Source organism: Python bivittatus, unplaced genomic scaffold (genome assembly GCF_059951505.1).
Source record: "Python bivittatus isolate LINGU-HERP-01145 unplaced genomic scaffold, Pbiv_v1 ctg000980_np1212, whole genome shotgun sequence".
Lineage (NCBI taxonomy): Eukaryota > Metazoa > Chordata > Lepidosauria > Squamata > Pythonidae > Python > Python bivittatus.
This window is the reverse complement of record NW_028277125.1, coordinates 20,475,614-20,729,937: the sequence shown is the minus strand read 5'-3', so window position 1 is coordinate 20,729,937 and position 254,324 is coordinate 20,475,614. Positions and strand designations below refer to the sequence as shown.

At 38.4% G+C, this 254,324-nt stretch overlaps 5 protein-coding genes and 1 long non-coding RNA gene across 11 annotated transcripts; 3 read left to right on the top strand and 3 right to left on the bottom strand.

Moving 5' to 3' along the window:
- The first annotated feature begins 10,753 nt into the window (after positions 1-10,753).
- On the top strand, positions 10,754-31,245 carry MLF1 (myeloid leukemia factor 1). Of its 3 annotated transcripts, XM_007432920.3 has the most exons (10): positions 10,754-10,896; positions 16,490-16,640; positions 21,216-21,260; positions 21,377-21,421; positions 22,148-22,192; positions 25,229-25,315; positions 26,577-26,705; positions 27,628-27,787; positions 28,048-28,180; positions 29,529-31,245. In XM_007432920.3, the coding sequence occupies exons 1-10, from the start codon at positions 10,853-10,855 to the stop codon at positions 29,638-29,640; spliced, it is 951 nt and encodes a 316-aa protein (XP_007432982.1). In that variant the 5' UTR covers positions 10,754-10,852; the 3' UTR covers positions 29,641-31,245. The 3 variants fall into 3 exon arrangements, with proteins under 3 accessions (XP_007432982.1, XP_025025350.1, XP_007432985.1); XM_025169582.2 differs by lacking the exons at positions 21,216-21,260; positions 21,377-21,421; XM_007432923.3 differs by lacking the exons at positions 21,216-21,260; positions 21,377-21,421; positions 22,148-22,192.
- A 1,910-nt stretch (positions 31,246-33,155) lies between these two features.
- On the top strand, positions 33,156-84,888 carry GFM1 (G elongation factor mitochondrial 1). The gene is made up of 18 exons (XM_007432918.4): positions 33,156-33,314; positions 35,487-35,639; positions 37,448-37,580; positions 39,463-39,667; positions 42,919-43,035; positions 44,444-44,594; positions 50,408-50,562; positions 52,518-52,602; positions 52,786-52,923; positions 54,969-55,070; positions 58,277-58,333; positions 61,766-61,900; positions 63,085-63,167; positions 75,893-76,055; positions 76,617-76,761; positions 80,529-80,689; positions 82,745-82,798; positions 83,803-84,888. Exons 1-18 carry the CDS (start codon positions 33,267-33,269, stop codon positions 83,932-83,934), a joined length of 2,217 nt encoding a protein of 738 aa, XP_007432980.1. The 5' UTR covers positions 33,156-33,266; the 3' UTR covers positions 83,935-84,888.
- On the bottom strand, positions 61,298-75,278 carry LXN (latexin). 2 transcript variants are annotated; one of them, XM_088132134.1, is made up of 6 exons: positions 74,629-75,275; positions 73,760-73,822; positions 71,225-71,402; positions 67,198-67,334; positions 65,388-65,450; positions 61,298-63,433 (listed from the first exon to the last, which is right to left on the bottom strand). In XM_088132134.1, the coding sequence occupies exons 1-6, from the start codon at positions 75,187-75,189 to the stop codon at positions 63,344-63,346; spliced, it is 1,092 nt and encodes a 363-aa protein (XP_087988260.1). In that variant the 5' UTR covers positions 75,190-75,275; the 3' UTR covers positions 61,298-63,343. The 2 variants fall into 2 exon arrangements, with proteins under 2 accessions (XP_087988260.1, XP_087988261.1); XM_088132135.1 differs by lacking the exon at positions 73,760-73,822 and having other exon boundaries at positions 74,629-75,278.
- Positions 84,889-86,995: 2,107 nt separating the features above from the next.
- Positions 86,996-101,322, bottom strand: RARRES1 (retinoic acid receptor responder 1). The gene is made up of 6 exons (XM_007432917.4): positions 100,909-101,322; positions 93,646-93,708; positions 91,551-91,689; positions 90,402-90,523; positions 87,946-88,005; positions 86,996-87,602 (listed from the first exon to the last, which is right to left on the bottom strand). Exons 1-6 carry the CDS (start codon positions 101,158-101,160, stop codon positions 87,435-87,437), a joined length of 804 nt encoding a protein of 267 aa, XP_007432979.2. The 5' UTR covers positions 101,161-101,322; the 3' UTR covers positions 86,996-87,434.
- A 5,794-nt stretch (positions 101,323-107,116) lies between these two features.
- LOC103059265 (uncharacterized) lies at positions 107,117-139,053 on the bottom strand. 2 transcript variants are annotated; one of them, XR_003085230.2, is made up of 5 exons: positions 138,856-139,053; positions 130,864-130,961; positions 130,442-130,469; positions 124,010-124,126; positions 107,117-118,382 (listed from the first exon to the last, which is right to left on the bottom strand). It is a non-coding gene; the product is annotated as an uncharacterized LOC103059265 (long non-coding RNA). The 2 variants fall into 2 exon arrangements; XR_003085231.2 differs by having other exon boundaries at positions 107,117-117,452.
- Positions 139,054-139,088: 35 nt separating this feature from the next.
- MFSD1 (major facilitator superfamily domain containing 1) lies at positions 139,089-170,650 on the top strand. Of its 2 annotated transcripts, none has more exons than XR_015794271.1 (17): positions 139,089-139,317; positions 139,954-140,006; positions 141,074-141,186; positions 142,730-142,772; positions 142,934-143,001; positions 143,246-143,354; positions 144,547-144,649; positions 145,388-145,486; positions 145,949-146,060; positions 148,121-148,177; positions 149,322-149,478; positions 150,094-150,191; positions 151,543-151,655; positions 152,627-152,674; positions 154,145-154,205; positions 157,635-158,670; positions 159,865-159,899. XR_015794271.1 is itself a non-coding variant. In XM_007432915.4 (17 exons), exons 1-17 carry the CDS (start codon positions 139,158-139,160, stop codon positions 159,922-159,924), a joined length of 1,566 nt encoding a protein of 521 aa, XP_007432977.1. In that variant the 5' UTR covers positions 139,089-139,157; the 3' UTR covers positions 159,925-170,650. The 2 variants fall into 2 exon arrangements, 1 of the variants encoding a protein (XP_007432977.1); XM_007432915.4 differs by having other exon boundaries at positions 158,559-158,670; positions 159,865-170,650.
- Positions 170,651-254,324: the final 83,674 nt, after the last annotated feature.

Here is a 254,324-nt window from a genome sequence, read left to right as displayed (position 1 = left end):
GAAAGAGACAGAGAGGGAGAGTGAGTGAGTGGGAGGGAGATTGCCTGTTAGATTTTTTTAATGATAGAAATGTAACAATATGATAAATTTGAAGGAATTTTAATGTATATGATTTGGATTTTTCCTGGTTGTCCCATTTTGGCTTAATTTTTTTTTATTAATATGGCATAGAAAATAGAATTATGTTCACAGGTGTGAACGTAGTGCTAAATTATGTACCAAAGATTTGGATTTTATCAGCCTTGGGGAATTTGGATACATCAGGCTTGGAGAAAATGAAAAGTGAATATGATTTTGCACAGGTGCAAATGCACATATACTGTAGTGATAAGGACAGTTCCTGTGCTGTTATTACATCAGTGGAATGCCACCCAGCAGCCTTGTTTAAGGTGGCCCACACCTTCCTGGGGTAGGGCAGGGCAGGGCAGCAGATCTTCCTTTGGCTGGATAACAGATTTGCAAAGGATCTTGCTGATATAGTTGTTCACGTTCCCTCAGAGTTGGACACCACATTCAGAGTATCAGAGGAGATAACTGGAGATGTTGCCATCTTGCAATGTTTGCTGGAATTCTTTCAGTTCGGTAGACTCTAAGGATGCAGACAAGGTCCTTGATGGCCTGAGTTGGATTCCTGCTCCTCCTGGCTCCTTTGGAGAGTTAAGGTGGGGATAATGGGAAAAAAAAAATCATACTAAAAAAAAGTTTTCCTGATGGCAGTACACTCAGTAAAGAGTGTACAGGATCTGTGGCCTTCTACTCAGTTCCAATCCTTTGCTGTTTTTTCCCCAATTCTAACAAAGCAGTCTTATATGGCTACTAATAATTTATTCCTAAAATGAATTGGTCATCTTCCTTTAAATGCAAGAGTTTTGCAAAAATTTTATATATCATCAGAAAAAAAAAAAAGGGCTTAGATTGGATCTGTGGAATCCTCTACATTTCTACTTTGATCTGTATGGTTTACCAGTGCAGCAGAGAAAAACACATAAATCAGCTCAAACTCTGAGATCAGACAAACCCTTTTTGTTTATCGGATATCCCTGAATTTAGTTACCTTTAAGTTCTAATTTTTCTAACTGCCTCTTACTGAAATATATTTTAATAGTGTTGCAAGGAGAAAAGGTGCATGGCATAAATACAGTATTTATCAATCTACTCAGTAAACAATCACTCCCACAGTAAACAAAAGGCCTCAAATTCTATAGAGAGAAGCATGTTTATAATAAGCATCCAAGTGAAACCTGTCTGTTCTACCTTGATTTACTCTCACTCTCCAGGCATTAAGTACAAATGAACCTTCCATACAATAGTTATTCAACTAATTCATTCTAAGAGACTGTAGAAATGATATAACTTGGCAGTAGCAAATAATCCATGAAACCATTCCAACTGTAGATAGTATGTATCTCAATTTGAACTAATTAGTTTGTTCCAAGAGGTGATGAAGGATAATTAATTAAAGGGTTAGTGAAAATAATGCCATGAAAAGCACCATGTTTGAAGGTGAGACAATTCTCTTTCTTTCCAAAGAAAATACTCTATTACCTCAAAAGCCATTTTTATACCAATATTGACCCCTGTCCACCAAACCCAACTTAAATGATGGTTGATATATATGAATAGTTGACATGTATTATTCAGAAAATAACATAAAGGGATATCTATTGTACCAACTAAATTTTATCAACCTGTGGCACAGGGCATGTGGAAAGATCCATTCTATTTTTTGATGAGAGAGAAGCTATCTTTACCAACTATGAATAGATATGGGCCTACCAAAAGAGGTGAATATGTGTAGCTCAGGGTTGAACTGTGGAGTCCTTGGGGTTCTCTGAGCTTGGTTCTTTTCTTGCAAATGTTTCATTACTCGGCTAGGTAACATCTTCAGCACACTGAAGCTCAGAGAACCCCAAGGACTCCACAGCCCAAGGACTCCACAGCCTACCAAAAGGCCAGACCATTTATCACAGCCCATTAATGGGGTCAGCTACACTGAATAATTTGATAAATAACTATTTGATTCTTTCTCTCTTTCCTTCCCCTCATCTTAAATCAGGTGATGTGAGGATCTGGAAATATTGATTTTTATATCATCAGGCGAGCTTGGGATTAAGAGTTATCCAATTCTAAAATGGTCTCCACATAATTCTTCCCAACCCCCCACCCCACCCCATTGACCTCAGAGTAGAAACATTCTCTTAGACAGGCAAAAGTGCCTTAGGAAAAGATATGGGTGTGTGGGCATCATGGAGGAACTGCAATATATCAGGAGATAAAAGAGCTACATTGGCCCTCACTCAAGCCTGATCATTTCTGGTGGCAGGATCTTTTTAAGAAATGCAGAATTTTTATGAGAATTTCCAGTTTAACTTTCTCCCCTTTCAGTGCATTGCAGTAGTACCATCAGGGCACAGTGTGTATAGTGACTTCTTCAAACTAATTTTTTTAGGGAACAGTTGATTATTTTAGGACTGTATCAATACAGCTCCTGTGGGTCTTGAGGGTGACTGCTACATTCTTTGCAGGCTTCCCAAAGGTTCTCCCTTTTAAATGGAGCTAAGCTGATTCAATCACAATAGCAGGGGATTCCACAGATGCTGGATCAATAACTGCCTCTGTCTGCTTTTGGGGCCTGTGCAGCAGAAAATTCCACAATTGCTACATTAGGAATTTATGTGAAGCTCTCACTGGAACTAGAGAACAGGGATAGTTGTTGGTCCTCAGTGAGATGCAAATGAATAGCATAATTCTCATCAGTTGCTGTGGCTGGAGTCTCATCTAAGGAGTACTTCTGACTAGCTGTAACGTGAGTTAATGTTTGCAAAGAAGCCATATGCTGTAACAAATAATTTCCAGTGAGGACTGTCATCTGGAGTTCCTGGTGTATACCTATTTTCCAAATTCCTTTCCAGCTTAACTTTTGCAAGAAAAAGTTTAAGTAAGCCTTCTCAAGGAGCTTAATAAGCCACATTTTGGCTAGCAATTTCATGGCTGGAACAATTCATTCATTCATTCATTCATTCATTCATTCATTCATTCATTCATTCATTCATTCAATTTGTATGGTCAGCAAGTGACTCTGGGTGGCACACAACCATAAAATAAATTAAAAACAAATTTCCATCATAGTACAAAAATTAAAATGCACACAACAGCCAAGGAGAATGTTACAATCCCTGGTTGTTAATACAACCAGGAAATGGGACCCTTCACACATTTGGGTCCCAGGCCCGGGCACATAACCAGGTCTTTAGGGCCTTATGAAAGGCCAGCAGAGTCAGGGCCATCCTAATCTCTGGTGGGAGAATGTTTCATAGGGTGGATGCCACAGCAGAAAAGGCATGCCTTCTGGGCCCCACCAACTGGCATGCCCATCCTGCCAGACTGGACTGGATGGGCAGAAACAACTGGGAAAAGACAGTTCTTCAGGTAAAAAAGCTGGCTTTAAAGGTGGCAACCAGCATCTTGAATTGCACCTGGAAGCACAATGGCAACCAGTGCAGCTCATGGAGTAGTGGTGCTACATGTGCCAAATAACCAACACCATTTACTACCAGTGCAGTTGCATTCTGCACCAGTTGAAGCTTCCAAATGCTCTTCAAGGGCAGCCCCCTGTAGAGCACATTACAGTAATCTAGACAGGAGGTTACAAGGCATGAGTGACAGTAACACTGGTTACATTGAAATTGCATCTCTCCATCCTTGTTTTTTTCTCCTAAAGAATAATTTCCTCATGATGGCTGGCTGAGGCAACCTTACAATCAGACAGAGAAGGATCCACCTTGTTGTACAGTAGCTGTGGGTTTGACCCAGGGGAATTGAATCAGAACAAGAATTGATAGGTATAGGAGGAAGGATTGGAGTCTCAGGGGTAATTTTTTTTTTCTCCTGCATGAACTCTGGAAGGTTGGATTTGAGTTACATTCTGATTACCCTTTTGTCGCCTGCAAAAATCTATTTTGTTGCTCTGTTTTGCAGCAGCTCTACTGCTGGGTCTCTGTGTTCTCCATTGCAGGCAGATTCATACAAATGTTGGGATGAATTTCACCGTTTTGAAGAATGCTGATCTTCTAAAGGTTTCCTTCATGGGAATGTTGCTCTTCTAAAGGCTTTTTTCCTTTCCGTAGAATGGTTTGTGAGCTGACTGATTATTTCTTCATAGAAATCATACAAATCTGAAAGGCAGGATAAAAGGATTTCTATTTCATGGTAAAGTCCATGGACTTCAGCACTGGAGTTCCCTTGCTTTGTAACCATCATGGTAGAACTTTTTCCCCAATTCCTTGCTTTGTCTGCAGTTAGTCCCTGCTCCTATCCCAGGCCTATGTGGAAGTCCTATCTATCATAGGGCCTATGGGGCCTATGAGAGCCTTAAAAATGTTTTAAGTTAAAAAAAAGAAAAATTGTGAAAAATAACAGTAAAATCAAAATTCATATATCCTATAAATATATTATTTTCATTGTGTTTATACTTACTGCAACTTATTGAAAAATAAAGGTCCAGGAACTGCCTTATAACCTATAATGGATTATTACCACAACAAGAACCTACAAAGATAAATGTGCCTAGAGTCTTAATGAAGCCCTGATTAGTCCAAAATGAGTTCTGATTCCACTTAGACAGGTAGTCCCTGGGTTAAGAACAGCTGGGTTACAGACAACCCATAGTTAAGAATGGAGACTATTGTAGCAAAATTTGAGTTCAATACACAATGATTTGAGTTCATTACACAATACTACTAAAACAGTATTATACAATAATACTGTTCCTGCTTACATACAAATTCACCTTAAGGACAGACCTTGGGAACCGAACTTGTTCTTAAACTGGGGACTATCTGTACCGAGATTGTAACAGTTATTTATTTATTTACTGAATTTATAGCCGCCCATCTCAACCATGTGATTCTAGATGGATCACAATACAAAAAAACATAAAACACAAGATGTCATAAAAATAATGTAACCAAGGCCTTTAAAAACTGTCTCACATGCCAAGCTCCACTAACAACATGGGCCCAACCCCTGAGGGAAGACCTAGGTATTCAAGGCTTTCTGGAAGGGTACCAGGATTGCAGCCACCTGGATCTCAGGGGAGAAGCAGTTCTATATAGCAAGTGCCGTGACAGAGAAGGCATACTTCTTGGGCCCCTCTAATTGGTTGTTTCAAAGAAGGGACCTGAGTGTGCCCACCTCTGTATGCCTTATCCAATCTGTAGTGATTTGACTTGTACTCTTATTTAAGTATTGCAAAATCTTAATGGGCCCTTTTATATGAAATGAAAAAGGCTTGGATATCACTGTCTTATCTGAGAAGATATGTGGCATTCACCAACCAAGTTCTTCTCTCATTGTTAGCTACTTGGAAGCTTACTCTAGATAATTCTACTGCAGCTCAACTATCCTTTTTTTGTGCTTTTTTTTTTTTTTTTTTTTTACTTTTCTCTGTTTTATTTCTTTGGTTGTTGTTACTCAGTTGTCCAGTTGCTTTCAATTCTTTATGACTCAACAGACATCATTTTGCCAGGATTGCCCTTCAGTAACTGCTTGAGTTTTCCTAAGCTTCTGGTTATGTCATCAGTGATAATATGCTGTTACCTTGTCTTCTATTGGCTTTTGTTTTCAAAAATTGCTTTCAATTTTTCCAAGCATCAGGGTTTTCTCTAATGATTGTTGCCCTCATATTATTATTCAAAATATCTAAATTGTAGCTTCATTATTATTCATGTTGCTAATGAGCAGTTTGGTTTTAGTTCATGTAGTATTGAATTATTTGATCTTGCTGTCCAAGATACTCTCTCATCTCTTCTATTCTTTTCTTCATTCTCGATATTACAACTAGAATCCTGAGCAAAATTCTGTTCCTCTTTTTACTCTGATTAGAATTAGTGTTCTGATTCTAGAGATCCATTTCCCACATCCACCATGGCTATTTCCTAACACCATGATTAAAATCAATAAAATAACAGACACAAAAAACCCTCTCTGCTTCAGTTTACATTCTCAGTTTTAAAGTTATTTTGGTGTTTTTGTTTTTAACATTTTTCTCACTCGAAATTTCTCATAAAACTCAGTGCCTGCCAACTAAACATTACAAACTGAGATTCTATACCATAATTTGCTCTTCAGTGAAAATACCGGCAGAAAGTACTATAAGAACAAAATACTCCAAGTTGACTTCTGATGTTCTGAAATTGTTGCTGTCCTTTCACCTAACATCTCTGCAGGTCCTTCAGTAACCAAACACAAGACTAGATGGCAGATAGAGGTTAATTCAGGTGGGGTTCCTGACATTGGTGGCCCTCTCCCTCTTACTTTCAAAGTCCTGGTTTGAATGGAGAAAAACTGAGCTTTGTGGCTATGTTATGGCCACCATCTTCTTTCCCACAAATGCCTCTAGAGTCTGTTGTTGATAATGGAGTTTAGGAATATTTGAGCAATGATGTTCTTGCAACAGCCTTGGCCAGCTCTCTTGTTTACCTTACCAACTGACCTAATTGAGGTGGAATAAACTACAGGTAAACATACCTGCAACCTAAGGAATATGTCCAGATTTGAAACAGATAAGAGTTCTTTTGTAGGCCTTTAAACTATTCCTTTTCCCCCACCCTTGCAAACAATCAGATGTGAAAGTTTTAGGGTTCACCCCCCCGTTTTACTCTAAACAGTAAACAGTAAACAACAACAAAATTAATTTGGGAAATTTCCAGACAATTGCAGCATTTAAAACAACCTGTCAGTGTTTTATGACTTATTCTGGTGGTACATCCATACATACACAGTATTATTATGTTATTGTTTCATGACAAGTTGATTTATTTGTTTACTTTATTTGTATGCTGGGATTTGATTGGCTCACAAATCCTATTGTTCAAAATGCTCTTCTGATAAATACTGAGGTTTCTCTAAAGTCTATTATATGCGGAGATGAAATGGGGAAGTGACTTGTAATGAAATAGAGACTATATAGTAATCAGATACTGATAACTTTCAGTAATTATCACTCGTTTTTTAAACAGAATTGGATATCTAAACATATCCTTAACATAAAGATCATTGTTATCTCTCCCAGGGCTGAGTCATACTGAATGGTTTCACACATCACTCAGCTGCCCTGAATAATTCAAATGCATGAGAAGGGTGGCTTATAATTTTTACATGAAGAAAAATAAATAACCGTCCTAAGCCATAATGTGTTTGCTTTTAGCCTAGCATGTGAAGCAATCCATTGGGGTTTGAAACTGTGCTTTATGGCTTAGTGTGATGTTTACTTCAGTCATTCTGGCTAATTTAAAAATCATGGCTTAGTGTGATCTGGGAATCCAGCAAACATAAATCAGATTATTGCACTGAACTGATATCTCAATAGTATTAAATTTCATTTCATTTTTTAACATACCACTATTTCTCACGGTTGCCATAAAAAGCTTGGCAAGAGATGGACAACCCACAGGTTGCATGCAGAGACACCAAAGCAGGCTGCTCACTTCAGATACGGCTATCAGATCTGCACCCCAGAAATCTGAATGATTGCTAGATGACAGAAAAGAGATATAGAAAACTCTCATTCTTTGTTGTCATTTAGCGGACCTCTAAATTTTTGCAGCCCATATCTGATAGCCTACTTCAGCCCCAGAATCTCCTTGGGGTGGGCTGAAGTGGACTTTTCGCATGAGCTGGGAATTTCGGAACACTCATTTACCCCTTTAAAATTCCAATCCCCCAAATATGAAGGACACTAAGGAACAATCTCAGAAATGATGAAAGAACCTAGTTTGCCACTTAAACCCTTCCCAGCAAACCCCAAAGTGTGCGCATGCAGACAGATAGTGTCAAAAAATTGTAACCCTGTCCATTCTGGTGTGGCATCACTAGTTAATGACAAAATGCAACCGCAGGCTGAAAAAGAAAGTCCACCTCTGTTTAGAGAATGTTTGCTGGTTAGTTAGAAATGATGAGATTAGTTCAGAATGCTAGTATTATGTCCTTATGTAGAGGTGCAAAACTTGAGGAATGACACCGTGTGACATTCCCAAAAATTCTTCATTTTTTACTGACAGAAAGGAAAAAATGGGAAGGACTATTATTTAATACATTGAATATAATTTAAATTAAATTTATATTGTCTAAAAATCCAGGTCTTTCCCATCACTCCTTTTAGAATATGGCCTCCAGCATGTCACACAAAGATTAATGGGCTCTTAGTTTAGGATTATGTACTCTGGCCTTACGTTTGACCTGCTTCTGTGTTTCTTGCCCAACTATTTTGGATTTTTAATCAACAAATTTAACCTATTTATTAGAAATTAAAAGCTTATAAAATTAAGTAATAAAAACAGTAAGATACTTCACAAGAGATTATATTCAGACATACTTAGAGTAGACTGATTGCTTTTAAGGGGTCTGCTCTAAGCATGACTAAAATCCAATCAGATCACTGCAGGGCAGAATAAAAACTCATAGTAAAACAAAATATATATAAAATTTGGGCTGCAAAACTCCAGATGATCACCAGATGGCCAGAAAGAGACAGAAAACTATAGCTCCTTGCCGCCCTGCAGTAATCCTTCAGGATTTTCTAGCCTGGACATGGCATGCCTAAAACTAACACATATAGAGAATAAACATATCAATCACAATTAAATCTCCCAAGTATGGGATTTAAACATATTTGTTTTGCAGAACCTTATTGCATGTTTGTATTTCAGTTTATTTAATGTGTGTCTTATTGCTCACTAGAACAATGATGGTAAATTTGTAAATTTAAATCTGCTTTAATAAAAAGGATTTGTTCTCGAAGCTTGAAAAATGCCTGCATCAATCAACTAAGCCCTAAGAATGGGCAGTCCTTTATCATGATGTCATTTACAGCAGAATAGCTGAGTTCGTCTAATGAATCAGATCATGTTTCTGCTGCTATTATGGGAACTCAATATTCAGGTTAAGGGGAAGGGGAATTGTGTAACATGTCTTACTTACAAAATCTTAGTAATAAATAGAAGACTGATCAACAGAACCAGGTTCTCCTTTCCAACAAGTTTATTCTACTGCCATATGGTCCAGAAACGTAACCTTTAGATTTAGATTAGACATTTTGTTCCACTGAAAATAACATGGAGCAAATGAAAAGAGTTGCCATTTAGGACACAACTGGGGTAGGAACCTGGCCTTTCTCTTAGACACAATTTTCCATAATTTTTGAAGTAAACAAATACGTGTATCAAAGATGTAGCAATTGAACAATTGTACAATAATATGTATCAATGATGTGTATCAATGATGTCTATCAATGTATTTTTAAAAAATGATAAAAGGCAGAAAAAAATGGAAAAGAGCAATCAGCATTCAGGAATTAGAGTTAATTTCCTGTAAAGAAAAGAAGATCATTTGGTTTTCTTCTGTTTATTAACAGCATAACAAAGGGTTCTTTAGACAGAAATGTTTGATGCACAGGAATATTATTAAATAGATTTTGATTGTACTTCAGAGCATTAATCTCCCAAAGTAGTTCACCAACATATTGTCAAAATTTAACAAATAAGTTATCAAACAGTTTAAAATGGGCATTAAGATTAAAACAACTTTCACAGGTAGAATTATTATTAAAACTCAGGATTAAAAAAAAAACCCTAAAAGCAGAATGAAATAAAGTTTTTTTAGATCTCCTTTAAATGCAAGGAGAAGCAGAGCCTATCTATCAAGTTGCTATTTCACAGATGAAAGGGCATCATGCTGAAAAAAGAGAAGCATTTGGAAGATATGCTGAGAGCTTTTCAGAAAGTATTTTACTACATACAGCAAGTTAGAAATGCGTCTATGAGTGTGATAAACATATATTTTATGGATTTCTCAAGATCCCTTTTTAAAACTCGCCACAGTTGAGTTACCAATATTCTATGTTATATATTTTTTGTTTTCACTATTGGTTTTCAAATATCTGAAAATTGTTTTGAGTGCTGTAAATGGAGAGAGAAAGGCCACACAGAAGTGCTTTGAATGAAATACAAATGCTCTAGATTTTTAGGTGGGATCCCCCTGAAACAGTATCAAATCACAGGTCGTACTGCTAAAACATGGACTCAAGACACGGAACTCATGAATTTGTCTTGATTTTTACTCCGGGATGTCAGCTCTGTCATTGCTATAACTCTGCACGCAGATTTGATCTGTGATTTGACAGGGATTTCAGCTGGAGTCCGTTTCAAACCTGTAGGTCTCCAATGTGTTTTTGCACCAGAGCGGCGCCCCAGATCCTTGCCTTTGTATTCACTGCAACTAAGTAATTTCATCGTGGTTTTAGATGGAACCCACCAAATATCATGTCAAATCAAAACGCTCCCTTATTTTTACCGAGGGGACTTTCCTGCTTCATGCAGGAAACACGCGCCTCCTGAATGACTTCGCTTTCATTGCGCATTTGCTGTTTTTAACGTGGCTGCTGGTTTTCCAGCTGCAGTAGGTTTTGCTGTCTTTCTTTTGAGGTTGTACAGTATGGGTTTTTTGGGAAAAAAGGGATAAAAATAAGGAACAATAAAGAGGGACTAACGTCGGCCACGAGCAACGCGGTCTCCGCACAGGCGCACATCCCCTTCCCAGGAAGCTCATCCAAGCGGGAGGTATTGCCTTGGAGCCAGTTGTCATGGTAGCCGCAGTTCTGTTCTATTATCGCCCGCCGCCATACTGCGTGCTCGCCGGAGCCAATGGGAACGGAGAGGCAGGGATTCCGAGGGAGAAGGGGGCGGGGCGGGGCGGGACGGGACGGGGCAGGAGGCTCGCTTCTGGAGCCCGTCGTCAAGCGGCCCCAACTGAAAGATCTGGCGGACGGAGGGGAGGCATCTCCGGAGCAGAAATCATGTTCGGGCTCTCCAGGATGTTCGAAGACGATCCTTTCTTTCGGTGAGCGGGCGCGGCCTGGGCTGAGGCGGCGGTGGGCTGAGCGGGGGAAGGCGAGGCTGGGGTCGCCCACCGCGGCTCGGGCCACGCCGCGAAGGTGAGCGCGGCTGTCCTCCTGAATGAAAGCGTTCGGAGTTCGGCGGAGGGCGGTCTCTGTGGACGAAGAGGCTGGTCCCTCCGAGGCTGACCGCGCTTGCCTTCGATGCGCCAGCCGCATGGACGTGTGGGATGCGGCGTGTGGAGGATGGGCTTGCAGGGGGCCGAGGAGGACGAGGGGCCGCCTTGTTGAGCGCGCCGGCGGAGATGCGGCCCCTTTGCCCCTGATGCCCCATCCAGTCCCCCAAAATTAATACTGTACTGTGTGTCACAGGCATGCATGTTCACGCTAGCAGGATCTGCCTCCCTCCCTTTAAGTGAAGATGCAGACCCTTGCCTCTCGGTCGCTTGTGACTTTTGGGCTTCGGGGTTCACAGCCTTTTGTAGGTAGTTCATACCTGTGTATTTGAGTGTGCATACCCATGTAGATGAAAGTATGCCAGCAAAGGGTAACCGTTCATATGTAAGATGGGTGCAAAGCATCCACAGGCCAATTCCAAAATGGACAGGATCAGAATTCAAAGTGGTCTCGGTTTTGTGAAATGGGCATCTGAAGCCTCTGTAAGGTTTAAGGTAGACATTTTGGCTCTTAAAATCCAGTCACTGACCCCCAATGCAGACAAAACTCTAGGCCAAATTCCTCAGGATCCTGTGAGGCTGCAAACTGAATAATGGTAGGCCAAGTGCAAGCCATAATTTTTGCATCTTTGGTGTAAGACAAAAAGGGCTTTAGTCAATGAACAGTCGGTTAATTTTTAAGATGCCTCTTTATGTCTGTTTAGAAATAAGTGTCTCTGAGCTCCATGGCACTCATTTATATGTAATTGTGTGCAGAACTGTAACTTAACTTGGTTTGCTCTTCTGGAACCTTCCCAGCGTTATGAAACTGTGCCACTGACCTTCTTATACGGAATGATAGAAGGCTGCTCTTGCTGCGGCATGTTGGAGTTCCCTTACAGATCTTTTACTTTCATGTTCAGATATCCATCTTATATTTTGGTGAGCAATGTTCTGAAGCCCCACCAAAATAAAAGGCATTTGCTGTACGTATTCTGAAGGTGAAAATGACACTTTTATAGAGACATGCTTACATTTGCCTCCAAGATCTTGGTTTAATTCATATTAAAGCTGTTTGAGAATACTGATAGACAAATACTGGTATAAAAATTTATTTTAAAAACCCTTTGTTACTTAGATTTTGATGAATACATTCTGAAAATTCAAAGATAAAACCAAATTCTCATATGTTGTGCAAAAAAAAAAAAAAGAAGCAAGGTTTTTATTATGTCTTAAAATAAATGCTCTTGATAAAATCCTCCATTGATTTTTCTAAAAGTATTTGGAATTCTGAAAGTATTTCCTGTTTTTTCATATAAATTTTATATGTTTGATACTCAATTTAATTTAAAGGTCTATTTTTAGCTCAGAGCTTAAATTCTTAGCCTGTAACAACAATCACTATCTCTTAATAGAGAGTTAGCCATAGTAAGTATTTCTGAAGTTCTGCTGTATGTAATATTCTGCTACATGTTCTGTTTCTAAAGACTTAAGTCTGGGATCCTATTTGAAAGTTGAATGATGCTTTGTTTAGGATCAGGTTGTAAAAATAATATTTTAACATGTAAACTGCATTTAAATCTGTTCAAAAATAGATACCAATAATTTATGTTCATGTAAGCTTTTTGCTTTCACAAGAAATCAAAGGGGCATCAGTGAAAAGCTGTTACTGTATTTCTGAATATAAGTTACTAATTGTTTACAAATATTCTTGAATTGGATATTTATAAACAATCCTGAGGACCTTTACCGTACTTGGAATTGTATGGTGATAAAACTTTTTATCTGTATGATCTGCTTTAGCCAAGGATAATTTTCAGATGCCATTTTTGATTTAGCATTTGAGTACTCACTCAGAAAATAGTTTTCTAGTTATTTGAGAAACTGCCTGTCCCCTGTAGTTTTTTGCCTGTCCTGAATACTCTGACAGTTGTCCTGCTCTGGGTCCCAGTGTCAAACAGTGTCATTTGGTGGAACTCAGGAAGCAGGCCTTCTCTGACTTGTTTTTCTAGGCTCTTCTTTTTTAGATTTTGTAACTTTGTATTTTCAGTTCTTCTCTTTGTAAGCTGCCCAGAGTTGTGATAGATTGGGATGCCCTAAATTATATACACATACATACACACACACACATTATGTGTGTGTGTGTGTGTGTGTGTGTGTATAGGATTAATTTAACACCTATACCAAAATTAGGCTTGATTATTAATCTGGCTCATTTCTAACTTTTTCTTAGTAGCAGTATATTTGGCTACTGAATTACTTTTGCAGTAATGTCTCTGCTTAAGGTACATACATAAAATACAACTATACAGTAGTTAAACATCTTCTGAAATCAGAGGACGATTCTACCCAGTGTCAGCAACTGTTTAGGTGGCTCTGACAGGGTGTTCAGATTTTATGTCAGTTTTGTTGCCAACTCCTAATGTACTGAAAATCAGTGGCATTAATCCAAAGCCTTGCATGTACAGGCAGGCTGTTTCCTTGGCATTTAGTTTTCCTTTTGAAACAAAATCTTGTTTAGTCATCATGTAGAAGTCAGAAAGTAACTTGCTTCTTTCTTTAAAAAGATTTATAGACTGAAAATGTAGCAAAAGCACATGTGCATTCCTTGTTAAAGAAATATAGGTTGTTTGGTTAATCAAACTAATCAAATCACTTTTGCCAGTGAAATAAAAACAAGTGGATGATTTCCTGTCATTCTTGCTGTTCTCCATGCACCTTAAAGGTCTGCTCCAAAAGTTGCAGAATCCATTGAATCAGTTTGGAAGACGCCATGGAAAGCTTATAAGGGAGGAGAAGAGGAAGAAATTCCATTGGGCAAATGGATGTCCACTTAACACAATACTGAATTAAGCCTCCTCTTGTGGATTCAGTCAGAAGAAGGAACACAACACTGAGGAGAAGAATCATGCTTATTGGAACAATCATTGGGTGTCTGCTTTAGAAAAAAGAGGGACCCCAAACAATGGAGAAGCAAAGATTTTTATGGAAGTTGGGTTACAAGGTGGGAAATCCTAGGGATCTGATTTGCTGGCCAGTTTGGGCAAGCTAGGCAGGTCCTTGTCAGTATACTTGGGGTTAATTCAATTATTAGGCAAAATGGGCCTTTCAGGAGGGCAGCATTGCTGAGGAAGCCCATTGTTGAAGGAGGTGGAATGTTGAGGATGGAACCGATGGGGGAGAGAACATTGGGGTTTCTTTATGTTGCAGTTCCCTTTTAAGGGCTGTCCTTGGGCTGTGCTGTGAGCTGGTGAGGAGGCTTCTATTCTTTGGTTCACGGGGCTTTGTCTGGGGGCAGGAAGGTTCAGTTTGATCTGATGGGATTAGGCAGAGAAACTGGGTTTGACCCTGATCACATCTAAGGGACAAGGAGGAAAAGGGTGCAACCTCCATTTTATTTGTTAGGTTCATTTTCTCCATCACACTACAGTAGCACTGCTGGATTGGGTCCCAAAAGTTCTAAGTCTCTAATTATACTACACCTGCTTTCTTTGTTAGTCATCCTGTTCTTGTCATGATTTACTTTGAGCTTAAAAATACATAGCAAGCACTCCCTAGAGCATTTTGGGAAAAATATTGTACAGGAAGCTTACTTCAGCTTCTTAATTGCTTCTTTGTGTTCAGAGTCAAAATGCTTCGCATGGGGGGGGGGCAAATGGGTTATTGATGATGTTACCTAGTTGGGTAATGAAACATCTGCAAGCAAACAACCAATCTCAGCACTAAGGACTCCATACACTGTAATTAATCTTAGCTGTTGATTGGAATGAGCTATTTTCATTGGTTACTCTTTTGAACTTTTTCAAACAAATCCTAGGGAATTTTAACCATGGCTCGATAGATTTAAAAAGGATGGAAAGCCATAGTTAATAAAAAATGGTTGCAACATCTTCTGAACTTTTCATGGTTGCATTTCTAAAGGGGAAGATTGTTAGCTTGGATGAGAAGTCATTCGTTCATCATGGTTTAACATGGAATCCATGATGTAGTTATTTGCACACTCCTTGCCATGCAACTCAATCAAAAGTGCAATAATTGTCATGCTATTTCATGCAGCCTATTTCCTCTTGATTTGTACTCCCATTCATGGGTAACCAGACACCCATAGCTCAAGGGAATATTGTTACTGTAACCAAACAAACCAGAATTGATAATCCAAAAAACTAGTTTACAGCTAGATTGTGATCATGGTTTGTTTGAGGAAAAATCTTTAACAACTCTGGGTTTGGCTGTAGCACCAAACTATTGATTTGTGGTTTGTTTACACTTTTGCATGGATTGGAGAAGCAAAGCAGGTGCTCATGATACTGTAAATTAATATGCTGGGATTTTTGGTTAAAAGTGGCCAAAAAATAGATATTGTTATGATAGGTAGTAGTGGGTATATTTTTTAAAAATAACCAAATATAGTGGGTTTCTCATGACATTAGTCATAAGGGCTGCCAGCTCTCTTGCTTAGAAAGTGTTCAAAGTATAATCTAAACAGTAATTCGCATTTGTGGCAAGTACTATTCTGCATACTGTAGATCATGCAAATTGATAGGACTACTTCACTGTGGGATTAACTTCTAAAATAGTAAACTAGTACAAAAGCTTCCTCTGCCTCACAAGGAGAGAACTGGAATTGGCAGTCCAGAAATACTGTCTAGGATAAAATTGGTTATATAAATGTCTCCTTGATTACACAGCTGTTCCTGGGAAGCTTTACTAGATAGATCTCAGACTGTTTTCTGGTCCTGCCAACTCTTTTCCTGAATAGTGTAGACAGGTGCAGAAGCAATTTCCCTTCTGCAAAAGGCTGTCCTGTGAAACTATTTTTGTGTAGTTCACTACTGGGGTGGTGTGTTGTACTAAATCAATGTTCTAATAAATCTTTTGTAGAAAACACTAATAATTTATTTATTTTTATTTATTTATTCGGCTTGTATGCCGCCCATCTCCCCCACGGGTGACTCTGGGCGGCTGATGCAAACTAACATGGCAAAATGGAGCTGTTTCTAATATATATACAAGTGCCACAGTGAAAAAATGTTCTGCACTTCAGTTATATTTAAATAGCATATTGGAATACACTGCTGTAAGCTATACAGTATTAATATATTGCAAGGAAAACATACCCAGTAACACCTTTCATTCTGTTTACTTTGAGAATAAGTCTACTTCATGTCTTCATGATTGAATGAACCCATTACAGTGGATACCCAGATCATGCACTCTCCCTGTTTTACTGATCTGCTAGTCCTAAATGTGCTGTCTTTTAATCTTTCTTGGATATCACAATGAAAAATGTATCAGTTAACTCTGAAAAAAATGTGTTCTATCAAAATTATGTAAATTCTCTGTAAACAGTGGCTTTTGTTGCAGGTTGTATTTGAGAACTTTGCATGTTCTCTAAATGCAGAGGTAGATATTCTCTCCTGTAGCTACCCTATTTTATTTTCAGGGATCCATTGATTGCCCATAATGAACATGTACACCGTTTCTTTTCTGAACCTTTTGGACGAGATCCATTTCTTGCAATTGAAGATAGACAAGGAGGTCTACATCAAAGGGGACATCCCAATTCTCAGATGGCCTTGAGAGACAATGACAAGGTATGTCTTCTTTCAGATTATGTCAATTTCAACTTCATTACTCTTGTAAGGGGAAAACATATTTTGATGGAGAATATGGAGATTAAAACACTCTTACTTGATTTTTTGTTCTGAAAGGCTACATTTATTTAAACAATTATTTTAATGCTGAATCATTTTCTTTCTGACTAAGTGAGATAACCAAGTCTTTGGAATTTATGTTCAAGTATAACACTACAAGGGTTAGGGAACAGTGCCAAGTTCTGTAATCTATACACTGGAAACTGATATTGCTTGCAGCAGCAAAAACTGTCACTTGCAAGTCAGAAGGGTAACTGCCAGATTTTTTTTTTACTCTTATGTTTGTACTCAGGGAGATTCTTTGAAATAGAAACATAGCATCTGCCTTCTAGGCTAGTGTTACTCCTTTTTTTCCTAGATATAGAAATATCACTGTGCCTTTGGCTTTTCAGTCTTTTGTTATTCCTTTTTTCCCCTAGATATAGAGAGATCACTATACCTTTGGCTTTTTGGTCTTTTGTTCTAATTACAATTATGCGATTGTGTACCTGTAAGAAAAGTAAAAAATATATGTGATGCTTCTCCAACTTCATTTCCCTATAGTTTACTAAATATTTGTTTAATTCTAGAAAATACTATGTAGTGATATATAAATATGCCTAGAACAATACCTGCACTTCATCTATCCCTTAGTTGTCATTAAATGAAAATAAGAAAAATCCAAATGTCCTTGCTGGTATGCCCTTAGATAATATTATTATATATGCCTCACTCTCCAGAGAATTAATGAAACAGAAATTATATAGCAGTAAAGTTCACCTTTTCTGTGGATCAGAAATGTTGGATCGTTCTAATCTCACTTAGTTGAGAAGGATCCACAATATAATTATAACATCCATTTTGAATTGCTCTTAGTATTAATAGACTGTAACTCAGTTGCTAGGAGCACAGAGTTACTTCTATGAGTTATTTCTGATTGATCCTTTCTGCTGACAGATTGGCTTTGATGAATGCAATAAAGGGGCAGTTTCACTATTCCTGAAACCATGTGCTCATGTTCAAAAGTCTATTCCAAAGGGATGTCCCAACCTCTGGAGGAGATTTGAGGAATGGGGAAAAGTGCAGAAAAGCAAGAGGTGTATATTGAGTCAAAGTCCATGAGGTGTATATGAGTATTAACTCTACAAAATTGGATTCTGGTCAGTATCCAGAAAGAAAAGTCTCATAGCTCTTTAATTGAGACTGATTATCATGTGCCATTGTAACATTTTTTTTAGACTTGCCTTTTCAGTAGCTGGAAATGAGATGCACAGAATAAACTTGTTTGATGCAGAGTACTTTATATGCTTTCACAAGTCAATTCACTTTCCCCTATAATTAATTATATAATTATAATAATAATTAATATATAATAATATAATATATATATATAATTAAACTTAATCATAGTAGGGCTTTTAAAAAAAGTATTATCTCACAAGAGCTCAAAGCATTTTATAGTCAAAGTCTTGATAACATGTTCCTATAAATATTATGTTAGTTTAAGACTTTGGGGAATGTGCAAAATATTCCATGGCCAGATTGTCACCTGCATGAAACAGGCAGTTTGGGGCAGTCTTGCCTAGACCGTAACATGCATGTTTCATCTGGACTGAGATCCAGGACATACATGTTCTGGGCATAGGTGTTCCAAGGTGGGGAGAGTAAGAAAAAAAGAGAAAGTCATTGATGGAGGAAGTATGTGGTGGCTAAAGGAAGCTAAGAGGAAGGAAGATGCAGGAAGATTGGGGGAAGAGCAGGGACCCAACAATGTGGAGAAAGTGACCCTGCCCAGAATGTTCCAGCCAAACTTCCAAGCCACAGTGTGATATATTGTAGTGCTAGCATAGAACAAAACACATTATTTTGCGCATACCCCTAAAGAGTTTGTGGGAATGATCAGTGGGGTATTTATCTTGTTACTTTTTAAATGCATGTCATGATTGTTTTATGTTTTAATTACCTTGATATTTTGACTATTATATGTATAACATTTTTAATGCTCCTAAACAAATGCATGTGGACTTAATTTTTGTGGCTGTGATGTTTTGTGTTATGATAAGGGCACTGGAGAGCATCTCAGACTTTTCATAAAACCATTATAGAATGTAAACATGTTCTGTATTAAGATTAAGAATATGAAGAATGCCATGTTTTCTCAGGAATTGGGGGGGGGGGGTTAGAAACTCTAATGTCCGAGTGTATTTGATGCATAAAATTGTTCAGAAGCTGACTGACAGATAGCATTATGCAGCTGAAAGGGTATATGTTATAGGAAGTAGAATTCTTACAGTCTGGGAAGCTCTGAATCTACTCCTATTGTTACTGGATTCTCAGTCTTTGTATTGCTGCATTCATTTTGCTAGAAAATTATAGTGTTTCTAGGTTGCTATACAATTAGTTCTTTACTTTCCCCCCATTTTTAAACAAAGGAAGACTGTATTGCTTCCAAGGATTATGGTGCTTTTGTCCATCATTTGGTTTGCTATATTTCTTTTCCTTAAATCAATTCCAGCTCTGTTAGCATGGAACGATCCTTTCAATATACAGTATTTGCTGTAATAATATTCTCATTGGGTTTAATCACAATAGTGTTTAAAATATCTTTTCATTAGGAAATTAGATCTTAATATTCTCCAGAAAATTATTGATTGGAGTGGGCAATTTGATTGTCTTCAGACATTTTGGACTACAGATTCCATATGTTCTAGTTAGCTACCATCACAAGAGTCACTTGGACTAAGATGGACAGCTATAGAAATTGCATAAATGAATGAATGAATGAACGAATGTTGCTGGAAACTGCTTATTCTTCAGCAGCAGATTATTGCCACTGCTGAGTTCCTAGCCAATGTATTAATGGAAAGCTAAGATATCCCAACATTTCACAGCTACCTACTGTGGAGTTGTGCCTATGCCATTAGTGCGTAGACTATGTAAATCCTCCAGTTTGGTTGTGTGTGTGTAAGGAAGATGCTTCAATCATATGACTAAATTTCTTATTTGCTCCAAATTTTAATAGTAAAGTCAGTTCTGCTGAGTAAAATGAGATTATTTTTTTTTTAATTTGAGATTGGGAGAATGTAAAATGAAAGCACAAAGGAGTAGGGATAAGAAGTGTGGGCTTTGCAAGGGAATAGGAAGAGATAAATGATTCATGAAATAGAAAGAGTAAGCAATAAATGAGTAGAATTGTTGAGCAATTTTACTCGTGAACAGGGATTTTGTAAGTGTTTTGGATAAAGGATAAAGTATTGTGAGTTTGCTGAATACATGCAGAATGACCATTGTAAATATGCATTGTCATGTGATGCTCTTGTATAACTATACCCTTCACCCATGCTTATGGACATTCGGGTATACTACTAATTTATTTTTGAGGATTTGTAGGCTGTTTCAGTTGCACAACTCTAAGTAGCATACAGCAGTCTCCTTAAACAATATATATTGCTTAAAACTGAAGGTTGGCTGTGGAAACCACAGCTCCTTCTATCAACTTCTGAACTCTCAGATTCTCCAGCTATTCAGACTGTCTGATAGTTTTTCTATCCAGACATATTTAAGTCTGTTCTCCGTATTCTGAAAATACCTGCATTCAGTGGTATTTATAGCATCATCTATTTATATGTGTACTGACATGTAACTTATTCAGTGTGAATTTATAAGTCAGACTGTTCTGTATATTGGTGCCAGATTTACTCAGTATGTCTTTTCAATGACCTTTGATTCTGCTGACATTGCTAGGATTCTATGACTATTTTGCATAATCTTTGATTTTGCACAATATAATTTGCTTGCATGCAGACTGGTTCCTTCATTTATTTTAATTGTTGTAATCTGCAATTTATTCCAGTTCACTATAATTTGTTAATTAAAATTTATATCTTGAAGAGGAACAAGTATGTTGTTGTATTCAAAATTTCTTTCTGAACTGGCTAGTCTTCACTGAATCTACATAGAATTGAATATTTGGGAACATGGGTGATGTGTAAAGTGCTTAACTTTTTCTTCAAAGGTAGTTAAGGGTTTTTTAAGGTATATTTAGACACTTAAAATATAAACATGCATTAAGCATGTCTATTTTAGTTTCAAATTAGATGTGGCAGAAGCTGCAGTGTTGTTCATATCAAGTGTAGTGCAAATTGTAACTATAGCTTGAAAAGAAGCACATTGGCAAGGGGTGATGACTTTTCCTTCCTTCCCACCTGGCACATTAGAGACTGCCTTCATCAATGCTTGAGGTGTTGTACTACCCCAGGGTGTCTGAATTCAGATGAAGACAAAAATGAAACTTGGCCACTGGATTATAAGAAAGCTGGAGATGGTAATGGATTCAGGGTTTCCTATCCCAGTGTTAAATTCTCCCCCATTCCCTCTTTTTAGTTAAAGAGGTTGTGCGAATAATAGATTTTCCCTAGGGGTTTTTCATATGTTTAACATCGATTGAGAGAATTTCTTGATTTCATCTATGAAATGTGTATCCTTCACCAGCAATAATATTGCAGCAATTTACATAAGCTGATATTTTTCTTACAGGCGATGAGCTGTTCCCTTATGCCTTTTAACAGTTTTGGTGGCATGGTTAGTATACAAAAATAACACAAATTTAATCTGAGCATGCCTTTTCCCCCCTTGAATTTTAATTTCTAAACCATACTAGTGCAACAATCTTAAATGAACTGGTGCTTCTCTTTCAGGGATCAAGTTTTCCATTTATACCTTTTGGCACTTTTGGTGGCATGGTCAGTATACTAAAGACAAAGGATACTAAGAGTTGGTGATATGGGCATTCGTATTCTTGTTACTTTTCATTTCAGTTTTTTGTCTTTTTGTCCACAAACAAAGCCTTAAAACATTTAGCATATTTTCCTGCTTGCATATTTTCTTCTCTTTGCTGGATGAACTTTAAAAAAAAAATGTTGTCTATATTGTTATCAAAAATGGGATTTGTACAGTTCCAGTTGTAGTATTTTTTGCACTTTTTCCCAAGGGACCTTAAGACAGGATCATGGAGTACATTGGGATTGTGAAGTAGTGAACATAGTTTAAACTTAGTTTATGCTAAAATCTGCAGGTGGAAATTTATGAATGTTTGAAGTGAATAAATAATAATAATAATAATAATAATAATTATTATTATTATTATTATAGAAAATGTGGACAGGAATGGTAAGGTTTCAGTAAAAAAAAAAAAAAAAGATACAGTGCAAGATGATAGAAATGGGGACTGTGCAAGATTCTTATCCAGCTTAATAATTCACAACTTTTGTTCTTTTAATATGGTGAAGATGTTGGAGGAAAAAATAGGAAATAAATTTGGTGATAGATATTGTGCAGACAAGACTCCTTGCTTACGCTAGCAGTAGCAGATTTCAAGAAAGTTCAGTCCAGATGCTCTCCCATTCAGTCATATTTTAAGACCATAATATTAATGCTGCAATTTATATGATCTAAAATTTCTCTTTTAGGCCATGAGTTTTCCGCTTATGCCTTTTGGCTGTTTTGGTGGCATGGTTAGTATATTAAACACACATATTCATTTTTTTTTTGGGGTGATGTGGACATGTCTGTTTCACTTGTTCTAAAACTAAGCATCTTGCATTTTGCTTTAAAAGTGCATTTTACTATACTTGTTTCATTTTGTGAAACTTGTGGGTTTTTTTTTTTCATTTTGGGAAATTATTGTTAAAGTACTTATTAAGCATATGTGGAGATTGAGACCATGCTAATTTCCAAAGGCATCTCCTTTATTTTCCTTTTATGTATAACAAAATTATCACAGGAACAAAAACTCAACTTAAAATTACTTTCTTTGTATTAATCTATATTATACAGGGGGATCATATATAATATATTATTAATATGTTAATAATATAGTTATTGATATCATTCAGCCATATCTTCCTAAATCATTTCAACGAATGTAAAAGAAACATTATACTAAGCAGGTAGCAGCTAAACTTGAGGTCTGTTACACTGAGGACATGGGCTCTTTGTACATATTTAGGCTCTTTTGTCACGGAAAAAATGTACAATTCAAGCAAGCATATTTGTTGCAGGGAAAATATGCTTTTATTTCTGCTCTTTGAATCAAAGTACAGCCCCAACTGTTTCTGTCCAAGGCCATTATAAAGAATTTGTGAATGATGCTGTACCATGATGGTATTGTGAGAAAGATGGTCGTGCCTCTTTTTGTTGGCCCTGCTCAGTGGCTTTTGGCTTGGAGTTCAATATAGGAGGATTTGTAGTGTTTGAAAAAAGCAGTGAAGACCTGCAAGGCTCTCCTGCATCTCCTGTTACAATATTCTAATGTCTGTTAACATTTATGGCATACACATTACTGTAGTTTATTTCTATGAATACATTGGTCTTTTTTCAGTGAAAAACAGCACATTAGCCTGTTTTTTCCTCCATTACAAAATATCAAAATATTAATGTCTTCTTCCATAATCTATTGTATGTAGTATATATTGGCCTATACTTTTTAATGGAGACGGGGGTAAATCTAGCTAAATATGGCCGGGATATATTTTGAATATCTCCACTGGGCTTTTGCTGCCATCTTTAATTCTTAATTCTGTTTCCAATCAAAATGCTTTGCTTCAGTTTCTATTAGTGTTTTTTCTAGGACAGATCGTTCATATAGAAATGATTATATAGCCTTTACGTAGTATCCTTGGGGACTATGCGTGGATTTACTAGTTGGGAATACAAGAAATATAGCACTTGGACACATCTAACCTTATGAAAGGACTAATGCTTTGTTCAAACTGGATTTTCCCTTGCACTTTACCAGAGTTTCTCAAATTTCAGAGCAGATTTAGGGGAAGGGTCAATGTGTTTTGCCAGCAAAACCATTCTGTTGCTAGAGAAACATAATTAGATAAATCCATCAGTGGACTTCTAAATATTGCTTAACCTTCATAATTGTAGGTGACAATTTAAAACATGAGGACTTTATTACCTAATGAAAGTTGGGAAGTCAGTTATAAATCTGACTTACTATTACTATTTACTATTTTTGTATTTTTACTGTCAGGGAGAAGGGGCTGTAACATTTCTCCCCAGGTACTGGAATAATTTGGCCAATTTAGTGATTGTATACCTTGATTAGGAGTAGGGGAGACCATTTTTGTTTTAGTCACATGTAAAAAAGTGGCATGAGTGCTATAGTCCTGGTTTTTTTTTAATTTCAGCCCTTTGTTAACTTCTCTTCTTTACTGCTTCCTCTCATCCAATTCTGAGAACTCCCAGATTCTGTGACAATCTGGCACTGAGGAAATATATATAGAAAGAGAGATTGAGAGAGAGAGCGCATTGGGTGTTTCAATGAGTTGGATGTTCTTTGGTTTCATTCAGTTTTCTTCATTCTTGCTTTCTTGTTTGTTTTGTTTTGTATGTGGTGCATACATTCACATGCTAAACTTTTCAGTGAGTTTACTGGGATTCCTATAACATTTTGCCTGCTTCTGTAGCATTCCTTGTGGTCTGCAAAGGTGTTAATGCATTGGCTGGAATGTTGGTAACAAATGATAGCAGTGTAAACAGAAGTCATGGTTACTGCGTTCCCATTTTAGAAAATGGAACTGAGTCAACAGTCTGCCATACAAGTCTGTTTGTTGTGCTCTTTCATTAGTCCATATCTTTCAAGTGCAATTTTATTCCTAAATTACAGATTCTAAATCACAGAACAGAATCTGGATTATGGATTCATCAACTGCTAAATTGACCTAGGCCTAGTCTTCAAATAATCCACAGAAAAGCAAACATTTTTGCACCTGATTAACTATAACCTAATGAAGATTTAATGTTGTGCTCTTTATCTGAATAGTAATATGCATAAAACAGCAGTGGCAAGACAGAAACAAGGCTTTGCCATTGTGTTCTAAAATTTTGGCAAGACAGGTTAATATTTCCATTCACCTAATGGTATAAACTGGCCTTTCATATGTTTCGTGGGCTGGTTATGCTTGTGATAATAACTTGCTGCTGTGCTGAAAACTTAACAGTGCCTGGGAAATGAGTTAAAAATTTATACAAGAAATCATATTTTGATTGAAGTTTACTTGAACCTTTCTGCTACCCTTACAGACATGCCTTTCTGTGCCTGATCCAACAATCTTCTGTAGGAACATATTTGACTAAGAGCCAAACTAGATGTGATGTTGGCTGTCCAACAGTTTGGAATTTTACCTACTGACAAAACTTGGAAGTGACACTTTAGAAGACATGGCTTAACCGATTCTGGCAATCTATTCTTACACACTACCTTGTATTAGCTTAGAGAAATTTCCTGCAGTTCATCTTGTGTGGCTACAGTTTGAATTTAGAAGAGTATAATAGAAAAACAGAAGTGTTTCATAAAAGACCAAGCATCACCTGTCATTTTTTACATTTTTATTGCTGTTCTTCATAATTGCTATATCTTTGCCCTATCTTCTGATGTACTGTGCAAAAGTGTAAGCTCCTCTACATGTACATGAATGAACTGTAATAAAAGCTCTTGAGTTTTGAAGCACTTTATTATTTCTTTTTCTTTGTCCAAGCAGAACATGAATTTCAGGAATCCATTCTTTGCAATGGACAGAATGATGTCAAACATGAGAAACAATATGATGGAATTGCAAAGAAATTTTGTAAGTTGAAAAGTTTTTTTATCTTACATTTTCATCAATATTATTCATTAAAATAACAGGAAAAAAATAGACTTCATTGGACAAAGAGGTTAGCACTGAATTTTTGTCAGTCAATACTTTTTAGTTTCAACCTAAGTTGTTTGTTCTATAAAGAGCTATAGAGCTTATGTATATTTCCTGCTAGAATCATTTTTACAATGCAGTGTGGTACTTCTGTTCCTTCTTTTTTTCTTCCCTATCCTGTCCTTAGATGTATCTAATTGCTGCATAGAAAATGCACAGAAATTCATATGACTGAAATCTGTTAACTTAATGCATAAAAAATCCAGGACCCATTACTCATAAATTTCCATGATGTTCAGACCAGTTTTATTTGCAAAATTGTAGCCGTTGCAGCATCCCCACAGTCATGTGATCATGATTTCCAACACTCCCTGCCAGCTTCCCACAAGCAAAGTAGGTGGGGAAGCCGGCAGGAAGTTGAAAGTCACTCCTGTTCCCACTGCTTTTTTGCCCGCCCATGGTCATTCTGTTTATCTGTTTAGGTAAGTAAATATTGACTTATTATTGAAGTTCATTTGCCACTACAATTATTTTTCTGTTTATGATATATACTCCTCTAAGATGATCACAGGACTGTCCAGCATTGGAGTAAAAAAATATGGTCAACCTAAAATTTAATGTTCATTCTGGTCACATCAGACTGTGCTACCTTTCTCTCAAAGGATGACCCAATGGGCACAGGGATGTCTAGTTTATATTAACTATTGACCATTTGCCAGAAAGGAAGAAATTAGTTCTGAAAAACTTTCTTTCAAAATGTACTAGAGTAGAGTTTTACTCATTGTAGATGTCCAGCATGTGGCAGTTCCCAAATCAGCCCTTCTCTTCAATTAAATCTGTTCTCCGAGTGGATATGTTTGCATAATGGTTCAGCACATTTTACAGGCCTGGATATTAAGCCATGCTATAGAGATGGTTTCATTTCCTAAGTTTCATATTTCATTGTTTAAGTGGAGCGTTAATGAAGTCAAGTTCATCAAGTTCAGCTTGATTCCTGGTGACTGCATAGACACATCCATGTTTTTTCTTGGCAATTATAGAGAAATTGGTTACCATTTATTGTTATAGGATTTTTTCCCAGTGTAGTCTATAGCCTTGTGATAGAGGAGTGCAAATATCCATTCAATATTGGCTTCCATTCTGTACAGTACTCTTATTGTGGTTTTTACTAGTTTTAAATTATTTTGTTTAACTTCAGGATAAAATGGCGCTTGATCCAAATGCTCATTCATACAGTTCTTCTTCAGTGATGACCTATTCTAAGAAGGGTGATCAACCTCCAAAAGTTTTCCAAGCTTCTGCCCAGACACGGATTGCTCCAGGAGGGGTAGGATAGTATTTTGGGAATTCTCTCTTAAATGATAATAGTATTATTCTAATTTGGTACGTGCTTCTAACTCAGTGTATCACTATGTATCACTAAATATATAACTAAATGTATCACTATGCAATAGCACAACATATTTAAAAATTAGTGTAAATATTTGAAGTTAAAACTTGACTTTAAAGTGATTGCATAATGTTTAAAAAGTCCCTTCATTGACTTGCTCATAGGTGTTGCCATCTAATTTGGCTCTGAAATTTGAATTTGAACCCTAAAGCCAAGTTCATGAAAGATTATATGCCAGCAAGATAAACCTGTTGAAAATAACCCACAGCAAATCTCTTCAGAGCTCAGCTAGTACCTCTTTATCAAAAAGCTTCTAATAATATACTTATGAGCATGCTGATAAGTAGTAGCCAAGATTGTCAAGATAGTTAGTGTTCCTTTCATGTAGCGAATAGCAGAACACTCTTATCTCTGTAGCTGAAAGTTCCATTCACAGGCTATATTTAGATGAGGTTATGGTGGTTTTTGAACCATTCTCATGGAACAATGTTGAGACCTTAAAATGCTGACATTCGCTCCTAGCTTCTTTATATGTGAATCAACATGCATGCTATGGCCATAATTCAGAGACATGATCGTGCATGCAACTGAATTGTTTCCTTGTGTGTTTTTTGCTGCAGCAGCTGTTCCCTTCCACCCCCGCCTGCAAGTAGGAACTGCTGCAGCATAGTGAATGAAGTTCTGCATGTGTACTCATAGTTTAGGCTTCTGCACTTGGCATATTTTTTCTGTAAGAAATTTAGGATGCATATACTGTTTCCATGATTTGTAAAAGTTTACTTGAAATGAAAAATCCAAAAACCTAATCAGGACTTTTTCTTCTTATTACTTTTTTTTTTTTTTTTTTGCTTTAATTCAGATTAAAGAAACCAGGAAAGCTGTTAAAGATTCTGAAAGTGGGTTGGAAAAAATGTCCATTGGTCATCACATTCAGGATCGTGCTCATGTAATTCAGAAGGCAAAGAACAACAAAACTGGTGATGAAGAATTGAATCAAGAATTCATTAATTTAGATGAAGGTAAATAGCTATGTTGTTGGAGTCTATTTCCTCCTCCTCCTCCTCCTCTTGTATTTATATGATCACCTGTCAATGCTGTATAGATGGCTCCATGTGCATGCACTTGCATACATAGAAAAATGGAGTAGCATGTGCATTTTGTTGATAATTATGTGTTCTTTATTAGGCAGCGTGTAGATAGAGATAGAGATATATGCATACAGATATATACACGCCTACAAGTGAAGATCTTATAATTTAAAATTGCATTTGTTTGCCAGGAGAGGCTCATGCATTTGATGAACAATGGCAGAAAGAGATTCTGAAATTCAAGCCCTCTGGAGGAAGAAACAATGTAGATTCACCAAGACATAGAAGTATTCATCATGTAAGCAAGGAGGATGCTCCAAGGAGGTATACACTATAATCCTTTCTATATTGCCTTACATTATTTTAACAAAGGTGGTCAGAATTCTCTAAGATGTCATATGTGTAAAGATTCTTTTGTGTAACTGATATGCTTCTTTTTCAGGGAAACACTCTAAAGTTCTGTGAACCTTAAGCATCCTAACATAAATATATTGGCACTAATTTGTCTGTTGTCTAGCTTCAGTTAAAACCTACAAAAGAAGGACTATCAAAACAGAAAATCTGTGGGAAAACAGCATTGCCCTAATGCAGGGACAGGGAGCATGTCCTCCAAATGTTGGTAAATTACAGCCCTTGGTATCCTTTACTATCCAGTTGCTGAGATATTAGCAACATCTTGTATATCACAGATTCTCCTCTCTGTTATTGATGCAGTCCTGTTCCCCTGCATTTATTTTCCCCAGATCTGAATGATCTTCAATGGGTTACAAGTGACACACATTGAGTTGGGATATGAGGATATCATGCCACATGTGACCACTCCTTCCCCTGTCCCCACTCACCTATTCAGAGAAAGCTTAAATCTAAAGTGGAAAAACAATTGTTTGTTGTTCTTAAGACAAATGTGGGGAAGTGTGACGACCGCCTAACAGTATCTTTATAATTTTTGGATTATTTTGAGCAAATCACCCTTTCAATCTACTATAACTTGAAAAGGTGCTCTACACAATCCCTGCTGGATGAAAGTCTCTTTTTAAATGAAACTGATACTGAGGAGAAGAAATGCGTGCATGAAGCAATTGCAAACTTGGCATATAATAATCAAACCATTGCTTTCTAGAAACAATATTAGAAGGTTTCATCATAAGCAAGATGCTTTAATATCAATATTATTATGATAGTCATTTTTTCGTTATAAAACAGTGGACTCAGCAACACAGGACTTTGCAGTTAGGAGTGTTTTGTCATTCTGAAATTCTGGTACAATAATTATGAAGAGGTTCATATATGCTTGCATGCTCATAATTACTATTTAATTTGTGGAGTATGAACTGGGAAGGATTGGGAGGGAATGAATGTTGAGACTGGAAGATCAAATATGTGGAAATTTAAATACATTCTGTCACGATCCATCTGCTCTCTGGTTGGGATGTGCAGGGTTTCTTATCAAAATAAATTCAACAAAAACAATTTGTCTGGACATTGCACTTTAGTTCTGCAAGCTATAAAATCTTAAAAGCAAGAACTTAAATGTGAAAGGTTTATGTCTAGATACAACAATTGTTTATTTAATGGATGGTCAAAGATGTTTTCCAGTATACTATGTGCCTATCTAATGTTACATTGTATGAAATAAACATAAAGTATTTCCTTTTTCTAATCCTCTTTTCAGGGAGAAGGTGCACCCAAGAACAGCAGTAGAAGGACCTAGGAGGCCCACATCTTCTATTGAAAAGCTAAATGTCAAGGGATCACATGTTCCTCTCAAAAACAGCAAAAAATAAATTGTGTTGCTTTTCATGTTAATCTGGATGTTTTGGGAGAGGACACAATAATTCTGGATCAACAAATAAGACCAAGCTCTCTGTTTCTAGCATTAGTGACTCTCTTTTCTTTGACTACTGAATGTTTGTGTCAGTTTCAGCTCCTTGGTAACACTTGGCTCTGAGCAGTAAATGAAAAACACTGATACTGAAAAATACTTTATGGCTTTTTTTTAATTAAAAATAAGTGGAATGTTATAGCCATTTTCATTAACACCACCTCTAACTAGTATGGAGACAAAGTTAGCATTACAAAGATAGTACCACGTTTCAAGAACTTTAAATAATGTACTGTTTGTAACTCAAAAAGCAATAGTGGTGTGTCTTTGGCAAAGTGCCAATCTTTCAAAGTCTAGATTACAAAGGCATTAGCCATGGCATAAAGAACCATTAATGCTTTTCAATTTTCGTATTATTTCTGAAGTCTACTCAGAATGAGTTTTCCCCATAAATTACATGAACAGAATCAGTAACTTAGTTACATTTTCTGTGGATAAAAACAATAAAGACATGAGTCTGAACGGAAGCATTTAACTAAGGGGGCTTCCACCACCTTTGAACAATATTTAACCCAATCCATTTTGGTCTATTCAGATTTGTAAAAAAATATTTTTATTCTGCTTTGATTGAAACTTTTATTCTAAATTATTTTAATTCTACATTCTAATCATAAGGAAATTATTTTAATATAAAAAGTAATTTTTACAAACAGCGATTTATATTTGGAAAATATTTGTCTTAGGATTGGGTCATATCAACAGCAACTTAAAGTTCATAGGACAAATAGGAATTCAGCAGAGAAAGTGGTAACCAAAGCCCATTTCAGTTTCCATATTCTGTACTGGAGCAAAAAGGTACACAGCTGACATCAGGTGATGGAGAATTTCTGAATTACTTATCAATGCATCTTAAGACTGTTTTTAGTGCCACTCTCCTTCTTTCTCTTGAAGATATTTTCCTCTTGTTCACATTTTTGTTTGTTTACTAATTAGTTCATTTTCATGATGCTGAAGGGGTAAGCTAGAGATACAAGTGGCTGAGCTCATGCAAGTTTAGAATTTTGCAGTAGGGAATACAAAAATAGAGATCTGCTGAATGTAGTTATCAATGTAAAGATTCACAGAGCTCCCATTTTAAGCAATTCAAATTGATAAAGCATTTTTTAATGTAAAGTCATATTAAAACTAGTTGGGTAATTATACCAGGCTACATGAATATTTGGATTCACTGATTATCAAGGCTTGTCAATTTAGATATTGCTTCTCTGTAGGATAACTGGGAAACATTACAATTTTGATATCTGAGCTTCTATGTGTTAAAAGTTCTAATATTATAATATCTTATTAAACATTTACTAAGTAAAGTATCTGTACCTCTGCTCTTTCAAGGTATGTAGCTTAGATATATAGATATAGATATATATATGTATGCCATTCTTCATACTGAATATACACTATGCTATATTAGATTGGCAATGTTAACTTTAATCAAATCCTCAAATTTCATAAGAGCGTTCTTGAGTAACAGTTGTCACTTTTTTTGATAATAAAGAACTATTCAACAAAATGTGTGTGTGTGTTTTGCAGAGGAATGTTACAATGCAGTACTGGGATTATACTCTATAACCTACCTTCTCCCCTAAACTAGCATTTATAAGATAGTTAACCATCTCCAATCTCAAAGGTCTCTGGCCAGGGCACTAAATATAAAACAGAATAAGAAAATGCTATAAATATATCAATAAATTAGTTAAGATTCTTTAGCCTCTCAGTTTCAATAGCTATTGCCAAGAAACATAAGTCTCTTCTGTGGTTGTGCAATATTCAATATTACAGCACAAATCCTTTGGTTTATGCACTTCTGCCATTAAGATTATGGATGTCCAAGCCAAGAATTACAAGAGATGTACATACTGAAATTGCCACCTATTTCATACTTCCCTGCTGTTATGGAACTCAACAAGGCTTAGGCATATTTGTAAAACAACAGGTGTTCTACACTTGTTCCATTTCTGTGGTTCTGTGTCTCAGTAAAAAAAGTAGCAATTCATCTCAAAGTTATTTTAACTATTTTCTTTTAAGCAATTAGCTGAATAGGTATGATACAAATATTAGGAGCACTTACCAAGTATTTATACAGTTGTTTGGGAGGGAAAATCATTGAATACTGTCTGACTGGAGAAATACTTTAATGTATGGCGGGGAGTGAACTGTTGGCAAAAGTTTTAGTTACATTTCTGGGTCTTCAGCAGCAGTTGGGCATGAAAGATGCTCAAAAGCTCTATCTGTTGTGTGTGTGCTGGTGGCATTCCACATTCTCAATTTAGAAGTTCCAAACATAGAGTCGTGTGGCTGATTCTCTGCCTGAAAAAAAATATTTGGCTCATGTTGCCTAGCTACACTGATGTCCCGAGTAATAAATAATTTAAATATGGACAAAATCAAAGTGTAACACCTTCTTCCTTTGAACGTTAACAGATACATCATGGTTCCACATCTATGTGGCTCTAAATCACATTGGATCTTTGTCCTTATTCTAAAGAAGAAAACACCTTGGAATGAGATGAGAACTCTTCCCAGTGTGATATGTTCTCACTGATGAGAAGCCCTTGCAACATTTCATTAAAACTTAATGTGACCTTTCAGTCAACCATTAAGCATGGATTGATGAATTAACCTAGTTTTCTGAATCTACAACCCAATCATAATCTGGGTTCAGTTCACACAAGGTGCTACAGTAAAATGTGGCTGGCTAATTTGTGGTGTAGGATTAGTTGAACCTGGATGACCTTGGGCTAATCACCCACTTTTCCATTACGTGGTTGTATAGATAAATACTGTGCAACGGGGTCCTTGGAGTTGTAGTGGTGATCAGATATAAAGGTAAAAGTAACAGCTGACTCAAATCAAATCCAGTTCCTGTGAGTTCATGGATGCAACCTAGTAGTTTTACTGCAGTGGTGTGAAGTGATTTCCCGTTACTTTCTTCCAAGACTTATTTGTTTACTTGTTGATATACCTATGTGGCACCCATCTTAAACATCTGGTTTTCCAAACTGGTCTTTAGCCCTGAGATTTCTTGGAGGTGTCCCAATCACGGACTAATCAGGTCTGACCCTGCTCAGCTTGTTTTTAGATCAACCAAAATCACTAGGGCATAAATAACATTAATTGACTGGTTACAACCTATTGCATCTCACGAATTCGAGTCTACTTATGGCTCTACTCCAGAAAGGGCGGTCTGCAAGGAAGCCTCCAAGCCTGGATACTGAACAAAGATTCGGGGCTAAAGCAACAAAACCAGCCCCCAGCCCTGTTTCCGAAGCGCACGCAAGAACACAAACGGGCTCTCTTCCTCGCAACCCGAGGTCGTGGGTATCAGGACGGATCAGCTCCTTCGAAGCGCTTCTTTCCTCCCAGGTGTTGGGGGCGCTGTAGAAGCGGGCTTCCTGGGACGGGGGAACGGCCGAGGTGGTTCTATGATCCGCTTCCATGCTCCGGAAGCATTAACCGGCTCAGGCCGGAAGTGAAGTTCCAAGAGTCGTGTCCGGCGTGACTTTTGGGAAGGGAGGCGCTGGCGTTTTCGCGATGTTGAGGTGTCGACGGCTCTTGGGTCTGGTGTTGCCCCGGCAACAGGTACCGAGCGGGGAGTTTAAGTGGGACCAGAGCAGCCTTAGGCATGCTGGGGGTGGAGTGGGAAGAGGAGAGGGTCCCTAAACTTCTGCGCCTGGGCTGGGGGGGGAACTTGAGTTGTCATTAAAAGCAGAATCTCTTTCCTTCGGGAGCTACTGGATACGTAAAAATCCAACAGCTGAAAACTTACAGTAATGTTCAGCCTGCTGTACGCCTCTTGAAATGGCATGAGTTACTTTAGGCAACGTGGGTCAGATATTGATTTAATATTAAAGAAAGCTGCTTCACCTGTATGGGGAGCAAGGATTATATTGTGTGAGTGACTTGCTTTCGAAGCTTCCTGCGAGTTGATTTGGGAGATCTTAATTTCTAGCAGACTTCTGATGATCTTAAAGAAGCTAAGCTAAATTGTTTCTTTCAGAATGGATGGTTATCAGTTCTGAATAGAAATGTACATTTTATATTTAATTATCCCAAACCTTATGAAGTCCAGCCAACAGTTGTGCGACTTCAGAATGCTAAAAACTCATGGTGGTATCCCGTTAGGATAAGCTTTGGAAACATAACTGAACAAACTGTAACTAAGTTCTATCGAAACTGAGCAAACTCAGGGAGGCAGTGAAGAACAGGAAGGCCTGGCGCAATATGGTTCATGGGGTCACGAAAAGTCGGACACAACTTAACGACTAAACAACAACAACAACAATAATTGAAAAACGTGTTTCAATTATAATGGATACACACAAAGAACAAGTATAAATATTGAGATATATACTCTGGTAGATTTCTATTGATTTTGTCATTTATCTGGCATTTGTTATGGCATTTATCTGTGTAAGTAGCATCAGAGAATATTTATGAAATATGCCGTTGATTAATGCCTACATGTCTAAATACAGTACAGTATAGAAAATAATTTGTTGCTGAAGGCCAGAACTGCAGCTACTGTTCATGATTGTTTCTTACAGCCTGTCATTCAAAATTATTTGTTTACTACAGCTGATATGCCATTCCAAACAAGGAGTATCTCATTGGCTTACACAGATAATACACAGAAGAGTAAAAAAATAATAGAGTCCCTCTGTCCACACAAAAATAAATCATAATGTCCATAGCCTTCCATCTTGTCCTTAAATGCCTTTTGGAAGAACCAAGTTTTAACAGTACTTTTAAAGCCTAATTAAGGAAGAGGCAATTTTGAGGAGATAAGCTGTTCCAGAGGAGGTGGCCAACATTTGGTCATTATTAATAAATTTTAGTATCATAAAGGATATGCTGATATATTCTTTAAAAGTATTCAAATATTTCAGGAATACTATTTTTATTTAGCAGATCTACATACCGCCCAATTGCAGTGATTTAATTACTGATTAAAACAACAAAAAACAGGAATGGAACAATATCACACTAGAAGGCCTAACTATATAAAAGAGATTTCCCCCCCCAATTCTGTAGGAAGAATTGTTCCAAACTAACCAACGAGTTAGCAACTTATTTTGATAGGATATTTTTAAACATTTCCATCTGACCTTCTAAAATCAATCTTAATTGAAATATTAAACCATGATATTCACTTATCTTCAATTTACTTTGCAACCAAAGCAATGTATAATTATTTGCTAACATTTGTCCTTTTTTGGTTCATTGTTGCAACATACTGTTCTTGCAACACACAGTATTTGGTTTGTAAGGAAAGCCAACAGTGAAGTCAGGATTTTCCACAATTGTCGCTACAAAGAGCATATGTTGATCCAGAAGAAAAGTGGAAGAGGAAATGATGGAAGCAGTTTTTAAAAGTACAGATTTCAGTAGTAACTGAAATTCATCTATCTCATCTTTCCCACTAAAATGTAAATTTTAAATTTGATTGTTTTATTTTTCATTTTCAATGGAAGGTATTATTTTATAAAATGTTTATAAAATGTTTATTTTATAAAATTAGTAAGCCCTGTCATTGTTTTATTTGAGATATAGATTAAATTATAATTATTAAAAATAGCATATTTCTTGCCCAACCCTAACCCCAATGAAATCATTAGTTTATGCATGGTAGGGAAGGGGACTGTCATACCAGAACCACCAAATAGGCTATTACATTGAACATTTATGTTAATCATATTTTGTATTTAATATATATATTACATTATTGTTACAGCTTATGCTTTTTTTTTCCAGCTCATGTTATATAGCTGTAGATGGTGTTCTTCAGGAATTTTTCCCAATGAAAAGATCCGGAACATAGGCATTTCTGCGCACATTGACTCAGGAAAGACTACATTAACTGAACGTGTACTATTTTATACAGGAAAGATAGCAGAAATGCATGAGGTATTTATGAATACATTGGTACTTATTATTATGTAATCCCATTGTTTCTGTTTTATTGGTGAATCTTCCAGAGTACAGAGGAAAACTTAAGATTACATGCATGCAGGGGCCATGAAATAAACAGAACATACAGGAATGTCAGAGGCAATATTTGACTCCATGTTATTAAAAATATAATGAAAGAGATGACCCCTGTATTTGTCCTCTTTTAAATTCTGAATTTTTTCATATCTTTGCTGCTGGATAAGATTGGAGTTTCATGTATGTCTTTCTGGTATATAAAGAGAGTATGATTGAACAAGTAAGACCATTGCTTTGTTTTTTTTATGAACAGAGTAATCCAATATGCAGTGTTCCAGGTGAAAAAGTAATTGCCCCCTTAATTTAATCAGTTCAGTTACAGAGATAACTAGGAGCCTTTGTGTGAGCACTTCACTAAACAATAGGCTGATTTGATGCTTGTTTCAGAAAGCACCTGTGTGGCCTTCTAGAGTTCTGGAGAATTTTTTCTTTGGACAAATGAATCAAAAGTGGGATTCTGGAGGGAGGGAGAGGGCTGCCTGAATGTTATATCTGACAGAAACCAAACATTCATTCACAATCTCATACCAACTGTCAAGTATGGAGACAGTAGTAACATGATATTAGAATGCTCTGCTGCTTCAGTGGGTGATTTTCCATGGTTGAAGTAATCACAAATTCAGCTTTTTAACCAGATAATTTTGTAGAAGACTATCAGCCCATTTGTCCATCAGCTAAAACTGAAGTGTAGGTGGGTGTCAAACATACAGATACATTTACAAGAAAATGGATGAAAAAAGTACAAATTCAGTTTTTTTTTAAAGGCCCAGATCAAAATTTCATAGAAGTGTAGCAGGACTTCAGCAAGCACTTCATGTTAGAAAATTTTCAGTTGCTACTGAATTGAAGCAGTTCACCATGGAGGAACGAGACAACATTCCTATACAACATTGGGAGAGATTGTTCGTTGAATGTAAAAGGGTGATTGGCAGATCATGTTTTGGATGACTGTTTATGAAATAAATGAAACAAGCATCAAACTTTGGTCCTGTTGTTCACACATGAAGCTTTGAATTCAGTGACAAATTTTTTTAAATTCCAAGAGAGGGTGAATATGTTTTATAATACTATAGAAAAATTGTTGCTTGATACTATCTGAAAATATGGGAATGCAGTGCATTGATTGTCTTGAATCCTTGTTTCATTTAAAGTTGACGTTTATACCCAACTTCAAGAATGAGCTGAAAAGATTGACTTTGCAGAAAAAAATGTTTTGAGGGCCCCTGAATTTCAGATTAGACTATTCAGTCTATCTTGAAACAGTAACACTGATGACGTGTTTACTTGCAAGTCCAATTCAGTGTATAAATCTTAAGTGGCCGGTGTTATGCTTCTCCTTGAAACATCTGTTCCCTATTAATCATCTGACCATTATGAATAAACGTGTGAAGGTTTCAGGCTTAATTGGCTTACTACCCAGTTAGATGTAAAATATTTCAGAATACATCAAAGCTGATATAATAATTGTACCTTGTCAGATAAAAACCAGTCATGAACTCTTCATTACTTTGTGACATTTTAAATCGTCCTTGAAAACAATTGCCCTTTTGTGACTTTTTAAATATTATCTATCTTCTCTCTCTTTCTCTCTTAAGATGTTTAGGATTAGATTTTGATCTGAAAAATCTGAGTAGAACTAAATTGTGCGACCTTCAGTAGCTCTTTATTTTATATAAAATGACATCAGTGCATATACAAAAACATTGATATGCTTTCTTTCATGTTAGGTAAAAGGGAAAGATGGGGTAGGGGCTGTCATGGACTCCATGGACTTGGAACGACAGCGAGGGATCACTATTCAGTCTGCCGCAACGTACACCTTGTGGAAAGGCACAAATATTAACATAATTGATACCCCAGGTAACGTGGTCCTTGCATACCATGTTCGGTTTTCCACATGGATCATTTCCATCTACTGTAAAGAAGATACCTGTTTTATACTTACAAATCTGGTTTGTGATCTTTTTTTTTAACTGTTTAGCAAATAGGATTGGCAGTATGAGGCTTCCCAGTAGACTGTTGTTAACCAGAATTCTTCTAAATATACATATAAAGTGGAACTTGAACTTCTTGTTCTTATTCATTTTAGCGTCTATTATTTCAGCTCACCAGTCACAGAAAGCCTGATTGTGGTAGTCTTGTATGGCCATCATGTCATTCAGCGACTTTTCCCAGTCTGATGACCTCCAAGTATGTTGGATTCACCCAGACTGAGAATTTAAGGGTTGTGGTCTAGACAGTGTGACGTAATGGTTAAGATATTGCCTAGGAGCAGAGAGACCCAGGTTCTAGTCCATTCTTAGACGCAGAAGCTCACTGGGTGGCCTTGGGCCATTCACGCACTCAGTCCAACCTACTTCACAAAGTTATTGTGGGAAAAAATAGGAGAGGAAATGCTGTATATGTTTTCTTGAGCTCCCAAATGAAAGGTGGAATAGACGTCTAATAAATAAATGCATATATTTAAAGATATCAGTTTGGAGCAATTACGTCATAGAGATTTCTGAAAGGGATTAGTTTGACAATATCCACTGAAATTCTTATTAACTATCTTCTAATGAGTATGAATGAGCATATATTGGCATGCAACTGTGAGTTTAGATTTAGTTCTTTCTCAGTTTTACTCAGTGTATCTCTTCCGTTTTTCCAGCAGCACTAATGTACCTTTTACTTTGGAAATTAGATTTCAGAAATCATTGGTAGCATGTCCACAATACTTTCTACAAAAATTTATTATTACTGTTGTGGGTTACACAGTCAACCAGATGTTTAGACTGGATTTGGCATTTTTGTCCACCTATCGAGTCCTGCCCAAGGACCTGGGATAGGCAGATGTTGTTGTGTGATGGTGTTGAAAGTATTGTCGCAGGATGTAAGCTGTTCCAAGTAAAGCTGCCTTTTGCAATTGACTGATGGTTTTTGTCAATGCTGATGGTGTTCAAGTGGCGCTCCAGATGTTTTGGGATTGCACCCAAGGCACCTAGAACTATTGGTACTATCTTTGCTTTTTTTTGCCATAATCATTCTACTTCTATTTGCAGCAGCAGGAGGAGGAGGAGGAGGGTGGTGATTTTGCCTGGCGGTGGCTGTTTTATCTCCTAAAAGCCTGAGATATGTTATGCTTATAGGGGAAGATTTGCTGATGGCTCTCTTCTGAGGTTAAAGATGAGTGGGAATTTAGATTTAAGTTATGTTCAAATCTCCACTCTGCTATGAGGCTCACTTAGGAGAACTGTCCTAGTCAGCTTCTGTCTCTCAGCCTATCTCCAGGGGGTGCTGTGAAGATATATTGGGTAGAAAGAGCCATGTATGCCAACTTAAGTTCTTTAATTAATTAAATCCCTAACATTTTCTAATTAAAGTTTTACTTTATACGTTTTTACTTCTCACATTATAAGGATTGTGTTTTTACTATCACATTTGCTTTGAAGTGGGCTTTTATTTCTTATTTCTCCCCCCCCCCCATGTTTGGTGCATTACTAGAATATGATTTTGATCTAAAAAGGTATATTATCTGGTAAATTAAAATCTGCTGTTAGTATAGTATGGTTAGTATACTAAATCTGCTGTTAGTATAGTATTCGGAGACTTAATTAGTGACATAATTAAATGTTGGTTTTGGCCTACATTTGTTGCTTGCCATTTCTGAAAGCCATGTAGAGTGGGAAATGTAGTGTAAATTCAGTAACAGCAGGGAATCTTAAGCTAGTTTAAAACTTTTATACAATTACTTCATTTTCAGGGCACGTTGATTTCACAATAGAAGTAGAAAGGTCACTGAGAGTTCTCGATGGAGCCATTCTCGTCTTGTGTGCTGTTGGAGGGGTTCAGTGCCAGACAATGACAGTGAACAAACAAATGAAGCGATACAATGTTCCGTTCTTGACCTTTATCAATAAATTGGATCGCACGGGCTCAAACCCAAACAGAGCAATACAACAACTAAGGTATGAGCTTCTAAATTTAAATACATCCCACCTACCAGTCCACTTTTCATTCAGTAAAAAAACAGCTCAAAATTATTAAACTACATTCATAATATACTTACATTTTGTGTATATCATGCTTCTTACATAGGGAGTGATTTGGGAACAGAACATTCCAGAGAACTCAAGAATATTCCATTTCTACTCTGGAACATGCCTTATTGGATTGGTTCAGCAGTTTCTGAAAATAAATCTTCTGAACCAAAAGCATTTCAGAGTGCCCCAGTCACAGTGTCTTGAATGAAATGGCATTGTCTAGAAGAAAAATGGAATAGTCTGAAGTTTCTGAATCAGTGAGCATTGCACATCTTTACTTTTAAAGATTATGTGTTACTATGCTTACTGATACATGCACAATGAATTGTAGGCCCTTCCTAATTAATTGTTTTCATTATTTATTTGAAATGGATATTAGACATTGCTGTGGAAAGCTTTGTTCCATATGCTGTTAAAGTCCGTGAATGATAGAATTTTTATTCTGTATCCTATATGTTATTTATGGTCAGGACACAAATGCTGATATCCTTTCATCCTTGTATAAAAACAGATCTGATCTAACTTAAAGTTCTAAAGAGCTGGCAGCATGATCCAAATCTTGCCATTGATAGTATTTCTGAACTTCTCTATATCATCTTTAAGTAAACCTGTATTTGAGTTGTATTTCATTCAGTACATGAATGAGTACTCCACCATTTAAAAGCTATTTCTGTATAATAAATCCTTAGTCTGTCATTTTTATCCTTATGTGACGAGAGACACTGGGGATGTGCTTACTGTCCTGTTCCTTCTGCCATATCTGTCCAATGTTTTCCCATGACAATTGGGAAAGGTGATGGGAACTTTGCTTTACACAATTCTACTCCATGAGGCTTTGAATGCCTGCACTGGACCTTTTTGTCAGAGAAAAGGATTCTGCCCTTGACATGCTAATGTTCTATGTGTAGTGAATTGCTTTCTGTGGAGCAGTGTCCAGTTATGGGAGTCCCCTCTTACAAGCTGTACTCTCAGATAGAGATACCCGCTCAGTGCAGTTTTAGGAGCAGCTTGTCTTAGAGTAATTTAATAGGATTGCTTCCTTGATCATCTGGTAGTTAGACTCGCAGCTATACTATTTACTTCCACCAAGCAATGTTTCATTTTCCTTTGGCAACCAGAAGGGCTAATTATCAATAATGATGATCAGCCTCTATAACCTGCCCAACTCAGAATCTTTTTGTATCCAGTGTTGCCATTTTGTGCAGTGGTTCACTGATCCTAGGTGACCATGTCTCTCTTTGGCAACCATGGCTCATATGTTCCTGATACATGAACACATTCATAAGAATACTACCATTAAGCTGGTATTGTTATCAGCAGCCAGCACCAGGGTTGCAGACCCTAACTCAATAAATATAAATATATGTGATTAGTGAAGGGATAACATTAATTCTGACCTTGCTCTGCTGATGTGTTTCATGTCTACTTTGAATACCAAAAATAATGATCCTCATTCTCTGAATAACTGCCCAGCACATAAATATGGCTCTTAGAGCCATAAAAATATCCCCTGGACCTATATGGATAATGAATGCGAACAGTTAGTAGTAATGAAATTTGTCAACAATCAGCCTTTGAAATGGATGTATTAAAGAGAGGCAAGATTGTATCTTATGATTCCATATGGACTAGGTTCAATTTGTTGCTAAAAAATTGCATGATAATGATCAAATGTAAAAGTTTAGTATGATCTTTACATTTGATTAGCTTGGTATTTTTATTATTATTTTTCTTTATTTTCCTTTTTTGTCTATTTGTAATGGTGTTTTTTCAGTTCATTTTATTTTTTTCTTGTCCCTTTGTTCTTTTTTAGTCCTTTTTATTTTATTTTAGTTTAGATTTTCTTTGCTATTTTGGCATATATATACTCATTTATTTGTACCTAATTAATATGGATTTTTTAAAGAAAATGTAATGCCTATAAAACTTAATAAAAATATAAATACCCTCCCCACCTCCCAAAACAAGTCAGTGATGCCTAGAGGGATACAGACAGAGGCTTAACATATGCAGTCTGAGTTTTGGATTGATTGGTCATTGACTGAAATAAAATTATTGAATTGTGAGCTGTCTTCCCAAAGGGCCAGTAGGTAAAGTAGTTAAATATCACTGTCCATTTGTATCAAGACTATTGTAACTCCCAGTAAGCTGATATAGCAATGATTTCCTCGCTATAGTGTACAGATAATTTCACTGCAAAATATGAAAAAAACTAAAGCCAGCTGCTTAATTGCAATATATAAATCTTCTGTTGTCAGATAATTATTCTGAATAAGTGATCAGTGAACACAGTAATTTCTTCCTTTTACGAGGTCAATTGGACAAAATGGTAGCTCTCTCTAAGACCAGGAACTTGTCTATGAATATAAATGTACAATTTCTCTAGTTTTGCCAAGGCTGTGTACCATCCAGAACTTAAAAGTGAGATGGAGAGTGACTAAATTTGAAATATAGATTAAATAAATAAATAAAAAAAACCTAGCATGAAAACATAAATCATGTAATAAAGTAATACTGCTGATGATCACCTGAAACAAATGCCACAGAATCAAAATGTAATGAAAGCATCCTAAACTTCTCAGCCACGATGTGACCTGTGATGGTTGCATTGTCTGAAACTTAGAGTTATTGAGGGTTGGGCAGCATACAAGTTTAATAAATTAGTAGTAGTAGTAGCTGCAGTAGCAGCAGCAGCAGCAGTAGTGTATTTGCTCATCTCACTCTTACCAGTTCCACCAATAGGTGATTATGTTTTTCTGAATAAAAAATGTAAACATTTAGAATGTTCTGTCAGTCAAGAATGTTGCAAATATTTACATTTAAGAATTTAAATATATCTCGTTTCACCTTTAAAATTAAAGCCCATTACCCTTTGTGTATATAATGTCCTCCTAGATGTGATGTCTCAAACTCTTAATTCATGCCAGATATGCAGAAGTTGTATCAGATCAGCAGGGGAAGATTGTGCTCCACTGCATTCAATGCCTAGAGAACAGAAGTCATGATGGAGAAGTCAGAGATTATCCCTGTCATTTTCATTTTCAACTTTAGAATCTTTAGAAAGATCCCCAATCATTATCCCAGGCTCAAGGGGCTTATAATGGAAGAAATAGACCTAATGGCTGTTTATAAGTGTGGCTTGAATAGAAATTGTATATATTTTTAATTTTTTACAGAACCAAGCTGAAGCAGAATGCTGCTTTTATTCAGATTCCTATGGGACTGGAGGGTGAATTCAGAGGAGTTGTTGATTTAATTGAAGAAAAAGCTATATACTTTGAAGGTGACTTTGGGTAAGGTGCTAAAATCTCCCAATGCAAACAGATTTTATCTCTGGATCTTGCTCCTGGGGTAGGGTTTTACTTCTAGAAGTAAACTTCAGTAATTTTGGTTATTCAGGAAAGACAAGCTAGGAATAGCACAGCCATTATATTTCTTATCTGTTAACCATAATGTATTATCTGGGTTCACACACTGTGTAGAGCTGTAATGTAATTTGTTTGACTTTGCCTTAACCTAAACAGGAATCCAGATATTGTGGTTTCTACATGGGGGGTTATAGTTTAAGACTGAGCATGAAACTTGCCGCTGTGATGATTAAAACAAACTGTGTATTAGACTGAACCTGGCCATTCTTCCTCCTGTTCAGCTCTCATTGTGAACTTCTTATGTTGATCTTAACCATCTTAGGAGGTTGCATTGGAACCCCCCATGTGTAACCACCATAAACAAAGAGTCTCCTCTTAACCAGATTTTCGAGTGTGTTAGAAAGTCCCTGTTAGCAAGCTCTTCTTTGTATTATTCAGTTTAAATTTAATATGTATATAATGGTTTTATTTGGATTTCGCACTAAACCCTATTGGCATGACATAATTGAGCCACAGTAAAGCTTGTAGTTACGTGCTTCCCCATTTCCTTTCCCATTGGGAAGGAGGAGTTAAAAGCTTTCAGTTACCTTATCACATTGTTTTTGTTGACTAATTGGTTAACTGTGGCTAGTTTTAAACAAACCAAGATTAATATTAAAGTTCTGGATCTGAGCAATGCAATAAACCATGCTTAGTAAAAACAAATAATTCCAGATTCTTCCTCCTTGAAAGAGGGATATGAACCCAAGGCATGGCTCATTATGTAGTTGTCCCCTCTTAATATAAGCCTTAATGCCATGTAGTTGTCCCCTCTTAATATAAGCCTTAATGCCATTTATCTTTCGAAAAGTGAGAAATGGGGGGGAAGCAAATTATCCCATGTTCTAGATGTCTTAATTATAATAGATTGGTGCATTCCATCCATGCTGGCTTCCAGGACTGTGATGTCTTAATAATTAAATACTGGATTTGGATACTCAGTCATGATTTCTTTTTATTGGCTAACAAAAAAGCTGCAGGAAACCAGAAGAGCAAAGCAGCTGGAGCACGCAGAAATGAGATCTAAGGCTACATATTGGTTTCCTTTAGATAAAATCACCACAGACTGTATGGCTGTAGATTTGTATAGCTGATAATTTACAAAAGCAGTTTCATAATGTCAGAATTCCATAAAATGGAAAAGTTAAATGTAAGAAAGACGAGAATCAAAACTTGTCAATTGGTATGTTTGCTGCTAGGGACTCTAAGTCTTTTCAAGCCAGCTGTCCAGAATACCAAGTTGTATGATTGAAGCTGAATATTGATGAGCTTTTTATTTTCCCTGTTTCTGTAGCCAGATTGTTAAATATGATGACATCCCTTCTGAGTTCAGAGCAGAGGCCACAGATCGCCGCCAGGAACTGATTGAATGTGTTGCAAACATAGATGAAAAACTTGGAGAGCTTTTTCTTGAAGAGAAGATCCCAACAGTGACTGATTTGAAGGTAAGAGAATATAATCATTCTTTTCTTTTTTGAAAACTTACCAAAAACCTTTGGAGTAAGTTTTCCTACTATTAGTGTAGAGCTGTATTATGCATATACAAAAGCAAAACAAAATGGGCACTTTCATAGGAATTACTGAAGAATAAGAACTTTGTAATAAAAATAATTTCACACTCTGTAATTTACATAACTTTAATGCTTTCTAAAACATAGTTTTATAAAAAATAGAGCAATTTGAGTATTTGAAGTATTTTTACTTCCTTATCTCAGTAATTGAATCAATGCAGATACACTGATAATAGTCTCAAATAACTAGTGACAAAGTTTTGGGGGATTCTGATGCACTATGCAGCATTCTGAGCCTTTCCTGGGTCTCTGCCACTGATGATTCCAAGCATTTGGTTGCTGTCTAGAGAAGCATTCCTTCTTTCTTAAAACAAAGCAAAACAAAAACCCAAACAGCGGTAGTTTTCTTGATCTTGAAACATAATTATAGAGATAGTAATAACAATTCAGTATAAAGCCACCTGAAAATTTATAAGATAGTTGAGTTTCTAAGCACTCTTCATCAGGCACAAGCAAACTGTTATGAAGCAAAGTTGACAGGAGGAGGATGGGAAGGAGGAAGGAAAATGTGGGTATGTTTGAATTATGTCTGGACTAGGTTATATTTTTCTATGGAGTGGAGAGCCATGATATTTACTATCTACAGAGGCAGTATTGAATTACACCAGGGACTGTGAAATTGGGTGCATTCAGGGCCAGGCATGACATCCATCCATGCTATTATTTGGCAGGTATGCCAAGATTCCCCTAACTCAGCATGCTTGCCCTTATGACTCCGGGGAGATCGAGACAATTCAACATGTCCTTTTTTATTGTACCTTTTAGAAGGATCTTCAAAAGGACATCCATACCCCTCTTTCACTAAGTGTACCTGGGAGAAGGGACAATTTTTACATGCACCATTTAATCTCTGACTCAAACCACAAACCACCTACACAGTAGCCAAATTTATTGTTGCAGCAGTTAAAATGAGGCAACAACTAATATCAAATATAGCAGGACAATTTTTTATTTTTCCTTTTCTTTTAACTGTTCAATTTTATCTGGTTATATGTATTGCTGATCTCTGATTGTAAATCAAGAATCTGGATTGGATTAGTCAGAGATCATGGGCTGCCTCCAACCAGTCCCAGATTCAATCCAAGTATCTTCAGAATGTCAAGGCAAGAAGGACTTCTGCTTCACTCCTTGGATTTCCATTGGCAGTACTAGACTAGATGGACCAAATGCAAATTTTGAATAGAGAACAATAGGCTTTGTACACCAATGATCAGTCTTGGGAAATTCATTTGCTCTGGAGTAGAGCCTTTCTTTCTGTGTTGTACAGAAAACATAAGAGTTTTCAAAATATTCCTTTAAATTCATGAAACTTGAATGGTGGTTTTCTGTGGCAACCAATCCTAAAAATAGTGACATTGTGTAGTGCTTAGAGCAACAGCTGCCAATGTAGTTTTGGTGGAATCCAAGCATGTCTTTCTTGCTTACTTATTTCACTCAGTTAGGCACTCCTCTATCCAGTTGTGTACACCAACCTGAAATTCTACTCAAAGACAGGATATTAATGCAGTGGTTGAAGGTGATAATAAGTTGTTGCAACAATAATGTTGGTGATACCCATTGATATTCCCCCACAGATCCTCCAGTTCCTTATTTCTCTATTCTGTTGGCATCCTCTACCTGCCAGTCTCAGTTTAGTCTACTTCACTTGCTTATTTTGAGTAAATAATTATCTGACTTAGCTTCAGCTATAAGTTAAGGTTGCCCAGGTGGAACATAAATTGCCCAACCAGCAAGAGGAAATATGACTGGACTGATGTTTGGAAGTTAAGATTTCAAGTTCAACACTTTTCTTGCAGGATAGTTGTAATGGTATATATGTAAAAGTAAAAGACAACTTTTAAAATTCTGGAAAATTTTAGCCAAGAAGTTATGACTACTGTCTTTTAATACTGTAGGAGGCTGATACAGCCAGCTTTCATTTGTTACTGCTTTGCATGTAGAAGTATCATATTTCATTACTTGTAAGAGTTGAACTAATTTGCAGCATTAGAAACTCTGTGTGTCTGCAATATCTTTCTCATGACAATTTGCTGCTATCCCAGGAAGCATTAAGCTTTTGCAACCAGTCATTAATAGCCACAAATGACTGGAGGGGAAGAAGCTGACTGAAGGAAGCCAGCTGTTTAGTGTGATAGACAAGGTTGTGACGGAACTTAGAGGTCAACATTTCCAATCTTTCTTTCCTGTCTAATGAGTATAAGTGTGATATTGGGACTTAAATATCTGCATTTGTTTCCCAGCAAATATCTAATGTTCTGTTGAAAGACTATTTTACTGCAGGTTTACTTGCAGGTAAAAATCCTTGATAGTTTATTTAATTGCTTCCCTCTTATAAATAAATTCAGGAATAAGTATAAATGGAAACTCTATCACTGCAGCTTAGTCTAGGACTGGATTTGGCTTGAAGACTTGATGAGCCTGGAAAATACAGGCTCTGGTATCTGGAAGTTATCTCCTGTTACCTTCTTAGAATTTGATGACTTGTAGTCTGGGAAACTGCTGCATGCTGGAGATTATGCAATCATTTGATGTTTGATTCTATCTCTTACATGACAATTAAGAGGTTAAGATCCATGTTAAATGCTCTTATATAATCATTTGGTACCAAGGGTCATATTACTCCAGAATTTCTGTTGGAGAACTAATTTGGAATCTCCACCTCAGTTGCCAGTTTGGAGAGTTACTAAACTACTTTGAGTATCTCGATATTTGCATACTTTGAAAATCCAGCAGAAATATGTACAGCCTGATCTTAGATATTTTAGTTTAGAAGTAACTATTTGAGTTCAGTAAGATATTCATTGGACTGTCATCTTAATTTGGGAAATGTCCAGACATTCACTCCACTCACTAAATTACTTGTGCCTTTTCATCTGTGCAAAACTAAAATCAGTACAAAACAGGATGGATCATCTTCAGCCTATTTCAGTCCTAAACATGTTTTGTTTCTTCACATAATGCATGTAGCTTGTAGAATTCATTACTACAAATACAGAAATGGATGTTTTGCTTAGGTTACATTAAAAAGAGTTTAGATAATGTTATGGAGACTAAATGCCTGTGAATTTAGAAGCAAAATGAGTTCACCCAAGTTTCTACAAACTCAGGTAACTTTGTATATTTTCAGGATTATATAAGTTTGTCAATTATATAATTTCAGTTCTAAGCATGGGATTGGTAAGTACTTGTGAACTTTCAGGTTGCAAAGAATGTTGAACTGCTAGTTGAGGATGAAAAAATAAAATAGGAAGACACCAAGAAGAGGCAAGAGTGAAAAAATGGAATTGTCCTGTGTTGGTTTAAAACAAGATGTTCTACCATTCTTCAGGGTGTCGGCATTTTTCAGAAGGAAGGAAAGAAAAAAGAATACCATTTCCTTTTACTCTGACTAGTAATTGCTCTCCATTATTTAAATACACTTTTTTCATCACCTGATGTTTGCTATTTTTAGCACAGCCATGGCCTGAATAAGACCATATGTCTCATCTTCCATCCTAGCTGAAACCTTTAGCAGGGTTACTCCTCTTGGGGACTAGAGAGAATGTAGAAGTATGTTGCTATGTATCCCTGTTGCCTATGCGGTGTAATAGAACTTCCACATTCACATGCCTTATAATGCTTGCAACAAAAACAAAGCAGAATTATGGCTTTTGTGTTATATTTATAAACTGCAGCATCTTGGGTGAGCCCTGTAGGATTTGGGAAGGTAACTTAGATAGTTCTTTAGAATCCAGGAGCATTTATTTAATGCAGATGTTTCTTTGAGCCCAGTTTATTAAAATAGTGTATATTATTTTAGCCTAAGTTTTGAAGCATTGCAGTAATCTATGCTTTTCTGCTTATTGGATGAAAAATACTTGTGAAAATCAGCAGGCAGTTGAATCCTCTGGCAGATGCAGTAGTCAGTTGCAAAAGCTGGCTTGGGTTTCCTCCAGCACAGCATATAACAAAGCTAGCTAATTATACATTGTTTAATAGATGTGAGAAAGATGAAAAATTGGGCTTGTTTGAGCTAATTTGTCCCAAGTGATCAATGTTTACACTGTGGCAGGCAGCCAGGTCATGATCTAAAGTATTTTTATGGAGAAACATGCTGGATATTTCTTACATTATTTTTAGCAGATGTTACAGGAGGTAGCAACACCAAAGCATTCTTGGCTGATCTCACAAAGCTAAGCAGGATGGGGCCTGGTTAGTACATTGATGAGAGGCCATTAGGAATTTTCAGGGCTATAGACTAAACTGGAAAGTAAAAAGTAAAAAAAATATGAGATGAAGGCTGTGGCAAACCACTTCTGCATTACTGCCAGAAAAGCAACATGGCCACTTAGTCATCAGTAACCAAGCTCTGCTTGCTCATTAAAGATCAAATGCTTAAATTACTGGCTTTTTGTTGCCATTAAATAATTTGTTGCTGAAATGAAAGTCTGGCTGATGTGCCACACCTAGAGAAGGCAGGTAACAAAAATAACTTGTCAAAATATAAGGGCAAAGATGAGGAGGAAGTTGAAACTGCTGGAACAGAAATAGATATTTCTAGTCAGTGTCTGTCTCATAGATATCATATGCAAGGGACAAAAAGAGATTTGAAACTAAAGAACTTAACCTGGACATTTTGAGAGTTAGCTCTCATGGTCAGAGGAGAACAACATGATATCTGATATATCTATTATCAGAACAAGAGACAGATGGAAAATCAGGCCTCCCACCTGAAAGAGAGGGCCATCTGACCCCTTGCATAGATCAGGCAGGAGAAGGAGATGCAAGAATCTGAACATTGATTTCACTATAAATAGGTCTTGCATTTGATGCACAGGAGTCATTGGAATGCTTATGTAATGGCTTCTTAGCCTTTCAACAAATGAAGTATCTACCAGAACTTCCTGCTGTCTTGTATGCTGTTTAATTGGTTCCCATCTAATCAGTCAGGAGAAGCTTGAGAAGATTTTAGATTCGGAGGCTTTAAAAATGCTAACTTTAGTAAACTAACATGAATTCAGAATCTTCACCCAACAGAGGGAACTTCAGATATGAATCATTGACTTCTGTGATTGGCAGACAGTATCAAATCATAGGATTGAGCAAGCCTAGATTCAGTGGTAGGAGTTTTTAGGTTTCATATCTTGCCTTTTTGCTTCATTTCAGCCTCCTTTGTAGTTCAGACTATTAACACTGGATATCTTGATCTAGAATTCACATCCTCTCAGTTAATATGTTCACAGCTCCTGTGTTGTCCTGAACTGAAGCTAAGCTCTTTCTTCAACTTCTACTGTCCTCTCAAACCTCTGATCTCTTGTTGAAGCTTGGAACTCCTGTACATTTCTTTTTGTTTAATATTTTTTTAATTATTCACACCATCTTCAATCAGATTTCCATGTTATATTCCAAAGGCAATTGCATCAAGTAGATGTGAAAAGGGTAATAGGTGTGTGCTGAATAAACTTAGCTACATCTTGAGAAAAAAAATCTCAGGGAAGTTTTTCTGTTTTTGTTAGTTTTTAAAATGAACATATGCCCAGTTTAAAAGATACAGGACTTATTGCCATTATGGTAAATGAAGCAACAGTTCTGCAATATTTTTCATATGCCAAGATGCAGATTTTTAATTTGGTGGAACAAGTAGTCTATCCTTTTCTGAATGCAAAAGGTTCTTATTAATGAAATATAAATGTTCTGGTACTTCCTAGCTTGCAATCAGAAGAACAACTCTCAATAAGACCTTCACACCTGTTCTGCTTGGAAGTGCCCTGAAGAATAAAGGGGTGCAACCTCTGTTGGATGCTGTTCTAGCATATCTCCCAAATCCATCAGAAGTGCAGAATTATGCATTACTCAACCAGGAGTAAGTACTAATAACGAAGGGGGGAGAAAACATCTTGTCTTTCTTGATATTGTTCCCCTTCAGATGTGATTGCATGGTTGTGAATCTGGGAATTTGTAATGCTAGCTCATCTGGGACAGTATCATATTATGGAAAGCTGATCTAGTTTTCTTGACTTTATACCACTGTTGCTTGGAGATGATAGGACATAATGAGGAACTGGATAGTGCAAATTACTTTCTTCCAGGATTTGAACTATTAATATTGCTTAAATTAAAATATATTACTCCAGTTATCATTGTAAAGAATCCTGAAATGGCTTACAAATCCAACTATTTTCCTACTCTATACATGTTTTAGCGAAACCTCCATTGAATTTTAAGTCAGTGTTAGGGCACTGACTTCTTAATTCTCTTGCTGACAACCATTTGATGGACAGGGGAAGTGGCTAACCATTTTCCTGATAATGAAGAAATATGCAGATGCTTGGAGCTAGTAATGTTTTGTAAAACATTGTCTGTTTTCTCAGGCTCTGAGAAGTCCATCTCTCATAGAATTGCTTATTGCAATTCTTTGGTTTACAAAAGCATTTTCTTTGAATGACTGGCACGGAGACATAGCCATTTTATGATATCCCAGGCATGTTTATAGAACACCTTGCACTGGGAAATGCCTGAAAATTGATGACATGGCACGGTCTTGACTCTACAGCTGCTCTCAAAGACTAAGAAAAGAAGTCATAAAGAGTCTGAAGTTCCAGTCAGTACTGCAGTACCTAGTCCTTCTTGCTTCTGTTAAACATAAAACTAAATCATACATGAGAGATATCCTTAGATTTGTAATATTGCAGAATTCCTTGCCTATAGATAAATAGACATGCCTGGGATATAGTTTATCAGGAAATAAGGAAAGGCTGGATTTGTCACACACCACATTTTTTAAAAAGTACATTTGAGATCCATTAGCATTGTGGCAGTTCCAGATCTAAAGCATGTTGTTGACTCATTCTTCAAAATGTCCCCAATTTAAACTTGAAGTGGCTACTACCAAAAGAAAAACTATGTTAGTTTTACCTAGAAAGCCCAGCCAAAATACTATGAAGTATGCTTCATGCTAGGTATAACTATAAAATCGTCTCCTGAGCTAATAGATACATCAGTGTAGCCTATAGGTGGCAGACAAATCAGAAACTGGATTGCTGATAGTTACTGTGCTTAGTGATAAATTGGTGAATAGGGCTTTATGGAGCTTCAGATTTTATTTGATTCAGAACTTGCAGGAAGATAAATGCAACACTTATCTGTGATTCATTTAGCAGCATGTTGTGACTTCTGTTGCAGCCATATCCTGGAAGCAAATACTGCTGCTTTAATGAATGACAGGTGCTACATATATACTCCCATGTGATTTGAAGCAGCTTTTCTGAATCAGATGAAAAGCATTGCACAGCCCATTCAAACAGCCATGTCATTTGCAGTTACAATGGTAGCTAGTTTAGATGAAGCTTTTTATAATAGTTCATCACTGGCCAAGAGAGTAGGTTACATTAAACCTCCCTGTGGTGGTGTTTTTTTCATGTGTTACAGCATAAAGATAGAACTTTTGTAGAGGCATATAAGATATCTTATGAAGGCGTTGTTTTTGGGGGGCCATCTCCAGAACACTGGCTTTGTAGCCTTTCATAGTTCTTTCAAATGGAAGATCTGTCAGAGACCAAAATAAATGACAGTATTACCTGCTGACAATACTCCTGCCCTACCATCTTCAGCTCTCTTACACTACTATTGTCCACCTCCACAGGACCTGATAGGACAAGCTGCATAGTGCTTGAATGCTAGTTCTTCATCTCACAGAGGTCTTCAGAGCTTGTGATAATGTACATTATGTTACCATGTACAATGAAGCTCCACAACAAGAACAGATTGATAAATACTTTTAGAATATTGATATTTAAACTACACTTTATTTTGCTGAAGGGATACGCCGGAAAAATCCAGGATTTTGCTAGGTTCTGCGAGAAATGATTCCCTGCCATTTTTGGGCCTGGCATTTAAACTTGAGGTAAGTTTGTTTATTTTTTTTAATTTAACAAAATATTTGCAATTACTGGAAAGGTATTTCCTCTGTGAAAATCAGAGTGTGGCCATTACACTAAGTAGACTTTTAAGGATATATTATGTTGCTTTGTGGGGAAGCCATACAACTTTTTTTACCCCTTGAGCTTTTGTTTTCTGCTTCTTCCAGGCTGGACGTTTTGGGCAGCTGACATATGTTCGTGTTTATCAAGGGATGCTAAAGAAAAGTAGCTATGTCTATAACACCAGGACTGGGAAAAAGACACGGGTGCAAAGGTTCGCTCGCATGCATGCAGACAAGCTGGAGGTGAGTGAGGGGTTAGGACATGCCATTTCCAATTCATGTAGCCTTTTTTAAGCAAGTGAACTCTCCTTCTTAGTCAGAAGATATAAATCAGGATGCGATTGCGTCCAATCTGTATCAAAGCAAGAGTGTTGACGAGAAGGACTTTCTAGTCAAATATGGTGGTAAGAGTACCTTATCTGCACAATGGGGACTACTTTCATATAACATTGACCGTACGTTTTCTTTTCTAACTTTAATGGAATATTCTGTTTTCAGTTTCTTCTCTGCTCACATCTGTCATACAGTAATGAACAGCAGGTGCCCTGGGGGATGAGAACAACTTGGCTTCTATTAGTTGCCTCCTGCACCCTCATTTTGGCTCTGATCAAAAGGAAGGTCATCTCCCCTTTCTAAGCTGCTCCCATGGTGAAAATAGCATAATATTTTGCATATATACTGTACGCAAGAGGGATTCAGAAATGTAAAAACATAAAGGAAGGTTCTGTTTCTTTGGTTAAAAAACAGTGAGAACTATTGAACAATAACAAGAATTAGCACAATAGAAAAATAGCTTCTGTTCAGAGGTACAATAATCTGTACTTGCCTACACAATGGTAATTTTTTTCATAAAGGCTTCTGATGTCTCTTTCATTTTCTTCTGATTGTCATCCTACCTACTCTACTCTTACACTGTCTCAGGGCCTTTTCCCACTGCTCATTTGATCACAATGTATTATGTACATTGTGTGGGGTGTAAAATTCTTTGGCTCTGATTTGCATATCTGCTTTGTTGGTACTTTGGTTCCTCTCCATGGAGAGGAATGGTTCAATAACACTTTGTTTCTCAGCTGAATAGAAGAGGAAGAAGAGATGGTTCATCAGAGAGTTGGCAAGATTATTTATTTAATGCAGCTTCCTGCTGCTGTAGAAAATTATCTGCTGCTTCATCTCTGGTCATCCTGTGTTTTTCAAGGGGAGTTCATCACCTTCCAAGACAGTCTGTTCCACTGTCCTTTTTCCATTCAAAATATGGAGAAGTTGCCTATCTAGGGTGTGGGCCCTTGAAGATCTAAGAAAGAATTAAGTTAATAGGTTTTTATTAAATCTTAGAGACCCCAACCTGTGTGCACCAATGTGCCTGACACAACCAACATGGGCACTTGTCAGGCTTTCCTGCCTCCATGACCTCTTTCAAAAGGATACCGTTTTCCCCCAAAAAATGGTAAATGGAAGGGTGACATGCTGCTAAGCTGTTCCAACCTCCATATCATCTTTGTGTTCAAAATGACTCTAGACATCATGTGACTCCCATTGACAGTCTTAGAAAATAGAAATAGCAGACACTGTTGCCTAATGCTGTGTTCTGAAATGTCCACAATTGCTTAGAAATTTTTTGAAAGGTTAAGCAGGGGTGTAGCAAGAGAATATTCTTGGAACTAAAGGCAGTGGGAGTGAGGCACTCCCTGGGATAGGTGTGTGGCTATGTATTTCTTTTTAAAAACTTATGGTATCTGTGGTGGGTATCTGTTAGTTAATATTTGTTTTCTGTAACATTGTTTGTTTGCTCTCTGAATTAGGTACAGTATTTTGCTTTATTTTGTGAATGCAAACAGGTGATTTGACATTTGAGTCAACCCTCATATTTAGGTTGCTGTCCAAATCAGTTTTTTTAATCTTACCAGTTTGTCTTCTGGTAAACAGATGATTTATGATTGGCTGCAGACACCATGGCAGCCAGTTTGTAAACAGGCCATCATCTCCCCATGGCAGGTGCTTTTTAAGACTGCCTGTGACAGGGTTTCAAAATTTGTAATGTACCCAGTATTGAAACAACATTGGGATTCTCTGATACAGTAGTACACTGTTCCATTGCTCTGGTGAAACAGTGCACTTATCTATACAAACGTATTTGAAATTCTGAAATTTTATGTTTAATATTGCGGAATCAAAACGAGTACATACAGGCACTAAAATTAGCTGAGCCAGCTTCTGTTCTTACTATTATACTTTACCATCTCTTCCCAAACACTATAAAAAGTATCTAAAACATTGTTTTACATTGCTAGGATGTGGAAGAGGTTTATGCAGGTGATATCTGTGCATTCTTTGGCATTGAATGTGCTAGTGGAGATACATTCTCAGAGAAAGCGAATAGTGACCTTTCTATGGTAAGTTCTTAACTGTTGCAGCTTTCTTTATATTTAATTCTTTAAAAAATTGATCCCAGTTTCCTCGTTTGTATAAATATGAATTTTCCAAAAGAGATTTTGAACATTTCAGATTTAGTGTATATGTGCACGTGTCAGTGTGTATATATGTGTGTATATATATGTCTCCCCTCTCCTAGTCCAAAACGTGCATGTGTGTGTAAGTGTATGCGTGTATGTAGCTGTACGTATGTGCATTTATCTATAAAAATACTAGCCTGCTTTATACAAACTTTTGAAAACATAAAGCATAACGTATTAAGCTTATAGAAATAGAAGTTCTGCACTGGTAGAATAGGAAGCGTAAGAAAAAACAAATCATGCATTGAATCTTGCTTGTTTTTGTCTTAAAAAGAGTATCAGAATGGTTTGTAGACGTTATGGTATTGGATTAGGACTAGGGAGTCCCAAGTTCAAATCTACCCTCAGTCGCTGGATGACTTTGGACCAACCACTAGGATTGTTCTAAGAGGAGGAAGTTCCTTCCTGAGTTCCTGGAGGAAAAGTAGGGTGTAATTATCAGACAGATACATAGATGGACATAAACCATGCTTTATATACAAGGCAATCTGACTTTCTCTAAAAGGGAAGTGTTTGGATAGCCTGTTTCAGAAAACACTCCCAGAGTTTGGGAAGAGGCTTGAGAGTTCTTTCTTTCAGCTCCTTGTGAAGATAGGAATGTGCAAACAAGGGAAATCTCACATTATTTTGCTTACAATATTATTCTTAGCCCATTTCACCTTTCCCAGTATAATGAAGGAAGTTGGGAAGTAAAAGCCTGGGGCTTGTTCCCAGTGTCTCTTTTCTCCCTCTCCCCAAGCCTTAAATTCTAATAAATATGCATCACCAACACAGTCCCTGGAGGAGGTGGAATTAATTCATATCTGACAGCAATTGAAATATTTTCTGAACTCTCTTAAACCAGTTAGGTTTACCACCATATCGGCATATGTTCAGTTAATCCCAGCTCCCTCAAAAGCATAAAAAGTAACATTTCCCATGAGTTGGGTTTAATTCCAGGTGACTTCCTGACTACATATGTTCATGTAGCTTTCATGGCGGTAATACAGCAGTGGTTTGCCACTGCGTTCTTCCAATATTTTGTTTAACCTTTCAGTCTTCCCTGCAGCCTTGGAATTTTTTCTTAATCTCATACTCAGATACTGACCACGTCCCACCCTGCTCAGCTTCTGTTGACATCAGCACATTTTAAATAAATTAAATAAATAAATAAATAATTCGGGTCTTACATTTTTGTTATATGCCTCAAAATGTGGTACATGAAGATCTTGTATTTGCATGTATATGACAGAAATGCCATTCAGCTTTTATTTGAAGAGGTTGTCCTTTCTACTAAACCAAGCACTGTGTTCATATGACTTTATTAGAGTGACATAAAAGGCATAGCATTTCGCAGATACACTTTTATAAAGTGAAAAGAAATGAAATGTGTAAACTTTCATGTATGTGATTTATTTGATACATTTTAATCAGTGCAGGATTGCGTGAAAGAGATTCAGTGACAAACAGCTTTCTCATTAACAGGTAGTAGCAAAACTAACCAATAAGTTACACAGCTTTAATTACAGTTGAGAGTGGGGGCAAAAGAGGGGAGAATATTGTTCAGTTCTTGAATATAACAGTAACTCCATTAACTCATATATGCTGCAGATTTAAACAAAACTTATGGTTAGTTGTGAACGTTCCTGATTCTGCAAATCGTTGTGCCCTATTTCTCTCTCCAGTGGCTGCCATAGATTTGTTTTAAGGTATAACCTGTGTCCTTTTTAATGAGAAACTAACCTAAAATAATCTATGGCTAGCTTTAAATTTGGTTGGTTGTTGGTGGATACAGACAAGCCTTAAATGTCAGAGGGAGCCAGTGGAAAGGCATGTAGGTGGCATGGAGAAGACAGTGGATCTGTTCAAGCATTTTCATGGCCCACTATAAACTAATAATAGAATAGAATAGAATAGAATAGAATAGAATAGAATAGAATAGAATAGAATAGAATAGAATAGAATAGAATAGAATAGAATAGAATAGAATAGAATAGAATAGAATAGAATAGAATAGAATAGAATAGAATAGAATATTGGCCAAGTATGTTAACATATAAGGAATTTGACTTCAGTGCAAAGAGCTCTCAGTGTGTTTGCATAGCATCAAGAATAAGAAGAATACTGATAACAACAGCAACAACATTATACTAAAAAACTATGCAGTCAGAAGAGAATTAGAGGAAAGATAGTACTGTGGCTATTAACTAACATATATTCATTTTTAAAAAGGAAAAGCTATTATCTAACACGTATTCACATTTACAGAGCATTATCAGTCATGTCTTAGCAGTCATATCTTCATGCAGTGTCAACCATTATATAGCATACTGCATTAATTAGGTGTTTAGCAGAGCAATGGCACGAGGAAAAAAACTGTTCCGATGTCTAGATGTTTTAACATAAGGTGCTCTATAGCACCGTCCTGAAGGGAGAAGTTGAAACAATTTATGTCTGCAGATATCTTTTCTGCCCTCCTTTTGACCCTCACAGTATTCAGATCTTCTATAGAAGGGAGGTGGATTGCAATTATTCTTTCTGCAGACTTAACTATCTGTTGGAGTCTGTATCCACCCTGTTTGGTTGCGGAGTCGAACCAGACATTTATACAGGAACAGATAACAGACTCAGTGGTTCCTCTATAAAAGATCCGGATTTGATCCTGTAATGCAAGTGTGATCGAACCCAAGGTCATACCACCAAAATAGCACCAAAATAGCAGAATTTCAGCAGTATGATTTCAGGTTTTCAGGAGTTATACAATGTTTCTTGTAACAATCTAGAATCATCAGATGGCCCCCAACTCTTCAAACATTGCACAGTCCTGCAATAATAGGAAACTAATGCGGGAAGTTTTGAATTATAGGGAATGCACGGAGATAGTACAGTGACATTCTGTTCTAACAACTATAGCTTGTTAGAGCAACATAATGGGATGAACTTCTTCAGGAAAATGCATGTTTATCATATAAGGCCTTTTGAAAGGATTATGGGTCTTTTCAGTTTTCATTAATTTGTTTCTAATCTTTAGAAGGACTTGCCTACCAGCAGAGATGACTTTTAGAAAGTTTATATTGAGAAATTGTTTGTATGGATTCTCTTTATAGGAACCCATTCATGTACCTGATCCTGTTGTTTCAATAACAATGAAGCCATGCAACAAGGTAGGAGTTTGAAGTAAAAAACTGGTGGAATAAATTATGTGATCTGAGTGGGGCTTTTTGATAGTAATGGATAAGGGTATGGTTTTACTTCTGCCATTAAAGAATAATTGAAACATATTTCAGTACAAAAGCTCCTTTTCTGCTACAGGTAGTCCTTGCTTAACAATGGTAATTGGGACTGGAATTTCCATCGCTAAGTGATGAAGTCATAAAGCGTGACATCACGTGACTGCATCGCTTGCAGTAGCAATCCCAGCAGTCCCTGCTGCTGTCATTAAGTGAGGATCACGGTTTGTTAAGTGAGGACCTCATGTGACTGGGACTAGTGACTTCCTACCGGATTCCCACAAAGTAAAGAGCAACCAGCAACCTTCCCTGCTGGCTTCCCCATTGACTTTGCCAAGTGCCCAAATCATGATCATGTGTCTGTGGAGTGCTGTGATGGTTGGAACTTTGAGAACTGGTCATAAGTATCACACATTCAGTGCTGCTGTAACTTCAGTAGTTGAACAAGTGGTCATTAACCAAGGACTACCTGTAAACATTTGATCTAGATCTGTTTTTTGTCATCATTTGGAATGAGCAGGTGATGATGGCCCTGGATTGGACTGCTCCTCAGTGGCCTTTCCTTTTTATGCTGATCCCTGGGGACTCCTTTGTTTTACTGAACAGCTCTGGGAAAGGAAGTAACAGAAGAGATGCCTAGAGCACTGCTGGAGAAAAATTAGGAGCAAGTCTGACTGGATACATAAATGATCCTGTATTAAGGACTACACTGTGATGATAAGAGCAGCAAACTGTAAATATTTTTCTACTACTACAGTGGTACCTCGGTTCACGAACTTAATTTGTTCCGCAACTCTGGTCGTGACCCGAATTGGTCACGACCCGAATCAAATTTTCCCATAAGGTTCAATGTAAATACGGTTAATCCGTTCTGACTCCTCCGAATTTGGTCGCCAACCGATTTTGGTTGCGACCTGAATCAAATTTTCCCATAAGGTTCAATGTAATTACGGTTAATTGGTTCTGAACCATATGTATTTTTTTTTTTAAAACCACAAAAATAGGACACACAGTACAGTACGAAGAGAGAGAACGCTAACCTTGCTCGACGCAACTTCTGGTGTGGAGGACAGGAAGGTGGGTGGGGAGGCGGTTATTGCTTGGAGGGAGAGTCCCCCTCCCTACAGGAAGCCACGACCACGTGTCACGGGAGGGAAAATGGCCGCAGATCCTGTTCGTCACCCGATCCGGCGTTCGCAAACAGAAGCAAAATTTTGCGAACAGTGCTGTTCGTGACCCGAATTGGTCGTGAACAGAAGCGTTTGTGACCCGAGGTACCACTGTATGTCTGCAGAGTGCTTTGCAGCAGCCCTGTTTAGGGTGACCCAAACAATCTTAGGGAAGGAAGGCAGAGGAACATTTCAAGGGTTCCTGGATTATATTAGGCACCTCCAAATTGGACTCCAGCTGGACATGTCCTGTTGATGTGATTGATGTCTTGCTTTTTTATCTGAAGGAAATTTCATTCTGTCTCAAATAGAGAGGGTTCCTGGAGCTATTAGCCCAGTGACTTTTCCATTAGATCCACATCCCTCCTGACTGGTCAAGGCCACCCTGGAGATGACATGTGGTTGGGTCTAAAAGGTGGTGAATTCATCTTTGGGTGAGGGGGAGTACTCCCCGCATTGAAAGAGATGGTGGTGCATCCCCTCTTTAAGAAATGACACGGAACAATATCCATCTGGTCTCCAAGTTCCCCTTTATGGGGGAGGTTGTGGAGAAGGTAGATGGCCTGAGCTTCAGAAAGCCCTGGAGGAAATGGATTATCAGGACCTTTTTTAGTAATGAGGATGGAAAATGCTATTGAGATAGCACTGATCATGCTCGTGGATGACCTCAAGAAGGACCGGGATAGGAATGGTACAGTTATCCTAATTCTTCGTCTCTCAATAGCTTTCAACACCATCTAGTTTGGTGATGGTTGGGAGTGGGAGGCAGTGATTCCCTTTCTTTATGGCCAGTTCCAGGCAGTGCTGGTGAGAAGCATAGGTCAAACCAAAGTCCCCTGCCTTGTAGGCTCCTTCAGGATCCAGTGCTTTCCCTTTTTCTATTTAACGTCTATATGAGACCACAGAAGCAGATCATCTGATGGCATGGAGTCAGTTATCATCAGTTTGTTGACAATACTGACTTCTGTGTCTCAACTCCTGGTTAACCAAGTGATGTTTCTGAGGTGCTGTCACAGTGCCTGGAGGCTATTAGGGTCTGGATGGAGAAGTACATTTTCAGGTTCACCCTAGCAAGAACAGATGACTTTGGATTCAGAGATTGATCATGTCTGGGGATTTTCCATGTTTAGTTCCACTTTCCCAGATAGAACTGCTACGTAATTTGGGATTCATCCTGGATTCATGGCTGTGGAAGAGCAAGCAGTAGCCATGGCTGGGAGGGCTTTTGCACAGATCTGTCTTGTATACCAACTGCAAGACACTCTTCTGACCCAAATACTCTTCTGGTGGTCACTCATACTTTAGTCACCTCTATTCGGATTACTACAATGTGCTCTGTGTGAGTCTGCCCTTGAAGGTCACTCAGAAATTACAGCTGGACTGGAATGTGACTGTGCAAATAGTTAGGGGCTTGTTTCAGTGCAGTCATGTGACACCTTTATTTCATAAGCTGCAATGGTTATCAGTGATTCCCAGGTACAATTCAAGTTCTTTATGAAACAAGGCTTGAGTAGTGACAGGATTGCATTTCCTCAATTATGCCTGCCTGTCCTATAAGATATGTCAGGGTGGGCATGCTCCAGGTTCCATCTACAAAAGAGTGAGTGAAGGAATGTAAAGCTAACCTTGATAATAAGGAAGGAATAGGTAAAATCATTAATGGAATAGTTGCAGAAAAGATTACACAGTCCTGAGAAACAGGGAAGAGTGAGAAAGAAACTCAAAATAATTCCAATTTGATTTTGTTTAATATAATATGGGACAGAGAGAAAACTTGTACAGGGTTTCAACATTCTGTTATTCTACATTACTACAACGAACAGCATTCCTAGAATCCCTGCCATGCCTATTTATTGACTTGGCATACCTCAGATGGCTGACCCAGTGTCATGTTGTGGGACCCCTCAGGTGTGCCTTCTCTACTGCTGCGCCTAACATTTGGAACAACATTCCCCCTGAGGCCTGTTTGGCCCTGACCCCGCTGACCTTCAGAAAAGTATTAACAATGTGGCTTTTCTCAGCAGGGCAATTTGTGAACCACCTGAATGGTTGTTATTTGACTTTCATTGCAGTGTTGTTAGTGTATTTTGGTTCTGGTACTTTTGAAATCATGTTTTTAATCCATTGTATAGTACTTTGAGACATTTCGATTAGGCAGCCCCATAAATTGAATAAATAATATTCTTTCTCCCTTTAGAATGATGACAAGTTTGCGAAAGGCATTAACCGTTTTGTAAGAGAAGATCCCACTTTCCGAGTCCATTTTGACACTGAGAGCAAAGAGACAGTTGTTTCAGGAATGGGAGAACTACACCTGGAAATCTATGCTCAGGTGATTATTAAAGTTTACACTGACAATTATGCTGTTGTGCTGTCACTTGGCAAAAGCATCTCTTTAATCTGGCCTGCTGGAAGCCAGTACAGTTACTGGTTCCGTATCTCACCGAATAAATCATGCAGTATTAATGAACATCTCCTGCTAGCAGTTTCTTGTATCATAATAGCTGAAGCAGAGTTTCCATTTTTACAATTAGAGGATTTGGACCAATGCATTTTTACTAAAGAAAAATTCTACTTACATATTAGGAGGCAAGACTGCATCTGTTACATGTACAGTGGTACCTCTAGTTACGAACTTAATCTGTTCCGTGACTCTGGTTGCAACTCGAGTTGGTCGCAACTCGAGGTAAATTTTCCCATGAGGTTCAATGTAAATACGGTTAATCCGTTCCGCCCTCCGAATTTGGTCACACCACGAGGCAAATTTCCCCATAAGGTTCAATGTAAATACGGCTAATCCGCCCTCCGAATTTGGTCGCACCACGAGGCAAATTTCCCCCATAAGGTTCAATGTAAATACATACGGTTAAACAGTTCTGAAACATATGCATTTTATTTTTAAACCACAAAAACATGAAAATAGTCAAGATGGTCGACTTCGCCATCTTGTACTCCAAGGCCAGATCAGTCACACGAATACCACGATCGTGCTTTTCTATAATGTCCTTCTTAAGTTCAATCGTCACTTTTTTCTTCAAAGCCTTATTCTTGTCAAGCCTGCTCTGCATTTTCTTTGGAGCCATGCTGACAAGCACACCAAACACCTTCCAAACGCCACAAAACACACCACAAGCCTCACCGAACGTCTCCTTGCTACCGTGATCTCGCCCACAGGAAGCCGCGACCGTGTGGCAGCAGGGAAAATGGCCGCAGATCCGGTTTGTAAGTCGAGGCAGAGTTCGCAAGTCGAGGTAAATTTTTGGGGCCGGAGCTGGTCGTATCTCGAAAAATTCGTAAGGAGGGGCATTCGTAACTCAAGGTACCTCTGTATAAGATATTCTATTTAGGGAGAAAACCAAGTATCTTCCCTCTCCCCAATTTTAGCTTGCATTTGTTCCAGTGATAGCATTGTTAGAATTCTATTGCTTAATAGCATTAAGTAAGGCTGCTTAGCCAAGATATATCTATTTGGCAACACATTTAAATCAATAAAACCTTTGTGTTCTTTGTATCTAGCGAATGGAAAGAGAATACGGTTGTCCTTGTGTGACTGGAAAGCCTAAAGTAGCATTCAGAGAGAGCATCGAGGCCCCTGTACCGTAAGTGTTCAGTCTAGTAATTAAATGCTTACTAACCAAACGAAGGTTGGAGGATATTTGCTTAGGTTCTTGGATCGTATACCGAATCGGAAGGGTTTCTAAAACCTCTAAATAGTATTTTTTCTCGCTAAGTGTAGATGCTTTCATCAATTAGTTTAATAACCTGTAAGAATTAATTAAAATCTCTTTGACTGCTGACTATTCTGTGTTACTTTTACTCCATGCTGTGGATGCCATAGAACTTGCATGTGCCAAGGAATAATTTCCTGTGAATAAAAAAACACCAAATATTAGAAATATCAGAATTTTAGGGAAATCTGGGAAGTATATTTCATTTCTGGGTATAGTGCCAAAACATGGTTCTGTTCCTTTTTGGCACTTTATGCCATGCTCCATTTCTTTCCTCTTTTCCTACCTCTTTTTCCGGTTCATAAAGATTATTGAGCTACAGATCAGGACAATTCAGAATGTGGATCATATTGTCTGATGCACGTTTATTTCAAAGCTAGGTTTTCAGATCTGTAATGCAAATATGCTCTACGTTTCTGAATTGTGCAACAAAACGTTTGTAGAGCTGCCGTAGTTCTGTCCAGAGTGCAAAATAGAGAGGAACTAGCCCTAGTAAGTTGACCTTTGTGGATCACAACATTTGAGTGTGTGTATGTGTGTGTATCTCCACTGTTTTCCTTTGTACTTATGCCATTTCAGTTCCCACAGCCCTTTCTGAACAACGTGCAGTACCATCACTGATTCTTTCCATATCTGCAGATTTGCATGAAAGAGGGTTCATTAGCTGGCATTAGCTTGTAATGCTATGAAACTTTTGGGAAAAGCTTAGGAGGTAGACTTTGCTCTAACCTTGGAATCAACTCACATCTTACAAAAGGGCTCCACCTGCAGATGATACTAGCACCAAGTGAGTGGCTAAAATTTTAGAGAGCAAAGCCACATTTCAAAATGACTTTGACAGGCTTGACCACTGGGCCATATCCAGCAGGGTGATTGAATACTCACTTACAATTCATACAATTCTGAGCAGCACACATTCCACAGTTCAGTTTTTAAGAAAAATACTAGGGACCAAATGGCAACACTTGGAAAAAATATACAAGCATATCCAGCCAGCAGGATTATTACAAACATAACCCAGCCACATCCTGTTGCTACACCCTCAGAAGGCAGTCAAGTATTCACCTCCATCTCAAAGGCCCTCCAGAACAGCCAGGTCTTGGCAGTCTTCTGGAATTCTACCAGGGAAGAGACTGCACTTATCTTTGGGGGTAGGCTGTTCCAGAGGATGCACAAGGTATACCAAATTTCTAGTCTCGGTGATTCAATTCAGGAAAACAAAAAATGTTCATCTTTGGTTCAATTTTGGTCGTCAACTTGTGCTCCCTATTTTCTTAGGGAAAATATTATTGGATATCCAAGGTTGCCAACTGGGCAAAAGAAAGGGGGCATCCAGATCAAAGGAAATAATAATTCCCTTTCCATTCCCTTTAGTAAGAACTACTGTAGATACTTAGAAATCAGCAGGTGAGGTTTTCCCAGCAGTCTGTAAAGTGTTATCATTTGCTACTTGCTTCAGTACAAAATGCTGTTATGAAAGAACAACTATAACTGCTAGTTTGAAAAATGTATCCTTCCTTTTCCCTACCAAGAAGTCTTTGACCTGTATAACATGAATATAAATTTTGAAACTAAATTTAATATATTCAGTTTGACTGTTCTCTGGACTTGGGAATCTCCTTCTACTCTTTCCAACAATTACTTACAAGCTCTCTTTCAAATTTAGATTTGCTACTATAGAACTCACAGCTCTGGTATTGTGGTGCTTTGTTTTAGTAATACAGAGACTGTTTAGAAGTCAATATATTCCATGCTTTTTTCTGCCCTCCACTGAATTATGGCATTAAGTCCCACTCCTATTCTGAAAACAAGTGCTGGAATCTGCTTTCAACCTGAGCAAGAGTGTTACCTAGTTTTTCAGGCTATCTTGCTCTTAGGTTTTGCTGCACGTGAAGCAGGTCAGGCTGCACTTAGACTCGGAGTACAGGGCTACATCATTGCTCCCTACTTTGGAGCCATTTCTTCTGCATTCAGTTTAGTGTCCTGGACTGTTGCCTGGACAGCCACTCCAGTGTTCTTATATGAAAATAAGATGCTTAACTTCCTTTGTGCCTGACCTTTTTTAAAAACTCTTACAATAATGTTACTTACCTGGGAGACAATATCATGGAATAAAACTACATAGGAAAATTCAAGATAGTCATCATTTCTTTTCTGAAATTCATAAAAGAGAAAAGCAGTTCAGCAAGCAGAGTCCTCATTCAAGCACAGATAATTAATTCTATATGATAATACAGAATGTAAAATGTTGGAGAATTGAATAATCAGAAGAGATGTAGTTTTCCTTTCTTTTAATCATATAAGCTTGAGGGCAAGGCCCCAAAGTTTAAACAAGTTCTACTGGCTCAAGCAACTGCTGTTTGGATATTTTTTCTCCTTTAAAAAACCCAGATGATTATATTCTCATAATGGGAAATGCTCTTGTACATATAAACAATTTCATGGGCTGAGACATGACTCTTTGCTTGTTTTCTTGTAATATTAAATCATTAGGGAGTGGCTCTTTGACTTATTTATTTATTTAATTTATCTATTCATCAAATTTATATGTGCCACCATCTCACTGGATAAGTGACTCTGGGTGGCATTACAAGTAAAAAAAACTATAAAATCTTAGCAAAAATATATAAGTTAACTACAAAAAGTTAAAATTAAAACTAAAAAGGTTAAAACTAAAAATGGAGAAAGAGCACCCTAAAGCTGCCAACCACCCCCGGTGCTGCAAACCCGTTAGGTCCCCATGCAAGTTGGCAGCGCCGCATCTTGACGCCCTTTTGGAAGGCCAACAGAGTGGGGGCCAATCTCACCTCGGGGCAAGATGTTCCAGAGGGTGGGAGCCACAGCAGAAAAGGGTCTCCTCCTAGACTCTGTCAGTTGGAATTTTTTGGGTGATGGGGTCCATAACATACCCTTCCTGCCGGACTGGGTGGGACGGTCGATGTAATTGGGATGAGATGGTTCCTCAGGTAACCTGGGCCCATGCCATGTAGGGCTTTAAAGGTCATAACCAACACCCTGAATTAGAGCTAGAAGCAAACCGGCACCCAATGCAGTTCGCGTAGCAGAAGTGTTACATGCACAGTCCTAGAGGCACCCAAAACTGCCTGCGCTGCCACATTCTGTACCAACTGCAGCTTCCGAATACTCTTCAAGGGTAGCCCCATGTAGGCTTACTGGATTTTTGTGACCTCATATCCTTTATGGTTTGGGGGGAAATACAGAATAAGGATTCTTTTAAAAAAGACAGCATAGTGCAGGAAGTAATCTGTACTATACTATAGTCTCATGTTTTTAAAGATTGATAATATGTGATGGAATCATCCAGTATTAGCTATTTACTAGTATGGCTGCTTTTGGTATTATCCCTAATCTCAAATAACCTGTTACCAAATTGTAAAAAAAAAAAAAAAAAGTGCAGCCATCAGTCCAGAAAATTTGTACAGTCCTATTATAAAGAACAAAACAGATTAAAAGTAAAATGCAGCAGAGTACTCAGAAATGTTCTTTTTAAGTGGGGGAGGAAATTCTGGCCTATGGCCTGGAACTGGTCTGCAAGGTTTCTGTAACCAGCCTGTAAAATGGACCTGTCTCACCCTTTTCACCTTGCTCCCTTCCATCTTTGGCATGTTGTTAGTCTTTCCTGAGCTGGTGGATCTTGTAATTTGTGAATCCCTGGTTTCTCAAGAAGGGAGTGCCAAACAGCATGACTTCTGCTGTTCTTTGGCTCTATAGTTCTTTAAAGCTGCATTACTTTTGTTCTGGGAAAATGAGTTAGCAATTTTTGAGCCATAAATAGCAAGGCTGGCGTTCTTCAAACAATCATAACATTGCCTTTTACATGGAAGTGGGAAATAGTATTTTGGGAAAAAAACAACCCTAATTGAAGTAGGTTAAGACTTACCACTTGTTTGACACTCTGAATTTTAATCATATTGTACCAAGTGTTTTCTGTCGAATTCTGCCATACTACATATCCAGAGGCAACGTAGGCTAAGTTGAAAATAGGCTTCATTTCTGCTGGCATGTATCCAAAATTATCTGGAAATATAAGCAAAAGTTGTACTGAACTAAATCTTGAGAGAGAGAGAAATAAGGCCTAGGCACGATATTTTGAATGTGCCTGCTTTAGCATGAAACATAGGCTTTATAGCAGTGCAGTAAAAATTTATCTGGGTATGCTACATGCATTTTCTCTTGTGCATCTGGAACTTGGACTTTGATCTGATAGTGATATAGCTTAAATGACTAGAGAAAAGGAAAGGGCTAAGTCTGGACTTGATAGAACTATATGGACATGTGTTACTGTTAGGAGCCATATCAGAGGAACTTATAATTCTGCTAGCTACAGATGTCCTATATTCATGTATTATAGCCAAATGTGATTATTGTTTTGCATCTATGCTGTGATCATAATTTTGATTTACTTATTTAGAAAATTTATATGGCTGCCCATCTTAAATATATAACTCTGAGTGGTGAACACCTTACTAAAAAAGACAATACAATTAAAAAATCCAAGAGAGAGAAAAAAATCCTAAGGCATCATAATAGCAATTTCACAAAACAAACACAGATACATTGGACACACCTCCCCCACCACCCTGGCCCTAATCCCTGAGGAAAAAGCCAGGTCTTAGCAGCCTTCTGAAAGACCAAGAGGGTCAGGGCCCTCCAAATCTCAAGGGGGAGGCTGTTCCATAGGGCAGGTGTCATGACAGAGAAGATCCTGTAAGATGATACTGTTTAGTAGAAGGGACTTGGAGCATGCCTACTCTGTTGGATCTGGTGGTACAGGCAAAAACCCTCAGAAGACAAATGGTCTGGCAAGAAACCTGGCCCCGTGCCATGTAGGGCTTTAAAGGCGATAACCAGCACCTTGAATTGCACCTGGAAACATACTGGAAGCCAGCGCAACTCACCCAGCAGTGGTGTTGCACAGATGAACTCTGAAGCACCCAAAACTGCATGTGCTGCTGCATTCTGAACCAGATGAAGCTTCCAAGTGTTCTTCAAGGGCAGCTCCACACAGTGCACAGTACAGTAATGCAATTGGGAAAGGACTAAGGTATGAGTGACTGTGAGCAGAGCCCCCCAGTCCAGAAACAGATGCCACTTGCATGCAAGACAAATCCTTGCAAAAGCTCCTCTGGTCAGAGCTGCCATCTGCTGTTAGAGGAGGACCCCCAGATAGTACACCAACTCTGGGGGAGTGCTACCCCATTAAAAGTTAAACATGAACATTTGACAGATCCAGGCAATCTTGTGTATAGCCATGTTAATCTGTTGGAATAATAATTTTTTAAAAAAACCTGGTATTTTAAGCTAAAGTAACAGATTTACCATGACATAAGTATGCATAGACCAGGATTCACTTTTTAAGACTCCTGATTCATTACCATTATACATTTGTAAGAAAAAAACAAAAGCACTGAAGTCAGAAATGCAAGTAATACATTTGTTTATGTATCATTTGTTTACTCATTTATGGCTCCTAGGAAGAGGAGGAAGTATTATGATATCACAGTGCAAACCTTACAGTGCAAACCTTACATTTGCATATGTCAGGACACAGTTTTGAAAGGACATTTTGAAAGTTTGTATCATGAAGTTATCATGTGCATATTGCCATTTTTTCTATCAATATTGTTAGCTGTGGCCACTTATGATATGGCCACTATTTGTGGTTATTTATAGCATTTCAGTTTTCCATGACCTCAGTACTAACATCATTTTCTGCTAAAGAAGGGTAACATTTCATGTATTTGATGAAATGGGACCCAGTCCCATCTTCTGCCACAATAAACTGATTCATCTAAGGTGCTATAAAAGTGTGTGTGTGTGTGTGTGTGTGTGTGTGTGTGTGTGTGTATTTATTTATTTATTTATTTATTTAACTTGTCCCCGCCCATCTCCCCCCAATGGGGGACTCTGGGCGGCTCACAACATATTAAAACAATAAATAAATATACAATTAAAATTTATAAGAGGACACATTTACAAAAATAAAAGGAAAAAATCCAGGAGGCTGATGGTAGCAACACCAGGCCTCTAGGGGGCTAGCCAACCCCACATCTGATGACCTCCCTCCCTACCCCAGACCAGATGGCAGAGTCCAGTCTTCAAGTCCCTCCCAAAGGCTGGGAGTGAGGGGGTCTGTCTCACCTCCAGGGGCAAGATGTTCCAAAGGGCGGGGGTTACAGCAGAGAAGGCCCGCCTTCTGGACCCCACTAGTTGGAGTTCTTTTGCCAAGCGGGTCCGGAGCGTGCCCTCTCTGTGTGATCGGGTGGGACAGGTTGAAATCGTGGGGGAGAGGCGGTCCCTCAGGTAACCTGGCCCCATGCCATGTAGGGCTTTAAAGGTGATAACCAACACCTTGAATTGGACCTGGAAGCAAACCGGTACCCAATGCAGCTCATGGAGCAATGGTGTTATATAGGTCCTTCTTTGGACCCCAAAAATAGCTCGCGCGGCTGTATTTTGGACCAGCTGATGCTTCCAGATACTCTTCAAGGATAGCCCCATGTACAGCACATTGCAGTAGTCTATCTGGGAGATAACAAGGGCATGAGTGACTGTTCAAAGGGCATCCCGATCCAGGAAAGGGCATAACTGGTGCACAACCCGGAGTTGTGCAAAAGCCCTCCTGGCCACAGCTGCCACCTGCTCTTTGAGCAGGAACCGTGAGTCCAGGAGGACCCCCAAATTACGTACTGAGTCTGTCTGGGGCAGTGCTATCCCATCCAGCACCAATGAAGACAACGTCCCAGATACAGAGGAGCCATTAACCCACAGCCAGTCCAGCTGGAGCCTGTTGTTCCCCATCCAGACCCTCACAGCCTCCAGGCACTGTGAGAGGGTGGTCATGGCATCACTTACCTCACCATGGATGGAGATATATAGTTGAGTATCATCAGCATACTGATAATTCCTATACTATAATTCCTGTATAGTTTGATATTTGCCTTAGTACATTACAGTTTCTTGTGCATCTATCCCTCCCCTATTAATATATACAAAAATAGGGTTTTTTTGCATATATGAATGGGGGAGAGGCAGATGCCAAGCATTGACTCTAGCCAATGACCGAATAAGCTAGGTGTTAATATTATATTGTTAAAATAATAATCGTTTGGAGCCAATTTAAAGCAGAGCTTGCCAGCAGAAGAGTTATACCTGGCTCACTAACTCCTCTTGGCACTTCTTTGCATGTCAAATAATGGTTGCTGAAAGGGGAACTAAACAGTGAAGCAAGCATCACACTATTATGAACACCTTGGTGAAGCTAAATATTGGGATAGGGCTAAGAGTCTCCTGGATAGCACAGGAGATGGAATATAAAAACTCAGTTGGAAAAAAAAAACACCTTCATCCTTGGAAGTGTTTACAACATAGGAGTCAAGCTATTATTAATTAATACCATTCTGACACATTTTAACCATAGGTTTGATACATGAATGTAATTATGGTCCAAGATATGTGATCCCAGCCTCCAATTAATGAAAACATATCTGACTCTGGTTCAAAGAAAAGCCAGATCTTATCCTCATCTAGCTAGTTTAGGTGGTGAATGACAGAAATGAAATAAAACAGAACATTGATTTTTAAAAAGAAGAGAATGTATCAGTATACACAAAGATCTCATAAAAATATTTGAAATGTGTGTGCGCGGGCATGCAGGAGATGGCCACACATCCCAGTGAATATGAATATGGTCAGCACTATGAAGTTTAAATATTGGAAAAGAGAAATGTGAAACCGTCCATTAAGAGGTAGGGAAGAATCACTAAAGCTCTGTATCAGCTTTTAGGTAGAAAGATACACTGTAATAATTTAAGTTTAGGGTGCTCTGTCATTGCTTAATAGGAAAACATTCATAGATGTAATTTAACTTCAGAATGCAACATTTTAAATGGCAACATTTTGTTTACCTGGTATATTTTGGGTCTCTAATGGCTCTGGCAGATTCTGAATTCTGTTGTAGAACGTGCTGTCTGGTTCCTCTGAATGTGTCTCAAACTCCCCTTCCATAGTATAATGTACTTCAGGAGCGACATGTGTGTCACTGTGATAATAGAGAACATCAGCTGTGCAGTTCATGGTGCTGCCCTGTTGCAGAAACAGTTGGACAACTTTAAAACTTCTGTAGGTTTTGCTAGCAGTGTGCAATTAGAAACAACATTTGGCTTTATTTTAATTCACAGTAAACCTGATGCCATCTGAACAAGATAGATCAAATCTTATGTTAGAGCAGTGTTTCTCAACCTTGGCAACTTTAAGAAGTGTGGACCTCAACTCCCAGTATTCCCCAGCCAGCATGGCAACTTTAAGTGTCCATACTTAGGGTATCCATAAATATCCCTTACTAAAATTATTCCTTGGATCATTCAAAGATGCTCAGAATAATAGTAGGAAGTTCTCTATTCAAGGAAAATGTCATACTCATTTATCTTTCTTCCATTTTTGTCAATTTCTTTCATAACGGCTGAAAGTTTTACAATAATCTTCTGTTGTGGATTCTGTTCTGTTATGATTAATTTCTGCTCCCTGATATGTCACCAACACCATTTATGTAGAAAAGGTAGAAGTAATTTTATATTTATCCTCCACATTGTATTGGAGGATAATTCATTGGCAAGAACTTGATCTGTATGTGAGCTAAAGCCTCTATATTTTTTTTAAAGATCTAAATGATCACAGTAAGTCCTAGTTTTTAAAGTGGTTCTACATCTTTATTTAAAACTGTTTTTGAGTCAGTGTACACTTTGTCCTCTTCTTAGGTAGCCCATATATATGCTGGCATCAGATGTGTGTTAGGGATCTTCCCCCACCAGATGGGAATAGAAATTTGGGGAGGTGGGAGTAGCTTAAAGCTTTCACATCTTGATTGGGAAGAACAGTAAGTCATGATTTTGTTTTAATTGTCATTATATAATAAACCACAATTGCTGGGTTCATACATCATGTTAAGCCATAAAACATGATTAATAAATTACAATGACAGGCTTCAAACAGATTTCATTATGATAGTTTAGTATGCTGTGTTACTGAAGAAAAATTCCTTTTAAGAAAAAAGAATCTTGTTCTTAAAAATGAATACTAAAGTCAGGAGGTATTTCAGAGACGAAGTGATTTGCTTTTGCATAAGTTTCCATGAATTCCAATTCACTTTTGCTTGGCTTTGCTGCAATAGACTAACACAACTATTTCCTTTGAAAACTTAATTGTAAGTGGTTTACTTGGAGAGCGAAAAATCTTTGTGTAGAAATATGGATACTACTTGCCATGAAGATGTGTTGACACAAGAGGATTTAAGCATGTTAACTAAGTGGCTAGTTCCTACAAATAAGTAATCATGTAGTGAATCAGCCACAAACATTCAGATTTTTAGCAAACGTAACTTTCATGTAATAATCTCTTGCTGAATGTTGCTTTATGCAGGAGAGGAAATGCTTGTCCCAGCTGTACAAGGTATAAGATATTTAGTCTCCACAATTATAAACGTATTTAGGATTGAAGTCCTGGATGGGCCATTGATACAAAGTCATTACTATGTACTGTGAACTTTTCTTTAGAGCTTGCTTTGATTTGGTGTAGTTTTGGATCAACAAGCAGACTTTCAGACATGTAACAGGAGTTTTTGTCATCTTTTCCTCCCACAGTGCTGTTCCCTTATACCCCTTTATCTGCTGTGACAGATCTCACCTATTCTGCTGCATAACTGTTGGATTCTAATCTATGTCAGGAAAGATCTCAGACAGGAAATACGCAAGGGGAAGCCCATATTGCATGTTCAAGCCGTGCAAGGAACGCCTGCAGTTCACAGAAATCCCTAGTGCATTCTATCATGAGACTGGGGAGGGGAGGTGGAATGGGAATTTCCATCACCTTCATCCTGCCACAAGTGTGTGGGAAGTCTCTTCTGTATTTTCCTTCTCAAAACATTGTGTTTGAGACATAGGCTTTTTGGAATTGCCTTGTGCTAATAAAGAACCTGTGCAAGCATTAGCTCTTTTCCAGCAAAACCTTAATTAGTTTTGCTGGATGAGGAGGCACTTTGAATTTTCTCTTTCTCGCTAGCAATTTTTTAACATCATTATTGCTATTTGGAAACACAGGACAGTGATGAGTGAGGAGGATTCCTGCACTGGGCAAGTGGTTGGACTAGAAGACCTCCAAGGTCCCTTCCAACCCTATGATTCTGAGGAAGCTGAGGAAACATGCATACATAAACACATGCCCCAGCAGCTTTCCCTCTGTATCTTCGCCTTTCTCAAAATAGCTTCCCTTATTCCAAATAGTAGTCTGAAAATAGTGATTTGGGACAGGGCTGCCTATACTATATATGTATGTGGGGGGCGGGGGGCGCGCGCATGCAGATTAAGGCTTCCAGGAATCCTCTACATGTATGTCAGTCCCTAAAGGTCACCAACCTTATTCTAAGAAAATACGAAACCAAAACTTACATTATGAATGCTTTCTTTCACTTCAAACTTAAGATGGTATTTATGCCCTGTATCTGGAATGTCCTAAAATAAAAAGAGAATTATTACATTGCTCATCTTGAGTATTTTGGTAGAGGTTGTTATTCTGTATCTGGACAGGTTCCATTACCAAAAAGAGGAAATAGGAAGATGAGCGAGCAAGGGAAAGGTGTAAAGCCTTAACTTAAGCTGTGGTTGTTCCCCTGCTGAAAAGCGAAGTGACCTGTGATAAAGTGATTCTTTAGAGTTCTGTTGTGTTTATAAAATTCATGGATGTGCAACACTGCAAGGGTAGAGATACAGTACACGCATTCCATCCTTTCCATCTTGCATTCTGGTGTTTTGGGACTACCAGTCCCATAACCCCAATTAGTATGATCAGGGCTGGGAGACTGTAGTCCCAATACAATAAGGAAAAATTTTCAGTAATTTGGGGACAGATGCTATTTTGACCAGATCAGTGTTGTTATTTATAGAGCACAAGCAGCTGTAATAATCAACCTTTTAAAAAAATAATGTGTTTTGCGTTGATATTTTCCACTTTTAGCATGTCTGAGAAATGCAATGCTGTAGTGACCATAGCTTGTGAAATCCCATTAAGGAATGATGTACTGGGTTGAAGTCGCTTACATTGCAAACTTGATTCATACCGTGGGAGAGAGAAGTTTGGGGGGGGGATTTTTTTTTACCAGGGAGGGAAGAGCCTCCGGGCCAAGGTCCGGGGTTTGCCTGCGTGGGGGCGCGCCTCCTTCCAAGGCCGCCGCTTTCAGGTCTGCTCCCATTCTCGGCGGGTCTGTTACTCTGCCGTAAGTGGTGCCCCCCCCCCCCCCGCGCTCCCCGCCAGGGCTCACCTCCAGACTGGCTTGGCTGACTCGCTCCATCTGGAAGAGTCTGTGCGGGCTGCCGCGCTGGTACCTGAGGTAGTTGACCGCCACGCTGGCGGCTCTGCTGGCCGGGTAATGGTCCGGCGGGATCTCCATGGCCCTCGGGGAGGGTCGCTCGCCGGAGCCGCCGCAGGTGGGAGAGGGCTGCCCGAGCTGCGCCTGGGCGGGGCCGGCAGAGGCGCGCAGGGGCCACTCCGCGGCCGCGAGCAGGAGGGAAGCCGGAAGCAGCAGCCGGAGCAGCCAACTGGAGGCTCCGGGGCCGCGAAGGCTCCGCATCTCTGCGGGGGTGGAGGGAGGCGCCTGCTCTGACCGCAGCTTCTGTGCAGGAGCCGGAATCGGCCCCAGCTGGGAAGGAGGCCGCGGCTCGGAGACCATCGGAGCCTTTGGGTCGAAATTCCCCCCCAAAACTACTGGGCGGTGTCGACTCCAGAAGGCGAAACAAGACGCTTTGGGGATTAATCGGTTCTTACTGGCCACTAAATACTCCCCAAAGGGATTGCAGCCAGAGTGCAAAGAATCACATCCCATTCCGAAGAATGTTTGTTTAGGACTAAATTTGGTTTAGCTGGCGGGTGCTTCCTCCCTCCCTGTCGGCGCCGCAGCTTCGTTAGGCTGGCGGAGCAAGTCCAGCCTCATCCCCGGGAACTCGCTGGGCGGCTTTGGGGTTAGCCGACCTGCATCACAGAGCTGCTGTGGGGAGTAATGAACGGAGGAGGAGGACTGCGTAGCTGCCTTGAGAAAAGCACCCATTGGCTTGTTCCTTGAGGCATCTGGACACAGGGATTGGTCTCTGCAGAAGCTCTCCCAATGAAATGGCAAATTGCAGTCCCACTTTCAGCGCATTCATTTAATCATCCTTCCATCCTATCATAGTTTGTGTGCAAAGAGAGAATTTCTGCATTGCTTTCTATTAGTAGCTTCTCACACAAACGAAAGGCATTGTAAAGCTATTGTTTTATGTAATTATAGGTTACCCCATAATAAAATGTTCTCTGGTGGACCCCTAAAACAATGTTTTAAAGGTACTAAGTGTAGCACTATCACACCCAGTGGGAGAGCCCGGAATGTTCACCTGCCTGAGAAATTTGTGTTTGAATGTTGCGTGTAGGTCTGAAGGTCAGTGCTGAGTCCCACAGAAAAAAGCTACATGCCACCCTAACCTCTACACACAGTATTAAACAAGAGGATTAGATGTGGTTTGCCTGCAGCATAATGTTTTCATTTTTTGCAGGTTTGATTATACTCATAAAAAGCAGTCTGGTGGGGCAGGCCAGTATGGAAAAGTAATAGGGTATCTGGAGCCTCTAGATGCAGAGAACTACACCAAAGTGGAATTTCTTGACAAAACGATTGGGACAAATGTTCCAAGGCAGTTTATGCCGGCTATTGAAAAGGTAACATATATTTATTTCAGTTGTGTTACACTAAATATGAACTGGACATGATTGGAGACAGGCATCTGTATTGTTGTAATTTTTCTTCCAGAGCATAATTGCTCTGGAAATCTAGTAGACAGATTTCTTTTCAAGTCAGGATGATAGGAATTGGATCCCAAATTTTAAGTGAACACCAGCAATTTTTGGAAGTTGTGGATTTTTGTGGGCACCATTATAGGGCTTGGGTTCACCCCTCATTTCCCAGGATTTTGAAACCATGCAAGGGCAATTTTAAATGGCTTGCTTCTTTTTGCAATAACCTAATTTAGAATATTTATGTGGTTGCTAAGAGTCAACAGCAACTTGATGGCACATATTCAATTTATAGTATGTTGCTATCTCTAAGGTTTCATTTTATTTTCAGTCCTGGACATGTTGTCTTAGCCTAATTAGGTCTTGATTGCAAATCATTGCTTTGAATCATATTTTCTGTATATATATTTTCAGTAACATTCTGCCTGTTAAAATCTACAGTATTGTTTGGGACAGAAATCACTAATGCCAAGTCATGCTTTATAGGGATTCCGTGAAGCATGTGAGAAAGGCCCATTGACAGGTCACAAGATTTCAGGGGTGCGATTTGTCCTGGAGGATGGAGCTCATCACATGGTGGATTCTAATGAAATCTCTTTCACCCGAGCTGCTGAAGGTGCCATGAAACAAGGTAGCTATGAGTTTTCTTGCAAATGCCTTCTCTCTTCCTTTTACTTTTCTCTATAATTTATCCAAAATGCTTATATATAAGTATTTAAAAAAACACTGATAGTTCTTTCTCCCCGACCAACCCACCACATCAAGCTTCTAGTCCTTTCGTTTTAGAACTATTCACCACTTTACCATACTTATGACTTTAATCCTGTCTACGTTCGAAGAATTTCATTTATTTCCTATTTATATCTGCTTATCGTGATCTCCCTCATCTTGTTGTTTATCCTTGAAACATATTTGGGCCTTATATGAATGTGTAGCTGTAACTTTCATAAAATCATTGAATGTATGTGGTAGAAGAGACTGTAGATCATTTAGTCCAACCCTCTACTGAAGCAGTCTTTAAAAAGCTGTCACCTGGTGCTTATTTCAAAACCTTCAACAAGGGGGAATCCACCTTGGTTCTAGATAGACTGCTTACTGCTTAATAGCTCTTACCATCAAGACATTCCTCCTAATATATTCCTTAAATATATATGTGTTGCCTTCCTGAATTATTTAGTTCGATTCAGAATTTTCAGAAATATACTTTGTTAATTTTACAACTTTTACTAGTTAGCGAGGAAGTCACTTCTACATGGCTTCCTTTTAATTACTTTTTTCCCATGGATGAGAAGGAACCTGTTATAAATTATATTTGTTTTCTGACAGATTTAATGTTGGTAAACACAATGGTTAAAGCAGATATGACTTAAATTAATATTTGAATGGTTGCTATGCTGAATAACATGAATAATGTTACTAACTTCTGTCTTATGTGAGCTTTTCATATAATTGTGTTGGCTCAGTAATACATACAGTACATGTATATTGAACTATATAACTTTAAATTTCTGGATAATAAGTCACCGTAAAAGTAAATAATGATATAATTCCTGATTATCTGTTCCTTAATGCTGTTGTTTTATTAGAACAGTTTACATTATGTGTCAAAAGTGAAAATTGTCAGAAACCTGAGAAGTAGTGTTTGTCATCAGTTTCAACATTTCATAAATTTATTTATCACTCATGCCAGCATTCTGATAAACAGTTAAGGTAACTGTTGTTCACAATCTAAAACAAGAATGGATGATTTCCACAACACTGGGAATGCACTTTATTTACAAGGGAAGACTGAGAGAGAAAATCATAATCACAGACAAAAGTCTTGAACAATGTCTAACTGCCTTACCTGATCAATCCATTGCCAATTCCAGCTGAAATCCTGGAAATTTCTCCCTCCCCCAATAAATGTGTGATATATTTATATATATATATACTGCATCTATACCTGCTAGTATGTATGCAGTATATATACATACTACACTCTGTAAAAGGGCAAGGCCATAAAAAAAACCCCAATAATCCTAACCTAATCCATTTATCAAATGAATTGATAATGTTAACATACTAATCCCCATCTATATAGACATACTGACCATTCTCTGTCAGTATGTGCCACACTACATTCACACAACACACATATTCCCCTCCCTCCTTCCAGTAGAAACAGCAAAATAAAATAAAATAAAATAAAATAAAATAAAATAAAGGGATAGAGATGAGGTATTAAGAGGTAGAAGCATATAAAGATGAAAGGAAGAGGAAAAGAAAGGCCAAACAATGGATGGAGATGTGCTAAGTCCAGGGATGGAGACATCTATTTTTTTTAAAAAACTTTTTTTATTGAATTAAAAAAAATAATAAAAAAAACTATACAAACTAAACACAGAAAAATAAAAATAGAAAATAGAAAGTGCAAGAAAAGAAAGGAAAAACAGAAGGAAAAAATAAGAAAAAGAGAAAAGAAATATTTAAAGAAGTTACTTTCGGTCTGCATCACAAGTACAAACTTAGTGATTCTTCATCCCCTATAAGGTTACATGCATGTATCTCTTCTTACGATAAACCATCCCTTATCCATACGCAAATCCATAAATCATTAACATTTCAGTCTTGGTGTCAGCAAAAAGTCCATAAAAGGTTCCCAGAGTTTTATAGAAACATGTCTTATTTTAACCTTGGTAAACAAATCAACTTTGCACTCCTTCCTTTTGCTTCTAACAACCTTGATCTTTAATTCATTCAGATGTTGTCGTAGGATTTAATCTCTCTTCAGTTTTTCTTTTTCCCATCTCAAAGGCCTATTTTACTCTATTGCATTTGTCAGTTCCCTACTTTATGTACCAGTTTCTCTAACCAACCCCAGCTGGTCATAACATTTTTTTTCTTTTTCTTTGTACTTGAATATATTTCTGTATTCTTGTTTCTTCTTTTTGTGGCAAAAACCTTGTAATAAACCTGTTTATTATCTCTTCTGTTTCCTAACTTTAGCCAACTGCTTAGCCTATCAGTTCAGTCTATCTGTATCCCATTTTCTCACTTGATACTTATCCATCCACTCTACTACTGCCTTCATCAAGGTTCCAGATCTTTTCTACTGGCCTCTTTTGATATGGCTCTCTGCTACCTCTCTCTCCACCATGGCTGGTCAAAATTGTGGGTCTTCATAGTCTTCAGTGTCACTGCTGTGCGTGCAATTTATTGGCCACAACACTAGCCTCCACACTACTCCATCTGTCTGTTTCAGTCTCTTTGTTTATTTATCTGGCTCCATTGCTCTGCTCCTTGATTGTGAGAACAACTGGAAGGCTACTTGGTGCTTTCTGGTGGGGGAAAAGGAAGAAGGATTCATCTCTCTTGGGACACAGTCTGTCACGCAAAGCTTCTTGCTCTTCCATGGCTCCTATCAAGGCTGTCCCTGCCAGATTCTTCCTTGCATCAATCACCCATTTTTGTTGGGTAGTGGCAACTGAAGCCATCTTCTCCTCAGTTTCCTCAAGTGTCCTAGTTTTCAGGTCTGCTTCCTCCAGCATCTGGGCTGCTCACAAGATCAGTCAGTGCAGTTTACATGGTCTTCACCAGCTCACCTCTGCTGCACGTGTCTTTTGAGTTGTCACCTCTTCCACTTTCCTCCAGGCATTTCTGTGCCTCTCATTTCATTTGCTTGTTTGTTTCCTTTTCTTTTTCCAGGGCAGCCACCACCATGCCATACCATTCTATGTCATGTCATGCCTTGCTCCTTTATTACTCCTTTATTACAGCTCCCCCTTCTAAGGTACTGAGGTCTCTTCACTAAAGAGTCCAGTTCCTTCCCTTAATTTGGCATAGGTGCTGGTAAGGTAAGGGGATATATGCAGGATGTGCAAAACGTGATAGGCGGGTGCAGATATGTTCATGTATGCTTTTAACCCTAAGTCATTCCACCATTCATTTGATTTTTATTCTTCTTAAGGAATGAAAGAGGACAGGTTATTATTTTGAGGAAAACCATCTACTTATCAGATAAATATTATAATCCTTTCTACAGATACATCTCCACTGAAATTCTCTATTATTTGGTTATGGTGTTACCATGTTTCCAAATTGCTCCATTATATATTTGGTTAAGAGTTCTATTGTGTGGTTGTGTTTGCATGTCAGGAAAATCACATTAAACCACAATGAATGATTGCCAAAAATAAACCCACTTATATCCTGGTTCCTCCAACTGACATGGCCATAAAACTGCCTGTCTTGGGGCATGTCATGCAATTTTCCTTTACAGATTATGTGTTTTATTGTTATTCAGCTTGATGTGAAAACAAGTCTTTATGTGCTGCAGATTATGTGTGTATTAAATAGTAAATGTAAAAAGGCATATGACTGTAAAAGTGTTGTGTTATCTCTTCCTTTTTAACCAAGCCCTGAAAGATGCAAAAGCATGTATTCTTGAGCCCATTATGGATGTGGAAGTCGTAGCACCAGTTGAATTCCAAGGAGTTGTCATGGCCGGAATTAGTCGCCGTCGAGGCATTATTACGGGGCAAGATGCAGCTGAAGATTATTTTACTCTCACTGCTGAGGTATGTGTGTTCTGCTGAATGTAATCTAAAGTTACTTTTCAAATAATGATTTTCTTTCTTCATATCTATTTATCAAAACATTTTCTGTAACAAATCTGAACAGTTAAGTCATTAAGACATTAACTGTGGGCTTCCACTGTGAGTCATGGCTGACTGAAGATGTCTCTGTGAACGAGCGGAGACTATGACTGCTGTGAAGAATGAAAGACTGGCAAGTAGACCGGTCCTTTGAAGCTCTCTGGAGAAGGAGAGAAGGGAGATCACCCATAAGTGCTCTGAATGGCAGCTCCTTGTGAGGAGACCGTAAAACAGTGGTTTCCCGCAGATTTGAATACCAGGAGCCGAGGGAGACACTAACTTTGCTCTCACCAGTGGCGGAGCCTTTAATAAGGACACTAAGCCAGCCAAACTCACTTTCTAATAACATTCGGAAATGTTCAGTTTAACTGCTTTATGGATATTAGAGACCTTCAAAATAGTGAGCTTAATTTGACACCTGGTTTTACCTTCTTCTTTGGAATTAAGAAATTTTACACACAGACTTAAGAATTTAAAATAATATACAAAAAGCAAAAAAAAAAAAAGGATTTTGGTTTAAGAAAGTTTTAAATGGATTGGGAGACCAGAGAGATTTGGAATATTGGTTATTTTTGCTGTAAGATTTGAAAAACAGATATATAATTAAATCATATACTTGTGGGAAATTATTGAAATGGAACTAAACCCATATTAGGAACTGGGGCTTGATGAAGGTTGCAAATGGACACTAAAGGGAACTAAAGGACCAGGCAGAAAAGAATTAAAATGGCTAAACCGGCTATAACTTTTTCTTATCTTAAAGAGTTTCTTGATAATTGGACTGAGATACTAATAACTAATATCTCAGAAAGGATAGATTTTAATGGATAAATTTTTAGAAGGTGATGAGAAAAACTTTTAAAAACTTTTACCTGAACATAGAGATAGAGTTTGAAGGCATGGAAGACAACAAAATTGAGATTACCAAAATGGGAATACAAAAGACAAATCAAGAAAAGGATCTGGACAGGGAACAGCTGCAACAAGAAATCCTGGATGATGCCTCTTTATGGGATTTACAAAGTAAGCTGATGAAAACTTTGAAATCTCCTCTTGAATGCCAAAGATTGATGAAAGATCAAATCCTGCAATGCCATTGGAATAATTTAAAGATTAAGATTGTGAAGAGCAAAAAGAAGGAATATGAAGTTGAACTATTTGATCAGGGATAAACTGTTTGATATTTCTAGTAACTCCTAATGGACTTTTTGCTGAACCAGGACTGAAAAAAATGATGATTTCTGGATTGCATATAAATAAAAGTTAGGCTATGAGAAGAGGGGTTTTTTTTATTTGTAACTTTAAAAGAGGGTGAAAATTTATTGTATTAGCTTATGCTTGGTGTGATGAAAGTAGGAAGCCACTTTATTGTCTCTGTTGCCTTTTTCTTTCTTTTCTCTTCAACTTTTTTCTTTTCCTTTTGTTTTTCTTTTTTCTGCACCTTCTGAACTTTTATTTTACTTTTTTCTTCTAGTTTAGTTTGTATTAGTTTTTACTATGTTTATTAAAAAGTTCAATAAAATTATTTTTTAAAAAATATTAACTGTTCATTTTGACATTTTTATTATTTAAAGTTAATCTGCAAATGCTGTTAGATGAATGATGTATGGAAAGACAGTATCAGGGTTGTATTTTTATGACACACGAAATCCAGATTCACACAATCTGTGAGTCCCAGTCTTCAGAAGAGGAAGCAAGGGGAGTTGAGCATAAGTCTTACAATTTGTACAGCAGGTGCAATAATAGATGTCTTGATGTTTAAGTTGTCATGAGATTCTTTGTTATTAACAAGTAACAAAAGGAGAATGAAGGAGTTGTGTATCATGCCTTCAGCTCATCCTAAGAAGCTAACTTTCACTGTGCAGTTAGTGGTAGGTGTGCAAGTGACTTGTAAAACCCAATTTGTAATTTTGTGGATGGTCCATAAAATAAGAGAAGCAGTTATTACCAGTTCTCTCTTTATCGCTTTTTCCTTAGGTGGCATTGAACAATATGTTTGGATACGCTACAGAACTACGGTCATGTACAGAGGTAAGTGAGCAGATTCTATCCAAGTTTGTTAAAGCAATATTGTAATCTTCCAGCATTCATCATTATCTCATTCATATCATCATTTCTACTATAAGACACACCATTTTTTTCAGTTTTGGTATAGATGCAGCTTCTGAAAACGAGTGATTAAACTTGCTTAAAGTCACAAAGTAGGAAGAGAGATCCAGAGAGGAAAGGGAACCCAAATAAGTATCTAGAAAGGAACATAGCAAAAGAAAAAAAGGAATATCTAGGAAATGAGATTGAGTAATTTAGAGCAGAGACGATGAATCTTTAGCCCAGGTCCTAGCCACCTGAGATTTTCATCTGGTCTGCTAAGCAAACCCATTCAACTAACAGGGCTTCACATTCCTGCTACTGTTAGCCACTCGAAGCATATTTTTCCTCTGCCTCTTCAAGGGAGAGATATGGACATGGGCAATATGGACAGCACAAACAGATATGGACAGCACAAACAGATCTTCTTGCACGCATGCAGAATCTCTGTCTTTACCCACACCTACCTTTCCCCTTTGGGCTGATTCCTAGTCAAGAATAGTATGTGCGAGTTGGACAGCTCTGATTGGTTCATTTAAAACATAGCTATCTATGCCAAATGAACCACTGGGATAAGTAAATGACTGGATTCTGCCTTTGGAACAAATCTTTTTTGTCATCCTTGGGTAAGAGGAATGAGGAGAAGAGAAAATGTAGGGAGGGGGGTGCAGAAACAAAGATGTGAATGTAGGAAGGTTGGGAGCTGCAAAAAGATAGTGATTTAAAAATCTACCCATTTAACTCTAGGATGAAAATATATGTATTTCAAATAATGGTAATGCCTTTTAGAATTGTAAGCTCAGGTGCCAGTCCAGTTATCAGCTACTACTATGTCAACTGTAGTAAATTTCTCTTCCACCATATGATACATTAAAGCTAGCACTTTACAATCTAGTAATTGAGAAATTGTTTACATTATTCATAATATGAGGATATTTTCTCTTCAGGGAAAAGGAGAATACACAATGGAATACAGAAAATACCAACCCTGTTCACTCAATACACAGGAAGAATTAATTAACCAATACCTTGAAGCAACAGGGCAACTTCCTGGGAAAAAGGGCAAGGTCAAAGGTTAATGCACCTTCCAAAGGTTGGCAAGAAACTGCCAACAAGCTGTATTTGTTGCAAGACTCTTACGATTGAACAAGTGAAGAAAATTCAGAGCAATTTCATCCTGGATCAAAGCTTTGACTTTATTAAGTCATGAAAAGACTGCACAGAAATTCCATGAATGAATCACCATCTTAATTTATATTAAAATGTTTTGTTTAGAGGCTTGATATTAATTAAGCTGACAATGTTCTTTTTCCCCTTCTGTCTCCTTCCACCCCACTCTCTGCATACCTCCTTGCCATTTTTGAAGCTTTCCCTTACTTATTCAAAGAATCAAATGCAGGAGAAGCAACAGATCTCCACCTGAGTTTTTGAATAATTGCTACCACATCTGAGCTAGAAGAATAAATAACCTCACCCAGTGCTTGTACTATACAAGGCAGACCTGTAGTATAACATGAACATTTGAGGAATAAATAGTAATTTATAGGTTTCTAATGATAAGTGAAGATAGATTGTGGGGCAGAGTGATTTTTTCCCTTTCCCTTCTTCTAGAAATTGTGCAGCAAAGAATATCTTTAATATTATTGACCTTAACTTCTCCACACCTTGGAATTCATTTCCAGTAAGAATCCCACATATTTTGATGCCTGTGAAAATTTGAGAAATGGTTCTAAAGAGCCCAACACATCAGCTACTAACTGAAATGAGTTCAAGGCAGAGAAGAGGTCTTTTGTTTCAGTTGCCAGATATTGGATATTATTAAAATGCCCATTGCCTATAAGGAAATGTGTCTGATCTCTCAGAGAAACACCCACCCAAAAATGCAGCCTAATTGAACAAAGGGAATGTTGTCCCTCCCCAATACCTTCTATATTAGGACAGCCATGCAATATCTACATCTACCTGTGTATTAAATTACTGGGAATGACTTTAGATGCCTGCAGGGCCATCTAAATAAAACTAAGTGCACAGAATGATGTTTTATTTGTCTCTTTCAAACTCTTAACTGTCCTAATGTAATGGCAAGGAGAATGAATCACTTTGGCTTTCTCATGAAGTATCTTGTATCCCGGTGGCCACAAGGAGATGTCCATGTCATTTTCCTGGTACTAGTAGAGAAGTGGTTTGCCAGCACTATCTTCTAGGGTGTGTTTTCAGTTGCACCATAATCCCTGTGATCCATACACATCATTTATGGATCTGCACATAGTCCTGGGTGATGGGAACCCCATCTCATACCTGCTACATGAACTAGGTACAGTTCTGGATTTTTATTTTTACCACTGTAGCAGTATATTTTGGTTTTGAGCTGATTGCTCCTGCCTTATTGAATTATTTTTCCCTTTTTAATTTAATTTTCCTCATTCTCTTAGCTGTTGAAAATGAAACAAATCTGTTTTTCAAAATGAAGTGAATAGGATTGTCTAGGGTATGAATCTGGACATCTGTGGGTTAGAGCCACAATCTTCCTAGCTCCTTTGGGTGGTCATGCATTGTGTGTGCCTGGATCAAGGAAACGGTCAACATTTCTTTGAGGGGATAATACTGCTTGCCTGTATGGAAGAAAGGAGTAGTACATTCTTTCTTTAAAAACCCTCTCTGGATCCAGCTGTTTTTGACAACTTTCACCCTGTTTCTGGGGAAGATTGTTGAGAAGATGCTAGGTATCCAGCTATAGACAAATGTAGAAAAAATGGATTCTTTGTATCCCTGACATTGTTTAGATCTGTTAATGGTAGGGAAATGGCACTGGTTGCTTTGGTGGTTTACTGCCTACATCTAGATGTGAGGAGTATTTGATACATCGACCATGATACCTTGCAAAGACTGGGAGTCAGGGGCAGTGTTCTGCTTCTACCCAAGAGTGTGGCTCCATCAGTAATCAAGGGAGAGCAGTGGTCAAGTGTCTGTTTGTTCCAGGGGGAGGGGTATGTGTGCACAGGGCTTCATGATTTCCCCCTATGTTATTTAATATCTATATGGAACCACTGGGAGAGAACCAGAGAAGCAAGACAGGCCCCTCATGGGGGCTCTTCTGTTCACAAATAGCCAATGGGCAAGCAGTTAAAAAAAATCAAACTGGTACCATCCATGTAAGTAGGTGTACACATTAGATTGACTGCCTGGATTAATTAATTAATTGCATGCTAAATTTTGCATTTAAAGACTAACTTGTACATTTCAATTTGAAAATCCTAGTGTCGTGATTTTTGGCTCTATGGACAAGCAAGTATGAAATGGTGCAAAACATGGAAAAAGACTTTGATGTTGCCTTCTGGTAACAGGTCATAGTACTTCACTCTATGGGGTTTTTTTCCCTTTGTTTACTCTGCCTTCTCACCATAACCCACAAAAATAAATTCTATGGAAATTAAGGTATTAAAATCAGGTATTGGCATATCCCCATTGCAATTAAGGGGATGAGTTAGGTTGCTTTCAGTCCATGTACGAATACAATTTCTGCAATTAGCGATTAAGTAGGTGGCTTTTAAAAATGACCAGCCTCAGACCTGAGGATTGACATTCTAAGGTGTGTGTTTAAATGGGGCTCTACACCCTTGGTTCCAATGGAGCTGAGGCCCTGCGTGGCTGCAGTTTGTATCTGAAGCAAGTGCCCATTTGTAATCACAGATGCTTCACTTGTCATGCAAGTAGGTGCAGAAGATTGGAGCTGGACTGTGGGACCACAGCAGAGGAGGAGAGCATTAAAACTCCCTACTGCTTATACAAAGATTCAGATGTTATTTGTGTTTCCAAAAAAACCAATTGACACTGACATTTTATTTATTAGTTTTTTTCCATCTTCTAGATAAGGCACTCAGCTCTGCAAAATTTACTCCTAGGTTCTTTTTCCAGTATTTTTAAAAATAATTTTGGTGAAGAATTTATGGTAAATTTTAGTCTAATTTCCCTAAAATTAAATACTTATAAGGCTGCCGGCAGAGGCTTATTTTTTTGGAGAAATGGACTCATTTGTCTCAGAAAAACCTGAAGTCATCAAACTTCATTTTCCACCCTGTTTAACATCCTTACATAAAGCATAGAAAGAAAATTTTGAAACAGCTCAATTGGGACAACATGAGATGACACAGACAAAATGTACCATTGTCCTTTTATTGAAGATAAGTTAAATCTCAACATCAAATATTTTCCAGAATTTAAAAATATTTTATCAAATATTTTAAATGGCAGTTTAAAATTTTTTAAAAATCTTTGTTCATATATATTTTAAAAAAGCCTTATGATGAGTTACACCTAATGCCAGAAACTTAGCGACACATCAGTAGTTTTTCCATATAATAAAAATATCTGTAAAAATGTATACTTATTCTTCTATGAAATTAACCAGAAAAGAAATATTTATGATCGATCAGAAGTGATTTGTGCAAAGCTTCCAAACAGATTGTATTGATTTAAATAGATGATTCTCTATACTGAATTTGGAATATTGACAAAAGGTGTGCTACACCTTTGTAAAAATGTTTACAACTATATAAACAAAAGGATTTTCTCTCTTTACTTAAAAATTACTTTCAGTGAAAAATTCAGCAGAAGTACCAGAGAAATCCCCAGAGCCATCAGAGGATTCTACAGATGTATCTTCTGAAGTGCAGTCATACTTCACTTTTATTGGCAGTTCCAGGTTCCAGGTAATGCGCATATGACAGGAAAGAGTCTGCGAAAATCCCTGTATGTAAAAATAATCAGTGACAGGAATAAATCTACTTGGGGGAAATCATCTGATTCCAATAGCACTTCAGAGTGTATGCGTATAGGCTGCAATCCTAAACTTACTTTCTTGGGAAAGAATCTTACTGCATTTAGCAGGATTTACTTTGGAATAAATGTGTAGAATTGTCTAGTAAAATATTTTTTATACATTCCTCCACTGATCCTAATGTCTTTACAAAATAGATTGGGATGATTATTATGGGGTCAATCGGCTCAATTCACCTAAGGAACTGATATTGCTACAAAGGCTCATTTATTTTATAAAAGTGAAACTATCTTGAGTACTGAAGTTTCCATACCTCTGAGACGTCACTATCAATCAAAACGGTGTAGTCAAATTCAAGTGCGTTGTCACTTTCCTGGGCAGGAAGGAAAAAAAAGGTTGGAATGAAGAAGGCTGGAGAAGATAAGAATTGTATTTCAAACAGCATCTTGTTTGCATTCAGGTACAGTGTGCATGCCAAGATCGATATTGGGTTGTGTGTGCAGAATGGTTTATGCCCTTTGGACATTTCCTGACATTTCAGTAAAACCATCTTTCTTTACAGTGGTCCATACCGCTGAAGTTGGGCTCTAGAAGTTCTGCCCACCTGAACCCTGAAACATTTTGATTTTTCCAGTTTTTGGCCAGAACAAAATCCAGAGTGTCTTATGGAGCAAGTAAGGCAGGATTGATGCACCACCTTCATCTTCCCTCTTTTTCCACATGGTCTGTGAGCTTGCACCACCATCATCATTGGCCCCTTTCTTTCCCTGCCTCTCCTTATGTTGTGCTTCAAGCTAAAATTATTGGCAGCTAAGGAAGGCCACCCTGGGGAGTTTGGGGAGCAGGGAAACAGGTGGGTGAATATATGCCAAGCTTGAAGCCAAGGACATTAGCAGTAGTTATCCAACTGCCTCCCCAAACCTTCCCAGTGTCGTCTTTGTCCTTACCTCCTCTTCACTGTCAATGTCCTTGGCTTTCTCTACTCCTCAAAATATATGTTTCAGTTCTGAAACTGCCCAAAACTGGCTCTTCCACACAAGTTGATTTGTACATGGAACATTTTGTGCTTCTCTAGTGCTAGCTTGGTTTACATATTAGACTAAGCCAGCATTTTAAGCTATGATTTGCTTAATCATGTATGCACAAGTATGTCCATAGTGCTAGGCTAAAAGTCAGCAGATCACATTATAATTTGGTGTTGAATCTGAACCAGGCCAGAGATTAATATGAAGCCAATGGACTTAATAGACCACAACTGCTTTTGCGGAAACTGAACTTCTACCTCTGAGCAGCTCTTAAAATTTCCAGTTGCACAACTTATTATACACATTTTTCATTTAGGTGTTTAATGGGAGCTTTCCCTGGGCTGGAATGTCCAGATGGGTCAGATGACAATTTCTTGTATCCCCAGGCTACATGGAAACATGCCCAGAGAGGATCATCACTGGGCTTGTTCAGGAAAACTGACAATGGCAAGCAATGGAAGAGTAAAGTCTACAATTTGCTACCAACAACCAGACTTCAATCAACAAAAAAAGGAGACAGGGACAGAGGAAACTGCTCCTGGATCTTCCATTTCTATCTTGCCTATTTTGTCATCCTAGTCAGCATGATATACAGAAATTAAGAGGATAGTACAGAAGAGCAGGCTGCTTGACACAATCGCAGGTACATGTGCTATCTTCCTCCCATTGGAGCCTTTTCCCTAGCAGCAGCAAGGCCAGTGTTGTCCAAACTTGGCCATTTTAAGATGAGTGGACTTCAACTCCCAGAATTCCCCAGCCAGCCATGGGGAGTTGAAGTCCACTCATCTTAAAGTGGCCAAGTTTGGACAACACTGAGCAAGGCAGAGTTGCTTAAAAAAGCTGCAACCCTGAAACAGGTGGGAGGAGGATGGAGGAGGTGTGTGTTTTGGAAGCTCTGCAGCCAGCAGCAGACACAGAAAAGCATGAATACAAGAAGGCATTTTTCCTTCACAGAGACTGGATGGTCCAGAGGAAGAGAAGTATAGAGGCAGAGCAAGACAAAGTGTAAGTATAAAAGCACAATGTGGAAAGTTGCAAGTATTCTATGTGGTGGCCAGTACTGTAATGGAGAAGAAAAGTGCAGAAGAAATTCCAGAGAGAGGAATTAAGGCAGAACAGTGTTTGAAAGAAGAAAACATTGTTACAGAATGGTTTTACAATAGAGTACAGCACAGAGGAACTACTGTAATAGTAATAGAGTATAGTAATTATTGTAGTAATTAGCATATAGGATATATATAGGATAGGGGCAATAGAAAAGACTCACATATAGACTTGTAAGTTTCATATTTTACTTTTGTATCTCACTTTTTTCAAAATAAAATACCTCTCCAACCCTGATAGGGAGATATAAAAAACACCTGCCCAGAGTCCAGTGCTTTTGTGGCTCTTCCGAGTCTGTGTCAATCTAATTGGGCATAGTTTAAAAAAGAACCTGTGATGGATAGGGCAAAAAAAATTGCTGTGTTCACAACACAGTTGCAGATGTATGAACACAGCCATTTTTGCCCTATTCTCCTAATTCCTGTATATCATGCTGAACAGAACAACATCATGGTTTACCTACTTCTATTTTTTGTGTTTGTGCAACACTGAACCAAAAACTAAACATGCAGATTCAGTTTACGCAACATTGTAGGCTAAAATGTGATTGCTGCTTGGTGTGCCCTGTAAATATAATTACTGCTTAACTAAATAGGCCTGTGGTTCTAAGTAAATCCTTTTCTTGTCATTTGTCACTTACCCACTTCTTCATATCTTTGATTTCCGACATGACATAACCCACATTTTCACTTGACTTCTCCCATGCAATGTAACTGCTGCCAATGTTGGCCAAATTTTCTAGCTCAGCTGGAAATGATGTATCTGCAAGAGATGGGGGGGAGGGGGTAGAGAGGAATAAAGGAGGTATTATTGCTGCCAAGAGGCCCACCTTATTAGGAGTCAAGCTGGATATGAGGGACTTTTTTTATGCAAGATCAAGGCCTTCTCATGTAGAGTCAAAAGATAATTTTTAAAAATATCAGCAAACAAATACTTTTAACAGGCAGAGGTGCTACAATTGCTGTGGAAACATCCACCCACCCCTTTGATGAAATTGGAGACACATCTTGGTTGGCATTTATGTCATCTTCAATAAGCCTCATCTTTGCAAAACTCCAATGGAAATCTGTAATTTTTTAAAAATCAGAACTGTTCATTATTTGGATGCGGAGAAGGTGAAGAATCTACTGTACATCTGGGTGTGGCTGCATCAGTATATGTGTGTTGTTTTTAAAAAGATAGATTGCTAATCAAATTAATAATCCAGTATTCAGTTTCTGAATATTTACATCTGCCAGACCAACACTGAACATGTTTTACATAACACAAGTAAGTTAAAAGCATAACATGCTAACCTTGGTTAGTTTTAATCTTGATTCAATTCTTTGTAGCTTAGTGCATTCTGCAAAACCAAGTCATTTGGTAAATTCATTATTCAATGTATTGTGTGAATCTAGAAACTGGTTAATTAGGTAACCAGATTAAACATGTTTAAAAAAACTTAGCTGTTTTTATTGTTCTTAAATTCTGGTTTCCATCCTCAAAGCAGTTTTAGTGAGGCACTGCAAATATGCTTTGTGTGTGGATCTTCAGACTGAGGGTTCTCTTAGCCACTGAGAATGCAAAAACAATACTAAACTTTAGCTGGTTACTCTGTAGTCTTCTTTGATAGGGAAGAGATGAAGCACTGATGCACAGAGGCAGCTATAGTTTCTGCAGTAGTGCTGAATTCACCTTCTTAGATCATTTGGGTAGAATGTTCTGGAGGAGCTCTGAGAGCCATACAAAACATGGGAAGAAGCATGCAGTCCTGGGTGCTCATGGGAGAGAGTCCCTGCCAAGGACATACCTTTAATTTTTACATATAGTTCGTAGTCCTCCTTTCTGCGTTGGTCTGCATCTTTGTTGTCTGTGCAACTGACTTGAATCATTGGCTTAGGCTTGTCCTTCCGGTAGAATACAGTCGCAAGGCATCTCCCTAGATTTTGCTTTAAAAGAAAAGAAAATAACATATGGGGATATTTTCTTCCAAACTTCCTTGCTACCTTGTCATTATCTAGATCCAACAGCAGATTGTGAAAAAATTGTTTACAGAACAGACAATGCCACTTCTACGGTGAAGAACCACTTGGGGGCAATGTGATTGTGATTTTGAAAAAAAGATCAATATTTATATTATCACTATTCTGACCCAGGAGCCCTTTTCACTGCTATTTTTTAAAACACACCAGAAATCAAGTACAGTGAGGAAATGATCCCATGTTCTTATTCAGGTTTGCAAAACAGCCATTGATCTACTGAATTACCAGGTTCCAGATCACTTTTAAGAGCACCATTGATTTTCCCACCTGGGATAAATGTTTCTCTGCTGTAGGTATAGAAGCTCCTGCCAGGGGCTGCACTTTATCTCTTCCAAGAAAATGTCAAAGATAGGGGAAAATTCAAACACAATGTAGTGGGAAATAATGTAACTTTGTCAGAGATAGACATGGAAAGGAAGGTAAGCTTTCATGGGGTTAAAACTTACAACTTCTCCACCTGCCATCTGATATTTCAGGGCAGCAAATACTGCTAGAACAGTCTCACCACAGCCATCTACTGGAGGCATTTAATTAGGTACAAATCACTGCAGCTTGGACTGGCATGGACTGCACTCCTCTGACCAGTAGTGGCACAGAATGTGGGTAGACATGTCGTCTGCCCCTCGGGTTGGGAGTGGGGGGCAATGTTAAACTGGTTCTCCTTCTTCCTCCAGGGTCTTTATCTAGCCCACAGCCCCCACTTTGCTGGGTGCCTCGGGGCCCAGTGGGCTGAGGCCATCCGCTGGCATGGGGTGATGTATCGGTATGCTAATGATATCCAGCTTCACATCTCTTGCCCTGGCTGACCAAATTCAGTGGAGGTTCTGCCTTAGTGTCTGGAAGCTTTGGGAGTCTGGATGGGGAGGGACAGACTTCAACTCAATCTTAGCAAGACTGAGTGGCTCTGGGTGTTAAGGTCACCTCTATCATTCTTGGTGTTCTCCAAGACTAGTGGCTCCTATTTAAGGCATAGCTGACAACCATGGCCAGGAAGGCTTTTGCACAACTTCATCTTATGTATTCTTTCCTGGGGCCAGAGTCTCTGCTCACAATCACTCATGCCTCAGTCACCTCTCAAATGGATTGCTGCAATGCACTCTACATCAGGTTGCCCTTGAAGAACACCTGGAAGCTTCAGTTGGTGCAGAATGCTGTGGTGCAGACAGCTGTGAATGTCTTGGTGTGCGCATGTTATACCTCTGCTCCATGAGCTACATTGCTTGCCAGTGTGCTTCTGGTTACATATGTGCTGGTTGTCATGTATAAAGCCTTTCATGGTATAGGGTGAGGTTATTTGTGGGACCACCTCTCCCCGCTTGTTTCTACTCATTCCATTAGATCCATCAGAAGAGGCATGCGGTGGGTCCTGTCGTTAAAGAATGTCATCTTGTGGGATCCTGCCCTACGGAACACCGCTCCCCTGGAGATTAGATGCCAGCTTTTCAGAAGGCCCTTAAGACATGGTTATATTCCCAAGCATGGGGGTTGGAGTGGGGGTGAGAAACTGTTGTGCTCCATTGTTTAGACTGGTTTGGTCTCTTAGCAGCTGCATATGCTGTTGTGTTTTATACCATGTTTTGCATTGTTTTTACACACTGTAAGCTGCCCAGAGTTGCTATATGAGATGTGTGGCTATATAAATCAAATGAATGAATGAATGAATGAATGAATGAATGAATGAATGAATGAATGAATGAACGAACTTTCTTCAGCTATAGAATAAGGAGCCCGCTGCATCTAAGCACTGTACAGAATTTGTTAGATAAGATGCTGAAGAAGGAAGATACGATAGAAGGCTTCTACTGTATTGATGCCAGAAAAAAATTCTGTTACAGAAATATCCAAGTAGAAGATTCAACTTACCCTAGTTTGAATGTGTTTTGTAGAAAATTGCAGGGAGTACTTACGCCCAACTCCTGGGATACTCTGCAAGACAAATAAGCTAAAGTTACACTTCACAATATGTATGACACACACAGCACAAACACTTCTTAAAGCAGCAGATCATTAAAATACCATATAGCGTTTATACAGTATTTTACTGTTGGGCTGCTGCTTTTCTATCATTTCAGTAATCTTAGCAAAAATGTATGCAGTTAGGACGTAATGAGTCTTTTCTGCTTCATACCTATCATTCTAAAAAAAAGATATTTCAATATTCTCAAACATCTCATGCATTAACTTTATAATTAAGTTTGAATTATGAATATTTAACATAAGCATTTACTTTTTATGTAATGAAGACCCATACTGTACTTGTTCCCTACCAGTCTTTCCTTCTGAAAATCCCTCTGTATTCAAGGAAGTAATCTCGTTTTTATTGTTAAATCTCTATCCTTAATTTCATAACTGCTCTTCTGTAATGCAAAATGTGTGGGATTGCATTTAAATTATGCTTCTGTGTAGATAAACCTTTCTATTTTGTTACAGTGAAAATATATATAGGCATGAAAGCCAGCTGGGTAATTTTGGGCCAGTCACTCTCTCTCAGCCCAACCCACCTCACAGGGTGGTTGTTGTGGGAAAATAGGAGGCAGGAGAATTAGGTATGTTTGCTGCCTTGAGTGATATATAAAAACAAGGTAGGATAAAATCTAATAATAATAATAATAGTAGTAGTAGTAGTAGTCGTCGTCTTAAGAAGTAAAGAAACTTCTTATCATCCAATACTGGACCAAATTTTGATGCAATGTTAAATTCTACTTTAACACCATGCACTCCTTTCTCTGTCTCTGTGTAGCTATGAAGAAGCGATTTAGCATTTATTTATGAAAACAACTGGGTAGAATTTTGGTTAGGTTGAATTACGATTTTAAAAAGTAAGTCATTTTGTTTCAACCCATAGTTGAAATGGCTTGTTCAAAACCCCAACATTTCCCCATCCAAGCATTTCCAGATGCTGCTAGATTACAGCCCTTGTCATTTCAATCCTTATCCATGCTACTTTGAGGTTGTAAGTATTTGGAGATCTTAGACAGGAGTTTTTTTGTGGTTCATACATAAAACAAACTGTAGTTAATAAAGAACAAAGCAAAAATAGCTGAAGTCACAGCTGCATTAGAAGAGGGGGAACCATGTAATGCTTAGGGTTGGTTTAGCATTACAATATAGTCAAATCAGCCAAGACCTGTTAAATTTTTACAAGATTTAGTGGCAGGGGATCAGCTATCTCCAATTGTTTATTTTACTAATTATCCATAATGAGGAAGGCATCTGTATACACAGATTGTGGTCTCCCAAAATCAGCAGATCAGAATATAATGTTAAGCAAACTTAAGGTTGTATTTTGATATAGTATTGGATAACAGCCAGCATGGAATACTTTAGATGCTAGATGTGAGATTTATTGGAAATCTTAGGAAACAGTTGCAATCCTGGGCAGGTTCCTATTCTTGGTGGCCAAGGCAAAAACCAAGAGGTCTTAACATCTCATAATTATTCTATCAAAACCATTAGGGAATCACTAGTTCAACAAGCAACCTACCGCCACAGAAAGACAGTAATGGATTTTATTAATGCAAAATTGGCTGGCTATCTGAAGAACGGAAATACAAATAACTCACTGACTTTTATATTAAAAACCATGCAACATCTTGGAAACATATTTGGAAGAGACTACAGTATTCAGGCCACTGAGTCTAGCTCCTTTGCTCAGTGCAGGAAGCCAGATTAATCCCAGAGGGATGGCTGTCTAGCACTCAAATTGCTCTGTCAGAAAGTTTGTTTTAAGATCACATCAGACTCTGTTCTCCTGTAACTTAAAACCACTATTCTATGGCATGTCCTGCGCTCTGGAATTAGAGAACCAATCCTGACCATCTATGGGGCATCCTTTCAGGTATTTGAAGAGTGTAACCCTATCTCCCTCCTGCTGGGTTGCAGCAAGTGGCTACCTGAAAGCAGGCTTTTCAGTGGGAGCCCCCAACTCTGGCAAGTCATCTCTAGCAAAGTATTCCTGGTACCATCCTTACTGTGTTTTCTGGAGCCAGGCAAAGACATGTTTATTCTCTCAGGGCTTTTAATCATGTTAATCCGGTTGTGATTTTAAACATTTTTATTGCTGCTTTTACTTTCTGTTATTGTTCAGTGTCTATCTTGCTAATTTTATTTGGGTGTTGCATTTGATTCTTTTTTAAAAATGTTTTAATGTATGTTAACTGTTTTAACCTATGGTTTTTAAATCATAAATGTAATTTTCAGTTGTAAACAGTTTCTTTTAATGGGAAAGTGTATAGAAATAAATAACCCTCCCTCAACTGTCTTTTCTCAAGGCTAAACCATTTCTTCTATCTCTGTTCATTTATTTTCTTGTCCCCTGATCATCTTCAGTACTCTTTTCCTAATCTGATCCAAACTTCTCTGAATCCTTCCCAAGGGGCAGCACCAGATCTGGACACAGTGTTTCAGATATCATTCTGACCAAAGCAGAATGATTTCTTCTCATTATTAAACTTCAGATGATTCAGCCTAAAATTGCAAATACTGAAGAATGGACTCAAGACTATCACCTCATTCATTGAAGTGACAATGGTATTCAGTGGCCATGTTGCTCCCAAGGTCAAGCATCAATCCTGCTCTTTCATACAGCTATTCATAATTGTAGGCTCCCCATCCCTGCTTTTACGTGACACTCCTGTTGGGTACTCCAAAACAGTAGCCACAATTACAAGAATTGCCCTTGAAAATTAAAAACAAAGACATTCTCAAGTCAAGTTTGCCTCCTGGGGACCACATCCATGACTTTTTTTGATGGCGTTACTGAAAGCTTTCTTCCAGGATATTTTTTTCAACTTCTCAATCTAGTCTAAACCCTGGAATTTCTATATAGTTCCCCATCCAAGTGTAACCATCTACAGTATGACTTGCTTAGCTTCAGGGAACTGCCAAAGAAACTAAGAGTGGCAGTTCAGTGGGTTTGGCTTATGCAATCGGATTTCCTCACAATGGAAACAATCAAGGGAAACCCTGCCTAGATCCAGCCCAAGAAGCAGCAGGATTAGTCTGTTGCAGCAAAAACAATCCAAGGCTTTTAATATGGCATGAGGTTTTTGATGTGAATGAATGCACCAAAATAAATCCTAGTAGTAACCAAAAAACAACTTTTTTAAACACATGAAATGAGTTGAATAGTATTGTGAAAATTATTTTGGAGAGGCCAAAATCCTTTTCTGGTTAACAAGAAAACAACCATAAGCAAACACACATCCACCAGGTTTTTCTATGCCAAGCAGATATAAAAGTTATAGAACCTTTGTAGTTCCCAACGATTTATACAGAACTGGCATCAAAGAAGCAGCTGAGACTCAACAGGCACTTTGAACACATGAAATTGTAGTGCATTCCCCTTTTGTTTTTTGTTTTAAATCAAGGAATGGCATTTTCCTTAAAAGAATAACTTCAGTGCACATTGCATTCAAAAGCACACTTTTGATGAAATGGAAATGTTAACAAATATTCTCCTTCAGTTGTGGCCAGCCAGCTGGTTTGTTTTATAAAACATTTCAGAGATTCAGAGGTAAAAAGAAAATATTTCAAGGTCTTTGCTGTCTGCTTAAAAATGTTTCTTCACATAGAGGATATAACATTGTGCAGGTTAGTACAAAATACTGTAAGAATAAATACACAAGCAGAGATTAGAACCTGAAGGAGATTTTAGAGGCAGTGTCTCTTAACCACCTGGATGAGGTTTGTAACAGAGACTTTGATATTTACACAAAGCTGGATATGAAGTGTGAGGAGATATGACTATAAAATTCACATTATTTTTCCAGTTATGATCATGTTGCATTAATCCATAATGAAGTTTGCTTGGTTTGGGTTTGGTATATTTTGAACCCAAGCAATAAGTTTAAACCATAATTAAATAAGCCATAGCTTAGCACTATGTTTTAACCTACCATTCTCCCTCCCATTTTCAAATTACAACATTTCTGGGATATTTAAGAAATACTAGGGACAATCTGCTTCATGTTGACATCACAATATTACTTAACTGTGGTCTCCTGAATAAATCACACTGTATAAATGACAGTTTCATGTGTGAGACCGATGTCTCTTACTGGTAGGGATATATGTTTATGGAATCCTGTGAAGGAAGAGGGCTGTTTTATTCTGCTTCTAGAGAAAAACATTTTTCCCCTGGACAGAATGGAGATAGAATAACCCCCTGTATTAATTACATTCCCACAAACCAAGTTTAATGCTTAAAGTTTAGTGATATCCCCTCTGTTCCAACTATTGTTTAATCAGCATGAGGAAGAAAAAAAATATATGACTTACTGGCCGGAAGGCTAGTCACACTATTCAGTTCTCTCTAATCTTGTGCCTTTTAGATGTGTTAAACCAATGTTTCTCAACCTCAGCAATTTTAAGACGCGTGGACTTTAATTCTCAGAATTCCCCAGTCAGCATTTCTGTTAGACTATGGTAGACTAACTGTGGTAGTTAGACTACAACTCCTCTTGGCCAGGGTAGCTGGGAATTCTGGAGTTCAAAAGGTTGGGAAGAGTTCAAATAGTGTGACCAACCAGGTTTGAAGATTTACGAACTAGGTGGTCTAGCTTAATAAGCTGTGGGAATTGGTCCTAAAGTGGCTCTTTTAGAGCTTGTAGCGATTCACCTAAAACTCTATGGTAAATCCACCCATTTAAGATTAAAATGAACATGGCCACAACAATCCCATAGAGGCCAGCAGCATTGCCAATCCTTAGGAAGAGTAGAGGTCTCAGGGATAGGAGACCTCTACTCTTGCCAATCTCTTAGGAAGAGTAGAAGCTCACACAGGAAGGAAAGGCCATCAGACTGTGCTTACTACTTCTGGACCACCTGAGCTCATGGTAGCTTATCCCACTGGGGAGCAGTAAAGGCTGCTGGCTGGTTTTGATAGTCTTAAGATTTTATCTGATTCTCCAGACAGTTTGGTGGGAAGGCAGTAAGAAATAACCACCTCACCTGCCTTTTTACCCCTAATCTGCTGAAAGCAAGGCAGGACTAAGATTTGAAGGTTAGATACCTTCTAGATTTTTCTTTTCCAGTTAAATGGGGGAAGGGGTTTTTGTAAGAGTATCAACATAATTATTCAATTCATTTATTTATTTAAATTTATTGGCCACCCAACTCCAGTGGACTCTAGGTGGGATACAAAACTAGGGAAAACATTGAAAAAATGTAGTTTCTGATATCACTTTACCCGTTGATGGTAATTTATGCAGTAAATTACTGCAATCACTGCTATTTTGTGTTAAATTGGTATGTTTATTCCATTTTGATAGCTTTGTTTGCAATGTTAGTCACTTTTACGGTTTTCCTTAAAAGCCCAAAATGGGGCTCAGATTCTAATTAATGCATGACTTTCAACAGATGACAAAGTCTCGAAGTCTCAAAAAGTACTCTTTCTGTCTTAGCCACATTCATTTCCAAGCATTATTGTTTGCCAAAGGGAGTTTCATGAAAGGACATCACAATGTTTTTTCATATAAGAGCTCAGTTATTTGAATTAAGCAGATGTGCTACTTTTTCCCCATCACCCATGACCACTTCCCACTTTCAGGACTTTGTTGCTTAAGATTTGCAAATGAAAAGCCAGACAAAGGCATTCAAGTACCTCACTGCTGAGCGGGTACAATCCTTATCAAGGGCACTCTGCATTCTCTCACTAGGGGATTCACCAAGGCACTCACCCCATGGATGTCTTATATACTAAGGGAAAATGGAGTGGAAGAAGATGAACGTGGTTTTAAAACTGGAGGAAGAAACAACAATAACCTGTGGTATTCTGAATATACTACCTGGATAGCCAAAAATGCAAAGGGTCTGCAAGCTCTGGTAATAAAAGTCAAGGAGCACAGTGAAAAAGTAGGACTAAAATTGAATATAAAGAAGACCAAACTAATGACAACAGATAGAGCCCCCAGCCTTAGAATTGGCAATGAAGATATCGAAGTGGTGGAGAGCTTCTGCCCTTTAGGATCAACCATCAACAGTAAAGGAACAAACAGTCAAGAAATACACCATAGACTAGCACTTGGTAGAGCAGCCATGAAGGCTTTGGAAAAGATATTCAGATGCCATGATGTGCCTATACTTTACCTACAAAGATCAGAGTCATGCAAGCAATGGTATTTCCAGTGACACTCTATGGAAGGCAAAGTTGGACTTTGAAGAAGCAGGATAAGAAGAATATTGATCCTTTTGAAATTTGGTGCTGGAGAAGATTCCTGAGAATACTGTGGACAACTAAAAAAACAAATGGATCATTGAGCAAATCAACCCAGAGTTGTCACTAAAGGTATCAATGATCAGGCTCAAATTATCCTACTTTGGACATATTATGTGAAGATCTAGTTCTCTAGAAAAGGCTCTAGTGCTGGGAAGGGTGAAAGGAAAGAGAAGAGGACAACCAGCAGCAAGGTGGATGGACTCAATTATAGTGGCAATGAGTGCACTGTTGGAAGACCTGAAAGACCAAGTTAGGAACAGATCATCACAGAGAAAATCTATCAATGTGGTCACTGGGAATCAACACCAACTTGACACAATCATAGCCTCTAACTCTTCTTTAACAAGCTCCCTCAAGGAGTCGAAAGAGTGAAATCATTCTTCCTTTGAAGTGGCTTGGTGTTGGTGGGGCTATCAGTTTGCTGGGACTGGTTCAGCCTCAGCCATACCTTTCCAAGGTGATGTGCCCCCCCCCACCCCGTGTGTGTGTGTGTGACTTCAACTCCCATAATTCCTCAGGGGATCAGATTGTCAGACTAGCCTTTCCCAAAGAGAAGTTTGCCCCAAGCTGGTCAGATGCGTTTCTCTTTCTCATGCCGGCAAACTTTACACAGGGTTTAAAAAAAGTGTTCATAATGATGACAGTCTAACTAGTTTGTACGCTGCCTCATATACAGAGCTGAGCAAAGTTGCCAACTTTGTTTTCCTTGCAACTTTCTCGAAGTCGGTCTTTAAGAGATATCAGAAGAGGCTTTCCGCAACCCCCTCTTGCGATTTGGGGGGAGGGGGCGGCGGAGGAAACCAACAGGCGTTGCAAGGAAAGAAGCTGGATACAGCCGGTGGGAAGCAAGCGCAGAGACTTCCCCGCAAACCTTAGATCCACGGCGGGGGCTCGGAATCTTTCCTTACCTTGGCCGAGACCTTCCGGACGTGCACAAGGGTCCGGAGAAAGCTGGGCGAGCCCTGATTGTAGTTGAGATACTGGACGACTGTCCGGGCGACCCGCGCGGCTTGCGAGTCAGAGACAACGCTCTGCCCCCGGGAAGGAGGCAGCAACTGCTCGTGCCAGGCGAATTTCGGCTGGAGCAGGTCGCGGCCGTAGCTCTCTCGAGCCCAGCAGAGCGCGGGCAGCAGGAGAAGGACCACGGCCATCCGAGGCATCCTGGCGCTGCGGCAAGGGCGAGGGCGAGGGCGAGGGCGAGGGCGCGCAGGAGCTGAAGCGGCGCGGGCGCCACCCAGACTCAAGTAGCGCCCCAGACGCTCGGCCCCTCCCCGGCCAGCCTCCAGCCCCGGCTGCCCCTTCTGGGCAGCGCCCACGGCTTCCTTTCTCCCTTCGCTGTTCCCGCGCTCTCGACCGCGAGCCAGACCGAGGCCGGCCCTCCGCCCCCGGGCGCTCACCCCCGGCCCTCCCCCCAGCAGGAATGGAGAAGGCCGGCTGAGAAAGTGGACTTTAGCTTGCCCGGCAGCCTCTGTATGCCCAGGATTGTTATTTGTGGCCAGGTACAGCCTGCTTGGTGAGGTAGTCAAGGCATCAGGCTAGGCACCGGGAGACCGAGAGTTCTAGTCCTGCCTAGGCACGAAGCCAACTGGGCGACGGAGGACCAGTCACTCTCTCTCAGCCCTAGGAAGCAGGCAATGGAAAACCACTTATGAAAAACCTTGCCAAGAAATCTACAGGGACTTGTCTCTGGACACAACTGAACGGATTAAAAGTTTGGACTTTAAATATGCCTTCTTTGTCTCTCACTGTTTCTATTCCCCTCCAGGTTTTTATTTCTTAAAATATTATTATTATTATTATTATTATTATTATTATTATTATTATTATTTTGATTCTAGTTTGAAGTAAAACCCAACTGATATTCTCTAATGCAGTGTAGAATATAAAACCTGGCTCCCAAATGTGCCCCAATGGTCTCTTACTAGGCTTTCTATATTGTTGTGTTTTGATTTTTCAAAAACCTCGTTAGGTTTTTAAAATTTGAGATAAACTGCTTTGGACACCTAGGAAAGTGATGGTTAAAAAAAAAAACAGGAGTGGATGACTTTGGTCTTTATAATAACATGTTATTCTCTTTTCAGGGTAGGCAAAATTATGCAAAGCACAGAAGAAGACTAAGATGTGGAAATAAATAGTAAACAAAATAAAATGGAGGCAAACAATAGGAGACGTGGAAAAGAAATGGGTTTATAAAATAAAATATTACTTTGGAAAATTATTGTTCCAATTCCTCCCTTTCACAAACAGGCCCATCATTAAGTATGCTCTGTTTTAGTACATGCACATCCGGCCATGTGTACAAATGAACTTTATATGAGTATTTAGCGACCAAAGTAAAATCTTGAAGCTTGTCACTGTAGGATGCATACATATAACAATTTTCAATGACTTGGATCACATACAATAATGTGCTTGTTTTAAACTGGCTTAGTATATTGTATGAACCCAGTTGCAATGCTTTTCAAGTCTTTGCTTATGGCTTAGCATCATGTGAATCCAGCCATATGTTTTAGTAAACCACAGTAAAACCATGGCTTATTGCCACATACCATGCATTCTTTTTGAAGATATCTGTTCAGGTATGGTTATCTGCCTGACATTTTCTGAAGTGGGATCAGCAGCAAATATTTTGTTCTCTGCACATTCCTATTCCCTCTCTAATACGCCCCCTATTTCCTTGCTTCTGATGCATTAAAACAACTCAATGTTGAGAGTTCATTCAACACAGTAGGTTAAAATGTGGTTGGCTAAATCAACTAGTTTGAGGTTTAATGTATCCTGAAAGAAGACTAACTGTAGTGTGATGGAAAAATAATAAAATAAAGCTGCAAACTCCGCCCCTGCCGTGGCAAACTCTACTTCCCCCCTTCCCCCTGCCTCTCTTTCTGCCCCCTCTCCCTCTTGCCTCTCCTGCAACAAACTCTTTCCCCCATTTCCCTGGGCCTTTACTTGCTCCCGCCCCACACTTGCGCATGTAAAACAGGACCAGTCCCAGGCTATTGCATATATAGCCCTCTTAACGCTATCATACTAAAACTATGACAGGGCCATCACTTGTGTGCTTAAGGATTTGTCGGGGGGGGGGCATTCTCAGTGAGGAAGCCTTTGTTGACCAGGTGAGAAACAGCAGAAACTCCATTCTTATTAAGCTGGAGTGTCTGCTTTTCTTCACCTTCCATTCTCCTTGACAATGGATTTCTTGACTTGGCTGCCTTGTTACAAAAGCGTGTTTTTTGTTTCACCATAGAAAAATACCTGTCCCCTGTTTAACACCTATCCAAAACTTGCCCCCAAATCAGATCCCAAGGATTTCCTGCCTTTCAACTGCAAAGTGTATAAGGATCTCCACCTTTCTATTGTTCGGGGTCCCTCTTTCTTGGAAAGCAGGTGCCCAATGATCATTGCAATAAACATGGTTCTTCTACTCAGTGTTGTGCTCCTTTCTTTGGCAAAAAGATTCCACAACAGTAGTTGTGATACCCCTGGCGGATGTCAAACTGGAAAGGCCTGGCTTTTCCATCTATCTCTTTCACAAGTTTTGAAAAAATAATGCTTCTATAGACCAGAGATAGGCAACCTTGATGGACTATAGAAAACAGAGTGATGATGCAAAGTAGGTGGAGTTACATGCCCCCCTATAGGCATGCAGATGACTAAAGCAGAGTTGCTGGATCCTGCCAAGGCCCCTCTTAGTCCACCATTTTTTTCTTTAGGATGCCAACGAGATGTGTCTGATCTACTCACAAGCAGTTCTTCCCCTGGAAAAGGTATTTGGCAGCATGCCGCTCCCAACCCCCGGGTAACAATTAGCCACCAAGAAGAACAGCCCTCGGCAGGCACATCCTCTATGAATGTATCTAATCCCTTTTAAAGCCTTTAAGGTTAATGCTCATCACCATGGCTTGCAGTAATTAATTCACAGGCTAAATTAAATAGTGTGAAGAAACACTGCTTTTGGTCTGCTCTAACTTTCTTTACAGTTTCACAGGATAACCCCTGATCATAGTGTTTTGAAAGAGAGAGTTCTCTCTGTCCCCTTTCTCCATACTATGCGTACCGTTATCCCCCTTGATCATGTTTTCCTCAGCTGCTTTCTTCTCCAAGTTGAAGAGTTCTAACCTCTCTTTATAATGAAAAGATTCAAACCTCCTGATCGTTTTGGTTGCCCTCTTCTGCACGTTTTCCAGCTCAGGATATTCTTTTCGAAAGGTAGTAACAAGAACTGTATACAGAACTCTTGATGTAGTCTTACCATAGATTTATACAAGAGCATTACTAGGTGTGCAGTTTATTTTCAGTCCCTTTTCTAATGAGCACGGAATCGGCTTTTTTCACAGCCACTGTGCACTGAGGCCACATCCTAATTAAGTTGTACACTATGACCCCTCTCCCTGAAGGTGTTTTGTCTGATTAGTTATTGGGAGCTCACAGTTAATTAGTGTATATGTGAAGTTAGGAGTTTTTTGCACCAATGCACTTATGCATTATTCCCACATCTTCCAGATTTAAGGGGGGAAAGTGTTGTGGAATGTAAGCACCTCCCAGGAAAGCCCTGCCTGCAAGCAGCCTCAGGACACATTGCAGACCTCCTCTGATGGCCTCAGTGGCCAACCACAATGGCAAATCTGACAGGTATCCTGAACGGATATTTCACAACCAAAACCTTGAACATAAACAGTGACTAATTAGCATCCAGGGCGGTCACTTCAATAACAATGTAAGTAGTAGTGGCCAAATGCCCCTCGCAGCAACCTGGCTGCTACGGTCCGCACTGGCTGCAGCTTCCAGACCACGTGCTAGGGCAGCCCTGATAGAGTGTATTGCAGAAATCCAAATGTGAGGTCATCAGCATGTGAACCACTATACCTCTGCTACCTCTGCCCAGGAAACAGTGCAGTTGGTATATCAAGCAAAGCTTGAAATGTGGACTTCTAACTATAGAGGCCACTTGTGCAGACTGTAGGAGCATCCCCAAACACATGCTGTATTTATCATTGCTGAGGGAATGCAATCCTGCTTAGTACAGGTACACCCCAATTTCCATACTTGGGAGCTATCCAAAGTCTCAGTCTTGTCAGGATTAAGTCTTAGTTTATTGGTTCCCCTCTATTCTCCTACTTAATCCCAATACTGCTTCTGATTCACATGCTATGGAGAGATAGGGATGAGTGCCATCTGTGTACTGGTGATGCCCAGGCTCAAAGCCTCTGATGGCTAGCTCCCAGTGGTTGTATATAGGTAGTAAATACCACTGGGAATTTAAAATTCCTCACCAGAAAAGATGACATCACTCTGTCATGCAGATGCATTTACTATTTTCTAGATTCGCCCAGTCAACCCCCCTGACTATCCCCTTGCTTGTAGCAGCAAGTTGAGCAGGGATCATGAGAGCATCAGCAATCCAAAGAGCTACAAGTGTCTTCACCACTTTTGTGCCTCTTAAACTGAAACTGATTCTATACAGTTGGACCAGATATTGTATTGTATATATTATATAAGTTGTATCAAAAGCTGTTTGGCAAAAAAATCATAACTATTTTATCCTCAAAGTGCCTGACAGTCCCATCACAGCTGGTCTTTGAAGACTTCAACATTTATTTTTCTGGGGCTGATGACAATAAGCCTGTAAAGAGCTCTGTTGGATGAGGAAGCAATCACCTCCATGCAAGAGGTACAGATGTGTCTGGATGGCCTTCCCGAAGATCTTTCATTATTTGCTCTCTAGCTGTCTCCTAGCCTATTGAATGGAGATCCCCAGAGAACCAAGGACAAACCTCAAGCTCCACCGAGCCAGCAAGGTCAATCAGGTCAATGGTCCATTCAGTGGTTTCCCATTCCATACGTCAACAAATGCCTTTACAAGATCAGTGGTTTGGGCTTCTGGAAATACTTTTATGATGCTCTGCTACTTCTCTATTGTTTAGCAGTGGTTTAATTAAGTTTAAATCATAGTTGAAAGTTTTGATTCTGTTTCTTCACTCCCTTTCCTTTCTTCTCAGAAAGAAATTTAACAAATGTTATGACAAACATCCACCTCATAATGGCTAACACATGTCTTTCTAATTCAGACAAATTCCAACATTCTTATCCCTTCTGTCATTTCATAACTAGACTTTGTGGAACAAATTGTTTTGAAGCTTTTCTTCCCTGCTTTTAAAGTCACTCATAACTTTTTCCTACTCCCAAGATGTCTGCTTTTCTTTCTACTGATTACAAACAGAATCAAAATTTTCTTCTAATCTGCTAAAAAAGAACAAGCATTAATCAATCTGGCTTTGAAGGATAGCTTACACATTTTAAAAAATAAAATATACTGTAATAACTAACCAGAGTTTTCATTTTCAAAATGACTATAGTTTTGAATAGCAAATGCTGGATATAAATAGAGCAAGGGTGTTACATATACAATATTCTTGTGAACATTTCTGGTGTATTTGGCTTGTTACTTTTAAAAAGAAAGATTTTGATCTGAATAGAATAGAATTAATAGAACGAAAGTAACTACTCACGCTGTTCCTCAAATGATTGTGTCAGTTCTTATGAGACCAATTGCACAAATTCCGGTCCAAGAAGAAAAATAATTCTGAATTTAGTGTTATTTTTCTGATGCAACACTTCAACTTCTTGTGTGGATTGTAAGAACAGCCATTCTATGACTGGAAAATATCATGGCTTCTGAATGCAAGTGGGCTCAGAAGACAGATAGAAGAGTCTCGGGGGCAGGGAGGGTCCCAATATTGATTAGAACACCAAATTGTTCACATGGTAAAAAACAAAAAAGGATTACAAAGAGTTCCAGGAAGATCTCTTTAAACAGGGTGAATCAGCTTTAAAATAGCATTTACAATTCTATGTAAGGAAGTGTAAAGTGATGTGCGTTGGATGACACCTCCCCCCTCCAGAACAGCCGCTCACAGATAATTAACAGGACCTGAGCTGACAGTGATCACCAGGAACAGCTTAATGAAAATGTCCATCTAGTGCAGCCATGCTAGGAATCATGAAAAACAGATTTGAAAATACTTTTGTCTCCCAATATAGTACAAATTTATTGCGAGACTGTACTTGCAATTATTAGTTCTCATCAGTGCACCTCAGAAATGACACTGCTGAGCTGGAAAAAGTGCAACGATGATGTGGAGATGAGAACAACTTCTTTTCAAGTAAGGACTATAATAATTGGGCCTTTTTCAATTAGAAGGCAGATATGCATATAAAATTCTATGTCTGAGAAAAATATGGAGAGAAAGAATTTCTTTCCTCTGTAAAGACTCACTCGAGTTTCCTGATAGGTCTCCTTCTGATGATCAGGTGAGGAAACCTATTTCCATGCAATTCTGTGTGTGGCTTGGGCTGCTTTCAGTCTTAACTTTATGGCTGATACAAATATGCGAAAACTTCCATGCATGGAACAGGAAGTTTGGGTAACCCATGCTCATTTGGTCTGGACCTGGACCCAGAACATGTCTGTTTGGTCCAGACATGGATGTGGTCCAGACATGAACGTGTGTATTCCAGACAGAGATGTTCTGGGGGTGGGGGGAGAGTGAGGGAAAGGGAAGGCCATCTAAAGAGGCAGTGCACAGCATGCACTAGCCATTAAAGAGAGGTAAGGAGAAGACTGGGCTGGTTGGGTATGAGCAGTGGTATCATGGCAACAGGCAGCTGAGTTGGCTGGATATAGACAACAGCAGCCCGCAGCTAACGGGAGGTAAGGAAAAGAAAGCCTGGGAAGATGGGGGAGGAGAAGGAGGTGACAGTGGCACCTGGCTAAAGAGAGATAAGGGAATGGGTGTGTGTGTGAGAAGATAGGGGATGAGTGGGAGAGAGGCAAAGCACATCAGCTCTGTCATGTTCACCCTGTAAGATCCCTCCAGAATTTGTCTTGGCCAAAATTTTGTACTCCCAAATTGATCTGAGTTTTGGTTTGGCTAGACTGTGACTCCTGGAATGCTTTGTATGGAACAAAAGACATTTTGATTTAATATACTCTCCTAATGGCTGACATTTTAAGTTCCCTTGTCCCCAGTCAAGGCTGATCCAGATACCTAAACTAATTTTCATTTCATCACATGTGCATATGGCTTGCTAGCCTTTATTAGGAGATAGAAGATATGTTCTAATTTTGTTAATATTCTTTTTCCTTTTTTTCCTAGTTACTAACAAATTGTCATGTATCAATTGTTACTTTTCTCTGTATTGTGAAAGTATGTTAACAATTTAGATAGCCAGTTAAATAAATGAATTTAATGTTTGATATCTGCATGCATTAAGCAAATATACTGCTGGAAAAAGCTATTCATTTGATGACTTTGTTACAAAAGTGTGATTATGAAAATGTGTTGGATTTAACAGAACTCTTTTCCAGTCTCAGCAACAATCAATACTTAGTGGTGACTTATCAGTGACCATTATTTTTATGTCACCATTAGGGCTTTCCAGTTGTTTCTCAAGATTATCATCATCTTGCACATACTGTATGCTTCTGTCTATATAAAATAAACTTCATGCAACTTTTATTAAACCTCAGACAAATAAAACATTTTACATATGAACATAAATGCATACACAAAAATTACTATAATGCAAATTAAGTGAATGAATTGGTTAGTTTTTATAAAAACTTACAACTTGTTTTTTTTTTTTAAACTGATTATGTGCTATCAAGTTATTTTCAACTCCTAGCAACCACATAGATAGATTTTCTCCATGATGATCAACCCCTAACCTGTTCTTTCAGGTCTCCCAAATCTGTAGTCATCACCACTGTAACTGAGTCCATCCACCTTGCTGCTGGTTGCCCTCTTCTTCTCCTTTCTTCCACCTTTCCCAGCATTAGAGCCTTCTCCAGAGAGCTGGGTCTTCACATAATTTGTCTGAAGCAGGATACTTTGAGCCTGGTCATTTGCGCCTCAAGGGATAACTCTGTTGATTTGTTCAATGATCCATCAGTTTGTTTTCTTGGCTGTCCACAGGATTCTTAGGAGTCTTCTCCAACACCAAAGTTCAAACGTGTCAATATTCTTCCTACCCTGCTTCTTTAAAGTCCAATTTTTGCTTCCATAGAGTGTCACAGGGATTATTTTTAAATTTTTCTTTTTAAAATAGGGAACTGTTATTTAGCTGAGCATGGGCAATGTCCCTTTGCAAACTATACTTATTTACCTACAAGTGTGCACATTCCATATACATAATTGGAACATACACATATGCAGGATCGTATAATGTTGAGCCATAGGAATTTAAAGAAAATCTGATAACCCCCCAAAATCACATTTTAATCCTGTCATTGCAGAATTTAATAAATTAAAAGAAAAGTTCTCACTTCAGGATGATCCATCAAAATCTTGAAATCACTAAAAAGGTGTCAGTCAGAAAGAAGATAATGGGAAACCTGCTTTTGCTTTTCCCTCCTGGATTGAGGGAAAGGGGAAGGGGAAGGACTAGAGGATCTTTTAACATAAGTGGTTTAGGTCAGTGAGAGACAGGTTCTCACAAAGATTATCCTCTTTACTGCAGTGATCAGATAAACTAGACTTTTGGAACGAAAAAAGATTCCGGTGTGTCAAGATTCTTTCAGATTCAACACTGGAAGAATCAGGAAAGATTAGATGTGTCAGTGTATATACATCTATGCAGTATAATTAACTGATAACCTATCCTTCCAGCACAGAGAGCACTTGGTGACCAGTTTTTGACTCCTGACGACTGCCTGGACAAGTCCCTGCAGTCTTCTTGGCAAGGTTTCAGAAGCGGTTTGCCATTGCCTCCTTCCTAGGGTGAGAGAGAGTGACTGGCCCAAGGTCACCCAGCTGGCTTTGTGCCTAAGGCAGAACTAGAACTCATGGTTTTCTAGTTTCTAGCCTGATGCCTTAACCACTACACTAAACTAGTTCTCTCTGTTCCCCTTCCCCTTAAGCAACAGAGAGGGGTGGGAGTATTACAAGAGACAATAAAGCCCACTACTGTGTTTGCAGAAGCTCACTTTCCCCCTCCTTCTGCTTGAGGCTTGTCTTGTCTGAATTTCAGTAACAAAGGGACTTCTCCTGTGACTTTCTCAAGCTGGTATGGAGACTTTCCTTTTAACTGCAGGCTTTCTTTAAAAAAGAATAAAAAAAATTTTGTGTGAATACTCCACTTGGCATGGGACAATCTGGCCCCAAACAGCAACTTTCTGTTTTTTGCCCTATTGATCCTTTCATCTCATTCTCAACCCATGAATGAGACCAGCTTAAGTCCTTAATAAATGTTAAGCAATATAAATGTTGCATTTACCCCTTAATTCTGACTGTTCAAGGAAGCTTCAAAGTGGGTAAAATCTGTTACACTTTGTGGGTGACCATTTGGGTGGTCAGAGGTGCATTTGGTGTAGCCCTCCCATCTGCTTACTAGTCAGCCTTCAACATAGTCATTTCGCCCAGCTTTTGCCCTCTCAATCAGCAGTTTGCTTCCTGAGTTTCATACCCATCACCCATTTTACTCTTTTGGAGACCAGGTCTCCAGCACGGTAGAGGAGAAAACAGCAAAACTCCATTATTTTATGTGAGGAAGAAAAAAGATGTGCTTGTGCTTATTTGCTAATTTCCTTGTAGTCACTATTTTCAATTAAGTCCTGCTCCTGCAGTAAGAGAAGTGGTTGATTGCTTAGCAGATAGTTTCAGTTCTCCCTTTGTACAACTTAACTAGTTGCACAACCAAGACAGATATGCCTCTCCTTTCTCCAGCTATTTTTGCCCTGGTGTCTTCCTATACACTTCCTTATTTCACAGTATTTGAACTTGGGAGGCACTCAAATGGTGTGTTCCCATTTGTGGGGCAAACAAAGTGGCTGAGAGAAGCCCATGTCAGATTCTGAAATTAGATTCATCCCATTTGTGCTGCAATGCCCTGACTGGTAGTGGCAGAATGAAAGGGGAAAAGCAGAGGAGAAAGCCAATCTCCTACTTGTCCTATTTGACGCACTCACAAATCAGGACAACACCGTTCACAGTGACTTGCAACAGATGCTATAGGGCCATGACAGAGATTTGCAATGGAGATAGCAAATTTTATGCCAGCATTATTTTGTGCTGACTCAAGGACAGTGCATAATATTTTAACACCATAGTTAAGAGACATTATCTTAGAATAGTTTGGATGACAAAGGTCAGGGTTGGGCAAAATTCAGAGTTTAGTGAGAGAAATCTTACTGAAGCTAATGCAACCTCAAGGTTAAAATATGAAGTTCATTGCAGGGGTGGATTAAATCTGCTGATGGTTGATAATGATGGTAAAGAAGAAGACAAGTCAGGACCTTGCTCAATGTTTCTCAAACTTGGCAAATTTAAGATGCGTGGACTTCAAGTCCCAGAATTCCCCAGCCAGCACCACATGTCTAAGAGTTACACATTTTCCCTCTGTGATTAATGAAGGCAGTGCTGTCAATTACAAAAGTAAAGAAATTTTCCTTAGACAGCATTTTTTGTAAGGGAGATGACACGTATAATCCAGTAACGGATTAGCACAGTTTAAGACAAAGCTTAACAGACATTAAGTCAGTCTATTAAAATCAACATGATTAGAAATTGGGTAAAGAAGTTTAAATGTAAAACTAATTTACAGATGCAGATATAACTGACTCTATGTACATTAATTTTGTATTTGGGAAACAGTGTACAGGTAGTCCACAGTTTCGGAATGAGTTCAGTTCCCAAGGTCTATCCTTAAGTCAGATTTGTATGTAAGCTAGAACAGTATTATTGTATAATACTGTATAAGTAGTATTGTGTAATTAACTCGAATCATTGCGCATTTAACTTAAATCATTGTGTATTTAACTCAAATTTTGCTACAATAGACTCCATTCTTAACTATGGGTCGTCCGTAAACCAGGCGTTCTTGACCTGGGGACTATCTCTATTTTAGAGTAGCAGTTACATTTATGTTTAGGGGCAAAAAATCCAAATTCAGTCATAAAATTCACTTGTGTGGTTTTGAGTATAATGCCATGCCTCTCAGCCTGATTTAATTCACAGGGTTATGATAAGACCCCCCCCCACCCCAAAAAATCAGTCTCAATCTTTTGGGTATAGAGTGAATAAAAGCTATTATGGCTTTTAGGGCCTATTGCACTAAAAATCTTGATTTAATGGACTTTTCTATTTAACAGATTTTAGATGCAACAGATAATATTTGAGGCTAGATATCCTCCACAAATAATAAAATAAAGTTTGTTAAACCGGGGTTTTGCTGCTGTTTTTCCTGGAAGGGGCTGGGAAGATTGGGGAGTAATCAGACCAGTAAAAAGAGTGGCAGGAAGAGCCTTGGAATATCAGAGTGGGCATGCTGGTGGCAAGTATGAAAATGTTCTCCTTAGAGTGGGGGGCATTTTAGGTGCATGCTTTTACAGATGCACAAAATGGAAAACTTTTTTTATGCAGGTGCAAAAGTTTCTTTCAGATTTAATGGCATCCTAGTTTAAACAGATGCCTCTCCTTCCCCTCCAAGGTCTTACTGTACTTTATCTTCCTTTTTTCTTTTTGGTTACTCAGGAGTATGAGCCATCACAATTACTTTCCTAAAAGTTGCTTATTTTACAAAATTGCAAAATCATGCAGTGATGAGCAATGAGCTTCCTTGTCTCTTCTCAACCCAGAATTAATTCAATAATTAAGTTGCCAACTTTCCCATTTATGTTAACATACTATGAGGAAAACACAGATTTCCACTGGATACGTGGCACTGGGAGACAAGTGTTTAACTCTCTCCTACCATTTTCTGGATATATTTACTATTAATATATTCCATGCATGCTCTTTCCTGAACTGGGGCTACTAGCAGCTGATAGATTAGACAGACAGACAGAATTTCAGTTAGAAATCTGGCTGGACCAAATGATGTCTACTATCTATTATTATTCTTTCTAGGATACTGGGATGATCTTGAGACAGACACACACAGCCAGGCTAACCAATCTGGCAGAATTATCGTGCGATTAGAAGAGCTAACCTGGATGTGTGCTACCTAGACTGCATTAGAGGAAGTATAAGAGTCTAATGCTACCTTTTCCAATCTGATGTCCTCTAGATGTGTTTGACTTTAAATTTGAGGGGGAAAACTCAATTGATGATAATTGAATTCATTTGATGATGACAGACACAGTAGTAGAACAATGGAAGCTTCCGTCTCAGCCTCCTGTTATGGACAAGATGCTGAATAAAATAAGAATTGTTAGACTGCTGTGATTATGTTCATTGTGATATTACAGAAATATTTTTTAAAACTATACACAGCTATTCATTTCCACCAAAACACAAATATGTTGAAATGGAGCAGGAAGGAGATTATTATGAAATTTTGTTACACATCTTTCAAGAGGACTTCAGTGGCAATAAAGATAGATTGGCAAAGTTTCCAGTCAAAAACTGCACGCCCACAAGAAGATACAAGCATCCATTGTGCAACATATTCACATTTGCCTGGGAAGTAAGGATCTGCCAATTCCCAACATCAAGTTTGCATCTCTGCCCTCTTAAATATTAATTTGGCTCTCACTGGCATTTCCTTTTTTTCCTTAAAAACTCTGGATGGTATCAAACCTGAGCCTTTGACATTTCAATTTATTTACAGACATGGCAGCAACAATCTGTCAGGAGCCATTGTAGTCAGCTCTGAAAAGCATTTCTCTAATGAATGGGCTGTGTTGTGCTGTTGATAAGACAAATGAAATTTTGGAAGGGCTGAATGCCAAGTAGAAGAGAAAAAGTTCTGAAGAGTGAAAGAAGAACCTGGTGACAACACATTCACACAGTCTGAGGCACAGTGTTGCTTGCCAAAGGAAATAGGGGAAGCAACTGTCAGCAAGCTTTGTGGTGATGTATCCATTGAGGCAGCAATAGAGAAGAAGCATAGGAACTCTGTGATTGTTCTTGAAGTTTGGCAAAAACAAGTCCTCTCCCTTAGCAACAGGCTGAGAATTGCCAGAGATGATATTTCATTTTACTTTATCGGCTGTCTAGATGTCAGGCTTTTTATAAGTAAAATACTTCAATCTACCTCAGATATTTTTCTCAGATACATTTCTGCTCCCTCCCTGCTCTCAAATTACAAACATATAGCAATATGAGGATATACTATTACATTTCGTATTTGGAGAAGTATGCATGGGTTAGCAAGCAGTCTTTGCAGCATGAGGATGCCAAGGGAGGAGACAGGACCTGCTGATGTATTACTGTATTTTGCTCTTACTACGTTCACAAATATGTACGTATGTTTAGTTTAAAAAAAGTCCCAAAGTAGACTCCCCCTTCTTCCAGTAACTGCTAGTTGGAAAAGAATAACAATGAAATAATAAAACTCAAATGAATAACATAAATTGACAAACAAGTAAGTAAGGTCTCCTTTTAGTTGAACTTGACTCCTGCTATTTTGTGGATTCATCCATGTAATTTTCTCGGCAACAACCCAGAAGTGGTTTGCCATTGCCTTCTTGCAGGACACTTTCTTGACTTCCCAGTCTAGCCCTACAGCCCCGAATCTTCTGGAGATCCCCCATCCAAGTGCTGACCAGGTCAAACCTGCTAAGCTTTTTGAGATTAGCTAGGTGTGTCCACCCAACCCAGCGCAATGTAAATATATGTTTAAATTACAAAGTTTCTAGTTTCATGGAAGGGAGAGTGGGGTGCTAAATGTACTTCCCAAGGCATGAAATTCTAGTCAGTGTCCAAGAATGGGAGTGGTGCAACCTTTTGGGGGCTGAGGGCTGTAGAGAGTACAGCTAGTGTGGTAGTTGTATGTCAAAAGTGAATAAGGGCAGATTTCTTTCCTTTTGTGTCTTGTTTAGAAGATTTGGGTGGGGTGGGGTTAAGGAACAAAATACATCTGTTAAGCTAGCAGTGAATCTGGGAGTACAAAACAGGCTGGGGAACTGCATGCATGCTACAGATTTTCCATTCAACACCCCTCCCCCCCTTACAATAGACTCTCCCAACTTGTGTTCTTCTAGGAGTTACAGTATACTCCAAACGTATGTGAAAAATGGTACCAAATTGGGGTAGGCTACCCTAAAGAAAGGATTATACCACTGATTTTTTTCTCCTCCTGTGAAATCTTCGTTCATTTCTGCAAAGCGAAAAATTAGAAAATTGCCAGTAGAATCTAGACAGCAGCCTAGGCTCCTTTTGAATGATCAGAGCACTGATTTCTGGTTATGTGTACTTTCTACTTCGTTTTCTAATGACATTTCCTGAAAACAATTACTAATCATTCTAAATAAATTGTGAAACCTACACCCACTACCCCTGTATTCTTTAAGACAACTGAGTCTGGCCACAATTTTCTTAGGAAACAAGTAAGGCATGTGAAGTAATACCATTTACATTTTGTGGAGGGTGAAATTAGAAAGGCCACTTTATTTAGAGGCAAAGCAAAACTGTAACATCCAAAGACACATACAGTGCAAGAGAAAATAAAATTCAGAACTCCAGTTTATCTTCAGAACCCACAGATTTTAAAACCGAGATATCTTAAGCACAGGAATGATTTAAAAAGCCTCAGTTAATGGAAAAAAAGAATCACATCTATGTTTTGTTTTGTGTTTGCCTTGTGGTGCTATTGTTTTAAATGCACACTGCAGTGCTTTAATTGTTGGTATATTATAGAAGGTTGACCACCATCTTAAACATTTTCGTCTGATATTGGAGATGCTTCATTCACCCTACAGTGGTTAAAATGTGAAAATGTAAAATGTAAAAAAAGACGAACAAACAGCAGTGGGCATCAGAAGTTCATGTCAGCCCTACAGGATGCATTGTATTTCTACTGTTAGAGTCTTTTACAACTCTATATAATTTTTTGTCATGCCGCTGATTGTCATTGCTCAAAATTATCTGTGAACAGGCACAAGGGCATAACTCTGTCTCAATAACATGTCCTCTAATACGGGAATTTTAATCCCAGATAGTTGGAGGGGGTGGGTGAGTGTGAGACTAGGCTGAAGCTGCCATAACCTAAAGATGAAGCAGGCACGTAAGGAGAGAGGACAAAAGCCAGGAAACTTATCTATGAGATCCCTTCAGGGAGGTAGATAAGAAGGAAGCAAGTCATTAAGGAAAAAACAAAGGACCTGAACCAGAAAGAGGAAGTTGGGCCTGAGTACATGGAAGCCCTCACCCCAATCCCATCAACTTGTAAATCAACTCAGCAAGGACTTTTGGGGATAAAAGGGGTCCCAAAGCCCGCCCACTCTGAGTCATCTGAGTCATCTGAGTCACCTTTGGATCCAGACTTGGCGGGCTTCTGTCTCTCTAGCTAGTGCCTGGCAGCCTAGTTGGGAAGGAAGTGGGTAAGTGTGGATGAGCGTGTGTGTGTGTGTGTGTGTGTGTGTGTGTATGAGAAGGAGCAAATGTACCTTGCAACCAGTAAAGTTTTGCTGTTACTTTAAATTCACTGGGTCTCTGTGTATTACAAAGAACCTCTTGTGCCTCAGTGTTTGGTTGGAAGTGATTTGTGTGTATCCCTAATTATTTCCCGGCTGTTGACCAGGGCTGTGTGTCTGTCTGCTCCAGCTGCACCTATCTGGAAAACCCAGGTAGAAAGCAAGGGGGGCTGACAAGATCTGCCTGCCTCAACAGGCTGTGAGTGTGTGAGTAAGTGACCATAAGCCAAACCTGGGAGCAGCGTGTGTAACATGAGCAACTGTATTTTCTTATAGAGGCAGAGTCCCAGCATATGTTCAGATGAATTGTTCTAATCCTACAGGAGCCAAACGTTTGTCAGATGGGGAAGATCTTCCCTGTCATGCTGAAGGCCAGATGAAGGGCTAGGGCTGTCTCCATTGCATTGCCTTCAGATCCTTTCCATCATGGGAACAGATGGCCACCAGGCTTTCATATTAGGGGTGCAGAGGGTTGCATGTGGGCTCTGAGTGGCATGCTACATTTCAAACCATTATTTGCAGCTGAAGCAACATTCCTTATTTGGATAAGAGAATTCTTTGCCCCCTGCCAAGGAAATTCCCACCTTTCCTCTTAGGTCGAGACAAAGGCGTGTGCAGCCAGAACTTTGTTTTTCTGAGTTCTTTAGAAGCTTTTTGGCAACTATACTAGTCCACAGTAAAAGCATCCATCACATCACCCTCTTCCCAGTCTTGTCAGGAAATTACTGAACTGAGCAAAATAAGGGTGAAAAATATTTATGTACAAAGGATAGTGGGTTTAATTGGTTTTTCACTTTCCCTTTTTATATGCCAGCTCTATTAAATCTTTCATCTCTGCCTTTGACTGCACTGAGGAGTCTGGCACTAGGGAAGCAGCATCAATGTTTGTGAGCCACCAGTTAATGCTCTAGATTATATTTCCCAGATGCCATGCCCAGGATGTGCTGCTCTGAATGGATGGTGCTGCGCTATGTGCTTTAGTTATGGTGTAGGAGACGGTCACTCAGGGACAGAATAGATGCTCTCCATTCAAATATTCTAGGAAACACAAGAAGGAAATGGACCTCAGAGCTCTTCATCCTTGAACTTATCAGTGTGCTTGGAATATACTCAATTTTCAACAATTGCTTTTGATCAGAAGTTTGGATTCTCACTCCTTAGCCACAATAGCCAGAATTCTGAAATATGATTTTATATGATAAAAGCATATCTATATTTTGTTTGCACAGTGAGGGATATATGATAAGATATATTTTTCAGTTCTATGGTAAATGTTGAATCCGAAATGGTATTTACTGTAATGTATGAAGCAGTTGTTCAGGTACACAAATTGTGATATTCTGGCATCTAAACAACAACTTCAAACCTGAGTTGGTTAAACGTCATAAATAATAATCAAAGGAGTTTGTCATGGAAGACAACCAAGGAAAGAGCAAGGACATAACATATAACAAATTCAATTTACTACCAAGGTTGTTAGCTTGAGGGAAACAACTCTTCAGACAATCATGCTGCTAGTACTGAAGCAACTGGAGATAAGTCACGGTTGCATCTTGTGACTATTTCATCTTTCCTTATGACATTTCCCACTACTTTTTTCACAACTGATTATACATTACTATGGAAGTGTGCAAAACCTATTCATGTGAAGGCAGGCACAATATAGCTAAAAGGGACTTTCCAGATCATGTAGTTCAGTCCGGATGATGCAGAAAATCTACCACAATAGCAACCCCCAACAGATGACTCTTCAACTTTTTCTAACAAAGAATTCCCATTGCTCATATAGCTAGGTAACTTTGTTTTACTTCAAATCACTTCCAGTTGACTAGTTGCCCTCCTATGGAATGCCATCTTCACAGTAGCTCCTATGGGCCCAAGACTGACACAGTGGGAGTAAGGTTGAAAGGAGAAGGAGAAAGCTAAGAGGCATTTGGGGTTCTTGAGGCATTAGGGCAGCCAATTCACCTAGAAGAAGGAACCACAAAATCAAACCTGGAAGGAGGGCAATAGCAAATTATTTCTGTATTGTTTTTTTTTAAATCTTATGGATATAGTTGTAACATTTTGTATGAATGATCTTAGTCATAAGTCATTCCTCTAGTTAACTGGAAGAATACGGAACGTTAACAAATAAATCTGGAAGTGACAGTGTGAAAGCCACAAGCTGTATCTGGTCAGTGATGATGCCAGTATTGAAAGGGAAGTTCTTTGATTTATAAGGACACACGCAATGGGAGCATGGAATGTGAAAAGCAGGAATCAAGGAAAATGTGAATTTGTCAGAGCATAAATGAATCAGATTGGAGTCTTAGGAATAAGAAAATATAGATAGACCCATAGGCATCTGCAGAAGCTTGCTACTTTAATCAAAACGATAAAGTAGCATTGTGCTGTTGAGCCACAAGCTCCATCTCTTTTGTATATGCATATGATATTACAACACATGGACAAAAGGGGTGAACTTGCATCACAATGTACCGCAACATTATTTCATCATGTTCAACATTATTTCATCAAAGCTATATTAGTGTATGGACCTACTATAGACTCCAAGAAGGAAAACAATAAAAAGATTTTATAGCAGATTGCAAGAGAAGCTAAATGCAATATCAAGAAAGGATGCAGTACTAGAATGGGTTATTGGAGCGCAAAAGGTGGAGAATGGGAAGAACCTGGAATCATAGGAAGATTTGAAGTGGGTAAACACAATGAAAGATAGAAGTTAAAAGCATTAGTGAAGAGAATTCTTTGTTTATTGCCAATACCTATTTCAAGTATCAGAAAGACAGATTTTGCATCTAGACATCACCAGATGGACAACATTGGAATTGAATAGACATACAGTAGGAATCAGAAGATGGAGTATTGTAATCTAGTCAGCCAGGACACTTCTAGATGCAGTTTTGTGAATAAGCCATGAATTATTAGTGTCAGATATATGAATGAAACTTAGAAAATTAAAGTCAAAATATAAGTTCAAAGTAAGGAATGGATTTAATATACTTAATGTATGCAAAAGTGAATCTGAGGAGGTATGAGAAGAGATAAGAAACGTTGTGAAAATCATAGCAGAAAAAAGGATATTCCTAAAATTTTAAAGTAGAAAAGATCCAAGTGGCTTTCAGAACAAGCTGTCAAGACGGCCATGAAAAGACAAAGGCTGAAAGCCTTGGGCAATAGGAAGGAAGTACAGTGAACACAACCTTTCAGTGTTGAGTAAGAAACAACAAGAATGTCAATAAATGTAGAGAAATAATAAGAAGAGGAAAATGAGAGATCTTTTAAAGAAGAAAAATAAAAGGAAAATGTACAGCTCACCTAGGAATACTCAAAAGTAATTATGGAAGAGATCTAACAAGGCAAATGAGATTAAAGGAAACAGCAAAGAATATATTGAAACCCTTTACTAATGGGATTATAAAATCACAGAAACATTTGGAGAGAGATAATATATTCATATTTATATTTATCTTGGAGTGATGATCATAAAACAGAAACTCACATATTGAGGAATGTAATATGAGCAGATGATGGATTAGAAAAAATTACTGCTTGACAAGGTTGAAGAAACTAGAAGGGAAGACAGTGGAGAAGGTGAATAGTTGGAATCAAAAGAATTACTAGGATATCCTTGGAAAGGCTGCAAGATATTACTAGAAATGGGTTATAATTTGTCTATGTAATCAGCAGGAATTCATCCTGACTTGGTGATGGCTAACTAACTTATGAAAATGCACATACTCATCCACATTCACTCCAATTCTTCCGGTATAACTATGATTAATTAAAGATGGTCCAGGTGAAGCATTATTCTGGCTGGCAATAAAACCATTTGTTCAGGAAGGGTTGTTTTGTTCTGTGACACATCATATACCAAATTAAGTTTGGCTATATGAAACTATGAAAACCATTTATTATGGAATCCCAGAAAGGCGGGGATTAAAAATGAAGAATACTTCTGAAGCTGAAAGCAGCTGAGAAAAAATATACAGAAGAACAGAACATTATATTTTCTTCCATTTTCCTTTTGAATGGCAACCTTTATTTAAGTAAAACAACATTTTAGAAGTTCAATCCAATTTTCTTTCTTAGAAAGCAGAACTGAAAGTTCAACTTCTCTGTTTAAATTTCCCCTGACGTATTCTCAAATTACTACTGGAAGTATCCTCCAGCTCTGCGTTATGGCCCAAATCCCACCACACAAATTACAGAAGTTGAAGTGACATACTTTTGTTCTGACCAGCAGAAAGCACAATTTAATAAATAATAAAGAACATCCATACAGTACATCATTCAGTTACTACAATACTGCGTTCCCAACGCCATCAGTTCTTGTTCTCAGTTTTGGCCAGTGGCTCTGCAATAACACTCCCTTAGTAATTTTTAACTCCCAAGACTTGTTTCTATTGGCCTGACATTTAAAAACGTACATACCATATAACTTAATTAACGACCGAAATGTATTAAATCATGGAAAGGGCCTCATCCACGTTTTGGATCCTGTTTTAATCTGAGGGTGTCTCAATATGCTGCAACTATCTTTTAGCTGGTGAGATGCATGCAGCTGAAGGCTGCCTAGCCAGGTGATGTTTAGATGAAAGATCCTATCTTGCACAGAATAGTGTAAACATGCTTGGAGCAAAACTGGTTGTACTTGTAGGATACTGGCCAGAATGGATCTAAGTTGACTTGGCAGGGAATGCTGCATACATTTTTTCTATCTTACTAAAATCAGAGATTATAGAAAAAATTATTGGGCCATTCAGAGGCCCCGAAATGAATGAGAATAATGACTGTTTGGTGAATATCTACTTTAGAATGTCAGTTTGTTTCAAATCCTGCTTTAATCATTAGTTTATTCATAGGTATACATGGCAAAATAATGAATATAAATCTAAAAACACGCCTCCCTTAGGCATGAAAGCTGGCTGGGTAACTTTGGGCCAGTTACTCTCTCTCAGCACAACCCACTTCACAGAGTTGTTGTTGTGGGGAAAATAGGAAGCAGGAGTATTAGGTATGTTCACCACCTTGAGCTGACCCTACCTACCTACTAATAATAATATAATTTTAATGATTTTTATAGTTTTATTGTCGTGAGCTGTCCAGAGTTGTTTTAAGATGGGCAGCCATACAAATCTTTTAAAAGATACATAAACATTGTTTTGTTGAATAGTCTATGCCCAATGTCTATCAAGTTACTTTTGAACCTTGAACTTCTCTTCTGAGGTGTTAGCAACTCCCTAACTAGTTCTGTGTCATCTGCAAATGTGGTGAGCACTGTTTGCATTCCCTCATCTAAGACATATATAAAGTGTTGAAGGCGCTGGGCTCCGGCAGAACCCTAAGGTATCCCACTGCATACCTCCTTCCACACAGACGCAGGTCCATGAAGCACCACACGTTGGGTACAGTTGTTCTGCCAACTGTGAATCTACTTGGTAATAAAACCATCCATCCCACATTCTTCCATTTTGTCAAGAAGATGGCTATGGTCAACTTTATCATATGCCTCACTGAAATCCAGATACACTACATCCACAGTGTTCCCTTGGTCAGTTAATCTAGTCATTTGTTTAAAAAAACTATAAGATTAGTCTGGTAGTTAGACAAGCAAAATAGGATTTAAACAGTTTGGCCTTCTTCCTAGATGGCCGTCACCATCTTGCTTTCTTCTCCCATCATTGGACTTGACTTCCCTTGACTTTCCTCTTGTTCATCTCATATTCAAATAATCCTTTTGTTATTTTTGCTGTTCATTGCAAGCCTCAGTTCATTCTGACCCTTCCTGACCTCATCTTTACAGATATGAGCTACTTCCTGATAACCAGCTGTCTCCCATTTTTCTTTCACTTTGGTATTGCTTGTATTTGGGCCTTAATTCTCTCTTTTTTTCAGAATTTTACAGTCTTCCTTTTCTCTTCAGGATTTCCACCTACAGATCTTTCCTATTTTTCCCTTTATTTAAAGTGTACAGAAGAAATAGTATAGTTGCAAAAAAAATGTACTGTAGTCATAGAGAAAGAATGATTAAGATGAGAAGTGGCAGAGAAAATACAGAATGATTTCATTAGAAATAATAATTGTTTTGCAAGTGAATGAAGAGGGCTAAACAAGAAGCTTCTTGCACAATGAATGAAATTTAAAAAAGCAATGAAATTATTTGGGATGAAGTTGAGATGAGGGAGTGCTGGCAGTTGCATTTGAGAAATCTGTTTGGGAATGATAGTGATACCCTGAAGAGTGGAATTGAAACAAATGCTATAAATATTCATGCCCATGTAAAATTGATGAAAAAGAAGTCATAAATAATATTGAAAAATAAGGCTTAAGGGGTAGATGGAGTATCTAGAGAAAAGTTAAAATATAAATATTAAAATATGCCTATGGAGTGGCTATGCAACTTGTTTTAAAATTTATTTAGTTTTAAAATAATGTATATGGGCATCTGACAGCAAAATAATGAAAACAGTAAAGAATAATTAACAATAATAATAAAAGGCAACCTGACTCATATTCTACCCTGTCCTGATGGGAACTTACTCATCTGAGCCCCAAGGGGGAATGACATTTTTTAAGGCCTTTCCAAAGGCCAGCAGAGTCAGATCATTCCAAAGGGCAGGCACTGCTACTGGAAAGGCATGCCAGCTGGGTCCCATCAAATAGCACTGTTTCAAGGAGGGGACCCAAAGCTTGTCTACCCTATTAGAGCAAGGTGGTCCTGCAAATAACCTGCTCCTATGCCATGTAGGGCTTTATAGGTGATGACTAGCACCTTGAATTGCACTGAGAATCTGATAGGGAGCCAGTGCAGCTTGTGAAGTAGTGTTGTTACCTGGGCATACTAAGGGTGCACCCATAACTACCTGCACTGTTACATATTGTAGCTTCCAGATGGTCTTCAAGGGCAGCCCCATGTAGAGTGTGTTGAAACAGTCCAGTCAAGAGGTGACTAGAGGTGATTTCACTCACTTTCTTACTAATTATTACATGGATTTAAATTTGTTGTACTAAGTTACTATCTGAACTGATTTTTTGCCTTTCTTAACTGTGGAAGTAACTACAAGACCTGTCAAATTGTATGCTTCTATTAGTATATCCAAATATTGCCCAATGTGGAGAACACATGGAAGAACTGATAGTTCTGTACTGTTAAAGTTTAGAGTTATTTCCACATTTTTCAGATAATAACCACTATCATATATGCTTCTATTTCACACACATTTTCAGCTGGTGATTACAATAGATATCATTTTTGTCATTGTTGCTTGAAGATGTAAACTCTGAAAACAAGAACTCCTGCAAGACATTTGTTCAACCTTCGTCACTGCTAAGAAGTGACTAAAGTTGAGGACAAAGTTTCAGAATGCAGCTCTGAAGATATTCTGACATAGCAGAACTCTTGAGCCTATAATGAAACCTCAATTTTGACAGAATTTGCACACAGTGGATGAAATTCCACTGGAATTTGCACCATCGGTTTCTTATCACTACTAAAGTAGCCTAACAAAGTTACTGCCTTAACACTGAATTTGAAGTATCTTACAGGAATCCCTTGCAGCCCATCCCATATCATAGAATTTGTAACTGACCTTTTCCTTGCCTTTGATGTAGAGGTCCTGCTCTTTTCCAGTGTGGACTTTTAATTTTATGACTTAGTTGCAATAGCTGTTGCCCCCAGATAGAGCTCTTGCTGTTCAACTACCTAACTGATGAGGAAGAGATGGAAGAAAACAGCTGTTAAGTCTTTCAGAATTCTGTTTTTTCACATACTTCGAGATCAAGAAAGAAAATCATAACAGAACAACTCAAATGAACACCTGAAACCACATTTAAAAGACAACAACTAATATTAAAGAGTCAAGTTCAAAATCCTATCAGTGGTAGGAATTCAAGTCCTTCATTCCAAAACACAAAATAGCAAATGAAATAGATTTGTTTTGCACAGTTTCCAAAAGACTAATATGCCTTCAAAATTCCCCTGGGCAGACATTCCAAAGCTCTGAGGCAGCCATGGAAAAGGTGTCTTTTTGCCCAACTGGTGCACTTCTTTCCTCCTAGTGATTGGATTTTTTAGAAAACGTCCAGCTGAGAAATAGTTTCCAAGAGACATGGGGAACCACCCTTCTACTGAGCTCTGGCTGCAAGTAATAGAACACCTTCTGTCTTCCAGTTCCATTAGAACCTTTTCTAATCAGCCACCCTTTAGTTGTGTACAGACTATAACTCTCAAAGTTCAGAGGACTGTAATCCAACATACCTGGAAGGTACCAAGTAATGATCATTTACTAAGCAGTTGCTTATCATTATCCATTTCCCCACATTAATGACTGCCACTTTGCATTATAGAAGGAAAAAAGATAAAATCTTCTAGTGAAACTTGAATTTGGGTGACTTAACAGACAAATCCATATCATTTTATTGCATGTTTTTATTCAAATTGTAATTATATTAGTGTGTTTTATTGCAAGCTGCCCAGAGAGCATCAGATTTTGGGCAATTTAAATTTTTTAATAAATATACATAATTTCCTTGGCAACAATGGGGAAATGGTTAGAAGTACTAACCACGCTGAATCCCACTTAACTTTTTGAGATCAGCCAAGACCAGCTAGGGCTGCCATCTATCTGGCCTTATATAATAAAACAAAAGCTGTACAAACTTCCCAGACTGCCCCCATCTTCTATACCTGAAGTTTGAAACAAATTAGAGGATTTTCATAGCCTGAGACTTGCCCCCATTTGTCCTCTCATATAAGCTCTATTAATCTGACCCTTTATACAGGTAGTCCTCGTTTAGCAACTGCATTTAGCTACCATTCACAGTTACGGCAGTAATGAAAAAGTAACTTTATAACCCATCCTGCATTTACAACCTTTGCAGGTCTGTAAAGCAAAGGAGAGCTGAAGTAAGATCACAAGCAGTTGTGGTTTCACTTAGCAACCATTTTGCTTAATGACCAAGTTGCCGGTTCCAATTGCTGTTGTTAAACGAGGACTACCTGTACTTGGCCAGCTGCCCTCACTTCATCCTAGTGTCCTCCAACTACTTTCAACCTCAGTTCTTATAATCTCCAGATATTATGATCACTAGCCATGGTGGTATTTGATTAAAAGAACTAAAGCTTCATAAGCATGAAATATCCCATTGCTGGAGAGGTTGTCCTAGTGAACAATCTATATCAAGTGTATGGAAAGTAGCAAGTCTGTGCTGTTTGCAAGATCTCTGTTCCTATTTTTATGTAGCTTTCTGGCCAGAGGATTATGTTACAATAAAACATAAATTTTCAGTTTAAGCAGTAGGTGGATAGTTTGACAATGAAAAAACACATACTGAAAGAAGCAAAATATATTAGGTTATTTGATCATGTTCCCTTTGTAAATAAGCTCACGTGGGGATATCAAGAAGAATATGTTCTAGAGTCTTGACCAGAGAAACATAGCTTTCTGGTTTCATATTTATTGGCCTTCCACGAGATAATGCAATTAAGCCTAAGATCCATCATCTAAAAGGAAATGCTGCGTGCAGATTAATTTATTTGGCCTGATTTATTTTATTAATTGTCCTTTAGTATAAAGAATTGCTGCATAAATGTGTTCCTTCTAATCATGAATAATATTTATGTTATTTGGAGATTCTAAAGAGTGTGCGATGAACTCTGGGATATAAAATTGTAGAGCAATATAATCTGTATGAAATGAAAATTTTAAATCAGCGGTTGAACCAGATGCCCTTAAGGGAAATAAAATATTCTGTGATTTTGTTGCTCTGTTAGCATATTTTTCATTTTCTTCCTGTGCAGAAAATACATATGAAAATCTGTTCTGCTGCAGAGCAAAGGAGATTGTAGGCTTTAAGTTGGTTTGTGTATTGGTTAGAAATTATATATCATGAATCCCAGCTTCCTTTCATGAATGCTTAGTTGAACTATCGTAACTTGCTTAACTTTATAAGTAATTTCTACTGCCTGTTTTTTTTTTTTTTTAAATCTCTGTTTACTGCTTTTGGGAAGCTAAGAAAAATGATAGCCTATTTTTTTTCAAATGGAGACACGCAATCTTTCTTGAAGTTTTAAATGTAACTTTCATGAAATACATGCTAACATCCATATTTTTATAGAACTGAGCTTATTTACTTATCTTTTCATTGCCTGAAGATCAGAGTAGCTAGCAATATATTAATTAAAAATAACACTACATAAAATACAGTAAGTAAGTGTAGTTAAAAGTAGTTGCTTTGTTTTTTGGAGGAAAAAGACACAGAGAGTGTGACTCTGCTGATCCTGCCTTTTTGGTGCCTTTAACCGTGAGCATCTCTGGAAGTGAGAGTCCCTGTGCTACAGTGGTTCCTCTTCAACCTGAAGGAACAGTTTCAGACAGTAGTACTGGATGACTGTTTTTGTGCTCTCTGGAAGCTATGCTGTACATTGTTTTGTCCCTCATCCCTGTCTAATGCTGATAGGAAGCTGCTGAGAGTGGCCATCAGACTTTCAATGTAATCTGTCATCAGTGTGCTAATGACACTCAGTGGTACTTCTCCATAACAGTCAGATTTTAGGCCCAGATATGGGACTGAGATGGCATTGGTTGCTCCTTGAGATGACCTGGGTCAGGACCTGAATTATGGTAGTGCATCTCTCCTGGTCCTTTTAAACCCCTGGGTGGCTTTCAATATCATCAACCATGATATCTTGCTGGACCACCTGCAGAGGCACCATTTTACAGTAATTCTGCTCTTGCTTCAGTGGGCGGTTTTAGTCTGTGGTAAGGGAGGAGATGTTCACCTGTGGCCCCTGATGTGTGGGGGGCCACAGGGATTGGCCCTCTCTCTCCCATGGTTTTTAACATCTGTATGAAATGAAATTTGCAGTTCCATCTGCTGTTGCTCAAGTGTGGAAGTTATGAAAGATTATTTTTCTTTTTCCCTCCTTAAAACATATCTTTTAATGCAGAATTTTATGTTTAACTGTTATTAATTTGGTGTGTTCTTTAACAATACTTGATTGGCTTTTAAAACAAAAGACATGAAGAGAATTTTCAAATAATTGCATTAAGTTTCCTTAGGTTGTTTAAACCATAGTTTAATTTTTGTTTCTCTTTTCCTCCTCCTTTTTTCTGTTCTTTTCTTTTTTTAAATTGTGTGGTGGGATTTGCTGTTACATGTTACATTAGATCACATTAGTAATGTTTGAAAATTAGTTCTTATATATTTCTGCTTTTAAAAGTGTAATAAAAAACAACAAAAATTGATCAAAAATTGATATGTGAACAGAATATGGATCAAACTCCCAGTAACTGTCATGACCCAGGACTCAGACTCTGATTTTGAAGAAGCTGCTGCAGCTGAGCCTGTGAAATGTTGGCCTCAGGAGACACCAAACCAAGAATCACCTGAGGCTGCTCAAACACAGGCACCATCAGAACAGCTGGAGCAGTCAGATGTTGAGGCACAATCCCCAAACCCCCGGACTTGGCGAGTGGAGAGCAAAGCAAAGATGCTCATTGAGGCTCCGTGCGAAGCAAGGGAGTGATTAGCCTAATTAAAGTTAGCTGGCTGCAGCCTGATTTAAGAGGCAACCCTAACTGATGTTCCTCTGTTGGAAACAACTGTCTGATTTCCTGCTCTGGATGTGTTGTTCCTTTGAATTCTGCTTGTGAAACCTGAAACTCTGACTTTTGGACTGGCTGACAAACCTGACTTGGCTCTCTGAATTTTGGACTGGATTTGGACTTCTCTTCTGTGCATTTCTGTTGAAAGCAGAACTACTTGGGTAAGCTTTCTTTCCCAGAGATTTTGTTCTGATTTATATTCCTTTTCTTGTCTGCCAGTTATCTACTCAGCCTTGAGTAAATTGCTGTTTTTACCTAGCAACTGTGTGTGTGTGAATTTGAAAACTGAAACAGGACAGTAACATTTTTGAACAGGTTATTAACATGGATCTGATAAGTCATGGCATGATTCTGTGATTACTTCCATAAGTACTTCCATAATGTTCCAGCTACATATTTATTACAATATTGAAAGTACTACCAAGTACTTCTGTAATATTTGAGCTACATATTTATTATAATATTGCTGCCTAAACTAATATGTTTATTTAAAAACACATAGCACACTTCTTTAAAGTATTTTTTCTTGCTTAAATTAGAAATTGTATCATTCAGTCACTTCCATTTTGGCTGAAGCCCAAGGTAAGCAAAACAATAGGAATGTTAGGAAGGGTGCAACCTTCCTCTACAGATTCAGATGGAGCTCATCTTCTGTACTGGTCATAGATTAATGTTTGTGATCTCATTTTTTTACCCATGCCTAAACTGTACTCCTACTGACTCAGTATTTGTATAAGCTGCAATATTCTGGTCAATGCCAACATACCTGAAGTAGATAATACAGTAAAACACAATAATGTCTTAACCTTATGTCAATAATGATAATAATCACATCTGATACTAACAGTTATACAATGAAGAGATCCCAAAGGCCTTCCAGAGCAGCTAAATCTTAGATACTTCCAGAAGTTCATGAGAGTGGAAGCTACCCTTGCCTTGGGGAGCAAACTGTTCCAGATGAGAGGAACAGAGGGCTTTCAGGCCCTCTCTTACTTTGAGTAAGGTGAAGACCTTCAGTTTGCACTCTCTGTTCAGCTGGACTGGGTGTGCAGAATCTGTCTGGGATATACAGTCGCATAGAGATCAAGGCCCCAAGCCACTGGGGTTCTATACTTAACTAGAAGAAATTATGGTAGCAAACCATGATCAGATTTGTTTTTTTTCATTTTTAACTCACAATTGCCAGAAAGTAAAAAGTAAAGCATACATGATTATATAAGTGAGAGTAATCACAGTCTTTGCACGTTAGCATCCACGCTATTTTAATTCAGTAACTGTTTATATATTGGCATTGTTTTTGTGAAGGAGTAATTTCTTTTATTTGCAATGTAAATATTTGTATTTGACCAATTAACATTTTATGTTTTCACTCCAGGCCTGAATAAAGCAAGATCCTCTGGGATTTGCACAGGACTTCCAAATCCATTCTTTTAGCCACCTAGCCACAAACTAAAGAAAAAAACCCCTTCTGAGTTACATAAGATGTGCACTTGCAGACACTTCTGTTAGTACAAAGTGGTCAAATTAAAAACAGAAAACATAATAGAAAATCTTACATATCTACAGTGAAGTTGGAAAGCTCAATATAATGTTCTGTCAATTAGAATCCCAAGGGATTCTGATCCCACACATTTTAAGTCAACCTTATCCAGTTGGATGCCTGCTGGCTAGGGCTTCTTGGAGTTGAAGTCCAACATATCGGGAGAACACCCAAGTCTGAGAAGACTGCTTGAAGTAGAAATATACAACATAACTACAACACTTGTAACTGAGGCCTTGGAAGATAAGAAAGGATGAGATTAAAGGGATGTTTTACCCTTTATCTGCTATTCAGATTTGGCAGACACATGTAAGGCAGATAATTCTGTCTTTGTGGAGTTCCAGACAGTGTGGAAATAGACAAGGATGGAAATTGGAGGGAGAGGGAGATTAATGCAGTAAAATTAGGCATTTTTTGTTTTCTGCCTTTTTTCCTATGCAAGTTGCTTCCTCCAAAATAATATTTGCAGTTCATCAAAAGTGGTAAAGTGTCACTTTAGTTTGCCCTTCAACAGAACGGCTCACATGGCACAACAGAGTTGTACAGCTTCCACCCTGGCACTACCTAATGAGCCTATAAAACCGGGCTTTGTCCCCAGGCCCTGGATCAAATGGGCCCCTTGACTGATATTTTAGGTTTTTGTGAATGGTTGTTGTTTTTTTCCAGACTTTCTCATTTTGATGGTGTGTTTCCTTGTTTTTATGGTTATTCTGTATTTTGTAAGCTGTCTGGAAGCATAATAGATTGGGGCGGCCTATAAATCCCATAAAAAATAAGCAGATGCTTATACAGGTTTACTCAAAAGCAAAATGAGACAGTGGAACTAATTCCCAGTGCAAAGAAGCACAGATGTTTAAGCACAGCCCAATACTTACCATTCTGTCAGAGGAAGGTCCGTTGAAGCTGAATAAACACACAGAAAATGTTATTTAGATAAATTCGAAAATGCTACTGCCACATTGCTAGGTTGTTATATTTTGCAACACCTTTACTGGAAATCATAAACATTTTTTAAAAAGAATAACTCCGAGAGTTGTTTCACTTGAATATTTATTATCTGGAATGCTGAGTAACCTTTGATTGATCAGGGTGATTGCAAGCCTGCAGATTTTATAGCCCCTATAAAGTACTGTACACAATTTTTGCTCAATTTATGCTGTTAAACTAAACATTTGGTATCATATGGCATTTTGAGTGCTTTGATTTATGTAAAGACAGAAATTGCTCCAGCAATAAACATTCTAAAGTCTGGCCTTAACCGTAGTCTACTGTATTTATTTGTGTTATAAACACTTACCTGTAAAGGATTTGAGAATCATCTTAGATTTAACTCATATCATAGATTAAAGGCATTAAGCTTTAGATGCAGCAAGGTCATCTCCAAGGTAAAGGCAGCTGTGATGGAAAATCAGGCAAAGGCAGAGTGGTAACTATTTTGAATTTGACTGATAAGAGAAAAAACATCCTGTTTTTCCTGGGTGGTTTTTTATATTACTACTACATTGAATAGCAATACTAAGCACTGTATTTAATTTAGCTTTTAATGTAAAGAGAATGTGTATCTGCAATTATATGAAAAAAGAACATATGCTTTTAAATTGGTCATAATGGCAAAAATGTATTTTATTTAATATTCTGCAACATTTTAACTTTAAAAGTTTATCTATACAATGGACTTAAATAATAATTAATGGTGATTTTCCTTCTCTTAGGAATTGTAGATAGGGAGGAAGTATCCTTACAAAATCATACTACCTAGGATTCTTTAGGAGAAGCTATCACAGTTGGATCACTATATATATATATGCAGTAAAGCTGCTATATTCACCTAAAGGAGATAACACTTTAACACGACTCCTCTCCAGAAGACAAACAAGCAAAAAACACTTGATCATCTTTTTTTTACAGTACTCTGAGAAAATTAGGATGATTACACCATTTCAAAGGTTTGAAAAAAGAAGTGATGGATTATAATTCTGATAATTTTAAAGTGGAAAGATTATTGGGGATGACAGGAATTGTAAGCCAACATATCCGAAATACACATTAGGGCAGACTGCTTTAGGCCTATGTATACAGTGGGCAAAGAATAACAAGGACTTTATTTGCAAATTTTCAATGTTAAGCTATAATTTGTTAAATCTTGATTTGCTGAACAAGCCAGAATTGGCTGGAATCATACAACATGTTAAGTTACAGAACATAGCTTATAGATCACAATGGTGGTATATATACAACAGTCACAAGCCAATGTGTGAACTAGTGCAAAAGTCTATGTTTGAAACAGATATTATAACACTTTTCATTCTTTCTAACCCAATGGAACGTTGGAAAGAATTTCTGTGAAGAGCATCATGATTCTGTCTGTTAGCACAATAACTCTGGAGATGGAACAGAAAGGGACCAAATTTGGTGTGGGGGAGGAGAAATCAGCAAAAGAAAGGTTGAGTTTGAAAATGGGTCAGATCAGGCCAAGGGCTGCAGAGAAAAACATTTGAGAAAAAAAAAATCCCCAGTGCATCCTTATAAAAGAACCAGTAGGTCAGTGGCTCAGAGGATTACCAACTCCTTCATTCTAAGCCCTCTCTCAGTCACATGGCCCAGAGCAGAGCTAAGGGGTTGGAAAAAAGATCCAGAAGCCATTCTCCCTATGCTTTCTCTACCGCATTCTGTATCATAAAGGCAACTAGGTTATGAATGATTTTGTATAATAGATGCTTGAAAAAAGATGAGAGAATGAGAACCTCATACAATTAACTTCTGAAACATTGAGAACATATTGTCTGCACTTACACAAAATGGGGTCCACTATCAGTCACAAAGGCAATTTGGTGAGGTTGCTGCCAATGCTAGCTTCCTTGAAATGTACTCTACCGCTCTATCTTGTTTTTCTGGGCAAGTGGGCACACTTCCCAAACAGAGGTGTCCTCAGCTAGCCACAAAGATGCCAACATGATAAAATGTGTGCTGTAGTGTCATGATACAAGCTCTGCCCTTTAATACTTGCATTGTAAGGGACCACAGGCATTGCAACAATGTTGTGATGCACATTTTGCCATTTGTCCCCTCTTGCTCCCCTCCCTGACACCCAAGTTCCAAAATGCTGGGGTGCAACTACCCACTATTACAATAAGTAAGAATGGCTTTTAGAATCTTTATGGGGCCCGACAGCTTTCTTGACAAGAAAGATGATGCTTGAAGCTGGCACTTTACAGCATGCATGCCTGCCTGCCTGCCTGCTTTTCTTCCTTCCTTCCTCCCTCCCTTGTTCAATTAAAGACTTAAACATCAGTTTGGGTAGGGATGTTAAGCACCAAAGCAGAATCTGATAGGCACACTGATGCCTATAGGTGCCATACTGGTTGTACCTAAGCCATCCAAAGAGTGGAATATAAATATAATATGCAAATCAATTAGCAACTCCAGGGTTGCATTAACTACAGCTATAATTCCCAAACTAGCAGACAGGAAGGACCCATTTATCCAGCAAGAGGCTGCTTGCTCAGTATTTTAAATTGCAGGTGACTAGATTTCATTATTCAGAAGAGATTTAATACTTTTAATATTATAATATTTCATTTACATATAAACATGCAACAGAATCTTTTGCTGGAGCTTTCCTTTAACCAGTTCACCAATGCATAGCTCTAGAGTGCCACCATCTGCTAAAAACTGTCTGATGAAAGGAGCTGCAGCACATGAAACCTTATGCCTTGTAATTAAATTTATTAGTTGGAAAAGCTACTATCAGATCTCCTGATTTTTTTACCACCATCTACTAAAATGGTTATCAGCTTCTCAGAAATAGATGATACAAAGCACAGTCTACTAACACAAACTCTGAAAATCTCCCTGACCAAAAAGACCCCAGTTCTTCACATCCAAATGGCAGATTATTTATTGTCTCTCTTGCATACATAAAAGTTACACTGAAATATAAACTAGATTGACATTCAAGTAACAATATTCAGGACACAGAACAGAAGATGTAATAATTAAGCCCACACAAAGACCCTTCTTACTTCCTAAATTTCTGAAGTAAGCTTCATAAAATTAAGAGGATTTTTCTTTTCTTTTCACAAGATTGCTATGCTTATCAGCAGTGCATATTTTGACTTTTACAGGGACTAATAGACTAAACCTCTTACTAACTCACCTTCCCAAAAGGAAAAAGAGAAATCATTTGCTCAAGAGTAAATCCTACTAAATTGAGAATCTGTTTACACCTATTCTAAACCATGAAAAAAAAACAATTATTTTAAAAATGTAGTACTCAGTTGCTTACAAGAATTACAGGACTTGGGCTATTTATCTGTCAGACAGATAATTTCCACCAGAAAGATACAATCATTCCCTGCACCCAAGAAATTAACAAAAAAGCAACAAAAATCCAATTGCATTTCTGGAAGTGTCCTTCTAGCTTCATGAACTTTACGATAGATAGGTGCACATTTGCAGAGGGGATTCTATGTGTGTGGGAAATACCACTTTTGTTGAAAGGCTCAATGAATTTCCACAATTCATTTAAAAACTAGGACCCCCCTCTACCCCGAAGAACTGAGTTAGTCTGTCCCAATCAAAGCAAGAAAACACACTGATTTTAATGCCAAAGAGTTCTCGTCCTTTTCACACCCAAGAAGAAAACTACATCAGTCCTGACTCTCCCCGCAGGCTGTCTGTAGTCATAGAAATTATGAGAAAAGTGTTGGCACACCCACACATCCACCCCAAGAATGCACCAATTTGGAACCCTGCATTGGAGGATAGAGTTGGATGCTGGAAATATGGAATCTGGTTATGGGTCAAAATTCTGAATTCCAGGGATGTAATGCATAACCCATGGAATGCTGTGCTGTTTGACAGCAACTATGGGTGCAGAGAGGTCAAATGGAAACATGGGAGACCTGCCAGGGGATCAATGAAAGTGATGAAGCTCTGATGCTTTGTTATGAGTCTGTCCCATTAGCCTTGAAGAGACTTCACCCAGGGTGGAGTCCAGCCATTTCCCATTTGTTTGGGGACTAAAAATTCATATTAACTGCTGTGTGCACCCCTTTTTTTGGTCACAGGCTGGCAGGGAGGGATGCTAGCACAAAGCCAACCCATGGCCAAATGAGAGGAGGCATTATTATGTCCCTTGCTAGGGTTTTTCTTAACCTAGTACAGATCACAGACACAAAGACTGCATTTGTTTTTCCCCACAAAAACTGAATTGGGGGAGCTTTTGGTGTCCCCCTTGTCATGGTCAGATCATGCCCTGATTACAATGGGATTCTCTAGCACCACTATCCACTGCAGGGAGGCTGGACCTATTAGATCGGTCTACCCCCAGCAACTAATGGACCTGGATGGATTCCATTGTAATTGTTTTTATGTATTTGTTCTTTTTAATTGTTGTACACTGCCCAGAGTCACTTTATGTGAGATGGGCAGCTATATAAATACGATAAATAAATAAATAAATAAATAAATGAAATTATTGTACAAAATTAAACTCCTATTCCTTACTTCTAAACCTAATGCTAATTCTATACTTGTTTCTATTTGCCTACCTATCTTATTCTATATTCTTCCTATTACTACAAGTTTACAACTATTTCTATCTTATTTACTCTACAAATTTCTATCTCTGTGTTCTATATTCCTATCTCTATCTTTGTAGCACTATGTTTTTCTATCTTAACTATTTCCTAGCTCTTTAAATCTTTCCTTCCCCCCCCCCCCCCAGGTCTTCAGCTCTTGTAGCCAGTCTCAGTCCATTTACATGTGAAAACCCTTTTCACCCTTCTATATACTTGTGCATCTTGCACGCTTGCATCTGCAGACTCTGGTCGGGCTCTTTTCCTCCCCCGTCTCTCAGCTAGTCTTGCAGCTCCAAGAATTGCAGTTTCCTTTTGCTATCTGAAAGCTGCTGCTGAGGTGTTTGCCTTTGTGTTGGAGGTTCTCTGCTGACTTCCAGCTTGACTCATTTCTCCCCATGCCCATGCTTGTTTTGTGTTCCATTTTATGGGACAATCTCTCCAATTAAGGAGAGGATAGGGCTGTTTTAACCTTCCTTCCCAGGCAGCACCAAAATTCTGGATCCCAAGAGAGAAAAGAAATGCCTGCTCACTCTGGGTGGTGAGTTCACTCTTCCACATTCCTCATCCCAACTCTGGCAAAAGCTGTCCTCTTGTGAGTGGAAGCGTTCACTACCTGGTTTGGCACTGTACATGTCATTTCCAGTTCTGCAGTCTAGCACACAGTTCAGGTTTCTGCCTCCACAAAAGACCAACCCTGGACCTCCATGTTGGTGAATGTCTGATATGGGACACGGCCTAACTGGTTGAGAATCAATACAGTGGAACTGTATTAAGGAAATACAGATTTACAGGTGTGATGGAATGTAAACGTGGCCCTGGGAATGGGGAAGGGAGAACAAACCATTAAGGGAGGAGGAGATTACTCAGTCCTGGGAAAGAAGAAAGCATAAGAAGGAAACTCCAAATAATTCTGTCTTGATTTGTTTGGTATAAGATGGAGTAGAGAAAAACTCTGAGGGGCTTTCATGGTTCTGTTATTATATCCTACAATAATAAAAAGCATTCCCAAACCCCTGCTGCTCCCATTTCTTGTCCTTGCCAACCCAGAAGGGGTCACATCAGGGAGCGCAAATGGGAGTTTAATGGTATCTGCAGTATTCCTGCAAGGTGTTCACTTTCAATAAATGGCAACTGTTGTTTCTGTGATGCACCCATGCATGGCACCAATCCCTTGTAATGGTCATGGGGTGGTGGATCAGGCAGACAAGAAGCAGCAATAAGATCCCCATAATGCATCACATACAGCATATTGCTCTGTTCCCAGCCCAGCAACGCACGGGAAAGTCAGATCAGGTGCTTTCTGTTCTCTGGGGCTAGCATGGGATGCAAAGCTATGTAAATCTGGCCCGTGGCTTCCTTATGCAAATGATGATCAAGTAACTAAAGAGCAGAGAGCTAAAAGAATGGAGAGACCTTTCCTAATCTGTATGTATAACAAATTTATTATTATTAATATTATTGGATTTAGAGGCTGTCTGACTCCTAGATGACTCTGTGTGGCTTATATTTTAAGAATAAGAGACAATAAAACAAAGAATAAAAGAAACATGTACATTTGGGCACAATAAACCCAACAAACCAGAAAAACAGCAACAACAGAGGCCTGACAACCACCTGACCAGGGAGCAAAGTCATGTTTTCAAAGATTCTCAGAACAACTGCAGAGTGGGAGCCATACAGATCTCCGAGGGATGCTATTCTAGAGGGCAGGCATTGCAACCAAAAAGGCATGCTGCCCAGGTCCCAATAGATGACATTGCCTACTTAAAGGGACCTGGAACACACTTACTCTATCTCACTGGGCAGGCAGAAAATACTGGAGATAAGCAGCCCCTCACGTCAAACCACCAGGCCCTATGCCACGAAGGGCTTTATAGATAACTAGCACCTTGAATTGCATCTGGAAGCCAACTGGCAACCAGTGCAGCTGACAAAGCAGCAGTGACACAGGGGTATATTGTAGCCTGCCCATGCTGCTGCACTCTGGACCAGCTGCAGCTTCCAAGTGGTCTTTATGTTCTTCCTCTTACAAAAGGTAATGGCGTACCAGGAACAGAAGGTCCTACTAACGCCATTAACTAGAAGAGTGTCTTACAACCTTTCATGGAAGCAGGATGATCGAGGAAATTTCTACAGACAAGTTCTAGCTAACAACCAATAGCAACAACCCCCAAACAGTTCCTGCAGTGCTGCAACAGAGAAATCATAAGAATAAAAAAGAACCTCTCAATTGGCGAGAAATGGAACACAAATTCCATAGCAAATGATTGACAGTTTCAACAAGGCCATAAACAAGGGATATATTATCATCTGCCTTCCATATAAGAAATAACTTGTCCCTTGTAGGACCATGCCCAGACACCACTTTCAGGAGGGAAACTTGACAGACTCTTCCAGAAGCATAGAAAAGCTCAAAATTGTGAAGTCTCTGGTAAAAAGAACACCCCCGCCAGCCAGTAACATCAATATCGCATTCCTTTCACCAGATGTTCCCCATCTCATGATTCAGGTTTCTATTTTAACTTCCAGCACGAAATACATGCATTGTACATAATAAAAATGCAAAACAGGTAAGACAATGTCATTCTGTGGCTCTAAAAGGATCCCTGACATTGCATAGTGCTCTATGGTGTTAACAGTGAAAGTATATCTTATCTGAAATCGATAGATGCATTATCTGTCCTTTTAACTACAAAAGAGTAAGTGTCACTGAGCATTGTAGAATATATTTCAGAATAAACAAGCAGTGAGCTGCATTGTTGGGCTTCACACACACACATCTATAATTTTAGAGCTGGACCATAAAAAAGGCCGAGCGCCGAAGAATTGATGCCTTTGAACTGTGGTGCTGGAGAAGACTCTTGAGAGTCCCCTGGACTGCTAGGAGGTCAAACCAGTCAATCTTAAAGGAAATCAACCCTGATTGCTCATTGGAAGGATCGATAATGAAGCTCAAGCTCAGATATTTTGGCCACCTAATGCGAAGAGAGATCTCTTTGGAGAAGACCCTGATGCTGGGAAAGATTGAAGGCAAAAGGAGAAGAGGACGGCAGAGGATGAGATGGTTAGATAGCATCACTGAAGCAATGAGCATGAAACTGAGCAAACTCAGGGAGGCAGTGAAGGACAGGAAGGCCTGGCGCAATATGGTTCATGGGGTCACGAAGAGTCGGACGCGACTTAACGACTAAACAACAACAACAACACACACACATATATATAATATTACTATGTTATATATTATCTATCTGTATTGTAGATGTGTGTGTGTGTATGTGTGTGTGTGTGTGTGTATATATATATATATATATATATAATAAAATAGATAAATAAATAAAATTATCTACAGCACAAGTCTACAAAAGTCCCTAGACAAGGTAAAGACACTAAGACAGGGGTCCGATAGGAACTTCATTCCCATCCACAAAAGATTAAACCCCATAAATAGTTGCAAAGACAGCATTTCTTCCTCATTCGTTCTGTACATACATAATTCTGTCTCTGCATTTTAAACGAGCAACGCATCTCAAGTCGAGGGAGCCCAGTGCTGAGCGCCAGAAGCCGCGGGGAGAGGAATGCAAAGGGATTGATTTGGGGAGCATTTGACGCGCTTCCAGTGAGAATAACACGATCCTTCGGAGCTGCTGCGCTCCACACCCGCAATAACTGGACAACGTAGCCTTCATTTTTCTATGGGCTGTTCTCACCTTCCCTTTGGAGACAAGGCGTAGCGTTTCTCCTGCCTGACATCCCCCCGTTCAGGTATGGGACAGGCAGACACGTATTTCTCCGGTAGCCAAGACGGTCTACGAGATAAGCCCCCCCCCCTTTGCGACCATTCGCTCGGGCCACGTTATTTGCATTTTAAACCGCTCCCACCTCGAAGCCCGCCACTTCCTGAGTAGCGTGCTGGATCTCACGTGACCAGACGGCGTGGCCACGTCATGTGACGAGACGCTCATGTGACCCCCTCGCGCTTTGCTGGAGGTGGGCGGCGGGATTGGCCAAGATGGTGCTGCTGGAGGAAGAGGAGAAGGCGTTGCTGGATGAGGGCTCGCTGCCCAAGGAACATGGCGGCCCTGCGCGAAAGCCTTTGCCGGCGGTGTGCGACCCACAGCGGCTGGCCCACAGGCTGCTGGTGCTGGCGCTCATGTGCTTCCTGGGCTTCGGTCGGTGATCCTCCTTCCTGTTTGAACTGGGGCTGTGTCCGGGGGGTGGAATAAAGTTTTGCCTCAAGAATAGTTCTTGGCAGCTTTGGGCCAGCGTATGAGGGTGTAAAGAGTGCGTGTCTTGGACGCACACGAGAAAGTATCGATTTTGCCGCTCCCTTTTTGCTCTAAGTTATTCCGGGGCAGCGCTAGACTTGGTGCGGCTCAAGCGGGCTGAGCTACGCTTTGCCTCCGTTGCTGTTTTCCTTCCTTCTGAAATGGCTGACTGCAGAGAAAAAACGAAAGTGGGATTCGATGGCGGTGGATAACCATGGAGGAAGCAAACGTTAGTCATTGCTTGCTATTCCTTGCATCTCCCTTGGGTAGGAGGGAAGAGTGCCCACGGTTACTTTTATCAATTGCCATGATTGGAAAGTGCTACTATTTGCTGCTGAATCCTGGGATTGGAGTTACTGAGTCTCTTTTAGCTGTGATTCTCTCCCCCCCCCCCCCAAGATAAAGACAGGAGGAATTTCCCCCTCCTTCTTTTTCTATAGTGAATTTTCTTGTGGATTCTGAATAATCTGCATAGGTCATTGATATAAGCATTTTCAGAATATGTTTTTCAAATAATGTGTCTGCTCTGTTCTTCTTTAGGCAGCTATTTTTGCTATGACAATCCAGCAGCTTTGCAGACTCAAGTTCAGAGGGTGAGTGAAGAGCAAAATCTGTGTATTGCACTGAATTGTACCACTTTTTCTACGTAAAAATCTTTGAGATACATAATGCATTGTTTTTTTCCCTAATAAAAAGGAATTTTCATTAAATGTTCTTTGTTGAAACAATTAAATATGATTCCAAATCCAGTATCAGATCATGAAAACCTAGTTAAAATGTAAAGAAATATAATTGTTTGCTTTTCTGAAAATTAATCCAAAGCAAAATTTAAAGACATATGCATTTCCTATTCACTTTATTTTTAATACAGTCAGCATGAATTGTATGTATTTAATCCAAGTATTATAATTGTTTGTAATGGCATTGATTAGAGAAAGAGGCACAGTAGAAATTACTTTTGATTAATATGCATAAGATTTTTTTTTAGAAGAATCAGGATATTGATTGTGCTAGAATGGGAGATGGATTAGAGGTTGTCTCTTAAAGCAGTTGAGCAAACAATTACTCTGTCAATAGCCAGAATGGTCTAAGAATACTACTTTTCCTATTTGCTTTTGTCTTATTTTAAAGTTTTAAGAGAAAGAGTACCCTGCCTGTCCAAGATTATGAAAGTGCATGCCATAAAGGGCATCCTGGAACACTAAGATATACAACCATTACCTTGTAGAATGAGAAGAAACAAATGAGCAAATTAAAAATCAGCTGCAAGACTGCCTTATGTGGTTATTTTGATGATAAATGCTATTCTACATCCTCTGAAGCAAAGTGGGAGATAAATACAATAACCAAAGTATGCAAGGTTGTCAAAAGAGATGGATTCTTTTCTAACAAGGACCTAGAATAATATGTTCATCTCTCACCAGATCCTGAAGGATCCATGTGCGGAACATCCTAGTTCGTATCTGATTGCAAATTTAAAAATATATATATTTGCATCTTTTATTTCTGATTCCAGTGTTAATCTTTCTTTGTAGCAAGACAGTAACTTTCAGAGGTATGACTTGATATTGCAAGGACAGACATCGTGTTGGATGGATTATTCAGTAAGCAAGTTTTAAAATTAAAGCAGTGCTCAAAGATTGTGTTCTCTTCCATTTAGGATATGAAAGTAAACACAGCCGAATTCATGGCATTGTATGCCTGGTATTCCTGGCCTAATGTGATTCTCTGTTTCTTTGGAGGCTTTATGATAGACAGAGTATTTGGAATAAGGTAATTACCATCAATTTTTCTTGAAAATAATAGCTAGATTGATTTTAGATATTTTTTCAAATGGCTGTACGAATAAACTGTACTTCATATATTTTTTCAATCTGATTAGGAGACAAATGTGAGCATTTCCTTAGTTGTCTTATTTGCTAGGGCTGTGTGTGCATCAAAAAATCCTGGGAGGAATCCACTCATTAAAATTAATATGGCATTTAAAGCTTGGTCACCTTTTTTTGGCTTGTCTGGAAGCCTGGAAAAAAAGATGGGGTCCTTTAGTTAATAGCAGAGAGTACTCTATAGGCACATGAAAAACTCGTGGATTCAGGAAGGAAGATTTGGGAAAACTTTGGAACTTTCTGTTCCCCTTCCACATTATGCCAGATCTCTTCAGGGTCAAGAGGGGTTTGATGGTTTCTGGAAATAAATAATCCAAACTGTAAATGAGAAATAGTCTGACTCTGTAAGAAGCTTTTTTTTTGTTGACACCACCACATCTCGACCCATTTCTGATTTGGATGTTTACTTCCAGAGACTTTGAAATTGTGCCCAGAATTGCATGGTCCAAAGGGAGAATTGAATCTTCCAGGCAACTCTGGAACATTACATTATGTTCCTGAATTGGTGAATTTTGCATATTTTGAATTCTGTGATTGCATGGAAGTCCAAGCTCTTCTTCCTAATAATTTCCCAAGTATGCATAGCTTAATTGTTTGCCCTTTGAAAGTAGATTTTTATTAGTAGGGCTCTGGCATTCTATTTTATCCCCCCCCCAAATTAATTGGCCTGCCATGCTATTGCAGAATTGTAACAGGAAGGATGAGATGAAGACACAGATACCTACATTCCTATTATAGTAGAATCTTGGTTTTCTCATTGGAATTATATGGGAAGTTTTCTGTCTTTGAGGATATCTATAAATAGCTTACTCTGTTGCTTGTTTATTTCAGTTTAGATGTTACAGTTGCGCTCTGGCAAGTGTTCCATATGAACCAAGAAAGGACTTATCCAGGCAATTAAATAGTTCTCTGTGGGTTTTTTTTTTTTAACCTACCCTACTTCCTTCCCAGATTCCCTAATTTTTCATTTTCCCCCCTTAAAAGTCAACCTTCTGTTGATCCTTTTTGGATTTTCATGTGGGTCTCCTTCCTCCTGAGAGGTTTTTTCCCTAAAATCAAGGTGATGTAATAGGCGAGGTGTTGAGTCCACCCTCAGCTGTAAAAGCTTTCTCAGTGACTTTGGCCAGTCACTGACTATCACTTTAACTTTCCTTGTAGGGATATATGGAAAAGTGGACTAGGAAATAAAGCTACTGGAGGAAAGGTGGAATATACATTTGATCTACTTTTGTTATTATTGATATTACTGTTTTGGCTAAATAAATGATAGCTTTCAGAGAATCGCATCTGAAAGAGAGAAAAGATTCTGAAGTATAGTCCATTCAGTTCTAAAAGAGAATTTTACCTCATTTGTGGTAAATAGTATCATTTTGTGTGGTGGGAATTCCCAATTGCAATGCTGACTTTAAATTATTTAAACTCCTTTACAGGTGGGGCACAATAATATTCAGCTGTTTCGTCTGTGTAGGACAAGTAAGTGAAGCAGATGGCAGTTTTATGTAGAAAAACAGATTTATAATTTTTACAAGCTGTGAAAAAATATTAATATGTTTTATGCAAATATAGAATTAAAATACATTCCTGTGACATAGCTTGAGTAGTTAACTGAAAAGAGATGTATGTTCCTCTTACAGGTAATTTTTTCTATGGGAGCAATATGTAATGCTTTTTGGCTGATGGAAGTTGGCAGATTTGTATTTGGGTGAGTTTGGGTATTGTCTCTAAACATTTGCTGTATTTCATTTGAAAAATAGAGAATCCAGTGGAGGCTTATGTATTTGAAAGAATCAGAAAAGGTTTGCAGAAGAATCAGTTACTTATCTCAGTTTTATTTTAAAGTTACCTTGCAAATCAGCATGGATACATAGTTGTAAATGCTACCGTTATAGTGTGGGTTGCTTAATTGTTGCATCAAATACTCAAATTCATGAACTTCTTTCATTTAGGATTGGCGGTGAGTCCTTAGCAGTGGCACAGAATACGTATGCTGTGAGTTGGTTTAAAGGAAAAGAATTAAATCTTGTTTTTGGACTGCAACTCAGCATGGCTAGAATTGTAAGTCTAAACATCCAGCTTTGTTTTTTTATATAATTATTGCTACACATGTATTGGTTATTCTAAGTGTTTCCATATATGTGCATGAGGTAAAAAGACCAATTGATGACTAGGACATATTTTAAAAAGAAGACATTTGATTAGTTAAGAGTATTCTTGGATAAGGACTTCTAAAAAGTTAAACCTGATAAATCAGTTAAGCTGAGGAACAGCAGTGAAATGTGACTTTGTATGGCCGTCTTTTTCTCCACTGCGCTAAATGATTTGGAGGAGATGTCTGCAGACATCTGGAGACATCAAATGATAGCTAAAAGGTAGGGTCTGATTTTTGCAAAGATTTTGTTATACTATTAATAAAAAAGATATACATGCACAATCACCCTGTGTGCATTTAAAGTAATTCCAATTGATATGAAGAACATAAACAGTGATGTATTCTAGTGCAGCCCTATTGCTAGCAGATTATCTCAGCCTGAAGCAGAGATAGCTGATGCCGACTGAGGTTTATGGGTGTCATAGTCCAAATCATTGGGAGGGCAGCAAGTTGCCTGTTGCTGGCCTAGGGGATTATATATGCTTGTCAAGTGTTCCACGCATCTGATCAAAGTATAGAGCTGCAATTTTACATATTCCAGTTGAGGACTGCAAATCTAGTTCTAAGAGGGTTTTTTTTTTTTCCCTTTCAAAGATTCTCTTAAAAACCTTGCACGCAGTATAACTCATTTGTACTAAAGCAGATATATTGGGAATTTAGATAGGAAAAAAATAAATAAAGTTAAGAGCCAGTGTAGAATGATAGTTAAAGTGTTGGACTAGAACAATGAGAGCCAGGTTTAAGTCTGTTCTCAGCTATGAAACTTATTAGATGATCTTGGCCAGTCACACTGTCTCAGCCCAAATGATTCCACATTGTTATTGTAGGAAAAAAAAAATGTATTCAGCCTTCAGTTCCTGGAACAAATATAGAATACTAATTAAATATGTGCTTTGTAGATCTTGGAGTGAAAAATATAGGATATAGAACATTTCCTGCTAATGCAGAAGGAAGAAAAGATACAGAATCTTTTTTGATACCTATATAGAAACTTAAGATTCAAATTAAATTTTATTTAGAAAGATTCTTGTGGGCCTGCTGCTTGTTGATATAATGAAGGAAAACACATTAATACAGCTGCAGATTATCTCTTTGTAGGGGAGCACTGTGAATATGAATATTATGGGATGGGTGTACTGGAAAGTTCAAGATCTGCTTGGTTCTACAGGCCACACCACTCTGGGCATAGCACTCTTGATTGGTTAGTAAATATTTTTGTTTCTGTGTACAGGAATAATGTATGATTTTTTCTTACTTTAGGAATTGGAAATCTATTGTTAAAATGTCAGTTTCCAGTTTTATCAAGCCTGTCTTTCATGTGAATTGCAAAGGCTTAACGTGTTATATGAAAGTGATGCTGAGACATTTGCTGCGAGCCATTCCGTTGCAGGAATTACCACTTTAATCACTTTGGGGTGTCTAGATTTAAGCCTCAGCATTGCATACAGGCCTCAAAAGCCTTCACTCTAGCCTGAGAGCCCCTCTAGAGGTTGCCACTATATTGTAATGTTTCATGTGATAAAAGTGGAACGTTATTAAAAAAATGGAGAGCAAATGCTTTGCACATTTAATTTAAACGATCAAATTCAGGTTTGGTACTGACTCTGCCCACTTCCTCTGCCCCATTGTTTTTTGCACTGTTGCCCCCAACAAGCCACTTAAGACTTACTGTGGCCCTTGGCATTAAAAAATTATATGCCACACAATTTATACCCTGGTTCTTTATTTTCAGTGCATCACCTTGAAATCTTTTTGTGAGGTAATGTCACTTATGATTTTAGTAATAGGTTTGATTAAGCGATTGGTGCTGAGTAATTCACATACATATATTTCCACACACCATTGCACTGATTCTGTAATATGTAAAATTAAACCAATTTTATGTTCATTTATATGATAAATTTTGTTATTAATGTGCCTTCTGTTCTGTTAACTGCAGGTGGTACAACGTGTATCTTTTCACTAGTTTGTGCTCTTCTTCTTGCTTACCTGGACAAAAGAGCAGAGAAAATTCTTTGCAAAGAACAAGGGAAAACTGGTAAGTTGGTCTCCTTCATTGCCCTCCCCCCAAGTATGCTCAGTATTGAGACAGAGCCAAACTTGAACTAATAGTTGACCTCCCTCATCTTAGCTGCAAAGTCTTATTTGAGTACCGGACTCTTACTCTGGTTGGGAAATTAAACATGTTTTAGCTTCTTCCTTTGCTATAGAGCTTTTTGCTGCTAAAATGAGAACTGCATGGCCTATTTTCCCCCCAGAAATATATTTAGATGAATCTTTCCTAGTCTGTAATTCTCATAATTACCTAAGGTGCTCATAATTCCTTAAATCTGACTTTTCATGTATTTGTCAAGGATGTATCGCATTCTAAATTGTGCAGACTAGCTCAGTTCTGTTAGTTTAAACAAACGGAGAGTTGAACTTCATGAAACGTTTATTTGAAACCATCGTTTACAAGACAGCTTTTCACAGCTGATGCTGGCATTTCTTTTTTCTCAAGGTGAAGTGATAAAATTAACTGATGTGAAAGACTTCTCATTACCGTTATGGCTCATATTTATTATCTGTGTTTGTTATTATGTGGCTGTCTTCCCTTTCATTGGACTTGGAAAGTAAGTGCATGATTAACAAGCAGATTTATTAGGCTGTTTTAAAGTATTTCTTATATTTCTGTTGGATGTATGTATATATATATACACATGCACGCACACACACATATTTTTTTAAAATCAAACACACACACACTATATATATATATATATATATATATATATATATACATACACACGCGCGCACACACACACATATGTATATGTGTGTGTGTGTGCGCGCGCGTATATATATATATATATATATATATATAGTGTGTGTGTGTTTGCTTTTTGCTTTTTAAAAATGTGTTTGCCTTTAAACAAGAAAAAATAAAAACAATGGAAGAAAGGAAAACAAGGAAAAATGCTTTTGAATTTGAATCTAAATTATGGCCTTTGCTCATGCTGGCTGGGGATTATGGGAGCTGAAGTCAAACACCAGGAGACTCTGATTAGACCTTACTCATCCAAGTATTTTCTACATAGATATTGCCTGCTTTTTGCCACTTTTAGTTTTGATGTAACGTGGGCCTCAGGATGGTGGAGGGGTAGGTAGATACTGCCTTTATGTAACGTGGATAACGGTGCAACATGTCTCCTTTTCAAATGCTTGTTTTCTATTTTGGGCTATTCAGTATCCTCATTCAGGATAATTTTCTGACAAAAATGTGTCAGTTGTACAATTCAATAATGGATCCTCATATTGCTTTATTGTCAGGCAGTGGTATTCAGAGTTGTCCTAGGAAACATCTGTTATACAGTAGACCTTTGTCCTGCAGCACATCTACCACTCAGCTCCTCAAACTGTTCTGCAAACTTTTGAAAACCTTTTAAGGGGCAAATTGGGGGTACTGAGGAAACTTTGGGGGGAGAGGAAATTTTCTTTCCTGATTCCGTCTGCTGAAACCATTTTCGCTAATGAAAGCATAAGCGGTAGAACCTCTTCATTTATTTTCATAGTACTAGAAATTGTTATATGTACTCATATTCAGATGTCCTGGAAATTACTGTACATTTACATATTGTTCCAAATGTGCTTCCAGGTGCCATAAAAAAAGTGTGTGTGTGGGGGGGAATCTGAAGTGAAACGTCACCTTCTTACAAAGTAAATATCTTCTGCAGGTATCCCACTACCATATAACCTTAATTCCTCCCTTAATCTGAGTTACAATGCATATGACACTGATAGCCATAACAGACCATTTTGTTTTTGTGAGTGGTGTCATGAGCTAGTAGTTAAAGCTGTAATTGTCTTTTAGTGCTTTTTGTATTCTTGTTGCTGTCCAAAATGGTGTAAGGTCAGTAATAAAATAAATCATAATGCTGCTGGGCTTCATGATGTGTCCTAATATTTGTTTCCAACTTCACAGGTAAGCACTGTAAGTCATTCATGTAGTCAGGCATTTGCCCATAGGAGAATTATGACCCTGACTCATGGAGAAAATGTGCATCATATGTAACTGAGTTTCTTCCTTTTAAAGCCTTCGTTTGGTTTCCTGAATGCATCCTGTTCAACATTTTTCTACCATACATTTAATCAAAGCTGTACAGGTAATCCTTGTTTAGTGACTGCCTCGTTTAGTGACCATTTGGAGTTACGATGGTAATGAAAAAGTAATGTTACAACCCATCCTCACATTTACAACCTTTGTAGGTCTGTAAAACAAAGGAAAGCTGAAGTAAGTTCATAAGCACAGTCGTGGTTTCACTTCTCAACCACTTTGCTTCATGACCGAGTTGCCGGTCCCAATTGTGGTCACTAAATGAGGACTACCTGTATTGTGAATGGCTCTCCAACAGTGTTGTTTAAGAGTTATTTTTATACCTTCTATCTAGAGCGGTAGGGTGGGACTACAACTCCCTGAATTCCTGCTCAACAGCCATATATGCTACACATATTGCTTCCTTCTATAGAAGACATCAGTGGATGTTTATATACAATGCAGAATAACTTATTTAAATCAAGAATGTTATTGTCATTTGTCACTAGTCCACAGTAACCTTAATCTATTACTAGAATTGTAGACTACTTACTAGACTGATACGCAATTAGAAAAGTTTTGTTGATTGGTGTTTTACAGAGTTTTCTTCATTGAGAAATTCAAATTTTCTTCTCAAGAAGCAAGTGCAATTAATAGGTCAGTATTGTTAATTTTAAGTTGCTTTATTGTTGCATTAACCATTACTTCCCTGAGAGCAATCTGTTTCAAGCTTGTGTCTCCAAAGAATTATCAATATCTTTCTTGAAATAAGATCATGAAAGGAAGTGCAAAATTTCCTTATGAGATATTGTTGTGCTATATGCTGTTAAATTACTCTTAGCCTTAAAAAAAACAAAACACAGAGTTTGACTTTGCTTAACTGAGAAAGGTAAGTTTTTAATCCTTAATATATACTCTTTTTTTTTTTTGCATATTACTGGCTTCCTGATCTTTTGGGTTGTGGGGAAATTAGCATTGTTCTGTGTTTCTGTGCTAGTTTTCTTGAATAAAAGTTGCATGGAATATCTTCCTGAAGTCATGAAGGTGAACTTTCAAAAGTTTGTTATGATACAGTGTTTGTTTGTTTGTTTGAATGCTGCTTCAGCCACTGAAGTAACTTTAAGGGGCCTGATGTAGATTGTGGCCTTGCTATTCCATGGGGTCAAAAGGGCAAGCTTCCACTGGGAAGCTTCAGGCTTCTTTCTAAGGCAGAGTCAGGGTGATACTTGCAAATGGAATGTCCTCATTTTTATATATCTTTTATTCTGGGGGTTGTCTTTTACAGATAGAGAAGAGATTTTGGAATGAGCATATAACCTTCAGACCATGCACATGGATACTGTATGTTGTACATAGTTAAACCATTTTAGTCAGTTGGTGTCTTGAGAGTAATGGTCTCAGATAGGAGGTCCCCTTCTAGCTAACTCTGCCTGAGTCATTTCTGGCTATGCTCTATCTTTAATTATCTGAAGACATTCCGATGTTTTTCAGAGTTAGCGCATGTACACCATTTAAATTGATTCTCATTGCTTTGTAATGTAAGATCACAAAATAAACAATTAGATTTATTTTTTTTGACAAAGTCTGTTTCTTTAGATCATCTCAGCCATAGATTGTGAGTTTATTGATAGGAATGATTGTACATCTCAATATCTCAATCAAGAATAATTCAAGGCTTCGTAGGGGAAAGAGGATGGTGAAGGAAAGAGGAGTTATTCTAGAATGGGAAAATCAGCTTCAATTTATTTTGCACTTTGATTACTTGGCTGCTTTGACATGACTTTTCTGATTTCTATTTCAGCATTGTGTATGTCATATCAGCCCCAATGTCCCCCGTCTTTGGAATTCTAGTAGATAAAGTTGGAAGGAACATCACATGGGTTATATGTGCAGTGGTGGCAACTCTAACGTCTCACATTATGTTGGCTTTTACTTTCTGGAACCCTTGGGTTGCAATGGTAGGTATTTCATCCAACTTTGTTTTTCTGAAATAAAGCAATATGCTGTATGTCAAGTACTTTGCCCTTAAATGCACCTGTGTGCATTTGGATAACAACTATAATCTCCAAACAATGAGGCTATGCTAGATGGGAATTCTGTGAGTATGCTCCCAGTGGATCTGGTGGGCACAGGTTAATAATACTGCTCAAAAATTTTGATCTCTTCCTCCAAATTCTACAACCCAGATGCCAAGCTTTCTATAGCCATTGGCGAAACATGGTCTTCCAAATGTTGCTGAACTTCACTTCCCATCAAGCCTAGGCAGCATGGCCAGGATGTGATAATGAGAGTTCCAGTCCCACAAGATCTGGAGGGCTTCAACTCATCTATGCATGTATACTGCCAATCATCCACATGACTGTACTAGATACTGCTTGCTGTTACATTATTTAGCTTACCAGCTGTACCCAGCTGTTATTTGACTGGCAGAATAAACAAGTGAAGCAGCTTCACCACTGGGTAACAGTAGAAGAATGACATGATATTTATTAAGCCCATACAGCTTGGCCCCTCTGGAACTTTGGATGGCTCACCCTTAATGCCTTGTATAAAAGCTTTTTTCCCCCTTACAGTGTTTGCTTGGAGTTGCTTATTCCTTGCTTGCCTGTGCCTTATGGCCTATGGTAGCTTTTGTTGTTCCAGAACACCAGCTGGGAACTGCTTATGGCTTGTAAGTAACATATCTTTGGATCTTGTTGCAGTTCATCTTTAAACTACTGATCATAACTGTTCTGTAGTTCCATCTTTTTATTTATAGCACATTATTTGACTATTCTGCATGCTTAGCAGATTACCATTTAGTTTACCTAGGGTTTTTTAATGTAAATTTTCCAAAACAAGGGTGCTTCTGTACTTGGATACAGTTCTGAGTACTGGAAATAGTCCTTGATTAAGATATTCCAGGCCTGATTCAAAATCTGTGTTCAGGCTTTTTTTTCTGACTTCCACAACTGATTCAAAGTGCGTGCTGCTCTTATCGTGACCAAATCAGAATGTAAGAAGCCAAGAGAGAAATGGATTGCACACAAGCACATTTAACCAATGTGTGCACATGTGAGAGCCTACTCTGAATCCCTTCTTTCTCTCCCACTGCCTTCACAGAATGATGCTTCTCTCTCCAAAATTAAATGTCTCAATCCTGACACAGACATGAGTGTTGAGCAGCAAGGGCAGATCTCTGAACCTTTTATGTACTACATATCCCCACTTGTGGGCCTCCTTGACCCTGCACAGCTATCAATACACTGTTATCTGTGCAAGCTTCAAAAATGATTCAGAAAAAGATGCTTTGGGTCTCACAGGAGCACAGCATTTCTTTTCCTTTGATTAAGCACCCTATCTTTGTTCACAGTCCTGTGTGAATCTGAAAAATGGGGCTGCTGTTTTAGGAAATTGACTGATGTATGGCTCTTGAAGCTTTTCTTCCAGGATCAAATGGAAGTCTGAAAAAGGTGTATCAGACAGAACCCGTCCTAGTTCTCAGGAAGATAAAGGGAGGGAGGGGGGAAGTGCACTCAGACTTGTAAGATTCTGTTACTATAACGTTATAATAAAAGTAATATTAGAATTCATAATCTTGGTTGACTAGTCTGCTCTACAGAAGGGCTGACATCAGTCTTGCAAGTCTCGATACACTTCCCCCCTCTCTCCCTTTATCTTTGTGAAAGCTAGGGAGGGTCCTCTCTGAGATGTTTTCTCAAATTGCATTTGTGCCCCAGACTCATATTTCTTTTATCTGGCCATTATCTTGGTTGGGGCTCTTCCTCCTATTCCTCAGGGCTCTTCCTGCTCCCTGCTACTGCATGTGAGACTGTAGAAGATGGGCTTCTTTCTACTTCAGCCTTCCTTTTAAGTGGTAATTAAGTATATTTTGGATTTTAATACACAAATACCATTTTTGTTGGCCTGTAAGATGTTTTATATTTTACATAAATGCAGAGGTAGCTTTCTAAATTAGCTTATTTGTGCTGGTTGGAAACTAAGTGTGGGTTATAGAATGTAATGTTCTTACTGCTTTCTAGCATGCAGTCAATCCAGAACTTGGGTCTTGCAATCATTGCCATTGCTGCTGGTATGATACTGGATTCTCGAGGATACTTGTTTCTAGAAATTTTCTTCAGTGCCTGTGTATGTTGTAAGTATGAAGTCATGTGAAAGCTACAATGGTAGTTTATGAAAGAGTTTTAGAAATAGCTTGCAAGAGAAATTCTGATTTAAAGCCATATGTTTTTCTCATTCTTTCCCATTGTACAAATGAAAAAGAAGTCTCCCCCCCTCTTTTTTTTTCCCTTTAGAACAACAACTTTATTGCATTTTATAAACTGGAATAAAACACTCTGAGAAAACTGTGTTGTTACATAACTCGGTCCTGGTTTTTTTTGACAAAGATGTAGTTTTCATGTGGTTTAGTTCTTGTGGGATATTAGGCAGCGAATTTTGCTTGTGTATTGGCAGCTTTCCCCACCATTTGTTTTCCAAATGTACTTGATTTCTATTCCCAAGCTATCCCAGTCATCATGGGGATTATGCAGGTTGAAGTCTAGTACATCTTCAGTTTGATTTACAGAGTAACAAGCATTACAACAAAGAAGCATGTTGGATAGCTGTAGGCCAAAACAAGTCACGTGTTTACACCTGATCTCTATAAGGACCTGTCAGGCTAACAAGAAGATTTGAGCAGAAGGGACAGTTTCTGCCCCTCTGGTCCCCAGGTCTCTATGACTCTTCAATCTTTGCGTTGACTTGATGAATTTGATCCATGTTCTGGTTTTGCCTCACTTTGTCTCTGGCTGCATTTGCCACATTGCCCTCAGTCTCATTCTTGAAACAAAAAAACTTGTCCTCTGTTGTAGAAGCTGGCTATGATAGCTGATGTTTATACTTTAGTACTCGTGAAATTGTGCACATGTCAATTTTGCTATGCTTGCACATACATATTTGGAACCTAGCATTCTTGTATTGTTTGCATGTGCAAATTCCTCTTGTTGCTCATACTAATAATTTCTGTGAACTCATATTTAAGCCTCCTTGTGAGATATATTCTATTAAGGCTAATTTTCAAGTTGTATGGTTTTCCTTTTTATAATTTCTTATTTTTGTCTTCAGTGGCCCTCATCGCTGTCGTCATGTTGTACTTCGTGAATTTGTTCAGAGGTAAGCGTCTTGCTGTCTTAACTTCTCTTGACATTTGAATCTTTGAATCAGCAGTGTGTAAAAATGGTAACTTTACCTTGAAATAACATCACACATTACAATGGCACAACACTTGTTTCAGAATAAAATTTATCAATTATTCTTTGCTGATGGTTGAAATGTAAACCTTAGTCATGACTGTTCCATTTTTTCTTTTAAATGATAGATAAGTTAGCTTCCCTGAACCATTTTGTTTTTTACCTAATATATTGAAATTGCAGGCTTTTTCTTTGAATTGTACTTAATATATTATCAGTTTCATTTCAAAGGTCATTACACAACTGTATTTTCTTGAAAAAAAGACTAGAGTTGTCCCCTGATAATATGTTTCAAAGTAGGACTATCTTAGGTTGCAGTGAAGCAGACACATATTTTTCTGTCTAATTATCTGTTGGTGGGGTGAAGGGAGGGAGGCCTTTATGAGTGTTGACCTCTTTGGGTAAATATAACATATTCCTTGTTACCACAGTAGCTTCCAAAATGCTATACAGTCATTTTGTTAACCACCCTTCTGGTCTATAGAGCTATTTGGAGGTTAGGGAGGGATAAACCAATGGGCTTTGTTCTACTGCCAATCAGCTTTGGTTGGCTACAGTGCTGTACTAACTCTGAATTTATAACGTCAAGTACTTACCTCTAAAGAATGAATATAGCTACACAAACATTAAAATATAATGAACAGGAGTAGCAATGAAAAACCAGGATGGCGACATCCCCATTAGTTCTCAGAAGTCCTCTGGAAGAACTAGTTTTAACCAAGTTTTAACGAAGTTCTGGAAGGCTGCTATGGAGGGGGTTAATCTAAAACTGTGGGAGGCTGTTCCAGAGTTCATGTGCCATTGCCAAGAAACAATGTCTCTTGAACTCAACCTACCTCATCTCAGAAAAACGGAGCACCACCAGCACTTTTTCTTGAGGTGGATGTTGATTGTAGCAGAGAAGGCAGTCCTAGGTGCCAAGCCATAAAGGGCTTGATAGATTGAAACCAGCACTTTAAATTGCATCCAGAAATCTATTTGCAGCAAGTTCTGGGTATGCAATACAATGAACAATGCATATGTTCATTACAGCAAGGAAGCCATTGTGTACTGAACCAATTGCAGTTTCTGGTGTTTTTGAAAGGTAGCCCTTTGTGGAATGTACTGCAGGATAGTAACTTCGGTGGTGTCTTCTTTAGGACTTCAAACATAATTTTCCTAAATCCTGCACATTCAACCAACTTTTGTTCTGTCAACCTTTACTGTCCTCAGTTTGGAGTTGTTTGTTTTTTTTCCTCCAACTTGTAAAAAAATGTTTCCTAAATAGTCATGCTACTAAGGCTGGCCAACATAAACTCACATTATGGTATGTGTTTCAGAATTACAGATGGTATTATTTTCCTTGTAAAAACAGATGATCTATTAAATTATATGTGTATCCCTTCTTCCACAGGAGGCGATCTTAACTGGTCTGCAAAGAAAAGAGAAAAATTTCAGAAGCTGGCCATGGCTGAGTAAGTATGTAACAGTGGTCCTAGAATATATGTGGTATTAGAAAACCCCTGGATTGCAAATGGGTATGCAAAAGATCTGAGGGCTGAAATAATGTACTATTTTGATTTAATGGGATCAAAATATTCATCATATTGTGAGATGAATTTGTATGGCTGAGCAAATGTATTTCTTTACAGTTCTTAAAAAGTTTTAAAAAAAGGTTACCCCTAGTTATGCAAGTAAGTTGAAGTCAGAAAAGACTTTTGACTTTGGAATCACAGTAAATATAGGGCTTTGGAATACACAATGTTTTCTCGCCCAGGTAAATTACTGCTGGCTATAGTATAGTTGTGCGGGGGACATCTGATGCTTTTCCAAATAGTGATTGCTAGTTGGTGAAAAAAAAGAAAGATGGCATGTTGTGACTTCATCTTGTGACAAATAATGTATCCAGCGCTATTCCTGACTTAAGAAACTGACTACTATTTAGCTGAAGAATCTAAATCCAGAGGTAGGTTCTTAATCTTGAGAAATATTCTGGTTATTCAATTGTGAATGTTTTTTACAATCTGAAGTATTACTAGATATTGTATAGGAAAAACTTTTAGAACTTTGCTTACCTGTCAGCTGCTGACTGTTGATTGCCTAACACATATCATTCCTTTAAATTGTGTTATAGAGAAGAATACCATGAACTCTCTCCTTCTGCAAGGCAAATTGGCATATTGAAAGCCTATGTGGCTATAGATGTTTCTTAAAATAAACACTTTTAAAGAGTATCCAGATGAATTTATCCTTAGGATCCTTCTACGGAGCTAACAGTCACATTTTTGTTTTAGAAACAGCATGGAATCTTTCCAAATGGCAGTGTAAGTTTAGACACATTGCTGCTGGCCATTATCAAGAAGGAGCTTGCCTTTCTAGATTTACTTCCCAGGAGATATTGCAAAATATTATGCAAATGGTTTAGAGTGCCCTCAGTTCATTTGATGTAATGACCAGCTCTCCTGGCTCTCACTATTATCTCATGTGCAATGTGACAGTACTCAATCACTTTACTTATTTATTACAATATGTATATAATGCCATTTCCACAAGGGTTCCTGGTGGTTTACATATATCCATAAAAATATACAAAAAAATCACATTAAAAAAACGTACTCTCTTGATGATCCTTTCTGGCAACCATATAGACTGAATACTCTTTGTGACAGTTGTAACTGCCTCCCATAAGGCTGTCAGGGAGGACACCAGCCAGATCTTGGGGGCAGGGGTGGGAGGCGTCTGTTTCATGGGGATGGAACTCACACAGAAAGTAGTGTTTTCTAGCTTTCCCTCCCTGGATGTTACATGGATGGGACATGCATGCTGAAGAAGTCAGTTCTATTTATGGCAGGTGGTCCTGAAGGTATTTCAGACCAACACTTTGAATTGTACTTGGAAGCCTATTGACAACCATACAGGTGGCTCTCACTTTCCAGTAGGAGGGCTACTACATTTTGTATTAATTGCAGCTTCCATTTCACCCTTGAAGGAAGCAACCCTGCGTAAAGTACATTGTGCTGGTCTCTTCACTTTTAGAGAAAATTGTTGGTCTTTAATTCTTTAAATGGTCTTTAAATATTCTTTAAGTACTGTAAGCATTGAGGATTTTTCAGAGCAGTATGAAAGATCAAATACTTAAATACCACAAAAAGTTCATTCCAAATGTGCTTCTCTCTAAAGTCAAAACACTTTTCCTAGATTTTGCAGATATAACCTGAGGTTAATTGGAAATATCTTGAGAAGAAAATAGTGAATAATTAAGTTATATCATAATTACTGAAAATATGGAATAGGGTTAAAACATATTTATATTTCGTAGAAATCTGTAGGGAGGCTTCATATATTACCTAAGTTGGTTTAATTTCACAGAATTGCAGTCCTGTTCTATTTACCATGCATCCCTATAGAGGCCATTTTAGTGGAGAGAAATACTTCCACATGAAGCAGCTTTTGCTGTAAATAGCAGAACCATGTTTTGGTGTACTTAAAATATATATATATATATATATATATATATATATATATATATATATATATATATATATATATATATATAAATATATATCTATAAAATAGACATGGTTCTCCTTTGTTGCTGGAATCAGTTTAAAGATCTGAAATATAGAGGAAAAAGGAACACAGTTATAATTGAGAGTTCAAATTTTGGAAACAGCATCACAGAATTCAGTTTTGCTCTTAGTCATTTGTTCAGTGGTTAACTGAAGTTCAGGCCTGGGTACATGTAGGTCTAAAACTGCAGCTTTGTATTCTCTTTCTTAATATATCGTCGTTAGAGATAACATGGTGCTTGTATTTTAACCTTTCTTCTGAATGCTTGAGAGTTTGCATTGAGTTGAAAGCATTGGGTTTGCTTGCTTTATTGTCCAAAATTTATTTATTTATTTATTAAATTTTTGTGCTGCCTGACTCCCAGTGACATTGAGCAGCTAAAAGGTCTGGTCCCAGAATTTGTAACTACATACAATTCCCTAACCTGATGTCCTCCAGATGTTTCAAATTACAACTCCCATCTTATTTTTCCAGTGCAGCTGATAATTAGAGAAGGTGGGAATGGCATTTGAAAACCCCTGGAAGCACTAGGCTGAAGAATGCCCACTTAATATCAGATGAAGCCAAGACAAATTTCCCACTTCGTTTTTAGCATCTTAAAAATTGAGTTCTTCCATTATTAGGAGTTTGGGTAATAGTTTGTTGGGTATTATGGCTGCCATGGTGGGGATTTGCCCATTTACCAAAAGGTTACCATAGTGATATGAGTAGTCAGATGGAATATGAAACTTGAAGGGCACCACTGGAGCGGTCAGCAGGGACATTGGCAACCACAGTCTTAAAAGAAAAATAATAGTATCCAGATAAAAATCCAGATAAATCCAGAGTATTTGATGCAAAATTGCTTTAGACAATAGAAAGCACTGTGCTGTTCTATCAATTTTAATTAAAACCCACCCATCACCCAAAAGGCATTGATATTAGGGTTTATATCAGAAGCATACTCTTCTTTATGTAAAGCAAGGGTGAGCAACTACTTAACATCTTTTTTTTCTTTTTGGAAGGGGGAGGATAAGAGCTATAATGAGTGACTGATGGAAAATGGACAAAACTCACATATATGATTTGGGAAGTTGTTTTTTTTAAGCCATGTTAAGCTTATTTTGGGGATCTGTATAATAATTTAAGGGTGGTTCCATTTCAGTGTAGCAGGAAACTGCTGCTGATTTTCAGCAGTTGCGGCTGGAGAGAACTGAGGGGTTGAACCCTCAATTCAAAGCAACCCCTTTCTAATGGTTCTTAATACATAAATATTCAGTCCCACACCATGGCATTTATGAGGGACTTGTAAGCACATAGTTACAATAACTTGTTTGCTACAATATGTTTTGCAGAAAAGAAATCTGAATAGGAAATACCTTCCAGAAGTGGGCACCACTTGATCAGCAACAATCCCGCTGAAGAGTATTCTAGTACATGTACATGTTCAGGTGGTAGACCTCAAGTTGCACTCAAAAGTAGTTGATTCAGGAAAACGCAGTTACATGTGCTGAACATACAGCGTGTCGAACGTTCCTCTTTATCAAAGCATGTGGACTGCAAGCAGAGCAAACCTTTTTGTGTATGTGTATACTCCACATCGTTGAAGAGACTTGATCCCTTTGAATTGAAGTCGGCTTCTTCATCTCACTGATGTTAATTGGCATATGAACAGTGATACTACCCTTCTGTTTGGTGAAAGGTTGTTTTGTCTGCTAGCTAATGATGTCTTGGTACCCAGCAGCTTGTGTTCTGAAGAGATTGCTTTATTACAAAATGTGATGTTTCTCATCGCAAACAGTGACTCCATAACATTGTGGTGTGTCTTACAGGATCAAAAGAATGTAAATGAAATCCTAGTGGTATGATTTTTTTTTTTATGTCATTTGACAACATCACCCTACCAATCAAAAGCCATGTTACTTAAAAAAAGGGCAGCTATGTCTTCTCTAAAAGTTGTTTTTATTTTTTGTACTAGAACTGTATTCTGGTATGTGTAGGGTTCTCCCCCCCCCCCCATTGTTGTTAAAGGCAAAGATTAAACTTTGGTTGACCATGTTGAAACTTGCACTTTGCACTTACATTTTGGCCTTTATCAATAAATACTGGAGAAAAGAGTGTTTGACTTCACTGTCTGTTAACATGTTTGACTTGATCTCCCTTCCTTTAGCTGACAATACATCCGACTGTAATCTTGATTTAAAAATAACATCCACTGGAAAATCTATCACGCTCATCCTTCCACATGTATGTTAATAACATTCCCTTTGTTTTTACAGAGCAAAAAGACGGGAAAAAATCAGACGTCAGAATGAAGATGATTTAGCCAAATTACAACCCAAGAATGACTTTAGTTTGAGGAATAGGTATCTCTGCAGATTAGGTGCTCAGGTACTGATAACCAAAATATTTATTTTAAAAATATTGCAATACGTGCTTTTTCAGAAAGGACTTTCTTGTCAAATTTGCACTAGAATTATGTTCCAAGCTAATTGGGTGATTATACGAAGGTTGTGGTTTTTATTGTTTATAACTTGTATGCAAAAAAGTCAATATGGTCCCATCAGAAAGAACTTCAACTTTGATGAAGTTTCATGGGAAAAAACTCCTGTTGGCCAAACTGGGCAGAACTAAGCCCTGGGCTACTTGGACTGTATTCTGAATATCAAGATTGAGTCGAGAGGGACTCTATCTAGTCTGTCTCTCTCTCTCTCTGATTTGTTAAGGCCACCTAACTCCAAGACTTTGGGTGGCATACATATGTTTAAAAACAGCTAAAAACCAGATGACTGCTTGGACTAAAACAATGCTCCCTAACATGCAAGAAAAACTTGACAAGAGTTCCACAGACACCTTAATCCTAGGCCTGGAACTAGCTTAACTGCTAGTGACTACTTGGGCCCATACAGGTTGTTTTCCCGGCAACAGTACAGTAATATTGTGTCACTGTTTTCTTCCAATATATTTTTTCAACTTAGCTTGCAACTGTAATCATATTGAAAATATGACCATCCACCAACAATGAGACATGCATGCAAAATTGCATTTTTAATGAATAGTGGTCTAATATCTCCGTAATATGACACCTGCAGAAGGTTATTTTTATTTATATTTATATATCAAATTTATATCACTGCCCAACTCCCCCACAAGGAGGGACTCTGGGCAGTTCACAACAAAACAATTTAAAATCAATAAAAACATACATAATACAGCATAAAATACAATTATTTTTTATATTCTACTTTTATCTTCCTACCAAATATCGTAAGAATAATGCTGAAACAAAACCAGACTGAGACAGAAAAGAGCAGTTTTATCTTATTTTTGTGTACTGTAGTGGGCAAACAGCGCCTTTCAGATTTGCTGAGCTACAGTTCCCAGGAGCCCCATCAGCAACATCTGATATATAAGCAAATAATTGGAACATCAAATTTCAGGGAAAATGATGCGAAGTATATATGGGCCTGTTTGCACATGCAAGTCAGCTACATGCTGAAATTATGCATGTCTGAACCTGACCAGTACTGCTTAATTTGGAAATAATTGCTGATGAGATACCTTGCTCTTTCTTACTTTTTTCAGCTACCAGCCAACTGTGTTTGCCACTTATCTGCACTGGCACACAGAAGTGTGTTGAAATAGCAGAGTTATGTCAAGACATGGACAAACAAAATAAGAAATTGTATCAACACAAGACCTCATTCTTCCATAGCAGAGAAGACCTATAGAATGACAACAGAACACTATTTAGTAGTTTTCTGCAAACAGAAATTATAGCTGGTCTCTTGGAAGACTTTAAAGATCCTACAGTGAACTCTGTACAATAGTGGATGGGTAGGGATTTTTTAAAATGGTGCTCATGGATTTTTATCTGTTTGCTTCTTTGTTTGGAATCCACATCTGTTTGTAACATTAAGCTTAAGGGACAGTTCAGATTGGTGTACAATTAACTAATATAATTGTATACCAGATGTATACTGTGCTTGTTTATCCCATGTATCAGAATAACTGCACTTTGTCTCTAATGGACATTTTATTTGTGTTCTACATTTCTTTCACTCTAAGAAAGAGAAGTAATAGGTATTAATGAAGTAGATTATTTCTATGAAATGTATAGCTTTTAGTGATTTTTTAAAAATTTATTTTACAACTTTTTTTCAGTACAATGAGCATGCGCTGAACATAACAAAAATTAAGATGGTACTGCATAAATATTTCAGGTGTTGCATTACCTTTAAAACCCTTTATAAAAATGCAGATGAACTAAAAGTAGCTATCACAAAAAGATCATTAAATTATTTTTGTTTTTTATGTTGATGCAATTCAGAAAGTTTCCTATGGAAATTGCTCGTTATCTGTCAGTATATTTTCTTAGCAAGGGAATTGTAGAAAACATGTAGGAGAAAGTTGGAGAATTAAAGCTTAACAGTTCATTGCAATAATAAAGTTGATATGTTTTTGTACCTGTAAGTGAAATGGATTACAGTCAGCATTCTCAGAGAAATCAAAAAAGTCAAGATGGTCATGACAGCATGTTTGAAGCTATACCCCTTTGCACATATGCTGATGTTGCATGCAAAATGGGGTGGAGCTGGGTTTCAGTTTCACTGCTGTAGTACTACTTTTTTATTTTTTTGACCCCTACCCCCAGCAGATACCACTGGGTACAGTTCACTTGGAAACTAACATTGGTGTTGTAGTTTTAGACTGCTACAGTAGGAGATCCTTTAATATGAAGCTTGTCTTGGTTATGTAGGGCTGGAGCTGGACTTGTATTTCTACAAATGGAAGTGTTTTACCAAGCCATTTGGAGCAGACTTTCCAGACGTCAAAGCTTTGGGGGGGAAATGAGCAAAAAAGTGTCTGCTCTCCATCTATAGGAGCATTGCTCAAAGGAAGTCTGGTTCCAACATTAGCACTGTCATTGTATTAACAATTATTCTTGCTGATGGTGTATGTGAGCTAGCGTATTTTTAAGTCTGATAATAGTTTTGAGCCCAGGTTATTGTGCAAATGCTCTTTGGGAAGTATCTTAGTCTTCTTTTATCTAAGATGAGTCTCTGTTAGATAACAGAAGCCACTGCTGTGAGAAATTCACTGTCTTGAACCTGTAATTTTGTTGAAGCTTCCCAAACACACAATTTCTCTTTCCTTCACTATAAAGTTATATTTTGTAAGAGGCTGGTGGTGCATAAACTGATGAACTAGATTTCTAAGCTAGCTGTACTCATTTTTATTACTGGGATGAATTTCATCAGGAAAATAAAATGAAAAATATTTCATAGAGAACTGCAAACTAAAAATGCCTATTCCCTCATTTGTACATGTGATTTGTTGCCTTCTCCTGTTAATAAAGTCCAGTAAGCAGAGAAAGGAATTTCTTTTTGATACCTGTTTTCTGGTGCATCTCATAAGCCCACACCATGGTTGCCATTAATTTTAAGATAGGTACGTCGAGATGTATAGAAAAAGAATGCTGTAATCCAGTTGGATAATATACCAGTGTTTCCATATATGGATTATAGGAAACACTAAGTTAATGTTAATTTCTTTTGGCAGTATCAAATCCATATGCTAGTTTTGGTAGGCAGGGGAAAAAAATGCCAAAACTGTACTCTTGTGTTGTAGCTATTAATCCATATCTTGCCTAAATATATTTCCTTTATCTTGAAGTCTTCTGCAGTGCAAATAGCTGTTTACATGGCTGATAATTAAGCCTGAACTTATGAAACTGCATTTAAAGTTTTCTTCAAATGTCTCAGATATAGCTTTATCATCACAAGTACTTTTTGGTTATTTTACCTTAATACATACAGAATACTAGCTGTAACAGTCTGGCTGCAAGTTTGCCTGATATAATTTATTTTTTATAAATTTGTTTCTTGTAAAACATGGGTGTTTGCAGGGGAAGTCAGAAAAGTAGCCATGACTGTGTGATTGAAGCTTTGCCCTTTTTAAAATTTATTTTATTTTGCCTATTGTAATGAGACATGAAATGAACATAACCACCCAGGTAAAATTTCACTTATTCCCTAGTCAGATTTTGCCCATCAAACAAAAATAATTTCACAAGAGAACTTGCCCTGTCCCCTTCTTAGGAGCTTCATAGTATGAGTGGCAGAGCATAAATCACACAGTCACAACTACCATTTTGGCTTTTTTGGCTCCCTTGGAAGCTCTTGTTCTAAAAGGTGTATCTCCACAAATCACAGAGGGCAACCCCCTGAGGTTATTATTGATATTAGAGCACAGTATCTCATTTATGTATGAATTGATGATTTCAACTCTTAAAATTGTTTTTCTTGGTAAATATAATCTTGTACATATTCAAGGACCAGATTTTCCCCTAGCATGTACAGCCTCTGAAGAAAGCAGTTTAGTTAATCCTTTGTGAGGGCTGAATAATTTTCATTAAGCTAGAGATATTATGGCAACAAAAGTGGTGTTTGCATACTTCAGCTTAATGGGCTGTTGACTTGCAACAACAGTGACCCCTGCTCATCTCTAATACCTATAGCTCATCCTGTTTAGGAACTGCATTAATTAAGAGCTAATTACTAAGACAGCTATCGTGCACTGCCAGAAGCAAATTGGAAAATGTTCATCATACAAATCAAAAATTTATTGTTCCATTACTGCTCAGTGAGGAAGTATCTTTGAACACTGACATGAATGAAAAAGACTGTATTCAAAGTGATATCACTTCATTTCCTTATACATTTTAATTTGTAGTGTCTTTGAGGTCCAAAATGTCTTAGACTACACAATAATGTTTCTGACAGTTATTAGGATCATTGTCCAGCTGGTCTTACATCACCTTTATTTATGTCTACCATCTCACCCTTAGCTCTATTTCCAATACATAACTGATTTACAGTCTTATTCCGTGACGCAAAGTGGTATAATAGCCTTCTCATGAACATCTAAGTGTTCCAGCCAGGTCACTCTCTGATTTGTAAAAACTATAAGCCTAATCATGCTAGGGAGTTTGCACACAACACAAACTGTTGTTATGGATACAGGGGAAAAAAAGATACAGAATTTTACTTCTCATTCCCTTACTGTGGGATCATTTAAAAGGATATTGAAGCAAGTCAGGTATCAAGCCAACATCACCTATTTTATTGTTATAGACTAGCAATAACTTTATTTTAATATAGAAAATTACATAGCATCAACACAACAATAATGTTGCATAGAAAATGGATATGTTACCTGTTTTTTCAACCTTAGTATTATGGATTTAATAATTAAAGACCATTGATGTTTCTTGTTCATAATCTCACACTGCTATAATTAGTGGTTTGGGGAAAGAAAGAGGTAGAAAATCCTGCTGCTAGGTGCCTTGAGGTAATGCTTTCATTCAGCTCATGAATGAATGTTTATAATTTTTCAATGACTTTCCAGTTAGAAAGAAAACCTTTCCTGTTCTTATTGGTCACACACCTAAGGTGGCATGCTTTGTATTAATTTGTTCTGTTTTTGTTATCAATAGTTTGCCACCTTAACTACTTTTGTTTATCCTTCCTTGTCTGATTGTGGTATTTTGGTCATTTCATTGACTGGTATCTGTTGACAAGAAAAATATGCTTTATTCATGGAGGCCAACTTGCTGATGATTGGTTGGTTCTGTGCTGCAGCCACATCCGTGAAGTATATAGATAAAACTGCTGTCTTAAGAATAGCTCTGATGGGAGCTTCTTCAAGGTTGAGAAGGCTTAGCTTAACATCTTGAGGCCTCCCTGTCAGGGTTCTCTCATACAGCAGGCTTTCCTGGGGGATGAATGAAGTGGAAGCTTAACAGTTCTGGAAGAAGCCCAATTGGAAAGGTTGCTGTATCCTAGACTTGACTGATATTCCTAAGAGCAGTTTTATGTAGGGAAACACTAAAGACAAGTTCATGGCATTTCTGAATCAAGGCAACTGGATGATCTTTCAGAAATGAAACGTATGTAGTACTTAATGAACTGCTGTTAAATATTACTACTCATGATGTAAAAGAAAACAAAAGTTGATTTTTGCCTGCTAAAACATGGGGTAATTCTGATTTTCACTTACATTATCCAGTTTTTCTGTCTCTCTCCTCTATGCCCATTAAGAAATTTTCCAGGACACATATGGAAAATGTCTTTCACTCCTAAAATAACATTTCATCAGTCAGAATCTTAGTTTATTAAACTAAAATAGTATCTGCTTGGTTTTTATTGACTCTTATCCTAAAAATAAAAGGAATTGTGGATATGACAAATGTTTGAAAAAGAGTTGGATTAAAGTCTAGAAGTTTCTAATGCTCTGTTTAGGCAGTGTCACAAAAGCAGTGAGCTCTTTTCAGTTCATTCCACTCTGCTGAGCCACTAAATAAATTAAAAAATCAAACACAATTTTGGGGTTCCACTGGTGAATCAGGAGGGGGTGGTGGGGAAGAGGTCCAGCCATCCATGACAAGGAAACCAGCAGTCCAGTATGAATTGGCCCTTCAAGGCAGAGAGCAGGGATTTTGGACTGTGCCTGCCAGAGCACACAACAGCCAATTGGAATGGAGGACTTTAAATAAAACAGAATGAAGTGCACCACTAGATGGGGAAAATGCTCCTTTTGATTCAGGGCAAGAAAGCTTGGGAGGAGGCTGTCTTCCAGGCAGCCTAGGATCAGACTGAGGAGGATGCCATTCATTCTTCTCTCCAAAATGCTAAGTGGCTCATCTTCATGCTGGGGCAAACCAGAAATGCCAATCAACTCTAAGCCAGGAAACCATGGAAGGACAATTTTGAGAGGGGGAGAGAAGGCTTAACTTCCCACTTGCCCATTATTGATGAAAGATGAACAGGTGGCAACTATTATAATCAAATGCAGGCGTTCTTCAGGCTGTTCTGCTACCAGATACAAGAGGTATTTGTGTGGTAAGCCAAGACATCCATGCTTTGCTTAAATATTTTCTACAGTTACAATATTTGTCTCATTTTGAAATGGAAGCAAATATGCAGTGAAATTCAAGCCACTGCTCTGGATATTTAGAAAAAAAAACTAAGATGATTGGGGACCTTCAGGTGGAAGTTGAAATGGCAAAGCAGCGGGGCTGCTCAGAGGTAGCTGTCTGGGCCTGTATGGACGATCAAAGGAGCATATTCCATAGTTCTGTTGTACTGCTTGTTGTCTACATTAATCATCTTTGAGAATGTTCAAATCTAATTTACTTATTTAAACAGGCTTTTCATGTTTAATATCTGGTCATCTACAATACTACAGGGAGAAAGAATTCTAATGCTCCAGGAAACAAATGATGGTAATCTGCATCCCACTTCAAAGTACTTTTTAAAAGTCCATAACTACACAAAGAACCATAAGGGAAATTAATTTTAGAAATTTAAGGTTAGGGCTATTTGACATCTTGGAATTCCTTGGAAATAAAGATAATGCTGGAGGTTTGTGCTTTGCAGCAAGCCAGCTTCTCATTCTTAAAAGTGTGCATATACATGGTTTTGGTTTAAGAGAGCCAGTTTGGTGTAGTGGTTAAGCATCAGGCTAGACACCAGGAGACCGAGGGTTCTAGTCCTACCTAGGCACAAAGCCAGCTGGGTGACCTTGGGCCAGTCACTCTCAGCCCTAGGAAGGAGATAATGGCAAACCGCTTGTGAAAAATCTTGCCAAGAAAACTACAGGCAGTCTCCAGGAATCGGACATCATTGAATGGATTTTAAAAAACTTTAATTTGGCTGAGTCAGGGAGTCCAGTTGCTGGAAAACATGTTGGAACTCTTCGTCTCACTTGCATAAAAGTCCTTTTATGTTTCTGTTGTGTTCTTAACACTACTCAAGCAAGAGATGTCTGGGTTCTTATAGGTAGTCATCTATTATAAAAGAATTTCTTTGCAAGGAATTCAGTTTATATCACACAGCCTCACATTCAAGGTGACCAGCTTGCCGACCTTTGATAACCTGGCATTTGTTGCTGCTGTGCCTACCATTAGATTCACATGGACAGACTCAACCAGTTTCATCTGAGAAACTATTAACATCTTAGATCAAGACAAAAAAATGCTAGGGAATTTCTGGAAGCTTGGCATTCAGACAAGTCAGACACACAAAGATAAATCACATTTGCACACCATTCAAAAGAGAAAATAAAAAACCTAGGAAGGAAACAAAAAGATTAGAAAATATCCCATCCGGCAGCCAACATTCAGATAAGCAGGGATCAACACCAGACAAATAATCAGGCATAAAACAATAATCAAGGAACCACCAAGGAGGAAACCACACCCCTACCAAAACTTGCAAGGCACGCTATTATATATAAACAGCAAACCCCACACTCACTTGCACTGATGATGTTACCTAGTTAGGTAATGAAACAACTGCAAGCAACCAAGCTCAGAGATCAAGAATTCCACAGTTCAACCCTGAGCTACATATATTCTCTTCTATTGCTACCAGCAGAAGACTTCAGCTTTCAAATTGCTCACATAACTCACTGCAGAAAAGAGTTTTGGCTTGCAAAAAGTTCCGCTGCTTGCTTTTTGAAGGTGATGAAGATTTGGTTGCTGTTTTCAGCATACCCAAGATTAGATAATACTATAGTTATGTTGTATTATAATCACCCAGATAAAATGGTTAACAAATAAATTCCTATAGATTTTAGTAAGAGAAAATATGATAAATTAAGAGTGGTCACTCTTTGTTGGATCATGCCCTCTACAGTTTTTAATATGTTGTGTCTCAAGGCAGCATTTTGGGGGAAAAGGATGTAATGTCCCAACCAGTTTTCCTCCACCAGGTGCCTTCTAGATGTGTCAAACATTAATTCCCCAAATCCCCAGCCAGAATAACTGATTACTGATGCAAGCTGAGCCTCCCTTACACTGATTAGATTTAAATATATTACAGGTAGTCCCCCGGTTAAGAACACCCAGTTTAAGGATGACCCATAGTTAAGAACCGAGTCTATTGTAGCAAAATTTGAGTTAAATGCACAATGATTCAAGTTCATTACACAGTACTACTTATACAGTATTATACAATGATACTGTTCCAGCTTATGTACAAATTCGACTTAAGGACAGACCTTGGGAACGGGACTCATTCTTAAACTGGGGACTACCTGTACTATACTAAGCAAAGGCTAGGCAACTGCAAACATTCAAGATGTTTCTGCACTGCCATTCCTAGCAGCCTTAGTTACCTTGGCCAATAATGAAGGATGTTGGAAACTGTAATTCAACATCCTCTGGAATGCCACAGATTGTGTTGCTTGCTTGGGTTTGGTATGAACCCAACTAAATTAGATTTATTCAGTTATAGTGTAAACCCAACCAAGTTGGGTTCAGTGAACCATCATTAAGAAAACAGAGTTTAGAATTTTGTGTGATCCATTTTACAGGATGGACTCTTTTACTGTGATTTGTAAGAAAAAGGCTGTTTACCACACCCCATTTTGTCTGATATGACTATGTGATATGATTTTTTTTCAAGGATGTAGTATTAAGCATGTGCTACATCTTAAATTTATCTAATATTTTGAATTGTGTTAATGGCATAATTAAGGAAAATCTTGGAATATGTTTTTAATCTAAAAATGATTGGCTGATATTGGGGTTAGTATGATCTGATAACAATTCATGAATAAGCAGTTCCATGTAGAAATGTTTCCCTTTTTGATTGCGTGAAATGAATTCTAATATTCCATTAGTGGGTATGGAGTGGGGAACTTGTGGCCATCCAGATGTTGCTGAACTACAACTCCCAGCATTCCTTATAATTGTTCAGGCTGGCTGAGGCTTCTGGAAATTCAGCAGCATCCTGTGGGCTACAGATTCCCCTATCTTTTGCCGAAAGGGGTCAATAGAATATGCAGGCATTGGTGCAACACCAAGGGAATTGCAACTAGTTTCCCCTGGCAGGCTGCTTTAACAGAAGCAGGATAGAAGCAGTAGATGAAGTATTCCCCATCATAGCCACTGAAAACTGGGGAAATCTTCATGCACTGTTTAACATAGGGTTAAAAATACAATAACCCCTGCCCTGAAAAAGTGTAATAATGCCTGCAGAAGAAGAGATGGAAGCCCTGTAAATAGAACAGAGTTCTTGTATACTAGATGTAAGGCAATAAAGAATGCTATTGCACTTGCTTTCAAAGAACAGTATAGTCTGCTGATTAATATCCTCATAGGTGGCTGCACAATAAAGGGTGTAATGGAAATCAATACTGCATGTTCTACTTATGCACCCTCGTGAGAGTTCTCTCAAACTTGTTTCAATAATCCTAGAGACAAGAAGCATATGCATTGTCTCATCTTTTATCTTCTGGATCAATGTTTTCCAGTGGTCACTTCTAAGAGCTTGATTCATCATGATACACTTTCTCGATAATCACAGAATTCCCTTGTTGGAACCTCTTGTCAATGCACCACCAATGTCTTCTTAAAGAGGCATATCAGAAGGGAATATTATCTTTATCTATGCAGTAAAGATCCTCTTTATACCTGAGAAGATTTAGGAAATGCCTAAGTTCTTTAGTTGACTCCTACTTTATTTTTATATTTTGTTAACAAGCCTTTTGGTCTAGTCCCACAGTAGTGTGTGAACTGCTGCTCCATGGTGATATCATATGTGACTGTGTAGTACTTGTGAATGCCACAAAATGCAGGTGTGCTTGACTGAATGGATCTTTTTAAGATGCTTGTCTTCCTGCCTGCTCAGTTGAAAAACTGGATCTTACCAGTTCTGTAACTGCTTTGACAAGTTTACCCTTACTTTATCACTTACTGAATTGTTTTATTATAATTGTATGATGTCATCCTTCAGTAGGATTTCCTAGAGAAACATCAACACATTTAAAATGCAGAAGACAAACAACCATCGTAAAACACCAGGGATTCTGTCAGACAACCACATCTTCTCTTGCTAAGTTGCAATATGTAGAAATCTTTTGCTTGCATATGCTGTTCCCTTGGCTGTAGACATCGATAAAACAAACTCTCTAACCAAATGTTGGTTCTTCATCAAATCAATGAGAAATGTATAAATGTGAAAAAGAAGTGTTTGTTGATTCCCACAAAGTGTATAATAAAGTGAATAGGCTTGAATTATGGAATGTTTTGTGTGGATCTAGAATTAAAAGCTTGTTGCTGAATGCTATAAAGAGCCAATCAGAGCCATATATAACAAAGTAAAACCAGAATGAGAATGGAGTGCTTAGTGAATGGGTCAACCCTGAACAAGGAGTAAAACAAAAATGAGTGATATCCTCTTGGTTGTTTAATTTACGGTTAAATGTATAAGGAAAGCTTGTAGTGACATTAGAGGTATGTTGGTTGGGAACATGACACTATGAATATTTTTTATGCAAATGATGCTGTGTAGTGAGCTGAGAACCCAAATGATTTGCAATGAATGTTAGATAGGTTGTATTATGCAACAAGTTATATGGATCTAAAAATTAATGTATCAAATACTAAGGAAAATGTGTATACAAGGAAAATACAGCAGACTGTTGCAAGTTGCAAACGTGGCAAAAAACTAGAGCAAGTAGGTGATATGTGCTTTGATAGAATGTTTAATAAAAATAGAACATGGAGAAATTTTAAGATATGAAAATAGTGGTTGAAGGTTGAGGGATAGTACATGGTCTTTTGTGTGGAATGAGTATTTGTCGAAAGAAACAAAAATGGCTGTGAATAAAAGCTGCTTCTATTTGGTATATCAGGAGAAACATAAAAGTAAGTTGGATGCACGGGGAATGGGATACTTGAGAAGTGAATGTGCTGAAACAAGAGACACTCAATAATGAGTAGGTGTTGATGAATGGATTAAACACGGACCACTATAAACAAATACATTGAGGTGATTCAGTCATATAGAGAGAATGAGATTCAAAGCATAGAACAAATATATAACAGATCAAGAAGGAGAAGATTGAGAAAGTCATGGTTGGATGGAGTTGATGAGATAGTTAAAAGAAAGAAGTGTAAATTAAAAACAACAACAACAAAAGGCGATGTCTATAGTGGTGCCCTGAAACAAGGATATCCCATGTTCTTAATTTCTTTGGTTTATTATTTCTTATCTTGCTTCATTTATGCCCTTTGCATAACACTCCTTACTCCGAAAGGGAATAGCTTAATGGATATGTACTTAGTTTTAATGACTAAATTGATAAACATGTGAATGCATTATAAACAATGTACAAATTAGTTAATTTATTCTAATATGGTTGCTGAATTAGAACTACATTTTATCTAATTTATTATCAGGTAAGGCAAACTTCCAACTTATAAAATCTGCATTTTATCTAGAATGCTGAAATCTGGTAATAAAAGGCATATGCAGAATAAATTTGGGGAAGAATCACATTATCTTCTACATCCCGTAAATGATATACAAGCCAATGTAGAGCCTAGATCAGAAATGCTCCACTCCAGGGGCGTCCCCAGGAATGCCAAAAAGATGGCAGCGGCAACATCAAAACCCACCCTTTTTATCATATAGTCTGGTGGGGTTTTGACTGGGTGGTTGCAATTGCCATCTTGACTTTTTTTGACCCCACCCTGCTCTAATCCAACCACATCTGGCTTCTAGCAAAGACTTTTGTCTGTTCATGGTTAGAATTTGGAAAGGGTCTGCAAACACTTTTGACTGAGCATGCTTATCATGTATCCATGTCCAGGAACTATGATGAAAAGGGTTCTTTGTCATAGGTAGGCCAGGCGGACTTTCAGGTGACTGGTTTATAGCTTCTTTTCAGATCGTTTCCAAAACAGCTGGGTGAATGGGGTTTATTTATTATTTTATCATTAGAATGTGTGTGCTGTCACCAAAGCCACGTTTTCCCAGGTGTCTTACAACATACTAAAATCATCAGATACAATTCTGAGCATTTAAAACACTGTAAAATGCAATAATTAAAGTGCAAGGTTTTAAAATAATAAAGTGATAAGCTAGAATAGTTGAAAAGTTTTTGTGCTGTATTTCTGTTTAAAATTACAGGTAGTCCTCGCTTAACGACCACTCGTTCAGCAACCGTACAAAGTTACGATGGTGCCAAATGAGGAGACTTATAGCCTGGTCGTCATAGTTACGGCTGTTGTAGTGTCCCCACAGTCATGTGATCATGATTCAGGTGCTTGGCAACTGACTAACAATTATGACATCACCTCATCCTGCAGTCATGTAATCACCATCTGCAATCTTCACTGCCAGCTTCTGACAAGCAAAGTTAATGGGGAAGCTGGCAGGAGATTGCAAATGGCAATCATGTGATCGTGGGATGCTGCAACCACATGATTGGTTAACAACAACAACCAGAACTACTGCAATTGCCATCATAAATCAATGCGGTCACATGATGTGCTTTACAACTGCATCACTTAGTGATGGAGTTGCCAGTTCCAATTACCATCATTAAGCGAGGACTACATGTAACACATCAATATTTTAACATTTTTGGGAGAATAAACACATCTTTGCCTGGCATTAAATAGACAGTCAAGTCAGTGCCAGACATACTAGGAGGGCGTTACAGAGTTGCAGCTACCACTGAAAAGGCCTGTGCCTGGATAGTCACTTGCTCACTTCAAAACAAGGTCCTGCAGATGGTTTTAATGTACAAGCAGGGACATGTGGGAAGAGCTATTGTGGTCTCATGCCCTGGTAACCCTTGAATGGCAATGAACTGGGAGCCAATGAAAATAGTATAGAATTGTCAAAATCTGTTCAAAATTCCCAATTCCAGTTAATATTTTTGCTGCATTGTTTTCTTTTAACTGAGTGTTCTGGATGATCTTCAAGGGCAATGCTGTGTATGACACATTGTAGTAATCAAATTAGAAGTTAGTAGGATATGGAATATTGAAGTAAGGCTATTTCTAGCCAAATAGGGCCATAATTGGCACCCCTTAAGTTCCCTAATCAATCTTAAAGGAAATCAACCCTGATTGCTCATTGGAAGGATTGATAATGAAGCTCAAGCTCAGATACTTTGGTCACCTAATGCGAAGAGAGATCTCTTTGGAGAAGACCCTGATGCTGGGAAAGATTGAAGGCAAAAGAAGAAGAGGACGGCAGAGGATGAGATGGTTAGATAGCATCACTGAAGCAATGAGCATGAAACTGAGCAAACTCAGGGAGGCAGTGAAGGACAGGAAGGCCTGGCGCAATATGGTTCATGGGGTCACGAAGAGTCGGACACGACTTAACGACTGAACAACAACAACAAAAAAGTTCCCTAAGCTGGAATGTAGCTTCCAGGATCTTTGTGCCATAGTGGACATGTGGCATATCATTACAAAGCTGGATCTAGACACCCTCTCTGCCCCACCTATGAACTTGCACAGATGCAAATCTGTGAACACTGCTCACTTGGGCACACAAATTATTCACTAACAGCATCTCCATCTTGCCTGGATAGAAATTTAGTTCATCGGATCTCCTCCAGTCCATTATAGTGGCCACTGATTCAACACTTTCATTGCCCTACTTGGATCTGATAAAAAGGACAGAAAAAGCTATGTGTGACGGCCATACTGATGGTATTTCACTTTAGATCTCTGAAAAATCTTAGGGCTGATTTACCCCATCATACTGCCCACATGATGTCATTCTCTACCTCCATGGAGCCTACCAGGAAGACAGATGTTGGCAGCTGTCTTCTGCTACACCTGAAAAACAATGCTTCCTGACTTGTGGCAGATCAAGTGTGCTGTCCAGTCGGCCTCCCACCCTGCATTTCATTGTAGACAAACATCTCAGCTCCAGTTGGTTGCTGAATTCCACAGAGATTTTTGTTTTAGAAGTTCAGGAATGGAACCGTGGAAACTTTAACAGTTTTTTTTTTTTTAATACAGCTTCAGTTAGGGAACAGTGATGGACCTGTTTTTTAAACACACACACACACACACAATTGACAAGAGTTCTATCAGCTTTTTAGTCCAGGTGACTGGAAAAATGGGAAAACAGCAGTGTTCTCTTTCTTTTTCTTTTTTAACCAGTTGTGAGAGATTGTGAGGAGAATGAGAAGGTAACAGGAGAAATGCTAGATATAACCAACTGATGGAAGTAGAGTTCATTGCAAGTTTATCTCATAGCTCAGTCTAGTCTCTTTGAAGATTTTGAATCTCTTCTTCTCAAGCTGAGAAGAAAGATTCAAAATGTTCAAAGAGATTCCACCTTAATGAACTCATTGCTAAAAGGGAACTGGAGGTTCATATAATACTTTTCACAATTCTATATCTTATCTCTAATTTAGCTGCCACTGTCTACATCTGAACAGGAAATAGTCTGATTATGACTAGCAGTTAGATGCAAAATCCTCTTGCCTTGTAGAAAAAAACAGATCCACAGTGTGTCCTGCCACACGTACTGAACTTCTAACAAGCTGAGGCAGAAGTGTCATTACCATCATTGTCATGAAATCCGGAAGTGTTCCAATGATAACTGTGCCAGTATGGATACTGAAATGCTCCCTCCCTGATCACCAGTTTAGCTCTCTTTGACGGTAGATAAAGGTCTGCATAGCGGTACTGTAAAACTGCTCAGCAGAAATACATAAAACCTGATCAAAAGCAATAATTTACCATTTCTGTTTTACATAAGAATATTAATGTTGAAAGTTAAGCAATTAAGGCAGTTAGAAGAGAATCACTTCCCCATAAAGCTGTAAATGTCAAAAATTCATCAATAAACAATCAATATTCCACCTCCTCCTACAGTTTATATTCCTTGTGCTTTGCAGCAGGTTGAAAACACCAGTATTTCTGGTAGTGCCTCTGTGCTATTAACCAGTCACTAGATGTCACCGGTGCTCTTTATAGATGTATATATAAATAAACCTCTTTTTATTTTGAAAAGTGCCCGGCTGTACAAAGACATCTGAAAATATAATCATCATACCGGGTACCATTGCCTAACTTTATTTCAAATTTGTGTTGATCTGATCTCCTCCTCCTTCACTTCAAGCTACAGAAAATAGAAATAGTCTGCTGGAGTAACAGACAGAGAAACAGCATGGCAGATTTGCTTTGCTCTTTAAAACCAGGGACCCATATTGTTTGATGAAATATCAGCTAAGGGAAATCAGACAAAGCAGGCCAGTGAAGATTGGGGATGATAGGTCTGCAAACATTCTGGGTGGTACAAAAACAGAGGATCATGGAATTGCAGTGGTGGGTAATGATTATGCTTGGGCAAATTAGCAGCCACCCACGTCACCCAGGTACTTCAGATGGCACCTTGAAGTGTCAAGTCACTTCCCTTTGACTGACATTGTAGTGAAAAAACAGCTTCTTGGAAAGTTGTCAGCAGCTCTGATGTTTAAATTTTCACCTTGAATAAATATTTCTGAAATTACACTACAAAATAATAATAATAACAACGACAATGACAACGACAACGACAACGACAAAGCAATAGAGGGTTGCCCTAGTTCCTTCTTTTCAGTCCTGTCCTCACTTGTAGCATGATACTGTCAGGCATTGAAAAGCTCATCTTGATTGTGTGATATCCTCATCTCATCCCCAAACCATAAATTAAACAGTCTTAAGTCATCACTTCCTGTAGCTGAATAAAAATACCTTGTCCTTCATGTAAAAATTGTAATGCTTTGCTGGCTGTTAAGGCAATAGGAGGTGGCCTGGCATGGATGTGACCAGAGATGTATTCTGGGAGTGTTTAGAAATGGAAGCAACACGCTCCTTCCCTCCGGTCACTACTCAGCTGTTTCTCTTCCAGTGTTTGGCCCTTCCTTTTCCACTTTGTTTTCTGAGTTCCTTTCAAACATGTCACCTCCCTATTTTTGAAATCAACTTCATGCTTCCAACTAGGTAGAGTGAAGAAAAACAGGTTTCTACTATTTTATCTACAGAAGAAGAGGCAGTGTAACTGAATAATTCCACAGAGCACTACTCAGAAATAATATCAATGGGGATAATTTTCTTCAGAGAAAGCACAGCAACTGAAATGTTCTTTACCAAAATATCTTGAAAATAGCGACAGATGTGGAACTTGCCTTTTATTTGCCAGTTTCCCTGTTGTAGTCAGTTTCAATCACTTCCCAGAAAGACAGGTGATTGCTCAATGGCCATTCCATTTTAATTATTCCATTCTATAGGACTTATCTGGTCACACAATCGTGGCAAGGTCTGTCTTCCTCTTCTCAGGGGCTACTTCTGTCCTGGTGTCTTTCCATGTATTTCTTAACTTCACATTATTTTAATTTCAGAAGTGAGGCAGACCAGTTTGGAGAAGCCCTCACAGGGCCCTGAAATCAGGCCCTCTTCTGCAGTGCTTTGACTGGATGATATTTTCCCTGCTGGCTGATGTGACATACTGAAGGGGACAGCAATAAAGCCAAAGAAAATTAATCACCATGCTCATAAATTATGACTGGCCCACTCACAAATCAGGAGTCACAATTCAATACTGACTCGTAACAGAGGCAGGAGAGAGATTGGTAATGAAGACTGTGAATTTTACAGCAGCATTGTCTTCTGCTAATTCAAAGAAAGTGAAATAGTAGGGAAAGGTCCTGCATTTTTTGATGCAAAATTGACCTCTTTCCACATTCCCAGCTTTCTTTACAAGTAAAAATCAAGGATAAGCATTTCCATAGCTCTAGTCAGTATCCAAGCAGGACTTAGAGCTGATGATTTGCAAAATATGAATATTTACATACATGCAAACTTTGTTTAGCCCATAATTGATAATATAAAATGTCTGTATGACCATTCCTCATTCCAGAAAATGCTGTCCTCTTTCTTTTGTCAATAGTCTTAAAAGAAGGCTAGATCCCTTCTCCCCAATAGGTTATCTTTAGGGCTGGTTGTTAGGAGATTAGCTGAGACAATATGGCAGTGGAAGCTGATGAAGGCCCCCCCCCCCTTTTTTGAGAGGGGATCAATTAGATTCATTTTCCTTTTGGATAAATGTGGTATATTTTGGATTGGAGCCTCATATAAAGGCAGGTTTGGAGCCAGGAAATGTTCAGCACACCACAAACCACTTTTCTAAATGTTGCCCTTCTGAAAAGGCAAGAACTACCCATATAATGTGTGGTTCTGTCCACTCCATGGGAAAGCAGAGCATATCAAAAAGGAACCACTCTGTTCTTTTGTTGGATTTATATTGCACTTCTCTAAGAGCTTAGAGTCATTGATAGATAGATCTCCCTTCATTTTATACCCACAATAACCACCCTGTTGGGTTGTTTGGGCTAGGAGAGAGAAAGTGACTGGGCCCCAGTTACCCAGTTAACGTGTTTGAGGGTGAACTTGAACTGGGCTCTTTCAACACCTTCGCCACCACACCACAGTTGCATATCTCTAGTGAGCAACTCTAGGTAAGCAGCAAGAGTGATTAGTATTGTCGTTAACAGGTTCATGTCTACTGAGTGGCTTTGGGCCAATTGCTGTAATTCACTTCACAGAGTTATTGTTATGGATGTAAAATTAAGACCTCTCTTACAACTGCACTGAATTGCCAGAGAAAATGTGGGATATAAATGCATGAGAAAATAATACAGCCATCTCTGTTTCCTATGCTGGAATCAAAGTGTTTTTCTTTGAAATTAATCCTGACTTTAATACTAACATCATTCAGGTCTGAAAGACTAAAAAGCTAATGCTATACAGTTGCATCAAATCCCAGGATGTCTATAAAGGGAGTGGTGAAAATGGCAGGGCAATTTTACTAATATGTAAATATAAATGAAACCTATACTGGTGTTCTCAAATGATTTAAAAAAGAGTTTCATAAGGGAGGAGGCAATGCATACCTGGTTTTGATGCAGATATACAATACAGTAGAGTTTGAATGGGTACAATCCACTCCAGAAAGCTCTTTCTGCCTGGAAGGCTAGTCATCATCCTTAAATCTCCAAGCAGTTTTATGTCTTAATATTGTATTATTTTTGCTTTATAATTACAGTGCTTTAAAACAGCAGCAGCTGTTGGGGAAATCCCATAAGAAGAGAACAAAAGTGAGGGTGGCCCTCTGATCACACTTGCTGGGCAAAATGCAGCCAGGGTTATGTTGCACCCGTTCCAAGGGCCTATGTGACCTTTCCCTACAGCATGACACGGAAGCTTCACATGTCTTTTTGGCGCGCACTGGCAATAATAAGTTTGGCATTGCTGTAAATAGCAGAATAAACAGATTTCAGTTTGTGCAGGATGTGGCCGAATCAAGTTTTCTCAAAGAGAAGACAACTGAAGCCTAAATTAAATTTATTTAATTTCCAGATATGCCTGGAGTTCTGTAAACACAAAGCTGCAATGTGCTCTAAATTACTGAAACACTCTATTTTTCCAAGAGCATAATCATTGCAATTAATCGTACTGTTTACATGTTTACAAAGCTTGCTCATAGAGCTATTACGCAGCAGTTAATATCAGCAGTGGGGAAGTTACTTAAACTTTTGTACGTGCCCAGTTTGGGCCCTGGGGTTTGGCCCCTTCCACCAGAATAATCTTGGAGCCTGACTGAAAAAAGTTTTTAAAAGTCTTCTCCTGTGCGCTTTGGTGAAGTAGATGTAAGTAATAACTTTTCAGGTAGAATTTTTATTGTCTTTCAGATATAGGTGCCAATGACTGTTATAAAAGCTACAGGCCATTCAGATCATCCATGCTCTCTATATTTTACAGTTGTGATCTTAAATGGGAAAGTTGTGTGTTATGGTAACAAATAGCTGATGTTGTATTCTCTTCCTTATAGGCACTTGAAAAGTAAAAGAGTGACTGCTACCTACTAAAACTACTCAAGGGTGTTATATTGCCAACAAACAAGGGACCTTTATTATATTGACCAAGCTCTGCAAAGATACCCTGAGCACGTAATCTTGCCAGCATAAGTAATGCCAGGGAAATCAATGAGGCTACTCATTGACTCATTATTGTCAGATTGTCCCAGAGCTGCAGTCAATTAAATCAAGATTTAATTGCCTCGGGCATTGGCACAGTTTGGACACAGCTTTGGCCCATTTTTCTGGTGGCTCACCAATATGACAAAAAATGTGTCAGATTATTACGTCAGGGAAAGAGATCAATTGGATTTAATATGATATTATATATGTTCAGCAGGAAAGACCTTAAAGGACTTGAAACTAGGAATGTGTGCTGTGTTGTCTCTTGTAAGATCACCCAGCAAGAGTCTTTGGGGATTAACAGACAGATTTGGGAAAGGTGTAAATAATGAACTATAATCATTACCCTGCCCAAGCTGCTGCAGTTCCTGGAAAAAAATCCCCTCCCTTCCATTCCACACATAAGTTAATGTAATGAACTGCTTCCACCCCAGCCCACCTTCTATCCACCCCCTTACTTTATGTTGTGAGCACTGATCTGGTCAGATGTAAATCAACCAATCTATCAATGAGAGTGTTTTCTATGAGGGAGAGCTGCAAAGACATCAAGCCACCTTTCCTCTTGTTAGGGCATCAGAAACCAAGGTGAAACCCAGACATGAATAGTTGAAAGAACCAACAGATGGAGAGATGGATTACTTACAAACTCCATGGAGCTGCATTACTATTAGGTGCAGCTGAACCAGGAATAAACTAACTAAGATGCCGAACACAGAAACACACATCTAGAGCCTCAGCATGTCAATGTGCTTCCTAATATGCAATGTCCAGAACTAAATGCAATATTTTAGGTGTGACCATCACGGAAAAGAGAGGAACAATGACTTCTCTTGATCTTAACATACTTCTGTTGGTGTAGCCTAGGATTGCATTGGCTTTTTTCTTTTTTTGCTGTTGAATCACATTGTTAGTGTATGTTTAACTTTTAATCCAGATATTCAGATCCTGTTTGCTTCCCAGTAATGTCTCCCCTATTTTGTGCTTATGTCTTTGATTTATCTTGCTCAAACGAAAGATTCTTCATTTGTCCCTGTTACGTTTATCTTGTTGATTTCTAACCTTTGTTCCAGCTTGTCAAGCCCCTCCTGATTCTTGTTATTGTCCTCTAAGGTGTCTGCTATACCACTTCCATCTTTGTGACATTGGCAAATTTGATAATAATGTTTCTAACTTCTCATTCAGGTTACTTATAAATACTGCATGTTCATTAGCACAAGGCTTAGAATGAAAACCTGCGATATGTCAATCAATAACTTATGTTCAGCTTGACATGGAGGCATTAACATACACTCACTGGGTAAGATTGTCCAACCAGCTCTGTATCCATCTAATGGTAGCACAGTCCAGTCACATTTTAGCATCTTCTTTACTAGGATTTCATGGGAGACTTTGCAATAGTCCAAGTACCCTATGTCCTCTGCATTGTGTGATCAACTAAACTGGTGACTCTATCAAAAAAGAATATCAGGTTGGCTTGTCATGTCTTGTCCTTAATAATCCATACTGGTGCCTGTCAAGCAATACATTATTTTCTAAACTCTCACAAACTGACTGTCTCATAATCTATTCCACAGTTTTGCCCTGGAATCAGTGTCAAGCTGACTGGTCTGTAAGATTTTTTCCTTTCTCTTTTCTGCAGAGAACGACATTTGCTTTTCTCCAGTGCTATGGCACTATACCTGCCCTCCATGAGTTGTTAAAGGTTATAGAAAAGAACTCTGAGATGACATTCACAAACTTCTTCAAGATGTTGGCTATCAGTGATCTGGTCCTGAAGACTTAAACCTTTTTATTGCTTTTAACTTCCCTTGTAAGCCTAAGTTCTTTTTTCTTTAATCTTTCTGACTTTCTTTCTGCTCAGCTACTTGTTGGTATACTTTTTTGCTGACTACATCCATCTTCCATTTCTTGTAGGTTTAACTCATAGCTCAGTTAAAGCTCCCACATTCCCCCTCATTTTTTCTTCTTTGCAATAATAAAATATTGAAATTCTAACATTCTTTCGTTTTCTTCATCCTGAGGACTTCATCCATTGGATCCTGTCTAGAACATCTCTAAACTTGTAGAAATTAACTCTACTGAATTCCAGTATACATGTAGAAATATGCTTCAATTTTCCTTTCGGTAATATCTTGAAAACCAAGATGACATGACCACTCCTAAATTTTCATTACATCTATCTCTTCAACCAACTTATCTCTATTGGGTAAGATCAGATCCAGGAGAATTTCTTGCCTCTTGCCTCTTCTTCAGCCTTCTAGAAAATGAAACAGTGAACCAGACACTGAGGAATTTGAGGGACCTTGCATCTTAATTGAGTTGGTCTTCTAATGGATGTCAGGATTGAAATTTTCCATTGTTACTATTTTTTACTTTCCTGAAAGTTCTGTAATCTGGCCCAAGATAGCATTATCCAGATCTTCTGCTTCTTATCATTAATAATATCTTACTTAGTCATCCCACAATAATATCTTTGTTTCTACTTCCTTGTGCTCATATCCAACAATCTCAATCGGACTTTTGTTCTCAAATTTCTGGATCTTTACACATGCATACATACTGCAACATATGCAGTATGTTAAAATAATTATTGGGGTTTTATTTTACCAGATTAATTTAATTGCACTGAATGAAAAGTACTGAACCTTCAGATTATTTCAGATACTGAATCAACTTTTGATAGGGCTCCTTGTTTATTTGGGAAACTGCCCCCACTGCTGCTACCAAGACCTTGATGTGGGTTTATGTGCGCAGCACTAATGAAGTTTTGACTCATTCCTAGATTTTCTTTTAAATGTTAAGCATTTTTTTTAGACTTCAACTTTGATGTAATGATACACTGGTTGTTACACCGTCAATTGGCTATGATAACCCAGGAAAGGGCCTTGTGTCCATAATGAACATCTTGTATGGCAAAAAGAGCAAGAAAGGATCAGAAAGGGATTATAAATAAAACAAGAATTGCTCCATTTCAACCTTAATTTGGTCCAGCAGGTTGAGCATGCTGTGGTCCATGTTGGCTGGCAGGGACCAGGAGGCGTACCTTCTCGGCTGTAGCCCCTGCCCTTTGGAACATCCTCCCTTCAGAGATTAGGATGGCCCTCACCCTGTTGGCCTTTTGTAAGGCTTTAAAGACCTGGCTATGTGCCTGGGGCCCCGAATGTGTTAAGGGCCCTGTCTCTTGGCTATATTGATAATTATTATGCTAATTTTCTCAGCTGCTGTATATATTTATTTTTGTATTGTTTTTAATTGTTTTTATTGTTTTAGAATTGTTCACTGCCCAGAGTCACTTGGTTGAGATGGGCAGCTATAGAAATTGAATGAATGAATGAATGAATGAATGAATGAATGAATGAATGAATGAATGAATAAGAGTTTCAGACCTGTAAATTATGATCTATGGCACATTTTTTCCCTTTACATTAGGAACTGGCATTTGTTAATTCTATTTTAAACTTTAGCTTTTAGGTCTCTTCTCATTGGGTTTATCTGCAGAAGTTGAGAGTACATGTATGTTGAAGCCACTGTACTTATTGCATTTCTCCTAGGAGCTGCCCTTTGTAGTGTCTTCAGAGTAAGATAGAGGATTTAATCAGGTTCAGGAGAGCAGTAAAATCATGGATGTCCAACTTGTGTGAGCAGAATTAATTTCTGCAGAGCCATCGCTGCTGAGTGCTTCCCTTTGCTATAAACCACCATGCATGAAGGTTGCTATTACAAATGGATAAGATCAGCAAACAAATGCTTACTGCCAGTGCTCTTCTACAAAGACATATTTAAAAACAGTAGTTTTGGTTGCTGGCTAAAATATGCATTGAAATTATCTGTGCAACCTGTCATTAGAGATATATCTAAGAGCAGCAGAGCAGAATATGAACAAGATATCTGATACTGTTAAGTTTAATTGAAATATAAGACTTGTCCTTAAATATTTTATTTTACTGATGCATCTCTGTGTCAATACATTCTGACATATATATTGCATAGCACAGGTATTAACCACAATGTCGCCATTATTTTTAAGTTGACTTCAGAAAAAAAATGTTGCTGCTGATACATAAAAATGCTGTGCTTTATGAAACAAAGTCTGAATTTAATATTCCTGTTTTTACTCGCTTTTAAGGGTTTGAATAATAAGCACTGCATGACTTTCGCTATAACCTTTTCTTGGCTGAATGGGAAACCCTGCCTATTTACTAAAAGAGTCATTCAATAGTACGGCAACCTATTTTTCTCAGAAAGGCGAAGTTAGATCTGAGAACATATCATAACCATTCATTGGGGGGAAAAGCCTCAAAAGTTTGCATTTAGCGAGAATTTGACTCTCCGTTTTCAAATCTGGTCATCTGCAGCTGAGAAAGCCTTTCAACAGTGTCTGCTTTGATGTTAATTAATTGGTTTGTTCTTCTCCATCGATACCAATCAGTAACTTTATTTCCAAACACTAGAGATCTAGATATTCAATGACTCAGAATTTGCTAATTAAATATGAAGCAATGGGTCTGTTTTTATTTCTTGTATGCTCCATTTCCAGAGTCTGCATGAGTCAGATTTTTTAAAATTGGGTATAAGAATAAAGTTGATATGGAATCCAGCTTGTTTAAAGAGCTTTGCTAAGAAAGGCTAAAATGATCTTGATGTCTTCAAGCAAACCTGGATTTCATAGCTGATGTATTACATTAATACTGTCACTTGGAATTAAAGATGGTAGTATACTACACTTAAAGCCCAAAAGGCTTATGTTTACATTTAAGGGTTTAAAGGTAAAATATGACATTATAGAGCATCTATCCTTCAGCTTGTCAGCTCACAGTACTGAGTGTGATTATTTAGTTTTCATTAAGTTACTCTGACGTTTGTCTCCTAGCACATGGGTTGTGCAGGATACCATTCCCAGAACACAATGTGTCTCAGGCACTTCCCTTGGTACCTACCAGCCTCCCTGTCCTGCTTGGATTTCTTTTTAAAGATTATTTAATCAAAATAATTAAATAGGAAACTGGTATGCTATAAAGCAAAACACTACAAAGCAAAACATGAGCCTCTAACATCGTATTTACTTTCAGGAATGTCTTTGAGTCCCTGAAAAGTCCCACTGGATGGTACAGTGTCATTTAGAGGGCTAATTTACTTTCTGATAAATAGGTGCTTTGTGACAAACCAGACCTACTGAGAAAGCTGTTTTGTGAATAGGCATGTCTCTCAGGATAGCCATTGTGTGAACATGGGCATGCCCACCATTTACTCTCAAAGTTTCAAATTCTCTCAAGCCCAAAAAGGTTGCCTATCCCTTTGACTTTGAACAATCCTCAGGAGGGGCTACAAAATATCAAAAGACCACACAAGAAACCAAAGAAGATCCATGCAGAAGTGGGCATTGGTCCAAAAGCAGGGATAGAATTACAGGAAGCTATAAGGAATAGAAAAGAAGACCTAGAGGTCATTTTATTTGGTCCTCCTTTCCCAAACCTGAAATTGGTGCTGCAGATTGAAAATCCCAAGCTAAATCTTGGGGGATGGGGTGGGGATGAGGGGAAGGGCAAGGAACATATGGCTTTCCAGAAGTTACCAAACGGGGTCTCTCAGCATCTTCCACTACTGCTGACTGTTGTCTGTCATCATAGCAATATTTGTGGGGCCATTCTTTCTGTATCCCTGATCTACAGGTGATGTTGCTTTGCAGAGCACATCCTTATTCCTTTGCATGTGAAAAGGTTATGTGAAAGTCTAGAATATGCTTTATACTATTGTACCTGGAAGGTATTGCACAGCCACCAAACAAAATTATGAATGGAGAGACACGATGCTCATGATAGGATTCTTATGTTGCTAAATCACTTTTAATGGATATGCCCTTTATAAATTAACTTAAGGGAGAGAGGGGGTAACTCAGTTAATAGTGAAAGTAATACAACAGATAGCTGAGGAAGAAAAATCAGATTCTTCGGTTCTAATTCTTTGAATATACTATATTCACTTGGGATTTGGCTTATTCGGCACAATGAATATGAGGGAAACTCTTTTATTTGTTTATGGGATTTATATCTCCCTTTTTGCCAAAGAATGGCACTCAAGAAAACAAATTAAAACAATATTATTAAAATGCAATTTAAAACATAATGCAAACACATTAAAAGCACAACTGTGAAAACAATAGAAAGACCTAATGTGCTCCCAAATCAGTCAGAAGTCTACTTAAATTTAAGCTTGCATAAATAAAAATATTTTTTTCTGACCAGCATAAAGGAGTACATTATATATTCCCAATGCTATTAAGCTTTCATTCTTTATACTTGGAGATACCCTATTTTGTAATTATCTGATTTCCGAAGAGTATGTAGCCCAAAGGGCATTCATTTACAGACAATAAGAGAGCTCACTGCATGTCGGGAGTAACCTGATTTATATAGCACTAAAATGAAATCAAATGAAGACACTCCACCGCACCTTCCTCCCCCCACCCCAACCATAGTAGACAGAATCTGACTGTACAGATCTGGCTCATGATACAGTGAAATGGTTGCTCTGGCTTAAACGGGGGAAAGGGAGAAATATATTGAAATGTCCTTATTCATTGAAGAAGAGACCTCTCCTCAGCCTCTTCCTCAAAAGCAAGTGCTTTCATGCCTCCCCTTGTTCTGGTCAGCTTCCTGTCTGAGAAGGTTAAGATGCGCACACCTGCACTCACCATAAATCACACATTTTGCTGTGTGGACAATGTTAACCCTGATTGTTGGTGGCTACAGGGACAAAGTCTTTGCACCTTTCTTGGCAACCTTTTCAGAAATAGTTTACCAGTACTTCCTTCCTAGGGCTGAGAGAAAGTAACTGGCTCCAAGTCTCCCAGCTGGCTTTCTGCCTAAAGCAGGACTAGAACTCATGGCCTCCCAGTTTCTAGCCTGGAGCCTTAACCACTACACCAAACTGGCTCTGAATGCAGAGTACTTAAGCAGCTTTCCTAAGGAAAAGTTGGGGCATGCTGGTCATCCCTAAACCCCTTCAGCTGTACACCTGCATGGTAGAGCCACATCTTTTACTTTCCCAGGTTAAACCAGAAGCAAGACAAATCTGACCGGTGTTTCAGGGAGATGGAGATTACTTGGACTATTCAGTATTTGAGGGTTAGAAGCAGCGGCTTTTGGCCTCTGCAAGCTGACAGTTGCTCAGCCACGGAGGCTAATGGAGAAACCAGAGGGGAGATTTGCTGTTGGATGACCTCCTGTGAGGTCAGATATCAATAGTAAAAAAAAAAAAATCAAACAAGCCTATCACCCATAGTACGGTCTCCCAGGAAGTGTAAGATTACATCTTTAATCTTTTTAATTTAAAAGATTTAATTCATTGTGCATTGGAACTGCTGGATCAGGATTCCCCTGAAAGCAATTTATTGTCTCCAAGTTAATTCCTTAATGGGACTGATAGTTCCTTCATACTCTGTGTGTGTGTGCGCATGTGTGCGCACATGTTCACGTGTGTGTAATCAATAACATAATTGTCAGCAAGCATAATGACACTGGGGGAAACATTTAAGGACACCCTCCTCAGTAGCCATTGTTCCAATCAAAAGCTTTTATTAATGGAATGTTAGAAGTTGCTGAGGTTTTCTACCTATATAACTTGAACAATTTCTCATGAGAGATAATATTGAAATGCTTGTGGAACTTTTTATTAGCAAACAATTGTATCTCATTTGCTTTTTACCTATGGCATTTTGTTTTGTTTCTTCTTTGAATTAAACTTCTGTAAGATAGAGACAGACAATTTTATCTTGGTCAAAAAAAGAGATGTAAGTCCTGTTCACCTGTATGCGTGTGTATGTGTGTGTGTGTATTTATATATAGAAATTTGTGTGTCCATGTTGGGTGACTGTCGCCATTCAGAATACCTACATTCATTATGTTGGCATGTCCCATTCATTGTTATACATATTGATGTAAGCAAGTCGCCAGTTGGTATCCCAAATGGGATAATGTAGAAAACAAGATGCAGGTAATCTACTAAACAGAATCAATAATGAATTTGGAACACAATTTCTTTTCCCAAATTATCATCATACAACTGAGCATGTCTATAATCAATACTGATTATTTTAAAAAATTCTCCAATATATTTTCATTTTGGACGAACATTTGTATATATAGGGGTAGATGATATAAATCATCAGAGAACATGATACTGATCTAAATGTACCTTTACTACTTGGGAATCAACTTATATGTGTGCAAAAGACTTTCTGAGAAAAGAAAATGGATGTTTTCAAATCATGGATTCCACCCTGTATAATCACCAGTTAATCGATTTATTTACTAATATACCTAAATTTACTGATTCTTATGTAGTAAATGTATGAAGCTGCACTTCTATAGCCCTGAGACCAATAAAACATAGTAAATGCTGCTTTACTCTGAACCCAAACAGTGGGTCTCTTGGGGCTGTGATTCAGATTAGCTGATCATTAAAGGAATGAATGTTGGATCTAAAACTAGTTTTGTGTTGGATAGGAAATACATCCATTACAGAACAAGAATAAGTAATTTTTGCTCAACTGCAAACTTTACAAACTTTATAAGGCAATACTTAGGTGGTGGGTTTCAAAAGATACATATTGTACAAATGTCTGTGGTTTCAAGGACTTCAGTTAAATTAAACTAATGAATGCACCTTCTTCATTAATAGCGTTTGTAAAACCAAACACATACGCACGCACACACACACACATGTGGTTATACTAAGTTTGGGAGCTATGATTCACTTGCCTGGTAATTACTGCCCTAACTGATTCATTGATTGAGTAATTGATTGATTCATTTATTCAATTTCTAAGGCCTTCCATTTTCCAAGCAACTTTTAATCCTCTTACAAGAGAGTTAAAAAGATCAGAATAAAAAACTGCAACAATATAAGCAACCATTATGGGGGGAGCAACCATCATCCTTGCCCAGTGCTTGTGTGAAGATGCAGGTCTTTAGGGCCCTCTGAAAGGACAACAGGGTCAGGGCTATATAGACCTTGGATGAGATGCTATTCCAAAGGTCAGGCTAAGTGAGAGAAAAGGCGTAGCTCCTGTGTCCCATAGGATGATTTTGTGAAAACTATGCCTCATAATAAAGATGCGAGAGTAATGCTAAGACTGTCCAAACTTGCCAACGCTATAAATCTTCTGTCTCACAGAAGTTGTATTTTCTGCAAGAAAATAAATGAAGAATTACTGTGGATGACAACAAGTTGATTCTACAATAAACACTTTATCCAGAAACACCCCTGGAGCCCTTTCCATTGATTAATTGACAGAAGATTACCTTGATGGGAGAAGAATCTAGCTGAAACCCTCCCTTGTCCTTTCCCATTCCCATATTAGTAATATAGTATGAAGTTGATCCTGATAATTTTATTGTAGGGTAAGCAGGGGTTCCTGATCCAGACTGGGGTAACTACACATGGGTGGGGAGGGTTAAGTCTTCCCTATATACCCAAAATCGATGCTGTAAAAATTATCTTTGTTTTGATGCCACTGAACATTTTTTAATTTGGTTAACTGTAAATGCATATCTGTAGATCTTGAGCCGAGATTGAATCCTTCCCACCATCCAACTACTTTTGTCAGAACCTGAATGAGTCTCCAGTGGCCCTTTCACAATTAGTAAAATTTTTGGAGTTGGAATCTCAAATGGACAATCCTTTGCACATAAAATGAACTCTATTTTATTAATCGTAAAAAAAAAAAAGCTTTCACTGGGAGATGCCTATAATGAATGAAGAGTTTTTTTTCCTTGAAACAATTAAATTTTTAATGAATATTGGCCGGCAAAATGAATGATCAATGACCAATTTGAGGTGTTCTTTTCTTCAGCTATCAGAATATGATAAGCACTTTGTGAACCTATGAGGAAAGCAGATCGTTCTTAAGAGCTGCATGGGCTTCCCAGTCTCTCCAGGGGGTCCACAGGGAAGCAGTCAAAAAAGTCAAGATGGTTGCCATAACCAGGTAATCAAAGCCCCATCCTTTTTTCGGTGTGCCCTGATGCACCAAAAAAGGGGGCAGAGGTTTGATTGCATGTTGTGACCACCATCTTGACTTGTTTGACCCCCTTGGAGATACCCCTTGGAAATGCCAACTGATATTGCTTATACAAAGTTATCTGGGACAATGAATCTGAACTAGTCATCTTCCTTTCTCTGAAGCACACCACACCTGAACAGCCATGGACATGCACAGCTATATGTTACTACATTCATCCATCAATTCTTTTGCCATACAGCACCAGATCTTTCAGAAAGGAGGGGAACATATACGTTTATTTATTTATTTATTTAAGCAATGTATATGGCCGCCGAAGTCATGGTGATTCCACATGGTTTACAGAAATAAAAATCCCAAACACAAAACCACTATACCCCTCCACCCCCACCACCGTGTTAAGAGGAAAGACACAGAAACTCTGTTTTTATAATATAAATTATAGCATTTCTAAATGCACGCTAACATTTTAAATGCAATTGTTTAGTACATATACGGTGCCACCAGAGCGCTTGTTCTTGTGCTGCATATAAGTCATGGTTGACCCACTGGTAGCCCACAGGCCACCAGTTCCCTGCAAAAGGTTTTACTGCAACCTCTGAAGAAGCCCATCAGGTGCCCCTGAAATTCAGTAGCAAATTGCTTGGAAACATTTTCTAGTTCTCTGCACATTTAGGATTAGGAAAAAAGAAATTGACTAATGAAAACAGCCCAGAATGGTATATATTTATGAATTATAGATGAAGTTCAAATTAATTTCATCTTCAGGAATAGTTTGGCATTGAGCTGTTTACTATTTCAATTGCTCATTTTTCTTTTTGAAATGCTCTCCTTCGGGACAAAATATCTGACAATGTATTTGGTCGTTTTTGTTTATAGAGAGCTGCTTTGGAATAATTTATCTTCCATTTTAATACAAAATTGGGCAATGGTACTAATTTATTTATTTATGTACTTAGACTATTAAGTAAGAAGGTAACTTAAGAAACTTAAGGGGTCTCAGGTAGTGTTCTTTTCCATCCTTCTTTCCATGGAAGAGGACTGAGAAGGGGAAGAAAAGTACTGCAGGTGAACGCCTGGCTATTGAGATACTGTCAGTGCGATTTGATTTCCAGGACCATAGGCTAAGCCTTCTGAATGAAGGACTCCTGTCAAGAAATGGGTTCTACAAAGAATGTGTTGGCCTGCAGCATGCTGAGATTGATCAGGAAGACTTTAACTGAGTCTTGCAGAGACTGGACAGAAAAATCCATAGGTAAAGGCTTAAGGTAATTTATATTCTGCTTGTTCTCTTTGCTCTCACCCACTTGCCCTATTGGGCAAGCCCACCTCTAGGTTTTACATGAGGCCTTCAGCATACACATGAGTGACTATGCCTCCCAAAGGATTGCCCTGAGGACTCAATAGACATCAAAGAGAAATGAGCCAAGAAGATTAATATACTGTATGCTTAAGATGTGCTCTGTGTGGGTATGTGTGTATTTGTATGCTTGGATTAGAGTAGGTCTACTCTGACTAACTATCTGCTTCTGAGGTTAGTCTAATAAACTTTCTTACCAACTGTTAAATAATAACCTGTAGGCAAAATGGCCAGATCAGACCCAGACCGAGACAGCATGCCCTTCCTAGATGTACAAGGTGGCCAAGGAGTTCCTGTCATCTTTACTTAACTTTTAAAAACCTGATGTCTTTTTCTTGAGCATTCTGAAATTGTAGAGTTCTTAGTGCTCTCTTGGTCGTTTGCTTGTGGACATTTCATTACCCGGCTAGGTAACATCATTGGCATGAGGGACTCACACTGATGATATTACCTAGTTGGGTAATGAAACATCTGCAAGCAAACAACTGAACTCAGAGAGCACCAAGAACTCCATAGTTCAGCCCTGAGCTACAGATATTCTCTTCTTCTGAAATTGCCCACGTGACCATAAGGCATGGTCTTTACTCTTCAAAGAAAGCATTGTAGAGAATATTATTTTTGAAAGTTAAAAAAATGGAAGACTATCACAACTCACCATACACATTTTGGAACACGTACAACCGACATGTGCTCTCATCTGCCTCCATTATGGATTTTTTCTTGGGAAAGGTCAAGTGCTGGTTGGACTTCCTTTCCTTTAGTCCATGGCCCATTGTAGCTTTGCTGAGAGCAAAATACTCAAATTCACTGCCTGCAGATTAATCCCTATTCTTCCACAGTTAGATCACAAGAATAAAAAGGAATTCAGATGAAGCATAAATTAAATCTTGATACTCTTTTTTCTAAGAACAAAAATATGTATTATAACATTGCTATCTTCTGTAGACTATGGGCAATGTGCCTCACAGCTAGATATGAAGTATAGGTGAGTTTCTTTGCACAAAAAATTGGATTACTAGTAGCGATCTAATCTTTCTTTCAATCAGCAAAGCAACAAGTAATTTAAGAATAAAGGAGAATCATTATGAAACCATCCTGACAAAGCACAGATTTACCAATAGTATCATATTGCTTTTTTCGGTACCCTATGGAGGAGGATTTATCTAATATTAATGGGCACCTTGATTTATGAGTAATTACTGGAGTTACTTCTTAGTAGTTCCTTTATTTTAGAAGAAGCTTCTAAATTAGTAGAAAATTGGATATTATTACATATTACCTTACTTCATCTGATGTACAGTATTGGTTCTGGCAATAAGAAGCTTGCCACAATATGTTATATGACACTTAATAAGGCTCTCCGCTCCTCCAATATTGAGCACTCGGCTGCAGTACTTTGAGCCAATGACAGTCTCTATCCCAGCATAATAGGACCTTGTGTCAGTTTAATGGTGACTTATGGAAGGTCACAAAGTGTATTTGGGCACAATATCTTTCAGGTGACAAGTAAAGAAAATAAACAAAAATACATGTTGCTGTTCAGCAGCAAGGAAGCTGCCTTTGTACACCAGCATGCACACTACTACGTGTGTCTTTCTTGTGTGTTTTTGAAAATGTAATTACACACTTCTTTCTAGCTTCCAATGCATCGCTGTAGTGAATCGATCCAACTGTTAGTTGAACAATATTTATTTTCAGGTGTCACATTGGGGTGCCTAATTTGTCCCCAAGAGAAAGGTTTTCTGCTCAGACTGCAAAATGTAGAACTAAAATTGCTTGATTGATGCTGATTATCATATTAAATGGTTTAGCTTTGGGGAGAAAAATTATAAATTAAAGCCACACTGAAGTTGTGATTGGTGACCAGAGATCTTTCCAAGTCCCAGCAATTTTTTTAATGAGATCATACATTTCCAAACCTCTAGGGTGTATCACATTTTGAGATTTATTTATTGAAACAGTGTTTAATGTAATACTGTGTCAGCTTTTTGAAAATTCAGATACGTTCTTGATTTATTTGGTCAAACATTCAAAATGTTTAAAATGTAATTAGCGCCTCCATTTATTCAACCTGGCCATAAAGTTCCATACTCTGAATGAGCATCCTGTTGCATCTTTACCAATGGAAAGGTGTTTTTCGTATCTATGAATGAGGAAGAAACCTTAACCCTTTTCATTCTATGACAGACAGAAGAATGTTGCATAATATTGTACAATCACATACATGTACTATAATCTGATAGCTCTCTGAAGGCCTGTTATTCTTTTTACAATATATTACATGTTTTTATTTTTGAGAGACATTCAAACAATATAAATATCACATTCCATATCAATCAGCAAGCTGAAAGAGTGACTAGTCCAAGGTCATCCAGCTGGCTTTGTTTCTAGCATTCAAACTGGGTCTCTCAATGTCAATTAAGAAAATAAAATTGGAATAATAAACATGGCAGTAGGTTACCAGTTGTTCCCCTTCACCAAAGACTTCTTGTATATATGGTCAAATGAGAATGCTTTGGGGACAAGCTCTTTGACTAATTCTGTCTTCTATGCAGACTGTCTTCTACTGGGTCTCTAGTGACCTTATTAGCAACTTGCCTTGTTCCCCGATGTCTGATTGGTATTATTGCTCATCTCAATTTTCAATAATTTCCACTCCATGCACACTATTTCTTGTCTGGGAAACAAAACACATTCAGGTTCTAATCCTGTGCCAATCATTTGGTAAGCCCCACTGAGCACAGCTGGGTTTATGTTTGGGTAAACCAGCATAGGATGTTGCTGTGAGTGCTGTTTTTTCAAGATGCTAATTTAGGACTTACCTTTCCATTTGGTGCACATACATATACTGGAACTGTGAAATGATTTCGTATAAGAAAAGGAGCAGCAATAGGGCAGCATTGGAATAGAAAAGTTTTACTTCTCAGTTTGAGAGTATCCTGAAGAATACTCTTAATGACCTGCTCCATTAATGGGTGTCCTCCCAGGAATATTTAGTGGAGGCCGTAGAGGCAGTAGAAAGAAGGATTAGTGTAGCAGATAGGAAGTTACAGCAGTGACATTGAGATAAGATTGATAGATTGGGGAAAAGAGCTACCAGGAAGTGACTCAGCACAGTAGGATACAGACAGGGTTAGAGAGACATTAAAACTTGGGTCACTCATTGCATCAAGCAATGGTTTCCTCAAAGTGCCACAATTCACATGGATTGCAAAACCCTAAACAATAGTTTACAAATCACAATGGCTAGGATCACCCAATATGTTAAACTATAATACAGCTATTTCAAATTTGCTTAATGCAATGTATGAACCCAGCCAGAAATTGAATATATGAAGCAATCTCATTTAAATAAAGCATTTGTTTTATGCAGTTTATTAGTAGTGACAACTTAATGGTTGTAAACACCGCTTGAGACAACAAGCAGGAATTCTCTGAGCAGCTTCCAGATCTATCTGCCATTTTTGGTTCCCACAGTGCCTCTGATGCATTCCCCTTACTATAATTGCAGATACCTTGAGCCAGCTGCTGCTGTCAATGGTGGTGTTGTTGTTCAGTCATTTAGTCATGTCTGACTCTTCGTGACCCATGAACCATATCACACCAGGCCTTCCTGTCCTTCACTGCCTCCCGGAGTTTGTTCAGTTTCATGTTCATTGTTTCAGTGATGCTGTCTAACCATCTCATCCTCTGCCGTCCCCTTCTCCTTTTGCCTTCCATCTTTCCCAGCATCAGAGTCTTTTCCAAAGAGTCCTCTCTTCGCATTAGGTGACCAAAGTATCTGAGCTTGAGCTTCATTATCAATCCTTCCAATGAGCAATCAGGGTTGATTTCCTTTAGGATTGACTGGTTTGGTCTCCTAGCAGTCCAGGGGACTCTTAAGAGTCTTCTCCAGCACCACAGCTCAAAGGCATCAATTCTTCGGCGCTCAGCCTTCTTTATGGTCCAGCTCTCACAGCCATACATTGCTACTGGAAAAACCATAGCTTTGACTATGCGGATCTTTGTTGGCAAGGTGATGTCTCTGCTTTTTAATATGCTGTCTAGGTTTGCCATAGCTTTCCTCCCAAGGAGCAAGCGTCTTTTAATTTCATGGCTGCAGTCTTCATCTGTGGTGATCTTGGAGCCCAAATAAATAAAGTCTGTTACTGCTTCCATTTCTATCCCTTCTATTTGCCAGGAATTGATGGGTCCAGATGCCATGATCTTCGTTTTTTTAATGTTGAGTTTCAAGCCAGCTTTTGCCCTCTCCTCTTTCACCCTCATTAAGAGGCTTTTTAGTTCTTCTTCACTTTCTGCCATTAGGGTGGTATTGTCTGCATATCTGAGGTTGTTGATAGTCTCCCGGCAAACTTAATTCCGGCTTGTGATTCTTCCAGCCTGGCATTTTTCATGATGTACTCTGCATATAAGTTAAATAAGCAGGGTGACAGTATACAGCCTTGTCATACTCCTTTCCCTATTTTGAACCAATCGGTTGTTCCATGACTGGTTCCAACTGTTGCTTCTTGGCCCGCATACAGATTTCTCAAGACACAGGTAAGGTGGTCTGGTACCCTCATCTCTTTAAGAATTTGCCACAGTTTGTTGTGATCCACACAATCAAAGGCTTTTGCATAGTCAATGAAGCAGAAGTAGATGTTTTTCTGGAACTCTTGTGCTTTCTCCATGATCCAGCAAATGTTGGCAATTTGATATCCAGTTCCATTGCCTCTTTGAAACCCAACTTGTACATTTGGTAGTTCTCAGTTCACATACTGCTGAAGCCTAGCTTGTAGGATTTTGAGCATAACCTTGCTAGCATGTGAAATGAGTGCAACTGTGTGATAGTTTGAGCATTCTTTGGCATTGCCCTTCTTTGGAATTGGAATGTAAACTGACCTTTTCCAATCCCATGGCCACTGCTGAGTTTTCCAAATTTGTTGACATACTGAGTGCAGCTCTTTAACAGCATCATCTTTTAGTATTAAATAGCTCAGCTGGAATACTGTCATCTCCGCTAGCTTTGTTGTTAGTAATGCTTCCTAAGGCCCACTTGACTTCACTCTCTAGGATGTCCGGCTCAAGGTCAGTGACCACACCAGCGTGGACATCAGGGACATTAAGATCTTTCTTGTATAGTTCTTCTGTGTATTCTTGCCACCGCTTCTTAATCTCTTCTGCTTCTGTTAGGTCCCTGCCCTTTTTGTCCTTTATCATGCCCATCTTTGCACAAAACATTCCCTTGATATCTCCAATTTTCTTGTAGAGATCTCTAGTCTTCCCCATTCTATTGTTTTCCTCGATTTCTTTGCATTGTTCATTTAAGAAGGCCTTCTTATCTCTCCTTGCTATTCTCTGGAAATCTGCATTCAGTTGCTTATATCTTTCCCTTTCACCCTTGCTTTTCACATTCCTTCTTTCCACAGCTATTTGTAAAGCCTCATCAGACAGCCACTTTGCTTTCTTGCATTTCTTTTTCTTTGGGATGGTTTTAGTAGCTGCCTCCTGTACAATGTTACGAACCTCCATCCATAGTTCTTCAGGCACTCTGTGTACCAAATCTAATCCCCTAAATCTATTCATCACCTTCACTGTGTACTCACAAGGAATGTGATCTAAGTCATACCTGATTGGTCTAGTGGTTTTCCCTATGTTCCTAAATTTTATGTTCCTAAGCCTTAATTTTGCAATAAGAAGCTCATGATCTGAGCCACAGTCAGCTCCCAGTCTTGTTTTTACTAACTGGGTAGAGCTTCTCCACCTTTGGCTGCATAGTACATAATCAGTCTGGTTTCGGTATTGACTATCTGGTGATGTCCATGTGTAGAGTCATCTCTTGTGTTGTTGGAAAAGAGTGTTTGCTATGACTAGCTTGTTCTCTTGACAGAACTCTATTAGCTTTTGCCCTGCTTCATTTTGTACTCCAAGGCCAAACTTGCCTGTTATTCCGATTACTCCTTGACTTCCTACTTTAGCATTCCAATCCCCTATGATGAAAAGGACATCTTTTTTTGGTGCTAGTTCTAGAAGGTGTTGTAGGTCTTCATAGAAGTGGTCAACTTCAGCTTCTTCGGCATCAGTGGTTGGGGCATAGACTTGGATTACTGTGATGTTGAATGGTTTGCCTTGGATACACACTGAGATCATTCTGTCGTTTTTGAGGTTGTACCCCATTACTGCCTTTCCGACTCTCTTATTGACTATGAGTGCTACTCCATTTCTTCTAAGGGTTTTTTGCCCACAATAGTAATGGTCACCTGAATTAAATTCACCCATTCTCATCCATTTTAATTTGCTGATTCCCAAGATGTCGATGTTCAATCTTGTCATCTCATGTTTGACCACATCCAGCTTGCCTTGATTCATAGATCTTACATTCCAGGTTCCTATGCAATATTGTTCTTTATAGCATCGGACCTTCTTTTCACTTCCAGATACATCCACAACTGAGCATACTTTTGGCTTTGGCCCAGCCGCTTCAGTCTTTCTGGAGCTACTTGGAATTGCCCTCCACTCTTCCCTAGTAGCATATTGGATACCTTCTGACCTGAGGGGCTCATCTTCTGGCGTCATATCTTTTAGCCTTTTGATATTGTCCATGGGGTTTTCTTGGCAAGGATATTGGAGTGGTTTGCCATTTCCTACTGCAGTGGACCACATTTTGTCAGAACTCTCCGCCATGACCTGTCCATCTTGGGTGGCCCTGCATGGCATAGCTCATGGCTTCACCAAGTTGTGTAAGCCCCTTCGCCATGACACGGCAGTGATGCATGAAGGGGGCTGTCAATGGTAAGTAACTGTCAATGGTGGAGAAGTTTGAATTGTAGTACATTGGACTATTAACTAACCAGTTGTTAAAGCATGCCTGTGTTCTTGTAGTGTTGCTCAATTGCCTTGGCTTGCCTGAATATGTTGTAATACTTTTAAACTCACTGGAATTAATTATTCTGGAAGTTTCACTAAAGCAAACACCAGAAGAACCTACTTCTGACTTTAGTGTCTTTGTTGAATCAGTAGAAACAACATAAAATGAACATTGGTAGTTTTGCAAAAGTGCTAGGAACTGATGCTAATCCTGAACAATATTTGTTTGCTAAACTCTTACCCTGCCTTTTCTGATCTATATTAATTCTCCAAACTGTCCCCCTTCATGTATATTGGTCTCAATTATTTTTCAATCACCTCTTGCAGATTCCAAAAGCAAAAATCCTCTTGTAGGTGTCTTTGATTTTTATGCCATGCCTACACTGCATAAAGCTACAGATGCCATCCCCCCCCCCAATTTATTGCATTGTTGCACACCACTTACAAGACAGACAAAAATTGGAAGTGGCCGCTAAAAGGTTTAGGCTTGAGAAAATATGCTGTGTTACGATTTCATCATCAAGTGCTGATGTATGTATTTTTGTTGACTTTATATAATGGCTGTATGTTATGTTGTGCTTCAGCAATTTGCTCAAAGTCTGTCAGAAGGATAATACTCCTTCCTTCTCTGTTGGTGTCCCAAGCCAGGAATTTTAATAGAAATCACCAGACGATCAGTCACCAGACGAGAGTCAAAGAAGATGTTTATTCAATCCAAAGTTATTAACCTTGGATGGGCGGCCATGCAGAACACCTTTCAGTCTCCTTTTCATAGGAATTTAGCCAATCATTATCAACAGAATGGAATGCATTAACTTTTTACAATAGTTTCTGCTCTATCAGCATGAACATCTTCCTCCTGTACAATTCTTCCTTCCTTCCTTCCTCTGCTAAAATAGATGTTTCCTTATCCTAAAGTTATGACAAACTTCCTTATTTATAGTTAAGCAGATGTTTCTTAGAGCTAAAACAATGGGCATTTTATCTTTCCTATACGTGTGTTTTTCTATACATAACGTATACCGTATTTTTCCGACAATAAGACGGCCCCATATACAAGACGACCCCCACTTTTCCAGCTCAAAATTAAAAAATCAATATTTTAAAGATAGTGCAGAACACATTTTTATTTAGTAATTAGTTAACATTGACCTGATACACTCGGTGGGAGGAGGTCCAAACGTGTCTCTGCAGCTCTATTTCCAGGCTCTTTTGCATAACTGATTACATTCAAGCACGAGTGAAACTGCCGATAGCTTGTCTCTGCAAACAGCCTTCCTCCAATTGGTTTGTTCAGCATCAGCTGACGTCAGTTACATCAGGCTCGTGATTGGAGGAAGTCTGTTTGGGAGACAAGCTATTTCACTCGTGATTGGAGGCTAGCAATAGGAGGAAGCCTCTCTGCAGAAACAAAGTATGGGCAGTTTGGAACCGCGCAATTCTCGGCTGACTTCCTTGAATAAGACGCCCTTCAGTTTTTAGGGTAAGGATTTTAGAAAAAAGTATCGTCTTATAGTCGGAAAAATACGGTATGTCTTCCTTTACATAGATTTTGCTACATGATATATTCACTTGTTTATACTGACAGGAACCAGCATTACTCTTTCCTATACCATCTTTCCTTATTGTAAACATATAAGAAAAATATTCCAACAGTTCATTCATTCTGAAAGTACTTTGGCCACATTTTATTCCATCATAATTCATGCCTCCAAGGTCCACAGTAGTTCTCATTAGAATGATCTTTAAATATGTAGAATTAGAGCTCTTACTCAGTGTAAGAGGTTGTTCTAGGTAAGATTTGAAGGTTTACACATTTGCTTGTGTGATTCTTGCATGTTTTAAACAGTGAACAGCAAATGATTAAAAACAGTGATTATCCAAAGACATTATCTAATATATCACTGTAAGTGTAGATTAAGCTGCCTCCTCAAGATGCTGTAGCCATCAATTAGAATGGGTTTTGGTTATTAGCAGGGAGGAAAGCTGCCTATTAATGAACCTTTTAAAGGAAGAAACAAATCATTGCTGAGATTATGTAATGACTACAGCTAAACCAAAGCAGGTCAATGTTAGAAACAGGGGTGGAAGGAACAAGCATCTTTGCTCTTTGGAATTGCTGGTTGGTTCTAGGATGGCAGCCCAGTTCCTTTAGGAGATGTAATTCTTGTTGATTTATTTGTTGTTCAACTGATTTAGGATATATTTCATGGTCTGGAGCTTTCTGTTTTAAATGTAATCCTTTAGGACAGTTCTTTAGATCCACATATGGTTTATGAAGGTGCTTAGTTTCCTTGGTTACATGGAGCTGCAGTGAACTAAGCTGGCGTGCCTGGAGTGTGTTTGTGGAAGAGAAATGCAAGGATCAGAACAACTCTTATTTTAAATTATCCTCAGGTCTTAGGGTGGCTAGAAATAGTTTAATTTAATACATGGGTCTCTGCTTTTAGGCACACCAAATAAAAGCATGATTGTATGGAGGGTAGCTGTAGAAAATCCAGTCTCTTTAAATAATGACTTCTGCAAATGTTATGATAATAAGCTCCTATAATGCAGGTGAAATGGAAGGAGAAAGGATATTTTCCAACTTACCTGGGACAATATGCTTTAGTCTTTACTTTCCTGGTACTGAAAACCTTACTGGTTTCATTCTAAAGTCTTTGTTCTACTTCTTAATACTGAAAAATTATAGGAGATGCGTATTGGAAAGACTTCTTTTTTACCTTCCCTGATGAACCTTAAAGAAGAAACCTGCTGGGGTCCTTTTACCTTCACCTCCAACAGAAAGGTAAATGTGTATTTGCAACAAAGGCAATTAGCATATTCTTCTCCTAAGAAGACAAACACAGTATGCCCCAGGCAACTCACCTGTGCAGCTTCCTCAGGGGCATCCTTTCAGCAAAATCTAAGTTTATCTTACCTCTCTCTTTTGCAGACATGGCAGGAGGAGATCCATGATAGCTTATAGTAGTAAAAAATCAAAGGTGCCTGGCAAAGTGAGCTACAGTTTCCTAAAACAGATGCCTTTTGATAACATCTGCTAGTTGGAAGGGGTGTTTACCAGGCTCCTCTGATTTTTGTTCTCTCCTTTGCAAAACTCCTCTGTTTCTGTTTGTCCTTTTGGTTGGAGCTTCTAATTGCCCATCTTCCCCCTGAAGATTTTGGCAGAGATGGAGCTGCCAGTTGAGCGATGCAGCCCTACCTGTGCTAGCCTTGCGAGGTAGTCCAGACAAGAAGCACAACCAGGAGTATTAGCTCTATCTTTATTATAAGGTTACATTAACAGAATCTTGCAAGTCTGAAAGTACATCTTTTGCCCCTCGCTTTTATAGTCCAGAAAACTGGGGAAGATCCTTTCTGAGACATTTGCCATGCCCCCATTCCATCTGTGGACTGAGATGTCTCCTATCTGACCATTGCCTAGTCTGCTGTTCTTCCTCCTGTTTCCCAAGGTCATTCCCACAGACGATTACAACCTGTCAGCTGTTGACATGACCAGTGAGTCAGGTACGACTATAAACCCCTCTCCTTACACCAAATGGTCACATGGTATGCACCTTTCTGCTTGCTCTCTTGGTCCTGAGTTCCCAGTTGCCATCTTCTTTCTAAAGAGTGCTCGGTTGAGCTTTTCCATGAGATTCTTGGTGGATCCTTGTCTAAAGCCTTGTTTATTATTTTCCTAAGCGAGCTCAACCTTTAAATTTGTGGTGGGGATGAGGAAACAAAATTGCAGTGCTAGTGCTTTGTCATTGCATCCCCTTTTTATTTTCTACAATTAAAATAAGGAATAATTCAAATGTGACCAATGGTGATCAAATTAGGCATGAGAAGAGACTCCTATAGATTAGATCAGTGTTTCTCAACCTTGGCAACTTTAAGATGTGTGGACTTCAACTCTACACCACTGGCTGGGGAATTCTGGGAGTTGAAGTCCACACATCTTAAAATTGCCAAGGTTGAGAAACACTGTACTATAATAGACTGTAGAAGAAGTTAAATATTATGTTCAAAAGTTAACATATTTAACATGATTGACCAGAACTATATGTGAACTCATTTGAATTAAGACTATATCTCATAATAGGAAGATTGTGTTGTCATCTTTTTTTTAATTGTAGTTGTATCTGCTATTGGGGGATGGGAACAAGAAAGTGTTCCTGAGAAAGGAATTTTGTGGATAAGAAAAATGACAATTATTGATGGAAATTTGTGCCAAAACATTTAATGCACATAGCAACCCATGCACACACAGCTCATAAAGCCTCTCTTGAGCTGACCTGACTCTTGGTCTGTACATGGACACATTGATCTTGTTTTCTTGGCAACAACATGGATATGGTTTACCATAGTCTTCTGGGATGTTCTTGACTTCCCCATGTTCTACATCCCTGGGATTTCTTGATGCTTTCCATTCAAGTATTTGCCAGGATCAAACCTAGCTCAGCTTTTTCAATATGTTGTCACCTGCTGTGACCTATAAGCTATTAATAGAAATACAGCTTTGCCCTTAATGTATAGATTAAAAATGGAAAGAGCAGCTGCTGAATGAGCAAAGCTGGTAATTATTAAGACTGTAGCAAGAAGGGACTTCATCTTGCCCTTCCCGACTACTCTTCTTATGACAGCTATTCTTTTCTTTAATCTAAAGAACTTCTGGAACTTTGCAGTTAGAAAATTAAGATACTAGCTGGATATTTCATTTTCAAATGTCATCTCATTCTTAACCCTGGCTTTTAATTCAGAATCCCCAGTTCTAGGTTTTTCTTTTATTAGGGCCTTACTTTGTGTTAGAAGATTTAAGAAAGAGTTAGGAAATCAGCAGATAGTTCTGACTTTACTGAGTGTTGATCTTTTTTACAGTTTGTTATGTTCAGTTATTACTGCAAAACTGTTTTATTCCTAAAGAAGTAAAATAGGAAAACATGCTTGGTATGAGATTACACCAGAAGGAAACAAGCTTCTGCAAGTATTACATAATGAATTATAATAATTCAGACTGGCAACATGCAGAAAGTTAAAGGAAATTAATTTAACATCCTTTAAAAATGAATAAGTAATAAACACTGTTATGCACTGGGACTCTTATTTCATTTAAATTTGCACATATATTAACAGTTTTTGCGAATTTGCAGAAATGACATCAGCCTTGAAAAAACTAACATATTAAAAAAGGAAGAAGCAAGCTCCGGCATACAGCAAATAAAAATGTCACTATTATTAAAATCTTCTTTCTTCTGTTAGAACAGAAATGTCACTGGAAGAGATGTAAAGAGTTTTTTTGAGGTAACCCGGGTTGGAATCCCCCAGAGCAGGTGGCAGCTTTCACACAAATCCAGTATGCCAGTTGTACCCAATCCTGGATCAGGAAGCCCTTCAGACAATCATTCATCCCTTGGTCACCTCACAAATGGATTACTATAATGTGCTCTACATGCAAATTTCCTTGAAGACAACTTGGAAACTACAGCTAGTCCAGAACGTGGTGGCGCAGGAAGTGATGAGCATGTCACAGTGTCCCCTTTGTGAGCTGCACAGGCTACTGGTGGGCTTCAGGGTGCAATTCAAGGTGTTGATTATTCCCTATGAAGCCCTTCATGGTACAGGGCCTGGCTGCTTGAGGAACCACCTGTCTATGCATGTTCCCACTTGTCCATTGATGTCAGCTAGAGTGGGTACATTCAAGATCCAGTCAAGCAAACAATATCATCTTGTAGATCCAAGGAAGCATGTCTTCTTGGTGATGGCTTCTGCCCTATGGAATGACATCTCCTCAGAGGTCCATCCTGCTCCCCCTCTATTGATGTTTTGCAAACTGTTAAAAACTTGGTGTTTTTCCCAGACCTTGGAGGAGATGGTGGTCAAGACCTTCTGGTTTTTGGTTTTATGGGTGTTATGAAGTTGGTGTTCTGACTGGCTGTATTTTTTTTTTTTTTGATATATGTTGTTTTCTTTTAATTGTAAGCCATCCAGAGTTGTTGCGAAGTTGGGTGGCCTTGAAACTGAATTAATTAATTAAACAATAAATGAATGTAGAATAGAATGATTACTTCCTGTAATCTGGATGCAATACTTCTGTTAATGTAGTCCAAAATTCCACTGGCCTTTTTAGCTGCTGAATCACACTGCTTGTTCATGTTCATCTGGTGATATGCTAGGACCTTGTACGTGCTCTACTGCCAACCTAAGCTTCCCCAATCCTGTACTTGTAAATTCGATATGCATTACCAGAAATATGAGACTTTTAATCAATGGAAGCAGAATAGAAACAAAAAGAACAAAAAGGGAGCCCATTGCTTGGTGTCTCTATTCCTGATGACTGTGCTGGTCAATAGGATTAAAAGATACAAAGAGTTAATGATTCTTGAGCTGCAAATTCCCTTCTCATTGACTTGTGCTCCAACCTACAAATGTGCACTGTTCCCTGACTTCCATCATCTCTTCAAGAGACTGGTAATGGTCTCTTGGTAGCAGCTTGGTTGAGCCATCTCTCTTGTTAGATGGTACTTCATCCTGACAAGTTCTTCCACTTGCATTTCCCATGCATAACTGTTCTTTATGTTGATGTGCTTTAGTTGATATTTAATCTTCTCCATCAAGTGAGAGTTGAATACATGCATGCTTGTCTTTAAAGGTCTTGGTTGTCTTTGGCTCATCTTTTTCAAAATCTATTTACAATTTATTTGGACACTGATGTTTTTCTGGTATGCCTGGACTGCTGAAATATATCCTCTCTTTCTGCATGAAAAGACAACCATCCACTGTTCTGGTTAGGCCAACTGATTGTTCAACCTCTGCAGAAGAACAGATTTCCCCTTGCAGATGTATATCTGTCTCATCCTCAGCCGGACTGTATCCACATAACTGCTCTGGAATTACTGCTTTCAATCATTTTTCTTGATGCTCTCATTTTTCTGTTTAAGATTCCCTCAGCTCCAGCAATGTCTGTCTTTGTGACTTTGTGGAGCTTCTCAATTGCCTTTCCATGTTTTTATCTTCTGTTTCCAAATGAGAAGGTGGCTTCCTGTGATGAAATGGACTTATGAAGGCCAGGCTCAGGGAGATAAGCGTGTTCTTAGTCCCCAACAGGAGCGTGGGAAGTTCAAGAAGAGGAGGCTGGCACCTCCCTAAGGAATTCATGGTGTTGTGGCTGGCTGGCTTGGGAACTAGGGTCCAGTCTGGGGAGATTTCTGTCTGGAGGTTGAAGCTAATAAACACAACAGAACTGTATTTGCATTGTCTCTTGGAGTTTTTTGGGCTGAACCTGACACTTCCATTCCTTTCTCCTTCTGTTTGAAAATGAAAGTAGTCTTCTAGTTTTTTTCATCTCTATCCTTGTTTAATTGCTTCACATTCTCACAACTGGCTTCTTTCTCCTGATAACATATGATAAAATAATCTACATAAATTAGAATAAATGTTAATAATTCATTCCTGAACTCCAAATATTGCTGAACTTTAATTCCCAGCAACTCCAGTTAGCAAGGCCAGTGTTCAGAGATACTAGGACTTATAGTCCACCATCAGCTAGAAGACCTAGGTTGCTCACCTCCACAAGGGCAAACTTGATGGGAATATAATATGAATTAACCAGTTGGATCCACACGTTTGTTACAGATTGAATCATGACATTGAATATTAACACCCAATATGTTATACAGACTGTTGTGAAGAGGCAACATACATTTGTGTCCAGAAAACTGTAGTGCCTGTATTAACTCAAAATAACTTAATGAACAATTAGTACAAACATTGGACTAAGGAAACAGCTTGCAGTTCACTGTGTACAGCAAAAACATTGCTCAAAGTTAAACAAAGACCATTTGGCATGATGGTGAAATGGGTTTGTTTTTTCATTTGTTCAATTTATAGGCTATTTTTCAGTGTTGCTGTTCCCAAAGCCACAATATAATAAAAATTAAAATAGTGTCAGCAATGAAGCAATAGCAATAAAACCAACAGGAGATAGCATTAAATAAGTAAACAAACAACAACAAAACAGGATAAAGTGCTGAAAGGCTACTTGCATTCAAATACCTCACCTCCCCCTCTACACATTTTAGGATCTCATCACTAGATTTTCATTTCTGGCCTCATGTAAGGGAAAGTGGTCTTTCAAAATACAATTTCTGTAGTAAGTGAAAAGAGACTCTGCAAATAATGGTTGTTGATGGCCTTTGGCTTCCAATTTAAATTTTGGTTGATCTTTTAACCTGAAAGGAATTTATATAGTCCAGATTTGCTGATTCAGTACTAAGTGTAGTTGGAAGGCTACCTGTTCTTTAACCCAAGGGAGAATTCTGTAAGATGGTTAAGGGCAACAGGGCCCTCATGCTGTGCATGAAAAAGTCATTGTTGCAGGCTGACTGCCAGCAAACAGATTCTGCCTACAAAATGTAGTGACACTGGCAAAAGGTATTTGTCTGCGAACCAGAAAAATGAGTTGAACAAAGAAGAAAGAATTGGAAAGAAGGACTGAAGAGTGAAAGTAATCCTTCATCTTCTCATGACTTCCTCGCTTGCAGAACTGGTGGAATTATATTTATATTGATTTGGTGAAGATGTCAGAACAAATAAACTGCTTTGGTGCAGTAAGTAAAGCATCTCATTACTGTGTGAAAGATCTTTGGGTCAGCAGGGTGGTTTGTCAGCAGAAGATGTGCAATTTTCTTTTGGCTCCAAGGGAACTTGAGTGAGCTGGTAAGAGCAGAGTGCCATATCACTATGGTTACTTCCTCATGTGCTGCCTTAGTGGGTCACCTTTGGTGCCACCTTTGCTGCCTTTGTGTGTCCCTCTGACACTGTGGGACGTGGGGAAGTTGTGCCAATTAACTGTCAGCTTGGTCCTTGTTCCAGCAGCAACACTGCAAGATATTCCCAGCCTTTCTTCTGGAGCGACCAGGTGGGTGGTGTTCCATTGGCAGAATACCCTCTCCATCCTGCCCACCAGACCTTGAGATTTCTCTCCTTCTGCCAGATGGATAGGCATTGCTGCCCCTTTCCACTTCCCCTGTTCCCCATGGTTTCAGTGAGGGACGGCTTGGCTGCTTTCTGCTCAGTGGCTGGTGAAATTGTTTTATTTATTTTTTTCCTCCCCATGAAAATAAAATGCAGCAAGGGAAGAACAACTAAAGGAGTGAGATGACCGCTAGCTGCCTTCCATGAAGGGTGCATATGTATGTGTGTGGGGCAGGACAGGAGGGACAGTAAAAAGCCCAGGGAGCTACAAGAAGTGATGGGCAGCAATGTGTGGGTCCTTTATGTGTATTTTTTTTTAATGTATTTATCAAATTTGTCACCACCCATCTTGTTGAAATGACATATATATGAATGTGCTTTTGACTGGTTTGGATGTGGGGGTGTTTCTTTGGTTATTGTGTTCTTTGATGAGGGATTGCTTATTTTCTTCTTTGCATGTGTGTATGTGTGTGCCTGTGTCTGTGTTCGATTTGCTTGTTTGTATGGATGCGTGTATTATTTATGGCATATATGGCGACTATAGTAGCAAGTTTCTCAGCAGCTTGCAATAATTAAGAAAAAAAAACACTTGAAATAAACCATTCATTACAATGTATTTAAAAATCTATAAATTCATAGATCCCAAAAGTCAATAAAATCAATCAAACTAGGCAGCCTATCCCTTACTATAGGCCCTCCAGAAGAATTCTGTTTTCAAAGAAGTTTCCAGAAGGCCAGAATTGGTGTGTGTTTGCAGGAGGGGGAGAGAGAGAGAAAGGAGAGCAGCTTGATTTCTAAGGAGAAATAAGGATCTCTCCTTATGATCTCTGCAAGACTCCTCCCACCACTGTACCTCACAGAAATGGGGGATCACCAACAGCTTTTCTCAGCATAACCAAGTTGGGTAGGTCAACTCCAGTTGGAGGAGGTGTCCCTGGAAGTACCTGTACCTATGTTTTGCCTTATTTGTGTCTGTGTGTGTGTGTGTGTATGCACACACACACACACACACGTTTTGTTGTTTTGTCTTGCTTATGTTGCTGAGCATCCCCAGTGTCCCTTTTGTGAAATGGGTATTTTATTGTGTTTTACAGGAGCAAATATGTGATCTGGAATTTATCCCACTTTTGTCTGTACTCCGTTTCTTGGCCAAGATCTTGGTCTCTGAAGGCATTACAAAATATTTTCAGAAGCAAATTCAACCTCCTGCTGATCAGTTGTCAGCTTTACCAAGTGCTTTCCAACATGCCAGTCCTGGCATCCTCCTGCTGCTATGGCAAGTTTTAGTACAGCAGGAGAAGTTAGGATCTGGAACTCAGTTCACTTCCCAAGTGGATTTGAAGCCATGTCTGATATTACCTCATCACTTTGCTTTCTTTGATAGGGCTATAGGAACAGAAAAATCAGTTCAATAGAACAGTTGGTGTTTTGAAATGTATTTATTTCCCACTTTCCATTCAGGTGCTCAAGGTGCTGTACATAGCTTTCTCCCCTTCTGTTTTTCTCCACATCAGTGGGTGGAGGCTGAGAAACAGTAACTGGCCTGAAATCACCCAATAAGCTTCCATGGCTGTAGCTGGACTAAAAGCTGGGTTTCTCTGCTCCTCATCCAAAACTTTAACCATGGCACCACACTGGCGCTCTCTGTTTTTGCTTGGGTTCTTTGGTAACAAAGCCCAAACCAAGATAGGTCCCTATTTCCTTCCTAAAGCAGTTCAGAGGAAGAGTAATATTCATGCTGTAAGCTGATCTAGGGAAACAAAAACCAATAGTGGGAAATGGATATTTTTAAAAAGCATATTGATGTGCAGAGAGCCAGTTTGGTGTAGTGGTTAAGGCACCAGGCTATAAACAGGGAGACTGTGAGTTCTAGTCCTGCCTGAGGCAAAAAGCCAGCTGGGCAACTGTTAGCCAGTCACTCTTTCTCAGCCCTAGGAAGGAGACAATGTCAAACCACTTCCAAAATCTTGCCAAGAAAACTGCAGGGACTGGTCCAGGCAGTCACCAAGAGTCAACACTGATTCAAAGGTACCAAAAAATGAAAATAAAATAAAAATACTGATGTACAGTTTTGAAAATCAGGAACCGTGGTTTACTTGGAAGAAGCCTGTCAGTTTCAAGGTGTGGGCTATGAAGGATCCATACAATGTAGTCTGAATATATTTGATTTTCAGATTTCAAAGCAGCTCCCTGAGAAACAGATGCATACATTGTGTAGGAGGTGTGGGAATCACATTTGTCTGGAAAACTTGTCTTTTGAATTATTTGTGCATTTGTTCATTGGATATCAGAGAACACCAAGAGGAATGAAAGCAGTCCTCAGGACTTTTTGATACTTCCCTTTTGACTTAAACTGTACAAAAGTCACAGATGCATTATAGCATATTTAGCTTTCAGTCCATAGGCTTTTACAGTTTCATGGCTGCATAAACAAATTATTCATTCAAAATCAAATTCTTACCAACCATAAATATCACCATAGAGGTTGAACGTTAATGAGCTGAGGAAACATTAATGATTAGGACCTATTGCTGCATGTGGACTCTGTAGCAAGGCCAGTGTTTAGGGGCATGGAAGGAGGCAAAGGAAAACAGGTATATATTGGAGTTTGATCTTGGGTATATGCCTTCCAAATTCAATCTGTGGCATGGTCAAATCTGATGCCCTTTCCCCCAACAGGTCTAGTTCCCCTCTCCCCCCGTGATATTTTAAAGGAAGAAAGGTGGCCATTTGCAGAGAGGTTGCAGAGCCCAAGGTTAGCTTCCACAGAATCTTACTTGTAGGGGAGGAGCTGGGATCAGGGTTAGGCAAACCAGTTCTGGGGTGGAACCCTCTGAGTGACAATTAATGAAAACAAATGGAAACAAGAAAGCTCTACTGCTTTGCTACTCTCTAATGGTCACCCAGAGTTTTTCAGACCAGATGTGGCATGCCTACTCACATGGGAGTCACATGTTCCCCCCAAAATATCCTTTAAAATCCAGGAGAACATTATGGAGTGGCGCGTGGTCTTTATGTACTCTCTCTTTACGCAGCCCATTCTCTTTCCCCATTTAGGTTTTTCCATGTGGTCTCAACTGTAAATCTTTCATTAGTATTGGTTTTCATTCTGCAATTTTTCCATAGTGTGTTCATCTATTTTTTTGTAATTACTGTAATACTTTTGAGATGATTGTTACCATAAAGGTAGCCTTTAGCTTTTTAAAATAACAATAATAAAACAGGAGAAGATGATTGTTGAGTATCGTCTTCCAATTATTCCTGACTGGTAGAGATTTGTGTATGTATTTTTGCTCCCAAGTGTAGGCCCCTTTCTCTATCAAATTTAGTTGCTTGAAACTGGGGATACTGAGGAACTGATTGTCCCTGCCTTTCCTTATTATGATAGCTCTACTTTCTGATGTTATCTGGAATTTTCATGAAAAATGAAAAGTAGGGCAGCGAGGGAGTTACAAGAGAGTAGAAGATCCCTGTGTCTCAGTCTTTAATCATAAAAGGATTAGGCAATAATATCTAATGTTCAATTCTCTTTAGTCTTCCTAGTTTAAAATACAATACTGTACATAATATAATTCTTTCTTTTTGTAGCCTCCCTCTTCTCAAGATAGGTGAAGAGTGAGACTTTGAAAGAAAGGACCATTGGAAGTCTCTGCCAGGAATTGGTGGAGAGATGAAGTACAAGCTTGAGCTTTTGTAAAACTGAAGTGAGCTGTATGCTACAGAGGATTGGTGCTTGTTCAAGGGAAGGTATGTAATTTTTGCCCACTCTTCTGACCACTTCAGACCTTGTATCTCCTGTAATGCTGCTCCCCCTAAGATAAAGGAATTTTAAGTTGAGTACAGGATATGGTACTGAAACTTAAGTTGATTATAGGATATGGTACAGAAACTTGCAGAGGGTAAAGAGAATTGCAAAAATCTGAATGTTTGCCTTGCATTCAACTGGTGCGAAGTCATTACTGGATTATAACTACACTGTGTATATTCTGATCACAGTAAAACAATGGGGTTCTATTTGGGGAAAACTGAGATCTCTGCTGACTGATTTCTGATGAGATATATCTGCTCATCCTTACTGTATAACTAGTTGGAAAAATCTTCATGAGCAGTTGCAGTTATTGTGAGGGATACTCTGTGATAGGCTTATTTGGTTTTGCCACTGTTTTTCTTTTTCTCACATGGAACCTCGGTAGATTTTGACCTGTTGGTAAGGGCGTTTATTGTAATGACAAAATGTATAGAGACCAGCAGATCTTGGGAAGTAGGAGGCGGAAATTTGAGTGGAAAGGACATTTTTAACATCTTTTCCTTTTAAAGATCATTCATAAGTCCTGATTTGTATAAACAAACTTTTAGAACCACAAATGAATGTGATTAAGCAACCCAAAAGATAGGAAATTAGAGAATTGAGCTCAGGCATATTTGTACTCAAGGATGATTCACATGTCCAAAGAGTCCTTTGAAAACCACTGGAAAATACACACATATTGTTTTTCTGACCCCAGTGAGCCAGTTAGATGCAGCCGTCACTGCTGGCATTATGCACTGAAAGCTTAATGTGTTTGGTGCCAGTTGCAGACTCGTTTGCCACAGCAGAGAGCAGTCATGTGCAAGGATTTTGAATGATTTTCTTATTCCCCAATGGACACAGCGCTGTCATCCAAATATATGGAAGTGGGGATGGTACCATTAAAGTAGATCTTGGCACAGCAATCAGCAATTGCTCATTCATTTCCTTCTATAATTTCTGGGTAGGTTTCCTTTTTTGGATAGTATTCACATGCTTTTCATAAAATAAGTATTTTCAATTTAATTTTTAAAATCTGTTGCATATTATAATCCTATGCATTCCATTCATGCAACACAACAGTATTGAGGCCACAGGGCCAGAAATCCCATGTCAGTATTTCCTTTTCCCCCACTGCACTGAGCAATCTTGCTACTTTCTCCAGTGCAGAGGGATCTGAGGATTTACTGCCTGTGAAACTGCCATGTGGGTATTTGAATCAAATGGCTGTGATTGAGTTGTTTTCAGTGGGATCTAACATGCTGAATCATTGACTTACCTCTCTTGGGGACAAAGCAATGAAATATAAGCCGTATGGTCTGACCTGAACATGTCCAAGAGGCTATCCAAATATTAGAAATATATGAACTTGCCTAGAAAAAAAGTTTCAGCTCGCTTGTTTGCTTGCTTTCCCTTCTCCCTCCCCCTTGCCATTCTTCATGCTTTTTCAAAGGGGAGATACTTCCATTGCTTGGGCAAATGAAAATGATATGGTCTCAGGCATATTGACATGGATGGTGTTCTTGTAGAACTTTACGCACAAGGAAATCCCACTGTGAGTTAAGTGTAACTTGGATATACTGACTGGCACCTCCTAAAAGTCATATTAAAAACATTTGATTGTGTCCATGGAAAACGAAAGTTTGGGTCAGTCTTCATGGCTCCCTTAGTATGTTTCACACTTGCACCCAAATTGGAAATGAGGAAATAGAAATTGTCCATTTAACAATACTTTGGAAAGAATTCTGTGATGATCTTGATGATTTGCATTTCTGATTCTGAATGTGAGAATGATGCATAGAGTTTTCTGCCAGTCACTCTTATACTTCTGCATTTATGTGGCAGGGCTACCTTGTGACAGTGTCAATTGGAAAAGCTGTTAGGAAAAGAAAGGAACCATTCTTGGACTGTTATGAATTCTACAACTAACTCAGAAAGACCAATTGATTATGGCATATGACTGACACCTAGAACATTCAACAGAGTCAGATTATGTTTGTTAATGTTCAAAATGTTTTAGAAATATCAAGTAGTATCAGATTACACTTCTTTAGAAGTATTGCAGATTTAGCAGATGATCTGAGAGCAGCCTATTTCTTCTTCTGTTAAACTGGCAAGGCCAATGTGTATTTACACCAATGAGAATAAAAGGAAACCAGTGCCTCAATACATTTATTTTATCTATTTATATTTATTTAATAACACATGTATCTCTCTTCAAGATTTCCAAAACAGTTTTCAAAACAAAAATCAGTCAATTGGCAAATCAATGTAATTAACATAATTGCAGTTCATGGATATTAGCATACCAAGAGGTACATAGCCTTAATTCAGACTAATGCCACACTAAAAATTATTTTAGCAGTTTTAAAATCATTCTCTGTATCAAATTGGTGGAAAATCTTTTTATGAGAGAACATTTGTTGAATTTTTCTTGCTTGGATGAAGAGGTCTTGTAGTGCCCTTAATGCACTTGCCTTTCATTGTACCAGCATCTCTTCTGCAGTCTTCAGTATCCCTGGCTGTCTGCTTAAGTCTCAAGGGAGGGAAGACATGCGAAGGGAACATTTCCATTCTACTTTTTCAGATGCTTAGAAATCCAAAGAGATGATGGGGGACAAATGTGATAGAAAAGAATCCCCACCCAAATCAGCACCTTCTTCCACTTTGGAGTGATAAAGTAAGATAAAAAATGCCACCAAAAAGACTTGTTAGAAATTCTAAGGAATCCTAGAAGTGAGATAGAAAACAGGCTTTTTTTTTTTTTTTTTTTTAAGAGGAAGACAACTTTGTAAATCAGGTAACAGATTCTGGGACACGATTAATTCAAACTGAGTTCATAAGTTTCTTTTAAATGTTAGTTCCTCAATGAGAAGATTTAAAAAATACTAGACAAATTTCTCCACAATAGGAGCTTACAACCTTCTTGTATTCCTTCGTTCCATAACAGTAACTGTATTCTAGCCCCCAATAACTTCAGGGTAAAGTGAGGAAGGAAAAATCAACCAACTGAACAATGCAGAGAAGAAAAGAAAATGGTCCTCCAACGAGCCTCCAATCCCATTGTCTCAATTCCTCACTGCAATTGCTTTTACAGTGAAGAGCTTGCCCGTTCAAACTGATATTGTGCAGGAGAGGCAGCAAAGCCACCTTCTGATCACTGCTGATGGTAAGGTGCTATAACATTTTGCCACCTGGTGGGAGATAGAAAATCCCAGGAGCTGAGAGATAGGACAAAGTGGACTTTCCTGCCAATGGGAACTCTTCCCATCCTGCAGCTTAAGTGAAAATGCTGCAAAAATGTAACACTACTTTTTCCTCTGGTGAAGAGGTTTAGCTGATTTTGGAAGGGACTTCTATCAGGTCTTGTGCAGTGTTGGGGGGCTTTATACACATAGGATACACAAGGGTTCTTCAGCTGTGATATTTGAGGATTATTTTCAATGTTTAAGTGAACCTAATTTATCCTATCTGAACTAATACACAGATCAAACACAATTATCTTTCTGTTTTCACACTATTCAAAATCTGTCAATACATTCCTTGATTTTTGAGAAATAATGTATACAAGTACAATATATACCAGACATATATTTGATGAAACAGAATTAAAATAATGCAAAAGTCTAGGCATTTTTAAAAGAAATACATAGACTGATAACAATTAAGATGGGATATATTTATGAAGAAACATGGAAGAATGACATTAAGCAAAAATAGACCCTCTGTCCCTTGGTGCTATCCAGGAAACAAAGAAAATAGAAAAAGCTCTAAAGCATAAAGTTGGAAAACCAACACATGACTGAACTGCCCCCTTGTCATGCTTTGCATTTTGATAGTCTTATGATCATAGAAAGGAATGTAATGGTAGTTGTGTATTTTCTATTCTAGTTTCATTTTGCTTTTTTGTACAAAATAAGCAACTGTAAATTGTTAGTAGTTCATTGCAATCCCAGTCTGTCAATGTGCACAAGATCTATAAATCTTGCTGGCCATTCATCTGTCTATCTTGATATATCAGAGAGGGCTTCCACTTTTCCTACTTATTTGAACTTTCAGAGCTTGTCCTTCGAATGAATAATGTTCAGCTCACTGCTGTAAAAATAAAATCTCATTCTAGTGGCAGAGAAGAAAAAATTGTTGTGCTCTTTGTTAGACCTAATATGTATAAACTGTGTGGACTGTGACACTACCATTCCCCTTTAGATACATTTCTTTGTCTTCCTTTCTGAAGACTTTCATTAGAATGTCTTGCTTTACAGTATGTTGCATTATTTCATTTATAAACTACCATATTTACCAAAACGAAGATGGCCATTAATTTAAGATGATTCCCCCCAGCAGAAGAGTAGATTGAAAAAGAATTGGAACAAATTCCTGTGCAGTGCCCAGCTTCCTCACATGGTCAATCTAGGATTGCCAGTGCCAGAGACTTTCCTTCTCCTTGCCCAGACAATGGGTTCACTTAACATTCATGCAGATGTCTGCATATTGGTAAGTGGTTAGAAATACCCATCAGAAGCCATACTCCAAAATAAGGCAGGGCCAGAATTAATAATTCAATTTATTTACAATTAAACTTAATTGTAAAATAGAGTACCTGATTTACAAAATAAATTAATTAATCCCCTCTTGCCTATTCTAACCATTTCTTGTCTCATACCCAAATCATACTCATTGTACACACACACAAACACACTAATGTCCATTTTTTCAACATAGACAACAAAAAAGGAGAAGAAAAAAACAGAATCGAGAGGGGATAATGGAAGGGAGAACTGCACTGGGAAAGAGATGAAAGAGAAAGGAACAAACACAAGTGAATGGACAGGATCCTGATGACATCTCACTGGCCATGTGACTTTCAGAAGCTGAAAAAAAGACCTAAAGTTTAACAGGTCCAAACTTTAAACATCCCTGCTATAAAGCTTAACTCTTAAACCTCCAACACAAAAGTTTCTGCAAGTGAATTCTGTGACTGATGGAGGCTACTGTCCTCAGAGTTTTAATTACACAGGTGTCTGGGTTAAGATACATTATTTGTCCTTTAGCATGTCTGAACATTCTCAGGGAGATATGAACTCTGTTATTTCCATGTTTTGAAAAAACAACACTTGTCTGAAATCTTATGGCCTGTAATTGTCAGGATTATGTTGGATTTTACATAGCGCTATTCAGAAGGGTTTTTTTTTTTAATACTAATTGTTTTCTGTTAGAAACTACTGACTTATTCATATCAGAATTCAATTTCTTGGTCTGTTTGAACTCTTAATGAAGTTTATTTTTACAGATGAAGGTTCCAGAATGAAAGGAAGACATTCCATTCCAAGCCAATACTATTGCATCAAAGATGGGTATAAAACAGCTGGGTGAGCATTAGAAATGAGACCCAGCATTCAATAGCCAAACTTCTATTCTACTGGAGGAAGATATTGCATAAGACCAGTAAGATAATGTTCCTAAGAACAGAAGAAAAAAAAAGCATACCCCAATTTCTCCTTTACAAGAAAGGGGATAAAAATTGTAATAATGCCCAGATTTGGACTAGATGAACCATTACTGTTTAGAGGCAAACATATGATTCTGCTTAGTATTATAAAACAGAGGGGGGAAAAGGGGGGGGGGAGTTTCAATTTAACTCTTCATTCAGCTGTCTTTCCAATGACATACCCTTGTTCCCAACATCCTCCTAGCAACTTTCATTTTAATGGGAGAACAGTGTGACCAGCCATCCACTTTTAAATGGGGAAATCTCTTACAGAGTCCGCTCTCTTAATTATTTTTCAGTAGGAACAATTAGGCAGGAAATTTAAGATGGTAAGTCTGATTCTTCTTTGTATGTGTTAGCTGTAACTGAACAATTCTTAAGTACAGAAACTAATACTGTAAGTTTTGGCTTGCTGATTTGAGTATTGCATGTATGTATGTATGAGTGCTGGAGAAATGGGGTGGAAATCACATCTCTTATAGGATTCCAGCCTAGACTGAACATGATATGTTTGGAGGCAAGGGTGAAACAAAAACATGCTTCACGCAGAGGATTTATTGCCCAGTTATCTGTGGTGGATCTCCAGTGTAATTATCTAAGGGCAAGAATGGACTTGTGGCTCATTCTTCCTGTGGCAAATTATGTTCAGCCAAGCACTATGGGAATAGGAACACTATGTGGAGGGAGAATATGAACTGATGATAATTGGTGAGCAAGATGAAACAATTCTGTTCCATTTTTTAAATTCCAAGTTGACTTTTTGTCCTTACTAATTTATACTAATCTGAGTACATAGCCTCCCTAGAATAGGAAGACAGTAAATACATTTCTAGTGGCTCTGTTAGGTTACAGATACTTTTCTGCTTACTTTAGTGAGAAGCCAGTGTGGATCTGCTGTAAATATCTCTAAGGAGGGACATTTCATTTTTTGTTATTATGTACTATTGTAAATGGCCTAGAATCCTTGGTCATTTACAATTTTGTATCCATGATTGGGCAATATACAAATTCCCATAATCAATCAATCAATCAATCAATCAATCCTATCTGAATAACAGTAATAATAATGATAATAATAGTGCAACAACAATAAACTAGTGATAGAAAAACAGTTTTCTCTAACTGCTGTAATGTGTGAAGAGACATTTTTTAGTGATTCAGACAATTAGGTCAACTAGAGATAGCAGCTGTTGCTTTGCTGGCACTTCTTTCTTGTAGCTTAAATTGCTCCTAATACACTGTCTTCTAGCCTGTATTCCAGGTGGTAAATTGTAAATATCTCACATATAATCAATTCTATGTATTTTGGCACCCTAGTTAAGGATCTCTTTCTGCCCTAATTTCCCAGTCTGTACAGCCTTCTGATGGATTCCCCCCCTCCCCTGCACCAAAAAAACCAACCTCTGTTTGACAGAGGCTAGTCTTGTTCAAAATGTCTCCCATCAAAAGCAGGATCATCTGTACCACTGTGTTGAGAAACATCTGTCAGCTTAATAAAATACAGATTATGACACAAAGTGAGGAATATATGTTCAGTTAACTCAAACGCTGTTTGCTTGCTATCTATCTGGCATACATAAGAGCATACAGAAAGACTATGCCTTCTAGCTTCACTTATGATGCCTGGGTATCCACCAGTTCTGTTCCTGTGTGTTCTGAAAATACCAGAAAAGAGAGGAGAGTGCAGGCTTTCTTACTCAGTGGATAATCGACACCAGGACCTGTGGTACTCTAGATGTTGCTGATGTATAATTCATAGAATTTGTAGGAAGTATGGCTTACCTAGGAATGATAGTCAATGGTAAAAGGGGATGCAACTTGTAATTTAGTAATATCTGGAGAACTGTAGGTTGCTTACTCCTAAACTCACTGGCAGTTATGTTTTGATCATTCTGATTTGGGAATAAGGGCCGAGGCTATTAAGTATTATTGCTGTCGTTTGTTGCTTGTTCTTGCTGTTGCTGTTCTTATAGCAATATATATCTCACCTTTCTGCTCTAATGAGTACTAAAGACCCTTAACAAAATGAAAAAATAAACTGAATCCAAAAAGGAAAAGAAAAATCAAATTAACTAACAGTTAATTAAGAACTAAGAGCCTGGTAAAAGCAAGGAGTCTGGACAGATTTGTTAAAAGCAGAGCGAGTATTCCATAGTGCAGAACTATGTGGGCAAAGGCCTTGTTCTGCATGACAGAAAGATGGACCTTTTACGTTGAGGTATTTCTAAAAAGGTCCCTCCTGCAGATCTTACGTTTGATATGTTCATCAAGTTTATGGATTCGAAATACTTTCTCCCATTAAATATCCATCATGTGCAAAATCTTTGAAAGAGATGCTTTCCAATGCATAGGAATTTTTATGTCATATCACTTTGAATCATTCAAATAGTCATATACTCTGTGTGTGTGTGTGTGTGTGTGTGTGTGTGTACAGTATATATTGGTATGATTGCTTCACAAACCGCTTCACGTGCCTATGTAATGCACAGCCACATTGCTCCACTTTTTTTCCTGCACACACATGTGGAGACAATTGGAGCAGCTTCTGAAACACTTGTGAAGGATTTATTTAGCTCTATGATTGAGGGGGGAAATAAACATTTCATGAAAACTGCCCTTTGGTCATGGATGTGCATCTTCCATAAAAAAAGCAGCTGGGGAATAATTTCAATGGAGATCCCCCACACACACATTTATGTTTCTTTGCTCAGAATTCCCCCCTTCCCAAAAGTTTGTTTTTTTTTAAAAAAGATACTACTGCTTTGTAAAATGTGCTCATGCATAATAAACAGTTTGCTCTTCAGAGGAGAATCTTGGAAATGTGTACTGTATCCTGCTCCTTATGTATATATTTTTGACAGTATACCATGTTTGCCCACAGCTAAAAATGGGGCTTTTCTTTCTATTATACCTAAGAACAGGTTTATATTCAGAGCTGCAAAGAAAAGTAAAGCATCCTGGTGTTTGTTCTGAGCTATAGTTTCTCTGTAGTTATTTAGCATAGTATCAACCACCACGTTCCTGTTCCTTCCTTGTCCTGCTCCTACTTTGCATCTTCCCTATACAGGTCTTCCAAGTTCAACTTCATAACCAGGTCAGTTGAAAAGTGAAAACAATGAAGATAGAGTTTATGTCTTTTGATGTTATGAATTTAGGAAGTGAGTTGCTTTTTAAATGTGACTATTACTTATAAATCCCTATAATCAACCAATAAATAAAGAAAATAAGAAGCACTGAGATGGATGCTTAATGAACTACAAGTGACAACTTTTAATATATCAAGTTGCATTAAAAATGCAAGCAAATCACTTCTTAATTCTATCCCCAAAGCAGCCTTTGTATTCTCATGAAAAGCAATAAACCATAAGTTCTAAGACGAGTTAGCCGTTAACAGGTTCTTTTTCCTTCCTCCAGGACTTTTGGATATATGGTATGAGGATGAAAGTCCCAAACTGGATTTTTAAGTACCTATTTTTTATAATAGGGACGCGGTGGAGCAGTGGCTTAATGATGCTGAAAGTTGCTGGCCAGAAATGGTTGAAATGGTCAGCGGTTTGATCCCAGCTCCGCACAGCAGAGTGAGCTCTTGCTTCCTCCCCAGCTCCTGCCAACCCAGCAGCTCGAAAACTCACATGAGTAGATAAATGGGTACTCTCACCCCGGTGGGAGGAAAAATGCTGGCGGTGCTTGCACGGGAGATGGGACCAGTTGCTGGTAATCCGGAAGCCACACCCGCCCGAAAAAGGCGCGAAGCAACGGAAACCCTGCCTCCTGCACTCGCCAGCTGGGCTCTGCTCTAGGAAGGAGGCAATGGCAAATCACTTGCCTTGAAAACTGCAGGGACTTGTCCAGGCAGTCGCCGCAGAATCGGTAACGATTGAGTGCAGATAAAAAAAAAAATTATAATGCCTTTGCCCCATCTTCTGCTTGTTCATTTGCCACTTTGCTTGTATCTGGAACAAATTAACAAGCATCTTGTTAAGTCCAGGCAGCTGTGTATTGGATGACTAAATCCATATTTAGGCTAGTCCTTCCCTGAGCTGTTCAGTCCTGGTCACCTCTCTTCTTTTACTGCCAGTTTGCCTGATATGATGCTTTCTCAACAGCCTACTTTTCCAGAAGAACTGGAAATGTGGATTAGTTGCAAGCATTTGTGGGTTCAATTTATTTAGGCCTTCCCTATGTTTGTCTCTAGCTTAGTGTAGGATCTCACCAGAATCTTACTGAAACCCACTAATATACAATGATGCTTAAAAGTTTGTGAACCCTTTTGAATTTTCAATATTTCTGCATAAATGTGACCTGAAATGTGACCTGTTCTCCATACAAGTCCTAAAATTAGATAAAGAGAACCCAATTAAACAAATGAGTCAAAAACATATTTGTTCTTTTATTTTTTGAGGAAAATGATCCAAAACTATATATTCTCTTTATCTAGTTTTAGGACCTGTGTAGAAAATGGATCACATTTTAGGTCATATTTATGCAGAAATATTGAAAATTCAAAAGGGTTCACAAACTTTTAAGCACCAGTGTACATTTTTCATTAACATTACAGTACTGGGTTTCTCTATAATGCCAAGACATAATGTTACATTTGCAACTTTGTGAAAACCTTAGCATGATGGATTATAAGCCATATTTTATGACTTAGTGCTGTGTGAACCACACCACTGTGGCTTGTTAATAAACCACAATTAAAAGAAACCGGCCAAGCACAATATGTGAGCCCATGAACATAGTGCTGAAGAATATCTCCTTTATCCACAATCTCCTTCCGTTGGCTATATTAGTTGGAATTGATGGGAACTGAAGTCTAAAACTGCTGAAGGAAACAAGGTTGCCTATCCCTGATCAATATTGGGACCATGCCAAACTCCACTGTGATATAGGCATTCTAACTTGTTTTTATCTTACAGAGTCAACCCGTTACAGATGAACAGTTGATAACAATTTGCCAAAGGTATTACAGCGTAGGGCCACTTCACTTGTGGAAAGATGATGACACCTACATGATGCACGCCTAGCGGTTTTGTTCATGTACGTGCTGGAATGCTTTAGTTAATTGTGCCTTACCCATACCAGCACAAGCAAGACAGTGAATGCACATGTGATTGTCATTTAGGGGGACCTACATGTCTGTTTCAGCATTTCATACAGGCAAAAAAGAGAATATAGGAAGTGAATCCCTAGATGAAGGAAACAATTTTGTTTTGTTTGTGCTGTGGCAGTGATTGGTGATAGATTTAGAAACAGAATTAATCACTTAAGCAATTGTATTCATTTTTAAGCACTCTTCATATGATTGATGAAACTGAGTAAATAGCAGTGAAAAGTTCATTTTCTTCTTTTGCCACATGTCATGGAAAGCATCAGCTAAGCAGTAAAACACACACTTGAGAGAACAATGAATCTAACTTTCTCCATAATGGCTTGAAGGCTTACACAATGTGGTTATTTACATCCTTATAAATTTCACAAAATTCACTGAACAGATGGTGAATGAAAATAAAGTCTCACTTTAATTCTCCTATAAACTAACTCAGATGGAAAGTTTTAGGGATTTTGCAGATTACATAAAAATTGCAACTTGTAGGTTAAAGCAGTTGCAAATAAGCAGGGCGTTCATATGAATAATTGCCTGGGAATATAATACTGTTCAGTGAGACTTAAAAGCTAGGAAGCATGCTTCAGACTAAAGACCTTACATGGAACAAGACACATGAAGAAAAGGGATAGAAATTTCCATTGCTCTACCTGATTTTGTGGAACTCCACCTCTCCAGGAAGCAGTTTCCTCCCAGCTGGCCTTGGATACCAGAGTCTTCGTCACTGGAAGACTAAATTATGTCAGGCTTGTGGCTTGCTTAGCAATGTCTAGCACATTGGTTCTCAACGGAGGCGGTACCGCCCCCTGGGGGGCGGTGGGAGGATGCTGAGGGGCGGAGAACTTGTTCTGGGCGGTAGGGAGGTGGTGGGCATGTTTTGGCATTCGAACTTAATTTTAAAACTCCCAAAAAAATTTATTAAATCGATTACCTGGTTTACACCATTTGTACCAGCAATAAAACGAACTTACGCGACGACTGCCCTCACGCACTTCTAAGAATGGTGAGACGAATTTGTATTCTAGGTAGGCTGACCTTGAAGAGCTCGTCACTATGATTCTTCTCTGATCCCAACCAGCACAGCGCATGCGTCAGCTGTCTTCCCGCACGATTAATCGCAGCGCGTGCGTTGAGCGTCCTTTCAATATGAATGTTTGATTTGACCCGTGTTTCTTGAGTTGCTTTTCGTTCGCTTCATTTTTTTTGCATTAGTCATTTTAATTTTAATAAAAGGAATGCAATTACCTTCCAGGGCAAAAGTATCGAGTTAAATCGAACAAATTTGGTGTGTAAGTCTACTGAAAAAAATTACTTAAAATTTTTGCCTCTTATAATTCAGTAACTCCCCCCCCCTCCCCAAAGGGTGGCGTTGAAAAATTTTCCGCTCCTTAGGGGGGTGGCAGCTTCAAAAAGGTTGAGAATCACTGGTCTAGCAGAAGCAGGATGGCATAGTGCCACAGAGATATGCAAACCTTAGAGATGCTGGCATTTGCAGCCATGCCACCTCAGCCTTACTTTTAGAGCAACAAAAGCAATAAAACCGGTAAGTATTAGTTAGGAGACTTAAAGCTGTCCCAATCCTGCAGAATTTAAATGTAAGGGCAGCCTTTACCCTATATTTAGAATACTGAGAGCTGAATTGAATTCCTCTGTCCTCTGCCCAGAAGTCTATAATTTTATTACCACAAGAGCTTAATAAAGAAGTTGAATTCTGGAAAAAAACAAAGTAATGTTAGCGAATGTTAGCTTTGTTCCCAACGAGCTCTGATAGGCAAAGTGTAATGAAGTATTGAACTGATTGGCTACTCATACAGGCTCAGAAAGCCCATCACACCACTGACTGCCCCTCCCCTCCCTCCCCCATGATTCTGGCTATCAGAAACTGAAGTTGTAGTATTGTAGTTGTCTGTAGCTACCCCAGAAGAAGGAGAAATCTTTTCGACCTGCTAAATACTTGGAAAGATTATGAAACACTTCAAAACCACTTCTGTTTTGAAACCAGATCTCCATTTCAGTTTGAAAATCAGCTTCAGTGATTTTTCATTCTGAAAAACCTTTCAAATTTTTGCTGAATCCAAATCTTTGCTGAATCAAAGGGCTCCGTTGAAACTTTGCCCAGCCCTATAAAATATAGATATTAGGGCTAGTTTGGTCCCACCAAAGAATAAAGCTGCAATAGCATGTTCCAGTGTGCCCTGATATAGCTAAACTAATAGCGTTTGCACGATCCCATTGTTTTCATCAGAATGACATCACAGTGCTATTAAGCACTGTAAACTCCTCCTCTTTGGGGCATGTGTACTGTACCCCAATACTTATAGAGAAGAGGCAGGGTGGGTGTAGCAACATTGCAAAATTGTTTTCATCAGTTTGGCCTCCTGTGTCCCATAGATGTCATTAAGCCAAAATCTTAGCAGGACAGGCTTATTAGCCCCTTGGCCATGCAGTTCCTCAGAATGCTCACCTCTTAATCTTTCTGATACCGCTGAATTCTTCTTGGATACTGAAATGTCTGATTTTCTTGAAGACATTTTATTTTATAAGAAGCTCAATAGCTGTTTGCTTGACATCCAAAATGTGGGTCAGTTTTCCCTCGGAAAATGTTGTCATTTTGGATTAGGCCAGATGAATTCGTCTGCTTTCTAGCCTCTCTTTCTCTTTCCATATAAGTCCATGGAATAAGAGCAATGAAGTGAAGAGAGCAGTCACTACCATCCCAGCTGGAAATCCCTCGCCCAAGGTCTCACCCAGCCAGTGACTGGCCAGAAGAAAGCAAAGGGCTTAGGAAATTCAAGAAGTCTCTGACCTATCTGGCTGCGCTGACTTCTTGCTTGATCAAGCTACAGAAATGAGTACTCAGCCTGCATGAGAATACTTGGAGTTGTAGTGCTGACATATCTGAATGTTAGAGGAAATTGATTTAGAGGGACCAGACTTGCTATGTAGGCTTGGAAATTTAGGGAGGCATTCATGTAGTATGATTTATTATCGATTGTCATTTTGTCAATCTGTATTAGTTTTCATAGCTATCTTATATGATGGTCAGAAACTCTTTGGTTGACCAATACATTGAACAAGATTGATGGAGCAGCACTGCACCCTCAGTAGGTAGCAATACAAATTTTTCTATTCTCCTATGTGGCTGATCAGCAGTTCCTAAACGAAGACTCCACAGCCAAGTTCATTTATACGAAGTAAATGCAAGGTTTTGTTCAGTAATATATTTAAGTAGAAACTTCATGATCCTGCAAATAGGTATCAGCCTAGGCGAAACCCCAGTTTAAACAGGGAATAATTTATAAGTTATTTTGGCATGTAATTTCACCCCTGCTGATCTGGAAATTCATTACAAGGTAGCAGGGATTGCTAATCAAGATTTCTAGGATCTATTCTCTTTCTGATAAGCCCATACACCGTTATATCATAATCTTCAGCTGATACCAGCTAGTATCAAGTCTTGCCATAAATGATAAAATGTTACATGGTGTTCTACGGCCCTACTCAGTATAAATGAATAACAGTAAATCATTTGGAACACATTACTTGTTTTGGGTTCTCCAGAGTACATTCTTTACTGCATAGTATTTACTAATATATGAGTCTCTTTCAAGAACTAAACAGAAAGGCCAAAATTATATTTATTTGTTTATCTTGAAGAATATTGATATTTGCCCTGTTTTTAGTATTTATTTCAGCTTCTGAATTTCATTCTCCAATTATCTGAATGGTTGTCACATAGAAGAGTGGGTGGACTTAGGCTCTGTTGCTCCAGAGGGCAGGATTAAAATGACAAGGAAGTAGATTCAGACTAGATATTAGTGGACACTTTCAGACTATTAAGGTGTAAGTCATGGTTGCCATATGACGTGGTGAATTTTCTGTCACTGGAGGTCTTCAAACAGAGGTTGAATGGTCATCTGTTACAGGTGCTTAAATAGATCCTTTACTTAGCAGGGGGCTGGACCTGATGATCTCTAAGATTTTATCCAATTCTAGGATTTTATGATTCTCATTCACTAATACATGGATAAAATAACATTTAAAATATGGGTTAAATCCCACATCTTTCCATCTTGGCTATATATTAAATCTGACCTTTCCCCCAAATAACTGTTGTGTCTTCAGAAAAATGGTATCATGTCATACTCAGGCTTATGGAAAGTGAAAGTAAAACTGCAAATATTTGTCCAATGTGGTTGGCCCTGACTCTAGTGGTTTTTAGAAAAATGTGGTTATTTCCCCAAGCATTTGGTGATTGTTAGAGTTATTGCTGATTTTTTAAAAAAAATTGGTTGTCTTTTGAAAGCTGCCCAGAGTCACACTGAGTTGGATGATCAGACATTTTTTTAAAAAAAATTAGATGATGATGATGATGATGATGATGATGATGATGATGAAGAAGAAGATGATGTAAGGATAAGTCAGTGCATTCAGAAAAGTTTCAAAAAGTCTTTTGAAAGTTGCCCAGAGTCACACTGTTTGAGTTGGATGATCAGACAATTTTTTAAAATAATTTGATGATGATGATGATGATGATGAAGATGATATAAGGATAAGTCAGTATGTTCAGAAAAGTTTCTACCAAATTAAGTGTAGTTTGGTGGTATTCTTCATAAAGGATATAAAGCCAATGAGATAGCTATTTTGTCAGACTGGGAAATCTGGGTTTACAAATGAACTTGGACACTATGGCATAACTTCGTTAATCTAGCTTTCTCTAAACTGATGCTTTAGATGTGTTGGGATCCCAGTGAAAAAAATAAATCCTAGGGTGAGCAAAGCTGCCTTAGTAAGTTAGAATAGCCCCCTTAAAAATGATTCTGTCTACTGTCTGAATACTGATGTTGTTAAGCTCAAGGTCAGCAGACTGTGTTTCTGTTTTTAATTTGGTATTGACCTGCTATTGCCTGTTTGCACTCAATTAAAAAAAAAACATCAATTAGAATAATCCAACAAGTGTCATTATAAATTGATTTTCAGATTTAAATGTCAGTGCCTTTGCATATCACATCTAAAATAAAATGGGTTTTTGTTTACTGCTGTATACACTAAGACTCAGCATTTTTTGCCAAAAAAAACTATTGCATGTATTTGTTTTGGTTTGGTGCTCAGAAATTGCATTCCTCCCCCCACCTCACAACATAACCTTCCTCCTTTAGAAGGAATTTGTGCGAGAAAGTTATATCTATTCATCATTCATCATGGTAATTTTTTTCCAGGTACCTTTTCCTTCTTCCTTCAAGATTGCTTGAACACCTAAACATTAACACAGACTAGGTAATGTATCATTGAAACAGGCTGATATAATTTAGTGGCAAAATAAAGCTTAAATATCAAGCTGTAAAAGAAGGTATTTAAGTGCCACAGCACTGAAACTGACCTGGCCTGAAACTTCATTTCTGCTTAGCTATGAGCCTCTTTCCATAAAAGTCTAGCTAATATATATAGTAAGATATTTCATTTCCTAGTGAAACAGTTCTTATCCTACAAAAATATTCTGAGTGCATGCAGCCTAGCTAAACACAAAGAATAACATTTCACATAAAGTTTTGGCAAGATATATACTCTTAATTATGCCTGGAGACTGCATATTAAGCTCAGAAAGTTAGACAAAGGATGCTGTGTGGTATATCAGATTTCACGGTATATTTCTGCAAACCCTCTTCTAAGGAAATTGCTTGACATTCAGCCCATACATACTATAGAAGAGAGGAGGAAGTTTTATATGGCAGCCTTCTCAACTTAATGTCTTCCAAATATTAAAAATTCCCTCCAGCATATTCTGCTCATCTGCAGGGCACTTGAATAGCACCATCCCAGTGGGGAGAATTACAGGTTGCAGTCCATATCTTCTAAAGGAAACCAGGTTGAACAAGACTGAAGTATGGTCTCATGAGAGCTCAGGCATGGAAGATATGAAACAAAGAAAATCCAGAATAGCTTCTTCAATTCTAGATTTTTTGGAAAACTCAGGCATACATGACTAGAGAACAAAGCTACTATATATGTACATATCTGCCTGTGGGTACATATACACCTCTGTACATCTGGTCAAACATCTTTGGTGACAGAATTTTTTCTTTTCAGATGGCTTATTTGTTTCAAGAGAAACTTATTTTCTCAGTGCTCAAAAAGAGAATGAAATTATTGGATAAATACTCTCCACTGTTTCCATAATAAGTGTGGTTATTAAGGTTGGGAGAACCAATTTTGCTGTGATGGATACTTTCTTCTCAGAATTTCCTCCCTCCCCCCCAATAATTTGACACAGGTTTGCATGGTCGTGTCCTTCAATTCTATGGTATAGAAACAGATTTTTGGGAAAAAAACCCACTAGGATAAAAGAAAGGGAGTGTTTCTGGTAGTTATGGTACTAGTCTTAAATGTTTTTAAGTCAACCTGTCATATGCATAAAAACCTGACCTATTTTCCATCTGGACTGTGCTTTCCTGATGTGCGTATAGGTTTTGTATGACAACAATGAGATGAAATGGGATTCCCATTTTAATAAGCATATTCCACAGTTTGACACGATTAACGTAATCTAAAGCCTTTCTATAATTGATGAAGCACATACTGACTTTAAAAAAAAAATTCTTTGGTTTTCTCAATTATTCAGCATGCATCAGCAATATTGTACATGTAAAGTCTCTTGTTCTTTAGCCTTTTCAAAAACCAGCTTGAACATCTAGCTTCTTGTCCCATGCAGGTCTTTAATCTGTGTTAGGTGACCCTAAGAATTATTTTGCTTGCGTGTGAAACTTAAGGATATTGTGCAATGGTTTGCACACTCTGTTAAGTCTCCTTTCACTGGTATTGATACAGTATGTAGACTGACCTCTTCCAATCTGTTGGCCACTATGTTGTTCAGATTTGCTGGCACAGTTTGATTAGAACTTTTATATATTCTTTTGTGGAGTCCTTGGGGTTCTCTGAGCTTGGTTGTTTTCTTGCAAACATTTTGTTACCCAGCTAGGTAACCTCTTCAGTGCTAGAATGGAGTGGGGTTTGCTCTCTGTTTATATACAATGGCTTTCCCTGCCAGTGTTGGTGGATGTGTGTGTGTGTGTGTGTGTGTTCTCCTGGTAGTTCTTTGATTAGGATACTGTTTACTGCTTGATTGTCTGTCTGGTGATAATCTTGGTGTTAATTTCTGCTTATCTGGGTGATGATTGCTGGTGAGGAGGTATTCAGGTCTTTTGTTTCCTTTTTATTGCCTCTTTTGAATAGTGTGTAGATGTTGTTTATCTCTATGTGCCTGTTGATGGCTGCCTTGTCTGAATACCAAACTTCCAGGAATTCCCTCGCATTTTTGGATTTAGCTTGGTCTAAGATGCTCACAATTTCCCAGTTGAAACTATGCTTAAGTCTATCCATGTGTTGTGAGATTAAGGAGTTTTCATCATGTCTTCTGACTGCTAGTTGGTGTTCGTGGATGCGCTCTGATAGCCTTCCATCTGTCTGTCCTACATAGTGGTTGTTACAGTCCTTACGCTCTATGTTGTAGATGACTCCTGTTTTTTCTTCTTGTGCTACTGGGTCTTTTGGTTTACTTAAGATGTTTTGGAGGGCTTTAGTTGGTTTGTGCGCTATAGAGACGCCATGAGGTTGTAATAGTCGGTTGTTTCTGAGACATTTCTGATGTATGGCAGTGTTATCCTTTTCATAGCTTATGTTGGTTGTGTTGTAGTAGATTGAGTGGTCAGGGACTTTTTGATAAAGTTGTGTGGATATCCGTTTTATTGGAAGAAGTTGTATAGGCAGTCTGTTTCCTTTTTCTGCTGTCCTGGGTTGCTGCAGTGTGTTTGCGCTTATTTGAATAATGTTCTTACACAGCTTCTTTTGTGGGAGGTTGGGTTGTTACTTTGGTAATGGAGTACTTGGTTAGTGTGGGTTGTTTTCCGATAGACTTGAGTTTCTAATTTGATGTTGTTTCCTCTGCTGATGAGGATATCCAGGAAGGGTAGTGTGTTGTTGTTTTCTTCCTCTCTGATGAATTTTATTCCTTTGAAGATGTTGTTGATAATTTCATTTGTCTTCTCTAGTTGTTCCTTTTTTATTATAACAAAGGTGTCATCTACGTACTGGATCCATACTTTTGGTTGTACGCATGGAAGTGCTATAGTTTCTATATGTTGCATTACAATCTCTGCTATGAGTCCTGAGACTCATGTGGTGATCCCATGGGTGTGCCTCTGATTTGTTGGTATATTTGGCCATCAAACTGAAAATAGGTAGTAAGGCAGAGGTTGATGAGGTCCATGATTCTGGGTATTTTGATCTTGGTGTATTTGGTTAGGTCAGGTGTGTTGTGTAATATTGCTGACATGGATTCTTTTGCTAGTTCTGGGTTTATGGATATGAATAGTGCTGTGACATCAAATGAGACCATAATTTCATCTTCATCTATGTGTACATCTTTGATTTCCTAGAGGCACTGTAGTGAGGAGTTGATAGGATATTCACTGTTTTCTGTGAGACGTCCAAGCTTTTTTGTCAGTCCTTTCATTATGTTGTATGTTGGAGTCCCTGATAAAGATACAGTTGGTCGGAGAGGTATGTTGGGCTTGTGTATTTTTGGTCATCCATAGAAACATGGGAGGATGGGTCCCCTGCTTTTCACCCGCCACTGTTCTTCTTTTGTGATATGGCCTTTCTTGGTTAGGTCGTTAAAAGTTCTCTTGATCAGGTTGTCTAGTTTCTGTATTGGGTTGCTGTTAACTGGGATCTAGGTTTCTTTGTCCTCTAATAATTTTTTGGCTTTTTGTAAATATTGTGATTTATCCATAACTGTGGTTTGGCCTTTGTCTGCTGGGAAGATGATAATGGTTTGGTCCTTCTTTAGGCTTTTGAGGGCTGCACTGTCCTCTGCTTTGAGTTGGTGCTGATTCTGTGTTCTTCTGATCTGTGGTATGATTGTCTGCCTTATGTTTTCTTTAGTCTCTGTGTTAAGTCCTGTGGTTTTAAATGCTGCTTCTAAGGCTGCACAGAATTCTAGCTGATTTATGACTTTCTTTTTCTGTGGCTGTTCAGTATAGCAGTTCATTATCTGTTCCACAGTCTCTGGCTATATTTTTGCTGTAATAACTGAATTCTTCCACCTCCTTCTACCAAAAATATAGTTAATTTGATTTCTATGTACTCCACCTAGTGATGTCCTTGTATATAAGTATCATTCTGGTTGTTTGAAAACAGTGTTAGCAATGAAGAAATAATTCGATTGGTAGAAATTGATCAATTGTTTTGCTTCTTTCTGTTTCCTAGTCCATGCAGTTCAATTACCTTTTCCTTCTTAATATTTCCACCTTTGACATTCTCCAACCATAGCAGTACACATTGCTAGCATGTTAGGTGAATTTCAGATTGAACTTGACTATAAAATTCATCCATTTCCTCTTCTTCTGCATCAATGATGGAACATAAACTTGGATAATTTTCTTATTAAAGGGTTGTCCATGAAGTCTGTTGTTGTTGTTTAGTCGTTAAGTTGTGTCCGACTCTTCGTGACCCCATGAACCATATTGCGCCAGGCCTTCCTGTCCTTCACTGCCTCCCTGAGTTTGCTCAGTTTCATGCTCATTGCTTCAGTGATGCTATCTAACCATCTCATCCTCTGCCGTCCTCTTCTCCTTTTGCCTTCAATCTTTCCCAGCATCAGGGTCTTCTCCAAAGAGATCTCTCTTCGCATTAGGTGACCAAAATATCTGAGCTTGAGCTTCATTATCAATCCTTCCAATGAGCAATCAGGGTTGATTTCCTTTAAGATTGACTGGTTTGACCTCCTAGCAGTCCAGGGGACTCTCAAGAGTCTTCTCCAGCACCACAGTTCAAAGGCATCAATTCTTCGGCGCTCGGCCTTTTTTATGGTCCAGCTCTCACAGCCATACATTACTACTGGAAAAACCATAGCTTTGACTATGCGGATCTTTGTCGGCAAGGTGACGTCTCTGCTTTTTAATATGCTATCTAGGCTTGCCATAGCTTTCCTCCCAAGGAGCAAGCGTCTTTTAATTTCATGGCTGCAGTCTCCGTCTGCGGTGATCTTGGAGCCCAAATAAATGAAGTCTGTTACTGCTTCCATTTCTACCCCTTCTATTTGCCAGGAATTGATGGGTCCAGATGCCATGATCTTAGTTTTTTTAATGTTGAGTTTCAAGCCAGCTTTTGCACTCTCCTCTTTCACCCTCATCAAGAGGCTCTTTAGTTCTTCTTCACTTTCTGCCATTAGGGTGGTATCGTCCACATATCTGAGGTTGTTGATGATTCTCCCTGCAATCTTAATTCCGGCTTGTGATTCTTCCAGCCTGGCATTTCTCATGATGTACTCTGCATATAGGTTAAATAAGCAGGGTGACAGTATACAGCCTTGTCGTACACCTTTCCCTATTTTGAACCAATCGGTTGTTCCATGACCGGTTCTAACTGTTGCTTCTTGGCCCGCATACAGATTTCTCAGGAGACAGGTAAGGTGGTCTGGTACTCCCATCTCTTTAAGAATTTGCCACAGTTTGTTGTGATCCACACAATCAAAGGCTTTTGCATAGTCAATGAAGCAGAAGTAGATATTTTTCTGGAACTCTCGTGCTTTCTCCATGATCCAGCGAATGTTGGCGATTTGATCTCTAGTTCCTCTGCCTCTTCGAAACCCAGCTTGTACATCCGGTAGTTCTCGGTTCATGTATTGCTGAAGCCTAGCTTGTAGGATTTTGAGCATAACCTTGCTAGCATGTGAAATGAGTGCAATTGTGTGATAGTTTGAGCATTCTTTGGCGTTGCCCTTCTTTGGAATTGGAACATAAACTGACCTTTTCCAATCCCGTGGCCACTGTTGCGTTTTCCAAACTTGCTGGCATATTGAGTGCAGCACTTTAACACCATCATCTTTTAGTATTTTAAATAACTCAGCTGAAATACTGTCATCTCCACTAGCTTTGTTGTTAGCAATGCTTCCTAAGGCCCACTTGACTTCACTCTCTAGGATGTCTGGCTCAAGGTCAGTGATCACACCAGCATGGACATCAGGGACATTAAGATCTTTCTTGTATAGTTCTTCTGTGTATTCTTGCCACCTCTTCTTAATCTCTTCTGCTTCTGTTAGGTCCCTGCCTTTTTTGTCCTTTATCATGCCCATCTTTGCACTAAACGTTCCTTTCATATCTCCAATTTTCTTGAAGAGATCTCTAGTCTTCCCCATTCTATTGTTTTCCTCAATTTCTTTGCATTGTTCATTTAAGAAGGCCTTCTTATCTCTCCTTGCTATTCTCTGGAAATCTGCATTCAGTTGCTTATATCTTTCCCTTTCACCCTTGCTTTTCGCATTCCTTCTTTCCACAGCTATTTGTAAAGCCTCATCAGACAGCCATTTTGCTTTCTTGCATTTCTTTTTCTTTGGGATGGTTTTAGTTGCTGCCTCCTGTACAATGTTACGGACCTCCGTCCATAGTTCTTCAGGTACTCTGTCTACCAAATCTAATCCTCTAAATCTATTCATCGCCTTCACTGTGTACTCACAAGGAATATGATCTAAGTCATACCTGAGTGGTCTAGTGGTTTTCCCTACATTCTTCAATTTAAGCCTAAATTTTGCAGTAAGAAGCTCATGATCTGAGCCACAGTCAGCTCCTGGTCTTGTTTTTGCTGTCTGTGTAGAGCTTCTCCATCTTTGGCTGCAAAGTATATAATCAATCTGGTTTCGGTATTGACCATCTGGTGATGTCCATGTGTAGAGTCGTCTCTTGTGTTGTTGGAAAAGAGTGTTTGCTATGACTAGCTTGTTCTCTTGACAGAACTCTATTAGCCTTTGCCCTGCTTCATTTTGTGCTCCAAGGCCAAACTTGCCTATTATTCCGATTACTCCTTGACTTCCTACTTTAGCATTCCAATCCCCTATGATGAAAAGGACATATTTTTTTGGTGCTAGTTCTAGAAGGTGTTGTAGGTCTTCATAGAAGCGGTCAACTTCAGCTTCTTCGGCATCAGTGGTTGGGGCATAGACTTGGATGACTGTGATATTGAATGGTTTGCCTTGGATACGCACTGAGATCATTCTGTCGTTTTTGAGGTTGTACCCCATTACTGCCTTTCCCACTCTCTTATTGACTATGAGTGCAACTCCATTTCTTCTAAGGGTTTCTTGCCCACAGTAGTAGATATAATGGTCACCCGAATTAAATTCACCCATTCCCGTCCATTTCAGTTCACTGATTCCCAAGATGTCGATGTTCAATCTTGTCATCTCATGTTTGACCACATCCAGCTTGCCTTGGTTCATAGATCTTACATTCCAGGTACCTATACAATATTGTTCTTTACAGCATCGGATCTTCTTTTCACTTCCAGATACATCCACAGCTGAACATCCTTTCGGCTTTGGCCCAGCCGCTTCACTCTTTCTGGAGCTACTTGGAATTGCCCTCCGCTCTTCCCCAGTAGCATATTGGACACCTTCCGACCTGAGGGGCTCATCTTCCGGCGTCATATCTTTTAGCCTTTTAACATTGTCCATGGGGTTTTCTTGGCAAGGATACTGGAGTGGGTTGCCATTTCCTTCTCCAGTGGACCACATTTTGTCAGAACTCTCTGTCATGACCTGTCCGTCTTGGGTGGCCCTGCACGGTATAGCTCATGGCTTCACTGAGTTACGCAAGCCTCTTCGCCACGACAAGGCAGTGATCCATGAAGGGGTCCATGAAGTCTATTTGATATTATTTAATCATTGATTGCATTGTACTTTCCTATATCTTCCTGATTATGAAAGCAACACCATTTCTTCTTTACCTTTTGTGTCCTGAGCAGTAAACAGTATGATCTTCTGACTCAAAGTGTCCAATTTTAGTCCATATCAATTCACTGATGCCTAAGATGCAAGGTGTAGTTGACTCTTTTCATCTTTCACAATGTTCATGCTTCTTATGTTCTGTGTTCTCACTGTAATTTTATTTTGGCAAATTCAGATTTTCTTTTCTTGCATGACAACAAAGTAGACATCCCAAAGGCTTTCATCTAGCCATGTCATAATCACCATTAGTACTCCAAAAGATCTTCAGCTCTTTCTCAGTTAGCATCTGGAGTGCTATCTGAATTGAAGGGCCCATCATCTGGCTGTGTATCATCAATCACTTTACATTGTCTATCTGTGTTTTCTTGATAAAAATACAGGAGCGGTTTACCATTGTCTTCTCCCATGCAGTATGAAATGATGCCTTTGCCATTGTTACCAAAGTGATCTTCTGCCTCCAGCATCTTCCTATATAGCTGCTGCCCAATATAGGTGCCTACTACTTTAGCTAGGCAGCTGGGATGACCTTGGTTGACCCTGATGGGATGATGTATACTTAGCATACACTTCTGATGTCCATCCATCCCAGGAACACTCCCCCCACCCCCGCCATGATGAGGCAGCATAGCAAGATTTGGGGGAATGATTGGATTTACAAGGCACATAACTGCAATGAAGTAAATCATGGTAGGGTGTAGGGTGTCACGTGAATTGCAATAAAAGACCTGATGGAAATATCAGGTTTTTCATAGCAACATTTATGTCTATGTTGTAACTGAAGAAGGCTAAGAACAGCTCTGATTCAACATTTTTTTTACTGTGAAAATATTCAGCCTATCATTTTGTGCATTCTGTTTTGCCTTAACAACAGTATATAATATATAGTTCCATGGAGCTACTTTGGTGTTTGAGGCAGCATACATGTTGATATGCTCCCACCCTCTGGAACAGCATCTTCCCAGAGATAAGGACAGCGGCTTCCCTCTAGGATTCTGGAAAGGTCTTAAAACCTGGCTTTGGTCCCAGACCAGGAGTTAATGTATTGTGATTGTTTTCGTTCAGAGGGAGGGCTGTTTCATTTTGCTTGTTTTGTGTTGTTTTTAGGTTTTATCTGCTTTTATGGATTTTAAAAAAAATGTTGCAGATCACCCACAGCCTACTGGAGTTGGGTGGCAACAATAGAAATAAGCCAACAAAAAAACAAACAAATAAATAAATGTTGCCGTACAGTAATGATTGACAGTTGAATATTTTTGAAAGGGGTGGCTATTAAGGTTCTACTTTTTCATGGGTTAACACTAAGCAGGACAAATGAATATATGGAATTACTATAAGCTTAAAGACTTATATGTACAGAAGAGCAGTGACAGTGGAAGTTTATCCAATTGAATTTAAGTACCACTTCTTGTTGCAGTGAACATATTTAATAATAAATAATAATTCTTCTTTCTTCTCTTCTGAATCTTTTTCCAATTTACCTCTTTAGATGGTTCTTGTATTACAATGCATATCATGTACAATGTGATTAGCCTACAAACTAAACCCCCTCAAGTTTACATTATTTTTTTTCTTAAGAGATTCATATGTAGAGTTTATTGTTCAAATTGTACAGTAGGAAAGTTCAGTCTGGTGCAGTGCTGTGGCAGCAAGCCTTTCTTCATTATTTTCACCGAGAACAAACACAGTTTTTCTAGGTTCAGATAAAGTGGTCTTAAAAGTTGGAAATTTACTAGATTGAAGTGTTGTTCTGATGGATGCATTTTTGGGGCACTGGTATAAAAGTTTAACATAACATAAGATAAGATGGGATGAACTGAGAAGCAAGCATTGTTTAAATTAAGAAAGTAGGTGAGATGTATTTTTAATTATTAGTGCTTCCATTGTTCCTTCATTAGCAATCATAACTTTGGCTTGTAAGATAGCTAAAAAAAATTGGATTCTTCCTCCTCTTTTTTTAAAAGCAGAGCACAGTTTCTTCACTAACTGAACCTCATTCATTTTATTGCAAAACCAAGGAGATGTTTGGGTGGAATTGTCACATGGAAAATAAGTTGCTGGCAGCTACCATCCTTCATACCAAGCAGATGCCTATAATAGATTTTGTTAAGCGAGATAAATGGATCACTGCTTTACCGATGCAGAGCAGGGGGGCAATGCAGACATGACTGTATATAAATCTAAAATTTTGCTGAGGTGGATTATTATTTTAGGCTGATAGTAAAATCATAGAAGCTCTAAAAATACCAGTTTTAAATGGATGGCCATGCTGATTATTTTCTGCAAGTCTATGGCTGCCAGATGTTAACTCCAAAAGTTTATTCAAAGGAGCAAGACAGGATGCAATTGTGGCATATCTGCCCTCTTTCATCCCTAAACCAGGTATTCAACCTCTTTTTCAGAACTGACTAATAAGGTTTGGCAATCCTATAAGATGGAGATAATCTTTGTGGTTTGTGTTGCTACTGTTGTGGAATGGTAGGGAAGCCCATCCCTACTCATTTTTTATTGCATGTTGAAAACTTGCTTCCTTCCAAAGCAGAAGTCCAAAGAATCTGACAGTTTCATCAGAAGGATGAAAGAGCATTGCACTCCTGGAATGCAGCCCCTCCCTACTGATGGCTTTGATCTCCCACTTCTCTCTCCTCCTCATAGATACATTCCATCACACATAGACAGTAAGTGACATAGTAAATGGGAGGAACAGAAAGTGTGAGCTGTCAAGACTCAATTAACTTGTTCAGAAGGGACACAATTATAATACAGGCATCTTCCCTTCCCTTCCCTTCCCTTCCCTTCCCTTCCCTTCCCTTCCCTTCCCTTCCCTTCCCTTCCCTTCCCTTCCCTTCCCTACCCTACCCTACCCTACAAAGCTGGCGGGGAAATTGTATTGGACTAAGAATATGGCATGAGAAAGAGGAAATTAACTCTTCCCTCATGCCATTATTTCTACTTAAAATAGCCTCATGAGACTGCTCTTTGCAAAATAAAATTAATATTAATCAACAACACCTCTGGGGGCCAGGAGCAAGCTTGGAGGAAGGACCTTTCATTCAGAGGGCAATGTTGCGAAAAGCGTGAACCTCTTTTTCCAGTCCTGATCTAGATCAGCCCTATTCCCCCAACCCCACCTCCAGAGCTGTATTTCAAGAAAAAAACCAAAGTACAGCTTGAGGTTCTATGTTCAAACATACTATTGCCTGCATGATTAACCTAAGATATGCCATTGTAGAAATATAATTATGAAAGAAAGGGATTGAGAAGTGGGAGGAAGGCACATATACCCTGAATCTTGACAAACATGTTTGGCATATAATAATTTTAACATTGTTAAGTGTCTCTTCTTTGATTTCACTGTGTATTATTGCAGGCACTCAAGTACTCCAAAGGTTAAGCTGACATGAATTTCGCACATAACGTCAACTGAATCCATCAGCAGTCTCTGAGGGACAGAACAAAGGAATTTACCAAGCAGTATTTAGGTTCTCATTGTCTCTTGGGTCACAAGAAAGGTGATTTGAGAGCCCCAGATGGTCTACCTGTTGCTACCTTCATTATCTTATCCTCCTTCACCCACCCAACTTCATGTAAAATAAATGGAAGTCTTACATCTCTTTAGGGCTTTGAAAAAAAGGCATGCCCTTTTTTGGACTGTTTGAAGACTGAAGTTTCAAAACACTTGGGGGGAAATGGGCTACGTAAAGATGTTGGCAATTTGTTAGCAATTAAATTGAAGCTAGCATGGGAGACTGAATAGCTTGCAGTGCCTTTCTGGCATGAAAGAATAGTCTGATTAAAGGCCATTCAATCCATCTCATCGGGAATGGAAAGAAGAAAAACTATTTTCTACTAACATTTTTTTTTCCCAGAGAGTCTTCCTTAGTGCTTTCTTAAACTGCACAACAAAAGAGCAATCTAACACTTCCATCCTCCCTTGATAAATTAAACACAAATTGGCTCCATTGAGTGCAATATCACACTAGGCTTCAACATACTTGGCAATCTTGAGCATCCATTTGACACAGCAGTAGATCAATTATGCTTGTTTTCTTATTTATACTCCCACCAAGACCCAGCAACCTTAAGTTTGTTTTCCTGGAGCTGCTTTCCTTGTGCCAACTGGAATGCCAGTGAGAGTTACTGATTGGTTTCCTGATTGTGACTTTGGTATGTGACTCCTTAGCAGAAGAGCCATTATTAGAAGCAACTATGCCCAGTATTTTCAAATGGCTTTCCTAGGAAATTTACTGGTGGGAAAGGGTGGGGGGGATCAATGAGAAGATCAAGAATGAAATGCAGGCTATCCTGAATGACGTAAGGTCTCTTCAAGCATTTTGGAGGGGGGGAAAAAACTGCACAGGAGAGTGGTAAGAACACAAATTCTAATCTTTCTCTATTGACAGGGAAGGTCTGAGGGTATAATGTTTGGCTGAATGTAACTAAGGTTTTCATGGAATCAGATATCCTACATGATGAAAATTACCAGTGTCATGCTCCTTCTGGAGGACTCAATTTCTAAAGAGGGCATAGAATTTCCTGAGGAAGTTCTCAGCAAGGAGAAGACTGCTCCTAGAAACTCTGAGGCTGAAGAAGTGGCTTCTGGTCTCCTGGGGAAAATCTTATTCTAAAGTAGGAATTCTGGTTGAGGTGCAAGGGAGTATAAATTGATGGTCAGATTAAGAAATGCCCAAGCAGAATTTAAAGGCCCAGAGGTATTCAAGGGACAGACTCCTCCATAATCAGAGTATTCAGAGAAAACCTCTGAAAACCTGGTCAATAGCTAAAACTTCAGCCATTGCTTCAGAGAGTTTATTACTGGAATATTACATCGCTGTTTATTTCTCTGCTGGATCTTTTGTACTAATCCTGGGATTTTGGTTCATGTTTCTGGTAAATGTTACAACCTGGACTGACCGTAGGTTAGCTGTTTGCTGTTCAGTTTTCTGCTCTGATTCACCTTACAGTTCTGAAGCAGCCAGCCAATCTGATTTTTTTGGCTCTTCTCACATAAAAGATTGTAATGACTAGGATAGTTGTTTTGTGGGTACTGTTGCATATGCCCATGTTTAGCCTATTGGGTAAACTTTTCAAATTGGGCTAAAACTGATGCCCTGCAGATCTAGCTTACATCTTATGTAAACTGTTACTATGTGTCAGGGATAGACAATAAATCAGCTGTTATTATAAAGCCTCTATACCAGTGTTGTCCAAACTTGGCCACTTTAAGATGAGTGGACTTCAACTCCCAGAATTCCCCAGCCAGGGGAATTCTGGGAGTTGAAGTCCACTCATCTTAAAGTGGCCAAGTTTGGACAACACTGCTCTATACAAATCTACAGTCCAGTGGCATCTAGAATACTGCATATAGTTCTGGTCATCACACCTCAAGAGGGGTATCAAGGAGATGCAAAAAAAGGCAACCAGATTGCTTAAAAGCAGGATGCAACAAGTTGGAACTGTTTAGCTCACAGAAAAGAAATGCTTATGAGGAGATAATCAGAAGGTTATTTTGATTAAGAGCAAAAGGTTTATAAAAATATGCCTGGTAAATGCCAAGCCCTCACAGCACGATATGAACAAGGAAGCAAGAATTACACAGACTTCCATAAAGTGTTTTCGATGCCAGGATTAGAGATAAAAGACAGACTCTTGGACACTGCAATAAGAACTTCCAGCCCACATTCATTAGTGAGTTCATTAAGGCATAGTCTCTTGAATGATTTGAATTTCTTTTTTTTCCAAGGTTTTCCAGCCTGGACTGAGCTACTGTTTATGAAGTAAGCTACTAACAAACTCCTCTGTTATCTCTTAGTCGGATGTGGCTAATATTCCACCGGTTACTTTCCCAGCCTCCTACAATCTCTCACAGTAAAGAAAGGGCGAACAGGGAGTATATTCCCCCACCCCGCATCACTATAGTACTAGAGCTAGAGGCTACTCAATGAAACTGACTAGTAGAAGATTTAAATCAGGTAAAAGGAAGCATTTCTTCATGCAGGACATAATCAGCCTATGGAAGATACTGCTACCAGTGTGGTACTGGCTGCTGGCTCAGATGGCCTCAAAAGGCAAATAGACCTGTCTTCTAGTAATTTGTCTATCAGCGGCTACTAGGCTTAATGACTGGTTGCTGCCAAGGCATGGGGGTAATCCACCTCCACCTATAAGGTACATAGGAAAAACAGTGGAAGAAGTCTGCCTTGATCTCCTATGTGTAGGCTTATTAGATGTATCTGGTTGGCTATACTGGGTGAGGTAGAGTGCTGGCTAGATGACCCAAGGCTCATCCATCAGTGCTATTCTAATATTCTCCTGTATCCTAGAAGGCATAGCAGATTGCATTAAATGTAAAGATCAGTGCATGATGCTTCAATTGTACACTGTCCTTTGTACAGTTATTCTAAACACGTACAAAGATAATAAGATGTTTTCTGGATCAGGACTAAACCAATATATAAAATGAAAATAGCACCTTGTAGTAAATGTGCATAAAACGTCGTTATTCTTATGTTCACACCATGCTAAAACAATTAAGAGCTGTGCAACAGTATCCATTGGCATAAAATTGTTAATAGTATTTGTTGCATTGGCAATCCTTGTGCTGGTATACCTTGTTCCAAAATAGGTGGGTTTTAAAAACCAATGTTTGCACCTTTAATTGGTTCTGGAAATGAACAAGGAGACAATAGTTGCCCTATATCAGGTATAACATCTTCTAAACATTTAGCTCCTACAAGTATTCCAGCTGCTGAATTCTGCACCATATTGCACTTTATGGACACTATTTAAAGACACTACATAAAGCACACTATAATAATCAAGCCTGGATGTAACAAGGACATGTTTTATTGAGGCAAGGTCAGCTTTTTCTAGATAAAACTGCAACTAGTCAGCCCCCAAAGCTGGTACTCCTGCTCACAGATGTCATTTGTGCCTGAATAGTAAGTACAGAATTGAGGATAATTTGGTAGAATGTAACTGCATTCAGAAGCCCTTGCTGATTAAGCTTCAAATTTGCTTGCCCTCATCTACTTTGAAATTGTCCCCAGACACATTCATTTTTATTGAAATTTTCCCCAGATACATGTTCAGAGTTCAGAGCATCCTTGGGATTAGAAGATGGAAGCAAGAAGTCAAGCCGTGTGTCATCTGCATTGTCACTGTTGAGTACAATTCAAAATACAATTAGGATTTAGGTTTACTGGCTTCTAAGTTACTTTAAAGTGTTCTTCATAGTTTTACACTTCAGGATAATAAGAACATAACAGCATTGTACTGATTTTTTTCCAGTCCTTGAAATAACAGGCTTGCTTTTTCTTCCTCTACCAATATTCTCTCCAAAAAAAAGAAGACTTTGGGGAAAGTAGTCTCTCAATTATACATTAAGCAGACCACTTAGGAAGGGCTGTTGATTGGGTCTCATACAGTCATTCTTCAAAAGCTGTAAGCAATCTAACAGTATGTTTGTTTCCAGAACACCTAAGAAGTCGCATCACCTCATTTTTCATTACACCTTAATTTTCTCTATTGCTACTAGCTTTTCATTTATCAGTATAAAACCTATTTGCTTTTTCTTTAATTTTTTTTTACTGATTTTCTTTTCTATTTTCTTTTTATTGTCAGCAGAACCCAAACAGCTTCAAAGACCCTTTAAACTGGTTAAAGTTTTCAATTTTAATTTATTGAAATAATGAAAGTATCAAGATTGAGGAGGAATACACTACCACTAAAAACAACAACAAAAACAACCCACCAGGAACAAATACTTCCCTTCCCTTTATTTGGAAAACAAGATAATAGAGGCTGGTGAATATAAAGCAGAAGTGTGATAGATAACAGCAAAATGAATATTTCATGAAAAAAAGCCGAACAAAAGGGAGAATGTTTCTTTCTGAAGAAGAAATTCATAACAAAATGCATGTGGAGTTCAATGTTCATGAATGAGAAATAGAAGAAGGACAATGGAAGAGAAGTGGAATGTGGTGCTAGAAAAGAATGTGTAAAGTGAGATGGTAGAGAGGAACACAAACAGAAAAGATGGGTAAGAATAGGAGAAAAATGATACAGAAGGCATGGAGGAGGTGAACTTCCAAGAAATGATAGCCATTATAGTACTTGTTGATCTGATTTTATTTTTTTAAGAACCAGAGAATGACCTAGATACAATATCAATACAATATCTAGTCAGAGACTGACTAGACCTGTGCAGGTCAGAAGGAAGAGTTGTTGAAGGCCAAACTGTGCATATGGCAAAATTATTGGCCTGTTGAGAATTGCTTGTGAGATTGTGATGCTGGAAGAGTTTCCTGATGTGCTTGGTGAGTCAAGTGCTTGGGACTCCACTGACTCCTCCAGTGGGCTCATGACATAAATTATAGTATAAACACTTCAGGAATGGCAATTCATAGAATAGCTAAGGTAGTTGGACTATTGATCTAACCAAGACTATCACTGGAAGCAGCTGTACAAGCTGTCTCAGTTACCAGAATTTTCTGCATTCAGTGCATGTCCTGGCCTCTGGTTTTATTATTATAATTAGCTGAGGGACAAAATGGCAGAAGCGGAGCAAATGTATCTCCATCTCATTTCAGTTGTATTGGATTGTTTATCAATAATTTTCTACTAGAGCTAGCAGCTAAATTTATGCACATTCCGCATCTTTTTCCAAAAGGAGGCTAGTAAGGAAGAGGCCTTGAAAAGGCAAGGGGGCTTTTCTTCCCCTTCTTCATTTGCTGTAAAATGCAATGTTTCATTGCAAATCACTACCACAGCCTAATTAGCCACAGCCTGGCAATCAGACATTCTGACACAGGAGAATGTGAGTGTTAATTCTGATGAACTGAAACATATTTATGACTAGATTAAAAAAATACAGTCTTCACTGATGCTTCTCTATTTCATATAAATATGACCATATAAATATGACAAATAAATACATAACATTTCAGAATTTTTTCTAGAACAACTTCCCAAAGTTAATAATTAGAATGAAAGTCATTTTACTGGAGCAGTTTCATTACAGACTTGCTGCTTTGTGGATGTTTTGATATTAGAAGTTTTAGCTAATTGGCTCACTACTTATAGTCTCAGTAAAAGAACAGATTAACCAAAAGTAAATGAAGCATCCATATTGATGGAATCTGTGGCAAAGATTCAGAAAGTTTGTCTGAGTTTGCAGGTGCTTTAAGTTCATTATGGCTGGTTCTGATTTGCCTAACCTTTGATTGAGTACAACCATACAAGGATATAAGGCTGAAGAATTGATGCCTTTGAACTGTGGTGCTGGAGAAGACTCTTAAGAGTCCCCTGGACTGCTAGGAGGTCAAACCAGTCAATCTTAAAGGAAATCAACCCTGATTGCTCATTGGAAGGACTGATAATGAAGCTCAAGCTCAGATACTTTGGTCACCTAATGCAAAGAGAGGACTCTTTGGAAAAGACCCTGATGCTGGGAAAGATTGAAGGCAAAAGGAGAAGGGAACGGCAGAGGATGAGATAGCATCACTGAAGCAATGAGCATGAAACTGAGCAAACTCAGGGAGGCATTGAAGGACGGGAAGGTTTGGTGCGATATTGGTCATGAAGAGTCGGACACGACTTAACTACTGAACAACAACAATATAAGGATTCTGAACTAGTATGAAAGCAATCTCATGGCATTGGCAGCCTGCAAGAGCTGGATCAGCAGGGAACATAGAGGTATTTTCTTTATGTAATCCCAGTAAAGTTGGGGAAATGTATAAAGCTTGTTCAGACTCAGAGGGATTTGCTATGAGAAATAGGGAAAGAACTTGGAAGCTAGGAATATGGGTACCCAAGGATTGTAATTGGCTGAATGTAGGAAAGAGACTATGGAGATTGGGTTAAAAAGAAATTAAATAGATCATGGTAAAGAGATAAAGGGATTCTAATAGACAGAGTGGAACCTGCAAGGAAGTTGAAATTGGGGACCTTCTGAAGGGATGGGTATAGTTTCCCAAAGAGTTGAGAGGAAGAAACAAAATGTAGATTTTGGGAAGAGTTGTGAAAGTAGCCTAGCTGATGCAAAGAGGGGCCTAACAACTCCAATAGAGACAGAGAGGCTTGACCCAGATGGATGTCAAAGAAAAGAAAAGGAAGTGATTGGTTTGGGGGGGTTGACTTAAGGAGACACAAAGGAGTCAGAGAAGCAGAAAGATTCCTCAAGAATAAAAGAGAACAGAAGCAAAGCTTTAAAGTGAGGAGAAGATTATGGATGAGTTAGAAGTGGCTTTAGAAGACAAAAGAGAAATAAGACCCAAATCGTTCTAGTTAGGGAAGATATAAAGGGTACCAGTAGAAGTCAAGGAAAAACACACAAGGCTTTTCTGTCAGCAGCTCTGTGCCTTACTGGCACATCTGCCTGTGGCTTGAGGGCAGGGGATGGGGATCAGCTGGCAAGTTCCACCTGTAAGGAGAATCACCCATTGTGCTGGCTGTGGGACAGGGTGATGACCAAGAGGATGAGGAGTTCCCAATGTGGGTTGGATAGGAATGGACTGTGACTGGCAGAGCCAACTGGATTCTGAGCTAGTGAGGAGCCAACTGGATTCAGATCAGGACCAGAGAGGAGAAGGAGAAGGAAGTCCAAAAGAGTTGAAGCCACCAGGGCACTGTTTCAAGGCAGTGGTGGCTGAACATCCTTGCCAGGGGAAAGAAAGAATTGAATTATCTGAGTATGTATTATGTCTTTGAAATGTACACCTTTAAGGAAAGGTTGGATGAGGGAGATCCTGCACAAATCTCCAGACATTGAACTTCCAGCCCATTGGGTTAAATACTACTCATGTATAAAATTATTTTTGTGGTTATAACCCTGTACAGTAGTCTATAGATTTATATGGTAATTGTTTCAAAGCAAGTAGTAGGGTAGAGGTATTCACTTTGGTTCTGAATACAAGAAATCAAATAAGATTACTCATAAAATAATATTTATCTTTTTGTTCTTACTGGATCTATGAAAGGAAGGGGGAAATGCCCTTTAGAGTCTCTTGCTGGCTGCAGGCTTGGTTAAAGGGTTTTAGATTTAGATAGAACTAAAACCGAGACTGGTAAGAGACCTTAGCCTGGGAATTCTCTTGAGAAATAGTTTCTTGTGAAAAAAAAGCAGCACTAACAAAGAGCTCGGTTTGCAACATTTTGAAATGCTGAGCATGTGGGCAATTTGATTTCCCCAATGGCAGGAATGATCAACAAAGCTACAGGAGATAGGGTTATATAGAAGGTGATGTTTTCCGGACCCAATCTATTCCCACATAAAGGTTCCATAAGTAACAGGAAGAGTGATTGTGCAATAAAAGCCTAATTGAACACCACATATGTTTAAACGATAAAGATAAAATAAGGTTAACTGATCATACTATATTATTTACACTGGAAATGATTATATGAGTATGTCTGTTCAGACATAGGCTCAAATATTTTCAATGTGGGTTATGCCCAATTAAATATGTATATAATTACATACATATAATAGTTCTTGTGCCGTTAGACTGGATATAATAATACTATGGGATATGACTTTGTTTTACAAAATTAGTACATTATACGCATGAGTGTGTATGTTTGTAAGTATACATATATGCTGAATAAGTATGGGTTCATTATATTTTTTCATTTACATATCTCTTAAAATATATTCCACCTTTCATTCCATAATGGGATCTTTAATGAGACTAACATCCTTAACAACAATTTATATTAAAACAATATAAAAACTAATTAAACCTTTGTATTTTATTTCCTGTCTATTACATTTTGTCTGTATATTGGTCAGTGGCTGTAATAAAAAGATCTGATCCTAATATAAAAACTCATTAAATACAAATCTTCAAATCCGGGTTAGAATTTACAACCAGACTTATAAAACCTACAAAGAAAAACAATGAAGAGCAATGTCCAAAAAACTACAGGGTGCTTTATACTATATCACATTTGTGCATGTCCACTCATAATTCTGTTTATGTTAATTTGAGGATATTCAATAAAAATGAACAGAGAAACAGAAATCTCCAAACCCTCATTTAAATATATATATTTTAGTGTATACATATAAGAGTGGTTGGATCACTGCATCCAAAAGAAACATCATAACAGAATCTTCTGTCCCCTTCCTTCACTTGTCTGTGAATGTTGATGCTGTTGATATCAGAAGTCTTCCATCAGCCAATAAGGATCTCAACTGCAGCATATATAATTTTATATTCCTTTGACTTGATCCTCTTTGTTAATAGTTCACAGTGGTAAGACATCTTAAAAGTTGTATCATGCTATTAGGAAAAATAGGAATTGAAGTCCAGCATATCTGGAATGCATCAGTTGGGAAAAACTGATTTATATATTGTGTTGATGCTCTAAAAATTCCTGATCTTAATCTGGGAGTGATACACTCCCAAACCAGTCCTCCTGATGCTATTTCTCTCCAATATTCCATTCTTTTCTCCAGTTATTTTGAGTGATTTCAGCTTTTTGTATGTAACCCCAGTTAAATAGGGGTCGCTAATTTTTCAAATATGAATAGATTCCTTTATATGAGCAGTGTAATCTTATTTTATGGCATATTAATAAACATTGCCAACAATGGTACCTTATGTGTCAATATAAATAATAAAATAATTCACATTTAGATACACATTTTCAGATGAAACAATTACAAGTGATTAAGCATGCCCAGTTAGAATTCCTTTTTCTTCTTTCCACAAAATAATTCACATTCCTATTTTTTTAGTTTCTTTTGCTGTTTTTTAATAATATGATAGCTATTGCCAATGTTATTCCCTTATTATTGTTTTTTTCCCTTAACGTGGTATCTCAGTCACTTTTCCCATAACATTTAATGAAAGATTTATAACGTGCCTTAAACCACATTCTTCTCTGCAATCCTTCTGAAGTCATCTTTCTCCTTCTGAACTCACAATGAAGCGCACGTGTTTCTCCTTACATTGTCTGACATTTTAAGATCCTCTCCTAGAGAAACCCAAAGTTTCTTCCATGCTAAAGAAATGGGCAGTCTGCAATGGAGTTGTTGGAAGAAAAAGTTATCTTACCAAGTCCATTTCTGAGCCGGGAGTAAAGACACTGACGAATTGCATGAAGTTAGGAGATTTATTCTTCACCCAAGTGCAGAAGCAATGACAGCAGGCAGTTAGGTGGGCGGCCGCGCTGGGCCCCTTCCCCACAGTACCTTATATACCTTCTGTTACATTCAAACCCACGTTAAGATGTCATGACTTTCTGATCCAATCAAAGCCAGTTACCTTGATCCATACTCCTCCCCTTACCCAGGACCCCTTTCTCGGATGCCGAATAAGGTTCTTCCTTTCTGTATGTAAACTAATTTCTATCACCTTGAGTGTTAACAGCCATATGTAAACATACATCCCTAAGAAACAAGGTCAGGACCGCTTATCTTTCTTTGTGAGGGGTCATCTGAACAAGAAGAGACTATCAGGTCAAGACAGTTTATCTGCTTACATGAGTTGCCGCCTTTCCAGTCAGGAAGAGGCAAACCATGTCAGCAGTTAACACATCCTTGAGATTTTGAAAAGTGTTAAAGGTCTCATCCTCAAGAATGCAACCTTTTGATAATCTAAAGTACAGTCAACCATACATACAGGAAAGGGAATATTGGCATTTTGCTAGGCCTGCTTTTACTTCATATTATACAATATATAAAGATAAATGTTTAAACATCTAAATGTCTTAATATATAAAAATGTCTACATGCCCCAACCTTCTAACAGAGTGAAAGATCATCCTATTTCCCTCACATTCACAACACTCTGCATTGCTAATATGGGCCATACTTTTGTTGTGAATGCAAGAGAGAGAGCGCTGTATTCATATTAGCATTTCTGCATCAGCAATTTATTTAGCCATTGCTGTGGCAATATATTAATAAGGAAGACAAGCTTTATATTGTCATGGCAATGGTTGGATGATACATTATGAACAAAGACTGCCACCATGATGCCCTCCATAGATGAAAGAACTAGTGCCCACCTTGCCTTAAGTGCAATTCTCCACATTTGTACCACTTCAGTGTCTGCTACAGGCACAATGTGAAGGAACACTGAACAGACACATGTTTTATGGAGCAATGCTTGGCTCTGAGTCTCTTCTGCTAGAGCCAAGAAAGAAGATGGAAGCACAACAGGTAAACCCAGTCACTCTCCTGTTGCATGTAAATGTCTCCTCCCAAAGTTGCTTTTGTTACATGCTTGTGTAAAACATATAATTTCTTTCCTAGCTCTGTCAGCCAAGATTGAAATGTTGGTTCTGTAGCAAACATGCTGTTTTATTTGGCTTAGTAGAATTAGGCAGACCTCCAAATTGTTTTCTAATTTCAGTGCCTGTATATGCTAACGTAACAGCATATTTGGGGGCTATTGCTAGGCAGATGCTATGAATAATACTAAGAATTCTGTGGACATTTTTATCGACAGGTCCTCCAATGGAGAGCATTTCTCTGAAAGAGAGAATGGAATGGCAAGGAAATGTGCTTTGTGGTTAAATGAAAAACAAATATTAATTTCCAGAGTAGTATTTGAACAAGGCAGGAATAAAGAATGAACAGTTTCTAGTTAAATCTGAATAATACCAGTTCACTGACCAAGGATAATTTAAATGGATTGGTGGGACAAAATTATACAGATTACTCCTCCAGCTAGGCTCTCTTCTAGACTGATATTGGCTACCCTTCCTTAATCTAACTTTGGCAATGCTGACCAAAGAATTCTGGGAGTTCCAGTCCAAAGCATCTGGAAGTCCCAGGTAAGGGAAAATTGCTATAAGCTTTGAGGAGATGAAATAGGTCAATTTACTTTTTTTAAATCTCTCATCTTGGTTTTCTTCTTCTATTGTACAGCTGACATACATAATATTCTTGGCATCCTGGAGACCACTGTACAAACTCAGTTCTGACTTTTTTTAAAAAGTAGACTTACTCACTTCAGCTTTAAAATGTTTGTACCTCTGCATCTCTTGGGATCTAATGCTGACTCTTGTTGATATAGCCTCCTTATTTCTTAGTGGTCCTGTAGGCTAAGCATTAACATACCAGTGTTTTCTAGTAAAGGAAATAATGATCTCAGCAACCCAATTAATGGGATACCATGCACCATGGTACCCTGTGTACAGTGGTACCCAGCATTAGTATAAAAAGTAACTGGATGATCTGATCTGTGATTGTGCTTGCATCAGTTAATAGATATGGACATAGGAACTTGAACTGAGTCAAAACAATAAAGAACATTTGGTTTAGCACTGTCTGTCTGTAGCAGGTGAGTTGACAGCAGCTTCTCTAAATCAAAGCTAAAATCAAACAAGTCATATGATGGCTTAGCACAATGCAAGGATCATGTTACACAGTTCATGCAGAGAAGTTACTTACAGGCAAGCAATTTTTCAACAATAACCACAGAGCTGGAAGAGTCCAATCTCTGCTCAGTGCAGGATTCCAAACTAAAGCATTTTGGATAGATTGCTATTCAGCCTCAGGCTGAACACATCCAATGAAGGGAGGGAATTCACCTCTTCCCTTGTGATAGGTTCCATTCTCAAAATGCTATTTTTTTCTGTAATGTTTAAATGGAACCTGTAACTTAAGGCTTCTGTGCCCTGCACTCTCACATAATAGAGTACAGGTCTTGACCTTCTCCTCTATGACATTATTTCAAGCACTTTATCATATTCCACACTTGTTAATCTTTTATTCTCAGTACCAAGCCTTCGCAGTTCCTTCAAACTGTCCTCGTAGGTCTTAGTTTCTAGTTCCTCAATCATCCCTGTTCAAGTCCTCTCTTCATAGCAGCAGAAGTTCCTTTGATATTCCTTACCTCCTAATTTATATACACCGTTTTTCATGTGCATTATTTAAACCACTAAGTTGTGTGAGTTAGGATGCAGAAATGACTTTTCTTGCCAGTAGCAAAGAACAGATGAATATATGAATTGGAGTTTAGATGGTCAGATAGTGGATTTTAATCAGCATTGTAATAACCTTATTGTTTCATGAAAGTACATTTGAAGCCTCATATTGAGGACAAAATGTAGAATGAAAAATGGTATTAAACCATTTTTATGTAGTGCAAAAAACTTGGTCAGATATTCAAATAGACAGGTATGTTTCTGTCAGTAATCAAATATTAGAATATAAGACTTGTACAGCTATTTCCCTTATGGATTTGTTAATGTATAAGACAAATTCAGCCAAATGGATGAAAGGCAAAACATCTCCTGCTAACCTACAAGCTGGAAAATCTCAAATCTAATATCACTTGGCTCTTTTCAAAATGCAGTTATGCTAGAGAAAAATTGGACATACTAAGATGAGTCACAGAATTAATAAAGTTACAATAATTTTTCTGCCATATAATGTTTGAGGCACAGATTTCCCTCTGGTACTTGAAATGTGGATGAGATGGATTGGAGATGCAAACACAAAAGAGAGATTTATTATTCACCAACTGGATTGGATCAGCCACCAAGAACAGTTGATTGGCTTCCTTCTGAAATGAGACAAAATTACTACTTGTACTATTTTCCATCTGCCTGATCAAAAAAGATCACTCAACTTTAAAGTAACAAAATTTTTAAATGGTGTTGTCATGCCTGTGATGCAGAGATAGAATGAAAAAAATTCTATCAGCTGAACTGATAGTGGATTTTTTATCCAAGCTACACTTAAACTTAATAGGACAGTGTAATTGCATAAAAGGAACTGCTTAATTTTGTCAAGGTTTAGTCTCCTTATTCTTTTTACTGTTCCTAAGACTTCCTTCTCATGCTCACCAAGTATATTTGGGACCAATATCTTGCAGAATAATTCTTATTTTTAAAAGGTCAAAATCCTTCAAATTGAACTTGACTTCTGGTTATTCCATGGACACTTCTATGAAGATTTCCTGGCAATATAACAAGGGATTTGCTATTGCCTTCGTGTGTGTGTGTGTCTGTATGTGTTTCTCAGTCTAGTCTACAGCTCTGGATTTCCCTAGCAATCTCACTAACCTGGCCCTGCTTAATTAATTAATTAATTAATCCTGCTTAATTTCCAAACCCAGACAAAATTGGCCAGGTGATGCTACTGCTAAGACTTAATTTTTAAAAATTGCTTTATTTCACTATACGATTGTATGTTGATGCTTTTGTTATTTTAAGATCTTCAACAAAATAAAAAAGAGTACACACACACACACACACTTTATGAATAAAATAATGAAATATTCTAACCCAAATGATTGTGAAGTTCACATAGGTTCATCAGCTGCTGTTGCGAGGATGCAGCGTCTCTGATCTGGTGTCTTCCTTGTTCAGGAACAGAGAGTTCAAAATTGGTTTGCTCACAGAGACAAATACATGAGAATATTTTAGAATGAATATTCCGGTAGAAGTGTGTGGAGAAAACTGGTAGAAGCCACTGATCATATACATCTTTGAATTTGGGATATAAACTAAATGTTTAGTTAAAGATACATTTGTGCACAATTCTGATTTTTATTGCTTCTCTTGATTTCTCCCCCCTCCCATTTCAAAAAATGTAATCTCCACAGTCTCTCATTTGGCACTGCAGGGCTGACCTGTTACTGTATTTATTGTGGTAATGCATACATAAATCGCAGAATCCGATGGGTGCACCAGGAAATGGTTCTGCTGAATTATTATAAATGTGATAATGAATGACTATATATTACTGTGAAGGGCAAAAGTGTCTGGAAATATCTGTGATCACTGATGCTTGTTTTTGATGTTTTAAAATGCCTCTTTCTCATGTTGCTCTGGCTGTTGAAAGTCCATTGTTATTTTTCAAGAAAGTGCTTTGCTGTTAAACCATAGACCTGGCACAATGACACTACATTACCAGAAGTTCAAAAAGAGCCACTTTCTTATTCCTATTTTGGGCTGGAACTTTTTAATTACTGATACGTGCATTCTGCAAGAAGGATAATAGTGCAGCTTTGTATATGAGACTGAAGAAATTGGATTTAGATGGGAAATCCATCTGCTACTTGACAGTGTTTACAGTGTTTATTAGCTAACGTGCATGGGAGGGAATCTATGATTGGGTCTGATTCTATGCACAAATAAATGTGAGTGGTAAAGGGTGAATGCGCTATTTTAAATGCTGCATGTGTCTGCAGACATGATCATAGCTTCTGAGTTGTGAGTATGTGGAAAGTAGAGCAAGGAAAATGAATTCTGGTTTTCCCTCATCTGGCCAGTGTCTAAGATGTGAAACCAATTAAAAAGCCTCTTGATGGTCATTCTAGAACTGGAGTTGTCCAACTCAAGTTCTCTGAGGTCAGAATCTTGGGATGGGAGCCGGAATTGCAGGGCTGACTGATATGCTGGAAACAAGGCAGAGATTGTGTCCTTGAACATAAGAAGTAGCAACTGATGAAAAAATTCACTGAGTCAGATCTTTGGACCAGCATCTAGAGAAACTAGGTTGGTCCTATTATCATTTTAGCTACGCCCATCCTGCAGTATTTCAAAATCTTGCCTTGATAAGATAATTCTTTTACTGGCTCAAAAACCAGACTCTCCAACTGAGTGTACAATTTGTCATAAGATTAAGCTAGCAATAATGTTTGGTCATCAGAAACCCTTGCATTGAATCATCTTATTGTGTATAAGACATTGTTTTAACATCCCTGCAATGCCAATTTAATAACTTGGGCTTAAAAAAAATACTGATTGGGTAGCTGTTGATATATTCCATCCATCCAGAAAGTTTAAGGATAGGGCCATAAATTTAAAGACATTATTCTTTAACCCTGAAAGCTTTCCAGAATACTGTTTTATTATCTCCTTCCATAATGTGGTAGATTGAAATAGTTTCAGATGTCTGCATGGCAAGACCTATGGAAGTATAGAAAATTGCTGGCCAGGCGAAACGATCTTGGGATAAACATTACAGCAGCTTCCCTATCTGGCTGGTTTAAAATTATTCTTTTTTTTTTTTTTTAAAGATAAGTTGTTAATTATAGAAGCCCATCCCATTCCAAACCCTATTACAAGCAGAGGCTTAAAATAAGAGAGAAACTTGTCAAGGTGCAGAACCTTGGAAATAAATGGCTTTAATTTGTTTTCATACTGCTAAAGCAGTTGAACTAAAGGAAATTGGGTGCCCATACAAAGGGTAGTCACTTTAATTTTGTATGCCAAAATAGAAACAGGGTATATATTATTTAAGAAGCTTGGAAAGTCCTCTTAAATGTCCTTTCAACTTTAGACAACTTTTAAAAACTTGGTAAAGTTCAAGAACAGCTTGCTTTTGTCCATGTCTTACTTAGCCATTTTGATGAAGGCACCAGAGAACATTAAATTCTTTAAGATTTAGAAACACAGGACATTGAGAATATTATGTTCAATTCTGGGGGATCAATCTGAAAAAGCATAGATTACAATCAGAAGTGGCACTGATTCAGGAGCTCCTGAGGAAGGTGCTTCTGGAGGGCCCAATATACATCCCTGGGGATTCCATCCCCCCCTCCCCCATTTTTCTCCTCTTAGTTTCCCTCTTCATGTATTCACTCTTTCTTCCCTCCCATCCTGCATTGTTTTATCTTTTGTCTTCCCCTTCTTATTATACAATATCACCTTTGCTGATTTTTTTAAAAAAAATAGATGCATAGTACTGAAACAGCACATAATTAACCTGTGGAATACATTACTGAAAGCCATAGTGATGTTTACTAACCAGGATGGATTTAATTCATTCCATCCCCTTTAAAAGAGATTAAGTCAAGAAGGAGAGATCTATGCTTCTCTCCGTCCCTGCCAGCAGCTTCAAGGGAATGGTAGGTCTCCTTGTGAGCAATCCAGAGGCATCTTGTTGACCACTGTGAGAAACAAAATGCTAAACAACAATGGGCTTGGACTGATCTGGAAGGGCTATTCTGACATCCTTATAAATAAAAGGCCACTCAGGAATATAGGATATTGAATATATGCCCAGTGATGTGGATATAGATATACATTTAACTTATAACATTAGATGTAGATATGGATGGATACAGATAGTATTATCAAAGGCAGCCATTATGATGCAGATGGAAAGGGTCTAAGAAAGATTCTGAATCCGAGAGTGTTCATCTCATGGCATAACCCCAGCCTGCCCACCACTAATACTTTCAACCAGTAATACCACCTGGTTTCTTTGATAACCTCTTTGTGCCCCCACTCCCATTTAGTGTTAACATTCAGGTAGTGAATTCTTCTCTTTTATCCATGTTGTCATTGGTTCCAGTCATAATGGCCTACTGCACATGTATCTGTTTTATGTCTTGATTCAATTAGGGATAGCATGCCATTAGGAAATTTAGAATGATGGAAGACAAGAATCTTCATATATGAGAGTCAGATTGATGTAGTGGTTAAAGGCATCAGGCTAGAAACAGGGAAACTGTGAGTCCTGCCTTAGGCACAAAAACTGGTTGGGTGATTTGGGGCCAGCCATTCTCTGTCAGCCCTGGGAAACAGGCAGTGGCAAACCACTTCCAAAAATGTTGCCAAGAAAACTTCAGGGACTTGTCTAGGCAGTTGCCAGGAGTCAAAGCTGACTTGAAGGTGTATGGTATAACATAAGGTGTAACATAACAGAAGCAGTACATACAAATAATGTATGTATCATAAACATAATATAACACAAATATAATACAGTATAAGCAGTGTTAAAGAGGAACCTAACACAGAGAATGAGGTCATTGGCTCAGGGAATTTTGTCATTTTGTAACATTTTGGCATGTCAGAAGTTCACAGTGTTCCTTTTTAAAAAGTTTTTTTCCTCTCTTCCATTCCAAAAGTACAGCTATAAAAAAATAAGATGGCTACATTTTAGTAATCAAAGAAGGAGTGCTACATAAGAACTGTGACCCACAATCAAAGTATTTATCACCTACGATGAGTTATCACAGAGACCTGTGAATGAGAACTGTGAATAAAGGTGAATGAACAAAATTGCTAAGGAACCCCCATTTACCTATTTTTGTCTAGCTTCTACTACCTCTAAATTGTATGCCTACACAGAAACCCTCACAGGCACGATTCATTCTCTTTTTCTCACATCTCTCTTGAGTTTCAGACAACAACAAAGCCAGTGTAGTGTAATAGTGTAGGTATTGAATTGGGACCTGGGAGATGAAGGTTCAAGTCCCCATTAAGCCACAAAGCTCATTGGTGACCTTGGGCCAGTCATGCTCTCACAGGGTTGTTGGGATATGTCAAGCGGCACACACCTGGGCAGGATCAAGAAAACAAGAATTACACAAACTTCAGTAAGGTGTGTTTAATGTTAGTATTGGGGGTAAATAAACCAAATCTTGGGAACTGGAAGAGGAATGTCCAACTCACATTTATAGGTAAATTCATTAAGGCAGAGTCTCTCGAAACATTTTGGATTGTTTCTTTCCAGGTTTTTGGACTGAGTTGTCATTTATGAGATAAGTTAACAATGGGCTTAGAGCAGTGTTTTTCAAAGTTGGCAACTTTCAGATGTGTGGACTTCAATTCCCAGAATTCACCAGCCAGCAGTTGAAGTCCACACATCTGAAAGTTGCCAACTTTGAAAAACACCGCCTTAGAAGATGAAACGAGGAGACTTCCATGAATGCTATCTTATGCTCCCATAAGAAGGATGGGAGAGAGTGAGTGAGCAAGCGAGAGACAGATGATATTGATAGACAGACAAATAATAGCTCTACCATCCATTTCTCCTTTAAGTGCTTTTACTTGAATCAGGCCATTTCCAGAATTTCTATAATGAGCATCTCCAAAGAGCTAAAACTGCAGTTGTTGCTGGTAAAACAAAAAAACAAAAAATGGAATCCCCTAGGAAA

Coding starts and splice junctions, on each gene's coding strand:
- MLF1 (XM_007432920.3), top strand. CDS start 10,853: ATGTTCGGGCTCTCCAGGATGTTCGAAGACGATCCTTTCTTTCG. Junction 25,316..26,576: donor TGGAATTGCAAAGAAATTTT/GTAAGTTGAAAA, acceptor GTTTAACTTCAG/GATAAAATGGCGCTTGATCC. Junction 27,788..28,047: donor ATTCATTAATTTAGATGAAG/GTAAATAGCTAT, acceptor TTTGTTTGCCAG/GAGAGGCTCATGCATTTGAT.
- GFM1 (XM_007432918.4), top strand. CDS start 33,267: ATGTTGAGGTGTCGACGGCTCTTGGGTCTGGTGTTGCCCCGGCAACAG. Junction 52,924..54,968: donor TGCATGCAGACAAGCTGGAG/GTGAGTGAGGGG, acceptor TTACATTGCTAG/GATGTGGAAGAGGTTTATGC. Junction 61,901..63,084: donor ACCTGGAAATCTATGCTCAG/GTGATTATTAAA, acceptor CTTTGTATCTAG/CGAATGGAAAGAGAATACGG.
- LXN (XM_088132134.1), bottom strand. CDS start 75,189: ATGGGATGTGATTCTTTGCACTCTGGCTGCAATCCCTTTGGGGAGTAT. Junction 73,823..74,628: donor TCAGCCAAGCCAGTCTGGAG/GTGAGCCCTGGC, acceptor TTTTTATTTTAG/GACATTCCAGATACAGGGCA. Junction 67,335..71,224: donor AGAGACCCAAAATATACCAG/GTAAACAAAATG, acceptor TTATATTTCCAG/ATAATTTTGGATACATGCCA.
- RARRES1 (XM_007432917.4), bottom strand. CDS start 101,160: ATGCCTCGGATGGCCGTGGTCCTTCTCCTGCTGCCCGCGCTCTGCTGG. Junction 91,690..93,645: donor CAAAACACATTCAAACTAGG/GTAAGTTGAATC, acceptor TTTCTTTTAAAG/CAAAATCTAGGGAGATGCCT. Junction 87,603..87,945: donor TTGATAGTGACGTCTCAGAG/GTATGGAAACTT, acceptor TTTTACATACAG/GGATTTTCGCAGACTCTTTC.
- MFSD1 (XM_007432915.4), top strand. CDS start 139,158: ATGGTGCTGCTGGAGGAAGAGGAGAAGGCGTTGCTGGATGAGGGCTCG. Junction 139,318..139,953: donor CATGTGCTTCCTGGGCTTCG/GTCGGTGATCCT, acceptor GTTCTTCTTTAG/GCAGCTATTTTTGCTATGAC. Junction 144,650..145,387: donor GGGCATAGCACTCTTGATTG/GTTAGTAAATAT, acceptor TGTTAACTGCAG/GTGGTACAACGTGTATCTTT.